The 288,358-nt window shown below is 43.5% G+C and overlaps 2 protein-coding genes across 6 annotated transcripts; one reads left to right on the top strand and one right to left on the bottom strand.

Moving 5' to 3' along the window:
• The first annotated feature begins 91,046 nt into the window (after positions 1-91,046).
• On the top strand, positions 91,047-168,040 carry GOLT1B (golgi transport 1B). 5 transcript variants are annotated; one of them, XM_078769767.1, is made up of 7 exons: positions 91,175-91,367; positions 114,031-114,150; positions 116,934-116,994; positions 131,711-131,802; positions 140,708-140,886; positions 141,318-141,399; positions 166,706-168,040. In XM_078769767.1, exons 3-7 carry the CDS (start codon positions 116,958-116,960, stop codon positions 166,742-166,744), a joined length of 429 nt encoding a protein of 142 aa, XP_078625893.1. In that variant the 5' UTR covers positions 91,175-91,367; positions 114,031-114,150; positions 116,934-116,957; the 3' UTR covers positions 166,745-168,040. The 5 variants fall into 5 exon arrangements, 4 of the variants coding, with proteins under 4 accessions (XP_067953437.1, XP_067953443.1, XP_078625893.1 ...); XM_078769768.1 differs by having other exon boundaries at positions 116,931-116,994; XM_068097342.2 differs by lacking the exon at positions 116,934-116,994 and having other exon boundaries at positions 91,168-91,367.
• Positions 168,041-168,168: 128 nt separating this feature from the next.
• LOC137412097 (glycogen [starch] synthase, muscle-like) lies at positions 168,169-234,927 on the bottom strand. Its single transcript, XM_068097352.2, has 15 exons — positions 234,800-234,927; positions 215,876-216,051; positions 213,671-213,862; positions 210,486-210,677; positions 210,121-210,265; positions 209,246-209,363; positions 204,748-204,868; positions 203,724-203,830; positions 202,573-202,632; positions 202,308-202,386; positions 196,355-196,468; positions 195,672-195,798; positions 194,726-194,821; positions 177,005-177,168; positions 168,169-168,277 (listed from the first exon to the last, which is right to left on the bottom strand). Exons 1-15 carry the CDS (start codon positions 234,924-234,926, stop codon positions 168,185-168,187), a joined length of 1,911 nt encoding a protein of 636 aa, XP_067953453.2. The 5' UTR covers position 234,927; the 3' UTR covers positions 168,169-168,184.
• Between the last annotated feature and the right edge of the window lie 53,431 nt (positions 234,928-288,358).

Here is a 288,358-nt window from a genome sequence, read left to right as displayed (position 1 = left end):
ATCAGCATTATGAACCCCACATTGTGATGTACATATGAGCATTATGAACCCCACATTGTGATGTCCATCAGCATCATGAACCCCACATTGTGATGTGTATCAGCATTATGAACCCCACATTGTAATGTACATATGAGCATTATGAACCCCACATTGTGATGTATATCAGCATTATGAACCCCACCTTGTGATGTATATCAGAATTATGAACCCCACATTATGATGTATATCAGCATTATGAACCCCACATTGTGATGTATATCAGCATTATGAACCCCACATTGTGATGCATATCAGCATTATGAACCCCACATTGTGATGTATATCAGCATTATGAACCCCACATTGTGATGTATATCAGCATTATGAACCCCACATTGTGATGTATATCAGCATTATGAACCCCACATTGTGATGCATATCAGCATCATGAACCCCACATTGTGATGCATATCAGCATTATGAACCCCACATTGTGATGTATATCAGCATTATGAACCCCACATTGTGATGTATATCAGCATTATGAACCCCACATTGTGATGTATATCAGCATTATGAACCCCACATTGTGATGTACATATGAGCATTATGAACCCCAAATTGTGATGTACATCAGCATCATGAACCCCACATTGTGATGTATATCAGCATTATGAACCCCACATGCTGATGTACATATGAGCATTATGAACCCCACATTGTGATGTATATCAGCATTATGAACCCCACATTGTGATGTATATCAGCATTATGAACCCCACATGCTGATGTACATATGAGCATTATGAACCCCACATTGTGATGTATATCAGCATTATGAACCCCACATTGTGATGTATATCAGCATTATGAACCCCACATTGTGATATATATCAGCATTATGAACCCCACATTCTGATGTACAGATGAGCATTATGAACCCCACATTGTGATGTTTATCAGCATTATGAACCCCATCTTGTGATGTATATCAGAATTATGAACCCCACATTATGATGTATATCAGCATTATGAACCCCACATTGTGATGTATATCAGCATTATGAACCCCACATTGTGATGCATATCAGCATTATGAACCCCACATTGTGATGTATATCAGCATTATGAACCCCACATTGTGATGTATATCAGCATTATGAACCCCACATTGTGATGTATATCAGCCTTATGAAACCCCACATTGTGAGGTATATCAGCATTATGAACCCCACATTGTGATGCATATCAGCATCATGAACCCCACATTGTGATGCATATCAGCATTATGAACCCCACATTGTGATGAATAACAGCATTATGAACCCCACATTGTGATGTATATCAGCATTATGAACCCCACATTGTGATGTACATATGAGCATTAGGAACCCCAAATTGTGATGTACATCAGCATCATGAACCCCACCCCACATTGTGATGTCTATCAGCATTATGAACCCCACATTGTGATGTATATCAGCCTTATGAACCCCAAATTGTGATGTACATCAGCATCATGAACCCCACATTGTGATGTCTATCAGCATTATGAACCCCACATTGTGATGTATATCAGCATCATGAACCCCACATTGTGATGTCTATCAGCATCATGAACCCCACATTATGATGTATATCTGCATTATGAACCCTACATTGTGATGTATATCAGCATTATGAACCCCACATTGTGATGTATATCAGCATTATGAACCCCACATTGTGATGTATATCAGCATTATGAACCCCACATTGTGATGTCTATCAGCATCATGAACCCCACATTGTGATGTCTATCAGCATCATGAACCCCACATTGTGATGTATATCAGCATTATGAACCCCACATTGTGATGTATATCAGCCTTATGAAACCCCACATTGTGATGTATATCAGCATTATGAACCCCACATTGTGATGCATATCAGCATCATGAACCCCACATTGTGATGTACATATGAGCATTATGAACCCCAAATTGTGATGTACATCAGCATTATGAACCCCACATTGTGATGTATATTAGCATTATGAACCCCACATTGTGATGTACATCAGCATTATGAATCCCACATTGTGATGTATATCAGCATTATGAACCCCACATGCTGATGTACATATGAGCATTATGAACCCCACATTGTGATGTATATCAGCATTATGAAACCCACTTTGTGATGTATATCAGCATTATGAACCCCACATTGTGATGTACATATGAGCATTATGAACCCCAAATTGTGATGTACATCAGCATTATGAACCCCACATTGTGATGTACATATGAGCATTATGAACCCCACATTGTGATGTACATCAGCATCATGAACCCCAGATTGTGATGTATATCAGCATTATGAACCCCACATTGTGATGTACATCAGCATCATGAACCCCACATTGTGATGCACATATGAGCATTATGAACCCCACATTGTGATGTGTATCAGCATTATGAACCCCACATTGTAATGTACATATGAGCATTATGAACCCCACGTTGTGATGTATATCAGCATTATGAACCCCACATTGTGATGTATATCAGCATTATGAACCCCACTTTGTGATGTATATCAGCATTATGAACCCCACATTGTGATGTATATCAGCATTATGAACCCCACATTGTGATGTATATCAGCATCATGAACCCCACATTGTGATGTCTATCAGCATCATGAACACCACATTGTGATGTCTTTCAGCATTATGAACCCCACATTGTGATGTATATCAGCATTATGAACCCCACATTATGATGTATATCAGCATTATGAACCCCACATTGTGATGTATATCAGCATTATGAACACCACATTATGATGTATATCAGCATTATGAACCCCACATTGTGATGTATATCAGCATTATGAACCCCACATTCTGATGTACATATGAGCATTATGAACCCCACATTGTGATGTATATCAGCATTATGAACCCCACTTTGTGATGTATATCAGCATTATGAACCCCACATTGTGATGTATATCAGCATTATGGACCCCACTTTGTGATGTATATCAGCATTATGAACCCCACATTGTGATGTATATCAGCATTATGAACCACACATTGTGATGTATATCAGCATTATGAACCTCACATTGTGATGTATATCAGCATTATGAACCCCACATTGTGATGTATATCAGCATTATGAACCCCCCATTGTGATGTCTATCAGCATTATGAACCACACATTGTGATGTCTATCAGCATTATGAACCCCACATTGTGATGTCTATCAGCATTATGAACCCCTCATTGTGATGTATATCAGCATTATGAACCCCACATTGTGATGTATATCAGCATTATGGACCCCACATTGTGATGTATATCAGCATCATGAACCCCACATTGTCATGTACAACAGCATTATGAACCCCCACATTGTGATGTATATCAGCATCATGAACCCCACATTGTGATGTCTATCAGCATTATGAACCCCACATTGTGATGTCTATCAGCATCATGAACCCCACATTGTGATGTCTATCAGCATTATGAACCCCACATTGTGATGTATATCAGCATTATGAACCCCACATTGTGATGTACATATGAGCATTATGAACCCCAGATTGTGATGTACATCAGCATCATGAACCCCACATTATGATGTATATCAGCATTACAAACCCCACATTGTGATGTATATCAGCATTATGAACCCCACATTGTGATGTATATCAGCATTATGAACCCCACATTGTGATGTATATCAGCATTATGAACCCCACATTGTGATGTACATATGAGCATTATGAACCCCAGATTGTGATGTACATCAGCATCATGAACCCCACAATGTGATGCACATATGAGCATTATGAACCCCACATTGTGATGTCCATCAGCATTATGAACCCCACATTGTGATGTGTATCAGCATTATGAACCCCACATTGTAATGTACATATGAGCATTATGAACCCCACATTGTGATGTATATTAGCATTATGAACCCCACATTGTGATGTACATCAGCATTATGAACCCCACATTGTGATGTATATCAGCATTATGAACCCCACATTGTGATGTACATATGAGCATTATGAACCCCAGATTGTGATGTACATCAGCATCATGAACCCCACAATGTGATGCACATATGAGCATTATGAACCCCACATTGTGATGTCCATCAGCATTATGAACCCCACATTGTGATGTGTATCAGCATTATGAACCCCACATTGTAATGTACATATGAGCATTATGAACCCCACATTGTGATGTATATCAGCATTATGAACCCCACATTGTAATGTACATATCAGCATTATGAACCCCACATTGTGATGTATATCAGCATTATGAACCCCACATTGTGATGTATATCAGCATTATGAACCCCACATTGTGATGTATATCAGCATTATGAACCCCACATTGTGATGTATATCAGCATTATGAACCCCACATTATGATGTATATCACCATTATGAACCCCACATTGTGATGTATATCAGCATTATGAACCCCACATTCTGATGTACATATGAGCATTATGAACCACACATTGTGATGTATATCAGCATTATGAACCCCACATTGTGATGTATATCAGCATTATGAACCCCACATTGTGATGTATATCAGCATTATGAACCCCACATTGTGATGTATATCAGCATTACGAACCCCACATTGTGATGTATATCAGCATTATGAACCCCACATTGTGATGTATATCAGCATTATGAACCCCAGATTGTGATGTACTTCAGCATCATGAACCCCACAATGTGATGCATATATGAGCATTATGAACCCCACATTGTGATATCCATCAGCATTATGAACCCCACATTGTGATGTGTATCAGCATTATGAACCCCACATTGTAATGTACATATGAGCATTATGAACCCCACATTGTGATGTATATCAGCATTATGAACCCCACATTGTGATGTATATCAGCATTATGAACCCCACATTGTGATGTATATCAGCCTTATGAAACCCCACATTGTGAGGTATATCAGCATTATGAACCCCACATTGTGATGCATATCAGCATCATGAACCCCACATTGTGACGCATATCAGCATTATGAACCCCACATTGTGATGAATATCAGCATTATGAACCCCACATTGTGATGTATATCAGCATTATGAACCCCACATTGTGATGTACATATGAGCATTAGGAACCCCAAATTGTGATGTACATCAGCATCATGAACCCCACATTGTGATGTCTATCAGCATTATGAACCCCACATTGTGATGTATATCAGCCTTATGAACCCCAAATTGTGATGTACATCAGCATCATGAACCCCACATTGTGATGTCTATCAGCATTATGAACCCCACATTGTGATGTCTATCAGCATTATGAACCCCCAAATTGTGATGTACATCAGCATCATGAACCCCACATTGTGATGTCTATCAGCATTATGAACCCCACATTGTGATGTATATCAGCATCATGAACCCCACATTGTGATGTCTATCAGCATCATGAACCCCACATTATGATGTATATCAGCATTATGAACCCCACATTGTGATGTATATCAGCATTATGAACCCCACATTGTGATGTATATCAGCATTATGAACCCCACATTGTGATGTATATCAGCATTATGAACCCCACATTGTGATGTCTATCAGCATCATGAACCCCACATTGTGATGTCTATCAGCATCATGAACCCCACATTGTGATGTATATCAGCATTATGAACCCCACATTGTGATGTATATCAGCCTTATGAAACCCCACATTGTGATGTATATCAGCATTATGAACCCCACATTGTGATGCATATCAGCATCATGAACCCCACATTGTGATGCATATCAGCATTATGAACCCCACATTGTGATGTATATCAGCATTATGAACCCCACATTGTGATGTATATCAGCATTATGAACCCCACATTGTGATGTATATCAGCATTATGAACCCCACATTGTGATGTACATATGAGCATTATGAACCCCAAATTGTGATGTACATCAGCATCATGAACCCCACATTGTGATGTATATCAGCATTATGAACCCCACATGCTGATGTACATATGAGCATTATGAACCCCACATTGTGATGTATATCAGCATTATGAACCCCACATTGTGATGTATATCAGCATTATGAACCCCACATGCTGATGTACATATGAGCATTATGAACCCCACATTGTGATGTATATCAGCATTATGAACCCCACATTGTGATGTATATCAGCATTATGAACCCCACATTGTGATATATATCAGCATTATGAACCCCACATGCTGATGTACATATGAGCATTATGAACCCCACATTGTGATGTATATCAGCATTATGAACCCCACATTGTGATGTATATCAGCATTATGAACCCCACATTGTGATGTATATCAGCATTATGAACCCCACATTGTGATGTACATATGAGCATTATGAACCCCAAATTGTGATGTACATCAGCATCATGAACCCCACATTGTGATGTATATCAGCATTATGAACCCCACATGCTGATGTACATATGAGCATTATGAACCCCACATTGTGATGTATATCAGCATTATGAACCCCACATTGTGATGTATATCAGCATTATGAACCCCACATGCTGATGTACATATGAGCATTATGAACCCCACATTGTGATGTATATCAGCATTATGAACCCCACATTGTGATGTATATCAGCATTATGAACCCCACATTGTGATATATATCAGCATTATGAACCCCACATTCTGATGTACAGATGAGCATTATGAACCCCACATTGTGATGTATATCAGCATTATGAACCCCACCTTGTGATGTATATCAGAATTATGAACCCCACATTATGATGTACATCAGCATTATGAACCCCACATTGTGATGTATATCAGCATTATGAACCCCACATTGTGATGCATATCAGCATTATGAACCCCACATTGTGATGTATATCAGCATTATGAACCCCACATTGTGATGTATATCAGCATTATGAACCCCACATTGATGTATATCAGCATTATGAACCCCACATTGTGATGTACATATGAGCATTATGAACCCCACATTGTGATGTGTATCAGCATTATGAACCCCACATTGTAATGTACATATGAGGATTATGAACCCCACATTGTGATGTATATCAGCATCATGAACCCCACATTGTGATGTCTATCAGCATCATGAACACCACATTGTGATGTCTTTCAGCATTATGAACCCCACATTGTGATGTATATCAGCATTATGAACCCCACATTATGATGTATATCAGCATTATGAACCCCACATTGTGATGTATATCAGCATTACGAACCCCACATTGTGATGTATATCAGCATTATGAACCCCCACATTGTGATGTATATCAGCATTATGAACCTCACATTGTGATGTATATCAGCATTATGAACCCCACATTGTGATGTACATATGAGCATTATGAACCCCACATTGTGATGTCCATCAGCATCATGAACCCCACATTGTGATGTGTATCAGCATTATGAACCCCACATTGTAATGTACATATGAGCATTATGAACCCCACATTGTGATGTATATCAGCATTATGAACCCCACCTTGTGATGTATATCAGAATTATGAACCCCACATTATGATGTATATCAGCATTATGAACCCCACATTGTGATGTATATCAGCATTATGAACCCCACATTGTGATGCATATCAGCATTATGAACCCCACATTGTGATGTATATCAGCATTATGAACCCCACATTGTGATGTATATCAGCATTATGAACCCCACATTGTGATGTATATCAGCATTATGAACCCCACATTGTGATGCATATCAGCATCATGAACCCCACATTGTGATGCATATCAGCATTATGAACCCCACATTGTGATGTATATCAGCATTATGAACCCCACATTGTGATGTATATCAGCATTATGAACCCCACATTGTGATGTATATCAGCATTATGAACCCCACATTGTGATGTACATATGAGCATTATGAACCCCAAATTGTGATGTACATCAGCATCATGAACCCCACATTGTGATGTATATCAGCATTATGAACCCCACATGCTGATGTACATATGAGCATTATGAACCCCACATTGTGATGTATATCAGCATTATGAACCCCACATTGTGATGTATATCAGCATTATGAACCCCACATGCTGATGTACATATGAGCATTATGAACCCCACATTGTGATGTATATCAGCATTGTGAACCCCACATTGTGATGTATATCAGCATTATGAACCCCACATTGTGATATATATCAGCATTATGAACCCCACATTCTGATGTACAGATGAGCATTATGAACCCCACATTGTGATGTATATCAGCATTATGAACCCCACCTTGTGATGTATATCAGAATTATGAACCCCACATTATGATGTATATCAGCATTATGAACCCCACATTGTGATGTATATCAGCATTATGAACCCCACATTGTGATGCATATCAGCATTATGAACCCCACATTGTGATGTATATCAGCATTATGAACCCCACATTGTGATGTATATCAGCATTATGAACCCCACATTGTGATGTATATCAGCCTTATGAAACCCCACATTGTGAGGTATATCAGCATTATGAACCCCACATTGTGATGCATATCAGCATCATGAACCCCACATTGTGACGCATATCAGCATTATGAACCCCACATTGTGATGAATAACAGCATTATGAACCCCACATTGTGATGTATATCAGCATTATGAACCCCACATTGTGATGTACATATGAGCATTAGGAACCCCAAATTGTGATGTACATCAGCATCATGAACCCCACATTGTGATGTCTATCAGCATTATGAACCCCACATTGTGATGTATATCAGCCTTATGAACCCCAAATTGTGATGTACATCAGCATCATGAACCCCACATTGTGATGTCTATCAGCATTATGAACCCCACATTGTGATGTCTATCAGCATTATGAACCCCAAATTGTGATGTACATCAGCATCATGAACCCCACATTGTGATGTCTATCAGCATTATGAACCCCACATTGTGATGTCTATCAGCATTATGAACCCCACATTGTGATGTATATCAGCCTTATGAACCCCAAATTGTGATGTACATCAGCATCATGAACCCCACATTGTGATGTCTATCAGCATTATGAACCCCACATTGTGATGTCTATCAGCATTATGAACCCCAAATTGTGATGTACATCAGCATCATGAACCCCACATTGTGATGTCTATCAGCATTATGAACCCCACATTGTGATGTATATCAGCATTATGAACCCCACATTGTGATGTCCATCAGCATTATGAACCCCACATTGTGATGTGTATCAGCATTATGAACCCCACATTGTAATGTACATATGAGCATTATGAACCCCACATTGTGATGTATATTAGCATTATGAACCCCACATTGTGATGTACATCAGCATTATGAACCCCACATTGTGATGTATATCAGCATTATGAACCCCACATTGTGATGTACATATGAGCATTATGAACCCCAGATTGTGATGTACATCAGCATCATGAACCCCACAATGTGATGCACATATGAGCATTATGAACCCCACATTGTGATGTATATCAGCATTTTGAACCCCACATTGTAATGTACATATCAGCATTATGAACCCCACATTGTGATGTATATCAGCATTATGAACCCCACATTGTGATGTATATCAGCATTATGAACCCCACATTGTGATGTATATCAGCATTATGAACCCCACATTGTGATGTATATCAGCATTATGAACCCCACATTATGATGTATATCACCATTATGAACCCCACATTGTGATGTATATCAGCATTATGAACCCCACATTCTGATGTACATATGAGCATTATGAACCACACATTGTGATGTATATCAGCATTATGAACCCCACTTTGTGATGTATATCAGCATTATGAACCCCACATTGTGATGTATATCAGCATTATGGACCCCACTTTGTGATGTATATCAGCATTATGAACCCCACATTGTGATGTATATCAGCATTATGAACCCCACATTGTGATGTATATCAGCATTATGAACCCCACATTGTGATGTATATCAGCATTACGAACCCCACATTGTGATGTATATCAGCATTATGAACCCCACATTGTGATGTATATCAGCATTATGAACCCCAGATTGTGATGTACTTCAGCATCATGAACCCCACAATGTGATGCATATATGAGCATTATGAACCCCACATTGTGATATCCATCAGCATTATGAACCCCACATTGTGATGTGTATCAGCATTATGAACCCCACATTGTAATGTACATATGAGCATTATGAACCCCACATTGTGATGTATATCAGCATTATGAACCCCACATTGTGATGTATATCAGCATTATGAACCCCACATTGTGATGTATATCAGCCTTATGAAACCCCACATTGTGAGGTATATCAGCATTATGAACCCCACATTGTGATGCATATCAGCATCATGAACCCCACATTGTGACGCATATCAGCATTATGAACCCTACATTGTGATGAATATCAGCATTATGAACCCCACATTGTGATGTATAACAGCATTATGAACCCCACATTGTGATGTACATATGAGCATTAGGAACCCCAAATTGTGATGTACATCAGCATCATGAACCCCACATTGTGATGTCTATCAGCATTATGAACCCCACATTGTGATGTATATCAGCCTTATGAACCCCAAATTGTGATGTACATCAGCATCATGAACCCCACATTGTGATGTCTATCAGCATTATGAACCCCACATTGTGATGTCTATCAGCATTATGAACCCCCAAATTGTGATGTACATCAGCATCATGAACCCCACATTGTGATGTCTATCAGCATTATGAACCCCACATTGTGATGTATATCAGCATCATGAACCCCACATTGTGATGTCTATCAGCATCATGAACCCCACATTATGATGTATATCAGCATTATGAACCCCACATTGTGATGTATATCAGCATTATGAACCCCACATTGTGATGTATATCAGCATTATGAACCCCACATTGTGATGTATATCAGCATTATGAACCCCACATTGTGATGTCTATCAGCATCATGAACCCCACATTGTGATGTCTATCAGCATCATGAACCCCACATTGTGATGTATATCAGCATTATGAACCCCACATTGTGATGTATATCAGCCTTATGAAACCCCACATTGTGATGTATATCAGCATTATGAACCCCACATTGTGATGCATATCAGCATCATGAACCCCACATTGTGATGCATATCAGCATTATGAACCCCACATTGTGATGTATATCAGCATTATGAACCCCACATTGTGATGTATATCAGCATTATGAACCCCACATTGTGATGTATATCAGCATTATGAACCCCACATTGTGATGTACATATGAGCATTATGAACCCCAAATTGTGATGTACATCAGCATCATGAACCCCACATTGTGATGTATATCAGCATTATGAACCCCACATGCTGATGTACATATGAGCATTATGAACCCCACATTGTGATGTATATCAGCATTATGAACCCCACATTGTGATGTATATCAGCATTATGAACCCCACATGCTGATGTACATATGAGCATTATGAACCCCACATTGTGATGTATATCAGCATTATGAACCCCACATTGTGATGTATATCAGCATTATGAACCCCACATTGTGATATATATCAGCATTATGAACCCCACATTCTGATGTACAGATGAGCATTATGAACCCCACATTGTGATGTATATCAGCATTATGAACCCCACCTTGTGATGTATATCAGAATTATGAACCCCACATTATGATGTACATCAGCATTATGAACCCCACATTGTGATGTATATCAGCATTATGAACCCCACATTGTGATGCATATCAGCATTATGAACCCCACATTGTGATGTAAATCAGCATTATGAACCCCACATTGTGATGTATATCAGCATTATGAACCCCACATTGTGATGTATATCAGCCTTATGAAACCCCACATTGTGAGGTATATCAGCATTATGAACCCCACATTGTGATGTATATCAGCATTATGAACCCCACATTGATGTATATCAGCATTATGAACCCCACATTGTGATGTACATATGAGCATTATGAACCCCACATTGTGATGTGTATCAGCATTATGAACCCCACATTGTAATGTACATATGAGGATTATGAACCCCACATTGTGATGTATATCAGCATTATGAACCCCACATTGTGATGTATATCAGCATTATGAACCCCACATTGTGATGTATATCAGCATCATGAACCCCACATTGTGATGTCTATCAGCATCATGAACACCACATTGTGATGTCTTTCAGCATTATGAACCCCACATTGTGATGTATATCAGCATTATGAACCCCACATTATGATGTATATCAGCATTATGAACCCCACATTGTGATGTATATCAGCATTACGAACCCCACATTGTGATGTATATCAGCATTATGAACCCCCACATTGTGATGTATATCAGCATTATGAACCTCACATTGTGATGTATATCAGCATTATGAACCCCACATTGTGATGTACATATGAGCATTATGAACCCCACATTGTGATGTCCATCAGCATCATGAACCCCACATTGTGATGTGTATCAGCATTATGAACCCCACATTGTAATGTACATATGAGCATTATGAACCCCACATTGTGATGTATATCAGCATTATGAACCCCACCTTGTGATGTATATCAGAATTATGAACCCCACATTATGATGTATATCAGCATTATGAACCCCACATTGTGATGTATATCAGCATTATGAACCCCACATTGTGATGCATATCAGCATTATGAACCCCACATTGTGATGTATATCAGCATTATGAACCCCACATTGTGATGTATATCAGCATTATGAACCCCACATTGTGATGTATATCAGCATTATGAACCCCACATTGTGATGCATATCAGCATCATGAACCCCACATTGTGATGCATATCAGCATTATGAACCCCACATTGTGATGTATATCAGCATTATGAACCCCACATTGTGATGTATATCAGCATTATGAACCCCACATTGTGATGTATATCAGCATTATGAACCCCACATTGTGATGTACATATGAGCATTATGAACCCCAAATTGTGATGTACATCAGCATCATGAACCCCACATTGTGATGTATATCAGCATTATGAACCCCACATGCTGATGTACATATGAGCATTATGAACCCCACATTGTGATGTATATCAGCATTATGAACCCCACATTGTGATGTATATCAGCATTATGAACCCCACATGCTGATGTACATATGAGCATTATGAACCCCACATTGTGATGTATATCAGCATTATGAACCCCACATTGTGATGTATATCAGCATTATGAACCCCACATTGTGATATATATCAGCATTATGAACCCCACATTCTGATGTACAGATGAGCATTATGAACCCCACATTGTGATGTTTATCAGCATTATGAACCCCATCTTGTGATGTATATCAGAATTATGAACCCCACATTATGATGTATATCAGCATTATGAACCCCACATTGTGATGTATATCAGCATTATGAACCCCACATTGTGATGCATATCAGCATTATGAACCCCACATTGTGATGTATATCAGCATTATGAACCCCACATTGTGATGTATATCAGCATTATGAACCCCACATTGTGATGTATATCAGCCTTATGAAACCCCACATTGTGAGGTATATCAGCATTATGAACCCCACATTGTGATGCATATCAGCATCATGAACCCCACATTGTGATGCATATCAGCATTATGAACCCCACATTGTGATGAATAACAGCATTATGAACCCCACATTGTGATGTATATCAGCATTATGAACCCCACATTGTGATGTACATATGAGCATTAGGAACCCCAAATTGTGATGTACATCAGCATCATGAACCCCACCCCACATTGTGATGTCTATCAGCATTATGAACCCCACATTGTGATGTATATCAGCCTTATGAACCCCAAATTGTGATGTACATCAGCATCATGAACCCCACATTGTGATGTCTCTCAGCATTATGAACCCCACATTGTGATGTCTATCAGCATTATGAACCCCAAATTGTGATGTACATCAGCATCATGAACCCCACATTGTGATGTCTATCAGCATTATGAACCCCACATTGTGATGTATATCAGCATCATGAACCCCACATTGTGATGTCTATCAGCATCATGAACCCCACATTATGATGTATATCTGCATTATGAACCCTACATTGTGATGTATATCAGCATTATGAACCCCACATTGTGATGTATATCAGCATTATGAACCCCACATTGTGATGTATATCAGCATTATGAACCCCACATTGTGATGTCTATCAGCATCATGAACCCCACATTGTGATGTCTATCAGCATCATGAACCCCACATTGTGATGTATATCAGCATTATGAACCCCACATTGTGATGTATATCAGCCTTATGAAACCCCACATTGTGATGTATATCAGCATTATGAACCCCACATTGTGATGCATATCAGCATCATGAACCCCACATTGTGATGCATATCAGCATTATGAACCCCACATTGTGATGAATATCAGCATTATGAACCCCACATTGTGATGAATATCAGCATTATGAACCCCACATTGTGATGTACATATGAGCATTATGAACCCCCACATTGTGATGTACATCAGCATCATGAACCCCACATTGTGATGTACATATGAGCTTTATGAACCCCCACATTGTGATGTACATCAGCATCATGAACCCCACATTGTGATGCACATATGAGCATTATGAACCCCACATTGTGATGTATATCAGCATTATGAACCCCACATTGTGATGTATATCAGCATTATGAACCCCACATTGTGATGTATATCAGCATTATGAACCCCACATTGTGATGCGTATCAGCATTATGAACCCCACATTGTGATGTATATCAGCATTATGAACCCCACATTGTGATGTATATCAGCATTATGAACCCCACATTGTGATGTACATATGAGCATTATGAACCCCCACATTGTGATGTACATCAGCATCATGAACCCCACATTGTGATGTACATATGAGCATTATGAACCCCCACATTGTGATGTACATCAGCATCATGAACCCCACATTGTGATGCACATATGAGCATTATGAACCCCACATTGTGATGTATATCAGCATTATGAACCCCACATTGTGATGTATATCAGCATTATGAACCCCACATTGTGATGTATATCAGCATTATGAACCCCACATTGTGATGCGTATCAGCATTATGAACCCCACATTGTGATGTATATCAGCATTATGAACCCCACATTGTGATGTATATCAGCATTATGAACCCCACATTGTGATGCATATCAGCATTATGAACCCCACATTGTGATGTATATCAGCATTATGAACCCCACATTGTGATGTATATCAGCATTATGAACCCCACATTGTGATGTATATCAGCATTATGAACCCCACATTGTGATGTACATATGAGCATTATGAACCCCAAATTGTGATGTACATCAGCATCATGAACCCCACATTGTGATGTATATCAGCATTATGAACCCCACATGCTGATGTACATATGAGCATTATGAACCCCACATTGTGATGTATATCAGCATTATGAACCCCACATTGTGATGTATATCAGCATTATGAACCCCACATGCTGATGTACATATGAGCATTATGAACCCCACATTGTGAGGTATATCAGCATTATGAACCCCACATTGTGATGCATATCAGCATCATGAACCCCACATTGTGACGCATATCAGCATTATGAACCCCACATTGTGATGAATATCAGCATTATGAACCCCACATTGTGATGTATATCAGCATTATGAACCCCACATTGTGATGTACATATGAGCATTAGGAACCCCAAATTGTGATGTACATCAGCATCATGAACCCCACATTGTGATGTCTATCAGCATTATGAACCCCACATTGTGATGTATATCAGCCTTATGAACCCCAAATTGTGATGTACATCAGCATCATGAACCCCACATTGTGATGTCTATCAGCATTATGAACCCCACATTGTGATGTCTATCAGCATTATGAACCCCCAAATTGTGATGTACATCAGCATCATGAACCCCACATTGTGATGTCTATCAGCATTATGAACCCCACATTGTGATGTATATCAGCATCATGAACCCCACATTGTGATGTCTATCAGCATCATGAACCCCACATTATGATGTATATCAGCATTATGAACCCCACATTGTGATGTATATCAGCATTATGAACCCCACATTGTGATGTATATCAGCATTATGAACCCCACATTGTGATGTATATCAGCATTATGAACCCCACATTGTGATGTCTATCAGCATCATGAACCCCACATTGTGATGTCTATCAGCATCATGAACCCCACATTGTGATGTATATCAGCATTATGAACCCCACATTGTGATGTATATCAGCCTTATGAAACCCCACATTGTGATGTATATCAGCATTATGAACCCCACATTGTGATGCATATCAGCATCATGAACCCCACATTGTGATGCATATCAGCATTATGAACCCCACATTGTGATGTATATCAGCATTATGAACCCCACATTGTGATGTATATCAGCATTATGAACCCCACATTGTGATGTATATCAGCATTATGAACCCCACATTGTGATGTACATATGAGCATTATGAACCCCAAATTGTGATGTACATCAGCATCATGAACCCCACATTGTGATGTATATCAGCATTATGAACCCCACATGCTGATGTACATATGAGCATTATGAACCCCACATTGTGATGTATATCAGCATTATGAACCCCACATTGTGATGTATATCAGCATTATGAACCCCACATGCTGATGTACATATGAGCATTATGAACCCCACATTGTGATGTATATCAGCATTATGAACCCCACATTGTGATGTATATCAGCATTATGAACCCCACATTGTGATATATATCAGCATTATGAACCCCACATGCTGATGTACATATGAGCATTATGAACCCCACATTGTGATGTATATCAGCATTATGAACCCCACATTGTGATGTATATCAGCATTATGAACCCCACATTGTGATGTATATCAGCATTATGAACCCCACATTGTGATGTACATATGAGCATTATGAACCCCAAATTGTGATGTACATCAGCATCATGAACCCCACATTGTGATGTATATCAGCATTATGAACCCCACATGCTGATGTACATATGAGCATTATGAACCCCACATTGTGATGTATATCAGCATTATGAACCCCACATTGTGATGTATATCAGCATTATGAACCCCACATGCTGATGTACATATGAGCATTATGAACCCCACATTGTGATGTATATCAGCATTATGAACCCCACATTGTGATGTATATCAGCATTATGAACCCCACATTGTGATATATATCAGCATTATGAACCCCACATTCTGATGTACAGATGAGCATTATGAACCCCACATTGTGATGTATATCAGCATTATGAACCCCACCTTGTGATGTATATCAGAATTATGAACCCCACATTATGATGTACATCAGCATTATGAACCCCACATTGTGATGTATATCAGCATTATGAACCCCACATTGTGATGCATATCAGCATTATGAACCCCACATTGTGATGTATATCAGCATTATGAACCCCACATTGTGATGTATATCAGCATTATGAACCCCACATTGATGTATATCAGCATTATGAACCCCACATTGTGATGTACATATGAGCATTATGAACCCCACATTGTGATGTGTATCAGCATTATGAACCCCACATTGTAATGTACATATGAGGATTATGAACCCCACATTGTGATGTATATCAGCATCATGAACCCCACATTGTGATGTCTATCAGCATCATGAACACCACATTGTGATGTCTTTCAGCATTATGAACCCCACATTGTGATGTATATCAGCATTATGAACCCCACATTATGATGTATATCAGCATTATGAACCCCACATTGTGATGTATATCAGCATTACGAACCCCACATTGTGATGTATATCAGCATTATGAACCCCCACATTGTGATGTATATCAGCATTATGAACCTCACATTGTGATGTATATCAGCATTATGAACCCCACATTGTGATGTACATATGAGCATTATGAACCCCACATTGTGATGTCCATCAGCATCATGAACCCCACATTGTGATGTGTATCAGCATTATGAACCCCACATTGTAATGTACATATGAGCATTATGAACCCCACATTGTGATGTATATCAGCATTATGAACCCCACCTTGTGATGTATATCAGAATTATGAACCCCACATTATGATGTATATCAGCATTATGAACCCCACATTGTGATGTATATCAGCATTATGAACCCCACATTGTGATGCATATCAGCATTATGAACCCCACATTGTGATGTATATCAGCATTATGAACCCCACATTGTGATGTATATCAGCATTATGAACCCCACATTGTGATGTATATCAGCATTATGAACCCCACATTGTGATGCATATCAGCATCATGAACCCCACATTGTGATGCATATCAGCATTATGAACCCCACATTGTGATGTATATCAGCATTATGAACCCCACATTGTGATGTATATCAGCATTATGAACCCCACATTGTGATGTATATCAGCATTATGAACCCCACATTGTGATGTACATATGAGCATTATGAACCCCAAATTGTGATGTACATCAGCATCATGAACCCCACATTGTGATGTATATCAGCATTATGAACCCCACATGCTGATGTACATATGAGCATTATGAACCCCACATTGTGATGTATATCAGCATTATGAACCCCACATTGTGATGTATATCAGCATTATGAACCCCACATGCTGATGTACATATGAGCATTATGAACCCCACATTGTGATGTATATCAGCATTGTGAACCCCACATTGTGATGTATATCAGCATTATGAACCCCACATTGTGATATATATCAGCATTATGAACCCCACATTCTGATGTACAGATGAGCATTATGAACCCCACATTGTGATGTATATCAGCATTATGAACCCCACCTTGTGATGTATATCAGAATTATGAACCCCACATTATGATGTATATCAGCATTATGAACCCCACATTGTGATGTATATCAGCATTATGAACCCCACATTGTGATGCATATCAGCATTATGAACCCCACATTGTGATGTATATCAGCATTATGAACCCCACATTGTGATGTATATCAGCATTATGAACCCCACATTGTGATGTATATCAGCCTTATGAAACCCCACATTGTGAGGTATATCAGCATTATGAACCCCACATTGTGATGCATATCAGCATCATGAACCCCACATTGTGACGCATATCAGCATTATGAACCCCACATTGTGATGAATAACAGCATTATGAACCCCACATTGTGATGTATATCAGCATTATGAACCCCACATTGTGATGTACATATGAGCATTAGGAACCCCAAATTGTGATGTACATCAGCATCATGAACCCCACATTGTGATGTCTATCAGCATTATGAACCCCACATTGTGATGTATATCAGCCTTATGAACCCCAAATTGTGATGTACATCAGCATCATGAACCCCACATTGTGATGTCTATCAGCATTATGAACCCCACATTGTGATGTCTATCAGCATTATGAACCCCAAATTGTGATGTACATCAGCATCATGAACCCCACATTGTGATGTCTATCAGCATTATGAACCCCACATTGTGATGTCTATCAGCATTATGAACCCCACATTGTGATGTATATCAGCCTTATGAACCCCAAATTGTGATGTACATCAGCATCATGAACCCCACATTGTGATGTCTATCAGCATTATGAACCCCACATTGTGATGTCTATCAGCATTATGAACCCCAAATTGTGATGTACATCAGCATCATGAACCCCACATTGTGATGTCTATCAGCATTATGAACCCCACATTGTGATGTATATCAGCATTATGAACCCCACATTGTGATGTCCATCAGCATTATGAACCCCACATTGTGATGTGTATCAGCATTATGAACCCCACATTGTAATGTACATATGAGCATTATGAACCCCACATTGTGATGTATATTAGCATTATGAACCCCACATTGTGATGTACATCAGCATTATGAACCCCACATTGTGATGTATATCAGCATTATGAACCCCACATTGTGATGTACATATGAGCATTATGAACCCCAGATTGTGATGTACATCAGCATCATGAACCCCACAATGTGATGCACATATGAGCATTATGAACCACACATTGTGATGTATATCAGCATTATGAACCCCACATTGTAATGTACATATCAGCATTATGAACCCCACATTGTGATGTATATCAGCATTATGAACCCCACATTGTGATGTATATCAGCATTATGAACCCCACATTGTGATGTATATCAGCATTATGAACCCCACATTGTGATGTATATCAGCATTATGAACCCCACATTATGATGTATATCACCATTATGAACCCCACATTGTGATGTATATCAGCATTATGAACCCCACATTCTGATGTACATATGAGCATTATGAACCACACATTGTGATGTATATCAGCATTATGAACCCCACTTTGTGATGTATATCAGCATTATGAACCCCACATTGTGATGTATATCAGCATTATGGACCCCACTTTGTGATGTATATCAGCATTATGAACCCCACATTGTGATGTATATCAGCATTATGAACCCCACATTGTGATGTATATCAGCATTATGAACCCCACATTGTGATGTATATCAGCATTACGAACCCCACATTGTGATGTATATCAGCATTATGAACCCCACATTGTGATGTATATCAGCATTATGAACCCCAGATTGTGATGTACTTCAGCATCATGAACCCCACAATGTGATGCATATATGAGCATTATGAACCCCACATTGTGATATCCATCAGCATTATGAACCCCACATTGTGATGTGTATCAGCATTATGAACCCCACATTGTAATGTACATATGAGCATTATGAACCCCACATTGTGATGTATATCAGCATTATGAACCCCACATTGTGATGTATATCAGCATTATGAACCCCACATTGTGATGTATATCAGCCTTATGAAACCCCACATTGTGAGGTATATCAGCATTATGAACCCCACATTGTGATGCATATCAGCATCATGAACCCCACATTGTGACGCATATCAGCATTATGAACCCTACATTGTGATGAATATCAGCATTATGAACCCCACATTGTGATGTATAACAGCATTATGAACCCCACATTGTGATGTACATATGAGCATTAGGAACCCCAAATTGTGATGTACATCAGCATCATGAACCCCACATTGTGATGTCTATCAGCATTATGAACCCCACATTGTGATGTATATCAGCCTTATGAACCCCAAATTGTGATGTACATCAGCATCATGAACCCCACATTGTGATGTCTATCAGCATTATGAACCCCACATTGTGATGTCTATCAGCATTATGAACCCCCAAATTGTGATGTACATCAGCATCATGAACCCCACATTGTGATGTCTATCAGCATTATGAACCCCACATTGTGATGTATATCAGCATCATGAACCCCACATTGTGATGTCTATCAGCATCATGAACCCCACATTATGATGTATATCAGCATTATGAACCCCACATTGTGATGTATATCAGCATTATGAACCCCACATTGTGATGTATATCAGCATTATGAACCCCACATTGTGATGTATATCAGCATTATGAACCCCACATTGTGATGTCTATCAGCATCATGAACCCCACATTGTGATGTCTATCAGCATCATGAACCCCACATTGTGATGTATATCAGCATTATGAACCCCACATTGTGATGTATATCAGCCTTATGAAACCCCACATTGTGATGTATATCAGCATTATGAACCCCACATTGTGATGCATATCAGCATCATGAACCCCACATTGTGATGCATATCAGCATTATGAACCCCACATTGTGATGTATATCAGCATTATGAACCCCACATTGTGATGTATATCAGCATTATGAACCCCACATTGTGATGTATATCAGCATTATGAACCCCACATTGTGATGTACATATGAGCATTATGAACCCCAAATTGTGATGTACATCAGCATCATGAACCCCACATTGTGATGTATATCAGCATTATGAACCCCACATGCTGATGTACATATGAGCATTATGAACCCCACATTGTGATGTATATCAGCATTATGAACCCCACATTGTGATGTATATCAGCATTATGAACCCCACATGCTGATGTACATATGAGCATTATGAACCCCACATTGTGATGTATATCAGCATTATGAACCCCACATTGTGATGTATATCAGCATTATGAACCCCACATTGTGATATATATCAGCATTATGAACCCCACATTCTGATGTACAGATGAGCATTATGAACCCCACATTGTGATGTATATCAGCATTATGAACCCCACCTTGTGATGTATATCAGAATTATGAACCCCACATTATGATGTACATCAGCATTATGAACCCCACATTGTGATGTATATCAGCATTATGAACCCCACATTGTGATGCATATCAGCATTATGAACCCCACATTGTGATGTAAATCAGCATTATGAACCCCACATTGTGATGTATATCAGCATTATGAACCCCACATTGTGATGTATATCAGCCTTATGAAACCCCACATTGTGAGGTATATCAGCATTATGAACCCCACATTGTGATGTATATCAGCATTATGAACCCCACATTGATGTATATCAGCATTATGAACCCCACATTGTGATGTACATATGAGCATTATGAACCCCACATTGTGATGTGTATCAGCATTATGAACCCCACATTGTAATGTACATATGAGGATTATGAACCCCACATTGTGATGTATATCAGCATTATGAACCCCACATTGTGATGTATATCAGCATTATGAACCCCACATTGTGATGTATATCAGCATCATGAACCCCACATTGTGATGTCTATCAGCATCATGAACACCACATTGTGATGTCTTTCAGCATTATGAACCCCACATTGTGATGTATATCAGCATTATGAACCCCACATTATGATGTATATCAGCATTATGAACCCCACATTGTGATGTATATCAGCATTACGAACCCCACATTGTGATGTATATCAGCATTATGAACCCCCACATTGTGATGTATATCAGCATTATGAACCTCACATTGTGATGTATATCAGCATTATGAACCCCACATTGTGATGTACATATGAGCATTATGAACCCCACATTGTGATGTCCATCAGCATCATGAACCCCACATTGTGATGTGTATCAGCATTATGAACCCCACATTGTAATGTACATATGAGCATTATGAACCCCACATTGTGATGTATATCAGCATTATGAACCCCACCTTGTGATGTATATCAGAATTATGAACCCCACATTATGATGTATATCAGCATTATGAACCCCACATTGTGATGTATATCAGCATTATGAACCCCACATTGTGATGCATATCAGCATTATGAACCCCACATTGTGATGTATATCAGCATTATGAACCCCACATTGTGATGTATATCAGCATTATGAACCCCACATTGTGATGTATATCAGCATTATGAACCCCACATTGTGATGCATATCAGCATCATGAACCCCACATTGTGATGCATATCAGCATTATGAACCCCACATTGTGATGTATATCAGCATTATGAACCCCACATTGTGATGTATATCAGCATTATGAACCCCACATTGTGATGTATATCAGCATTATGAACCCCACATTGTGATGTACATATGAGCATTATGAACCCCAAATTGTGATGTACATCAGCATCATGAACCCCACATTGTGATGTATATCAGCATTATGAACCCCACATGCTGATGTACATATGAGCATTATGAACCCCACATTGTGATGTATATCAGCATTATGAACCCCACATTGTGATGTATATCAGCATTATGAACCCCACATGCTGATGTACATATGAGCATTATGAACCCCACATTGTGATGTATATCAGCATTATGAACCCCACATTGTGATGTATATCAGCATTATGAACCCCACATTGTGATATATATCAGCATTATGAACCCCACATTCTGATGTACAGATGAGCATTATGAACCCCACATTGTGATGTTTATCAGCATTATGAACCCCATCTTGTGATGTATATCAGAATTATGAACCCCACATTATGATGTATATCAGCATTATGAACCCCACATTGTGATGTATATCAGCATTATGAACCCCACATTGTGATGCATATCAGCATTATGAACCCCACATTGTGATGTATATCAGCATTATGAACCCCACATTGTGATGTATATCAGCATTATGAACCCCACATTGTGATGTATATCAGCCTTATGAAACCCCACATTGTGAGGTATATCAGCATTATGAACCCCACATTGTGATGCATATCAGCATCATGAACCCCACATTGTGATGCATATCAGCATTATGAACCCCACATTGTGATGAATAACAGCATTATGAACCCCACATTGTGATGTATATCAGCATTATGAACCCCACATTGTGATGTACATATGAGCATTAGGAACCCCAAATTGTGATGTACATCAGCATCATGAACCCCACCCCACATTGTGATGTCTATCAGCATTATGAACCCCACATTGTGATGTATATCAGCCTTATGAACCCCAAATTGTGATGTACATCAGCATCATGAACCCCACATTGTGATGTCTATCAGCATTATGAACCCCACATTGTGATGTATATCAGCATCATGAACCCCACATTGTGATGTCTATCAGCATCATGAACCCCACATTATGATGTATATCTGCATTATGAACCCTACATTGTGATGTATATCAGCATTATGAACCCCACATTGTGATGTATATCAGCATTATGAACCCCACATTGTGATGTATATCAGCATTATGAACCCCACATTGTGATGTCTATCAGCATCATGAACCCCACATTGTGATGTCTATCAGCATCATGAACCCCACATTGTGATGTATATCAGCATTATGAACCCCACATTGTGATGTATATCAGCCTTATGAAACCCCACATTGTGATGTATATCAGCATTATGAACCCCACATTGTGATGCATATCAGCATCATGAACCCCACATTGTGATGTACATATGAGCATTATGAACCCCAAATTGTGATGTACATCAGCATTATGAACCCCACATTGTGATGTATATCAGCATTATGAACCCCACATTGTGATGTACATCAGCATTATGAATCCCACATTGTGATGTATATCAGCATTATGAACCCCACATGCTGATGTACATATGAGCATTATGAACCCCACATTGTGATGTATATCAGCATTATGAAACCCACTTTGTGATGTATATCAGCATTATGAACCCCACATTGTGATGTACATATGAGCATTATGAACCCCAAATTGTGATGTACATCAGCATTATGAACCCCACATTGTGATGTACATATGAGCATTATGAACCCCACATTGTGATGTACATCAGCATCATGAACCCCAGATTGTGATGTATATCAGCATTATGAACCCCACATTGTGATGTACATCAGCATCATGAACCCCACATTGTGATGCACATATGAGCATTATGAACCCCACATTGTGATGTGTATCAGCATTATGAACCCCACATTGTAATGTACATATGAGCATTATGAACCCCACGTTGTGATGTATATCAGCATTATGAACCCCACATTGTGATGTATATCAGCATTATGAACCCCACTTTGTGATGTATATCAGCATTATGAACCCCACATTGTGATGTATATCAGCATTATGAACCCCACATTGTGATGTATATCAGCATCATGAACCCCACATTGTGATGTCTATCAGCATCATGAACACCACATTGTGATGTCTTTCAGCATTATGAACCCCACATTGTGATGTATATCAGCATTATGAACCCCACATTATGATGTATATCAGCATTATGAACCCCACATTGTGATGTATATCAGCATTATGAACACCACATTATGATGTATATCAGCATTATGAACCCCACATTGTGATGTATATCAGCATTATGAACCCCACATTCTGATGTACATATGAGCATTATGAACCCCACATTGTGATGTATATCAGCATTATGAACCCCACTTTGTGATGTATATCAGCATTATGAACCCCACATTGTGATGTATATCAGCATTATGGACCCCACTTTGTGATGTATATCAGCATTATGAACCCCACATTGTGATGTATATCAGCATTATGAACCACACATTGTGATGTATATCAGCATTATGAACCTCACATTGTGATGTATATCAGCATTATGAACCCCACATTGTGATGTATATCAGCATTATGAACCCCCCATTGTGATGTCTATCAGCATTATGAACCACACATTGTGATGTCTATCAGCATTATGAACCCCACATTGTGATGTCTATCAGCATTATGAACCCCTCATTGTGATGTATATCAGCATTATGAACCCCACATTGTGATGTATATCAGCATTATGGACCCCACATTGTGATGTATATCAGCATCATGAACCCCACATTGTCATGTACAACAGCATTATGAACCCCCACATTGTGATGTATATCAGCATCATGAACCCCACATTGTGATGTCTATCAGCATTATGAACCCCACATTGTGATGTCTATCAGCATCATGAACCCCACATTGTGATGTCTATCAGCATTATGAACCCCACATTGTGATGTATATCAGCATTATGAACCCCACATTGTGATGTACATATGAGCATTATGAACCCCAGATTGTGATGTACATCAGCATCATGAACCCCACATTATGATGTATATCAGCATTACAAACCCCACATTGTGATGTATATCAGCATTATGAACCCCACATTGTGATGTATATCAGCATTATGAACCCCACATTGTGATGTATATCAGCATTATGAACCCCACATTGTGATGTACATATGAGCATTATGAACCCCAGATTGTGATGTACATCAGCATCATGAACCCCACAATGTGATGCACATATGAGCATTATGAACCCCACATTGTGATGTCCATCAGCATTATGAACCCCACATTGTGATGTGTATCAGCATTATGAACCCCACATTGTAATGTACATATGAGCATTATGAACCCCACATTGTGATGTATATTAGCATTATGAACCCCACATTGTGATGTACATCAGCATTATGAACCCCACATTGTGATGTATATCAGCATTATGAACCCCACATTGTGATGTACATATGAGCATTATGAACCCCAGATTGTGATGTACATCAGCATCATGAACCCCACAATGTGATGCACATATGAGCATTATGAACCCCACATTGTGATGTCCATCAGCATTATGAACCCCACATTGTGATGTGTATCAGCATTATGAACCCCACATTGTAATGTACATATGAGCATTATGAACCCCACATTGTGATGTATATCAGCATTATGAACCCCACATTGTAATGTACATATCAGCATTATGAACCCCACATTGTGATGTATATCAGCATTATGAACCCCACATTGTGATGTATATCAGCATTATGAACCCCACATTGTGATGTATATCAGCATTATGAACCCCACATTGTGATGTATATCAGCATTATGAACCCCACATTATGATGTATATCACCATTATGAACCCCACATTGTGATGTATATCAGCATTATGAACCCCACATTCTGATGTACATATGAGCATTATGAACCACACATTGTGATGTATATCAGCATTATGAACCCCACATTGTGATGTATATCAGCATTATGAACCCCACATTGTGATGTATATCAGCATTATGAACCCCACATTGTGATGTATATCAGCATTACGAACCCCACATTGTGATGTATATCAGCATTATGAACCCCACATTGTGATGTATATCAGCATTATGAACCCCAGATTGTGATGTACTTCAGCATCATGAACCCCACAATGTGATGCATATATGAGCATTATGAACCCCACATTGTGATATCCATCAGCATTATGAACCCCACATTGTGATGTGTATCAGCATTATGAACCCCACATTGTAATGTACATATGAGCATTATGAACCCCACATTGTGATGTATATCAGCATTATGAACCCCACATTGTGATGTATATCAGCATTATGAACCCCACATTGTGATGTATATCAGCCTTATGAAACCCCACATTGTGAGGTATATCAGCATTATGAACCCCACATTGTGATGCATATCAGCATCATGAACCCCACATTGTGACGCATATCAGCATTATGAACCCCACATTGTGATGAATATCAGCATTATGAACCCCACATTGTGATGTATATCAGCATTATGAACCCCACATTGTGATGTACATATGAGCATTAGGAACCCCAAATTGTGATGTACATCAGCATCATGAACCCCACATTGTGATGTCTATCAGCATTATGAACCCCACATTGTGATGTATATCAGCCTTATGAACCCCAAATTGTGATGTACATCAGCATCATGAACCCCACATTGTGATGTCTATCAGCATTATGAACCCCACATTGTGATGTCTATCAGCATTATGAACCCCCAAATTGTGATGTACATCAGCATCATGAACCCCACATTGTGATGTCTATCAGCATTATGAACCCCACATTGTGATGTATATCAGCATCATGAACCCCACATTGTGATGTCTATCAGCATCATGAACCCCACATTATGATGTATATCAGCATTATGAACCCCACATTGTGATGTATATCAGCATTATGAACCCCACATTGTGATGTATATCAGCATTATGAACCCCACATTGTGATGTATATCAGCATTATGAACCCCACATTGTGATGTCTATCAGCATCATGAACCCCACATTGTGATGTCTATCAGCATCATGAACCCCACATTGTGATGTATATCAGCATTATGAACCCCACATTGTGATGTATATCAGCCTTATGAAACCCCACATTGTGATGTATATCAGCATTATGAACCCCACATTGTGATGCATATCAGCATCATGAACCCCACATTGTGATGCATATCAGCATTATGAACCCCACATTGTGATGTATATCAGCATTATGAACCCCACATTGTGATGTATATCAGCATTATGAACCCCACATTGTGATGTATATCAGCATTATGAACCCCACATTGTGATGTACATATGAGCATTATGAACCCCAAATTGTGATGTACATCAGCATCATGAACCCCACATTGTGATGTATATCAGCATTATGAACCCCACATGCTGATGTACATATGAGCATTATGAACCCCACATTGTGATGTATATCAGCATTATGAACCCCACATTGTGATGTATATCAGCATTATGAACCCCACATGCTGATGTACATATGAGCATTATGAACCCCACATTGTGATGTATATCAGCATTATGAACCCCACATTGTGATGTATATCAGCATTATGAACCCCACATTGTGATATATATCAGCATTATGAACCCCACATGCTGATGTACATATGAGCATTATGAACCCCACATTGTGATGTATATCAGCATTATGAACCCCACATTGTGATGTATATCAGCATTATGAACCCCACATTGTGATGTATATCAGCATTATGAACCCCACATTGTGATGTACATATGAGCATTATGAACCCCAAATTGTGATGTACATCAGCATCATGAACCCCACATTGTGATGTATATCAGCATTATGAACCCCACATGCTGATGTACATATGAGCATTATGAACCCCACATTGTGATGTATATCAGCATTATGAACCCCACATTGTGATGTATATCAGCATTATGAACCCCACATGCTGATGTACATATGAGCATTATGAACCCCACATTGTGATGTATATCAGCATTATGAACCCCACATTGTGATGTATATCAGCATTATGAACCCCACATTGTGATATATATCAGCATTATGAACCCCACATTCTGATGTACAGATGAGCATTATGAACCCCACATTGTGATGTATATCAGCATTATGAACCCCACCTTGTGATGTATATCAGAATTATGAACCCCACATTATGATGTACATCAGCATTATGAACCCCACATTGTGATGTATATCAGCATTATGAACCCCACATTGTGATGCATATCAGCATTATGAACCCCACATTGTGATGTATATCAGCATTATGAACCCCACATTGTGATGTATATCAGCATTATGAACCCCACATTGATGTATATCAGCATTATGAACCCCACATTGTGATGTACATATGAGCATTATGAACCCCACATTGTGATGTGTATCAGCATTATGAACCCCACATTGTAATGTACATATGAGGATTATGAACCCCACATTGTGATGTATATCAGCATCATGAACCCCACATTGTGATGTCTATCAGCATCATGAACACCACATTGTGATGTCTTTCAGCATTATGAACCCCACATTGTGATGTATATCAGCATTATGAACCCCACATTATGATGTATATCAGCATTATGAACCCCACATTGTGATGTATATCAGCATTACGAACCCCACATTGTGATGTATATCAGCATTATGAACCCCCACATTGTGATGTATATCAGCATTATGAACCTCACATTGTGATGTATATCAGCATTATGAACCCCACATTGTGATGTACATATGAGCATTATGAACCCCACATTGTGATGTCCATCAGCATCATGAACCCCACATTGTGATGTGTATCAGCATTATGAACCCCACATTGTAATGTACATATGAGCATTATGAACCCCACATTGTGATGTATATCAGCATTATGAACCCCACCTTGTGATGTATATCAGAATTATGAACCCCACATTATGATGTATATCAGCATTATGAACCCCACATTGTGATGTATATCAGCATTATGAACCCCACATTGTGATGCATATCAGCATTATGAACCCCACATTGTGATGTATATCAGCATTATGAACCCCACATTGTGATGTATATCAGCATTATGAACCCCACATTGTGATGTATATCAGCATTATGAACCCCACATTGTGATGCATATCAGCATCATGAACCCCACATTGTGATGCATATCAGCATTATGAACCCCACATTGTGATGTATATCAGCATTATGAACCCCACATTGTGATGTATATCAGCATTATGAACCCCACATTGTGATGTATATCAGCATTATGAACCCCACATTGTGATGTACATATGAGCATTATGAACCCCAAATTGTGATGTACATCAGCATCATGAACCCCACATTGTGATGTATATCAGCATTATGAACCCCACATGCTGATGTACATATGAGCATTATGAACCCCACATTGTGATGTATATCAGCATTATGAACCCCACATTGTGATGTATATCAGCATTATGAACCCCACATGCTGATGTACATATGAGCATTATGAACCCCACATTGTGATGTATATCAGCATTGTGAACCCCACATTGTGATGTATATCAGCATTATGAACCCCACATTGTGATATATATCAGCATTATGAACCCCACATTCTGATGTACAGATGAGCATTATGAACCCCACATTGTGATGTATATCAGCATTATGAACCCCACCTTGTGATGTATATCAGAATTATGAACCCCACATTATGATGTATATCAGCATTATGAACCCCACATTGTGATGTATATCAGCATTATGAACCCCACATTGTGATGCATATCAGCATTATGAACCCCACATTGTGATGTATATCAGCATTATGAACCCCACATTGTGATGTATATCAGCATTATGAACCCCACATTGTGATGTATATCAGCCTTATGAAACCCCACATTGTGAGGTATATCAGCATTATGAACCCCACATTGTGATGCATATCAGCATCATGAACCCCACATTGTGACGCATATCAGCATTATGAACCCCACATTGTGATGAATAACAGCATTATGAACCCCACATTGTGATGTATATCAGCATTATGAACCCCACATTGTGATGTACATATGAGCATTAGGAACCCCAAATTGTGATGTACATCAGCATCATGAACCCCACATTGTGATGTCTATCAGCATTATGAACCCCACATTGTGATGTATATCAGCCTTATGAACCCCAAATTGTGATGTACATCAGCATCATGAACCCCACATTGTGATGTCTATCAGCATTATGAACCCCACATTGTGATGTCTATCAGCATTATGAACCCCAAATTGTGATGTACATCAGCATCATGAACCCCACATTGTGATGTCTATCAGCATTATGAACCCCACATTGTGATGTCTATCAGCATTATGAACCCCACATTGTGATGTATATCAGCCTTATGAACCCCAAATTGTGATGTACATCAGCATCATGAACCCCACATTGTGATGTCTATCAGCATTATGAACCCCACATTGTGATGTCTATCAGCATTATGAACCCCAAATTGTGATGTACATCAGCATCATGAACCCCACATTGTGATGTCTATCAGCATTATGAACCCCACATTGTGATGTATATCAGCATTATGAACCCCACATTGTGATGTCCATCAGCATTATGAACCCCACATTGTGATGTGTATCAGCATTATGAACCCCACATTGTAATGTACATATGAGCATTATGAACCCCACATTGTGATGTATATTAGCATTATGAACCCCACATTGTGATGTACATCAGCATTATGAACCCCACATTGTGATGTATATCAGCATTATGAACCCCACATTGTGATGTACATATGAGCATTATGAACCCCAGATTGTGATGTACATCAGCATCATGAACCCCACAATGTGATGCACATATGAGCATTATGAACCCCACATTGTGATGTATATCAGCATTTTGAACCCCACATTGTAATGTACATATCAGCATTATGAACCCCACATTGTGATGTATATCAGCATTATGAACCCCACATTGTGATGTATATCAGCATTATGAACCCCACATTGTGATGTATATCAGCATTATGAACCCCACATTGTGATGTATATCAGCATTATGAACCCCACATTATGATGTATATCACCATTATGAACCCCACATTGTGATGTATATCAGCATTATGAACCCCACATTCTGATGTACATATGAGCATTATGAACCACACATTGTGATGTATATCAGCATTATGAACCCCACTTTGTGATGTATATCAGCATTATGAACCCCACATTGTGATGTATATCAGCATTATGGACCCCACTTTGTGATGTATATCAGCATTATGAACCCCACATTGTGATGTATATCAGCATTATGAACCCCACATTGTGATGTATATCAGCATTATGAACCCCACATTGTGATGTATATCAGCATTACGAACCCCACATTGTGATGTATATCAGCATTATGAACCCCACATTGTGATGTATATCAGCATTATGAACCCCAGATTGTGATGTACTTCAGCATCATGAACCCCACAATGTGATGCATATATGAGCATTATGAACCCCACATTGTGATATCCATCAGCATTATGAACCCCACATTGTGATGTGTATCAGCATTATGAACCCCACATTGTAATGTACATATGAGCATTATGAACCCCACATTGTGATGTATATCAGCATTATGAACCCCACATTGTGATGTATATCAGCATTATGAACCCCACATTGTGATGTATATCAGCCTTATGAAACCCCACATTGTGAGGTATATCAGCATTATGAACCCCACATTGTGATGCATATCAGCATCATGAACCCCACATTGTGACGCATATCAGCATTATGAACCCTACATTGTGATGAATATCAGCATTATGAACCCCACATTGTGATGTATAACAGCATTATGAACCCCACATTGTGATGTACATATGAGCATTAGGAACCCCAAATTGTGATGTACATCAGCATCATGAACCCCACATTGTGATGTCTATCAGCATTATGAACCCCACATTGTGATGTATATCAGCCTTATGAACCCCAAATTGTGATGTACATCAGCATCATGAACCCCACATTGTGATGTCTATCAGCATTATGAACCCCACATTGTGATGTCTATCAGCATTATGAACCCCCAAATTGTGATGTACATCAGCATCATGAACCCCACATTGTGATGTCTATCAGCATTATGAACCCCACATTGTGATGTATATCAGCATCATGAACCCCACATTGTGATGTCTATCAGCATCATGAACCCCACATTATGATGTATATCAGCATTATGAACCCCACATTGTGATGTATATCAGCATTATGAACCCCACATTGTGATGTATATCAGCATTATGAACCCCACATTGTGATGTATATCAGCATTATGAACCCCACATTGTGATGTCTATCAGCATCATGAACCCCACATTGTGATGTCTATCAGCATCATGAACCCCACATTGTGATGTATATCAGCATTATGAACCCCACATTGTGATGTATATCAGCCTTATGAAACCCCACATTGTGATGTATATCAGCATTATGAACCCCACATTGTGATGCATATCAGCATCATGAACCCCACATTGTGATGCATATCAGCATTATGAACCCCACATTGTGATGTATATCAGCATTATGAACCCCACATTGTGATGTATATCAGCATTATGAACCCCACATTGTGATGTATATCAGCATTATGAACCCCACATTGTGATGTACATATGAGCATTATGAACCCCAAATTGTGATGTACATCAGCATCATGAACCCCACATTGTGATGTATATCAGCATTATGAACCCCACATGCTGATGTACATATGAGCATTATGAACCCCACATTGTGATGTATATCAGCATTATGAACCCCACATTGTGATGTATATCAGCATTATGAACCCCACATGCTGATGTACATATGAGCATTATGAACCCCACATTGTGATGTATATCAGCATTATGAACCCCACATTGTGATGTATATCAGCATTATGAACCCCACATTGTGATATATATCAGCATTATGAACCCCACATTCTGATGTACAGATGAGCATTATGAACCCCACATTGTGATGTATATCAGCATTATGAACCCCACCTTGTGATGTATATCAGAATTATGAACCCCACATTATGATGTACATCAGCATTATGAACCCCACATTGTGATGTATATCAGCATTATGAACCCCACATTGTGATGCATATCAGCATTATGAACCCCACATTGTGATGTAAATCAGCATTATGAACCCCACATTGTGATGTATATCAGCATTATGAACCCCACATTGTGATGTATATCAGCCTTATGAAACCCCACATTGTGAGGTATATCAGCATTATGAACCCCACATTGTGATGTATATCAGCATTATGAACCCCACATTGATGTATATCAGCATTATGAACCCCACATTGTGATGTACATATGAGCATTATGAACCCCACATTGTGATGTGTATCAGCATTATGAACCCCACATTGTAATGTACATATGAGGATTATGAACCCCACATTGTGATGTATATCAGCATTATGAACCCCACATTGTGATGTATATCAGCATTATGAACCCCACATTGTGATGTATATCAGCATCATGAACCCCACATTGTGATGTCTATCAGCATCATGAACACCACATTGTGATGTCTTTCAGCATTATGAACCCCACATTGTGATGTATATCAGCATTATGAACCCCACATTATGATGTATATCAGCATTATGAACCCCACATTGTGATGTATATCAGCATTACGAACCCCACATTGTGATGTATATCAGCATTATGAACCCCCACATTGTGATGTATATCAGCATTATGAACCTCACATTGTGATGTATATCAGCATTATGAACCCCACATTGTGATGTACATATGAGCATTATGAACCCCACATTGTGATGTCCATCAGCATCATGAACCCCACATTGTGATGTGTATCAGCATTATGAACCCCACATTGTAATGTACATATGAGCATTATGAACCCCACATTGTGATGTATATCAGCATTATGAACCCCACCTTGTGATGTATATCAGAATTATGAACCCCACATTATGATGTATATCAGCATTATGAACCCCACATTGTGATGTATATCAGCATTATGAACCCCACATTGTGATGCATATCAGCATTATGAACCCCACATTGTGATGTATATCAGCATTATGAACCCCACATTGTGATGTATATCAGCATTATGAACCCCACATTGTGATGTATATCAGCATTATGAACCCCACATTGTGATGCATATCAGCATCATGAACCCCACATTGTGATGCATATCAGCATTATGAACCCCACATTGTGATGTATATCAGCATTATGAACCCCACATTGTGATGTATATCAGCATTATGAACCCCACATTGTGATGTATATCAGCATTATGAACCCCACATTGTGATGTACATATGAGCATTATGAACCCCAAATTGTGATGTACATCAGCATCATGAACCCCACATTGTGATGTATATCAGCATTATGAACCCCACATGCTGATGTACATATGAGCATTATGAACCCCACATTGTGATGTATATCAGCATTATGAACCCCACATTGTGATGTATATCAGCATTATGAACCCCACATGCTGATGTACATATGAGCATTATGAACCCCACATTGTGATGTATATCAGCATTATGAACCCCACATTGTGATGTATATCAGCATTATGAACCCCACATTGTGATATATATCAGCATTATGAACCCCACATTCTGATGTACAGATGAGCATTATGAACCCCACATTGTGATGTTTATCAGCATTATGAACCCCATCTTGTGATGTATATCAGAATTATGAACCCCACATTATGATGTATATCAGCATTATGAACCCCACATTGTGATGTATATCAGCATTATGAACCCCACATTGTGATGCATATCAGCATTATGAACCCCACATTGTGATGTATATCAGCATTATGAACCCCACATTGTGATGTATATCAGCATTATGAACCCCACATTGTGATGTATATCAGCCTTATGAAACCCCACATTGTGAGGTATATCAGCATTATGAACCCCACATTGTGATGCATATCAGCATCATGAACCCCACATTGTGATGCATATCAGCATTATGAACCCCACATTGTGATGAATAACAGCATTATGAACCCCACATTGTGATGTATATCAGCATTATGAACCCCACATTGTGATGTACATATGAGCATTAGGAACCCCAAATTGTGATGTACATCAGCATCATGAACCCCACCCCACATTGTGATGTCTATCAGCATTATGAACCCCACATTGTGATGTATATCAGCCTTATGAACCCCAAATTGTGATGTACATCAGCATCATGAACCCCACATTGTGATGTCTCTCAGCATTATGAACCCCACATTGTGATGTCTATCAGCATTATGAACCCCAAATTGTGATGTACATCAGCATCATGAACCCCACATTGTGATGTCTATCAGCATTATGAACCCCACATTGTGATGTATATCAGCATCATGAACCCCACATTGTGATGTCTATCAGCATCATGAACCCCACATTATGATGTATATCTGCATTATGAACCCTACATTGTGATGTATATCAGCATTATGAACCCCACATTGTGATGTATATCAGCATTATGAACCCCACATTGTGATGTATATCAGCATTATGAACCCCACATTGTGATGTCTATCAGCATCATGAACCCCACATTGTGATGTCTATCAGCATCATGAACCCCACATTGTGATGTATATCAGCATTATGAACCCCACATTGTGATGTATATCAGCCTTATGAAACCCCACATTGTGATGTATATCAGCATTATGAACCCCACATTGTGATGCATATCAGCATCATGAACCCCACATTGTGATGCATATCAGCATTATGAACCCCACATTGTGATGAATATCAGCATTATGAACCCCACATTGTGATGAATATCAGCATTATGAACCCCACATTGTGATGTACATATGAGCATTATGAACCCCCACATTGTGATGTACATCAGCATCATGAACCCCACATTGTGATGTACATATGAGCTTTATGAACCCCCACATTGTGATGTACATCAGCATCATGAACCCCACATTGTGATGCACATATGAGCATTATGAACCCCACATTGTGATGTATATCAGCATTATGAACCCCACATTGTGATGTATATCAGCATTATGAACCCCACATTGTGATGTATATCAGCATTATGAACCCCACATTGTGATGCGTATCAGCATTATGAACCCCACATTGTGATGTATATCAGCATTATGAACCCCACATTGTGATGTATATCAGCATTATGAACCCCACATTGTGATGTACATATGAGCATTATGAACCCCCACATTGTGATGTACATCAGCATCATGAACCCCACATTGTGATGTACATATGAGCATTATGAACCCCCACATTGTGATGTACATCAGCATCATGAACCCCACATTGTGATGCACATATGAGCATTATGAACCCCACATTGTGATGTATATCAGCATTATGAACCCCACATTGTGATGTATATCAGCATTATGAACCCCACATTGTGATGTATATCAGCATTATGAACCCCACATTGTGATGCGTATCAGCATTATGAACCCCACATTGTGATGTATATCAGCATTATGAACCCCACATTGTGATGTATATCAGCATTATGAACCCCACATTGTGATGCATATCAGCATTATGAACCCCACATTGTGATGTATATCAGCATTATGAACCCCACATTGTGATGTATATCAGCATTATGAACCCCACATTGTGATGTATATCAGCATTATGAACCCCACATTGTGATGTACATATGAGCATTATGAACCCCAAATTGTGATGTACATCAGCATCATGAACCCCACATTGTGATGTATATCAGCATTATGAACCCCACATGCTGATGTACATATGAGCATTATGAACCCCACATTGTGATGTATATCAGCATTATGAACCCCACATTGTGATGTATATCAGCATTATGAACCCCACATGCTGATGTACATATGAGCATTATGAACCCCACATTGTGATGTATATCAGCATTATGAACCCCACATTGTGATGTATATCAGCATTATGAATCCCACATTGTGATATATATCAGCATTATGAACCCCACATTCTGATGTACAGATGAGCATTATGAACCCCACATTGTGATGTATATCAGCATTATGAACCCCACCTTGTGATGTATATCAGAATTATGAACCCCACATTATGATGTACATCAGCATTATGAACCCCACATTGTGATGTATATCAGCATTATGAACCCCACATTGTGATGCATATCAGCATTATGAACCCCACATTGTGATGTATATCAGCATTATGAACCCCACATTGTGATGTATATCAGCATTATGAACCCCACATTGTGATGTATATCAGCCTTATGAAACCCCACATTGTGAGGTATATCAGCATTATGAACCCCACATTGTGATGTATATCAGCATTATGAACCCCACATTGATGTATATCAGCATTATGAACCCCACATTGTGATGTACATATGAGCATTATGAACCCCACATTGTGATGTGTATCAGCATTATGAACCCCACATTGTAATGTACATATGAGGATTATGAACCCCACATTGTGATGTATATCAGCATTATGAACCCCACATTGTGATGTATATCAGCATCATGAACCCCACATTGTGATGTCTATCAGCATCATGAACACCACATTGTGATGTCTTTCAGCATTATGAACCCCACATTGTGATGTATATCAGCATTATGAACCCCACATTATGATGTATATCAGCATTATGAACCCCACATTGTGATGTATATCAGCATTACGAACCCCACATTGTGATGTATATCAGCATTATGAACCCCCACATTGTGATGTATATCAGCATTATGAACCTCACATTGTGATGTATATCAGCATTATGAACCCCACATTGTGATGTACATATGAGCATTATGAACCCCACATTGTGATGTCCATCAGCATCATGAACCCCACATTGTGATGTGTATCAGCATTATGAACCCCACATTGTAATGTACATATGAGCATTATGAACCCCACATTGTGATGTATATCAGCATTATGAACCCCACCTTGTGATGTATATCAGAATTATGAACCCCACATTATGATGTATATCAGCATTATGAACCCCACATTGTGATGTATATCAGCATTATGAACCCCACATTGTGATGCATATCAGCATTATGAACCCCACATTGTGATGTATATCAGCATTATGAACCCCACATTGTGATGTATATCAGCATTATGAACCCCACATTGTGATGTATATCAGCATTATGAACCCCACATTGTGATGCATATCAGCATCATGAACCCCACATTGTGATGCATATCAGCATTATGAACCCCACATTGTGATGTATATCAGCATTATGAACCCCACATTGTGATGTATATCAGCATTATGAACCCCACATTGTGATGTATATCAGCATTATGAACCCCACATTGTGATGTACATATGAGCATTATGAACCCCAAATTGTGATGTACATCAGCATCATGAACCCCACATTGTGATGTATATCAGCATTATGAACCCCACATGCTGATGTACATATGAGCATTATGAACCCCACATTGTGATGTATATCAGCATTATGAACCCCACATTGTGATGTATATCAGCATTATGAACCCCACATGCTGATGTACATATGAGCATTATGAACCCCACATTGTGATGTATATCAGCATTATGAACCCCACATTGTGATGTATATCAGCATTATGAACCCCACATTGTGATATATATCAGCATTATGAACCCCACATTCTGATGTACAGATGAGCATTATGAACCCCACATTGTGATGTATATCAGCATTATGAACCCCACCTTGTGATGTATATCAGAATTATGAACCCCACATTATGATGTATATCAGCATTATGAACCCCACATTGTGATGTATATCAGCATTATGAACCCCACATTGTGATGCATATCAGCATTATGAACCCCACATTGTGATGTATATCAGCATTATGAACCCCACATTGTGATGTATATCAGCATTATGAACCCCACATTGTGATGTATATCAGCCTTATGAAACCCCACATTGTGAGGTATATCAGCATTATGAACCCCACATTGTGATGCATATCAGCATCATGAACCCCACATTGTGACGCATATCAGCATTATGAACCCCACATTGTGATGAATAACAGCATTATGAACCCCACATTGTGATGTATATCAGCATTATGAACCCCACATTGTGATGTACATATGAGCATTAGGAACCCCAAATTGTGATGTACATCAGCATCATGAACCCCACATTGTGATGTCTATCAGCATTATGAACCCCACATTGTGATGTATATCAGCCTTATGAACCCCAAATTGTGATGTACATCAGCATCATGAAACCCCACATTGTGAGGTATATCAGCATTATGAACCCCACATTGTGATGCATATCAGCATCATGAACCCCACATTGTGACGCATATCAGCATTATGAACCCTACATTGTGATGAATATCAGCATTATGAACCCCACATTGTGATGTATATCAGCATTATGAACCCCACATTGTGATGTACATATGAGCATTAGGAACCCCAAATTGTGATGTACATCAGCATCATGAACCCCACATTGTGATGTCTATCAGCATTATGAACCCCACATTGTGATGTATATCAGCCTTATGAACCCCAAATTGTGATGTACATCAGCATCATGAACCCCACATTGTGATGTCTATCAGCATTATGAACCCCACATTGTGATGTCTATCAGCATTATGAACCCCCAAATTGTGATGTACATCAGCATCATGAACCCCACATTGTGATGTATATCAGCATTATGAACCCCACATTGTGATGTATATCAGCATCATGAACCCCACATTGTGATGTCTATCAGCATCATGAACCCCACATTATGATGTATATCAGCATTATGAACCCCACATTGTGATGTATATCAGCATTATGAACCCCACATTGTGATGTATATCAGCATTATGAACCCCACATTGTGATGTATATCAGCATTATGAACCCCACATTGTGATGTCTATCAGCATCATGAACCCCACATTGTGATGTCTATCAGCATCATGAACCCCACATTGTGATGTATATCAGCATTATGAACCCCACATTGTGATGTATATCAGCCTTATGAAACCCCACATTGTGATGTATATCAGCATTATGAACCCCACATTGTGATGCATATCAGCATCATGAACCCCACATTGTGATGCATATCAGCATTATGAACCCCACATTGTGATGTATATCAGCATTATGAACCCCACATTGTGATGTATATCAGCATTATGAACCCCACATTGTGATGTATATCAGCATTATGAACCCCACATTGTGATGTACATATGAGCATTATGAACCCCAAATTGTGATGTACATCAGCATCATGAACCCCACATTGTGATGTATATCAGCATTATGAACCCCACATGCTGATGTACATATGAGCATTATGAACCCCACATTGTGATGTATATCAGCATTATGAACCCCACATTGTGATGTATATCAGCATTATGAACCCCACATGCTGATGTACATATGAGCATTATGAACCCCACATTGTGATGTATATCAGCATTATGAACCCCACATTGTGATGTATATCAGCATTATGAACCCCACATTGTGATATATATCAGCATTATGAACCCCACATTCTGATGTACAGATGAGCATTATGAACCCCACATTGTGATGTATATCAGCATTATGAACCCCACCTTGTGATGTATATCAGAATTATGAACCCCACATTATGATGTACATCAGCATTATGAACCCCACATTGTGATGTATATCAGCATTATGAACCCCACATTGTGATGCATATCAGCATTATGAACCCCACATTGTGATGTAAATCAGCATTATGAACCCCACATTGTGATGTATATCAGCATTATGAACCCCACATTGTGATGTATATCAGCCTTATGAAACCCCACATTGTGAGGTATATCAGCATTATGAACCCCACATTGTGATGTATATCAGCATTATGAACCCCACATTGATGTATATCAGCATTATGAACCCCACATTGTGATGTACATATGAGCATTATGAACCCCACATTGTGATGTGTATCAGCATTATGAACCCCACATTGTAATGTACATATGAGGATTATGAACCCCACATTGTGATGTATATCAGCATTATGAACCCCACATTGTGATGTATATCAGCATTATGAACCCCACATTGTGATGTATATCAGCATCATGAACCCCACATTGTGATGTCTATCAGCATCATGAACACCACATTGTGATGTCTTTCAGCATTATGAACCCCACATTGTGATGTATATCAGCATTATGAACCCCACATTATGATGTATATCAGCATTATGAACCCCACATTGTGATGTATATCAGCATTACGAACCCCACATTGTGATGTATATCAGCATTATGAACCCCCACATTGTGATGTATATCAGCATTATGAACCTCACATTGTGATGTATATCAGCATTATGAACCCCACATTGTGATGTACATATGAGCATTATGAACCCCACATTGTGATGTCCATCAGCATCATGAACCCCACATTGTGATGTGTATCAGCATTATGAACCCCACATTGTAATGTACATATGAGCATTATGAACCCCACATTGTGATGTATATCAGCATTATGAACCCCACCTTGTGATGTATATCAGAATTATGAACCCCACATTATGATGTATATCAGCATTATGAACCCCACATTGTGATGTATATCAGCATTATGAACCCCACATTGTGATGCATATCAGCATTATGAACCCCACATTGTGATGTATATCAGCATTATGAAACCCACATTGTGATGCATATCAGCATCATGAACCCCACATTGTGATGCATATCAGCATTATGAACCCCACATTGTGATGTATATCAGCATTATGAACCCCACATTGTGATGTATATCAGCATTATGAACCCCACATTGTGATGTATATCAGCATTATGAACCCCACATTGTGATGTACATATGAGCATTATGAACCCCAAATTGTGATGTACATCAGCATCATGAACCCCACATTGTGATGTATATCAGCATTATGAACCCCACATGCTGATGTACATATGAGCATTATGAACCCCACATTGTGATGTATATCAGCATTATGAACCCCACATTGTGATGTATATCAGCATTATGAACCCCACATGCTGATGTACATATGAGCATTATGAACCCCACATTGTGATGTATATCAGCATTATGAACCCCACATTGTGATGTATATCAGCATTATGAACCCCACATTGTGATATATATCAGCATTATGAACCCCACATTCTGATGTACAGATGAGCATTATGAACCCCACATTGTGATGTTTATCAGCATTATGAACCCCATCTTGTGATGTATATCAGAATTATGAACCCCACATTATGATGTATATCAGCATTATGAACCCCACATTGTGATGTATATCAGCATTATGAACCCCACATTGTGATGCATATCAGCATTATGAACCCCACATTGTGATGTATATCAGCATTATGAACCCCACATTGTGATGTATATCAGCATTATGAACCCCACATTGTGATGTATATCAGCCTTATGAAACCCCACATTGTGAGGTATATCAGCATTATGAACCCCACATTGTGATGCATATCAGCATCATGAACCCCACATTGTGATGCATATCAGCATTATGAACCCCACATTGTGATGAATAACAGCATTATGAACCCCACATTGTGATGTATATCAGCATTATGAACCCCACATTGTGATGTACATATGAGCATTAGGAACCCCAAATTGTGATGTACATCAGCATCATGAACCCCACATTGTGATGTCTATCAGCATTATGAACCCCACATTGTGATGTATATCAGCCTTATGAACCCCAAATTGTGATGTACATCAGCATCATGAACCCCACATTGTGATGTCTCTCAGCATTATGAACCCCACATTGTGATGTCTATCAGCATTATGAACCCCAAATTGTGATGTACATCAGCATCATGAACCCCACATTGTGATGTCTATCAGCATTATGAACCCCACATTGTGATGTATATCAGCATCATGAACCCCACATTGTGATGTCTATCAGCATCATGAACCCCACATTATGATGTATATCTGCATTATGAACCCTACATTGTGATGTATATCAGCATTATGAACCCCACATTGTGATGTATATCAGCATTATGAACCCCATATTGTGATGTATATCAGCATTATGAACCCCACATTGTGATGTCTATCAGCATCATGAACCCCACATTGTGATGTCTATCAGCATCATGAACCCCACATTGTGATGTATATCAGCATTATGAACCCCACATTGTGATGTATATCAACCTTATGAAACCCCACATTGTGATGTATATCAGCATTATGAACCCCACATTGTGATGCATATCAGCATCATGAACCCCACATTGTGATGCATATCAGCATTATGAACCCCACATTGTGATGAATAACAGCATTATGAACCCCACATTGTGATGTATATCAGCATTATGAACCCCACATTGTGATGTACATATGAGCATTAGGAACCCCAAATTGTGATGTACATCAGCATCATGAACCCCACATTGTGATGTCTATCAGCATTATGAACCCCACATTGTGATGTATATCAGCCTTATGAACCCCAAATTGTGATGTACATCAGCATCATGAACCCCACATTGTGATGTCTCTCAGCATTATGAACCCCACATTGTGATGTCTATCAGCATTATGAACCCCAAATTGTGATGTACATCAGCATCATGAACCCCACATTGTGATGTCTATCAGCATTATGAACCCCACATTGTGATGTATATCAGCATTATGAACCCCATATTGTGATGTATATCAGCATTATGAACCCCACATTGTGATGTCTATCAGCATCATGAACCCCACATTGTGATGTCTATCAGCATCATGAACCCCACATTGTGATGTATATCAGCATTATGAACCCCACATTGTGATGTATATCAACCTTATGAAACCCCACATTGTGATGTATATCAGCATTATGAACCCCACATTGTGATGCATATCAGCATCATGAACCCCACATTGTGATGCATATCAGCATTATGAACCCCACATTGTGATGAATATCAGCATTATGAACCCCACATTGTGATGAATATCAGCATTATGAACCCCACATTGTGATGTACATATGAGCATTATGAACCCCCACATTGTGATGTACATCAGCATCATGAACCCCACATTGTGATGTACATATGAGCTTTATGAACCCCCACATTGTGATGTACATCAGCATCATGAACCCCACATTGTGATGCACATATGAGCATTATGAACCCCACATTGTGATGTATATCAGCATTATGAACCCCACATTGTGATGTATATCAGCATTATGAACCCCACATTGTGATGTATATCAGCATTATGAACCCCACATTGTGATGCGTATCAGCATTATGAACCCCACATTGTGATGTATATCAGCATTATGAACCCCACATTGTGATGTATATCAGCATTATGAACCCCACATTGTGATGTACATATGAGCATTATGAACCCCCACATTGTGATGTACATCAGCATCATGAACCCCACATTGTGATGTACATATGAGCATTATGAACCCCCACATTGTGATGTACATCAGCATCATGAACCCCACATTGTGATGCACATATGAGCATTATGAACCCCACATTGTGATGTATATCAGCATTATGAACCCCACATTGTGATGTATATCAGCATTATGAACCCCACATTGTGATGTATATCAGCATTATGAACCCCACATTGTGATGCGTATCAGCATTATGAACCCCACATTGTGATGTATATCAGCATTATGAACCCCACATTGTGATGTATATCAGCATTATGAACCCCACATTGTGATGTATATCAGCATTATGAACCCCACATTGTGATGCATATCAGCATCATGAACCCCACATTGTGATGCATATCAGCATTATGAACCCCACATTGTGATGTATATCAGCATTATGAACCCCACATTGTGATGTATATCAGCATTATGAACCCCACATTGTGATGTATATCAGCATTATGAACCCCACATTGTGATGTACATATGAGCATTATGAACCCCAAATTGTGATGTACATCAGCATCATGAACCCCACATTGTGATGTATATCAGCATTATGAACCCCACATGCTGATGTACATATGAGCATTATGAACCCCCACATTGTGATGTATATCAGCATTATGAACCTCACATTGTGATGTATATCAGCATTATGAACCCCACATTGTGATGTACATATGAGCATTATGAACCCCACATTGTGATGTCCATCAGCATCATGAACCCCACATTGTGATGTGTATCAGCATTATGAACCCCACATTGTAATGTACATATGAGCATTATGAACCCCACATTGTGATGTATATCAGCATTATGAACCCCACCTTGTGATGTATATCAGAATTATGAACCCCACATTATGATGTATATCAGCATTATGAACCCCACATTGTGATGTATATCAGCATTATGAACCCCACATTGTGATGCATATCAGCATTATGAACCCCACATTGTGATGTATATCAGCATTATGAACCCCACATTGTGATGTATATCAGCATTATGAACCCCACATTGTGATGTATATCAGCATTATGAACCCCACATTGTGATGCATATCAGCATCATGAACCCCACATTGTGATGCATATCAGCATTATGAACCCCACATTGTGATGTATATCAGCATTATGAACCCCACATTGTGATGTATATCAGCATTATGAACCCCACATTGTGATGTATATCAGCATTATGAACCCCACATTGTGATGTACATATGAGCATTATGAACCCCAAATTGTGATGTACATCAGCATCATGAACCCCACATTGTGATGTATATCAGCATTATGAACCCCACATGCTGATGTACATATGAGCATTATGAACCCCACATTGTGATGTATATCAGCATTATGAACCCCACATTGTGATGTATATCAGCATTATGAACCCCACATGCTGATGTACATATGAGCATTATGAACCCCACATTGTGATGTATATCAGCATTATGAACCCCACATTGTGATGTATATCAGCATTATGAACCCCACATTGTGATATATATCAGCATTATGAACCCCACATTCTGATGTACAGATGAGCATTATGAACCCCACATTGTGATGTTTATCAGCATTATGAACCCCATCTTGTGATGTATATCAGAATTATGAACCCCACATTATGATGTATATCAGCATTATGAACCCCACATTGTGATGTATATCAGCATTATGAACCCCACATTGTGATGCATATCAGCATTATGAACCCCACATTGTGATGTATATCAGCATTATGAACCCCACATTGTGATGTATATCAGCATTATGAACCCCACATTGTGATGTATATCAGCCTTATGAAACCCCACATTGTGAGGTATATCAGCATTATGAACCCCACATTGTGATGCATATCAGCATCATGAACCCCACATTGTGATGCATATCAGCATTATGAACCCCACATTGTGATGAATAACAGCATTATGAACCCCACATTGTGATGTATATCAGCATTATGAACCCCACATTGTGATGTACATATGAGCATTAGGAACCCCAAATTGTGATGTACATCAGCATCATGAACCCCACATTGTGATGTCTATCAGCATTATGAACCCCACATTGTGATGTATATCAGCCTTATGAACCCCAAATTGTGATGTACATCAGCATCATGAACCCCACATTGTGATGTCTCTCAGCATTATGAACCCCACATTGTGATGTCTATCAGCATTATGAACCCCAAATTGTGATGTACATCAGCATCATGAACCCCACATTGTGATGTCTATCAGCATTATGAACCCCACATTGTGATGTATATCAGCATCATGAACCCCACATTGTGATGTCTATCAGCATCATGAACCCCACATTATGATGTATATCTGCATTATGAACCCTACATTGTGATGTATATCAGCATTATGAACCCCACATTGTGATGTATATCAGCATTATGAACCCCACATTGTGATGTATATCAGCATTATGAACCCCACATTGTGATGTCTATCAGCATCATGAACCCCACATTGTGATGTCTATCAGCATCATGAACCCCACATTGTGATGTATATCAGCATTATGAACCCCACATTGTGATGTATATCAGCCTTATGAAACCCCACATTGTGATGTATATCAGCATTATGAACCCCACATTGTGATGCATATCAGCATCATGAACCCCACATTGTGATGCATATCAGCATTATGAACCCCACATTGTGATGAATATCAGCATTATGAACCCCACATTGTGATGAATATCAGCATTATGAACCCCACATTGTGATGTACATATGAGCATTATGAACCCCCACATTGTGATGTACATCAGCATCATGAACCCCACATTGTGATGTACATATGAGCTTTATGAACCCCCACATTGTGATGTACATCAGCATCATGAACCCCACATTGTGATGCACATATGAGCATTATGAACCCCACATTGTGATGTATATCAGCATTATGAACCCCACATTGTGATGTATATCAGCATTATGAACCCCACATTGTGATGTATATCAGCATTATGAACCCCACATTGTGATGCGTATCAGCATTATGAACCCCACATTGTGATGTATATCAGCATTATGAACCCCACATTGTGATGTACATATGAGCATTATGAACCCCCACATTGTGATGTACATCAGCATCATGAACCCCACATTGTGATGTACATATGAGCATTATGAACCCCCACATTGTGATGTACATCAGCATCATGAACCCCACATTGTGATGCACATATGAGCATTATGAACCCCACATTGTGATGTATATCAGCATTATGAACCCCACATTGTGATGTATATCAGCATTATGAACCCCACATTGTGATGTATATCAGCATTATGAACCCCACATTGTGATGCGTATCAGCATTATGAACCCCACATTGTGATGTATATCAGCATTATGAACCCCACATTGTGATGTATATCAGCATTATGAACCCCACATTGTGATGTATATCAGCATTATGAACCCCACATTGTGATGCATATCAGCATCATGAACCCCACATTGTGATGCATATCAGCATTATGAACCCCACATTGTGATGTATATCAGCATTATGAACCCCAAATTGTGATGTACATCAGCATCATGAACCCCACATTGTGATGTATATCAGCATTATGAACGCCACATGCTGATGTACATATGAGCATTATGAACCCCACATTGTGATGTATATCAGCATTATGAACCCCACATTGTGATATATATCAGCATTATGAACCCCACATTCTGATGTACAGATGAGCATTATGAACCCCACATTGTGATGTTTATCAGCATTATGAACCCCATCTTGTGATGTATATCAGAATTATGAACCCCACATTATGATGTATATCAGCATTATGAACCCCACATTGTGATGTATATCAGCATTATGAACCCCACATTGTGATGTACATATGAGCATTAGGAACCCCAAATTGTGATGTACATCAGCATCATGAACCCCACATTGTGATGTCTATCAGCATTATGAACCCCACATTGTGATGTATATCAGCCTTATGAACCCCAAATTGTGATGTACATCAGCATCATGAACCCCACATTGTGATGTCTCTCAGCATTATGAACCCCACATTGTGATGTCTATCAGCATTATGAACCCCAAATTGTGATGTACATCAGCATCATGAACCCCACATTGTGATGTCTATCAGCATTATGAACCCCACATTGTGATGTATATCAGCATCATGAACCCCACATTGTGATGTCTATCAGCATCATGAACCCCACATTATGATGTATATCTGCATTATGAACCCTACATTGTGATGTATATCAGCATTATGAACCCCACATTGTGATGTATATCAGCATTATGAACCCCACATTGTGATGTATATCAGCATTATGAACCCCACATTGTGATGTCTATCAGCATCATGAACCCCACATTGTGATGTCTATCAGCATCATGAACCCCACATTGTGATGTATATCAGCATTATGAACCCCACATTGTGATGTATATCAGCCTTATGAAACCCCACATTGTGATGTATATCAGCATTATGAACCCCACATTGTGATGCATATCAGCATCATGAACCCCACATTGTGATGCATATCAGCATTATGAACCCCACATTGTGATGAATATCAGCATTATGAACCCCACATTGTGATGAATATCAGCATTATGAACCCCACATTGTGATGTACATATGAGCATTATGAACCCCCACATTGTGATGTACATCAGCATCATGAACCCCACATTGTGATGTACATATGAGCTTTATGAACCCCCACATTGTGATGTACATCAGCATCATGAACCCCACATTGTGATGCACATATGAGCATTATGAACCCCACATTGTGATGTATATCAGCATTATGAACCCCACATTGTGATGTATATCAGCATTATGAACCCCACATTGTGATGTATATCAGCATTATGAACCCCACATTGTGATGCGTATCAGCATTATGAACCCCACATTGTGATGTATATCAGCATTATGAACCCCACATTGTGATGTATATCAGCATTATGAACCCCACATTGTGATGTACATATGAGCATTATGAACCCCCACATTGTGATGTACATCAGCATCATGAACCCCACATTGTGATGTACATATGAGCATTATGAACCCCCACATTGTGATGTACATCAGCATCATGAACCCCACATTGTGATGCACATATGAGCATTATGAACCCCACATTGTGATGTATATCAGCATTATGAACCCCACATTGTGATGTATATCAGCATTATGAACCCCACATTGTGATGTATATCAGCATTATGAACCCCACATTGTGATGCGTATCAGCATTATGAACCCCACATTGTGATGTATATCAGCATTATGAACCCCACATTGTGATGTATATCAGCATTATGAACCCCACATTGTGATGTATATCAGCATTATGAACCCCACATTGTGATGCATATCAGCATCATGAACCCCACATTGTGATGCATATCAGCATTATGAACCCCACATTGTGATGTATATCAGCATTATGAACCCCACATTGTGATGTATATCAGCATTATGAACCCCACATTGTGATGTATATCAGCATTATGAACCCCACATTGTGATGTACATATGAGCATTATGAACCCCAAATTGTGATGTACATCAGCATCATGAACCCCACATTGTGATGTATATCAGCATTATGAACCCCACATGCTGATGTACATATGAGCATTATGAACCCCACATTGTGATGTATATCAGCATTATGAACCCCACATTGTGATGTATATCAGCATTATGAACCCCACATTGTGATGCATATCAGCATCATGAACCCCACATTGTGATGCATATCAGCATTATGAACCCCACATTGTGATGTATATCAGCATTATGAACCCCACATTGTGATGTATATCAGCATTATGAACCCCACATTGTGATGTATATCAGCATTATGAACCCCACATTGTGATGTACATATGAGCATTATGAACCCCAAATTGTGATGTACATCAGCATCATGAACCCCACATTGTGATGTATATCAGCATTATGAACCCCACATGCTGATGTACATATGAGCATTATGAACCCCACATTGTGATGTATATCAGCATTATGAACCCCACATTGTGATGTATATCAGCATTATGAACCCCACATGCTGATGTACATATGAGCATTATGAACCCCACATTGTGATGTATATCAGCATTATGAACCCCACATTGTGATGTATATCAGCATTATGAACCCCACATTGTGATATATATCAGCATTATGAACCCCACATTCTGATGTACAGATGAGCATTATGAACCCCACATTGTGATGTTTATCAGCATTATGAACCCCATCTTGTGATGTATATCAGAATTATGAACCCCACATTATGATGTATATCAGCATTATGAACCCCACATTGTGATGTCTATCAGCATTATGAACCCCACATTGTGATGTCCATCAGCATCATGAACCCCACATTGTGATGTGTATCAGCATTATGAACCCCACATTGTAATGTACATATGAGCATTATGAACCCCACATTGTGATGTATATCAGCATTATGAACCCCACCTTGTGATGTATATCAGAATTATGAACCCCACATTATGATGTATATCAGCATTATGAACCCCACATTGTGATGTATATCAGCATTATGAACCCCACATTGTGATGCATATCAGCATTATGAACCCCACATTGTGATGTATATCAGCATTATGAAACCCACATTGTGATGCATATCAGCATCATGAACCCCACATTGTGATGCATATCAGCATTATGAACCCCACATTGTGATGTATATCAGCATTATGAACCCCACATTGTGATGTATATCAGCATTATGAACCCCACATTGTGATGTATATCAGCATTATGAACCCCACATTGTGATGTACATATGAGCATTATGAACCCCAAATTGTGATGTACATCAGCATCATGAACCCCACATTGTGATGTATATCAGCATTATGAACCCCACATGCTGATGTACATATGAGCATTATGAACCCCACATTGTGATGTATATCAGCATTATGAACCCCACATTGTGATGTATATCAGCATTATGAACCCCACATGCTGATGTACATATGAGCATTATGAACCCCACATTGTGATGTATATCAGCATTATGAACCCCACATTGTGATGTATATCAGCATTATGAACCCCACATTGTGATATATATCAGCATTATGAACCCCACATTCTGATGTACAGATGAGCATTATGAACCCCACATTGTGATGTTTATCAGCATTATGAACCCCATCTTGTGATGTATATCAGAATTATGAACCCCACATTATGATGTATATCAGCATTATGAACCCCACATTGTGATGTATATCAGCATTATGAACCCCACATTGTGATGCATATCAGCATTATGAACCCCACATTGTGATGTATATCAGCATTATGAACCCCACATTGTGATGTATATCAGCATTATGAACCCCACATTGTGATGTATATCAGCCTTATGAAACCCCACATTGTGAGGTATATCAGCATTATGAACCCCACATTGTGATGCATATCAGCATCATGAACCCCACATTGTGATGCATATCAGCATTATGAACCCCACATTGTGATGAATAACAGCATTATGAACCCCACATTGTGATGTATATCAGCATTATGAACCCCACATTGTGATGTACATATGAGCATTAGGAACCCCAAATTGTGATGTACATCAGCATCATGAACCCCACATTGTGATGTCTATCAGCATTATGAACCCCACATTGTGATGTATATCAGCCTTATGAACCCCAAATTGTGATGTACATCAGCATCATGAACCCCACATTGTGATGTCTCTCAGCATTATGAACCCCACATTGTGATGTCTATCAGCATTATGAACCCCAAATTGTGATGTACATCAGCATCATGAACCCCACATTGTGATGTCTATCAGCATTATGAACCCCACATTGTGATGTATATCAGCATCATGAACCCCACATTGTGATGTCTATCAGCATCATGAACCCCACATTATGATGTATATCTGCATTATGAACCCTACATTGTGATGTATATCAGCATTATGAACCCCACATTGTGATGTATATCAGCATTATGAACCCCATATTGTGATGTATATCAGCATTATGAACCCCACATTGTGATGTCTATCAGCATCATGAACCCCACATTGTGATGTCTATCAGCATCATGAACCCCACATTGTGATGTATATCAGCATTATGAACCCCACATTGTGATGTATATCAACCTTATGAAACCCCACATTGTGATGTATATCAGCATTATGAACCCCACATTGTGATGCATATCAGCATCATGAACCCCACATTGTGATGCATATCAGCATTATGAACCCCACATTGTGATGAATAACAGCATTATGAACCCCACATTGTGATGTATATCAGCATTATGAACCCCACATTGTGATGTACATATGAGCATTAGGAACCCCAAATTGTGATGTACATCAGCATCATGAACCCCACATTGTGATGTCTATCAGCATTATGAACCCCACATTGTGATGTATATCAGCCTTATGAACCCCAAATTGTGATGTACATCAGCATCATGAACCCCACATTGTGATGTCTCTCAGCATTATGAACCCCACATTGTGATGTCTATCAGCATTATGAACCCCAAATTGTGATGTACATCAGCATCATGAACCCCACATTGTGATGTCTATCAGCATTATGAACCCCACATTGTGATGTATATCAGCATCATGAACCCCACATTGTGATGTCTATCAGCATCATGAACCCCACATTATGATGTATATCTGCATTATGAACCCTACATTGTGATGTATATCAGCATTATGAACCCCACATTGTGATGTATATCAGCATTATGAACCCCATATTGTGATGTATATCAGCATTATGAACCCCACATTGTGATGTCTATCAGCATCATGAACCCCACATTGTGATGTCTATCAGCATCATGAACCCCACATTGTGATGTATATCAGCATTATGAACCCCACATTGTGATGTATATCAACCTTATGAAACCCCACATTGTGATGTATATCAGCATTATGAACCCCACATTGTGATGCATATCAGCATCATGAACCCCACATTGTGATGCATATCAGCATTATGAACCCCACATTGTGATGAATATCAGCATTATGAACCCCACATTGTGATGAATATCAGCATTATGAACCCCACATTGTGATGTACATATGAGCATTATGAACCCCCACATTGTGATGTACATCAGCATCATGAACCCCACATTGTGATGTACATATGAGCTTTATGAACCCCCACATTGTGATGTACATCAGCATCATGAACCCCACATTGTGATGCACATATGAGCATTATGAACCCCACATTGTGATGTATATCAGCATTATGAACCCCACATTGTGATGTATATCAGCATTATGAACCCCACATTGTGATGTATATCAGCATTATGAACCCCACATTGTGATGCGTATCAGCATTATGAACCCCACATTGTGATGTATATCAGCATTATGAACCCCACATTGTGATGTATATCAGCATTATGAACCCCACATTGTGATGTACATATGAGCATTATGAACCCCCACATTGTGATGTACATCAGCATCATGAACCCCACATTGTGATGCACATATGAGCATTATGAACCCCACATTGTGATGTATATCAGCATTATGAACCCCACATTGTGATGTATATCAGCATTATGAACCCCACATTGTGATGTATATCAGCATTATGAACCCCACATTGTGATGCGTATCAGCATTATGAACCCCACATTGTGATGTATATCAGCATTATGAACCCCACATTGTGATGTATATCAGCATTATGAACCCCACATTGTGATGTATATCAGCATTATGAACCCCACATTGTGATGCATATCAGCATCATGAACCCCACATTGTGATGCATATCAGCATTATGAACCCCACATTGTGATGTATATCAGCATTATGAACCCCACATTGTGATGTATATCAGCATTATGAACCCCACATTGTGATGTATATCAGCATTATGAACCCCACATTGTGATGTACATATGAGCATTATGAACCCCAAATTGTGATGTACATCAGCATCATGAACCCCACATTGTGATGTATATCAGCATTATGAACCCCACATGCTGATGTACATATGAGCATTATGAACCCCCACATTGTGATGTATATCAGCATTATGAACCTCACATTGTGATGTATATCAGCATTATGAACCCCACATTGTGATGTACATATGAGCATTATGAACCCCACATTGTGATGTCCATCAGCATCATGAACCCCACATTGTGATGTGTATCAGCATTATGAACCCCACATTGTAATGTACATATGAGCATTATGAACCCCACATTGTGATGTATATCAGCATTATGAACCCCACCTTGTGATGTATATCAGAATTATGAACCCCACATTATGATGTATATCAGCATTATGAACCCCACATTGTGATGTATATCAGCATTATGAACCCCACATTGTGATGCATATCAGCATTATGAACCCCACATTGTGATGTATATCAGCATTATGAACCCCACATTGTGATGTATATCAGCATTATGAACCCCACATTGTGATGTATATCAGCATTATGAACCCCACATTGTGATGCATATCAGCATCATGAACCCCACATTGTGATGCATATCAGCATTATGAACCCCACATTGTGATGTATATCAGCATTATGAACCCCACATTGTGATGTATATCAGCATTATGAACCCCACATTGTGATGTATATCAGCATTATGAACCCCACATTGTGATGTACATATGAGCATTATGAACCCCAAATTGTGATGTACATCAGCATCATGAACCCCACATTGTGATGTATATCAGCATTATGAACCCCACATGCTGATGTACATATGAGCATTATGAACCCCACATTGTGATGTATATCAGCATTATGAACCCCACATTGTGATGTATATCAGCATTATGAACCCCACATGCTGATGTACATATGAGCATTATGAACCCCACATTGTGATGTATATCAGCATTATGAACCCCACATTGTGATGTATATCAGCATTATGAACCCCACATTGTGATATATATCAGCATTATGAACCCCACATTCTGATGTACAGATGAGCATTATGAACCCCACATTGTGATGTTTATCAGCATTATGAACCCCATCTTGTGATGTATATCAGAATTATGAACCCCACATTATGATGTATATCAGCATTATGAACCCCACATTGTGATGTATATCAGCATTATGAACCCCACATTGTGATGCATATCAGCATTATGAACCCCACATTGTGATGTATATCAGCATTATGAACCCCACATTGTGATGTATATCAGCATTATGAACCCCACATTGTGATGTATATCAGCCTTATGAAACCCCACATTGTGAGGTATATCAGCATTATGAACCCCACATTGTGATGCATATCAGCATCATGAACCCCACATTGTGATGCATATCAGCATTATGAACCCCACATTGTGATGAATAACAGCATTATGAACCCCACATTGTGATGTATATCAGCATTATGAACCCCACATTGTGATGTATATCAGCATTATGAACCCCACATTGTGATGTACATATGAGCATTAGGAACCCCAAATTGTGATGTACATCAGCATCATGAACCCCACATTGTGATGTCTATCAGCATTATGAACCCCACATTGTGATGTATATCAGCCTTATGAACCCCAAATTGTGATGTACATCAGCATCATGAACCCCACATTGTGATGTCTCTCAGCATTATGAACCCCACATTGTGATGTCTATCAGCATTATGAACCCCAAATTGTGATGTACATCAGCATCATGAACCCCACATTGTGATGTCTATCAGCATTATGAACCCCACATTGTGATGTATATCAGCATCATGAACCCCACATTGTGATGTCTATCAGCATCATGAACCCCACATTATGATGTATATCTGCATTATGAACCCTACATTGTGATGTATATCAGCATTATGAACCCCACATTGTGATGTATATCAGCATTATGAACCCCACATTGTGATGTATATCAGCATTATGAACCCCACATTGTGATGTCTATCAGCATCATGAACCCCACATTGTGATGTCTATCAGCATCATGAACCCCACATTGTGATGTATATCAGCATTATGAACCCCACATTGTGATGTATATCAGCCTTATGAAACCCCACATTGTGATGTATATCAGCATTATGAACCCCACATTGTGATGCATATCAGCATCATGAACCCCACATTGTGATGCATATCAGCATTATGAACCCCACATTGTGATGAATATCAGCATTATGAACCCCACATTGTGATGAATATCAGCATTATGAACCCCACATTGTGATGTACATATGAGCATTATGAACCCCCACATTGTGATGTACATCAGCATCATGAACCCCACATTGTGATGTACATATGAGCTTTATGAACCCCCACATTGTGATGTACATCAGCATCATGAACCCCACATTGTGATGCACATATGAGCATTATGAACCCCACATTGTGATGTATAATCAGCATTATGAACCCCACATTGTGATGTATATCAGCATTATGAACCCCACATTGTGATGTATATCAGCATTATGAACCCCACATTGTGATGCGTATCAGCATTATGAACCCCACATTGTGATGTATATCAGCATTATGAACCCCACATTGTGATGTACATATGAGCATTATGAACCCCCACATTGTGATGTACATCAGCATCATGAACCCCACATTGTGATGTACATATGAGCATTATGAACCCCCACATTGTGATGTACATCAGCATCATGAACCCCACATTGTGATGCACATATGAGCATTATGAACCCCACATTGTGATGTATATCAGCATTATGAACCCCACATTGTGATGTATATCAGCATTATGAACCCCACATTGTGATGTATATCAGCATTATGAACCCCACATTGTGATGCGTATCAGCATTATGAACCCCACATTGTGATGTATATCAGCATTATGAACCCCACATTGTGATGTATATCAGCATTATGAACCCCACATTGTGATGTATATCAGCATTATGAACCCCACATTGTGATGCATATCAGCATCATGAACCCCACATTGTGATGCATATCAGCATTATGAACCCCACATTGTGATGTATATCAGCATTATGAACCCCAAATTGTGATGTACATCAGCATCATGAACCCCACATTGTGATGTATATCAGCATTATGAACGCCACATGCTGATGTACATATGAGCATTATGAACCCCACATTGTGATGTATATCAGCATTATGAACCCCACATTGTGATATATATCAGCATTATGAACCCCACATTCTGATGTACAGATGAGCATTATGAACCCCACATTGTGATGTTTATCAGCATTATGAACCCCATCTTGTGATGTATATCAGAATTATGAACCCCACATTATGATGTATATCAGCATTATGAACCCCACATTGTGATGTATATCAGCATTATGAACCCCACATTGTGATGTACATATGAGCATTAGGAACCCCAAATTGTGATGTACATCAGCATCATGAACCCCACATTGTGATGTCTATCAGCATTATGAACCCCACATTGTGATGTATATCAGCCTTATGAACCCCAAATTGTGATGTACATCAGCATCATGAACCCCACATTGTGATGTCTCTCAGCATTATGAACCCCACATTGTGATGTCTATCAGCATTATGAACCCCAAATTGTGATGTACATCAGCATCATGAACCCCACATTGTGATGTCTATCAGCATTATGAACCCCACATTGTGATGTATATCAGCATCATGAACCCCACATTGTGATGTCTATCAGCATCATGAACCCCACATTATGATGTATATCTGCATTATGAACCCTACATTGTGATGTATATCAGCATTATGAACCCCACATTGTGATGTATATCAGCATTATGAACCCCACATTGTGATGTATATCAGCATTATGAACCCCACATTGTGATGTCTATCAGCATCATGAACCCCACATTGTGATGTCTATCAGCATCATGAACCCCACATTGTGATGTATATCAGCATTATGAACCCCACATTGTGATGTATATCAGCCTTATGAAACCCCACATTGTGATGTATATCAGCATTATGAACCCCACATTGTGATGCATATCAGCATCATGAACCCCACATTGTGATGCATATCAGCATTATGAACCCCACATTGTGATGAATATCAGCATTATGAACCCCACATTGTGATGAATATCAGCATTATGAACCCCACATTGTGATGTACATATGAGCATTATGAACCCCCACATTGTGATGTACATCAGCATCATGAACCCCACATTGTGATGTACATATGAGCTTTATGAACCCCCACATTGTGATGTACATCAGCATCATGAACCCCACATTGTGATGCACATGAGCATTATGAACCCCACATTGTGATGTATATCAGCATTATGAACCCCACATTGTGATGTATATCAGCATTATGAACCCCACATTGTGATGTATATCAGCATTATGAACCCCACATTGTGATGCGTATCAGCATTATGAACCCCACATTGTGATGTATATCAGCATTATGAACCCCACATTGTGATGTATATCAGCATTATGAACCCCACATTGTGATGTACATATGAGCATTATGAACCCCCACATTGTGATGTACATCAGCATCATGAACCCCACATTGTGATGTACATATGAGCATTATGAACCCCCACATTGTGATGTACATCAGCATCATGAACCCCACATTGTGATGCACATATGAGCATTATGAACCCCACATTGTGATGTATATCAGCATTATGAACCCCACATTGTGATGTATATCAGCATTATGAACCCCACATTGTGATGTATATCAGCATTATGAACCCCACATTGTGATGCGTATCAGCATTATGAACCCCACATTGTGATGTATATCAGCATTATGAACCCCACATTGTGATGTATATCAGCATTATGAACCCCACATTGTGATGTATATCAGCATTATGAACCCCACATTGTGATGCATATCAGCATCATGAACCCCACATTGTGATGCATATCAGCATTATGAACCCCACATTGTGATGTATATCAGCATTATGAACCCCACATTGTGATGTATATCAGCATTATGAACCCCACATTGTGATGTATATCAGCATTATGAACCCCACATTGTGATGTACATATGAGCATTATGAACCCCAAATTGTGATGTACATCAGCATCATGAACCCCACATTGTGATGTATATCAGCATTATGAACCCCACATGCTGATGTACATATGAGCATTATGAACCCCACATTGTGATGTATATCAGCATTATGAACCCCACATTGTGATGTATATCAGCATTATGAACCCCACATTGTGATGCATATCAGCATCATGAACCCCACATTGTGATGCATATCAGCATTATGAACCCCACATTGTGATGTATATCAGCATTATGAACCCCACATTGTGATGTATATCAGCATTATGAACCCCACATTGTGATGTATATCAGCATTATGAACCCCACATTGTGATGTACATATGAGCATTATGAACCCCAAATTGTGATGTACATCAGCATCATGAACCCCACATTGTGATGTATATCAGCATTATGAACCCCACATGCTGATGTACATATGAGCATTATGAACCCCACATTGTGATGTATATCAGCATTATGAACCCCACATTGTGATGTATATCAGCATTATGAACCCCACATGCTGATGTACATATGAGCATTATGAACCCCACATTGTGATGTATATCAGCATTATGAACCCCACATTGTGATGTATATCAGCATTATGAACCCCACATTGTGATATATATCAGCATTATGAACCCCACATTCTGATGTACAGATGAGCATTATGAACCCCACATTGTGATGTTTATCAGCATTATGAACCCCATCTTGTGATGTATATCAGAATTATGAACCCCACATTATGATGTATATCAGCATTATGAACCCCACATTGTGATGTATATCAGCATTATGAACCCCACATTGTGATGTATATCAGCATTATGAACCCCACATTGTGATGTATATCAGCCTTATGAAACCCCACATTGTGAGGTATATCAGCATTATGAACCCCACATTGTGATGCATATCAGCATCATGAACCCCACATTGTGATGCATATCAGCATTATGAACCCCACATTGTGATGAATAACAGCATTATGAACCCCACATTGTGATGTATATCAGCATTATGAACCCCACATTGTGATGTACATATGAGCATTAGGAACCCCAAATTGTGATGTACATCAGCATCATGAACCCCACATTGTGATGTCTATCAGCATTATGAACCCCACATTGTGATGTATATCAGCCTTATGAACCCCAAATTGTGATGTACATCAGCATCATGAACCCCACATTGTGATGTCTCTCAGCATTATGAACCCCACATTGTGATGTCTATCAGCATTATGAACCCCAAATTGTGATGTACATCAGCATCATGAACCCCACATTGTGATGTCTATCAGCATTATGAACCCCACATTGTGATGTATATCAGCATCATGAACCCCACATTGTGATGTCTATCAGCATCATGAACCCCACATTATGATGTATATCTGCATTATGAACCCTACATTGTGATGTATATCAGCATTATGAACCCCACATTGTGATGTATATCAGCATTATGAACCCCACATTGTGATGTATATCAGCATTATGAACCCCACATTGTGATGTCTATCAGCATCATGAACCCCACATTGTGATGTCTATCAGCATCATGAACCCCACATTGTGATGTATATCAGCATTATGAACCCCACATTGTGATGTATATCAACCTTATGAAACCCCACATTGTGATGTATATCAGCATTATGAACCCCACATTGTGATGCATATCAGCATCATGAACCCCACATTGTGATGCATATCAGCATTATGAACCCCACATTGTGATGAATATCAGCATTATGAACCCCACATTGTGATGAATATCAGCATTATGAACCCCACATTGTGATGTACATATGAGCATTATGAACCCCCACATTGTGATGTACATCAGCATCATGAACCCCACATTGTGATGTACATATGAGCTTTATGAACCCCCACATTGTGATGTACATCAGCATCATGAACCCCACATTGTGATGCACATATGAGCATTATGAACCCCACATTGTGATGTATATCAGCATTATGAACCCCACATTGTGATGTATATCAGCATTATGAACCCCACATTGTGATGTATATCAGCATTATGAACCCCACATTGTGATGCGTATCAGCATTATGAACCCCACATTGTGATGTATATCAGCATTATGAACCCCACATTGTGATGTATATCAGCATTATGAACCCCACATTGTGATGTACATATGAGCATTATGAACCCCCACATTGTGATGTACATCAGCATCATGAACCCCACATTGTGATGTACATATGAGCATTATGAACCCCCACATTGTGATGTACATCAGCATCATGAACCCCACATTGTGATGCACATATGAGCATTATGAACCCCACATTGTGATGTATATCAGCATTATGAACCCCACATTGTGATGTATATCAGCATTATGAACCCCACATTGTGATGTATATCAGCATTATGAACCCCACATTGTGATGCGTATCAGCATTATGAACCCCACATTGTGATGTATATCAGCATTATGAACCCCACATTGTGATGTATATCAGCATTATGAACCCCACATTGTGATGTATATCAGCATTATGAACCCCACATTGTGATGCATATCAGCATCATGAACCCCACATTGTGATGCATATCAGCATTATGAACCCCACATTGTGATGTATATCAGCATTATGAACCCCACATTGTGATGTATATCAGCATTATGAACCCCACATTGTGATGTATATCAGCATTATGAACCCCACATTGTGATGTACATATGAGCATTATGAACCCCAAATTGTGATGTACATCAGCATCATGAACCCCACATTGTGATGTATATCAGCATTATGAACCCCACATGCTGATGTACATATGAGCATTATGAACCCCCACATTGTGATGTATATCAGCATTATGAACCTCACATTGTGATGTATATCAGCATTATGAACCCCACATTGTGATGTACATATGAGCATTATGAACCCCACATTGTGATGTCCATCAGCATCATGAACCCCACATTGTGATGTGTATCAGCATTATGAACCCCACATTGTAATGTACATATGAGCATTATGAACCCCACATTGTGATGTATATCAGCATTATGAACCCCACCTTGTGATGTATATCAGAATTATGAACCCCACATTATGATGTATATCAGCATTATGAACCCCACATTGTGATGTATATCAGCATTATGAACCCCACATTGTGATGCATATCAGCATTATGAACCCCACATTGTGATGTATATCAGCATTATGAACCCCACATTGTGATGTATATCAGCATTATGAACCCCACATTGTGATGTATATCAGCATTATGAACCCCACATTGTGATGCATATCAGCATCATGAACCCCACATTGTGATGCATATCAGCATTATGAACCCCACATTGTGATGTATATCAGCATTATGAACCCCACATTGTGATGTATATCAGCATTATGAACCCCACATTGTGATGTATATCAGCATTATGAACCCCACATTGTGATGTACATATGAGCATTATGAACCCCAAATTGTGATGTACATCAGCATCATGAACCCCACATTGTGATGTATATCAGCATTATGAACCCCACATGCTGATGTACATATGAGCATTATGAACCCCACATTGTGATGTATATCAGCATTATGAACCCCACATTGTGATGTATATCAGCATTATGAACCCCACATGCTGATGTACATATGAGCATTATGAACCCCACATTGTGATGTATATCAGCATTATGAACCCCACATTGTGATGTATATCAGCATTATGAACCCCACATTGTGATATATATCAGCATTATGAACCCCACATTCTGATGTACAGATGAGCATTATGAACCCCACATTGTGATGTATATCAGCATTATGAACCCCACCTTGTGATGTATATCAGAATTATGAACCCCACATTATGATGTATATCAGCATTATGAACCCCACATTGTGATGTATATCAGCATTATGAACCCCACATTGTGATGCATATCAGCATTATGAACCCCACATTGTGATGTATATCAGCATTATGAACCCCACATTGTGATGTATATCAGCATTATGAACCCCACATTGTGATGTATATCAGCCTTATGAAACTCCACATTGTGAGGTATATCAGCATTATGAACCCCACATTGTGATGCATATCAGCATCATGAACCCCACATTGTGACGCATATCAGCATTATGAACCCCACATTGTGATGAATAACAGCATTATGAACCCCACATTGTGATGTATATCAGCATTATGAACCCCACATTGTGATGTACATATGAGCATTAGGAACCCCAAATTGTGATGTACATCAGCATCATGAACCCCACATTGTGATGTCTATCAGCATTATGAACCCCACATTGTGATGTATATCAGCCTTATGAACCCCAAATTGTGATGTACATCAGCATCATGAACCCCACATTGTGATGTCTATCAGCATTATGAACCCCACATTGTGATGTCTATCAGCATTATGAACCCCAAATTGTGATGTACATCAGCATCATGAACCCCACATTGTGATGTCTATCAGCATTATGAACCCCACATTGTGATGTCTATCAGCATTATGAACCCCACATTGTGATGTATATCAGCCTTATGAACCCCAAATTGTGATGTACATCAGCATCATGAACCCCACATTGTGATGTCTATCAGCATTATGAACCCCACATTGTGATGTCTATCAGCATTATGAACCCCAAATTGTGATGTACATCAGCATCATGAACCCCACATTGTGATGTCTATCAGCATTATGAACCCCACATTGTGATGTATATCAGCATTATGAACCCCACATTGTGATGTCCATCAGCATTATGAACCCCACATTGTGATGTGTATCAGCATTATGAACCCCACATTGTAATGTACATATGAGCATTATGAACCCCACATTGTGATGTATATTAGCATTATGAACCCCACATTGTGATGTACATCAGCATTATGAACCCCACATTGTGATGTATATCAGCATTATGAACCCCACATTGTGATGTACATATGAGCATTATGAACCCCAGATTGTGATGTACATCAGCATCATGAACCCCACAATGTGATGCACATATGAGCATTATGAACCCCACATTGTGATGTATATCAGCATTATGAACCCCACATTGTAATGTACATATCAGCATTATGAACCCCACATTGTGATGTATATCAGCATTATGAACCCCACATTGTGATGTATATCAGCATTATGAACCCCACATTGTGATGTATATCAGCATTATGAACCCCACATTGTGATGTATATCAGCATTATGAACCCCACATTATGATGTATATCACCATTATGAACCCCACATTGTGATGTATATCAGCATTATGAACCCCACATTCTGATGTACATATGAGCATTATGAACCACACATTGTGATGTATATCAGCATTATGAACCCCACTTTGTGATGTATATCAGCATTATGAACCCCACATTGTGATGTATATCAGCATTATGGACCCCACTTTGTGATGTATATCAGCATTATGAACCCCACATTGTGATGTATATCAGCATTATGAACCCCACATTGTGATGTATATCAGCATTATGAACCCCACATTGTGATGTATATCAGCATTACGAACCCCACATTGTGATGTATATCAGCATTATGAACCCCACATTGTGATGTATATCAGCATTATGAACCCCAGATTGTGATGTACTTCAGCATCATGAACCCCACAATGTGATGCATATATGAGCATTATGAACCCCACATTGTGATATCCATCAGCATTATGAACCCCACATTGTGATGTGTATCAGCATTATGAACCCCACATTGTAATGTACATATGAGCATTATGAACCCCACATTGTGATGTATATCAGCATTATGAACCCCACATTGTGATGTATATCAGCATTATGAACCCCACATTGTGATGTATATCAGCCTTATGAAACCCCACATTGTGAGGTATATCAGCATTATGAACCCCACATTGTGATGCATATCAGCATCATGAACCCCACATTGTGACGCATATCAGCATTATGAACCCTACATTGTGATGAATATCAGCATTATGAACCCCACATTGTGATGTATAACAGCATTATGAACCCCACATTGTGATGTACATATGAGCATTAGGAACCCCAAATTGTGATGTACATCAGCATCATGAACCCCACATTGTGATGTCTATCAGCATTATGAACCCCACATTGTGATGTATATCAGCCTTATGAACCCCAAATTGTGATGTACATCAGCATCATGAACCCCACATTGTGATGTCTATCAGCATTATGAACCCCACATTGTGATGTCTATCAGCATTATGAACCCCCAAATTGTGATGTACATCAGCATCATGAACCCCACATTGTGATGTCTATCAGCATTATGAACCCCACATTGTGATGTATATCAGCATCATGAACCCCACATTGTGATGTCTATCAGCATCATGAACCCCACATTATGATGTATATCAGCATTATGAACCCCACATTGTGATGTATATCAGCATTATGAACCCCACATTGTGATGTATATCAGCATTATGAACCCCACATTGTGATGTATATCAGCATTATGAACCCCACATTGTGATGTCTATCAGCATCATGAACCCCACATTGTGATGTCTATCAGCATCATGAACCCCACATTGTGATGTATATCAGCATTATGAACCCCACATTGTGATGTATATCAGCCTTATGAAACCCCACATTGTGATGTATATCAGCATTATGAACCCCACATTGTGATGCATATCAGCATCATGAACCCCACATTGTGATGCATATCAGCATTATGAACCCCACATTGTGATGTATATCAGCATTATGAACCCCACATTGTGATGTATATCAGCATTATGAACCCCACATTGTGATGTATATCAGCATTATGAACCCCACATTGTGATGTACATATGAGCATTATGAACCCCAAATTGTGATGTACATCAGCATCATGAACCCCACATTGTGATGTATATCAGCATTATGAACCCCACATGCTGATGTACATATGAGCATTATGAACCCCACATTGTGATGTATATCAGCATTATGAACCCCACATTGTGATGTATATCAGCATTATGAACCCCACATGCTGATGTACATATGAGCATTATGAACCCCACATTGTGATGTATATCAGCATTATGAACCCCACATTGTGATGTATATCAGCATTATGAACCCCACATTGTGATATATATCAGCATTATGAACCCCACATTCTGATGTACAGATGAGCATTATGAACCCCACATTGTGATGTATATCAGCATTATGAACCCCACCTTGTGATGTATATCAGAATTATGAACCCCACATTATGATGTACATCAGCATTATGAACCCCACATTGTGATGTATATCAGCATTATGAACCCCACATTGTGATGCATATCAGCATTATGAACCCCACATTGTGATGTAAATCAGCATTATGAACCCCACATTGTGATGTATATCAGCATTATGAACCCCACATTGTGATGTATATCAGCCTTATGAAACCCCACATTGTGAGGTATATCAGCATTATGAACCCCACATTGTGATGTATATCAGCATTATGAACACCACATTGATGTATATCAGCATTATGAACCCCACATTGTGATGTACATATGAGCATTATGAACCCCACATTGTGATGTGTATCAGCATTATGAACCCCACATTGTAATGTACATATGAGGATTATGAACCCCACATTGTGATGTATATCAGCATTATGAACCCCACATTGTGATGTATATCAGCATTATGAACCCCACATTGTGATGTATATCAGCATCATGAACCCCACATTGTGATGTCTATCAGCATCATGAACACCACATTGTGATGTCTTTCAGCATTATGAACCCCACATTGTGATGTATATCAGCATTATGAACCCCACATTATGATGTATATCAGCATTATGAACCCCACATTGTGATGTATATCAGCATTACGAACCCCACATTGTGATGTATATCAGCATTATGAACCCCCACATTGTGATGTATATCAGCATTATGAACCTCACATTGTGATGTATATCAGCATTATGAACCCCACATTGTGATGTACATATGAGCATTATGAACCCCACATTGTGATGTCCATCAGCATCATGAACCCCACATTGTGATGTGTATCAGCATTATGAACCCCACATTGTAATGTACATATGAGCATTATGAACCCCACATTGTGATGTATATCAGCATTATGAACCCCACCTTGTGATGTATATCAGAATTATGAACCCCACATTATGATGTATACCAGCATTATGAACCCCACATTGTGATGTATATCAGCATTATGAACCCCACATTGTGATGCATATCAGCATTATGAACCCCACATTGTGATGTATATCAGCATTATGAACCCCACATTGTGATGTATATCAGCATTATGAACCCCACATTGTGATGTATATCAGCATTATGAACCCCACATTGTGATGCATATCAGCATCATGAACCCCACATTGTGATGCATATCAGCATTATGAACCCCACATTGTGATGTATATCAGCATTATGAACCCCACATTGTGATGTATATCAGCATTATGAACCCCACATTGTGATGTATATCAGCATTATGAACCCCACATTGTGATGTACATATGAGCATTATGAACCCCAAATTGTGATGTACATCAGCATCATGAACCCCACATTGTGATGTATATCAGCATTATGAACCCCACATGCTGATGTACATATGAGCATTATGAACCCCACATTGTGATGTATATCAGCATTATGAACCCCACATTGTGATGTATATCAGCATTATGAACCCCACATGCTGATGTACATATGAGCATTATGAACCCCACATTGTGATGTATATCAGCATTATGAACCCCACATTGTGATGTATATCAGCATTATGAACCCCACATTGTGATATATATCAGCATTATGAACCCCACATTCTGATGTACAGATGAGCATTATGAACCCCACATTGTGATGTTTATCAGCATTATGAACCCCATCTTGTGATGTATATCAGAATTATGAACCCCACATTATGATGTATATCAGCATTATGAACCCCACATTGTGATGTATATCAGCATTATGAACCCCACATTGTGATGCATATCAGCATTATGAACCCCACATTGTGATGTATATCAGCATTATGAACCCCACATTGTGATGTATATCAGCATTATGAACCCCACATTGTGATGTATATCAGCATTATGAACCCCACATTGTGATGTATATCAGCCTTATGAAACCCCACATTGTGAGGTATATCAGCATTATGAACCCCACATTGTGATGCATATCAGCATCATGAACCCCACATTGTGATGCATATCAGCATTATGAACCCCACATTGTGATGAATAACAGCATTATGAACCCCACATTGTGATGTATATCAGCATTATGAACCCCACATTGTGATGTACATATGAGCATTAGGAACCCCAAATTGTGATGTACATCAGCATCATGAACCCCACATTGTGATGTCTATCAGCATTATGAACCCCACATTGTGATGTATATCAGCCTTATGAACCCCAAATTGTGATGTACATCAGCATCATGAACCCCACATTGTGATGTCTCTCAGCATTATGAACCCCACATTGTGATGTCTATCAGCATTATGAACCCCAAATTGTGATGTACATCAGCATCATGAACCCCACATTGTGATGTCTATCAGCATTATGAACCCCACATTGTGATGTATATCAGCATCATGAACCCCACATTGTGATGTCTATCAGCATCATGAACCCCACATTATGATGTATATCTGCATTATGAACCCTACATTGTGATGTATATCAGCATTATGAACCCCACATTGTGATGTATATCAGCATTATGAACCCCACATTGTGATGTATATCAGCATTATGAACCCCACATTGTGATGTCTATCAGCATCATGAACCCCACATTGTGATGTCTATCAGCATCATGAACCCCACATTGTGATGTATATCAGCATTATGAACCCCACATTGTGATGTATATCAGCCTTATGAAACCCCACATTGTGATGTATATCAGCATTATGAACCCCACATTGTGATGCATATCAGCATCATGAACCCCACATTGTGATGCATATCAGCATTATGAACCCCACATTGTGATGAATATCAGCATTATGAACCCCACATTGTGATGAATATCAGCATTATGAACCCCACATTGTGATGTACATATGAGCATTATGAACCCCCACATTGTGATGTACATCAGCATCATGAACCCCACATTGTGATGTACATATGAGCTTTATGAACCCCCACATTGTGATGTACATCAGCATCATGAACCCCACATTGTGATGCACATATGAGCATTATGAACCCCACATTGTGATGTATATCAGCATTATGAACCCCACATTGTGATGTATATCAGCATTATGAACCCCACATTGTGATGTATATCAGCATTATGAACCCCACATTGTGATGCGTATCAGCATTATGAACCCCACATTGTGATGTATATCAGCATTATGAACCCCACATTGTGATGTATATCAGCATTATGAACCCCACATTGTGATGTACATATGAGCATTATGAACCCCCACATTGTGATGTACATCAGCATCATGAACCCCACATTGTGATGTACATATGAGCATTATGAACCCCCACATTGTGATGTACATCAGCATCATGAACCCCACATTGTGATGCACATATGAGCATTATGAACCCCACATTGTGATGTATATCAGCATTATGAACCCCACATTGTGATGTATATCAGCATTATGAACCCCACATTGTGATGTATATCAGCATTATGAACCCCACATTGTGATGCGTATCAGCATTATGAACCCCACATTGTGATGTATATCAGCATTATGAACCCCACATTGTGATGTATATCAGCATTATGAACCCCACATTGTGATGCATATCAGCATTATGAACCCCACATTGTGATGTATATCAGCATTATGAACCCCACATTGTGATGTATATCAGCATTATGAACCCCACATTGTGATGTATATCAGCATTATGAACCCCACATTGTGATGTACATATGAGCATTATGAACCCCAAATTGTGATGTACATCAGCATCATGAACCCCACATTGTGATGTATATCAGCATTATGAACCCCACATGCTGATGTACATATGAGCATTATGAACCCCACATTGTGATGTATATCAGCATTATGAACCCCACATTGTGATGTATATCAGCATTATGAACCCCACATGCTGATGTACATATGAGCATTATGAACCCCACATTGTGATGTATATCAGCATTATGAACCCCACATTGTGATGTATATCAGCATTATGAATCCCACATTGTGATATATATCAGCATTATGAACCCCACATTCTGATGTACAGATGAGCATTATGAACCCCACATTGTGATGTATATCAGCATTATGAACCCCACCTTGTGATGTATATCAGAATTATGAACCCCACATTATGATGTACATCAGCATTATGAACCCCACATTGTGATGTATATCAGCATTATGAACCCCACATTGTGATGCATATCAGCATTATGAACCCCACATTGTGATGTATATCAGCATTATGAACCCCACATTGTGATGTATATCAGCATTATGAACCCCACATTGTGATGTATATCAGCCTTATGAAACCCCACATTGTGAGGTATATCAGCATTATGAACCCCACATTGTGATGTATATCAGCATTATGAACCCCACATTGATGTATATCAGCATTATGAACCCCACATTGTGATGTACATATGAGCATTATGAACCCCACATTGTGATGTGTATCAGCATTATGAACCCCACATTGTAATGTACATATGAGGATTATGAACCCCACATTGTGATGTATATCAGCATTATGAACCCCACATTGTGATGTATATCAGCATCATGAACCCCACATTGTGATGTCTATCAGCATCATGAACACCACATTGTGATGTCTTTCAGCATTATGAACCCCACATTGTGATGTATATCAGCATTATGAACCCCACATTATGATGTATATCAGCATTATGAACCCCACATTGTGATGTATATCAGCATTACGAACCCCACATTGTGATGTATATCAGCATTATGAACCCCCACATTGTGATGTATATCAGCATTATGAACCTCACATTGTGATGTATATCAGCATTATGAACCCCACATTGTGATGTACATATGAGCATTATGAACCCCACATTGTGATGTCCATCAGCATCATGAACCCCACATTGTGATGTGTATCAGCATTATGAACCCCGCATTGTAATGTACATATGAGCATTATGAACCCCACATTGTGATGTATATCAGCATTATGAACCCCACCTTGTGATGTATATCAGAATTATGAACCCCACATTATGATGTATATCAGCATTATGAACCCCACATTGTGATGTATATCAGCATTATGAACCCCACATTGTGATGCATATCAGCATTATGAACCCCACATTGTGATGTATATCAGCATTATGAACCCCACATTGTGATGTATATCAGCATTATGAACCCCACATTGTGATGTATATCAGCATTATGAACCCCACATTGTGATGCATATCAGCATCATGAACCCCACATTGTGATGCATATCAGCATTATGAACCCCACATTGTGATGTATATCAGCATTATGAACCCCACATTGTGATGTATATCAGCATTATGAACCCCACATTGTGATGTATATCAGCATTATGAACCCCACATTGTGATGTACATATGAGCATTATGAACCCCAAATTGTGATGTATATCAGCATTATGAACCCCACATTCTGATGTACAGATGAGCATTATGAACCCCACATTGTGATGTATATCAGCATTATGAACCCCACCTTGTGATGTATATCAGAATTATGAACCCCACATTATGATGTATATCAGCATTATGAACCCCACATTGTGATGTATATCAGCATTATGAACCCCACATTGTGATGCATATCAGCATTATGAACCCCACATTGTGATGTATATCAGCATTATGAACCCCACATTGTGATGTATATCAGCATTATGAACCCCACATTGTGATGTATATCAGCCTTATGAAACCCCACATTGTGAGGTATATCAGCATTATGAACCCCACATTGTGATGCATATCAGCATCATGAACCCCACATTGTGACGCATATCAGCATTATGAACCCCACATTGTGATGAATAACAGCATTATGAACCCCACATTGTGATGTATATCAGCATTATGAACCCCACATTGTGATGTACATATGAGCATTAGGAACCCCAAATTGTGATGTACATCAGCATCATGAACCCCACATTGTGATGTCTATCAGCATTATGAACCCCACATTGTGATGTATATCAGCCTTATGAACCCCAAATTGTGATGTACATCAGCATCATGAACCCCACATTGTGATGTCTATCAGCATTATGAACCCCACATTGTGATGTCTATCAGCATTATGAACCCCAAATTGTGATGTACATCAGCATCATGAACCCCACATTGTGATGTCTATCAGCATTATGAACCCCACATTGTGATGTCTATCAGCATTATGAACCCCACATTGTGATGTATATCAGCCTTATGAACCCCAAATTGTGATGTACATCAGCATCATGAACCCCACATTGTGATGTCTATCAGCATTATGAACCCGACATTGTGATGTCTATCAGCATTATGAACCCCAAATTGTGATGTACATCAGCATCATGAACCCCACATTGTGATGTCTATCAGCATTATGAACCCCACATTGTGATGTATATCAGCATTATGAACCCCACATTGTGATGTCCATCAGCATTATGAACCCCACATTGTGATGTGTATCAGCATTATGAACCCCACATTGTAATGTACATATGAGCATTATGAACCCCACATTGTGATGTATATTAGCATTATGAACCCCACATTGTGATGTACATCAGCATTATGAACCCCACATTGTGATGTATATCAGCATTATGAACCCCACATTGTGATGTATATCAGCATTATGAACCCCACATTGTGATGTATATCAGCCTTATGAACCCCAAATTGTGATGTACATCAGCATCATGAACCCCACATTGTGATGTCTATCAGCATTATGAACCCCACATTGTGATGTCTATCAGCATTATGAACCCCAAATTGTGATGTACATCAGCATCATGAACCCCACATTGTGATGTCTATCAGCATTATGAACCCCACATTGTGATGTCTATCAGCATTATGAACCCCACATTGTGATGTATATCAGCCTTATGAACCCCAAATTGTGATGTACATCAGCATCATGAACCCCACATTGTGATGTCTATCAGCATTATGAACCCGACATTGTGATGTCTATCAGCATTATGAACCCCAAATTGTGATGTACATCAGCATCATGAACCCCACATTGTGATGTCTATCAGCATTATGAACCCCACATTGTGATGTATATCAGCATTATGAACCCCACATTGTGATGTCCATCAGCATTATGAACCCCACATTGTGATGTGTATCAGCATTATGAACCCCACATTGTAATGTACATATGAGCATTATGAACCCCACATTGTGATGTATATTAGCATTATGAACCCCACATTGTGATGTACATCAGCATTATGAACCCCACATTGTGATGTATATCAGCATTATGAACCCCACATTGTGATGTACATATGAGCATTATGAACCCCAGATTGTGATGTACATCAGCATCATGAACCCCACAATGTGATGCACATATGAGCATTATGAACCCCACATTGTGATGTCCATCAGCATTATGAACCCCACATTGTGATGTGTATCAGCATTATGAACCCCACATTGTAATGTACATATGAGCATTATGAACCCCACATTGTGATGTATATCAGCATTATGAACCCCACATTGTAATGTACATATCAGCATTATGAACCCCACATTGTGATGTATATCAGCATTATGAACCCCACATTGTGATGTATATCAGCATTATGAACCCCACATTGTGATGTATATCAGCATTATGAACCCCACATTGTGATGTATATCAGCATTATGAACCCCACATTATGATGTATATCACCATTATGAACCCCACATTGTGATGTATATCAGCATTATGAACCCCACATTCTGATGTACATATGAGCATTATGAACCACACATTGTGATGTATATCAGCATTATGAACCCCACTTTGTGATGTATATCAGCATTATGAACCCCACATTGTGATGTATATCAGCATTATGGACCCCACTTTGTGATGTATATCAGCATTATGAACCCCACATTGTGATGTATATCAGCATTATGAACCCCACATTGTGATGTATATCAGCATTATGAACCCCACATTGTGATGTATATCAGCATTACGAACCCCACATTGTGATGTATATCAGCATTATGAACCCCACATTGTGATGTATATCAGCATTATGAACCCCAGATTGTGATGTACTTCAGCATCATGAACCCCACAATGTGATGCATATATGAGCATTATGAACCCCACATTGTGATATCCATCAGCATTATGAACCCCACATTGTGATGTGTATCAGCATTATGAACCCCACATTGTAATGTACATATGAGCATTATGAACCCCACATTGTGATGTATATCAGCATTATGAACCCCACATTGTGATGTATATCAGCATTATGAACCCCACATTGTGATGTATATCAGCCTTATGAAACCCCACATTGTGAGGTATATCAGCATTATGAACCCCACATTGTGATGCATATCAGCATCATGAACCCCACATTGTGACGCATATCAGCATTATGAACCCTACATTGTGATGAATATCAGCATTATGAACCCCACATTGTGATGTATATCAGCATTATGAACCCCACATTGTGATGTACATATGAGCATTAGGAACCCCAAATTGTGATGTACATCAGCATCATGAACCCCACATTGTGATGTCTATCAGCATTATGAACCGCACATTGTGATGTATATCAGCCTTATGAACCCCAAATTGTGATGTACATCAGCATCATGAACCCCACATTGTGATGTCTATCAGCATTATGAACCCCACATTGTGATGTCTATCAGCATTATGAACCCCCAAATTGTGATGTACATCAGCATCATGAACCCCACATTGTGATGTCTATCAGCATTATGAACCCCACATTGTGATGTATATCAGCATCATGAACCCCACATTGTGATGTCTATCAGCATTATGAACCCCACATTGTGATGTATATCAGCATTATGAACCCCACATTGTGATGTATATCAGCATTATGAACCCCACATTGTGATATATATCAGCATTATGAACCCCACATTCTGATGTACAGATGAGCATTATGAACCCCACATTGTGATGTTTATCAGCATTATGAACCCCATCTTGTGATGTATATCAGAATTATGAACCCCACATTATGATGTATATCAGCATTATGAACCCCACATTGTGATGTATATCAGCATTATGAACCCCACATTGTGATGCATATCAGCATTATGAACCCCACATTGTGATGTATATCAGCATTATGAACCCCACATTGTGATGTATATCAGCATTATGAACCCCACATTGTGATGTATATCAGCCTTATGAAACCCCACATTGTGAGGTATATCAGCATTATGAACCCCACATTGTGATGCATATCAGCATCATGAACCCCACATTGTGATGCATATCAGCATTATGAACCCCACATTGTGATGAATAACAGCATTATGAACCCCACATTGTGATGTATATCAGCATTATGAACCCCACATTGTGATGTACATATGAGCATTAGGAACCCCAAATTGTGATGTACATCAGCATCATGAACCCCACATTGTGATGTCTATCAGCATTATGAACCCCACATTGTGATGTATATCAGCCTTATGAACCCCAAATTGTGATGTACATCAGCATCATGAACCCCACATTGTGATGTCTCTCAGCATTATGAACCCCACATTGTGATGTCTATCAGCATTATGAACCCCAAATTGTGATGTACATCAGCATCATGAACCCCACATTGTGATGTCTATCAGCATTATGAACCCCACATTGTGATGTATATCAGCATCATGAACCCCACATTGTGATGTCTATCAGCATCATGAACCCCACATTATGATGTATATCTGCATTATGAACCCTACATTGTGATGTATATCAGCATTATGAACCCCACATTGTGATGTATATCAGCATTATGAACCCCACATTGTGATGTATATCAGCATTATGAACCCCACATTGTGATGTCTATCAGCATCATGAACCCCACATTGTGATGTCTATCAGCATCATGAACCCCACATTGTGATGTATATCAGCATTATGAACCCCACATTGTGATGTATATCAGCCTTATGAAACCCCACATTGTGATGTATATCAGCATTATGAACCCCACATTGTGATGCATATCAGCATCATGAACCCCACATTGTGATGCATATCAGCATTATGAACCCCACATTGTGATGAATATCAGCATTATGAACCCCACATTGTGATGAATATCAGCATTATGAACCCCACATTGTGATGTACATATGAGCATTATGAACCCCCACATTGTGATGTACATCAGCATCATGAACCCCACATTGTGATGTACATATGAGCTTTATGAACCCCCACATTGTGATGTACATCAGCATCATGAACCCCACATTGTGATGCACATATGAGCATTATGAACCCCACATTGTGATGTATATCAGCATTATGAACCCCACATTGTGATGTATATCAGCATTATGAACCCCACATTGTGATGTATATCAGCATTATGAACCCCACATTGTGATGCGTATCAGCATTATGAACCCCACATTGTGATGTATATCAGCATTATGAACCCCACATTGTGATGTACATATGAGCATTATGAACCCCCACATTGTGATGTACATCAGCATCATGAACCCCACATTGTGATGTACATATGAGCATTATGAACCCCCACATTGTGATGTACATCAGCATCATGAACCCCACATTGTGATGCACATATGAGCATTATGAACCCCACATTGTGATGTATATCAGCATTATGAACCCCACATTGTGATGTATATCAGCATTATGAACCCCACATTGTGATGTATATCAGCATTATGAACCCCACATTGTGATGCGTATCAGCATTATGAACCCCACATTGTGATGTATATCAGCATTATGAACCCCACATTGTGATGTATATCAGCATTATGAACCCCACATTGTGATGTATATCAGCATTATGAACCCCACATTGTGATGCATATCAGCATCATGAACCCCACATTGTGATGCATATCAGCATTATGAACCCCACATTGTGATGTATATCAGCATTATGAACCCCAAATTGTGATGTACATCAGCATCATGAACCCCACATTGTGATGTATATCAGCATTATGAACCCCACATGCTGATGTACATATGAGCATTATGAACCCCACATTGTGATGTATATCAGCATTATGAACCCCACATTGTGATATATATCAGCATTATGAACCCCACATTCTGATGTACAGATGAGCATTATGAACCCCACATTGTGATGTTTATCAGCATTATGAACCCCATCTTGTGATGTATATCAGAATTATGAACCCCACATTATGATGTATATCAGCATTATGAACCCCACATTGTGATGTATATCAGCATTATGAACCCCACATTGTGATGTACATATGAGCATTAGGAACCCCAAATTGTGATGTACATCAGCATCATGAACCCCACATTGTGATGTCTATCAGCATTATGAACCCCACATTGTGATGTATATCAGCCTTATGAACCCCAAATTGTGATGTACATCAGCATCATGAACCCCACATTGTGATGTCTCTCAGCATTATGAACCCCACATTGTGATGTCTATCAGCATTATGAACCCCAAATTGTGATGTACATCAGCATCATGAACCCCACATTGTGATGTCTATCAGCATTATGAACCCCACATTGTGATGTATATCAGCATCATGAACCCCACATTGTGATGTCTATCAGCATCATGAACCCCACATTATGATGTATATCTGCATTATGAACCCTACATTGTGATGTATATCAGCATTATGAACCCCACATTGTGATGTATATCAGCATTATGAACCCCACATTGTGATGTATATCAGCATTATGAACCCCACATTGTGATGTCTATCAGCATCATGAACCCCACATTGTGATGTCTATCAGCATCATGAACCCCACATTGTGATGTATATCAGCATTATGAACCCCACATTGTGATGTATATCAGCCTTATGAAACCCCACATTGTGATGTATATCAGCATTATGAACCCCACATTGTGATGCATATCAGCATCATGAACCCCACATTGTGATGCATATCAGCATTATGAACCCCACATTGTGATGAATATCAGCATTATGAACCCCACATTGTGATGAATATCAGCATTATGAACCCCACATTGTGATGTACATATGAGCATTATGAACCCCCACATTGTGATGTACATCAGCATCATGAACCCCACATTGTGATGTACATATGAGCTTTATGAACCCCCACATTGTGATGTACATCAGCATCATGAACCCCACATTGTGATGCACATATGAGCATTATGAACCCCACATTGTGATGTATATCAGCATTATGAACCCCACATTGTGATGTATATCAGCATTATGAACCCCACATTGTGATGTATATCAGCATTATGAACCCCACATTGTGATGCGTATCAGCATTATGAACCCCACATTGTGATGTATATCAGCATTATGAACCCCACATTGTGATGTATATCAGCATTATGAACCCCACATTGTGATGTACATATGAGCATTATGAACCCCCACATTGTGATGTACATCAGCATCATGAACCCCACATTGTGATGTACATATGAGCATTATGAACCCCCACATTGTGATGTACATCAGCATCATGAACCCCACATTGTGATGCACATATGAGCATTATGAACCCCACATTGTGATGTATATCAGCATTATGAACCCCACATTGTGATGTATATCAGCATTATGAACCCCACATTGTGATGTATATCAGCATTATGAACCCCACATTGTGATGCGTATCAGCATTATGAACCCCACATTGTGATGTATATCAGCATTATGAACCCCACATTGTGATGTATATCAGCATTATGAACCCCACATTGTGATGTATATCAGCATTATGAACCCCACATTGTGATGCATATCAGCATCATGAACCCCACATTGTGATGCATATCAGCATTATGAACCCCACATTGTGATGTATATCAGCATTATGAACCCCACATTGTGATGTATATCAGCATTATGAACCCCACATTGTGATGTATATCAGCATTATGAACCCCACATTGTGATGTACATATGAGCATTATGAACCCCAAATTGTGATGTACATCAGCATCATGAACCCCACATTGTGATGTATATCAGCATTATGAACCCCACATGCTGATGTACATATGAGCATTATGAACCCCACCTTTTTTTTTCTTTTCTTTTTTTTTTTTTTTTTTTTTTTTTTTTTTTTTTTGTTTTGTTTTGTTTTGTTTTGTATACAAGATCGAGGCTCGTGAAAGAGCGAACATTAATCACACAGAAAGACAAACCGACAAATAAAACATATAACATCGGGAGCGGTAGACAAGATGGGGAGAGAGGGGGAAGGACACAAACACAACATTTGAGAGCAGGGACCGAGAGACATGGAGACATCGAGAGATCTGAGAGAGGGCGAGGGCTTTGGGGGGGGGGGGGGCATGGGAAGGGGGCGGTGGGAGAGGTATAAAACATATGGACACTGCCAGGACTTCCAGGAAAGAAGTTGGAATTTCAAACAAGGTGGATCTGGGGTGAATTAGCGGGGGTAGAAAAGATCAAGGTTTTGGATGGGGGAAGATAAGAGATGGTGGTGAACAGCTGTTTTAAAGACCTGGAGGGAGGAGTGGGATTGAAGGGAGTGAGGGAGTTTGTTCCAGAGGCGGGAGAAAAGAGGAATGAAAGAGTGAAGGTGAGCAGAGAGCCGAGATTTCGGCAGTTTAACCATCAGAGGGTTGCTGGCAGATCTTGTGCGACCTGTAGGAATATTTGGGGGACAGAGCACAGAGAGAGCTGGGGGTGCAAGGCCGGAGAGGAGTCGGTAGAAGACAGAAAGACCACCTACCTGCCTGCGGTGAGTGAGTGAAAGGCCCTCAGAGATAGCTTCATCGCGGGAGATTCCAATAATTCTGAAAGCTTTGGTTTCAACAGCGTGAAGCCGAGCTAGGTGTGAGGCAGGAGCACCGGCCCATAGGGGAGAACAGTATTCCATTGAGCTGCGGATGAAAGCCTTGTATGTGGTGAGGAGCTCAGGTGTGCCGAGGAAGGACTTCGCACGACGGAGGATGCCCAGTCGGCGACTGGCTTTGGAGGCCAGCTTGGAAATGTGGTTTTCCCAAGAAAGATCATGGCAGATAGTGAGACCCAAAATCTTGAGCGACAGAACTTCTTGGAGAGGATTGTTGAGAAAGTAGATGGGAGGGTTGTCCAGTCGATCTTTTCGGAGAGACATAGTAAGAGTGTGAGATTTGTCAGGATTGAAAGACATGTTCCACTTGTTTGACCAGTCTGTGATTTTGTCCAGGTCTTCAGAGAGTGAGGAGGCAGCAGACTGCCGATCTGAGGGAAGAGGAATGGAGCGGCAGAGAGTGGAGTCATCAGCAAAGAGATAGAGAGGATTTTCGAGAGAGTCAGAGAGATCATTGATGAAGACCAGAAAAAGCACGGGGCCCAGAACACTGCCTTGGGGAACTCCAGCCTGAACAGGAAGAGGAGATGAGAGAAACCCATTCAGGGCCACACGTTGACGACGACTAGAGAGGAAGTCCGCCAGCCATGCGTGGAGATTTCCATGGATACCAAAGGAGGAGAGTTTGGTGAGCAGAGCGGGGTGCCAGACCGTGTCGAAGGCACGTGATATGTCGAGGGAGACAGCTCTAATTTCCTGTTTGGCATTGAGGACCTCCATCCATTGTTGAGACAGCAGAAGCAGCATGTCCAGAGTAGAGTGACCTGGTCTGAAACCAAATTGATGATCAGAGATCAAGCCATTGGAGAAGAGGAAAGATTTCATATCCGAAGCAATGATGGATTCCATGACTTTGCTGATAATTGGGAGAAGGCTGATTGGTCTGTAGTTGCTAGGATCTGTTTTTGCACCTTTTTTGTGCAAAGCGGTGATGTTGGCTGATTTCCAAGCAGATGGCAGTTGACCTTGAGCAAAAGAGAGGGTGAAGAGAACAGAGAGAGGGTGAGATAGAACAGCAGAGCAGGATTTTAGGACCCGTGGGCTGATGCCGTCGGGTCCAGTTGCAGAATCAGAGTCGAGGGTTGACAGAAACTTTTCCACCTTGTCAGGAGGAAAGGACACGGAGTCCAGGAGCAGCAGGGTATGACTGGGTATGGTGGGTACAGAGAGGGATGGGTTTGGGACACAAGATTTAGAGGCAAACACAGAGTTGAGGCATTCAGCTTTTTCACGTGCGGAGTCAGCTGTGTAGCCGTTTGAGGTAAGGGAGGGGATGGAGGGGGAACAAACACCAGAAACGGATTTGACCAGATGTATATTTGACCATTGTGATGTATATCAGCATTATGAACCCCACATTGTGATGTATATCAGCATTATGAACCCCACATGCTGATGTACATATGAGCATTATGAACCCCACATTGTGATGTATATCAGCATTATGAACCCCACATTGTGATGTATATCAGCATTATGAACCCCACATTGTGATATATATCAGCATTATGAACCCCACATTCTGATGTACAGATGAGCATTATGAACCCCACATTGTGATGTATATCAGCATTATGAAGCCCACCTTGTGATGTATATCAGAATTATGAACCCCACATTATGATGTATATCAGCATTATGAACCCCACATTGTGATGTATATCAGCATTATGAACCCCACATTGTGATGCATATCAGCATTATGACCCCCACATTGTGATGTATATCAGCATTATGAACCCCACATTGTGATGTATATCAGCATTATGAACCCCACATTGTGATGTATATCAGCCTTATGAAACCCCACATTGTGAGGTATATCAGCATTATGAACCCCACATTGTGATGTATATCAGCATTATGAACCCCACATTGATGTATATCAGCATTATGAACCCCACATTGTGATGTACATATGAGCATTATGAACCCCACATTGTGATGTGTATCAGCATTATGAACCCCACATTGTAATGTACATATGAGGATTATGAACCCCACATTGTGATGTATATCAGCATTATGAACCCCACATTGCGATGTATATCAGCATTATGAACCCCACATTATGATGTATGTCAGCATTATGAACCCCACATTGTGATGTATATCAGCATTATAAATAATAATAATAATAATACATTTATTTTATATAGCGCTTTTCAAGAAGGCCAAAGACGCTTTGACAGAGTACAAAAAACAAGTGCAAAAAGACAAAAATCAATCGGTAAATAATCAAAGCAAAAGGAAGGAGAAGCGATAGTTAGGGGTTAAATGCTGTGGGTTAAATGTTAAATGCAGTGTTGAACAGGTGGGTCTTGAGTGATGTTTTGAATGTGGTGAGTGAGGAGGAGTCTCTGATGGTGTGAGGTAGTGAGTTCCAGAGGGTGTGAGCAGCGATGGAGAAGGCCCTGTCCCCCCAGGATCTGAATTTGGTCCGCATGAGGGGGGGGGGGGGTCAGGAGGTTGGTACCAGCAGAGCGGAGGTTGCGGGTGGGAGTGTGTCTCGAGAGGAGGTCAGCCAGGTAGGATGGGGCCAGGTTATGGAGGGCTTTGTAGGTCAAGAGGGGGATTTTGTACTGGATTCTCTGGGGGATGGGGAGCCAGTGAAGCTTGTAAAGGACGGGGGTGATGTGGTCACGGGTCCGGGAATGGGTGAGTAGACGGGCAGCGGAGTTCTGAATGTATTGGAGTTTATTGGTGATTATTGAGGGTGAGCCATAGAGGAGGCTGTTGCAGTAGTCCAGACGGGAGGTGATGAAGGCGTGGATGAGGGTTTCTGCAGCCGTGGAGGAGAGGGATGGACCGAGACGGGCGATGTTTTTCAGGTGAAAGAAGGCTGTCTTTGTGATCTGTTTAGTGTATTTGTCGAAGGAGAGGGTTTGGTCAAAGATGATGCCAAGATTCCGGATGTGAGGGGAGGTGGATACTGGGAAACCGTCGATGTTGACGGCAAAGTTATGGGTGGATTTGGTGAGCGTTTTTGGGCCAATGATGATTATTTCAGATTTATCATAGTTAAGTTTGAGGAAGTTGATTTGAAGCCAGGCTTTTATTTCAGTGATGCAGTTTGTCAGGATAGAGTGGGTGGCGGTGGAAATGGACTTGGTGGAGATGAAAAGCTGGATGTCATCGGCGAAGCAGTGGAATTGGAGACCATGACGGCGGATTAAGTGACCAAGGGGGGACAGGCACAGGATTAAGAGGAGGGGGCCAAGAACTGAACCTTGGGGGACACCTTGGGGGAGGGGAGCAGTGGGGGATTTGCAGTTATTGATGGAGATGAACTGGCGTCTGTCAGAGAGGTATGATTTGATCCAAGAGAGGGCAGTGCCGGTAATGTTAAAGGTGGTTGCAAGTCGGGTGAGGAGGATGGTGTGATTGATGGTGTGAAAGGCGGCGCTGAGGTCGAGGAGGATGAGAATGTTGAGGTTGCCAGCGTCAGAGGAGAGGAGAAGGTCGTTGGTGATTTTGAGGAGAGCAGTTTCAGTTCTGTGGTTGGAGCGGAATCCCAATTGGAATGTTTCATACAGGTTATTGGCAGAGAGGTGATGTTTGAGTTGAGTGGCTACAGCACGTTCCAAAACCTTTGACAGAAAGGGTAGGTTGGAGATGGGTCTGAAGTTATGTAAGGTGTCAGGGTTGAGTCCAGGTTTTTTCAGAATGGGGGTAACAGCAGCAATTTTGAGGGATGGTGGGACGATGCCTGTAGACAGGGAGGAGTTTATTGTTGCAGTGATAAGTGGAGAGAGAGCAGGAAGGGAGACCTTGACAAAGCTGGAGGGGATGGGGTCAAGAGTGCAGGTGGCAGTTTTCATTCCTATGAGGAGTTCAGAGAGGTCAGTAGGGGAGACTGGGGAGAATTGAGACAGGGGTTGGCAGGATAAGGGGGGGGCAGGTGGTTTGAGGGGGAGCGGGTGCGGTGGTGGTTCAGCTGTTGTAGATGTTGTCAATTTTGCTTTGGAAGAATGAAAGGAAGGAGATGCAGTTGTCTACTGTGAATGACTGGGTGGTGGTGTTCAGGGGGCTAAGTTTATTGTAGAGAAGAGTGCTTTTGGGTTTCCGGAGCCAGAGTGGATAATTTGAGAGTAGTAGGCGGAGCGGGCGCGGGAGAGGGCATCTTTGTAGTGTTGTCGGTGGTCCTTGTGGGCTGTGGAGTGAATTGTGAGACCTGTTTTATTGCGGAGTCTTTCAAGTTGGCGAGCACGAGTTTTCATCAGGCGGAGTTCAGGGGTAAACCAGGGAGCAGAATGGGTGAAAGAAACTGTTTTGGTTTTTATAGGCGCAAGCTGGTCAAGGCAGGAGGAGAGAGTGTGGTTGTAGTAGTCAGTGAGGTCAGAAGGGGTGTGGAGGTCAACGAAGGGAGAAGTGGACATTTTTTCAGAGAGGGTGGATGAGAATGAGGTAGGTGAAAGAGCCAGGTAGTTTATGAACGGTAGATTATGAACCCCACATTGTAATGTACATATGAGCATTATGAACCCCACATTGTGATGTATATCAGCATTATGAACCCCACATGGGTAAAGGTTGGGAGCAGTGCTTGATGACTTGGGGTTTGGGAGGGGATGTTGATGACATGGGGTTTGGGTTGATGATAAGGGGTTGATGATTTGGGGTTTGAGAAGTGCAGTTGATGACTTTGGGTTTGGGAGGGGGTTGATGACTTTGGGTTTGGGAGGGGGTTGATGACTTTGGGTTTGGAAGGGGCGGTTGATGACTTGGGGCTTGGGAGGGGGTTGACTTTGGGTTTGGGAGGGGCGGTTGATGACTTGGGGCTTGGGAGGGGGTTGATGACTTTGGGATTGGGAGGGGGTTGATGACGTTAGGTTTGGGAGGGGCGGTTGATGACTTGGGGCTTGGGAGGGGGTTGATGACTTTGGGTTTGGGAGGGGCGGTTGATGCCTTGGGGCTTGCGAGGGGGTTGATGACTTTGGGTTTGGGAGGGGTGGTTGACGACTTGGGTCTTGGGAGGGGTTTGATGACTTTGGGTTTGGGAGAGGCGGTAGATGACTTGGGGATTGGGAGGGGGTTGATGACTTGGGGGTTGGGAGGGGAGGTTGATGACATGGGGTTTGGGTTGATGACAAGGGGTTTGGGTTGATGACAAGGGATTGATGATTTGGGGTTTGGGAAGAGCAGTTGATGACTTTGGGTTTGGGAGGGGGTTGATGACTTTGGGTTTGGGAGGGTTTTGATGACTTTGGGTTTGGGAGGAGCGGGTGATGACTTTGGGTTTGGGAGAGGCGGTTGATGACTTGGGGCTTGGGAGGGGGTTGATGACTTTGGGTTTGGGAGGGGCAGTTGATGACTTGGGGCTTGGGAGGGGGTTGATTACTTTGGGTTTGGGAGGGGCGGTTGATGACTTGGGGCTTGGGAGAGGGTTGATGACTTTGGGTTTGGGAGGGGTAGTTGATGACTTGGGGCTTGGGTTGATGACAAGGGGTTGATGATTTGGGGTTTGGGAAGAGCTGTTGATGACTTGGGGTTTGGGAGGAGGTTGATGACTTTGGGTTTAGGAGGGGCGGTTGATGACTTTGGGTTTGGGAGGGGTGGTTGATGACTTGGGGCTTGGGAGGGGGTTGACTTTGGGTTTGGGAGGGGTGGTTGATGACTTGGGGCTTGGGAGGGGGTTGATGACTTTGGGATTGGGAGGGGGTTGATGACTTTAGGTTTGGGAGGGGTGGTTGATGACTTGGGGCTTGGGAGGGGGTTGATGACTTTGGGTTTGGGAAGGTCGGTTGATGACTTGGGGCTTGGGAGGTCGTTGATGACTTTGCGTTTGGGAGGGGCGGTTGATGACATGGGGTTTGGGTTGATGACAAGGGGTTGATGATTTGGGGTTTGGGAAGAGCAGCTGATGACTTTAGGTTTGGGAGGGGGTTGATGACTTTGGGTTTGGGAGGGGGTTGATGACTTTGGGTTTGGGAGGGGGTTGATGACTTTGGGTTTGGGAGGGGGTTGATGACTTTGGGTTTGGGAGGGGGTTGATGACTTTGGGTTTGGGAGGGGGTTGATGACTTTGGGTTTGGGAGGGGCGGTTGATGACTTGGGGCTTGGGAGGGGGTTGACGACTTTGGGTTTGGGAGGGGCGGTTGATGACTTGGGGTGGGGTTTGGGAGGAGGTTCATGACTTGGGGTATGGGAGGAGCGGTTGATGACTTGGGGATTGGGAGGGGGTTGATGATTTGGGGTTTGGAAAGAGCAGTTGATGACTTGGGGTTTGGGAGTGGGGTTGAGGACTTTGGGTTTGGGAGGGTGGAGGGGCGGGGGGGGGGGGGTTGAGGACTTGGGGTTTGGGAGTGGGGTTGGTAACTTGGAGTTTGCGAGAGGGCTTGATGATTTCGGGGTTGGGAGGGGGGTTGAGGACTTGGGGTTTGGGAGAGTGGGGGGGGGGGGGGTCAGGACTTGGGGTTTTGGAGGTGGGGTTGATGACTTGAAGGTGGGGAGGGGGTTGAGGACTTTGGGCTTGGAAGGGGGGGGGGGTTGATGACTTGGAGGAGGAGGGGGAGGGAGGTTTAAGACTTGGGGGTTGGGAAGAGCAGTTGATAAATTTGGGTTTGGGAGGAGCAGTTGATGACTTGGGGTTTGGGAGGGGGTTAATGACTTGGGGTTTGGGATTGGGGTTGATGACTTGGGGTTTGGGAGGGGGTTAATGACTTGGGGTTTGGGAGGGGGTTGATGACTTGGGGTTTGGGAGGGACGGTTGGTGACGGGGTTTGGGAGGGGGTTAATGACTTGGGGTTTGGGAGGGGGTTGATGACTTGGGGTTTGGGAGGGACGGTTGGTGACGGGGTTTGGGAGGGGGTTGATGACTTTGGGATTGGTAGGAGGGTTTTTTATTTAGGGTTTGGGAGGTGCAGTTGATGACTTGGGGTTTGGAAGGCGCAGTTGATAACTTGGGGTTTGGGAGGGGGGTTGATGAATTGGGTGGTGGAGGGGGGTTGAGGACTTGAGGCTTGGAAGGGAAGTTGAGGACATGAGGCTTGGGAGGGGGTTTTGTGGACTTGAGAGTTGAGATGGGGGTTGTGGACTTGGGGGTTGGGTGGGGGGGGGTTGAGAACTTTGGGGGTTTGGAGGGGGAGGAGGGTGTGAGGGCTTGCGGTTTGGTAGGGGGGATTGATGTCTTGGGGTTTCGGATGGGAGGTTGATGATTTGGGATTCGGGAGGGGAGAAGAGGAAGGGGGCGTTGAAGACTTTTTAGTCACATTTTACATTGCACGGATGCTCCGTGGTACCTGCAAGTTATCAAATAAAAGACCAAATGCAGAATTGGAGTCATCAGGAAGAACCTGGATAAGATGCGGGTTTAACTTGCTACTCATCTACTCTCTAACCCATACAGGCGCAGACAAGTGAGCCTTACAGAAACAATTTGCAAGAGTCCACTCTCTGTAAACGTGAACGCACGCTAGAACAATAAAACATACATCTCCGCAATGTAGGGAAAGGGTTAACAAACACGTGCCTGTTTGTATCCACGCTCCCTCATCCTCTAACATGAACCATGTCGTGCCATGGAAACATGAAATCGTCAACGCTTTAAAAAAATGAATGAATTAGGAATGAATCCACTCTGAGAACGATTACGTGGCACAACCCATTCAAAGAATGAAATTTGGTTTGCCTGTCACACAACGCGATATACCTATGCGCCGCTCAATAGGTTACTCTTTAAATTCTTGTTATTTTATCTGTAATTAAACTACATCAGCGTGATATTAATAATATTCTGAATGATCAAAGAGAAAAGTGGTAGTTATTCTTTTATAACTGAAGTAAAACATAAATCGTTTAAATCATCGTGTTTGACAAATTAAAATGGATTTCTTTTAATAATCATAAGTTTTTGTGTAATTATTTTACTTATTTTTGGTCGCATGTTTTATCTTGAAAATTTACGATCCTCTACCATTTCTGGTTTACGTATCGTTCCTGGGCGGTGTATGAGCACTGTCAAAGAAAATATTTTCCGACACGTTTCAGGTCCGAGGGAAATCTTTCTAATAAAGGCATGAGTTGTATTTTTTGTACCTGTACCATGAGTTGTACCTGTATTTTTTTATTCATCTGTATATGTGAAGGAACCAATTGGCCGTGCGGCAGTAATGTAGGTCGAGAAGTAGTTTTGGGACGCGTGATTGGACGGTGTCTTCGAGGAAGAGAATTGAGTGGAGTGCAAACGTGGACGGAATGTGTGGAAGAGCGGACGTGGCTAACAGCAGATGAGCGGCCCGGATCGGATTTGGCATCATGTTGTCCGTCACAGACACTCAGAGTGAGTGGGATACGATCCTTCGCGCCTGTATACCCGTGTCGTGTGGGCATTGCTATCACAGTTTGGAATTGTCGCGCTATTTTCACTTTTTCAAATCGTTTGGACAATAACGGCTTTTCGAGCCTCAACTCTGACGGACAGTGCAGTGGATCATGGCAATGCACGTCACGCACTGTAACCTCGAGCCTGAACCCGTACTGTACTTACCGTACGTGCTCATTGATTGAATGAGTCGTAGACGGTGCGAGTTAAATGTCCAAACATATGTTAAGTTTTCTGGAATTAAACTTTCTCCCCTTAGTCGTAAATGTACATTTATAGATGTACTCGTATTCTGATTTTACATAATTTATAGGCATACGCACATTGTAATAGTAATACTAATAGTACGTACTTTATAGACATACCCACAGTGTAATGGTACATCCTTTTTTTTTTTTCTTTTTTTTTTTTTGTTGTATACAAGATCGAGGCTCGTGAAAGAGCGAACATTTATCACACAGAAAGACAAACCGACACATAACCGACAAACCGACACATAAAACAAATAACATCGGGAGCGGTAGACAAGATGGGGAGAGAGGGGGAAGGACACAAACACAACATTTGAGAGCAGGAACCGAGAGACATGGAGACATCGAGAGATCTATGGGAGGGAGAGGGCTTTAGGGGGGAGGCATGGGAAAGGGGGTGGGAGAGGTATAAAACATATGGACACTGCCAGGACTACCAGGAAAGAAGTTGGAATTCCAAACAAGGTGGATCTGGGGTGAATTAGTGGGGGTAGAAAAGATCGAGGTTTTGGATGGGGGAAGATAAGAGATGGTGGTGAACAGCTGTTTTAAAGACCTGGAGGGAGGAGTGGGATTGAAGGGAGTGTGGGAGTTTGTTCCAGAGGTGGGAGAAAAGAGGAATGAAGGAGTGAAGGTGAGCAGAAAGCCGAGATTTCGGCAGTTTAACCATCAGAGGCTTGCTGGCAGATCTTGTGCGACCTGTAGGAATATTTGGGGGACAGAGTACAGAGAGAGCTGGGGGAGCAAGGCTGGAGAGGAGTCGGTAGAAGACAGAAAGACCACCTACCTGCCTGTGGTGAGTGAGTGAAAGGCCCTCGGAGATAGCTTCATCGCGGGAGATTCCAATGATTCTGAAAGCTTTGGTTTCAACAGCGTGAAGCCGAGCTAGGTGTGAGGCAGGAGCACCAGCCCATAGGGGAGAAGGGGGGGTCTATGAAGGATGTACTATTACACTGGGGTTTGGGAGGGGGTTGATGACTTGGGGTTTGGGAGGGACGGTCTTTAATATAGACATACCCACATTGTAATGGTACATCCTTTGTAGACATACGCACATTGTAATAGTACATCTTTATAGACATACTCATTGTAATAGTACGTACTTTATAGACATAAGCACATTGTAATAGTACATCTTTATAGACATACCCACATTGTAATATTATATCCTTCATGGACATATACACATTCTTAATAGTTCATCCTTCATGGACATAAGCACATTGTAATAGTACATCTTTATAGACATACTCGCATTGTAATAGTACGTACTTTATAGACATACGCACATTCTTAAAGGTGGATCCTTCATAGACATACGCACATTGTAATAGTACATACTTTATAGACATATGCACATTGTAATAGTACATCCTTCATAAACATACGCACATTCTTAAAAGTGGATCCTTCATAGACATATACACATTCTTAAAAGTGGATCCTTCATAGACATACGCACATTGTAATAGTACATACTTTATAGACATATGCACATTGTAATAGTACATCCTTCATAAACATACGCACATTCTTAATAGTTCATCCTTCATGGACATATGCACATTCTTAATAGTACATCCTTCATAGACATACGCACATTGTCATAGTACATCCTTCATAGACATAATTATGCACATTGTAATGGTACATCCTTCATAGACATACGCACATTGTAATGGTACATCCTTCATAGACATGCGCACATTGTAATGGTACATCCTTCATAGACATATGCACATTGTAATGGTACATCCTTCATAGACATATGCACATTGTAATAGTACATCCTTCATAGACATATGCACATTGTAATGGTACATCCTTCATAGACATACGCACATTGTAATAGTACATCCTTCATAGACATATGCACATTGTAATAGTACATCCTTCATAGACATATGCACATTGTAATGGTACATCCTTCATAGACATATGCACATTGTAATGGTACATCCTTCATAGACATATGCACATTGTAATGGTACATCCTTCATCGACATATGCACATTGTAATGGTACATCCTTCATCGACATATGCACATTGTAATGGTACATCCTTCATAGACATATGCACATTGTAATAGTACATCCTTCATAGACATATGCACATTGTAATTGTACATCCTTCATCGACATATGCACATTGTAATGGTACATCCTTCATAGACATATGCACATTGTAATAGTACATCCTTCATAGACATATACACATTCTTAAAAGTGGATCCTTCATAGACATACGCACATTGTAATAGTACATACTTTAAAGACATATGCACATTGTAATAGTACATCCTTCATAGACATATGCACATTGTAATGGTACATCCTTCATAGACATACGCGCATTGTAATAGTACATCCTTCATAGACATATGCACATTGTAATGGTACATCCTTCATAGACATATGCACATTGTAATAGTACATCCTTCATAGACATACGCACATTGTAATAGTACATACTTTATAGACATACGCACATTGTAATGGTACATCCTTCATAGACATATGCACATTGTAATAGTACATCCTTCATAGACATATGCACATTGTAATGGTACATCCTTCATCGACATATGCACATTGTAATGGTACATCCTTCATAGACATATGCACATTGTAATAGTACATCCTTCATAGACATATGCACATTGTAATTGTACATCCTTCATCGACATATGCACATTGTAATGGTACATCCTTCATAGACATATGCACATTGTAATAGTACATCCTTCATAGACATATGCACATTGTAATTGTACATCCTTCATGGACATAAGCACATTGTAATAGTACATCCTTCATAGACATATACACATTCTTAAAAGTGGATCCTTCATAGACATACGCACATTGTAATAGTACATACTTTATAGACATATGCACATTGTAATAGTACATCCTTCATAGACATACGCACATTGTAATAGTACATCCTTCATAGACATATGCACATTGTAATGGTACATCCTTCATAGACATACGCACATTGTAATGGTACATCCTTCATAGACATACGCACATTGTAATAGTACATCCTTCATAGACATACGCACATTGTAATGGTACATCCTTCATAGACATACGCACATTGTAATGGTACATCCTTCATAGACATACGCACATTGTAATGGTACATCCTTCATAGACATATGCACATTGTAATAGTACATCCTTCATAGACATATGCACATTGTAATGGTACATCCTTCATAGACATACGCACATTGTAATAGTACATCCTTCATAGACATATGCACATTGTAATTGTACATCCTTCATGGACATAAGCACATTGTAATAGTACATCCTTCATAGACATATACACATTCTTAAAAGTGGATCCTTCATAGACATACGCACATTGTAATAGTACATACTTTATAGACATATGCACATTGTAATAGTACATCCTTCATAGACATACGCACATTGTAATAGTACATCCTTCATAGACATATGCACATTGTAATGGTACATCCTTCATAGACATACGCACATTGTAATGGTACATCCTTCATAGACATACGCACATTGTAATAGTACATCCTTCATAGACATACGCACATTGTAATGGTACATCCTTCATAGACATACGCACATTGTAATGGTACATCCTTCATAGACATACGCACATTGTAATGGTACATCCTTCATAGACATATGCACATTGTAATAGTACATCCTTCATAGACATATGCACATTGTAATGGTACATCCTTCATAGACATATGCACATTGTAATGGTACATCCTTCATAGACATACGCACATTGTAATGGTACATCCTTCATAGACATACGCACATTGTAATGGTACATCCTTCATAGACATACGCACATTGTAATGGTACATCCTTCATAGACATATGCACATTGTAATAGTACGTACTTTATACACATACTCACATTCTTGTACAGGTGATAACTGTGTTATCTGTGCAGGCGATAACTCACCTACTCTTCACAAAAGACACCATTGGATCCTTAATGTCGACCAATTAATGCCAGCAGATGGGACACTCGCTTAATCTCCTTCAGAGGACTGTGTGTTGTAATGTCCTCCATGCGAGGCAATAGTCTAAAAGTTTATAAGCCACCTGGGAATGAAACCCTGTGAAACCCTGTCGAGCTCAAAGCCTGCACCGACTTGCCAGATTCTTATAAGCAGCATGTACAGTGAGACAATAAATTGATAAGCTGTAGTTTTTCCTTTTTTTTCTTTTGTTCAATTAAAACCTTTTTAGGTCATCTCGATTCTCTAAGAGATGACATTATAAAATGGGTCTGTTGTCCACATGTCTGTCTGTCTGTTAACCTTTTCCTATTTTTGCGACTCCTCCCTTATCACCTGGCTGTTCTGAAACTTGGCACATGAATACAAGACAGTAACCCGCACAATCACTCGGGTTTAGATTTTGTGATTTTGGATCATAGTCCGGCAGCTAAGCTAAATATAGCATAACAATTGTGCATTTTGTGAGGAAAGCACCAAATTTGGCACACTAGTAGACTATCATATTATGAAAAGATCTGGATATTGGGCCATCTCAGATTCAGAGATTTGATTTTTGCAAGATTTGCAGATTTTGCAGATTTGCAAGCTGAGATTGCAACGTCAGGGACGGCCGACTCCTTCCTGCGAGCTGCCCACGTCACCCGCACAACAAGAGCTCATCAAATCACTGCAGCGGCACTGCACATCCTGCAACACCGTGCATATGAACGCCACTGTATGACATATGCTGATGATGCAGAAGACCTGCCTGAGTTCGAAGACCAGTGTCACCAGAGAGGAGAAGACATTCCCAACTTTCAGTATTGGGCAACTGTGCTGGAACTAGAGATGTTGGTACTGGTCTCCGTGCGTTCTCTGCGGCAGGCTTCATTCACGATGTACCTTGATGCCCTGACGGAACTGGTCCCATGGTTCCATGCCTTAGACCACACACACGATGCCAGGTGGGTCCCTGTTCACCTGAGGGACATGGTTGCACTCCCAATGAAGCATCCAGATGTCACCAGAGAATTCAGGGCTGGCAACTTCACTGTACAGAAGACGAAGAAGGTGTTCTCTTTGATCCCAATCGAATCGAAATCTTGCAAAAATCAAATCTCTGAATCTGAGATGGCCCAATATCCAGATCTTTTCATAATATGATAGTCTATTAGTGTGCCAAATTTGGTGCTTTCCTCACAAAATGCACAATTGTTATGCTAAGTTGCCCCACTATCATGGGGGTTTCCAGGAGAGGGGAGGGGGTTACTCCTCTAACTTTGGATCCCTACTCGTCCCTTATTTACAAATTGCGCTGAAACCTATTGCAGCCCTACCACTTGATGGACCCGCACAATCACTCCGGCTTCGAGTTTTCGATTTCAGATCATGGGGGCTCCCAGTTGGGGGGTTGGAGGATTCCCTGCCTCGTCCCCAAACTTCGGATCCATACTGATCCCTTATTTAGCAACCGATTGCCCTGAACCCTGATACAGCCCTTGTACGCGATCGTCCATAAGATACACTCAAGCATTTGGGAAATTGGGTAAATTTGCATGAGATAAATGTAAGCAGCATTCTCGGATGAAGATGATCTACATAATAAAACCGAAAAACAATGTTTGTCATCCACTGCGATGTGTGTTGTACACTGACATCCAGTGGTGGAGGGGGAGGGTATTATAAGTCAACTGTGGAGATGACTTGAAATTTTGTACTTAACACGTGACATGGTGCATTTGCTTTACTGACCCCTGCCAGAGGGATGGGGTATTACTCTCCCACAGGGAAGTACCATCCTGAGATTCCCTGCCTCGTTCATTTCCTGAGATTCCCTGCCTCGTTCATTTCCTGAGATTCCCTGCCTCGTTCATTTCCTGAGATTCCCTGCTTCGTTCATTTCCTGAGATTCCCTGCCTCGTTCATTTCCTGAGATTCCCTGCCTCGTTCATTTCCTGAGATTCCCTGCCGCGTTCATTTCCTGAGATTCCCTGCCTCGTTCATTTCCTGAGATTCCCTGCCTCGTTCGTTTCCTGAGATTCCCTGCCTCGTTCGTTTCCTGAGATTCCCTGCCTCGTTCTTTTCCTGAGATTCCCTGCCTCGTTCGTTTCCTGAGATTCCCTGCCTCGTTCGTTTCCTGAGATTCCCTGCCTCGTTCGTTTCCTGAGATTCCCTGCCTCGTTCGTTTCCTGAGATTCCCTGCCGCGTTCGTTTCCTGAGATTCCCTGCCTCGTTCGTTTCCTGAGATTCCCTGCCTCGTTCGTTTCCTGAGATTCCCTCGTTTCCTGAGATTCCCTGCCTCGTTCGTTTCCTGAGATTCCCTGCCTCGTTCGTTTCCTGAGATTCCCTGCCTCGTTCGTTTCCTGAGATTCCCTGCCTCGTTCTTTTCCTGAGATTCCCTGCCTCGTTCGTTTCCTGAGATTCCCTGCCTCGTTCCTTTCCTGAGATTCCCTGCCTCGTTCATTTCCTGAGATTCCCTGCCTCGTTCATTTCCTGAGATTCCCTGCCTCGTTCATTTCCTGAGATTCCCTGCCTCGTTCATTTCCTGAGATTCCCTGCCTCGTTCATTTCCTGAGATTCCCTGCCTCGTTCATTTCCTGAGATTCCCTGCCGTGTTCATTTCCTGAGATTCGCTGCCTCGTTCATTTCCTGAGATTCCCTGCCTCGTTCATTTCCTGAGATTCCCTGCCTCGTTCATTTCCTGAGATTCCCTGCCTCGTTCATTTCCTGAGATTCCCTGCCTCGTTCATTTCCTGAGATTCCCTGCCTCGTTCATTTCCTGAGATTCCCTGCCTCGTTCATTTCCTGAGATTCCCTGCCTCGTTCATTTCCTGAGATTTCCTGCCTCGTTCATTTCCTGAGATTCCCTACCTCATTACCCTCACCAGAGGAGAGGGTATTACATTTGAGTCCGTTTGTCTGTCTGTCTGTTTGTCTGCTCATTTGTCTGTCTGTTTGTCTCTGTCTGTCTGTTTGTCCGCACAGAATAAATATGATTTTCTCTGCAACCGTTGGTCCAATTGCCAGGAAAGTTTCATCATAGGTGCACCTTCTCCTGCAGAATTTCTAATGATAATTATGACGTCATAGGTCACATGGTACGGGCGCCATCTTGGAAAACCCGAGAATTTTGCACCTCCATATTTCCGAAAGCGCTGCATATAAAAAATTGAGACATGACTCATTGTAAAGAACTCTCCATGGGGAATAACATATGTTAATGATGATGTCATAAGCCTGGTGTTGGGCTAGCGGCTAGGGTGCCACCTTAGGATCCAAGGATCCTGGGTTCGAATCCCGGTCAATCGCTGAATTAACGCCAGGGGGGTTGACTCAGCCTGTCATCCTTCCGAGGTCGGCTAATTGAGTACCAGTTCACTGGTAATTCCCTGTGTGTCGTAAAAAGGCGACAAACAGGGTTGGCGGCAGGAAGGGCATCCTGCTTCAAAAAGGGGACCAAAAAACAACAACAACCACGGTCCCCGAAAAAGGCCAACTCCCGCTTTGCGGGGAAAAATGGCCTCTAAACGGTGTTTTTTTAAAATGATGATGTCATAGGTGCCTCAATTATGACATCATAATTCGACAAGTACAAAACTTCATCCGATCAAGATGAAATTTCTTGAGCATCATCTCGGGATAAATTGGTGCAGAGAAAAAAAAACTGACGTCATCCGTCACGTGGTTCAGCCGCCATAATTGTTTCAACACAGCCTTAAACACCACTGAAACACGTCCTGGCGAGGGTCTGCAATCTCGGATTGCTCTCTCTTGTTTGTTTACTGGGATTCCCTGCTTCATTCATTTCCGATGTGCTCTATTTTCTTAGTTTTGGTTAAAACCTGTGCAGCACTGTTCTGAATATATTACAGCTCTTAAAGGGATTTGGTAGGTAAACTAACAGAGTGAGTTACAGTAATCGAGCCTGGAAGAGATAAAAACATGCATGAGCTTCTCTGCATCAGGCATCTTTAAGGAAGATCTCGATCTGGCAAAGTTTCTGAGATGGAAAAAATTATTGATGTGTTTGAAAAGACAGAGATGGATCGAATGTAACACCTAGATTAGTGACCAAGGTGGAAAGTGGAATACAAACAACAGGCATTTTAAGGCCATTTTCCCTGCTCGAGCGGGGGTTAGCCTTGCGGTCCCCATGACAATCTTCTCCATTTTGCCCTATTTTCTGCATCTCCCCTTGTTAACCCCCTTGCCCGCATTTCTTCTTCCAGCACCTTTAGCCAAGTCTTTCTCGGTCTTCCCCGTCCTTGACTTCCTTCTACATTCATTTCTATCATGCTTCTCAACCAGTCACTTTCATCCTTCCTCAACACATGACCAAACCATCTCAAACTGTTTCTCTTCACAGCATCCATCACAGGCTCTATTTCCATCATCTTTAGCAATTCATCATTTGTCTTCCTCTCTCTCAACGATACTCCACACATCCAGCGAACCATTCGCATTTCCAACCTTTCCAGCATTCGTTGCTGCTCTATATTCATTACCCATGTCTCGCTCCCATAAATCATAACACTTCTCACACATGCAGCATACACCTTTCCCTTCAGCTTCAACGACACTCCCCTCCTCGTTAGCACGCCACTCAGTTCTTCCATGCACATCACACTCTAGTGTTAGGGAACTTTTAACTGAACCCTAAAATAAATTTCTCAAGACGAGACTCAGACTCAAAGAACTCAGACTCGTCTATTCAAGTCAAGATTTATTCCGAATTTAGAGCTTGTTACACAAAATATAACCAAGATATGACGCGTCGCTTGGTTGAAGACTTCTTCCTTCTCTTCTCTCCTCTCTCATCCTGCTTTTTTGCCTTCCCTTCTTTACAGCCTTGGAGCATTGTTCTTAAGTAGACCTCTGTTACTCTGATGTAGTGGGATTGGAATGTAGAGGTCAACACAGAACTTGGTCGACTCCGTCTTCTTGGCACCAAAAGCCCGTCTGGTTTCTATTCTACAGTCACTAAAAGCTTCACATAAGATACTATCGCAGGCAAAGGAGAAGAAACCATGGTCTTATCCCCTATATGTCAACCTACTCTGACCTGCACAATCTCACGACTTGATTAATGCATTCACCCTGGGCTTGAGTCAACACTCTGCGCTTGGGTTCTCCACTTAAGGGCACAAACTATTTACAGATGGTGCCTTATCGTCCTAGTCCCATCTCCATTGCTTTGCTCAGACTGCGAGCTTAAAAGCACCCTCTGGTTTGTAAATACTAATTTAACAATGGGCCAAAATTTGCCTTTCCATATCCTTACATGCTTTAAGAACAAAGTTCACATTGACGTACAATTTAACTACTTGCATAACTCACCGACCCTAATGATTATAGAAATCTTCCATACTAGCAACCGTTGCCGGGTCTGATCCACCTTCTTCATTCAGCATGTCTCCTAGGTAGCAAAATGTTTTCACACCTTCCAGCTTCACGCCGTCTCCAAGATCCAACTCGACATTTCCTCCATCTGCAGCTCCCTCTGTGCACACCTTACACTTGAATGTAGCTGCCACATTGGTTAATGACCTTCTCAGACCACTACATTTTTGATGAACCCACTCAGCGCACATTGTACATTGAATGGAGTTCACTCCGACACCCTTCCTGCACAGAGCACACGGCCACTTCCCAGTTCTTTCCACCTCACCACATTCTTTACCACTTGCCATCACCTTCGTTTTTCCGATATTCACCTTCAGACCTTTTGTCTCCATACATTACTTCCACTTGTTCATCTTCTCCTTCAGTCCATCCATACTTTCCGCAATCAACACCAGATCATCTGCATACAACAACTCCCACGGTAAACCCTCCTTTACATTCCGAGCCAGCACCTCGATCACAGCTAAAAATAGTAGTGGACTTAGTGTCGGGGTCCCCCCCCCCCCCTGGAACTCAAGAAGAGGCACCTTTGAAGCGGCAAGTGAGGTTTAATAATCCACAATATTGCGGAGCACGCCTTGAAATCGCAGGGCCCTGTCACACAAGACCGTGCAAGTCCAAGCCGCACTAAAAACTCAGCAAAAGTCAATTTGTTATATAGATGAAATAACAGAAAAAACGCTGCGCTGAAGTATGACCTCAGACAAGAGAGATTAAGTTTAAAGGCACAGATGTGTGAAAGTAAGATAGTTCTCAGGCTATTTGTCCCAACAAGCTGGGCTTTTACAAGGCCCAGGGATGCGTTCCCATAAACAAGTTCAATGATGTGAACATTTGGCAGTGAAACATAAGAAGCCAGGCACACAAAGATCAAAGGATACATATTACATCATACTCTGCTCGAGGTTAACTTGAAGGCAAACAAGAATTAAATGACAACTATTCCCATAACTTTTCTCCCTTTAGAAGATGCTGAAAAAACGTCTCCCAGGCTGGATCTGACCGAGCCGTGGGGCAACAACATGTTTTGCAGTTCAATCTAGCTTTTTTGAAGCAAGCAAAAGAAAGACAATTATATATATATTTCTCAGGTGCCCTGTGTCACGTGGTGTGCCCCCCATGCCCTGCCCGACACTTAGTACCGACCCCTGATGCACTCCCACCTTCACCTCAAACTCACGACTGTTCCTGTCCTTCGCCCTTAACGCTGTGCGCGCTCTCTCGTACATCGCCATCACGACTCTGATCAACCATTCCTCCACTCCTGACTTCCTCAATGCCCATGTCACTACTTCGCATGGAACCCTATTGAATGCTTTCTCCAGATCAACAAACCCAAGAAACAACTTCTTCCTCTTCTCCATGTACTTCTCCTGCAACTGCCTTACAATAAAAAGCGTGTCTGTCGTTCCCCTTCCTGGCATAAATCCAAACTGTATTTCATCAATCTTCACTTTCTTCCTTATCCTCCTCTCCAACACCCTTTCCAATACCTTCATTCCATGCTCCAATAACTTTATCGCTCGATATGAGCCACAGTCCAGAAGGTCACCTTTCCCCTTGTATAGAGGGACGAGAGTACTCAGTTCCCAATCCACTGGAATGCGGCCTTCTTTCACCACCAGATTACAGATCTCTGTCATTCTCTTCACACCCCAACTTCCTGCTGCCATCAACATATCTCCCACAACTCCCGTTGGCCCTCCCGCTTTTCTACTCTTCATTGCTTTTATCGCTTCCTCAACTTCCTTCTCAGTTATCTTCTCTGCCAGTCCTAAAACTGGGTTACTCTCTATGTTGCCATCCCATTCATTCTCTGCATTCAACATCATTTCCATATATCTCTTCCATCTTCCTTTAATTCCATCTGGGTCCGCAACGATTTGTCCCACTTCATCCTTCAAGCAACTCACCCCCATCACATCACACCTCTCTTTCGCTATCTGCTTTGCAATCCTGAATATCGCTCTCTGACCCTCTTCCGAATCCAAGCGTTCTCCGAACATTTTCCTAAGTGCCTCCTGCGCCTTTGCTACCTCTTTCTTTGCAGCCTTATAACTTTCATGCTCTGCTTTTTCTGCTCCCGTGGCCTTCCCCTTCTGCCACTCCTTGAACTTCTTCCTCTTCTCGTCAATCCTCTTTCCAACTTCATCATCCCACCACCATGTTTCCGAGTGCCTCGGTGGTCCTTTTGTCCATCCACATACCTCACCAACGGCTCCCAACAGACGTTCTTTCATTGACTTCCAACCACTTTCCAGCTCAACCACATCATCCTCCACCATACTCAGCCTCTCTTTTAATGCCTCCCTCACCGTCACCTCTTTCAACCTCCACACCTTCATTCTCAGTTGGTACTTCGCCCGCCGAGCTCTCCTCGCACCTTTCACCCTTATGTCGCAGACAACCAAGTGGTGCTGTGAAACATCCTCCTCCCCCGGGATCACCTTTGTGTCACGGAGGTGCCCCTTATTTCGCCTACGCACCATCAGGTAGTCAATGGTTGTCGTCGACTCACCTGATGTGTATGTAACAAGCTTATTATCCTCTTTCTTGAACTGAGTATTACAAATCAACAAACCAGCTGCATCAGCAAACTCCAAAATCCTTTCACCTTCTCCATTCCTCACACCATATCCGTAACCCCCATGAATCCCCTCAAAACCGTCTGTACTCCTTCCCACATGTCCATTTAGGTCTCTTCCTACCACAACAACTTCCTCATCATTCACGTTTTCCATCAGCTTCTCCATTGCACACCAGAACTTGTCCTTCTCTTCATCGCTCCGACTGACCTGCGGAGCGTACCCCGAGATGACGTTCACCAAGAGCTTTCCAATAATCATTTTCACCATCATCAACCTTTCACTCACCTTAGTCACACTCACCACACTGTCTACAAACTCCTCAGAAAACAGGACACCAATGCCATGCAAGCCTTCTGCGCACCCTTGCCACACAAACTTGTATTTCTGTCCCTGCCTACCCTTCACCATTCTCACACCACTTCCCTTCCATCTCGTCTCCTGCACACAACATATGTCCACTCTTCTTCTGACCAATACTTCCACCACTTCTCCTGATCTCCCTGTCATTGTCCCTGCATTCCATGTCCCAAACCTCAGAAACCGATCTCCACGTGGGGCATCAGACGTTTCATCGTCATAAATGGAGTGATTTCCACCCTTGCTTCGATCCGGTTCCCCACCTTGATTTTTGACGAGAGGGAGTGAGGTCCCCCATGGGGTACTTCGGGCTGTACCCTGCCCATATGTAGTTGTAATTGTCATGGTTCCCTTTTTGAGGCAATGGTTTATGGCCGGATGCCCTTCCTGACGCCAACCCTTTTAGTCGCCACTTAGGACACGCAGGGATACGGTGTACCTATTCTCAACCGGGGTACACACCGGGTTAAGTGGAAAGTGGAATACAGGAAAGTGGAATAACTATCCCATTAATTATAATACGGTTGGTGCCAAAGTTTTTAGTCTGATGAGGAGTACCAATAAGTATAGCCTCAGTCGTGCTGCCATCGAGTTGCAGAAAGTTAGCATCCATCCATGGCCTTACCTTGTCCAAACAGTTGTTCACCCGGGAAATTGCAAGATGGGTATCGGGTAAGGGTTTGCAAGTGGACCTGAGTGTCGTCGGCATAACAATGGAAACTGATATCATAACAATGTTATCCAACATGACCGCTGATGGGGAATCAATGCTGTTGTCCACCACATGATCGCTGATGGTGAATTTATGCTATTATCCACCACTGCTAATGGCGATTCTATGAGGTTACCCACCACATGACCGCTGATGGTGAATCGGCAGTCACAATTTAGGAAAGGTGGTGTAATCCATTTCAAAAAGTTTAGTGTTTGAACATGTTCCAGTACAATACTGATATTGGCCGAACCACTCGATGCATCTTACTATAATTCACCAACTGTCCATCTGTCTGTCCGTCCGTCCGTTCCCAGGTACCGCAAAAACGGCTGAACCGATCGCAAAGATATTTTGGGTGGGTAATCCTGGGACCCCTGGATTAAAATAGGCTATATTGTTTTTAACTCAACTGGACTACTGTCCAGTTGAGTTCATCACATACTGAACCGTCCGGCGTCTGTTGTCGTCATCGTCTATTCCAACCCGATCCGTCACAAAATGGCCGCCATATTGTTTTCAGCTCGGAAACGACGTTAAGACTTTAACGTCCACAAATATTTATGGATTTTGATCAAACTTGGTGTGTGAGACTCTTACCACACAAGGTAGGTTGCTATCTTAAGTCAAATCTAGTACAGACAACTGACCTACTTTAAAGTTGTCCATTCAGTTCAGTTGAGTTCTGCTTCCCTGGAAGCTCTAATTCCAATTTCAGCTTTGGTCTCCAACATTTCCAGGTTTCGACTCCCGCATAGCATTATTTTCCCGGGTACTGCACAAACGGCTGCACCGATCGCAACCTGACGAATGAAAACACACAGTTAAAAATCATGACCTCAGACAAAGACCTTTTAAAAGGACATGGGTTGAATCCCTGCTTGAGAGAATGCCAACCCCCTCCCTGCCATCATGGTAGTCTCTCCAACTCACAATCCCACCAGATATGCGGAAAGGACGACCCAAAACCAATTATCTTATTTTTGATTCGTATATAAACATCATTGAAAGTAAATAATGACCTCGGCCAAATTTCAAACGACGTGGGTTTAATCTCTACATGAGAGAATTCCACATAGCTATTTGGGCGGTGTATAAGCTAACAGATCGCTGTCTCCATCGATCTTGCCAAGGCCGTAACACCTATCGGCTCAAAACCCTTTTAACTGTTGACTTGGTAGTTTTTACAATGAAGGAAACCCATATCGGGAGTACATACTACATAACGATTGTGAATGTGACAGCTCTGAGGCGTCTTTCGCTTCGCATTGCAGTGACATGTGACATTCCACTCGAGCACCAACATGGTGGCTGTAAGATTAAAATCTGGCTTCAAGCCCCCTCACCACCCAAAGCCTTCAACCAGACATATTAACACGCTCCTCCCCCTTCATTCCTGTTCTTCAAAGCAAAGCGGTAAAAATTGTTGTCGCGCCATTATATACTGTATTGCTCGCAACGGTACCCGCCCTAAGGGCGGGGCTTCAATTGGGAGGCGCAAATGATTATTTAAACGATTTATATAAACATCCATTAAATCATATCATATGCAAATCATCACAATCTAAACTGTATTTTTAGAATTTCAATAAAAGCCACATCACTGTTCATATCGGTAAATATTATTCCATCGTGTTTCAAAATCGTGATATCAACTGTACGCTTCTCTTTAGGAACAAAAATGGAATGAATTTGTACCTCTTCTTCAGCTTAGAACTTCAGGATAGATGACATTGCTGATAAAAGCTCCTTTTCTCTCTTTGAAGTTATTGGCAAACATTTTTATATTGTTGCTGCTGCCAACATGCTGCATGGCATTATTAATTACATTCATTCATTCATGCATTGAAGCCCTGCCCATAGGGCGGGTACCGTTGCTAGTATTCATAAACTACACAAACAAGATTCCTGATGGCATCAGCTTTCCAAGACACGTGATTCAAAGAAGCACACCCATTTCCCATCTTACTCATTGGGTAAACCTTTTCCATTACTTCCTGCAAATTTCACTATAAACAATACAACAACAACAACAACAACAACAACATGCATTTTAAGGCCATTTTCCCTGCTAGAGCGGGGGTTAGCCTTGCGGTCCCCATGACAATCTTCTCCATTTTGCCCTATTTTCTGCATCTCCCCTTGTTTAACCCCCTTGCCCGCATTTCTTCTTCCACCATCTTTAGCCAAGTCTTTCTCGGTCTTCCCCGTCCTCTACTTCCTTCTACATTCATTTCCATCACTCTTCTCAACCAGTCACTTTCATCCTTCCTCAACACATGACCAAACCATCTCAACCTGTTCCTCTTCACAGCATCAATCACAGGCTCTATTCCCATCATCTTTCGCAATTCATCCTTTTCCAATTCATTCATCACTCTAAACAATGTCAATAAATAATTGCAAAGTATACTTTATCTTTCCATTCACTGTAATAACCTGAAAATTGCCATTTCTGGTGAATCATATATTCATATTGTTGCCTTACTAGTCTGGGATCCGAGACCTCAAAATTTGATTTTGAAGTGACACCCCTGCTATAAAATGTTTGACCCCTAGATCATGTCTGTGGGGGTGTTAGCCACCAGAAAAGTGACTTTAGCAAGGTAGTTTGGATTGCGCGAATTCTGTAGGGACATTTTTTAACTTGGGGCGTCAACTGTAAAAAAGCAAGAAATTTAGGGGTAGGGGAAATTCAATTGACCATATATATCCCATAATACAGGGGTGAGTGCAACAAATTACCACTCATTCTTTTTGTTATAAAGTTGGCTTTTATATGAAACGTGATTCAACGTGATTGGACCGTCCATGAGGTCAGCAGAGATCAAAAGGTCACGGAAAGTGGGTTAAGCTAAAAGTTTAGCTCCTTTAGTAAATAAAATCACATTTTTCCTACTTCAAGCTCAATATAGCCAAACTTTTACACCCAAAATATGTTGTTTGTACCCCTCAAATGTTTTTGGGAAAGAAATGCCCCGACTGAACTTAACTTACTGGCATGTGTGTCACTTTAGATTTGCATAACTTTAAAAAAATCACCAAAATCGGGCATTCACACTATCTATTTGCATGGTACTCTTCAACATGTTTTAAAACGACAAGTCATACCACATACTGTCTGGAAAAGTGTCATTACCTCTATTTACTCATCATCATCACCGTCATCAGTCAGAAGCCGTCCACATTTTTCTCTGTCGCCATTGCAGGCACATGCAATGATGCATGGTACTCCAGCTTTCGCACAAGGGCAATTCCTCAGGCAGTTCGGTTTCTTCTTACATTTGCAGTACTTCAACTTCGCAGCAGAAGGATTTGATGGCTTGCTCTTCATGACAGGAATTAACCTGTCACCATCCACACTCCTGCCATACTCTTCAGGTGGAAGAAGCACTGGATTGCTGAATGACGCTTGCTTGTATAAGCTGATCTGACAAAGGCTCCTGAGAACGTGGAAGTGAAAAGCATCTTCTGTTGGAGGAAGGGAGCGCAGATCTAGTTTGCTAGATGCAAACAAGTGGGCGCGGAGCTTATCCAGGGATGAATACCCTGGCTTGCCATAGAGATCACAAAAGAAGCTTCGTGCTTCAGTTATCACCTGATCATGTGCAGAAGGTCCGGATTCATGTCGGATGAAATTGGACAACGCTGGCTGTTTGTGAACATGCTGGAGTGCGACTTTCACTGCTCTCTTCTTACCCCGTTTGAAAGGATAGCTCACCGAATCACAACCTGACAGAATGTAGGAGATGAGCATTGTGTCTGTGAGTGCCAATACGTCCTTTCCAACTGCTTTGGCCAACTCATTCACCAAGTCATGGATGGGGAGGAACAGATCATCCTTTTCCACCCATAACTCAACAACGTTTGTCAACCGAGGGAAATGATACATTGACAAGACGATGATATCTGTATCTGTAGCCTGAATGACAACTACGCTGTTGTCACAGCTAGCAATGTGAGCAAAGATTCTGGTGTCCGCCTCCTCGTGGTTAGGGCAGTACAGCTCATCAACATTGGTATGTTCCGTCTGCGTCACACGAGTTGCCTGGGCGTTGACCCCAAGGCCCAGGCAGAAGCCATCAGGCCAGGATGACTCCTGGGACCAACGTGAAGCAAGATACGACAGCAGATTGGTCTTGTTACAAGGGTTTGACAGGAATGTGTTCCAATCAGGGATTTTCATGATGTCCGCTGGAACAAACTCTGGCAAGTTGGTATTTGACTCCCGTCTCTGGCGTTCATCCCCTTTTAGACTCTTTAACCCAAAATCATATTGATCGCCCACGAAATGCACTTCAGTGCAATGTCTGGGTTTCATGTTCAAGAGTTTGTTCCTGTACCTTTCCTGAAGTTGGTCAAATGTACTCGAACCAAGTGTGTTGAACCGCTGGATGAATGCCATTGCATCGACTACATAAACTGCATCAGATGCAGAAGGAGGCAACTCTTTTAACGGTTCCCATGACTCGGCAACCTCTGCCTGTAGAGTGGATAGATAGTTGAATTTGCAACCTTTCCGCATGGAAAATCCATTCTTCTCTGGCTCAAACAACGAGGGAGGGTACTCAAGCCATTCGTAACTAAATGCCTCAGTCCGTGCCTCATCACTCAGGTCCTGTGCAAAACAAAGTGCCCTTGTCACTGCACTCTCCTCTCTGATGACTTCTTTCACAGTGTCCATCTTTTTCTTACTTTTCTTCAGATGCGTGGTGAATGTTTCTATCTTCGGTTGGACAATCTTGTCTGCATTCGTCGTCGTGGCAGCATCCATTGCGTCCAAGCCTAGACGTTTGGCATCTACCAGGGTAGTTGCTGCAAGAATCTGACCTGTGGATATGTTCATTAGTTTATCTGTCGCAAGTGAAGGATTGAATGGGTTTTGCATCTTCTCTTCCACGGTCTGTTTGATCTGCAACACGGCTTCCATGTCGTCTTTCCTCAGCTTCTCGTGGTGGTCAGATTGCGGCGAGGCCATGTGTGCCATCTGTTTTACACTTTCAGAGACAGAGGTCATGAACGGTAGAGCCTTGATGTACTTTTCTCGTGCTGATTCAGACTGTGTTATACCCTTAAAGAGGCTTGTTTTGCCTTCCCTATTGTAGGTCTGTTCAAGGGCAAGGTCTGTCCACACACCATTAAAGTCTCCTGCAGTCTGGTGAACTGTGAATTTGCCAGCTGCAAACTCCTCGTGCACTTCTGGTGCTGTTTCTGGAAGCTTTTGCATCTCACTGAGATAGATCGGAAGGCAGGACATGTACTTACTATGGCCGGAAGCAATGGTATAGGGTAGCATATTCTGTACCTCTTGTAAGTGCTGTTGCCACAGCCCAGCTCTCTCAGCATGGATGTAACGCCTTAGGATAAGCACCATGTCTATGTACATGCTCCAAAGATGGGCCGTCACTCCTAATCCCTTCTCAAAATCTCCCCAGAGCGACTCCAGTGACTCTAGGCATTTCATGACTTCCTTCATGAGTGCAGCAAATTCGTCCTTCTCTTTCCTGTCAAAGGCATTTCTAAGACTTTCAAGCAGAGACTAAAGCAAAGAAAGTGTCTCCTCATTCTTCTCGAACAACAGCCATTTCTCAAATGCCTCCCACTTCAGCATGAACAATGCCTCACTCAACCATGAATGATTAACGGACCATCTTATAATAATCTTTTCCTGCCATGACTTTATTGGCTGTACCTCGACCACAGATATCACTAGAAACCAGAATGTCCTCTATGCCACTCTCAATTATGAAAAATCCAATAGATCCCAAGAAGTTCTGGGCGATATGGAATCCTCCAAGTCGAACAATAACATCTTTGTACTTTTCCGATTCCTTCCTAAACAACCCCTTTACTATGTCATATATCACCTGGTCACAAGTCACCACCGTCTTAGCCTGACCCATCTTAAGACTCAAGGAGACAAAGTAGTCCAATGAGGTCTGGACTACATCTGCGTTGGTTGGGTTTTGTGGAAGCAATGGTCCATAACCAATCTTTGTTTTCTCTGTATGTTGCCCAGAACTGTATTCAAAGAAGCTGCTCCATGTCAGGCTACCAGTGTCCTTGTCGTTTTCACCCGTCATCAACTGTGTTGGATACATCCTCAGTAGGAACCAAACGATGTTCTTGTCAGCTAGAAAGCAGGCTTCCCCCTTGTCATCATGAGGAAGTTCAATATCGCGTAATGACCTAGCCTGTCTTCTGTCCTTCAGTGTCAGTTTACTACTTACTGGAACGAATTTGTCTGGTTCACTGATAGTCAGTTTCCTCGTTTTCTTAAGGGGCACTGCCCCCATTACCTCCCCACTTCCTTCTCCCTCAAATGTGTACTACAACAACAACAACAACAACAACATGCATTTTAAGGCCATTTTCCCTGCTAGAGCGGGGGTTAGCCTTATTAGGTAGCATCATTGGCTGAGGCGTAGCATCATTGGCTGAGGGGTAGCATCATTGGCTGAGGGGTAGCATCATTGGCTGAGGGGTAGCATCATTGGCTGAGGGGTAGCATCATTGGCTGAGGGGTAGCATCATTGGCTGAGGTGTAGCATCATGTGTACTGATATGTGTACATGTGTACATGTGTACCTCAAATGTGTACTGATAAATTATATTTGTTGTAGCATCAAAACTACCACCATCTTGTGTCTCTGAATGGAAGTTTAAGGCTGAAGATCTATGGTAATCATAAAGATCAGCAAGAGTGAAGCAAGTTGCTGAAACAAATGTAGCATAATAATCCCTAGCACCAAACAAAAGATGAAAAGCATCAACCACCACAGTAAACCATCACTATTACGATCAATATAGGCCAGAAACAGTAGAGGGATGCAAAGAACATATTGTGACATATACATATGTGAATTATTTGATAAAGTAGCTAAATTTTCAGCTTAACCCACTTTCCGTGACCTTTTGACCTCTGCTGACCTCATGGATGGTCCAATCACGTTGAATCATGTTTCATATAAAAGCCAAATTTATAACAAAAAGAATGAGTGGTAATTTGTTGCACTCACCCCTGTATTATGGGATATATGGTCAATTGAATTTCCCCTACCCCTAAATTTCTTGCTTTTTTACAGTTGACGCCCCAAGTTAAAAAACGTCCTTACAGAATTCGCGCAATCCAAACTATCTTGCTAAAGTCACTTTTCTGGTGGCTAACACCCCCACAGACATTATCTAGGGGTCAAACATTTTATAGCAGGGGTGTCACTTCAAAATAACTTTTTTACACATTTCCAGGCCTCGGATCCCAGACTATTACCGAAACAGAACATTCTGTGCGCCTTGTAATTCGTTTTGATGTGGCAGGTTTCACATGTAAATAATTTTGAGTTGCCCTCTTTAATCATACGATGACCACTCCTTTTTGATTCTTCAGATCCATAGGGCTGCCGAAGCAGTTTCTTGGCTATTGGGCACAATCCTGGATGTGTCACCACTCCGACACAGGATACTCGAATGGCTCATTCATTCCAGTAAGCTGGTACACATTTTGCCGACCTTGGAAGGATGACAGGTTGAGTCAACCCACTTGGTGTTACTTCAACGGAATAACAGGGGCTTGAACTCAGGACCCTGAGATCTCAAGCCAGCTGTCTTATTTAAGCCAACACCAGGCTTACTTGACTCTTACGGCTCTGTTGTTAAGGGAAGCTTATTTTTTTTCATTTGTTTGCATATTTTATCTCATGAAGTCGATTGGAATATACAAATCTTGAGCAACAGACAATCCATGCAACAATGTGTGAAAAGCTTACCTTCCCCAGCTCATCCACGATGCAGGAGTTGTTCCTAGTTACACTTCCATAATCCACTTTCCAGTTTACAACCACGTACACTATTTTGTTCTACTTTTTGTTCCTCTTTTGAGGAGTTTGCTGTCTTTTGAGGGGCTGTTCAATCCCATTCTTCCATCCAGGGCTTCCAGTAGGTGGTGCATTACCAACCATCTCATGTCATCCCCCTTCCACACAGGCAATCTTCTCTATTCCCTTTAACCCCACCCACCTCTGACTTTCTGGAAATCCCCTTTTTTATTTGTTGACTGACCACTCTCTGCCGTGATATCCTTCAGACAGGCAGGCTGCGCCTCATCCCTCTCTTCAGACCTTGACAAAAATCACAAACTGTTCAAAAACTTGGAATATTTTTTAAAATCCTGACAAATCTCACACACTATCTCTTTCCAAAAGGACCGTATGGCAAACCTTCTAATCTACTTTCTTAACAATCCTCTTGAGGAAGTTCAGTCACTCAAACTCCTGGGTCTCACTATCAGCCATGATCTTTCTTGGGTAAACCACATTTCAAAGTTGCTTTCCAAAGCCAGCCACCAACTGGGCATCCTCTGACGTATGAAGTTTTTCCTTGGCACACCTGAACTCCAGTCCACCTACAAGGCTTGCATCGATAGCTTGATGGAGTAGTACTCGACCGCTCTGGACTGGCTCCCTGGTCTCACACCTTGCTCAGCTTGACGCCATGGAAACCAAGTCTTTGAAGATTATTGGAACCTCCCAGGCTGAGACTGAGTCGATTGGCCTATCAATTCGCCATCACAGACAGGTCGGTGGTCTATGTCTTCTACCGCCTCCTCTCTGGACTTGCACCCTGTCCAGTGTGCGAGCTCCTCCACTGATCTCAACTATGTATACAAAACAAAAATCCAATCCTATTCTCACAGATTGCTGTGTTTTTCTTCTTCCTCTTCTCCCTCCTCTCTCTCTCTCTCTCTCTCTCTCTCTCTCTCTCTCTCTCTCTCTCTCTCTCTCTCTCTCTCTCTCTGGCACCCCCTTGTGAACGTTCGTTTTCGGGTGTGGCAAAATGGCGGCTGTGTTCGTTTACTGGGGTGAGCAGCTCTGCCGTGTACCCTTTCCCACTCGGTTTTGTTGTAGTTTGTGCTTCTCCTCCCTCCCACCCATTTCCCCATCCCTCTCCTCCCTCCCCCCCCCCCCCCCCACCCCCCTCTTCCCCTGTTTCGAGAGAGAGAGAGATGGGGCTTTGTGTGATGATGTCCTGTCGGCTCTGGATATAGACGAAGGTGAGGGGTATTTGCTCTCAGCACTTTCCTCTCACTGTGTTTGTATCCGGTGCTGTGTTGCTCCTATTATTTAACGTTCGTTAAATAATAACCTTACCTTATTTCTTATTTTTGGGCAATATTAGCCGTAACCTTATAAATCATTTCTCCTTTGTTAATAAAACATAAAAACCTTCCGATTCATGAAAGAAAAAAATCTAACGCTGCCAAAAGTATGGCCCCCGCTGCTAGTGCCGCGCTCTTTCGTTTTACAGCCTTTGAAACCTCAGCGCGGAAAAATGGATTTTTCTGCGTTCCTCCTTGAAGTGGAGTCAATGCGGAAGACATTGTACTTGCAGCTGGCCATCCTCGTCGTCGGCGTCGGGATCGACAAGGTAATCGCTGCATCACAAATTAATAAGCGAATTGTTATTTTTGTTTCGGATGAAACCGATGTTCCTCGAATTGTAGAACAGGGATTAACAGTTCAGCCTGATTTATTTATTATGGCATCACCACTCGACAGCCCCACGATCAAAGTAATCATTTCAAATTGTCCTCCGTTGGCCCCTGATGAGTTCTTAATTAAAGAACTTTCTCGTTATGGTTTGTTAGTTTCACGCATTTCTAAGATCCCGTTTGGATCACGCAATAATGAGTTAAAGCACGTCTTGTCCTTTCGATGTCAAACCTTTATTCTCCTGAAAGACTCCCGAAAGGATTTGAACCTTGTGATTAAACTCAAACACAAACAATTTGAATATACAATCTACGCCTCTACCAATGTTTTAAAATGCCTTGGTTGTGGATTGCTTGGGCATGTCAAGCACGACTGTCCCTGGAAGAAAGAGAATGTTCCTGAATTAGAACATCCTCCACCCCCTGAAAATGATAACAACACCCCTCCTCACCGACCACCCCCGCCCTCCTCTTGCGAACCATCCCTCTCCCCCCACTGTCCACAACCTTCTGCCATACCCTCCTCCACCTCCTTGGAAACGAATAATGTTCCTTCTGCTCCTGCAACTGATTGTAACCCTCCCCTCTTGACAATAGACCTTACTCCCCCACCAATAGTAGAAAACCACAGCTCACCCTCATTAGAATCTGATATCATTCCTCCTACGATGACAGATCATAACTTTCCCGTTATAGCTGAAACGGCTAATGAAAACTCGTCCCTCACGAGCACTGCCCTACCCCCACCCCTTTCTCAAGATCCAGATGCATTCAAAATGGTTCGATCAAAAACGAAAAGGCACCTAAAAATATTAGATGAAAATGACCAACCAACTAAGAAACCCTTAGCTGGAAACTCTCAAACTGTCCCTCCAAATCCTCATTTCAATCCCTCTCCTCCTAGCCCTAAAATTTCTGCCACACTCAAAACCGATTTTCAGTCTTGGAGGACATCACTTTGGATGACCCCTGTCTCCAATCGCTGACCCTGGAATTAACAGCATGGCCGTACACAGCAGTCAACCATTGCCTCCGCCCCTGAAGCTACTCCTCTGACCCCATCCCCTCCCTTCATGGGCAAAACCCTGCCTGGCAAAATGGAGGGATGTGATGAGGCTGACGATGAGTTAAATGATGACACAACGTCGGTGCCATCCGACATAGATAACTCTATTAGTGAGTGTGGGAGCGTAATGGAAGATACTTCCCAAGTCTCCCCTGCTGATATCAAACTCTTTCTGAAAGATACATTTCATAAAATAAATGTTGGCATTCAAACCTTCTTTCCAGAATTGCCACAATTCATACAAACTGCTAAGATTATTATCTAACGCCCAGATGATTCCAACTTTAGCCCATCCCAACCCCACCGGTTAAAGAAATGTGTACAAAAAGCTAAGGGTGAATTGCTGGCAATTCAATGTTGGTCTTCTGGAAGACAAATGTTTTATTGATGCTTTTAAAATCTTCTGGGATACTTTACTCCTGCGGAAAGCTTCCTTCCCTCTCCTCGGACAGTGGTGGGACAACGCAAAAGTCCAGAAACAAATGTTTATTGCCAGCAGTATGGGTCCTTTCATACCAAGAACGATGTTGCTCTTCAATCCCTATTTACCAAGGAGATTCTAACTTTACAGTCCAACCTCTCAGCATCTAATGCTAAACGGACTAACCTTTTGTTAGCTAAGAAAAACGCCCTCCTTGCTGAACTGTGTGTAAAGCGAGCTAGAGGAGCTTTGGTCCGGCTCCGAATGGAAAATTTGTGTCTTCTAGATACCTCTTCCAAGTTCTTCTTTGGATTAGAAACCGGAACCAAATGAAGCCAGCAACTAACTTCGCTTCGGACAAAAGAAGGGAGAATGACATACGATCAAAAATGTATCAGAGCTTCCGCCAAGGAATACTTGTCTGACTTGTACCGTGCCAAGAACATTGATCACGGAATGATTGACTCTCTGGTTGCCTCTTTGCCCACCTTGTCCGAAACGGCACGCCTACAGTTGGATGTGGAAGTTACTTTGGAAGAACCTTTTCCGCGTTACAAGCTTTGCCCACTGGCAAGGCGTCGGGCTTAGATGGAATCCCAATGGAATTCTACCGGGCCTTTTGGAACCTTTTGGGGTCTGAATTACTTGGTCTTTTAAACGGCAGCTTGTGATTTGCCTCGCTACCCTTCAGTTGTCGCAGGGCTGTACCTGCCCTCATTCCCATGAAAGGAGACCTTCAGAACTTGAAAAAGTAGCGTCTAATCTCATTACTTTGTACGGACTATAAAATCTTTTCCAAAGCGCTTGCAAACCGTCTCAAGCTGGTGATTGAGGAGATTGTACATCCCGACCAATCCTACTGCATCCCCAAAAGGACGATACATGATAGTATTTTTATCGTTCACGACATTGTCGATACTTGTACCATTGAACAAAGGAATGTTGGTTTGGCTTTCCCAGACTAGGAAAAAGCTTTTGATGCAATTGATAATGTTTATCTCTTTTCTGTTTTACGTGGCTTTGGTCTCAGGGCATATTTTATCTCCTACATTAAATTACTGTATAATAATACTTTTAGTTTGTTAAAAGTTAATAATATTTTCTGCCAGCCTTTGTTTGTGGAGGAATTTGTCAAGGGCACCCCTTGTCTGGTCTGTTGTACTCCCTTTCAGTTGAGCCTTTGCTTATTCGATTGCGTGTGCGTCTTCTTGGTTTCGCCCCCATTCCAGCAGTAAACCCGGTCAAGACCATCGCCTATGCAGATGACCTGTGCTCAATTGTTCGCTCTGATGAGTATGTTTATTCCTTGGTTCATTGTGTCCAGGAGTTTAGCTCAGCAAGCTCTGCAAAAATCAACTGGCTCAAGAGCAATGCTCTCTACTTGGGCCCGCAAAGTGATGCCCCCCTCCTCCAACACTGCCCGGCCAGCTTGTGTGGGCAAGAGACGGGATACATTATATTGGGGTCTCTTGGCACTCCAGATTTCGTTTCAAAGAACTGGAAAACACTCATAACTAAAACTGAGCAGCGGCTTCTAAAATGGAAGGGTTTACTGAATCGGTTCTCTTATCAGGGTCGCACCCTGATAATAAACAATCTTGTGGCATCAATGCTGTGGCACAAGTTTAAGGCACTACAGGCCCCAGCTTTTATTCTTAAAACACTGTCAAGTGTTTTTATTGACTTCTTTGGGGTTGGGGGGGGGGGGGGGGACACTGGCTCTGGTCGGGCGTGCTAAGCCTGCCCGTCACCGAAGGTGGACAGGGGTTGGTCGATGTCACCAGTAAAGTGATTGCTTTTCGCCTCCTTTCACTATGCCGGCTTTTGTACACATATGTCCCGTGGAAAGCTTTTGCTCACTGCCTACTCAGGAAAGCCGGGAAACTTGGTTTTGACCAGCAGCTCTTTCTCATCGACATCAAGAGCGTTGATTTAACTTTGGTCCCCCTGTACTACAGGAGTATGCTGGAAGCATGGTAGGCTATTCAGTTTCAGCATGATACCTGTGATTATTCCCTCTCAATGTTTTTAAATGAGCCAGTCTTTTTAAAAGGGTCTGTAGTGACTGATCTTTTATGCAAAAATTCATTGATATTGTTGTGTTTGTAGGGAGGAGTGATAATTTAGAACCAGTTGATTTGCATAAATTAGCATGCTCCGGATGTCGCGATGAAGAAGAAGAACCACCATGTAATAAGTACTTGTTTAGCTGTATCTTCTGTATCCTTACTAATACATAACGTGTATCTTCGTCCCCATCACGTGGGGTGGGGTCATGTTAATTCGTTTAGGGATTATGTTCATAAATCTCCTGTGTGTCATGGTCTCTGCAATCTATACCTTTGTTCATTATGACAACGCACGAGACACTTGCCGTAATCGCCTATTAAACTACCCCTAATTAATATAACCATCGGAAACCATGCAGGAAGCACAAGTGCTGATGATCCCGACGTGGTGTCGCACAGGACGGGCAGGCTAGAGCCGTGCCCAGAGGGGCAGTGATTGGTTCGGGGTTTGATTGACAGGAAGGACGGGTAAGATGGAACTCGCTGATAGGGTCGGGACGGAGACGTGTTGAGATGACGTCAGAACCCGAGCAACAAAAGACTGTTCCCGACATTTTGTTCTCTTGCGCGTGGGGAGTTCAGTACGCTCTGACTGATATTGGTCGCTCTTGCGCATTCTCACCCTGAACCTCGTACGAACGGTGGCATTTTGCTCTCGGGCTCAAGGAAGCGATCCTGAACAGCCGTGTTTGGAAATCCTGCTAGTGGTCGTGAGGAGGCAGAGCCGCGGCCCTGGAACTGTGGTTTGCCTTGCGGACGGGTGGATGAGCATGGTGTGGAAGAGCGGGCTGCACGCCTGCTGTTCGCTTCGCGCGGAAGGCCTACTTTGCACCAACGTGCACGGCCTCGTGAAACGAGGTCGGACTGAGGCCTACTCGTGCCAACGAATGAGCGCACTTTCCCGCCAAGAACGGAGCCGCGTCCAGACTGCGTGTTCGGGGGCCTGGACTAGTCCTGATGAGACGCACAGGTCGAGTCGAGCTCGGTGCAATTGAACAACCAAACACGTTTATTTTCAGTTATCTTTCCCTTTATCTGTGAACTGGATCTGTGTGCGGGGACGTCCCATTTAGGATTTTATTTACCCTGCATTATTTTGTATTACCGGCATTTTTTTTTAATAAAGCCGGCATTTATTCTTGCACATTTTAAACCTGTGATGGTGGAGATTATTTATCCAGGTGTGAAGACGAGGTGGAAGCCGTTCAGTAAGGCTCCGGTTTTTCCCCCCTCCCTCTTGTTCCCCCATGCGTATTAACTCTGCTGTATTTTTGATTGAACGCCTTCGAATGTTAAAGCTTGTTTGGTCATCCGTGCTACCCTGAGGTGTTCACACAGGGTAGTCACGTGACAATATTGATTGCACCAAGGTCAAAAACTTTCAAGGCCCTTTTCTCCATAAATGGAAGTCAGCAGCTGACGTTGCTGTGGCTACTGGTGTTCGATCTATCAGTCATTGGGAGAACCTTCTCTCTGATTTTACGCTTTTTTTAACAAACCGGCCAAAATGGGACCCTCTGGTGGAAGCTAACTCTCCTTTGTCCCAATGCCCCTTTCCAAAACTTTTTATTTCTTTCCAATGTCTTGTTCCTTTTAATACGATGAATAAATCTTCTGTATATTCCTTGTGTTAGAATTCTTGTTTTCAGTAAACTGGCAGAACCACAAACACATTGGAGACCGCTGCTCCAAATGAGCGCTTCCGTAACAATCAAATGGCTCACCATGTACAGGGCACCCATTGCCAAACGCACTGGGGACCTGCAATGGCGACTGGCACATTATATTTTATCTTCAAACGTTTAATCTCACCGCATATGCCCTGACAACTCGGAAATGTGTCCCTTCTGTGATGTCCCTGAAACTGTTTTTCATGCTTTTATTGAATGAGGTTGGAATGTATGAGGTTGGCCCCTCTTTTTACAGTTTTATTACGTGTGATTGAAGGGCTAGTTTTGGTTTTTACACATTGTGTTTTTTATATTGGGTTTTAACATTTCTTACCGGTGTAAAGAGGAATGTATTGTGGTGTGATTCCCCTCAGCGAAGACCGGAAAAATCACGAATAGTCAAAGCCAGCTTTAACTCCAAAGGCGTTCAGTTCAAATAGCGGACTTTACTATATACAGTCACGTGAAAAAGTAAGTACACCCCATGTAAAGTTTTGACTTTTTCAACATACAGCTATTTGATCTTCATTTCAACAATATTGACAGATAAAGGTGATATAATATAACAAATATCATGAAACATTTACATTTTGTAGTCCATTGTATAATTTAAATAAACATGAATGCAAATTTCGCATGTGGAAAAAGTAAGTACACCCCTACATTTATCACTACTTCAAATACCTAAAATTCGAATCGGGTGCACCAGCTCAGGTGCAAATGATTAGAACATCGTTAGAGAGGATCTTGGAGGAACCTGTCTTATTTAAACCTCAGACATTTCGTTTGGTTTGCTCTTTGTTGTTGAAGTGTGTGGCGCGTCACCATGCTTAGATCAAAAGTGCTCCATGAGGCCTTCAGAAAGAAGGTTATAGATGCCTACGAGTCTGGGAAGGGATTTAAAAAGATCTCCAAACAATTTGAAATCAAACATTCGACTGTTCGGAAGATTATCTACAAGTGGAGAAGATTCCAAACAACTGCCAACATGTTCAGGCCAGGCCGCCCCAGCAAGTTCAGCCCGAGAGCAGACCGCAAGATGCTGAAAGAAGTCTCGAAGAACCCCAGAATGTCATCACAGGACCTACAGGTAGCTCTTGCCACTGTTGATGTCAAAGTGCATGAGTCTACCATTAGAAAGAGGCTGCACAAATTTGATCTACATGGGAGGTGTGCCAGGAGGAAACCTTTGCTGTCCAGAAAGAACATCAGGGCAAGACTAAAGTTTGCCAATGAACACCCAGGCAAAGACCAGCACTTCTGGAACAATGTGCTCTGGACAGATGAGTCAAAGGTAGAGCTATTTGGCCACAGTACCAGAAGACATGTTTGGCGAAAACCAAAGACAGCATTTGACCACAAGAACCTGATACCAACTGTAAAGCATGGTGGTGGAAATATTATGGTTTGGGGCAGCTTTGCTGCATCAGGGCCTGGGCAGCTCACCATCATAGAATCCACTATGAATTCTTCATTGTACCAGAGGGTGCTTGAGGATAATGTGAGGCCATCTGTCGGAAAGTTGAAGCTCAACCGAAGGTGGACCTTGCAACATGACAATGACCCTAAACATACCAGAAAATCCACCAAAGAATGGCTGAAAAGAAAGAAATGGAGGGTTCTGGAATGGCCAAGTCAAAGCCCGGATCTAAATCCCATCAAGATGTTGTGGGGGGATTTGAAACGAGCTGTGCATGCAATTGTGCATGCTGTGCAACAATTTTTTGTTGAATAAGTTATTGCAAAGTCAATTTATCATTGTTTTTTGTTCAATTAGATCACCTTTATCTATAGGTACTGCTTAAAACTTAAAATGAAGATCAAATATTTATATGTCCACATATGTTAAAAAGATTTTTAAAAACATTTCATGGAGTGTACTTACTTTTTCCACATGCGAAATTTGCATTTATGTTTATTTAAATTATACAATGGACTACAAAATGTAAATGTTTCATGATATTTGTTATATTATATCACCTTTATCTATCAATATTGTTGAAATGAAGATCAAATAGCTGTATGTTGAAATATGTTGAAAAAGTCAAAACTTTACATGGGGTGTACTTACTTTTTCACGTGACTGTATATGCGCGGGGGAGGGAAGAGAAGAAGAAGAATAAGCTTTTACCTGAGCGATCCGCCGAGCAGTCTTCAAACCTGCAAAAACAACTCAAACGAAAAACGGATTTAGAATGTACAAAAATAAACAGGTTTATTTAACGGAATGCCGGTAACAAGAAACGCGACGGTAAATAAATATCCTAAATGGAGTGCTCCCTCACCAGACTTGGAACACGTGGATGAAGTGAAAGTGAAAATGTGAAATTGTATGTGAAAATAAATGAAGTGAAAATGTGAAAATGGATGAAGTGAAATGGATGAAGATGAAGGTGGATGAAGTGATGTGATGGATGAAGTGAAGATGAAGTGAAATGAAATTCATCTTCATGTTTGAATTTGAAATTTGAAAACGATGAAATTCAAATTCAAAAACTTCATCCAAAAAATGGATGAAGTGAAAATAAATGCAAAGGAATGGGTGTACGTGTGTACTTGGCTCAATCGTCTGTCCTGGCACCTCATCAAGACCCGCCTCAGGCCCCCCGTTCCTGCTCGGGAATCCGGACGCGGTCCCTGCCTTGGCGGGAAGTAGGCCTCAGTCCACCTCATTTGTGTGCTGCCAGGCCTCACCAGGCGTCTCACTGTCCCCTGGCTCGTCAAGCTCCAGCGGCAAGCCGCCCTTGTACGCTTGTCGCTTGCATGGAGAACCCAGCTCTTCGTATGCGCTCTTCCTCCTCATGTCCAAAACGAACAGGGGAACGAGGAGACAATGCCGGCACACAACCGTTAGCACCGAGATCCAGAACGTCAAGCAGGCACAAGAGCAAGAAGGTCCAGCGCAAGACAGTAAATGTCGGTCTCTCTCCACATTTTATCGATCCCTCGTGATGTCATCTGCCTCTCCACCAATTCCTGCCGGCCAACATCACAGGCTTAGCTCTCCACCAATGGCCGCGTTGCTTCTCCCTCATGCCATCGGTCCGTGGTCAATCAGCGCGTCGCTTCTTCCTTTTGGTCACTCCCGCCCAATGGGGTCCTTCTGGGCGTGGCTCTCGGACTGCCTGTTTCGATGTTGCCATACAAGCTGATGATGTAGCTGGCCGCGGTTCCATCGGCAGTGCTCTGCACTGGCTTCCGATGGGTTTTCTTGTACGGGGGGTGGGGGGGGGGGGGGTGGATTTAATTGGTGTACTAATGGGCCTCACTCGTGTCTATGGTGCAGTGCCAAATGAGCCAAAGGATAGATCGCAAGGTCTCACGGACAGGGGAATTAACATAATCCCTACACTGGTTAACACGCCCCGTTCCTCGTAACAGGAACAAATATACAAGCTTACTCCGAACACATGGTCTACATAGGTCCCTGACTTATGTACATCGAAGTGGTTCTTTCGACCCACGATCTTCGGAGCACCTACCTATGCAGATCGACCTGATTATATATCACTCTACCCCACCGACATAACAGTATTTTAGCCAACTATCTGTTTACAGAGGCAAAACTTGCTATTTATTTATCAAGGAAGCACAAAATGCAAACTATTCGTGCACTAATTTTAGCTGATAATGGTGTTTCAATAATTTTTAAAGGTCTAGTTACGTATCGTTTACATCTGGAGTTTGAATCCATTGGTTGTACACTTTTCTCACAGCGATGGTGCGTGAAGGAATCCCTTTGCGGTTTGGTTGATTGTGTCCTCCAAGTTAATTTGTAAATTTCAGCCCTTGCTCTGATGTAACCCCTTTGCTTATTCATATGAAATGTGTCAAATGACTTTTTATCATGTACACTGATTTCCTGGTAATAAAGAGGAACAAAATGTCAAATGTTCTCTATATATATATATATATATATATATATGTATATATATATATATGTATATATATATATATATATATATATATATATATATATATATATATATATATATATACACATTAGGGTGGGCTTCAAAAAATCAAAATGCAGATTTTTTCGGGACATGGTCTATTTTTGTTCCTTTTGGTGTCAAAGGAAACCACACCAAATTTGAATGGAATCCAATAATATTTAGGGGTGCCACATCAGTGATGAATTTTCCCCCATGCAAAAATAGGAATTCCCATTTTTTGGGCTGTATATACACAAAATAAATACATAATTATATATATACATTAAATATAATATTAAAAATAAATATATAGTAAATATACATTAAATAATAATATATATTATATTATACATTATATATACAATTATACGATAGACAATTATACAAATATAGACAAATATAATACATTAAATAATATATTAAAAATAAATATAATATATTAAAATTTAAATATAATAAATAAATATATAGTTATACAATATATATACATTATAATTAAATATACATTAAATTTATACATAAAATATACATTAAATAATAAATATACATAAATACACATTATACATTATATCCGGTATACATTATATCCGGTATATCATTATATCCAAGAAGGAAACTTCCGGTCCCTCGAGTGACGGGGCTTGCTTTGATCTCTCCACGGCATCAAAGTTTGAGTGTTTTCCCGTTTGTTTCTTTGTCAAATTTCCGCTGCGTATTTTGTTGTGTATGTGTTATTGTGTGTTTCTATTTGGTTTTGGTTTTGTAGTTGTTGCAAATTTGTGTGTAATCAGTCGTTTCTTTGTCCGCGCCTCGTGCGGCCTGGTGTCTCGTGCGGCCTCCTCGTCTCGACTTGTGCCCCGCCCCCTATATTCTCGTTTGTTCTTTCACCTCTGCTCTTGCTTTCTCAAATCCACGTTCTCACTTAGACTTTTCCCGGATTGTTTTCATGGTTTTGTTTAAATATTTATTTAAATATGTTTAAACCGCAGCGGTGATCTCCCCCCCCCCCCCCCCCCCCCCCCCCCAGGATTTCCATGTTTTAAACGTTTCCCAGTGTGTACCCTGGATAAGAATAGGTACGCCGTATCCCTGCGTGTCGTAGGAGGCGACTAAGAGGGTTGGCGTCAGGAAGGGCATCCGGCCATAAAAAACATTGCCTCAAAAAGAGAACCATGACAATTACAACTACATGTGGGCAGGGTACAGCCCGAAGTGGAGATCGGTTTCTGAGGTTTGGGACATGGAATGTAGGGACAATGACAGGGAGATCAGGAGAAGTGGTGGAAGTATTGGTCAGAAGAAGAGTGGACATATGTTGTGTGCAAGAGACGAGATGGAAGGGAAGTGGTGTGAGAATGGTGAAGGGTAGGCAGGGACAGAAATACAAGTTTGTGTGGCAAGGGTGCCTGGAGGGCGTGAATGGTGTTGGTGTCCTGTTTTCTGAGGAGTTTGTAGACAGTGTGGTGAGTGTGACTAGAGTGAGTGATAGGTTGATGATGGTGAAAATGATGATTGGAAAGCTCTTGGTGAACGTCATCTCGGGATATGCTCCGCAGGTTGGTCGGAGCGATGAAGAGAAGGACAAGTTCTGGTGTGCGATAGAGAAGCTGATGGAAAACGTGAACGATGAGGAAGTTGTTGTGGTAGGAGGAGACCTAAATGGACATGTGGGAAGGAGTATGGATGGTTTTGACGGAGTTCATGGGGGTTACGGATATGGTGTGAGAAATGGAGAAGGTGAAAGGATTTTGGAGTTTGCTGATGGAGCTGATTTGTTGATTTGTAATACTCAGTTCCAGAAAGAGGATAATAAGCTTGTTACATACATGTCAGGTGGGTCGACGACAACCGTTGACTACCTGATGGTGCGTAGGCGAGATAGGGGGCACCTCCGAGACACAAAGGTGATCCCGGGGGAGGAGGCTGTTTCACAGCACCACTTGGTTGTCTGCGACGTCAGGGTGAAAGGTGCGAGGAGAGCTCGGCGGGTGAAGTACCAACCGAGAATGAAGGTGTGGAGGTTGAAAGAGGTGACAGTAAGGGAGGCATTAAAAGAGAGGCTGAGTAGGGTCGAGGATGATGTGGTTGAGCTTGAAAGTGGTTGGATGTCAATGAAAGCTAGTCTGTTGGGAGCCGTTGGTGAGGTATGTGGATGGACAAAAGGACCACCGAGGCACTCGGAAACATGGTGGTGGGATGATGAAGTTGGAAAGAGGATTGACGAGAAGAGGAAGAAGTTCAAGGAGTGGCAGAAGGCGAAGGGTACGGGAGCAGAAACAGCAGAGCATGAAAGTTATAAGGCAGCCAGGAAGGCTGCAAAGAAAGAGGTAGCAAAGGCGCAGGAGGCATGTAGGAAAATGTTCGGAGAACGCTTGGATTCGGAAGAGGGTCAGAAAGCAGTATTCAGGATTGCAAAGCAGATAGCGAAAGAGAGGTGTGATGTGATGGGGGTGAGCTGCTTGAAGGATGAAGTGGGACAAATCGTTGTCGACCCAGATGGAATTAAAGGAAGATGGAAAAGATATATGGAAATGCTGTTGAATACAGAGAATGAATGGGATGGCAACATAGAGAGTAACCCAGTTTTAGGACCGGCAGAGAAGATAACTGAGAAGGAAGTTGAGGAAGCGATAAAAGCAATGAAGGGTAGAAAAGCGGGAGGGCCGACGGGAGTTGTGGGAGATATGTTGAAGGCAGCAGGAAGTTGGGGTGTGAAGAGAATGACAGAGATCTGTAATCTGGTGGTGAAAGAAGGCCGCATTCCAGTGGATTGGGAACTGAGTACCCTCGTCCCTCTATACAAGGGGAAAGGTGACCCTCTGGAGTGTGGCTCGTACCGAGCGATAAAGTTATTGGAGCATGGAATGAAGGTATTGGAAAGGGTGTTGGAGAGGAGGATAAGGAAGAAAGTGAAGATCGACGAAATGCAGTTTGGATTTATGCCAGGAAGAGGAACGACAGATGCACTTTTCATTGTGAGGCAGTTGCAGGAGAAGTACATGGAGAAGAGGAAGAAGTTGTTTCTTGGGTTTGTTGATCTGGAGAAAGCATTCGATCGGGTTCCACGCAAAGTATTGACATGGGCATTGAGGAAGTTAGGAGTGGAGGAATGGTTGATCAGAGTTGTGATGGCAATGTACAAAAGAGCGCGCACAGCTGTAAGGACAAAGGACGGGAACAGTGGTGAGTTTGAGGTGAAGGTGGGAGTGCATCAGGGGTCGGTACTAAGTCCACTACTATTTGTAGCTGTGATGGAGGTGCTGGCTCAGACCGTAAAGGAGGGTTTACCGTGGGAGTTGTTGTATGCAGATGATCTGGTGTTGATTGCGGAAAGTATGGATGGACTGAAGGAAAAGATGAACAAGTGGAAGGAATGTATGGAGACAAAAGGTCTGAAGGTGAATATCGGAAATGAACGTAGAGCAGCAACGAAGGTTGGAAAGGGTGGAAATGCGAATGGTTCGACGGATGTGCGGAGTATCGTTGAGAGAGAGGAAGACAAATGATGAATTGCGAAAGATGATGGGAATAGAGCCTGTGATTGATGCTGTGAAGAGGAACAGGTTGAGATGGTTTGGTCATGTGTTGAGGAAGGATGAAAGTGACTGGTTGAGAAGAGTGATGGAAATGAATGTAGAAGGAAGTAGAAGACGGGGAAGACCGAGAAAGACTTGGCTAAATATGGTGGAAGAAGAAATGCGGGCAAGGGGGTTAACAAGGAGAGATGCAGAAAATAGGGCAAAATGGAGAAGATTGTCATGGGGACCGCAAGGCTAACCCCCGCTCTAGCAGGGAAAATGGCCTTTAAAATGCATGTTGTGTTGTTGTATACATTATATATATAGTTATATACAATATATTATACATACAGTTTTGAGACTTCCTATGATCACTATCTGGGCAATTTTCATGCATGTTTTGTACAGGTTCCTGGGGTCAGGGGTACGCTTTTTTAGTGTGTAATATGTAGGCCTAACTTATTGACTCTTTTGTCAATGTGGCTCTTTTGTAGAGAGTGACCCTGTGGAGTAAGAATTAACAGGATTTTACCCACATTCTTGCGTATTTTGCAGATATGGCATGTGCTAGTACCAGTGTTTCATTGAAAACTCGGGCTCAGGATAATGTGTATCTCATTGGGTCCACTTCTGGAGATGCCATCAAAGGTGCCAAGCTCCCGACTGTGCATCAATCTCTTGTCCTGTTTTTCCATCACCTGAAGAAGGAGAATCGCACTGCCCGGGAGAGTGCAACCCTCACCATTGAAGAGGTTGTGAAGTTCTGGGAAAAAGCTCACCTACCTACAACGACGAAGCAGCACTGCATCCATCGTTTGGAGAGGCTATATGAAGAATGGAGGAGCCTCCAAAAAGGTGCAAAGCGGGGTGGTGCGACCCAAGAGAAAAAGGAAGCATCCTTCAAGGCCTCCTTGGAGAAGACGTTTGATCTTAGGCATGCAGATTCGGAGGCCATAATCACCAACCCCGAGGGCAGGAAGTTTCTTCACGATCAATTCTCAGAGAGGAAGGCTTCAATGGGATCTGTAGACACTGTGTTGGAAGCAAAAACGAAGCGAAAGAAAGAAAGGGAAGAAAAGGAGAAGACTAAGGCAGAGAAGGAAAATAAGAGACAGGAAATGGTCATGAAGGGTGCTACTGCTATGGAAGTCACAGACTCAGACTCTGACTCTGAGACCACGGCACAGGCTGGTTCTTCATCATCTGATGGTGGGATATCTCGTCCCAAGAAAAGAAGGCCTTTCAACATTGTCACTCCTGAAGTCGCAGCTTCTTAGGATCGTACGAAAACAAGTGACCGAATGGCTGTCCACAACTTGGCATCCATTTGTAGAGCAGTAGGATGGGATCCTGCAGAGCTGGCACTGAACCGATGGACAGTGCGGCGGAATCGCATGATGCATCGATCCAAAACCATGGACGAAATAAAAGAAGCATTTCATCATAATGTGCAGGGTCCTTTAGTGGTCCATTGGGATGGAAAGCTTCTTCCCGATGTCACTGGAGATTTTGTGCATGTGAAGGTGGATCGTCTTCCAATCCTTGTGTCCAACCAGTACCATGGAATGGAGCAGCTGTTGAATGTTCCCAAGTTACCTGACGGGGGAGGAGAAGCTATGGCAACCGCTGTAGTGGACACACTGAAGAGCTGGAACCTTGTGGGCAAGGTGAAGGCTTTGTCTTTTGACACAACGGCCAGCAATTCAGGTGTTCGTGGAGGGGCTGCTGTCCTCATTGAAAAGAAGCTACAGACTGAACTAATTCATTTGGCTTGCCGCCATCATGCGCACGAAATCATTCTGGGAGATGTTTTCACCACTCTTTTCGGTCCTTCATCAGGCCCTGACATCCAGCTTTTTAAGCGGTTTCAGGCGGAGTGGCCGTCCATTGCCCATCACCAACCAAAAAATGGATTCACAGATCCTGATACGGCAGCTGAGTTTGCACAGAACAATGACATGATGGATGAAGCTCTGGAATTTGCTCTTGTGTGTTTGAAAGATCAGCAGCCACGAGATGATTATCGTGAACTCCTAGAACTGACTGTCATCTACATGGGAGGAATCCCACCTCGTGGAATCCGGATCATGGCTCCAGGAGCAATGCACAGAGCCAGATGGATGGCAAAAGCACTATATTCACTACAGGTGTTCATGTTTCGGTCAGAGTTCCACTTGACACTTCGAGAGGCGAGAGAACTCCGAGCCTTCAACATTTTTGTCTGCCTTGTGTATGTACAGGCTTGGTTTCGGGCTCCACAAGCTATTGAGGCTCCCCTGAATGACATTAACCTCTTCAAGAAGTTGGAAAAGTTTGAACAAATCAATCAGAAGATGGCTCAGGCAGCCTTGAAGGCACTTGGCCGCCACACGTGGTACATGAGCCCAGTACTAGTGGCATTTGCATTCTTTGACACCAGAATTGACAAAGAAAGCAAGATCAATATGATTGAAGCATTGAAAAATGACGGTGAAAACCCCTCTCCAAAGAGACCAGCTATCAAACGAGGAACCGCCCTGTCAATCGCTGGCCTCATAACAAAACACACCAAGCATTTCTTCAGCATCCTAGGGACCCCAACTGATTGGATGGATAAGGATCCTGGTTCATGGGAGCAAGAAACCAGCTTTCAGGAAGCAAAGAAAGCCGCCAGTGGCTTAGTCGTGGTGAACGACAGGGCAGAAAGGGGTGTCGCATTGATACAAGACTACAATAAGCTCCTTACAAAGGATGAAGAGCAAAAGCAAGCTCTGCTCCAAGTTGTTGCTGCTCACAGGAAGATGTACCCCGATGCCAAGAAGGCAACAGTGGTGAAACAGGCCCAGAAATAGGAGTTACATTTCTCATTATATTTGGGTTTGTTTATATTATGTGATATGGTGTCTCTTCATTTTATGAACTGAACATTTGGATTGTTATCATTGAATTTGAGTTTTCATAGCAATATAGTGCTATTTGTGCAGCTATTGTAACTTGTGTTTGCTAGAATACAAAGAAAGTGAGTGGAGAGTGGATTTTCATAAAACAAACTTCTGGTTTTGCTTTCGATCCATATATAGAAAAGTTTTGTGGACACCTTTAGTTTGAAGGCTGATGTGGCACCCCTAAATAAAATCAGATTGCTTTCATATTTGGTGTCTTTTCATTTTGAAACAAAAGGAACAACATAAAGCCATGTCCCAGTAAATATTTAAAAAAAATTATTTTGAGCACCACCCTAATATATATATATATATATATATATATATATATATATATATATATATATATATATATATATATATATATATATATTGTTACGGACCACGGATAAGATGTTGTGTTCGCCGAGCGGATGGCACCGCGGCCGAACAGTTGCCCCGACTAACCCGATTACCAAACGTTGGCCGGATCGCGCCACAGATATTCAATATGGAAAAGACAAAAGCGACACGGATGTGAAGAAGAAGAAGAAGAAAACAAAAAGGTTGGAAATACTACTAAATTTATTCTTACTATTTACACGCTCAAAGTAACCAAGGAAGAAGGAAAGATAAGAAAATAATTTACAGAAGAATTCACAGACACAGTGCAACGCTAGCTTACCTACAGTCTTAATTAACCCAGGGACAAGACACACAGAACAAACTCACGTACACAAAAGGATGGAAAGGCAGGAGGTGGATGGCTGGAGGGAGAGGAAGGTCCAACGGATACTGCAGCACGATCGGCGCGTTTAGCAGCCGCCGTTCCTTCGCGGCCCTGCTCAAAACTTCCGTCCAGGCCCCAAGCTGCTGTTGTTGCTGCTGTTGCTGCGGCTGTGTGGACGTCGCGTGCTCTTTTCAGGACTCATCTCTCTCGTCTTGTCAAAGCTCATCTTCTTCTGTAAAAGCTCATCTGGTCCAACCACTTCTGTAAAAGCTCATCTGGTCCAACCACTTCTGTAAAAGCTCATCTGGTCCAACCACTCAACTCAACAACTCCACCTCCACAACTCAACACCTCCACCTCCACAACTCAACACCATCTCTCGCTTGGTCCAACCACTCAACTCAACCACGTCCTTGCTTCTTGCGCGCGCGCTTTTATAGCGCCTCAGGTGATCAAGCCGCCGGCCTTCAGGACACGCCCATCGGTCAGCTCGCCTCGGCCCTGATTGGTCGGCACGGCCCTCTGGCTCCGCCCTTGATGACGATGGGCGGGCACGCCCTTCTTCCCCGAGCTGAGCACATGCTTAATGGCGGCTTTGGGGCGAAATCAGCAACCCACCGCTGTAACAAACCTGGCAAACTGCCCAGTGCGGTTGGCAATGGAGACTTGGAGGGGATGTAGCTGTAAATGGAGATTTTGGGAATGGGAATGAAAGGGGATCTATCTTGTTTCACTTGGTGCGATGGAGTGTCATCTTAATGGAAGACACGGCCTTACCCTAATACACATAATAAAGATATAACTATCAACAAAGGGGGAAATCTATGATTGGCTGACGTGATTGTTTATGACCTAATTATGGGACGCCCTTTGACCTTTATACATAACTGGAGTAAGGAGGGTCCAGAATAAAGCAATAATAATTTTAAAAAACACAATAAAAAAAACACAATCCTCATATCCACAACTATATATATATATATATATATATATATATATATATATATATATATATATATATATATATATATATCTCTCATTCATTCATTCATTCCCTTGCTTGTCTAAATTTGTCCCCACTGTCAGTTCATTGCCCTTTTATCCTCCCTCATCTCACTCTTCCATGAGCCTTAATCTCGTATGAAATTATTATTTCATGAAACGTGTTTGTGCTGCGTGTTTTTCAGAAATTGGGATGGGACTCACAGGATTTGGCGTATTCTTCCTTTTGTTCGGAATGATGCTTTTCTTTGACAAAGCTCTCTTGGCCATCGGAAATGTGAGTGCAAATTTGTATACAGTACTTTTTTTGTTCCATCAGCCTTACTAATACGTTTAAAGTAGCAGCAATCATCTTTCCCAGTTCCCAAGCTATCCTTGTTTGACATTAAAATTGTTTGTTGGACATCACCTTTATTTTTCTCCAGTGGTTATGTCTTTTGCAAAAAACGTTTACATATTGAAAGGAGTGTGATTCACCAATTGTATATTATATAGTAGGGTGTTGTTTTTTGGTTTTTATTTATTTATAGAAATCGCCCCAAACAAGGCATAAAGCCACTCTCGGTAAGGGGCTAAAACTTAATTAAGACAAGACACTTCATCAAATTAATGATCAAGTCGATACAGTACAACACAGCACTTAATTTGATTCCTTGCTCCCAGTTTCTAATCTATCACATTGGTTGTCCAAGGAAAGCTGCTAAACAGCCTTCACATTGGGATGTATTTCAGCTTTCTTCAATTTATATATGAACATAGGGCCTGCTGCTGTCCTGGTCACACTTTTGTTTTGGGTTTCCTGACTGTTTGCATATTCCACAGGACACAATGCATTTTTTTTTTTTTTTTTTTTTTTTAAAGGTCAATATCTAGAAGTTTTCGGATAATTTTACTTCCAACTCCGTAATTTTGCACCTATGAATATCATTTTTTCTTTTTTTGTGCTTGGAACATGAGGTTCTCCCAAATGGTTCATACTGGTTTTAAGTACTGTATCGCTTCTGCCACAGCCTCACCGAAGCAAATATTTATTAACAAGCCAAAATAGCCATCAAGGATGGGTGAAGGTATGGAATGGCAATTGATAGGATGAGGGCCAAATAACAATAATTATGTGACAGTTTGGGTTGAAGCACTCCCGACCGCAATGCTGTGATGTCATCTGGTATGACAAACGCTTTTGACAGGACCGAGCCGAATAACCAAATTTTTGGACTTGTAAAATATCACAACCGTAGGGGACATGTGTTGCAAAGCAATTCTCCCTCGTGTTTTGTTCTACTCTATGTATTGTTACGTGCTTGTAATGTAGCCACATATACACTCCATAATTCTCGTTTCCTGCCTTCTCGTATACAGTTACAGCTATGCTTGATATGCCTTGCCATCGAATAAAATAATAAGAGACTCGTTATGTCGAATATTAGGTAATACTAATAATATATGGCACAAGTCTGTTCATCTTAAATGGGCTGTACTGTAGGTTGTAGTTTTTTTTGCAGTGCATGTTATGAACTTTCAATACATTTCTTGGACCTCAATCTCACAGAATCGTTGAATTATAACTTATTGATGCATTCCTGCCAACCATTCATCAAATTGGGATTAAATGACACAGACTGGTCAAAATCACAGACTGGTCAAACAAGTAGAACATGTCTTTCAATCCTGACAAATCTCACACTCTTACTATGTCTCTCCGAAAAGACCGACTGGAAAACCCTCCCATCTACTTTCTGAATAATCCTCTCCAAGAAGTTCTGTCTCTCAAGCTTTTGGGTCTCACTATCTGCCATGATCGTTCTTGGGAAAACCACATTTCCAAGCTGGCCTCCAAAGCCAGTCGCCGACTGGGCATCCTCTGTCATGCGAAGTCCTTCCTTGGCACACCTGAGCTCCTCACCAAATACAAGGCTTTCATCCGCAGCTCAATGGAATACTGTTCCCCCCTCTGGGCCGGTGCTCCTGCCTCACACCTAGCTCGGCTTCACGCTGTTGAAACCAAAGCTTTCAGAATCATTGGACTCTCCCGCGATGAAGCTAACTCCGAGGGCCTTTCACTCTCTCACCGCAGGCAGGTTGGTGGTCTTTCTGTCTTCTACCGACTCCTCTCTGGCCTTGTTCCCCCAGCTCTCTCTGTGCTCTGTCCCCAAAATATTCCTACAGGTCGCACAAGATCTGCCTGCAACCCTCTTATGGTTAAACTGCCAAAATCTAGCCTCTCTGCTCACCTTCACTCTTTCATTACTCTTTTCTCCCGCCTCTGGAACAAACTCCCCCACTCCCTTCAATCCCACTTTTCCCTCCAGGTCTTTAAAACAGCTGGTCACCACCATCTCTTATCTTCCCCCATCCAAAACCTTGATCTTTTCTACCCCTGCTAATTCACCCCAGATAAACATTTTTGAAATTCCAACTTCTTTCCTGGAACTCCTTGCAGTGTCCATATGTTTTATACCTCTCCCACCTCCCCCCAAGCCCTCTCCCTCCCACAGTTCTCTCGATGTCCCTGCTCTCAAATGTTGTGTTTGTGTCCTTCCCCCTCTCTCCCCATCTTGTCTACCGCTCCCCTTATGTTGTGTTTTATGTGTCGGTTTGACTTTTTGTGTGATTAATGTTAGCTCTTTCACAAGCCTCGATCTTGTATACAAAAAAAAAAAATTAGACCATTGATTGTCATGAACTTGTTTTCAGTTCACTGTATGACACGGGCACCCCTAATATCACCTTTGGGGTTATAGACATAGTTGCCAGGCTTGCCAAGTGTGAGTGGGCAGGAAGTTGTAATGTGTTCAGGATGCCAGCCTTAACTCACCACCTCTTCACAATACACTATAGAATCTTTAACATCCACGAACCAATGCTGGCAGATGGGTCCTACCGTTTATTGTCCATGCAATGGTTGACGTGCACATTGATGCATCACTTATGCGAACCACGGGTCAGCTCATAGCTAGGCCATTATTCAAACCCAGGCTAGGCAGCTGAATGGCAAATTAACATAGCTGTAACCTATCCCACCAGCCCCGATGTTCAATTTCACACAATTGAAGCTATATAAATTAACAGGATTGAATGAATATGAATGAATGATCGTTTTTTAAGGCCATTTTTCCCCGCTAGAGCGGGGGTTAGCCTTGCGGGCCCCATGACAATCATGGTTCCCTGTTTGAGGCAATGTTTTTATGGCCGGATGCCCTTCCTGACGCCAAAAGGATTACAAATAATAAATTGGCATATGTGAGAAAATTACACGCCCAAACCAGGAATCGAACCCAGGTTCTCTGGTGAGCAATACCAGTGCTCTGCCATCTGAGCTATATGGGCGACCCTGACTGAGCATGCTACTTTCCCACACATAGAATTGCCACTCTCTTTCTGTCACTGCTTCCAGGACACTCGCTGCCAACCATAGGAGCACCAACGATGCTATTATAATCCTGTTCATTTATATAATTGTGTTTCTACGCCCCCAGTGGTGTTTGTAATATCAGACATGGATTTGTTCACCTATTGGAGGAAGACCCTCTCGTGATCAGGCAATTATATACCCTCTCGTGATCAAGAGAGTGGCAATTATATGTGTGGGAAAATTGCATGCTTGGTCAGGGTTGCCCAGATAGCTCAGATGGCAGAGCACTGGTATGGTTCACCAGACCTGGAGGGCCTGGGTTTGATTCCTGGTCTTGGCATGTAATTTTTCCACATATATCAATTAACAATAAAAGTTCAAAGACTAGATTTTTGGTATTGATGTAAAAAAAAAAAAAAAAAATTTGTCAGGGTGACATACTAGGTTACCTTGTTAATAATAATAATAATAATAATAATAATAATAATAATACATTTATTTTATATAGCGCTTTTCAAGAAGCCCAAAGACGCTTTGACAGAGTACAAAAAACAAGTGCAAAAAGACAAAAATCAACAGGTAAATAATCAAAGCAAGAGGAAGGAGAAGGAGAAGAGATAGTCAGGGGTTAAATGCTGTGGGTTAAATGTTGAATGCAGTGTTGAACAGGTGGGTCTTGAGTGATGTTTTGAATGTGGTGAGTGAGTAGGAGTCTCTGATGGTGTGAGGTAGTGAGTTCCAGAGGGTGGGAGCAGCGATGGAGAAGGCCCTGTCCCCCCAGGATTTGAATTTGGTCCGCATGGGGGGGGGGGGGGGGTCAGGAGGTTGGTACCAGCAGAGCAGAGGTTGCGGGTGGGAGTGTGTCTGGAGTGTGTCTGGAGAGGAGGTCAGTCAGGTAGGATGGGGCCAGGTTATGGAGGGCTTTGTAGGTCGAGGAGGATTTTGTACTGGATTCTCTGGGGGATGGGGAGCCAGTGGAGCTTGTAAAGGACGGGGGTGATGTGGTCACGGGTCCGGGAATGGGTGAGTAGACGGGCAGCGGAGTTCTGAATGTATTGGAGTTTATTGATGATTATTGAGGGTGAACCAAAGAGGAGGCTGTTGCAGTAGTCCAGACGGGAGGTGATGAAGGCGTGGATGAGGGTTTCTGCAGCCGTGGAGGAGAGGGATGGACGGAGACAGGCGATGTTTTTCAGGTGAAAGAAGGCTGTCTTTGTGATCTGTTTAGTGTATTTGTCGAAGGAGAGGGTTTGGTTAAAGATGATGCCAAGATTCCGGATGTGAGGGGAGGTGGATACTGGGAAACCGTCGATCTTGAGGGCAAAGTTATGGGTGGATTTGGTGAGCGTTTTTGGGCCAATGATTATTATTTCAGATTTATCATAGTTAAGTTTGAAGAAGTTGATTTGAAGCCAGGATTTTATTTCAGTGATGCAGTTTGTCAGGATAGAGTGGGTGGAGATGGACTTGGTGGAGATGAAAAGCTGGATGTCATCGGCGAAGCAGTGGAATTGTAGACCATGACGGCGGATTAAGTGACCAAGGGTGGACAGGTACAGGATGAAGAGGAGGGGGCCAAGAACTGAACCTTGGGGGAGGGGAGCAGTGGGGGATTTGCAGTTATTGATGGAGATGAACTGGCGTCTGTCGGAGAGGTATGATTTGATCCAAGAGAGGGCAGTGCCGGTAATGTTAAAGGTGGTTTCAAGTCGGGTGAGGAGGATGGTGTGATTGATGGTGTCAAAGGCGGCGATGAGGTCAAGTAGGATGAGAATGTTGAGGTTGCCAGCGTCAGAGGAGAGGAGAAGGTCGTTTGTGATTTTGAGGAGAGCAGTTTCAGTACTGTGGTTGGAGCGGAATCTGGATTGGAATGTGTCATACAGGTTATTGGCAGAGAGGTGATGTTTAAGTTGAGTGGCTACAGCGCGTTCCAAAACTTTTGACAGAAAGGGTAGGTTGGAGATGGGTCTGAAGTTGTTTAGGGTGTCAGGGTTGAGTCCAGGTTTTTTCAGAATGGGGGTAACAGCAGCAATTTTGAGGGATGGTGGGACGATGCCTGTAGACAGGGAGGAGTCTATTGTTGCAGTGATAAGTGGAGAGAGAGCAGGAAGGGAGGCCTTGACAAAGCTGGAGGGGATGGGGTCAAGAGTGCAGGTGGCAGTTTTCATTCCTATGAGGAGTTCAGAGAGGTCAGTAGGGGAGACTGGGGAGAACTGAGACAGGGGTTGGCAGGATAAGGGGGGGGCAGGTGGTTTGAGGGGGAGCAGGTGCGGTGGTGGTTAAGCTGCTGTAGATGTTGTCAATTTTGCTTTGGAAGAATGAAAGGAAGGAGATGCAGTTGTCTACTGTGAATGACTGGGTGGTGGTGTCCAGGGGGCTGAGGAGTTTGTTTATTGTAGAGAAGAGTGCTTTTGGGTTTCCAGAGCCAGAGTGGATAATTTGAGAGTAGTAGGCGGAGCGGGCGTGGGAGAGGGCATCTTTGTAGTGTTGTAGGTGGTCCTTGTAGGCTTGGGAGTGAATTGTGAGACCTGTTTTATTGCGGAGTCTTTCAAGTTGGCGAGCACGAGTTTTCATCAGGCGGAGTTCAGGGGTAAACCAGGGAGCAGAATGAGTGAAAGAAACTGTTTTGGTTTTTATAGGTGCAAGCTGGTCAAGGCAGGAGGAGAGAGTGTGGTTGTAGTAGTCGGTGAGATCAGAAGGGGTGTGAAGGTCAACGAAGGGAGAAGTGGACATTTTTTCAGAGAGGGTGGATGAGAATGAGGTAGGTGAAAGAGCGTTTAGCTTACGGAAGTTGATAGTGCGATAATGCCTTGGTGCTGGGGTGGGGATGTTGATGGTCATAGTGATGGGCTAAGTGGTCAGAGAGGGTTAGGTCAGAGCCAGAGAGATGGTGCAAAATTAAACATCTCTATCCATTTCCTTCACTTAATAAATCGATCCAAAATGAAGCCCCAAATAATTTTGTTTAAGTCTTCATTACAGCATGCCTGTCATGCATCACTCTGATTCTGATGTATTATACTCTGTTGAGTGTTGGTGCTGCCAATGCAGTTTCCTATTGAGGATTATACTGGGTAGTTTGCCATTGCCTTCCCACTAGTCGTTGAGGCAGGAATTTGTAATTTGGCCAGGGGACCAGCAATAGCTCACCTACCCTTCGCAAAGACGATGGGATATTTAATGTCCACCTAGCAATTAACGTTGATCGTTACCGTGTAGACGGGACGTTCAAGTTTAGCATCTCTCTGCGGGACAGCACACACATTGATGAATCGCCTTGCCTGTGAAATACTGGGATGACAGTTTATTGCTCGGCCGAGTTCTGAACCCAAGCTAGAAGCTTTGAGGCAAGTTTGCATACCTCCTGGCTAGTGCTGTTAGCTAGATTCAAAATCCCGTCTCGGAACCGTCTCGATCAATTTTCAATTTTCATAACGGGATCTCGGATCGGCTCGGTTCCCGGCAAAGTAAAAAAAACAAAAAAACATTAATAAGTAAATAATAAGGCTTCAAAAATAATGGAATTTCATTACAATATATAAACAACAATGAAAAAAATTCATTTCTGATGTTGAGTACTTTAATTCCGAATTAGCTTCCATTTACTGGGATGAAATAAAATACACCGCCTACATGCAGATGATCGGCCACCGACGGGACCGGGTTATCTCATTACAGTTTATATTGTCGTGTAATTTCTTGCTCGGAATGTCAGAGGGAGAAAATGTTTCTGCCCAGGCATATTCGAGTCCCGGTTGGAGTTTCATTATCATTTTGTGAGTTGTGATCGCCAAGGGGCTCGCTCCCCCCCCCCCCCCCCCCCCCCGTTCCCCTCCCCTCCCCCGCCGGGTACTTCTGCTAGTAAATTATAAAGCAGGCGGTGTAGTGATCACCCCCCCCCCCCCCCCCTCTCCTCCTTATTTTGACTCTGACTAAAATAAACGTAATCAACTTATCAGGCCTAAAGTGGAGATAAGATAACCAAAATACTTTCACATTCAAACCGTCACACCAAACCCCGAGGGATTCTTACAATTTATAGTTATAGCGTTGCAATTAAACATAAACGTTCATCAAAAACTCATTTCATAAAACTACATAATGTATTGTACTTGTATTAATACATTGTGTGTAGAATAATCCGTTATAAACGTGTTTTTAATCTAAATAAACATCGTCCCTCCATTCACGGGGCCTCGAGCGAGTCCCTCGATATTAATGTGCAAAAGACCATAGCAACCACATTCCGTAACTCGTCTCCAAGGACGGACACGTGACCGCAGCGTAAGGCGGGGCGAGGCGGAGTGATACAGCGGAAGGATTCAACGGTTTAAATAAAGTCGTGATGAGGCGGATTTTCATTGGGACCTTCATCCTGATTTCGTTACCTCCGCCACCAAAGGTAGATGGAGGTTATGTTTTCACTCCTGTCTGTTTGTCCGTTTGTTTGTGAACACAATATCTCAAAAAGTTGTGGACGGATTCGGACGAAATTTTGTGGAGATGCAGCGTGTGTGACAAGGACGACATGATTAGATGTTGGTGAAGATCCGGATTCGGATTCGTTTGCAGTGCATTGTTTGTTGACAAGGGGAAAATCCTGGAACAGTGAGTTTACTTTATCATCGTTTGTGTCAGTTCAGCTGCACTTGCGAAAAATGAGGCTTGTGCAGAAGCAGAGTAATCAAAGCAAGGCTCAATAAATGCCTCTATTATGGAAAATATCTGCAAGAAGTTGGAATTTTAACCGGGATTTTTTTACCGAGAAATTGCGTCAGTCAATTTATCTCGGGACCGTCTCGAAAGCCGAAACCGCCGGGATTTCGTCCCGGTCTCGGCTCGGTTGACAGCCCTACTCCTGGCCATCCTGCCAGCCCAATACACCATGAGCCTTTCACAAATGCAACAAGTGGAAGCAGTACAGGAATTGACACTCACCCAAGCCTCTTATTGAAGGGGATGGAATGTGTGGATTGCATATAAAATGGACACCAAAATGAAGAAGAAGAAAAAGTACATTAGTAGACAATGAGAAACTAGAATGGCACTCTTCGACGTCACGACATCGACCGTTGAGCCTCTGCCCACATTATTATATAATTTGCAGCGAGCTACCTATGCTACACGGTGGAAGGCCAAAAGCAAAAAGACAATTCGGAAACTGCGAATGTTAAACCATGAACCAATAAATTCCACATTCCTGTGCCACCTTCAATCGAGCATCAGGTGCATGGACAGCCGGTTCGTGAATGCCTTGAGCAAAAAGCGGCGAATGGAAAACCTTGAACCAATAAATTCCACATTCCTGTGCCACATTCATTCAAACTTCAGGCATTGACAGCCGGTTCGTGAAGGACTTGGGCAAAAACCTTGCTGCAGCTGAATGTTTCTCCATGCTGTCAATGGCAAAACTACGAATGTCCAATCCGTGAATGTCATGTCATGTCACGTCTAATCAATGTCATGTCCAATCCGTGTCTCTGCCTTCTCCTCTCCTCCCCTGTCATTTCCTCATGACGCTTTAAACTCTATTCTTTATATATTCATTCCAATCACAAATTAATATTATGGCATTAATAAATAGAGGCAGAGATGGACACCCCTTTCTCTCAAGTACTTTTACAAGTACCCTATGTTCCACTTATTTTGGAAGCTTTGTGAGCTATTTTAGGTAACAATCCTTATCTCGCGCACAATATACTTTTGGGTGCCTGCAACACTTTTGTTCCTCGGGGTTTCTGCACATTTGTGCCAAGCATTTTGGGGCGGATTGCATCATATCGAAAATCCCGTATTGTGCTTGCACTCATTGACTTTTTTCAATTTCCAGATTCTGTTCTTGGCAGGTCTCGCCTTCGTAATAGGCCTCGAGAGGACGTTCCGCTTCTTCTTTCAAAAGCACAAGCTCCGAGCAGCACTTTTCTTCTTCGGGGGGATTATCGTTGTGCTAATCGGCTGGCCGTTTTTTGGCATGGTCTTTGAAATATATGGATTTTTCCTCCTCTTCAGGTAAATGCTTCATTCACATCTGATGCTTCTCCTGACCAATGGTTGAATATATTTGTGACTATTGGTTATTACATTTGACTAGAAAAAGTAGGTAAGTTTTCTAGTTTGAGAGAGGCAGCTTGAACATTTTCTAGCTTGAGAGTTTTCTGGGGTTTTTTGAACAGGGCAGAATTTTTGATTTTTGTGAGATATTGCAGACAGGTCGGGTTCATGATGCAAGTACAAAGTTTTCAATCAGTTCTAACATCAATGGCTAGTTTTGAGTATCAGATGTCCTCAAAATGGTCTTAACATAAGATTCTGGTGAATTTATCATTCTAATGAAATTTTTTTGGAAAAATGTTAGTTTTGAGAGCTTCCTTTATTGGTGGTAACATACAAAAGTAGCAACACTTTGCTAGACTAACATTTTATGCTTGTGATTTTTCTAGGGGCTTTTTCCCTGTGGTTATCGGATTCGTCAGGAGAGTTCCCGTGCTTGGAATGCTGCTGAACCTACCTGGGATCAGCATGGTGTGAAATCCTTTCATTCATTTTGAATACCAATTTAAGGCTAATGGAGGAGCTGAATGTGTATCACATGCAGATGAAAGATGCCTTGAGCAAAAACAATCTATTTTTACATTAATAACAAGGACATCGGAATATACACAGTCAACCATTGCCATTCGCTCGAGTTAGTGCCTTCATAAAGTATTCACACCCCTTGATTTTTTTTTTTCTTCAAATTTTGTTGTTTTTCAGCCTGAATTTAAAATGGATTAAATTACGATTTTTTTTTTGTCACTGATCTACACAAAATGCCCCAAAATGTTAAAATGGAATTTTATTTTTAGAAATTTTCACAAAATAACTAAAAATGAAATACAGAAATGTCTAATTCACATGAGTATTCAACCCCGAGTCAATACTTTGTAGTAGCATAAATGGCAGTGATTGCAACTTCAAATCTTCTTGGGTATGTCTGTATCAGCTTTGCACATTAGGATTTGGGGAGTTTCTCCCATTCTTCCTTGCAGATTTGCTCAAGCCATGTCGAGTTGGATGGAGAGCGTCGGTGAACAACAATCAAGTGTTCCCACAGATTATCAATGAGATTCAAGTCTGGGCTTTGGCTGGGCCAATCAAGGACTTACACATTATTTTTCTGAAGCCATTCCATTGTTGCTTTGGCTGTATACTTGAGGTCATTGTCCTTTTGGAACGTAAACCTTTGCCGCAGTCTAAGGTCTTTTGCACTCTGAAACAGGTTCTCCTCGAGGATTTGCCTGTATTTGGCTCCATTCATGAGTTCCCTCTATCCTTACAAGTCTGCCACTGAAAATCATCCCCATAGCACGATGCTGCAACCACCATGCATCACAGTGGGGATGGTGTTAGATGGGTGATGAGCTGTGTTCTGTTTCCGCCAGACAGAGCGCTTTGCATTTTTTTTTTTTTTTTTTTTATTTTTTTTTTTTTGTATACAAGGTCGAGGCTCGTGAAAGAGCGAACATTAATCACACAGAAAGACAAACCGACACAAAAAACATATAACATAGGGAGCGGTAGACAAGATGGGGAGAGCGGGGGAAGGACACAAACACAACATTTGAGAGCAGGGACCGAGAGACATGGAGACATCGAGAGATCTGAGAGAGGGCGAGGGCTTTGGGGGGGGGGGGGGGCGTGGGAAGGGGGCGGTGGGAGAGGTATAAAACATATGGACACTGCCAGGACTTCCAGGAAAGAAGTTGGAATTTCAAACAAGGTGGATCTGGGGTGAATTAGCAGGGGTAGAAAAGATCAAGGTTTTGGATGGGGGAAGATAAGAGATGGTGGTGAACAGCTGTTTTAAAGACCTGGAGGGAGGAGTGGGATTGAAGGGAGTGAGGGAGTTTGTTCCAGAGGCGGGAGAAAAGAGGAATGAAAGAGTGAAGGTGAGCAGAGAGCCGAGATTTCGGCAGTTTAACCATCAGAGGGTTGCTGGCAGATCTTGTGCGACCTGTAGGAATATTTGGGGGACAGAGCACAGAGAGAGCTGGGGGTGCAAGGCCGGAGAGGAGTCGGTAGAAGACAGAAAGACCACCTACCTGCCTGCGGTGAGTGAGTGAAAGGCCCTCAGAGATAGCTTCATCGCGGGAGATTCCAATAATTCTGAAAGCTTTGGTTTCAACAGCGTGAAGCCGAGCTAGGTGTGAGGCAGGAGCACCGGCCCATAGGGGAGAACAGTATTCCATTGAGCTGCGGATGAAAGCCTTGTATGTGGTGAGGAGCTCAGGTGTGCCGAGGAAGGACTTCGCACGACGGAGGATGCCCAGTCGGCGACTGGCTTTGGAGGCCAGCTTGGAAATGTGGTTTTCCCAAGAAAGATCATGGCAGATAGTGAGACCCAAAATCTTGAGCGACAGAACTTCTTGGAGAGGATTGTTGAGAAAGTAGATGGGAGGGTTGTCCAGTCGATCTTTTCGGAGAGACATAGTAAGAGTGTGAGATTTGTCAGGATTGAAAGACATGTTCCACTTGTTTGACCAGTCTGTGATTTTGTCCAGGTCTTCAGAGAGTGAGGAGGCAGCAGACTGCCGATCTGAGGGAAGAGGAATGGAGCGGCAGAGAGTGGAGTCATCAGCAAAGAGATAGAGAGGATTTTCGAGAGAGTCAGAGAGATCATTGATGAAGACCAGAAAAAGCACGGGGCCCAGAACACTGCCTTGGGGAACTCCAGCCTGAACAGGAAGAGGAGATGAGAGAAACCCATTCAGGGCCACACGTTGACGACGACTAGAGAGGAAGTCCGCCAGCCATGCGTGGAGATTTCCATGGATACCAAAGGAGGAGAGTTTGGTGAGCAGAGCGGGGTGCCAGACCGTGTCGAAGGCACGTGATATGTCGAGGGAGACAGCTCTAATTTCCTGTTTGGCATTGAGGACCTCCATCCATTGTTGAGACAGCAGAAGCAGCATGTCCAGAGTAGAGTGACCTGGTCTGAAACCAAATTGATGATCAGAGATCAAGCCATTGGAGAAGAGGAAAGATTTCATATCCGAAGCAATGATGGATTCCATGACTTTGCTGATAATTGGGAGAAGGCTGATTGGTCTGTAGTTGCTAGGATCTGTTTTTGCACCTTTTTTGTGCAAAGCGGTGATGTTGGCTGATTTCCAAGCAGATGGCAGTTGACCTTGAGCAAAAGAGAGGGTGAAGAGAACAGAGAGAGGGTGAGATAGAGCAGCAGAGCAGGATTTTAGGACCCGTGGGCTGATGCCGTCGGGTCCAGTTGCAGAATCAGAGTCGAGGGTTGACAGAAACTTTTCCACCTTGTCAGGAGGAAAGGACACGGAGTCCAGGAGCAGCAGGGTACGACTGGGTATGGTGGGTACAGAGAGGGATGGGTTTGGGACACAAGATTTAGAGGCAAACACAGAGTTGAGGCATTCAGCTTTTTCACGTGCGGAGTCAGCTGTGTAACCGTTTGAGGTAAGGGAGGGGATGGAGGGGGAACAAACACCAGAAACGGATTTGACCAGACGCCACCAGGATTTGGAAGAGGGAGACAGATAAGAGAGTTCGGTCTTGAGAACGGAGAGATATTGTTTCCTGGCTCTCCTGAGGGTGGACACACACTTGTTTCGGGCTTTGTGAAAGGAAATGAGATTTCCTTCCGTTGGATTTGCTTTCCAGGAGACGAAGGCAAGTTGTTTCTGGGCAACAGCCTCACCACAAGATTCTGTGTACCATGGACGGGAGGAAGGGTATGACAACTGAAGACGAGATGGGATAAATCTGTGCATGAGAGAGAGCAGTTTACTTTGGAAGAATTCCCAGGATGAGTTGATGTCAGAGGTGGTAGAGATGGGAGACCAGTCCAGATGATTGATGGCTGCTTGAAGACCGTGCCAGTTGGCCTGAGTGAAATGCCAGACTCGTCGACGCTGAGCAGGCTCCCTGAGGATGGTCAGAGAGATGTCCACTTTAACAAGGACATGATCAGATGATCCGATCGGAGCAGAAGAAGAGCAGCAGACATTTTCAGGGAAGTTAGTCATAACCAAGTCCAGAAGAGAAGATGTTCCGTTGACTGAGATCCGGGTCGGGAAATTGACAGATTGTGTCAGTCCCAGTGAGTCGCAGAAGTCCTTTGCTGAGGAGCCATGGCTGGTGAGAGAGGTACCCACACCCAGCCAACTGGCATGATGACAGTTGAAATCACCACATATGAGGAAGAGAGAGTTGGGATGAGTAGATAGAAGTTGGTCCATATCATCAGACAGCGAGATGTAGATGGAGTCATCACTGTTTGGTGGACGGTACAACACACATATGAACAAGAGGTGGGAGCGAAGGGGAAGCCGTAGCCAGAGGTATTCCTGGGGGTGAGGTGGAGAGAGTGCAGTGCAGGGCGAGTGAGGAAGAGAGTTTTTGATAAAGATAGCAACCCCGCCTCCAGGACGAGGCTCAGGTCTATCATACCGGAGGAGGGAGTAGCCCGGGAGAGATACTATGGAATCAGAGACATCATAAAGGAGGAAAGTTTCTGTTAAGCAGATCACGTCTGGTTTGACAGAAGCAACCTGTATGGAGAGATCAGTTAAGTTTGAACGAAGGCCCCGGATGTTTGAGGTCCATACCGTTAATGAAGAGGAAGGGGGAGCATCAGATACAGAACAGGGGGGAGGAGGGGTCGGGTAAGATGTGGAAGAGGTGGAAGAGGTAGGGAGAGCTGTTGAAGGTGTGTCAGAGATTTCAGAATAGCTCGGAGAAAGGGAAGGATGGGGCGGACAAAAGGTTTGATGGTGATTGGGTGAGCCACAATGAGGTGTTATTTGAGGAGGGGGAAGAGCGAGGCAGAAGGTTGGGGGAGATGGAGGTGAGAGTTTGAAGGGGGAAGAAGCGGGGAGGACGCTTTGAGGAGGGGGAGTGAGAGGGGGGAAATTGAGAAGCAATGAGGGTGGGGAGATTTGAAGGGGAGGGGTGAGGGGGAAGTTTGGGAGGGAAGGGGCAAGGGGAGGGATTTGAAAGGGATGGGATATGGGGGAGATTTGGAGGGGAGGGGTGAGGCAGGAGTCTAGGAGGGGAGGGGCGAGGGGGCGTCTTGGCGGGGAGGGGTGAGGGGGTCGTTTAGGAGGGAGGGGGCAAGGGGGGAGATTTGAAAGGGATGGGTGATGGGGAAGATTTGGAGGGGAGGGGTGATGGGGAAGATTTGGAGGGGAGGGGTTATGGGGAAGATTTGGAGGGGAGGGGTGAGATTGGATTTTTGAAAGTGTACGATTTATGGGAAACGAACATTTATTGCAAAATGAGTTGCTTGTGACCTTCGAGTTAAAAATACGTTTAAGGACGCTGGATGGAGGATGGAGTGCAGGAGAGTTTAGGGAATGTAGAAAAAAGGCACTATAGGAGATGGATATTTTTTTTGGGATGAATTGATTTGGTGAGCAAGTCGAAAGCAGCCTTTTAAAGAAGAAGAAGAAAAAGGTGTTATAAAATATGACGGAATACATAACTTGAGGGGAAAGTGTAAACATTGAAGGTTAATGAGTGAAAACTATCTGGGGAAATGGGGGAGAAACACGTGGTCAAAGAACGAACGAACGAATAAGAATGAATAAACGAATGATAACAGAGAAGGGAATTTTTTTTTTTTTTTTTTTTTGTTGAGTTGAGATTTACACAAGGAAGTAGGCTATGGGTGAAAAGCCTGGGAATACATAGAACGAAAGTTATTGGATCACAAAAGACGGACCGCTGAGAGAAAAACAAAGCCTCAAGGTTGTACAGTGCACACTGTACAAGGCCTCAAGACACGACACGGCAAACAGACGATCAATCAAGTCAATCAAGTCAATCAAGCATTCAGACTAGAGTTGAAATTTTGTCTCATCAGACAACAGAACATTTTGCCTCATGGCCTCGTTGTCTTCCACATGCCTTTTTGCAAACTCCAGGCATGCTGTCATGTGCCTTTTTTCAGGAGTGGCTTCCGTCTGGCCACTCTCCCATGCATCCTATATTTGTGAAGTGCTGCAGAGACTGTTGTCCTTCAGGCAGGTTCTCCCATCTCAGCCAAGGAACTCTGTAGTTTTGTCAGAGTGGTCATTGAGTTATTGGTCACCTCCCTGACCAAGGTCCTTCTTGCTCTGTTGCTCAATTTTGTCGGACGGCCACCTCCAGCAAGAGTTTGGGTAGTTCCATATTCTTTCCATTTCCTAATAATGGAGCTCACTGTGCTCTTGGGAACTTTCAACATTCTAGAAATTGTTTTATAGCCTTCCCCAGATCTATGCCTCCTCACAATTCTCTCTCGGAGTTCTACGGACAGTTCCTTGGACTTCATGGTAGAGTGTCTGCTCTGACATGCAGTCAACTGTGGGACCTTGTATAGAAAGGTGTTTCTTTCGAAATCATGTTATAATCATTTGAACCACAGGTGCTCAACTTAAATTGTAGAGACATCTCCTGGATGATCAAAGGAAATTGGATGTACTTGAGCTCAATTTGGAGTGTCACAGCAAAGGGGTTGAATACTTATTGACTCGGGACATTTCAGCTTTTAATTTTTTTTTTTTTTTTTGTAAAACAAATCTAAGAAAAAAAAATTCCACTGAAATTATTGCTTATGTGTAGATCAGTGACAAAAAAAATCTCAATTTCATCCATTTTAAATTCAGGCTTTAACACAACAAAATGTGAAAAGAGTTGAGGGGTGTGAATACTTTCTGAAGGCACTCCAATATCTTGGAAACCTCGCGAATAGCAAGACATTAATTCAATGGGAAATTTGAGGTGAGGGACAGTGGGTTGCAGAATGACCCACTACCTTTTCATTGAAAGATCACTTTTGACGACAAATATTTAACCCTGAAAAAAGGTCTGGTTAATTAACCCAACATATCAAGCTACAGTAATTAAATGTACAGTTATGGCCACAAATAGTGGTACCCTTGCACTTTTTTCAAATAATGCACCATTTCTTCCAGAAAATTATTGAAATGAAAAAACATTTTGGTATCCAGATATGTATTTCTTTGGTTTGCAGTGGAACAAAACAAAAAAAAGTTGAAAAAATTACTAAATCTTAGCTTATTCCACACAGAAATCCTAAAATGGCTTGGACAATATTATTGGCACCTTTTCGAAGTTGTTGGAAATAATTAGATTTCAAGCAGGTGATTCTCCTTTACTTTGGAATTGAACTCACCTGTGGTGAGTTGCAGATGCCCGCAATACAAAAATCATTCATTCAACCAGTTTCAATGGAGAAAAGGAGTCATTCTGCTGTTTTGTGTCACTGTGTGTACCGCAATGAGCAGGGAGAAAAGAAATAAAACAAGAGAATTGTCTGAGGTCAGACACAAGATAGTAGCCAAGCATGGACAATCTCAAGGCTACTAGTCCATCTCCAGAGACCTTGATGTTCCTGTGTCCACCGTACGCAATGCTATCAGGACGTTTAAGGCCCATGGCACTGTAGCCAACTTCCCTGGACGTGGCCACAAGAGAAAACTTGATCGAAGATCGCAGCGAAGGATTGTTCGAATGGTGGAGAAAGCACCTTGATCACCTACCAAACAGATTCAAGCTGACCTTCAGACACAAGGTACGACAGTTTCAACTCACACCATCCGTCGCCAACTCGATGAAAGGGGGTTCCATGTTAAGAGACCCAGGAGGACCCCACTGCTGAAAAAGTCTGACGAGTTTGCCAAAACACACCTGAACAAGCCGAAATCCTTCTGGGAGAATGTTCTGTGGACAGATAAGTCCAAATTAGAGCTTTTTTGTTAAAGCACATCATCTCGATGTTTACAGAAAACATAATGAAGCCTTCTAAGAAAAGAACACCTTCCCGACAATCAAACATGGAGGAGGTTCAGTGATGCTTTGGGGTTGCTGTGCTGCCTCTGGCACTGGGTGCCTTAAATGTGTGCATCATCATCCACCTTTGGAGGCCATTTTTTCCCCGCAGAGCAGGGGTTGGCCTTTTTCAGGCACCGTGGTCCCCTTTTGGAAGCAATGTTTTATGGCCGGATGCCCTTCATGCCGCCAACCCTGTTAGTCGGCTCTTGCGACACACAGGGAATTACCAGTGAACTGGCACTCAATTTGCCAACCTCGGAAGAATGACAGGCTGAGTCAAACCCCCTAGCGTTAATTCAGCGATTGACCTGGATTCGACCCAGGATCCTAGGATTCCAAGCCAGCACCCTAACCGCTAAGCCAACACCAGGCTCAAATGGCATCATAAAATCAGGAGATTACCAAGGCATTTTGGAGCGTAATGTTCAACACGGCGTCAGAAAGCTGGGTCTCCGTCGAAGGTCATGGGTCTTGCAGCAAGACAATGACCCCAAACACACTTCAAAAAGCACCCAGGAATGGTTCAAGCCAAAACACTGGACTGTTCTGAAGTTGCCAGCAATGAGTCCAGATCTAAATCCCTTTGAATACCTGTGTGGGGATCTGAAAACAGCAGTTGGGAGAAGGCACCCTTCAAATCTGGGAGAACTGGAGCAGTTTGCACAAGAAGAGTGGGCCAAACCTCCAGTGGAGAGTTGAAGGAAGCTCCTCATTCATGGCTTCAGGAAGGGCTTGACTGCAGTTATTTTGTCCAAAGGCCGTGCTACCAAATATTAAGTCCAGGGTGTCCTAATTTTGTGAATGACATTTATTTTTATTTTCTGATTTAAAAGGATATATTAAATTCTGAATCTAAAACAAAGGTTCTCTAATATTAACAGTGAAGTAAAGAATTTTTGAGACCAAATACTTTTGTCAATTTCAACTTATTTTTAGAGAACATTGTGAGTTATTTGAAAAAAGTGCAAGGGTGCCAATATTTTGGGCCACGACTGTATATTGCACAAATTGTACTTGATATGCATGATGATGATCCTTTGCTGCTATGATCTTGAGAAATTCGGCTGGAAATTACCTTGCAGCCTCATGATCAACAGAGGCTGCTTCCCCCACTAACTCAATGTTATGCAGGCTGAATGTTTTTTGGTTTTCAAAACAGCCCGTGCACCACTGCTAATTTGTCAGATTCCAATCTTTTCAGTTAATGACATCATGGCTGCTGTTTTGTTGGTGTCTTCATAAGCAATACAACTTGACTTGCATTTCGGGGCCATCATTCTTCTTCTTCTTTTTCTTACAGTATTTAAATCATAAAAGGTAGACTGCACAGTTATTTTAATTATAGTTGCTTAAAGCACAAAAATGGTTACAATGTCACTTATTTAAATAAAATGTTCCAAAAATTTGAATTTAGCTGATCCAAAAAGAAGCACACCCGATTCACATAACAATCAATTTCTTTAGAAACTGCCTCGAAGGCAAAGGAAAATGCCACAGGTTGTACTGTACCCTACTTCCTGGCAACATATGTTTTGACGTCATACGTTGCAGGTGTGTATCAGTCAGTTCCATTAATTTTTTTCACATTTCAAAGGTGGACCGACAGTATTCTGGGGCCCCGAGCAAAAGGGGTAACTTTCACATGCAGTATTTAACAGCCCCATCATTGCACGTTAACCTATAGGTATGTTATAAGTGTATATACTGCATTTCCACTTCCTGGTCCGCTGAATTTGTACGTGGTGCTGTCCTCCATCCTTAATCCGTCAATCATGGGCACAGCACTGATCCGACACAGTATCCTCTTCATGTGTGCACAATGCACTGACGTCATTATTTACCACTTTCTAATCGGAATTGGCCGATTATTATTATTATGAATTATTATTTTTAATCGGTAACGGGTTATAGTCAAATTTTCTAATCAGCCCAGCACTAATATATATAAACCTGGCTTCTGAGGATCGTGAATAGGACAGAGTGAATCAAAATACAAGCAAAAGCATATCACACCTTCACCATGGGTATAACTGGATGGTGCAAAGGGTAGCACACATACTTTAAAGTTTAAACGCTCTCATCTGGGTTTTCTTCTCAGCCCGGATATAAAACTTGGATTGATGCTTCGCAAGTAGGATGTTCTAACAATAATGCGTACTGTCCTCGAATGTACAATAACTTGGAGACCCATCACATGCTGCGGCTTCTTTTGATGAATAGTAGGCAAGTTATCACTGGCACCCTTACCTAATTTTAGAAATCGCTGCCCCTTACCTATATGATTTATTGCATCAGCTGCACAGCCATTCTCTCAAGTAATGATGCAAACACGCAACCAACCAACCACATGCTGCATATGAGGGAAGATGAAATTCCATCATTTTTCAATTTGCTTTTGACCGGAAAGAAACAAATGTGCTTATCTCATGTGTGAAGTTAGGGTTTTCGTCACAAAAATCAGTCGAATGCGAAAAAGTTGCAATCTGTGCAGTTTTGTTTTACTTTCCACCCCCATCGAGATAATCGAATGTCATCGTTTTTTACAGCACATGGTGATGCATTGTGTGAAAGAAAATTGTTTGAAAGATGGCTTTTTGGAGATATACCTATGGTTTGAAAATTTTGCCACGACTAGAAAGGGTACAAAGAACAAGGAAGTTACATAAATCACCTCATGCATGAAATAAACCTCTCTCACAAACCTGCCTGTAGTGAGGATGAAGCAGGTAGCCTTGTGATATGGGCCAAACACAGCTTTGGATTCCATGGCCACAAATTGAAAGTAGGGTGGTGTGGGGGTTAAGTAAAGGGCGGAAGCAGCAGCAGCAGCGATACACAGCGGAGCTATATTGCATGACACTTCAGATGAAGGCCTTCTATTGCTGAAGCTAAACACAGCAAAGGAAAGATTTCCTCGACCGGTTCGCCACCTAGCCTATAACCTTCCCGGGGCCCGTCCCGACACTTTTTGTTTTAGAGGTTTCCTCCTATCTTTCACCGTTCAGGAGATTAGCGCGTACAAACAAACAAACAAAAACTTTCTTTACATATATATATATATATATATATATATATATACAGTGGGGAGAACAAGTATTTGATACACTGCCGATTTTGCAGGTTTTCCCACTTACAAAGCACGTAAAGGTCTGTAATTTTTATCATAGGTACACTTCAACTGTGGAAGACGGAATCTAAAACAAAAATCCTGAAAATCACATTGTATGATTTTTAAGTAATTAATTTGCATTTTATTGCATGAAATAAGTATTTGATCACCTACCAACCAGTAAGAATTCCGGCTCTCACAGACCTGTTAGTTTTTTCTTTAAGAAGCCCTCCCATTCTCCACTCATTACCTGTATTAACTGCACCTGTTTGAACTCGTTATCTGCATAAAAGACGTCTCCAGACCGTCTCCGACCACAAAGACCGCAAAGACCGACCGCAAAGCCGTCTCCAGACCTGTCCACACTCAATCAATCAGACTCCAACCTCTCCACAATGGGCAAGACCAGAGAGCTGTCTAAGGACATCAGGGACAAATTTGTAGACTTGCACAAGGCTGGGATGGGCTACAGGACAATAGGCAAGCAGCTTGGTGAGAAGGCAACAACTGTTGGCGCAATTATTAGAAAATGGAAGAAGTTCAAGATGACAGTCAATCTCCCTCGGTCTGGGGCTCCATGCAAGATCTCACCTCGTGGAGCCTCAATGATCATGAGAAAGGTGAGGGATCAGCCCAGAACTACACGGCAGGACCTGGTCAATGACCTGAAGAGAGCTGGGACCACAGTATCAAAGAAAACCATAAGTAACACACTACGCCGTCATGGATTAAAATCCTGCAGCGCACGCAAGGTCCCTCTGCTCAAGCCAGCGCATGTCCAGGCCCGTCTGAAGTTTGCCAATGACCATCTGGATGATCCAGAGGAGGAATGGGAGAAGGTCATGTGGTCTGATGAGACCAAAATAGAGCTTTTTGGTTTAAACTCCACTCGCCGTGTTTGGAGGAAGAAGAAGGATGAGTACAACCCCAAGAACACCATCCCAACCGTGAAGCATGGAGGTGGAAACATCATTCTTTGGGGATGCTTTTCTGCAAAGGGGACAGGACGACTGCACCGTATTGAGGGGAGGATGGATGGGGCCATGTATCGCGAGATCTTGGCCAACAATCTCCTTCCCTCAATAAGAGCATTGAAGATGGGGCGTGGCTGGGTCTTCCAGCATGACAACGACCCGAAACACACAGCCAGGGCAACTAAGGAGTGGCTCCGTACGAAGCATCTCAAGGTCCTGGAGTGGCCTAGCCAGTCTCCAGACCTGAACCCAATAGAAAATCTTTGGAGGGAGCTGAAAGTCTGTGTTGCGCAGCGACAGCCCCGAAACCTGAAGGATCTGGTGAAGATCTGTATGGAGGAGTGGGCCAAAATCCTTGCTGCAGTGTGTGCAAACCTGGTTAAGAACTACAGGAAACGTCTGATCTCTGTAATTGCAAACAAAGGTTTCTGTACCAAATATTAAGTTCTGTTTTTCTGATGTATCAAATACTTATTTCATGCAATAAAATGCAAATTAATTACTTAAAAATCATACAATGTGATTTTCAGGATTTTTGTTTTAGATTCCGTCTTCCACAGTTGAAGTGTACCTATGATAAAAATTACAGACCTTGATGTGCTTTGTAAGTGGGAAAACCTGCAAAATCGGCAGTGTATCAAATACTTGTTCTCCCCACTGTATATATATATATCTATCCATCAATATATATTGTTGCGGATCTCAGCGCCGGCCTTTCCCCTTTACCAAGGGGGGATTAGTCCCCTTGTCGTTTATTAGCCGACAGGACCCGGGACCTATGACGTATGACGTCGCTCCTGGACAGCGCGAAGTAGGGTCATAGGACTAATCACTAATACCTAAGTACTCGCGCCGCCCAGAAACGAGGAAATAAGCCCCGCCCGAATCACGGGTGTTGGTGGAAACGCCGAGCGGTAGCGAACCCGTGACCCGAGCCGTTAGCAATGACTAAACCCGATCCAAGCGGTTCGTAATCGTGCCACGCTTACCCAATGATGGAAATGACGGAAACGGTCGAATTTGGGAAGAAAAGGAATCACAGAATTTATTTACACTTTGTACAATAAGAAGAAGAAGAATACACAGTGCAGCCTTAAACAGTCTTAACTTATCCCAAGACAAACGGGCCCGTCACACTCAGATACACTCACACGGGGTTGCAGACGAACAGGTCGATGGTCCAGGGATGGCATCCAGGCAGCTCGCTCCCCGGTCCCCAACTCGCACCGCAAAGCAGATGAACCAGACGGCAGGAGCTCTCCACGTGTCGTTTGGCGCACGGGATTATTACAGGGCAAACGGTAGGCTGGCTTTGGCGGTTACACTTGCGGTTCAGCCACGTACGTAATAAGCGAATAGTTCGTAATAGTTCTATAAACGCGAGCAATGCACTTCTCAATCAAGGCTCGAAACTGTCGTGTGCATGCCAGCCCTCTTAATGCAGTTCTCACACGAGTGCTCCGGATCAGTTCTCTCAATGGCAGTCCTCTCACAAAGCGCAATTCACCCAACGAGTCCTCCGAGTCCTTTGTAAGTGCCTCTCCCTTCTCATAGCTCAACTCATCTCTGTACCAGTCCTCATAACCCAACTGAGGTGTGGGGGCCTCGCGCAAAGGGTTTTATTGCCATGCCCTTGGAACCCTCTGGAACTCACCAGACGTTTGCTGCCATGCCCTATCACCCCATGCCCACCGAGCCCTGGTTGGCTGTTGCTCTTACCGTCACCGCCTCTGACGTGCTGCTTGTCGTGGCCACACCCCGACCTCGCGCTCCTCCCTCTTTCCAGGCCTACCTCGTGGTTACCCGACTAGTTTGAGCCAGCAAAGGGCAGCTAATGCTGCTGGGAGCCAAAGCACCACACACGGAGGGATCAGCCAAAATGGGGCGTGGGATCGAGTTTGCCCATTGATGAAAATGAAGGGTGGCTGCAAAATGAAAAGGACCTAAGCTCATTTCTTTACACAACGCAGATATCACTAGGGAAATGGCCTACTCTTACACATACTATGACATACAGTCACGTGAAAAAGTAAGTACACCCCATGTAAAGTTTTGACTTTTTCAACATATTTCAACATACAGCTATTTGATCTTCATTTCAACAATATTGATAGATAAAGGTGATATAATATAACAAATATCATGAAACATTTACATTTTGTAGTCCATTGAATAATTTAAATAAACATAAATGCAAATTTTGCATGTGGAAAAAGTAAGTTCACCCCTACATTTCTCACTACTTCAAATACCTAAAATTAGAATCAGGTGCACCAGCTCAGGTGCAAATGATTAGAACATCGTCAGAGAGGATCTTGGAGGAACCTGTCTTATTTAAACCTCAGACATTTAGTTTGGTTTGCTCTTTGTTGTTAAGGTGTGCGGCATCACCATGCCTAGCTCAAAAGAGCTCTCTGAGGCCTTCAGAAAGAAGGTTATAGGTGCCTACGAGTCTGGGAAGGGATTTAAAAAGATCTCCAAACAATTTGAAATCAATCATTCGACTGTCTGGAAGATCATCAACAAGTGGAGAAGATTCCAAACAACTGCCAACTTGTTCAGGCCAGGCCGCTCCAGCAAGTTCAGCCCGAGAGCAGACCGCAAGATGCTGAAAGAAGTCTAAGAGCCCCAGAATGTCATCACGGGACCAACAGGTAGCTCTTGCCACTGTTGATGTCAAAGTGCACGAGTGTACCATTAGAAAGAGGCTGCACAAATTTGATCTACATGAGAGGTGTGCCAGGAGGAAACCTTTGCTGTCCAGAAAGAACATCAGGGCAAGGCTAAAGTTTGCCATTGAACACCAAGGCAAGGACCAGCACTTCTGGAACAATGTGCTCTGGACAGATGAGTCAAAGGTAGAGCTATTTAGCCACAGTACCAGAAGCCATGTTTGGCGAAAACCAGACAGCATTTGACCACAAGAACCCGATACCAACTGTAAAGCATGGTGGTGGAAATATGGTTTGGGGCAGCTTTGCTGCATCAGGACCTGGGAAGCTCACCATCATAGAATCCACTATGAATTCTTCATTGTACCAGAGGGTGCTTGAGGATAATGTGAGGCCATCTGTCAGAGAGTTGAAGCTCAACCGATGGTGGACCTTGCAACATGACAATGACCCTAAACATACCAGTACATCCACCAAGGAATGGCTGAAAATAAAGAAATGGAGGGTTCTGGAATGGCCAAGTCAAAGCCCGGATCTAAATCCCATCGAGATGTTGTGGGGGGATTTGAAACGAGCTGTGCATGCAAGAAACCCCTCAAACATCGCACAGCTGAAAGAATTCTGCATGGAGGAGTGGGCAAAAATTTCTCCCAGTCGATGTCAGAGACTGGTAGAGAGTTATAAGAAACGTCTACTTGAGGTTGTTTCTGCCAAAGGGGGCAATACCACCTATTGGAGCCAGGGGTGTACTTACTTTTTCCACATGCGAACTTTGCATTTATGTTTATTTAAATTATACAATGGACTACAAAATGTAAATGTTTCATGATATTTGTTATATTATATCACCTTTATCTATCAATATTGTTGAAATGAAGATCAAATAGCTGTATGTTGAAATATGTTGAAAAAGTCAAAACTTTACATGGGGTGTACTTACTTTTTCACATGACTAACTAATTCTAATGGGCCTACGTGTTGCTTGTGGACTAACTATGGGGGGTGAACCTTTAACCTTTAATGATGTTATATGTACAATCTCAAAACCTCAACACTGCCCCCCTCCTTCGCCAGGCTCGTCCCCGAGCCGAACCCACACATGTGAGAACGACCAGTTTTGAGCAAGGGTCAGGACTACTTTTTAACTTACGTGTGACACTTAGATGTGGTTCCCCTCTACATTTAACCTAACACCGTGTGTGTAACAGTTTTACAACACTAAATATGTCCCACCTACTGCGTTGTGTACTAACTAACTGACTCACCCACGGCTAACCGAATTACGGAAAGAATTCTCAAACTATACACAAAGCCGGTGGGGAGCATGCTATTTACAAGACTAACTAATTATTTACAGTTCTGCAACCCAAGACCTGTTCTTTTTGTTGGGAAATTTTTTTTTTGAAATAGAGAGAAACACAATTGCACTGCACCAATACACCATATAGAAAATGCACAAAATTGCACAGTCATCAAAAATGCACATTTCACAATAAATGTTTGCTGCTTGGCAGCTGCTGGGCTGCTGCTTGGCTGCGTCTTGCGCCTTCCTGCTTCGTCTTCGGTGTGCCATAATAAAACTTGAGATCTTCCTTCCTGACACAACGGAATAAATAAAAAGTGCACAAACCGTGTCCGTTTTTTTATTATTTCAGCAGGGCCAATCTCATGGTCCATCTGCGTGACTTTTACACCACTTAGAATCAGTGGTCCGCAGGGCAAGATAACGCCTGTAGCAATTGTCTGCCCCGGCAAAAGGTGCCAGGCCACAGAACGTGTGGTCCATTAGGTGTACTGGTGCAGCCAGATGTAGCAGAGTGCAGCTACACAGGGGGAGCAAAGTGCAGCCGCACAGCTCAGGGTTCCTGCACACTCCCCTCAACAAAAATATGGGTTCTTGGGTGGGGAGGAAAGACAAAGCAGAGAGTCAGCGGAGGAAAAGGCGCGAAGGTACACACAATACAAGGCAATGCAACATGAGGAGCACGGAAGAGCGAGCGGAGAAAGCTCGTCCCTAACCGTTCGTAACCCCCCATGTCAGCCTACACTACCCTTGCCCCTCCCTGTATCTACAATTTACAAATTCGTCTCTACGTCTTGTCTCTTCTATCCCCCCCCCTCTACTCCAAATTCGTCAGCCAATCCCTCCCAAGAAGGAAGAGATGGAATAAACACAATGTCACGTCATGATGTGTCTTTACCATCCAAATGTTTGCAAAATCTGGTGTGGAGTTCTGTCACCTTGGTGAGTGGATGTGGATGTTGCGAAGAGATTTCTCATCCTAATTATACTCCAACAAAATTAACTCTTAAACTACCCGGGGTCATGCCCTGCCAATTGGCATCTTAAAACTATGTGGTTCTAAAAACCAATTCCCATTGACCCACCCTGTGGTGCCTTCCAAATTTGGGGTCTCACTCCCCCAATTTTTCTCTACTGTGCCTTCGCACAATTTCGGGGCTGGGTCGTGTGGCTCTCCCAGCAGGTCTACCTACCTGCGCACCTCCACCACTGAAGTCACCACCCGAGCTTACCATGCTCTTTACAACTACCGTAAATCGGGGAAGGGACTCCTGGCTCTCTCACCCCTCTGATGCCCTCTCTGGCATTGGGCTACCTGGGTCCCTTCCTAGGATCCTCGGGCCCCACTGAACATTACTCTGAACTCGAACTGGCTCCCAGAGCCTACCTGCGGCCTCACCTGGCCGACAGACTACCAGTGGCGGAGTGCCCCAATAACTATACTCACCAATTAAGCCCACACGCCCAGCCATTTCCACACTCATGCACCCCTCAAAGCAATACCTTGTTACTACTCGCACCACAGGTGTCAATATCCAACAATTTACCTACCCCTCTACCTAACTTTAAACTACCCTCCCCAGGTATTCGTGAAGGGGTCCATCTTCCCCCATCCACTCCTTCGCACCATGCACTCCACACCACTCATTCCACACCACTTACTCCACACCATTTATTCCATACACCTGTTCTCCACTTGCACACCATGCAAGTCCATTCACTCAACACCATTCCATTTGTCCTCAATACACCACTCATACACTTTCTCTGGTCATCCCCGACCAATTCCTCATTTGCTCACGCTCACCACAAAGATTATCATTCAATTCCTCATTTGCTCAAGCGCATCACAAAGATTCTCACTCTCAAGCTCATACACACAGCATCATCTAACTATCTACTTCCCTCTAATACTCGTGCTTTCCCGTCTTCCCTTACACTAAGCACACCCACGTCATTAACATCCAGCTAATCTGACTACGTCCCCTCTACTTGTACAAATGTCTCTACTTAAATCTTGTGTCTCCTATTGTCATCTTTAAAGCCCTAACAATATCCGAGCCCGCCCTCGGCTAGTTTTCACTGCCACCCCATAATCTATAGCTCATGTGCCCCAAAAGAATGGTAAAGCTACCATTCGCCAACACTATCTCTATTAGTCCACTCCACTTGAGCCTCTCAGTGCGGAAATACATTTTCACAGCTCGGCTTCGAAAAGCCGAGCAATGCATGCGGGTGGTCAGTCTCCTGTTGATTGGGTCCGTCCGGCATTTTCGATTCTGGGGAGGAGGCATACTTGGGCCGAGGTTCCAGGCGCCATCTCTGCGCGGAGCCTTTCGGTCTCTGGCACGATGGCCCAACCTCACCCGGTCGGAGCACCGCGCCCACCAGGGGGCGAAGTTCCGACCTCACCTTCCTCCCCTTGAAACGTGCCGTTTGCCGCTTTCGCCACGGCACGGCACCGACCATACAGGGCGGGGCCCGCCCCGAATCGTGCACGCCGCTGCGGCAACGCTCCCTGCCGGCCCCCGCAGCACACAAAGCGCACCACGCCCCGAGAGCTCGCGTCGGCTATACGTCAGCCTAAACGCTAACCCCCCGGTCTGGGTCGATGCTCGAGCCGCATTCTCACACCACGCGCGACCCTTTCCATACTCGCACATCGAGGCGCTCCAGCGCCTCTCATACATCCATGCATTCTACTTCTGCACTCTCTCTCCGTGCACTCTGTTCTTACACACTCAGGTGCACACCACTCAGGCCCACTCACGCCGCTCGCACACTCCCTTATTACACATCCTCGCACACACCCTGGCACACTCATACCACTCGCATACTCCATTACACACTTCTCTTCCAGGCACTCCTCTCGTGCACTCTCCCTCGTTACATCCTCTAACACCCACGGGTGTGCACTCCTGCACACACCCAATCAGCGCACACTTACCCATGGGTGTGCACTCTCTTGTGGCACACCCAATCATGTGCTCTGGTGTGCACTCCCGCACACTCTCTCCGGCCATCGCACACTCTGTCACACTCCGTTTCACACTCTTCTTCAACACACTTCCCACATACACTCCGTTGTGCATTCTTCTTCGCACTCTAACACACTCGCGCTTCGGTGCCGTTCGCACACGCGCGCCATTCACCTTCACACAGCGCACCACGGACCTTCCACGAGCGCCCGGGTGACGACGCGATCCCAAGCACGCGAAAAATCTTTTCGCGCCAAACACTTTCGCGCCATACACACCCCTACTCACCTTCGGGATTCTCTTCTCCAACCGCACCTGCAAACTTTCATTGGGGTTAGGCAGCCCGACATCACGATGTGAATCCAGACTGAGTACATTCCATCTCGATCTCCTGTGATACATGTACTAACCCTGCCGTCTCAACCCCAATTTCAATTATAATTTCTTTTTCTTTATTAAGCTCGATGACCGCTGGCGCACATAAAATAAAATTTTCCAAGTCGGCGGCCGTCGGCTTTTCCATACCCCGTGTCGCAATTTATACCCCGGTCCACTTAACTGTGCTCTGCTCTACCTGGCTCTCCACGCGTTCCTCACGTCGCGCTATCCCGTCGCGTACCAATGCGACTTTCCCGCTCGACCTGCGCCTTATGTCTTTTCCCATCTCTTTTATTAACTCCACTCGGGTTTCCATTTTGCTTTCCAGCCCGTTTTTTACCTCTTCTAATTGACCCGCCATCTGTTTTATTTCCCGGGTGGATTTGTCCCCCAATTCTTTCAATTGGCCCCCCATTTCGCTTCCCAATTCATTTTTCACCTTCTCCAATTCCCGGGTGGATTTGTCACTATTACGCCTTGCTTCATCCTTCTGCATTTCTATAGATGCTTGTAGTTGTTCTACGAGTACATACAGGTCCCAACCCGCTGGCACCGCGGGCTCGGCTCTCGCCGCCATGTGCGAGGCGCCGCCATTTTCTTCCCCTACGGCCGGCCCCTCCTTAATGTTCTCCTTTTCTTCCCATTCTTCCCGGGGGTCCTGGGTTATCGATTCTAACCCCTCATCTATCTCCTCTCCTACCCCCACCGGCATCTGACCGTCTTGGTTATCCATGGCACGATTTTTAATTTGGATGTTATATTAAATTTCGGCCGCTCGTAATTTTGAGTGCGTTAGGCGCACTTCGGGTCAAATCCCACTCCCCACACCAAATGTTGCACCCAATATGCACAATATATGCCAATCTGTTTCTCTCCTCTCAAAATTCTCTCCCACAGAAGAACAGGTCCTAGGTTGTAGAACTGTAAATAAGTAGGTAGTCTTGTAAATAACATGCTCCCCACCGGATCTATGTATAGTTTGAGAATTCTTTCCGCAATTCGGTTAGTTGTGGGTGTGAATCTGTTAGTTAGTACACAACGCAGTAGGTGGGACATATTTAGTGTTGTAAAACTGTCACACACAGGGTGTTAGATTAAATGTAGAGGGGAACCACACCTAAGTGTCACACGGAAGTTAAAAAGTAGTCCTGACCCTTGCTCAAAACCGGTCGTGCTCACTTGTGTGGGTTCGGCTCGGGGACGAGCCTGGCGAAGAAGGGTTGCAGTGTTGAGGTTTTGAGATTGTAAATATGACATCATTAAAGGTTAAAGGTTTACCCCCCATAGTTAGTCCACAAGCAACACACAGGCCCATTAGAATTAGTTATGTCATAGTATGTGTAAGAGTAGGCCATTTCCCTAGTGACATCTGCGTTGTGTAAAGAATTAAGCTTAGGTCCTTTTCATTTTGTGGCCACCCTCTAATTCCAATGGGCAAACTCGATCCCGCGCCTCATTTTGGCTGATCCCCCCGTGTGTGGTGCTTTGGCTGCTAACAGCAATTGCTGCCCTTTGCTCGCTCAAACAAGTCGGGTAACCACGAGGTAGGCCTGAAAAGAGGGAGGTGCGCGAGGGTTGAGGTGTGGCCGCGTCAAGCAGCGCGTCAGGAGGCAGGGACGGTAAGAGCAACAGCCAACCAGAGCTCGGTGGGCATGGCATGATAGGGCGTGGCAAGAAACGTCTGGTGAGTTCCAGAGGGTTCCAAGGGCGTGGCAATAAAACCCTTGGCGCGAGGCCCCCAGTTGAGATGAGAAGGGAGAGGCAGGCGCTCAAGTTGGGTTATGAGTTCTGGTACGAGATGAGTTGAGCTATGAGAAGGGAGAGGCGCTTACAAAAGACTCAGAGGACTCGTTGGGTGAATTGCGCTTTGTGAGAGGACTGGCTGGAAGAGGACTGCCATTGAGAGAACTGATCCGGAGCACTCGTGTGAGAACTGCATTAAGAGGGCTGGCGTGCACACGACAGTTTCGAGCATTGATTGAGAAGCGCATTGCTCGCGTTTATTGAACTATTACGAACTATTCGCTTATTACGTACGCGGCTGAGCCGCAAGTGTAACCGCCAAAGCCAGCCTACCGTCCGCCCTATCATAATCCCGTGCGCGCCAAACGTCACGCGGAGAGCTCCTGGCCGCTGCCGTCTGGTTCATCTACTTCGCGGTGCGAGTTGGGGACCGGAGAGCGAGCTGCCTGGACGCATCCCTGGACCATCAACCTGTTCGTCTGCAACCCCGTGAGTCTGTCTGAGTGTGACGGGCCCGTTTGTCTTGGGATAAGTTAAGACTGTTTAAGGCTGCACTGTGTATTCTTCTTCTTCTTATTGTACAAAGTGTAAATAAATTATGTTAATCCTTTTCTTCCCAAATTCGACCGTTTCCGTCATTTCCATCATTGGGTAAGCGTGGCACGATTATGAACCGCTTGGATCGGGTTTAGCCATTGCTAACGGCTCGGGTCACGGGTTCGCTACCGCTCGGCGTTTCCACCAACACCCGTGATTCGGGCGGGGCTTATTTCCTCGTTTCCGGTCGGCGTTAGTACTTAGGTAATAGCGAATTCTTAGTCTTAAAACCCTATTTAATGCTGCCCGGGTAGGACGTCATAGGCCCCGGGTCCCGTCGGCTAGTAAAAGACAAGGGGACTAATCCCCCCTTGGTAAGGGGAAAGGCCGGCGCTGAGATCCGCAACAATATATATGTATATATATATATACATATATATATATATATATACATACATATATATATACACACATACATACACACACATACATACACACACTCAAAGGTAATCTAAAAGTTAAAAAATAAATACAGACAAAAATAACTAACTCCCCCCCCCCCCCCCCCAACCACCCAACGCCCTCCACACCACCTCCTACCTTCTTTCACCATGCCCCACCACCTCTCAGCTTCATAGCCCCACCCTCATCCCTTTTGCTCCCACCCCCTGCCTTGCAGTCTCTCTCCCCACCCCTCTCAACATCACCCTTGCCCCACCATAATCCCTTCCACCACACCCCCTCTCCATGTTTCTGGACCCTGCCAACAGCATCTCTCACCTATCCCTAACTGTGTGGATGTCCAACATCCGAGGCCTCTGCTCCAAACAGATCTCAATCCAGGCTGCCTCTCATAAACCGGACATTAGTTTAACAAAATCCCTCCTCCCACAGGACGTTTCTGACTTTTCCTGTCTGTTTTCTCCTCCATTTTGAGAGACCTGAACACTGTCTCAGTGGCAGATTATTAATTTTTTATTTTGTATACATACTCCAGCCTGGTGGAAGAGCAAAAATACAGAACAGATCAGGATGCAACGTAACAAAAGCAACAGCAGAAGGAGAGGTGGAACAGTTTGCAGTTTATTTCAAGAACTCCATTTCTAACTCTCCGTATACTTATGTTATGCCCCCAAAACCCCAAGAGTACCTTTAACTGTGAATAACCTCTGCTCCCATCTCTTTGAATGTGTTGTACTGTACTGTCCTCCTACCTGACAACTCCATTAAGAATGTATATATATATATATGAAATATATATTAACCACCCATCCCCACTTTCTTCATCTGGTGATTTAAACGGTTAACATGCCAATTGACTAGGTAATAGCCATGGCACTTCAGCAAAGGACTTCTGTGACTTCAAGGGCCTGACATAATCTGACTTTAACTGGGCATTCTTTGGGACATTCTTCCACAGAAACATGCTGTCCCTTATACACAGATTCATCCCATCTTGTCGACTTATCATACGCACCCTCTCACCTATGGTGCACCGAATCCTGTGGTGAGGAAAATGCCTTGAAACAACTTGCCTGCTCTTCCTGAAAGCAAGTCAGACCTAAGGTAAACTCGGATTGTTCCCCAGAGCCCACAAGTGTATCCACTCTCAAGAGAGCCTCAAAAAATGTGGCCAACAAGGCTGAGCTTTCAAACCAACCTCCTCTAAGACTTGGTGTTACCTTTTCAAGTCTGTCTCTGGAGTATCCTCCCCCTTCGGCCCTTCCCTCATTTCAAATGGCACCACAGCCGACTGTGCCCGTGAAAAGGTCGAACGCCTCAATAAGGCTGAACTAGATTTATTAGTTTACTACCACTCATCAGCAAGGTCATGGAATTCATTGTTGCAGTTATATAATCCTTCCTTTCCTCCAACTGACTGATCTCAGAACGTAATTTCGGATTCAAACCCAGTCACTACCCTACACATGCTACTTCTGCTCTCACAACAATGGATGGACAGGACACCCTCAATCTCTGACATGATCACGACCGTCTCTCTAAACATCTCGAGCATTTGATAGTCTGGCCTTCCACCTTGATCTCCAAACTCTGCCTATGGCATCAATGGCCACTTCCTTTAATGGCTTACTGACTTCCTTTTCCTCTTGTAGCCAATGCGTGGCTCTCGATGGAATCCTTATCTCTCCCTGTCAAGGCTGGAGTGACCAAAGGCAGTCCTGGACCAAGTCCTATTCCAAATCTTCATTAAAGATCTCTGACTCTGGAAAATCCTCTATCTATTTGCTGATGTCTCCATTCTCCACTGAAGCATCTGTCGTCTTTAAGATCAGCAGGTTGGAGCCTCATCCCTCTCTGCTGACTGATGGAATCACAAGCTTGTCAAACACTTGGAGTATGTCTGAGATCTCACACTCGCTCTCTTTCAAAAATGACTGTCTGGCAAACCCTCCAATGTACTTCCTTAACAATCCTCTTGAGGAAGTTCATTCAATCAAAGTTTTGGGCCTTTCCATCAGTAATGATCTTTCTTGGGTGAAAAACACACATCTAAGTTGGCCTCCAAAGCCAGCCGTCAACTGGGTATCCCCTGTTGTGCAAAGTATTTGCCTGGCACACATTCACTTTTATCTCCTCAAAGCCTTAATTTGCAGCTTGGAGTACTGCTCTCTTTTGGGCTGTTGCCCCTAACTCACTCAGCTTGTTGCCATGGAAATCAGACTTTAGAATCATTGGTGTCTGCCATTATGAAGCTCTCTATCCCCCTTTCACAACCATGATCATTTCTATTCTCATTAACCCAACCCTTCCAGCCCATCTGTTTCCCAGTCTCTTGGTGAGCAGATTCCCCTTCCCTCCTCCCCATAATTTGAGATCCTCCTCCCTCATACCATAGGTGTCTCTTGCAGAATTTTTACAAATAATCATGGTCATTAGTCCCATGGTACAGGCGCCATCTTGGAAAAACTGAAAAACTTTGCACATTTATATCTCAAACTACCTACTCCATAAAAAAATTTGAAAGGTGACTCATTGTGGAGTACTCCCCATGGGGAATAACATATGTGACTGATGTCATAGTTGCCTTCATTACGACGTCTTAAATCAACACGTAGAATGCTTTATCCGATCAGTACAAAATCACGCGTGAGCTATGGGGATAATCGGTCGAGAAAAAAAAAATGGCGTCATTCACATGGTTCGGCAGCCATATGTTTTTACAGCCTAGCCCATCGGGCAATGCAGTCAGGAATAACGTTTATTTGGCTATCTGTCCAGTGTATGTATCACAAACGTCCACCATTCAGTGCTGAGGATATGGTCACATGACAGGGGGACAGCAGATCCTCCACTGAGCAGGTACAGCCTGGCTACGTTGAATTCTCTTGTTTTTTTTTATTTCTGCCTTCCACCCTGGTGTTGGCTTAGCGGTTAGGGTGCCGGCTTGGGATCCTAGGGTCCTGGGTTCGAATCCTGGTCGATCGCTGAATTAACGCCAGGGGGGTTGACTCAGCCTGTCATCCTTCCGAGGTCGGCAAATTGAGTACCGGCTTGCTGGGATGAATGAACACGGTGTGTACCCCGATTTAGAATAGATACACCGTATCCCTGCGCATCATAAGAGGCGACTAAGGGTTGGCGTCAGGAAGGGCATCCGGCCATAAAAACATTGCCTCAAACAGGGAACCATGATTGTCATGGGGCCCACAAGGCTAACCCCCGCTCTAGCGGGGAAAATGGTTCTTAAAACGATCATTCATTCATTCACTCCTGTGATTGAGGGCTTGCACATCCATTCTGTTCACCACTCCCCCCACCGGATCACCCAATCACCCTCCCTTTGCCCAGATTCTTTCCCATGTGCATTATTCTTGCAAGTCCTTTATTTGGTCCTTTCTATTTACTCTTCGTTCTGTTACATCCTGGTCCGTCATGTATGCTATCTCCATGAACTGCATTGATGCCATCCATGAACTATTGCAAGTGTGCTTGGTGCATTAATGGTATCATGTTGGCCATCATGCTTGAAATTGTTACCCAGCTTAAATTGCATTTTAAGCTGGCTCTTATCTTATGGCATTTGCATGGACATTACATATCCTATGGATTGTCAAAGTACTGGTGTTCGACATGTAAACTTGCTTTGAAACCCAAGCTTGTATATTAGATTGTGAACCGATACAGCATCACCAAAGATGAAGTCCTTCCTCATGTACAGCCTTAGCAAATGCATATAAAAAGTCATGTTTACCAGCTTATTGGAAAATCCAATTTTTCAAATTTGATGTTTGCAGCTGCTACTCATGCGTGAAATGCCTTTTCCACAGTTGGTGAACAGAGTCGGCGAGAGTGATACGATGGTTTGAACACAGCCACATACTGTATGGTGAACCTCATTCTATGGACTCGGTTCTAACCGTGGAAGGAGATTATTATTATTTTTTGGTGGCAGTTTGGAAAATACATACAAAACATTCCTCGTGCTGCCATGTAAACAATTGTCTTTGTTTGTCTTTATCTGAATCCTAAGAAATGTTTTGACTTGACTTGGTACCCATGCCATCTCATCTCCAACAAACCTTAAAGGTAGATTTTAAATTGTTCATATAGAGATGCAATTGTTATTACATGTCTATATTATGAACTAAAGGATTTAAAATATTTTTCTCAGGTTAAAATTGCTGCCAAATTTGAGGATGGAAGAGGTGGTGAGTGTCGGGAAAGGTGGTCAGCAAGAAGTATTTTTTTTTTCATTGCTGTAAAAAAAGTGTTAACCACAAGTAAATATCCTTTACGTTTGACACCCAGCTTTTGTTTTAAAGCAAGGGAAACCATCAATGACAATATACAATTTTGAGTTCAGCTTGCAGGCAACTGCAGCGATTAAAAATTCGACGTGTCCTTTTGTCAGGCAGTTTTGTAATTTATTTTATATCAAATTTGCATTATATTTTTCATTTGAAATGCAATAAACATTGGCTATGAGATGCAGCTCAAGTCTATCAAATATCCTGATGCAACAATTCACATGATGTTCATCGTTACAACTTTTGTGGAAAATCCAGCAAATTGCTGTAATGTGGGCAAAATCATTTGGGGTGCACAAATTAATAAGTTAGCAAATCCAGAATAAAGTCAAAACGTGGTCATGTATAATGCACAGGCTGGATTTTTTTTTTTTTTTTAAATATCACACATGGTCACAAATTGATGCCAGAGTGCAAAGACTGGTTGCTTCGCAGTTTCATTAATCACGATTTAGGTTTCTTCAAAATCCTCCGACTCCATCTTTTTCCATCGCCTTAAACCATCCAGCCCCTCGTGTTTTTCTTGTGCCTTCAAGAAGTTGAAAAGAGCAGTGAAGCTGCAAAACTTGTTTGGATCATCATTCTTGTCCTCTTCACTTGCAATATTCAGGAAGTACTGCTCTTCTAAATCTTCTTGCTCCTCTTCACTGCCAGATGCACTTTCTCGACGTGAAGTGGATGGTGATGGCGGCATGGAGGCAGGCCTCCCAAACTGAAACCCATCATCCTATAGAAATACGAGGTTAAAAATAAAAATGCCTACTGCAGCTGTAAGTTAAACCCACCTTGAATACACTCCCATTTTTTTGTAAATGTGCCTGAGCATACAAGATATTAAAGCGAATATGAAATTGATTGAAGTACAAATGCTTTACTTTTAGAGCAAGAATAGCATATTAAAAAGATAGTTTTTGCTCCCATGACTTGGTGAATATGCCACAGCAAATGAAACGAATAATTAAAAGGGCTCTTAATCACCATACACAGCAATGTTGCTATTCACATCAATCTCACCACTTGTTCCAACTCTTCATAGGTGAACTTCTCCGGGAACTTGCTGGCAAGAGCCATGTGCCATGCTTGAGTGTAAAACTGCAAAATCCAAGGTTAAAAGGCAAAAATACATGTATTATCATGGAATAGAAGGGCAACTGATTGATTTACATGAAATGTCTAATGGCAAAGTCATCATTGATGTCTTCCTAGATGGTTGAGACAACAAATTTGATGGGCACACCAAAACTGAAAATTTCAAACAGAAGAGGCTTACTCCTAAAGCATGGCACACCAGATTTTAATGCTCAGCTCAGTGAACACCAGACTTCTCAATATACTAGGGGAGTTCAATATGTTAAAACGAGATCCAATAGGTGCACGAAACATCAACTTTTTCTTTTTCAATAGAAGTGCAATTAGCATGCTGTGCATGGTCTGACAATAAAGTTCCAGGATTAAAGCAATATAAAATTTTATTGTAAACGTACCAATTATGGTTAGTGGGTCACCTTCAAGGTAATCTCCCTGGGAGTCTGTATACGCTTGCAAACATCACTGCCATGCTTCAAAGTACCCTTGTAAGTCATTGTCTAAAGATATTTATCTCATTTGGTCAAAGCTCTCTGGATCTCTTCTATTGATGAAAAACAAGTTCTTTTCATTGGAGTTTTCAGTCTTGGAAACAATGAAAATCACATGTGGCCAAGTTGGGAAAGTAGGGAGGATACTCCAGCATAATGATTTGTCTGCCAAGAATTCCCTCAGAGGGATATATGCGTGGGACCATTGTCATGATGGGGAGTCCACTTCTTCAGTGTGAGCTCTGGTCTGACACACAAAGCACATTTTCTCAAACTTTGCAAACCTTCACTCTAAAATGCTTGGTTCACTGTTCTGGAGGAAACACTGTGGACAATCCTTTTGATGTGAAAAAAAACAAATCAGCATCATTTTGACTGAACTTTGTGTGTGGTTTTTTTTTTTTTGGTCTTGGGGATGAGGGTTTTCCATTGCAGACTGTAGCGTTTCATTTTGGGGTCGTACTGGTAGACCCAGGTCTGATCTCCGGTGACAATTTTGTTCAATAGATCACGATCTTTTGACCGCATTACAACAGGTCAAAACAAACGTGGAACCTCCCTTATTTGTTTGTTGCTCAGGGCCTTTGGGACCATTTTGGCACACACCTCTCTCATGTTGAGTTTTCAGCTAAAATCAACCTATTCCCCTCTTTTCAAGTTAAACTGGTCTGATATCAATCTGACTATCAAATTGGACCAACATCCTCACCCTTTTGGCATTTTCATCCATTTTGGAAATTGGCGGGCTTCCCGACCACACATCATTCACGTCTGTTCTCCCTTCCGCAAACCTCTTGGCCCACAAACACGTGATCTTGCCATTGCGTCTTTCCCCCACACCAGCTTCAACTTGCCAAAAAGTGCCACTTTTGTTTCGTTTTACCAAAAACCTTAATGACGCTTGTGTTCCACATATTTGTTGTTCATCTTCAAAACACAATTGCTACTTATTTTAACAAAACAGATTATGATGCACAAAAGCCAAGCCAGTGCTGCCATCGACAGAGAAAACACATCAGTCCTGGAAATTTGTCAGACCTAGTATATACAGTACTTGCAAATTGAAAAATAAAACGCTGGCTTTCTTGTGCTACTGAGTATCTCATAACGTTTTGAACACAAGTACCTCACGTCTCATCAAGAGACAATGTAGACACTTGTCGTCCTTTCCTCAAAATAGACATGCTTTGGGTGATCTTATTCCAGAGCTGCAAAAATGGGGCACACTGGGCTTGCGGAACACACAAACTAGCACAAACAAACACACCTCGCTGCAAGACCCAAACTCAATTTTGTGGGGAGAAAATATTGGATCTGAAGAGTAATTTTCATTGTACGGTTCAAAAGTTATGAATGGAATATTCACAGGTGTATTTGACTAATTATTCAGTTAGATTCCACTGATGCATCTGCTGCATGTTGCCATATTATTATACCTTTTATATTTTAGTCTTGTTCCTTCTTTTTTTTTCTTTTTTTTATAAACAGCTTTTCTTGCTGCAGCAAATCCTTCAAGTCGTGATTTCAAAAGTGACCTTCGTGGTGTTACTGGATGGCCAATGACACCCGAATCTTCTGCCAGTTCTGTTGTAAATTCAACACTTTTCTTCTGTCCATTCTTCAAGGATATTATCTTCAAGTTGCTCATCCTTGACAGTTTGTGTCTTCCAGTCCTAGGTTTATCAATTACAGGTGACGTTTCTCTAACAATGATTGAAAATGCTACTTATTTCAGCAGATGAATCAGAGAAAAAAAGAAAATGAAAAAAAAACAAAACATACAAACTATTTCAATCTGTTTTTCCTTTATGCAGAAACAATTCTATGGTGGCCTACCTAAATTTTAGTTATCAATTTGTTTCAAGCCAGCAGTTAATCATGATATATCTATTCAGCAGTATGAAAAGTGGGCTTTTAGCTTCATGGATGAATCGAGAACACCAGACAATGAGTCATCAATTCAATTTGATGGATTAGCTACAACACTTCATATTAGCTGCTTATGCATAGTTTACTTTGACTTGTTGCAATCACAGGTTTTAGAGGCTCATCAATGCGAATTAAAAATTGCTAAATAGACGGTCAATTTTCTGAAAATGTGCTTATTTAAAGTGCTGAAGACAAATCGTGTTAATTTAGGGCACACAATGTTTTTAGGGGTATTGAGGGGTGCTGAACTCAAATCTGCTGTATGCCCAGCTCAAAAATGTCCGATAATGCCTCAAAATTGAGAAATCCAAGATGGCTGCCACCACCAGGCTGAAATGTATTTATGTACATATCTTTTTGACTAAACAAGGTATAAACTTGAATGAAATGTGCTTTTGTAGGTTTTCATATATGGGGAATCCAATGCCATATTCAGTTTTGAAATAAAATGTGAATAAACAGCTTGAAACTCATATTTATTTCTAAAATAGTCATTTGTAACGTTGAATAATTCGTCGACCAGATAAGATCCACAAGCAGGTTGACCCTCGGTGTCCATGAGGCTCTTTGGCAACTACTCCTCCCACGGCTCTATACGTACCTGGATGGGGTTGATGTTGCACTGAGAGCCGAACTCTCAGATGTCTGCACATCCATAGACGCTAATCACATTGCACAGATGGTCGACAAACTGACTACCGACAGATTTCAGCAGCCCATGAAAGAGTTCGCTGGAGCTCTTGTAGTTGATGATCCGAATGCTGAATTCTGGTGGGACTATATGACTATGGTCAGCATCCTACTCTGCTTCACAAGAGTGCAACGTGATGGATCATGGGATCTCCACCTATATGCGTTCAAATGTATGCTGCCATTCCTCTTCAGGTACGATCGTATTAACTACGCCAGATAGGGTACTGTATACCTGGCTGAGATGTCGGTTCTCCCACCAGAAGTCCTCCTCGAGTTCCAGGAAGGCAACTTCGTAGTAAGATGCAATGATCGACACCACTCAAGTATCGGCGGATCAAAGTACGGAATGGCTAAACGCTACAGGAAAGAAGAGTGGAGGCTTAGTAGGTACCACCAGAATAGCATCCGCACTCAGTAGATGGACATTGTCATGTAATCTGAGAACGGTCATAGCTTCTCAGACAACAGCAATGCTGAGACTGACAACGGACGATGAAGACAATGAGTCCACACACAATGAGTGCACGAAAAGTAGGATGGAGAAAGACGATTCTGATGAAGGCAAATTAGTTGTATCGTTGAAACAGCATGGCGTGTTTCAAGATGGCAGTGACACATTGAAGAACATAATCAGCAATGATGTGGTTACGCCTGTGATTCAAGAATTTCTGCTTGGTGCAGAACACCTTGGACAGGTGCAAATGAAAGTCTTCATGGACAAACGTCTGTGTGAGCCTCCAGATAGTGACCAGCACCTGGATCTGAAATCACCCATTCAAAATAATAAGGCCAAGACATTTGCCTCTTTGTACAAAGTCGTGCAACTTTCCAAGGGCAAGCGAAACACAAAGTGGACAAGAACATTCTACAAAGGCTCATAACAGCTTATAGAGCAGGGCGCGAGGTAAACCGAGAAAACATCCGCCAGCATGAACTCATGACCATCCCACTATCTTTGGCCACAACTAGTGGTTGTCTGCATTCCACTAACAAGTCTGTGTTAGCAAACATACTGACGCAACAAGTCCAAACCCCTGCAAATCTTACACTCGATGAACTCAGCTGCCTGCTCATTGATGGCCAAGCACTCGTGATGGAACTTGGAAAGCCGACTGACATTAGAACGTTTGGTGACTATGCCGACACCTTTGCTAACACTGTGTTCAAGATGGGAGCAAAATATCAGAGGATCGACGTAGTCTTCGACAGGTATCAAGACGAATCAATCAAAGCAGGCACAAGGATCAAACGCAAGCAGCGCCACCGACCAGTACATCGTAGAATAGAAAACGAGTCATCAGTTCCTCTCCCATCAAACTAGTCTAGCTTTATGGCACTTGAGGAAAATAAAGCAGATCTCACTCTACTACTTTCAAACCATCTGATTGAACACAGCCCGACAGATGAACCAGGGGTTGTAGTAGCAGGGGGGTTCACCGAAGCGACCACTGTCAAGTCATCTGATCCAGATCTCGCAGTCTCCTCTCCGAGGGCTGACCACCAAGAAGCTGATACCCAGCTGATTTTGCACTGCATCCATGCTCCGATGGAAACGATAGTTGTGTCAGTGCGTGATAGACGTGCTTCTTCTACTTCTAGCACACTATGACAGAATGGGCTGTACACGTCTACATGAAAGCCGGGACGTCGAAGGCCCCAAAGTATTTCCCAGTACATGAAATTTGCATGTTGCTATCTGCTGATCAGGTGGACACACTACTTGCCTTCCATGCCGTCACCGGCTGTGATAGTGTGTCTCAGTACAGTGGCCACGGTAAGGAAACAGCCGGGCAGGTGTTCCAGCAACATCACACTGATCTGATTGGCCTTGGCAAGGGCCCTCTCACCGAAAACATAGCTACATCAACAGAGAAATTCATCTGCAAGATATATGGCGTGCCCGAGGTGTTACGTGCTCCTCCCCGACCCCCTGGTCACGGGGTACCTCCGAGCCCCGAGAGGAGTCACGGCAGAAAAATGTTATTCTGGGTGTCAAAGATCAATGGAGAAGCCACCCCAATTGTTACTCACAAACCAATATTGTATTAAAAATCACACCAGAATAACAGTACAACAATAATAGCAGTCAAAAGTACAATCAATACATCTTATGATGGTACCATCAGCTAGTATAAGGTAACTCACTGTGCTCCAAGTGAGTGAAAAAAGAACATTCCCCAATGTCTCTATTTTCCCGTCTTCAAGCTCAAAGCTGATCCCCTCCAGCGATCGTCAGAGCGCTGTCGAATCGAAACCAGAATCCCATTCAGCTGACGGGCCCTGTCACGCCGCCAAAACTGCACAAAGGCGTACGCGGCTAAAGCAGCGCAAAGCGTCACGCAGCCCAAAGCTGCGTCAAAAGCGCACTCAAGGTGACTGGGAAATCCAAAGGCGCCCTCCAGGTATGAACTTTCACGGCTCACAGTCGGCGAGCCGCAAATTAATCCTCAATAGCCACGGTGCACACACACGCACACACACACACACACACACACACACACACACACACAATCAGATATGTCTGAAAGCGGTGGAAACGGCTGACGAAGCAACGAAACCTTGCTCGACGCGTGAAGCACGCGAGTCAAAATGGCCGACAGCCCGTACTCGGGTCGAAATGACACGACGATGATTCCTCGGAATCCAACGCCAAACCTGACACGCAGGTGGATCTGTCACAGCGATAACAACTCTGTCGCAGGAATTCCTTTCCCAGGAACCCCGAAAGTTCACTAGCGACTTTCGTTCGACAACGTTCGCCCCGGACCTTGAAGCTACTCACTTCTTGTCCGACTTCACTCGCTCCGCCCCCTTTCTCTCTCCTCCTCTTCTTCTTCGTCTTCCCGTTCCCGATCCGGTTTCCTGTTTCTTTTAACATTAACTTTTAACTTTTGAAAATAGAAATATCTATTCCCTTTAAATGACAACAATAATAATACATGGAATCAGAAATATTTACAGTGGATGCAAACCACCACGACGGAAGTGACGAATCCGTAACAGAGGTCGATACATGCAACAAAGCATGAGTCAAGTTGTTTTGTATCGGTCGTGCACAAGAGACTCTGCCACCAACCTCAGATGCAGCAAAGTTTCACATCATGCGTTCACACTACCAAGCAAGTGTCTGGAACCAAGCACATTCGCCATATCCTGATCTTCCTCCAGTGACCGAAACGGGATGGATGCACCTGGATGGTCAGTTAATGCCACGGCTACTCTCTCTGCCACCTATGCCGAAAGCTTGCAGGGAGATCACCTCATGTGGTTGTACGAAAGGGTGCCTCAGCCAACGCTGCAGCTGCAGGAAAATTCGCATGGAATGCATCGAGGCGTGCAACTGCAAGAAACTTGGCGACAACTGCCGGAACACTCATGACGACCGGGAATAAGTTCATGTGTGCACATCTACCTGTACACACAATGAAGGGCTGTATATAACGCTTTGACAGCAGATATGATCAACTCATGCAATTCATGCACAATTAAGTAAAAATTCTTGCCATTGCTGTCATGTTACAAATAAATAAATTGCTTGTCAAATGTTGGTTTACATCGAAGCGTGTCTGTTATTTGAGGTACCTTACTTTGCTTCGCCAAAATGGGAATTGCATCCCTAATATGTTTCCTGCCAACATTTAAATCATATGTAGTGTGCCTCTGTGCTTAAATGGGCGGTCTGTGTTCCTGGTGGGGATGGGGCTTGTGGATCTTATCTGGTCGAAGAATAATTATTCAACGTTAAAAACGACTATTTTAGAAATAAATATGAGTTTCAAGCAGTTTATTCACATTTTATTTCAAAACTGAATATGGCATTGGATTCCCCATTGTGAAAACCTACAAAAGCACATTTCATTCAAGTTTCTACCTTGTTTAGTCAAAAAGATATGTACATAAATACATTTCAGCCCGGCAGTGGCCGCCATCTTGGATTTCTCAATTTTGAGGCATTATCGGCCATTTTTGAGCTGGGCATGCAGCAGATTTGAGTTCAGCACCCCTCAATACCCCTAAAAACATTGTGTGCCCTAAATTAACACGATTTGCCTTCGGGGTTAAGATTTTTTGAAAATTGACCCAGTCTAAAATGACAAACTTGGTTTCTTCTCACCCAAACCAAACTGTATTCATAACGGTCAATGTTGTTGTAATCTATATATATATAAAACACAGTTTGTGTGTGTGTGTGTGTAATGTTACCGATAGACTCCTAAACGGAGAGGCTCATGTACTTGATATTTGGCACAAACATGGCCATTGAGCCTGGGAATAACATGGCCGACCTAAAAATTTATTTCATAATATTTTTTTTACCATATTTTTACCTCAGCGCATTTCAGCGAGGAATATTATGACTGGAATGGCAGATCAGCGCGCTGATTCGCTCAGAGCGATCACGTGATGTTCCTTGCCGCCATTAACTCAGTTACGCGTTCGCACGTATTTCAGAGCGAAAAGCGAATGCGTTTTTTCACATTTCAGCGAGGAACATTGCCATTCACACCACATAGGTTTTTTTTTTTCTTTCATCTTTAGAGCCATATTTTTTGCCATAACGAGGCGCATTATGGCTCTCTCGAGCTCGAGTTAGCCAATCACCTGGGAGCATGAGGCCACGTTGGCGACGCAGAGTTGCAATCGATCGCTCAGAGCGATCACGTGATGTTCCTGCCGTGCGATTGCGTTTTTTCACATTTGAGCGAGGAACATTGCCATTCTTAGCTTAGCTCTTTCAAGAGCCTCGATTCAGTATACAAAAAAAAAAAAAAAATTCACACCACATAGGTTTTTTTTTTTTCTTTCATCTTTAGATCCATATTTTTTTTCAGCGAGGAATATTATACACGGAATCTGAATCGGTGGCAGAGCAGCGCGCTGATTCGACGATTCGCGTTGCTCACCCTCGCCCTCCTCCCCTCCTCCCCCCCTCCCTTCCTCCCCCCTCCCCCCATCCCTCCCTTCCTCCCTCCCCCCCTCCCTCCCTCCCTCCCTCCCCCCCCTCCCCTCCCTCCTCACGTTTATACACGGAATGCCGGGTACTTCCCCCCCCTCTTCTCCTCTCCTCCCCCCCCTCCACCCTCTCCTCCTCTCCTCCCCTCCCCTCCTCCACCGTCTCCTCCCCTCCCCCCCCCTCTCCTCCCCCCCCTCCCCGTTCCCCTCCCCTCCTCCCCGTTCCCCTCCCCTCCTCCCCGTTCCCCTCCCCTCCCCCGCCCGGCAATGCCGGGTACTTCTGCTAGTAGAATATACAAATGGAGGTTTTAAGTAAATTGTTGATGCTCATAACATATTGTAGCTCCTGAATGTGTCGAAGACTTTTGCACAGAGGTGCTTGGGCATGCACCTAAGTTGCATGTCACAACAAAGCTTATTGAGATCTTACACCATGCACTCCTTAATGAATCTTTAACAAGCATCATTAGAAAGAGCAGAGACGAAGTCACATGTGGCAACATGGGTGACAGAAATTACAATCGATAAACAAAGCAAGGGGATAGCAGGCTCAGCTTTCATTTTCATGTTAACTCTTTTATGTTTAATTTCTATCTTTATTTGAACTGTGCAAACTAATTCGAATTGACAAATGCTCCCTCCCCAAAGGAGTTACTCCCAAACTTACCCGGGCTAAGAAATGCCAGTCAAGTAGGCAGGACAGGCGTTCTGTGCGGTTTCTTTGGATGATGCGTTGGCGGCGTGACTGCAGTACAAAGCTCAGCATGCAGTAGACAAGTTGTTCGCACGATTCGGCGGGTGAGCAAGACTGGCGGTCCACAATGTAAATTCCTGCAATGAGTGTGCAAGACAAGAGCAATGGCCTTTAAAAAAATATATACACCCACTCTGCTTCACATTGTTATCTGTCCTACCTAACTTGGGGCTAACATTAACAGGATGTAGGATCGGGTTGAGAGCTTGCAATATTCACATATATGGTTACATGAATCTTATTGTCTATTGCAGGCCAGTGTCACTCCACAGGGCCTTTCAATCCCTCACCTAAGCAACTCTGGTTGAAATGTTAGGCTATGAACTTTGCCCCTTTATTTATTTAAAAATATATATTTGTATGCAGAGTCAAAGCTCATGGAAAAGCTAGTACACTGAACAGCCCAGGACATAACAGGACAAAAGGAACAGTGGAGGGTAGGGGGAGGGGTACCAACAGTGGTGTTGAAGGACAACATCGAGGGAGACTTGGACAAAATGGATGGGGAAGGAATAGGAGGAAGGGAAGGATTGCAGTTCATGAGTTTCCACAGTGAAAGTATATCATTAAATTTAGAACAATGTCACCTACAGATTGCAGTTGACCTGATGCATGTATGTTCAACTAGGTCTGACACAGAATAAACTAGAATTACACTAGTTAGAGAACATTCCTCCGCCAGGCTGAATAGTTTAGGTTTTGTATACGACCGATAGGCTGGATGTGTACCCGGACCGTAACAAATATCGAATTGGCTGGTTATTGTTATCTACCGAATCTTGTCATAATTCATCCGCTACTTTTTTGAGATATCCCACTGTATATATTGTTGCGGATATGGGATTTGCATCCATCCATATCCGCTTGTAAATATTCCCCTATTTCCTCAATACTTCCCAACTATCCCCAATCCCCCATTCCCTAGTCCCATTTTCTGTAAACAACACTCTGTAGACCCGACCTCCCCCTATTTCCCCCATTAAATGTCGTGCCCAGGTTCACCGCATCTCATGTAAGACAACTATAGGACATCTTGCTAGTTATTCTTAGTCTATGTCAGTTAAGGACTCGTTTCCATTAATTCTGACCCTTCGTTGCACCAGAATGTGATTGTATGGCACCGTTAGGAAGTTTAGGACCTCCCAATACCTCCCCGCAGCTCTTCCTCACGGTTCAGAAACAACAACAACAGCAACGGCGGCGGCGTGCACAGGAAGTGCGCGTCCTCACTCCGGCTTGGTTGGTAGGGGGTGTTGGGAGGGCACGAGGCCTTCCCCACGAGCCGCCATCAAACATGTGCTCGACGGGGTTACCAAATAGGGGCTCCCTGTCAGCTCATCAAGGGCGGAGCCCGGTAACCCCCGCACCCAATGGAAGCGGCGGACCGGTCCCATCTGGGGCGGAGCCAAACCAGCCGAGGGCGTGTCACTCCCCGTTGAGCATGCGCAGCCGAGGGAGTGGTGACGTCAGATGCGCGCTGAGCTTGAAGCAAGAGAGACGTCCCTTCCGAGCGCAGTGAGACCTCCCTGCATCTCTTGGACCGTGCTTGATCCTGTCCCCGAGCCAAGGTGCACCTTGTGCTATCGACTGCCTGTCCCTTCCTGCCATCAATCCCTGTGTAAGTCAGCCTTGTTCCGTTTGTCTGTGGTCTGTCTGGGATAAGATAAGACTGTAACTAAGTGCCTATCTCTTCTGTGCCTTTACCTCACTACCTTGTAATCTACCCCTTTTCTCCCCCACTGTAATTATATCCTCCTCCGGAGGTCTTGAGAACTGTACCCCTTGCGTCGTTTCATCTATCCCAGTCGTCGTGTCCTTTCCATCATTGATTTAGCATAGCGCGATTTGGTCAACGTTTGGGTGGAATCGGGGTCTAGTCGGGGAATAACTGTTAGGTCGCGGTAATACACCACCGCTCGGTCGAAATAACATCTAACCGCGATCCGTAACAATTGGTGTCAGGAGTGGGATTCGAGGCCCGAACCAAATTTTTAAAAAACATCTAGAAAAAAAATTTGGTCAAAATTATAAAGTCACCGAAATTTGATTTTGTTTTACAAAAAAAAAAAACCCGAATTTTGAAAGTCGCGCTATGGCAGATCAAGACGGCTGGGTTCCGGTAGAGGAGAGTGAGGCAGGGTCGATCCAGGACCAAATTGAGGGACATGAGGAGAGCGAAGCAGTGAGGGCGGCAGGTTCGCAAGATGGCGCTCTCGCGCACGAGGTTGCGGGCGCGCAAAATGGCGCCTCGCACATGGCTACGGCGGCCGCACCCGCTGCACAAGTGGGAGGGATGGCCCAAATGCAGGCCCTCATGGAGCAATTTATGGTACAAATGCAGGCGTCCCTCAACCTGCAGAAGGACGAGATGAGGGCTAATAGTCAGCAATTGGGGAACCAGATGGATGCTCAGAGTGAGCAATTAAGAGACGGGTTAAACAATATGGGAAATAAATTTGAGGGATTAGACAATGGGATAGAAGGGATGAAACATGGGTTAACGGGGGTGGAAAATAGAATGGCTGCCCAGGAGAATCAGATAGAGGGAGTGAAAAATGGGTTAGAGGGGTTAGAAAACAGTATGGAAGGCAAATTGAGGGACATGAGGGACCAAGCGGAAAGGGAAGTTAAAAAAATGGGGCAGCAGATAGAGGGGGTCAGAATGGGGGTAGAAACTAAATTGGATGCTCACAGGGAGGAAATGGAGCAGATGAGGGTGGCATCTGGGTAGGAGATGCAAGTGATGGGAGAGGAGATCAGAAGAGGTGTGAGTGAGGAGGTCGGAGGGAGTGCGCGAGGAGGTGAGGCACTGTAAGGAGCGCATGGAGAAGGAGGTGAGAAAGGGGACTGTAAAATTGCAAGGTGGTATAGAGGAGTTGACCTGGGAGTAGAACAACTGACAGTGGGACAAAAGGAGTTGGGGGACCAGGTAAAGAAGAACACAGCGGTAATAGAGGGTTTAAAATCGACACAGAAGGAGATGAAAAAGGACGTAGGGTGTAATTAAAAAAGAGTGTCAGACGGTACATGAGGACCTGACGAGGAAAATGGACAAGGTGGTAGAGGTGATGGGAGTTAAAGAGCGGGAGGTGCGGGAGCACATAGAAAAAAATAAGGTGGAGTTAGAGGAAGAACTTAAGGGGGCGCACGAGGAGATGAAGGAGGTGAAGCAGAAATTAGAAGAAGTGGAAGAAGGGGTGAGCGAAATTAAGAAGCGGCGGACCGGTCCCATCTGGGGCGGAGCCAACCAGCCGAGGGCGTGTCACTCCCCGTTGAGCATGCACAGCCGAGGGAGTGGTGACGTCAGATGCGCGCTGAGCTTGGAGAAAGAAAGACGCCACCTCCGAGCGCTGTGAGGCCTCCCTGCATCTCTTGGACCGTGCTTGATCCTGTCCCCGAGCCAAGGTGCACCTTGAGTTGTGCTATCGAACTACCTGTCCTTCCCTGCCATCAATCCCTGTGTAAGTCAGCCTTGTTCCGTTTGTCTGTGGTCTGTCTGGGATAAGATAAGACTGTAACTAAGTGCCTATCTCTTCTGTGCCTTTACCTCACTACCTTGTAATCTACCCCTTTTCTCCCCCACTGTAATTATATCCTCCTCCGGAGGTCTTGAGAACTGTACCCCCTTGCGTCGTTTCATCTATCCCAGTCGTTGTGTCCTTTCCATCATTGATTTAGCATAGCGCGATTTGGTCAACGTTTGGGTGGAATCGGGGGTCTAGTCGGGGAATAATTGTTACGGATCGCGGGTTAGATGTTATTTCGACCGAGCGGTGGTGTATTACCGCGAACTAACAGTTATTCCCCGACTAGACCCCGATTCCACCCAAACGTTGACCAAATCGCGCTATGCTAAATCAATGATGGAAAGGACACAACGACTAGGATAGATGAAACGACGCAAGGGGTACAGTTCTCAAGACCTCCGGAGGAGGATATAATTACAGTGGGGGAGAAAAGGGGTAGATTACAAGGTAGTGAGGTAAAGGCACAGAAGAGATAGGCACTTAGTTACAGTCTTATCTTAGCCCAGACAGACCACAGACAAACGGAACAAGGCCTGACTTACACAGGATTGATGGCAGGAAGGGACAGGCAGTCGATAGCACAAGGTGCACCTTGGCTCGGGGACAGGATCAAGCACGGTCCAAGAGATGCAGGGAGGTCTCACTGCGCTCGGAAGGGACGTCTCTCTTGCTTCAAGCTCAGCGCGCATCTGACGTCACCACTCCCTCGGCTGCGCATGCTCAACGGGGAGTGACACGCCCTCGGCTGGTTGGCTCCGCCCCCAGATGGGACCGGTCCGCCGCTTCCATTGGGTGCGGGGGTTACCGGGCTCCGCCCTTGACGAGGAGCTGACAGGGAGCCCCCTATTTGGTAACCCCCGTCAAGCACATGTTTGATGGCGGCTCGTGGGGAAGGCCTCGTGCCCTCCCAACACCCCCTACCAACCAAGCCGGAGTGAGGACGCGCACCTCCCTGTGCACGCCGCCGCCGTTGCTGTTGTTGTTGTTTCTGAACCGTGAGGAAGAGCTGCGGGGAGTATTGGGAGGTCCTAAACTTCCTAACGGTGCCATACAATCACATTCTGGTGCAACGAAGGGTCAGAATTAATGGAAACGAGTCCTTAACTGACATAGACTAAGAATAACTAGCAAGATGTCCTATAGTTGTCTTACATGAGATGCGGTGAACCTGGGCACGACATTTAATGGGGGGAAATAGGGGGAGGTCGGGTCTACAGAGTGTTGTTTACAGAAAATGGGGACTAGGGAATGGGGGATTGGGGATAGTTGGGAAGTATTGAGGAAATAGGGGGAATATTTACAAGCGGATATGGATGGATGCAAATCCCATATCCGCAACAATATTTTTGACCCCATCTCTCAATGATTAACAATCACTGAAGAAATTCTAGTCTCTCGATCTTCACCAAAATCGAATCATTTCCGTCCAAGTCACACACCCAACTTGTCCACCAAATTTCATCTGAATCTGTCCACAACTGATATATCCTGCTCAGAAACAGACGAGGGTGAAAACATAACTTCCATCCACTTTCTCACAAGTTTTATTTCAGGAATAAAATGTCATCTAGGCCCCCCCCCCCCCCCCCCCCCCCATGGGCATGTCAGAAAGCTTTAGTAGTGTCGCGTCACCCGCGATTAAGATCACCAGGGACGGATTTTTTTTTTTTTTTTTTTTTTTGTATACTGAATCGAGGCTCGTGAAAGAGCTAACATTTACTTCACAAACAAATCGACCAGACAAACAAAATACACAAAAAGAGGGAGCGGAAGACAAGATGGGGAGAAAAGGGGAAGCACACAAACACAACATCCAAGAGCAGGGAGATGTGTGGAAGGGAGAGGGCCTGGGGGGAGGAGGCATGGGAAGGGGGGGGGGGGGGGAGGGAGAAGTATAAAGCACAAGGACACCAAGGACAGAAGTTGGTATTTCAAAAAGTGGAATTGGGGTGAAATTAGCAGGGGTAGAAAAGATCAAGGTTTTGGATGGGGGAAGATAAGAGATGGTGGTGAACAGCTGTTTTAAAGACTTGGAGGGTGGAGTGGGATTGAAGAGAGTGAGGGAGTTTGTTCCAGAGGCGAGAGAAAAGAGGAATGAAGGAGTGAAGGTGAGCAGAGAGTCTTGATTTTGGCAGTTTAACCAAAAGAGGGTTGCAGGCAGATCTTGTGCGACCTGTAGGAATATTTGCGGGACAGAGCCCAGAGAGAGCTGGGGGGGGGGGGGGCAAGGCAAGAGAGGAGTCGGTAGAAGACGGAAAGACCACCAACCTGCCTGCGGTGAGTGAGTGAGAGGCCCTTGGAGTTAGCTTCATCGTGGGAGATTCCAATGATTCTGAATGCTTTGGTTTCAACAGCGCGAAGGCGAGCTAGGTGTGAGGCAGGAGCACCAGCCCAGAGGGGAGAGCAGTATTCCATTGAGCTGCGGATGAAAGCCTTGTATGTGGTGAGGAGCTCAGGTGTGCCAAGGAAGGACTTCGCACGACGGAGGATGCCCAGTCGGCGAATGGCTTTGGAGGCCAGATTTGAAATGTGGTTTTCCCAGGAAAGATCATGGCAGATAGTGAGACCCAAAAGCTTGAGTGACAGAACTTCTTGGAGAGGATTATTCAGAAAGTGGATGGGAGGGTTGTCCAGTCGGTCTTTTCGGAGAGACATCGTAAGAGTGTGAGATTTGTCAGGATTGAAAGACATGTTCCACTTGTTTGCCCAGTCTGTGATTTTGTCAAGGTCTGCAGAGAGTGAGGAGGCTGCAGACTGCCGATCTGAGGGATGAAGAATGGAGCGACAGAGAGTAGAGTCGTCAGCAAAGAGATAGAGAGGATTTTCAAGAGAGTCAGAGAGATCATTGATGAAGACCAGAAAAAGCACAGGGGCTTCAGCCGAACAGCCGAAGCCGAACCGAACAAGCTTCAACTCCGAAGTGAGACCTCCCGATAATGGCGGTTATTTTTGGCGTGTGAGGGAAGAAAGAGATGCGAGATGTTTCACTGTACGGAAAACAGGTTTTTCCGAAACCACAACAAATAAACAACAGTAAAGTGTACACAAATGATCCAATAAAAATAAACGCGGACGAAATAAATGTTGAAGTAAAACTAAATCCTATTTTGAGACACTTCCACAAAGTCAGAAAACATGACAGGGGAAAAAGTAATAAAAATACAATGTTCCCTCTCCAGCACTTAGCCGACTCCCAAAGAGTCTTTTTGGTGAGGTCGGCAGTGGCTCGGAGCCGCCCACACAGGAAACTCGGCGAACATGGCCATGTCGAACGCCACCCGTTGAAGGCAGGTGGGCACCCAGGGCACCCAGGGAAGAGGCAGGTCATGAAGACGGTCCTCTCGTTTTCTCCTCCGCTTTGTCCTTGGAATGACCAGCATGGCCTTCATATCCCTGGCAGAGCACCACCGCCAAAACCTCCTCACACTGTCACCCGCTCTCTCTCTCTCTCCCTCAGCATACAAAATGGCCAGCGTCTTCTTCGAGCAAGAAGCAAGCGTGCTCTTCTTCTCTCCGCGAGAGCCAATCACATCCCTCAGGTGGTAGCCAGCCGGCCTTCCCAACCACTCACCGATTCCCTGTCCCTTCTGGGCAGGGCCTCTGCCTCATTAGGTACATGGGGCGGGGCTTAGTCCGACCAGCTCGTTCTTGGCTTTTAAATATAAAATAATAACCACCTTTAGAGGTCATTTTTCCCCGCAAAGCGGGGGTTGGCCTTTTTCGGGGACCGTGGTTGTTGTTGTTTTTTGGTCCCCTTTTTGAAGCAATGTTTTACGGCCGGATGCCCTTCCTGACGCCAACCCTTTTTGCCGCCTTTAACGACAAACAGGGAATTACCAGTGAGCTGGTACTCAATTTTGTCGGCGGTAATTGTAATTTAAAGGTTGTGCAAAAAACGTGAGAAAATTAGAGGGAAGGCACGCACTGGGGAACATTATCCTTAAACGCTACAGATAATTAGCACTGCACCATGCACAGTTAAACAACCTGAAGCTACATTCTCTCTATTTAATACATCGAAATGCTCCTACACGTCACGCAGTCCATGCTACTTCCAGTTCTACCTCTCCTACGGTATTCTTTTATCCACTCCCCATAAACGTAACAGTATGGAAGACAACCAAGCTCTTGTTAAATTCATTTGATGCAGAACAAAATGCAGTTGAAATCCAATCGTAAATATGATGTGTGTGTGCGTATATATTGTTGCGGATATGAGGATGGCATTTTTTTTATTGTATTGTATTGGAAATTGTTGTGTAACATTGTTGGATATGGCCCCTCCTGCCTCCAGAGTTGTGTAAAGATAAAAAGGGCGTCTCGGTAGTTAATTCCATAAACACCACATTGCAGGACCCGATAAAACCCTTGTTCAGTAGCTTATATCTTATTATGTATTTTAGAGTAAGGCCTTGTCTTCCATTAGAATGACACTCCATTGCACCAAGTGAAAGAGATAGATTCCCTTCATTCCCATTCCCAAAAACCTCCATTTCCCCCTTTCGTCATTGCCAAGCCTCGATTGGCAATTACATCACCTCCAAAGCCGGCATTGGCCACGAGGCAGGGTTGGGGAAGAAAGGCGGGTCCCCACCTCGTCAGAGAGGGGAGGAGTGAGAAGCCCCACTCAACCAACCACAAACAAGGGGTTGGACTTCGAGAGGGTGTGGCAAGAAAGATCAAGGAGGTTCGCAAAGGTTGAGGGGCGGGGCATATATAACCCGCTGCGGGACGTTCCCCAAGCAGATGAGTTCTGAGTCTGAAAAGAGACGACCTTCAGAGAGACAAGTGCGCAAGGAGAGAAAGACGCGTCAGACGATTTGGGAGAAAGAAGGGGAGGACCCAAAAGAGCCCGAGACGTGGAGCGACAACCAGCCCCGGCCGCGTGCAGTGAGATACGCATGCCGCCGTCGCCCTGCTCGCTCCCAGCCTGATGAGGCCCGGCTTGCTGTGCGCCCTGCCAAGCCTTCCAGCTTGTGGTCCGAGCTGAACATTCCTCCTTCCAGCCAATCCACTCTGCAATTCCCTGCGTGAGTCTGTCTTCGTTTGTTCTGTCCTGGGTATTAATTAAGCCTGTTAGGTAAGTTAGTCATTTGCACTGTGTCACCTGCGTCTCATGTCCCCTGTAAATAATCGTGACTGCTCTTTTTGCTTATGTGTGTAAATAATAATAAACCCCGTTACTCTTCTGTACGTCTTCTTCTTCCTCTTTGCATTCGGTCGCTTTAGAGTTTTCCCACATTGAGTAGCTGTGGCGCGATACGGCCAACGTCTGGGCGAATCGGGTGAGTCGGAAAAAAAAACTGTTCGGCCGCGGTTACCTCCGCTCGGTAAAAGTAACATCTAATCCGCGGACCGTAACAAATTGGTGTCGGGGAGTGAGATACGGACTCGAAGCGTGCTTAACGCGCTCAAAATTACGAGCTGCTGGAAATTTGTGTTGTAAAGCAAAACCCGAATTTTGAAATCGCGCCATGGCTGGTCAAGGCGACGGGATGCCTGTGGGTGAGCTAGAGGAGGGGTTAGGAGTAACCCAGGATCAGAGGGACGAAGTAGAGGAGAACATTGGCAATGTGGTTGAGGGGGTATCAGGTGCACAAAATGGCGCGCTCGCGCACGTGGTTGAAGAGTCCCAAAATAGCGGCGCCGCGGAGGGCGAGCCCGCGGTGGCGGCTGGGGACGCTGGGCAAACCGGGTTTGACCTCGGATTATTCTTGACCCAACTGAATGCAAAAATGGATAGGATGGGGGGCCAAATGGGAGAGATGGGGGGGCAAATGGGGGCAATGAGGGATGAAGCGAGGGCTCAGAGTGAGCAATTGGGGGTAATGAGGGACGAAGCGAGGGGTACCAGTGAGAGATTAGACAAAAAATTTGAGGGGTTAGACAACGGGATAAAAGAGGTAAAGAATGGGTTAACGGGGGTGGAAAATAGAATGGCTGCCCAGGAGAATCAGATAGAAGGGGTGAAACATGGGTTAATAGGGGTGGAAAATAGAATGGCTGCCCAGGAGAATCAGATAGAAGGGGTGAAACATGGGTTAATAGGGGTGGAAAATAGAATGGCTGCCCAGGAGAATCAGATAAAGGGGGTGAAAACTGGGTTAATGGGGCTAGAAAATAGGATGGAAGACAAATTGCGGGCAATAGGGGAGCAATCCGCCCGGGAAATCGAACAGATGGGGAACCAGATAGAGGAGGTGAAAATCGGGTTAGAAAGTAAATTGGATGCTCAGAGGGATGAATTGGGACAGATGAGGGTGGCATCTACAAAAGAGATGGAGGAGATGAAAGAGGAGATACGACGAGGTGTAAGTGAGGAGGTCTCGGGGGTACGCGAGGAGGTAAAGCGAGGTGAAAAGCGTATGGAGAAAGAAGTGAGGAATAATACGGCAAGGTTACAGGGGGGAATAGAGGGTCTGACGAGGGGAGTAGAACAGCTGACAGTGCGACAAAAGGAACTAGTGGACCAAGTGGAAAAGAACACTGCAATAATCGGGGGGTTAAAAGCGACACAAAGACATTAAGAACGAATTAATAGCGACACAGAAGGAATGTCAGATGGTACATGAGGGGTTGACGAAGAAGTCGGAAGAGGTGACAGAGGTAATGGAGACGAAGGACCGGCAGGTGAGGACGCACATAGAAACGGTCAAAATAGCCTTAAAGGACGAACTTGAGGAGACGCACCGGGAAATAAAAGAGGTGAAGCAAAAATTAGAGGAAGTGGAAGAAGAGGTGAGTGAAATTAAGAAGAGACGGACAGAAACTAAGAGAAATACAGGAGGAGGTAATGGAATTGGTACAAGGTCGGTGCTCAACTCATAATGGTGTGCTCACTAACCAAATAAAGAGTTTGCAGGTGGCGAAGGAGGTGCGGAGACGAGGTGCCAAGGTGAGTGGCGATATACGAGGAAAGGTATATGATGTGAGGGGAGCTTCAGTCGGCTTGGGGGTTGATTTGGATCCGGGTGTTCGTGAGAGGCCGTTGGTGAAGTGTGCGACAGGTCTGGTGTGCGAAAGAGGAGGGGTGCGAGAATGTCCGACGCTGGGGTGTGTGAGGAAAAAGTGCGCGCCGAGGAGTGAGGGTGCTGTCGAGAGTGAGTCGGTCGTAGCGCGTGTGCGAGGGAGCACATGGAAGCGCGTAGTGAGGAGTGTTACAGAGGATGTAACGAGAGAATGTACGCCGGTGGTGAGTGTTACGGAGGAAGTAACGGGAGAGTGTGCGCAGGAGAGTGCGCGAGAAAGGTGTGTAACGGACGGGTGCATGGGGAAAGAGTGCGCTGTCAAGAGTGAGGGAGAATGCACGCCTGTGGTGAGTGTTACAGATGGTGTAACGGGAGAGTGTGCGCGAGAAAGGTGTGTAACGGACGAGTGCATGAGGAAAGAGTGCGCTGTCGAGAGTAAAGGTGAGTGCGCTGTCCAGAGTGGAGGGGAGAGTAGTGAGAGTGACACGGAGCGTGAGTTGGTTGTGACAGGTGAGAGAGGATGTACACCTGGAATGGTAGAGCGTGTGTGGGAATGCACACTTAAGTTGGTAGTGAGGCACGTGGTTGGGTGTGCGAGTGAGAGCACACCTGTGATTGTCACAGAGGAGGTGACCGAGGAGGGGGCGCGAAGGTGTGTTGGTGAGGTGTGCGAACGACGAATGTGTGCCAAGGTGTTCGGTGGTCAGGTGTGTGACCAAGTCTGTGAGCGGAATGAGTGTACCTGGGTGTGTTAGAGAAGGTGCAATGACGAGGAGCATGGCAACAGCTGGATGGTTGAGCAAGGAACGGGCTGCGGGGTGTAAGCATGCAGGTGAGGCATCGACGGTAACTGGGTTAGAGGTTAGAACGACTTATAGCCGAATCGGGCCCTCGGTGCGCGTCGGGCAGCTTCGCGTGCCGCGAGGACCAGCGGGGATCCGAACCACGGCGGGTTTGAAAGGACCGCCGTACGTGATCCACGCTGGGCCGCGTTTAGAACGGCCGCGTCCGTGCTCCGCTAGGCGGAGCGGGCAGCCCGATAGGAAGGGTCGTCATGGCGACCCCTTTTTGTTGAGACGTTCCGGCAGGTCGAGATCGGGCCATGGGATGGCTCCGTGCCGAGGTGGTGCGTGGGATCTCGGCCCGGGTAAGCCCCCGTCCCTGCACCGAATGCGGGACGTATCCAGCCGCTGGCACCAAACAACCCGCATTCATTGCTCGGCTTTACGAAGCCGGGCTGTAGAAGTGAATTGGCGCACCGAGAGGCATTAGTAAGTAGACTGTAATGATGAGGATAGTGGTCTGGACCCGAAATTAGAAAAACAAAATTTGATTGGCAAAGGATTGGCAGAGTGATGATTGGTAGAGTGATTGGCAAATTTTTGATTTGTTGAATTTGGACGAGCAAAATTTATAGTGGAACGTGCCCCATGTGATGGGATGGCCAATCCACCATCCCTCACAGCGGGGGGCAAAGGAGCACTAGTTTTATGGGGTTGATGGCAGTGAAAACTAGCCCGGGAGGGTTAGGATATATCGTGTGTAGGGCCCTAGAGATTGACATTGGGTAACGTTAAGGTTAGGTAGTGACTGATACCTGTAGTGGGGACGCAGATAGTTTAGAGTGGATGATAATGACGTGGGAGCGCAATAGTTTAAAGGGGCGACTGGGAAGCGCAAGTTTCAGAGGGGAGTAGTTAGATGAGATGATGCCGTGTGAGTGTTGGAGGTGTATGAAAGTGTATGGTGAACAGGTGTGATTGAACAGGTGTGCAACTGAACAGGTGGATGGAGCAGTGTATGAGTGAGAGTGATAGTGATAGTGATGTGAGTTGTATTGACCAAATGGTCCAGGAAGGAAGGAGGGTGCAGGTGGCACCAGGTAGGAGTGCACAGGTGTGCAACAACAGGTGTATGGAGAATGGTTGTGTGGAATACATGGAGTGTGGAATATATGGAGTATTGGAATGGATGGTCGTGGAGTGAGTATGGTGGAAACTATGGAGTGGAGTGGATGGTGCAAAGGTGTGAATGGGGGAAGGATGGACCCCCATCACGAATACCCGGGGCGGGTAGTGTAAGTGTTAGGTAGAGGGTATAGGTAAATTGTGGTTGGATATTGGCATCTGTGGTGCGGGTGGAAGAATGGTGATTGGATGGGTGCATTAGTGTTGTGGAAATGGCTGGGCGTGTAGCCTGTTAGTGTGTGTAGTTGGTTTGGGCACTCCACCACTGTGAGGATGTCGGCCAGGTGAGGCCGCAGGTGGGCTCTGGGAGCCGGTAGTTGTGAATGGGGCCCGAGGATCCGGAGGACGGACCCGGGTAGCCCAGTGCCAGAGGGCACCGAGTGGGGTGACAGAGCCAGGAGGGGCCTTCCCCAGTTAGTTAGGTTAGGGTGAGGAGCTAGGTAAGCTCGGGTGGCAACTGCAGTGGTGGAGGTGTGCAGGTGGGTAGACCTGCTGGGAGAGCTACACGTCTCAGCCCAGAAATTGTGCAAGAGCACCGGGAGATGAATCGGGGGAGTGAGACCCCAAATTGAGCAGCACCACAGTTTGGTCAATGGGAATTGGTTTTTAGAACCCAAAGTGTAAGTGGCCAATGGATTGGCAGGGAAAGACCCCGGGTAGTGTAACGTGTGTTAATGTCATTTAGAGGATAGTTAGGATTGAAGGCTCCTCGCACCATCTACATCCACTCACCTGAGGTGACAGGTACTCCACACCATGCCATGTTTTGATTATTTTTTATGTGCAAATGTTTTGGATTGTGAGACGCATCATGACGTGGGTGTGACATTGTGGTTGATGTTCCATCTCTTCCTCCTTATGAGGATTGATGACGAATTGGGTGATGGCAAATTTTGGATAGAGGGATTGTGGAGACGAATTTGGTATTGAAGAAATATGGGGAAGACGTGACAGTAGCGACGAATTTGTAAATGTGTAGATTTTGTACATATGGGGTAAGGGCAAGGGTAGTGTAGGTGACAGGGGGGTGACGTACGGTAGGGACGAGCTTTCTCACTTCGCCCTCCGTACGCATTTCACCTTGCATTGCCTTATTGATGTGTACCCTTGTGACCTTACCCCTCGCTCATCTGTCTTCCCACTTTTGTCTCCCACATGACCTGTGCGCCATTGGGCGCTGAGGGGAGCGTGCGTGAGTCCGCCATTGTGCGCCCGGAACTCCCAGAACCAGCTGTCTGCATCGATGCACCACATTATGGACCACATGTCTGTGGCCGAGCACCACTGATGGACCCCATGGGTTGGGGCATGGCCCCTCTGTTGGAACCGGCCATGAGGGCCCGAAATCTTGCTGGCGGACCTTGGCCACAGGGCACCGATGCCCCACAGGTGAACCACACTAGTCAGCCCTGTGGGCCATAAATAAAATAAATGGACACATTTGGGCAAGTTTTATTGCAAATAGGCCGCCAGCAAAGAAAATGACAACAACTGGAAGAAATAATAATAGCCAGCAGAGGGAGCCGAAGAGCAAGAGATCACCTGCAGGGTTAGGGGTTGTTGTTTTTATTTTCATTGAACAATGGTGATTGCACCAATTGGTGCTTGGGGGTGTATTGGTGCGTTTTTGGGTGCTTTCATGGTGCGTCGATGCAGAGCAGACTGTGTCTCCCCCCCCCCCCCCCCAGAAAGAACAATTACAGGTCCTGGGTTACGTTTTGTAAATAAAAGTAGCGTCAATTGTAAATAATGCTCCCCACCGTCAGTGTGTAGTTTGAAGACCATTCCGCAATTCGGTTAACTGTGGGCGTGAGTCTGTTAGGCAGGGTGCAATGGAGCAGCGGGACACATTTATTTATGTTTTAAAACTGTCACACTCAGGGTCAGGTTAAAAGTAGAGGGAACTACACCTACGTGTCACACTAAATTAAAGTTATAGGCCCGGGACGTGCCTAAGAGGAGGAGGGTGCAGTGTTGCGGATATGAGGATGGCATTTTTTTTTTTGTATTGTATTGGAAATTGTTGTGTAACATTGTTGGATATGGCCTCTCCTGCCTCCAGAGTTATGTAAAGATAAAAAGGGCGTCTCGGTAGTTAATTCCATAAACACCACATTGCAGGACCCGATAAAACCCTTGTTCAGTAGCTTATATCTTATTATGTGTTTTAGAGTAAGGCCTTGTCTTCCATTAGAATGACACTCCATTGCACCAAGTGAAAGAGATAGATTCCCTTCATTCCCATTCCCAAAAACCTCCATTTCCCCCTTTCGTCATTGCCAAGCTTCGATTGGCAATTACATCCCTTCCAAAGCCGCCATTGGCCACGAGGCAGGGTTGGGGAAGAAAGGCAGGTCCCCACCTCGTCAGAGAGGGGAGGAGTGAGTAAGCCCCACTCAACCAACCACAAACAAGGGGTTGGACTTCGAGAGGGTGTGGCAAGAAAGATCAAGGAGGTTCGCAAAGGTTGAGGGGCGGGCATATATAACCCGCTGCGGGACGTTCCCCAAGCAGATGAGTTCTGAGTCTGAAAAGAGACGGCCTTCAGAGAGACAAGTGCGCAAGGAGAGAAAGACGCGTCAGACGATTTGGGAGAAAGAAGGGGAGGACCCAAAAGAGCCTGAGACGTGGAGAGACAACCAGCCCCGGCCGCATGCAGCGAGATACACGTGCCGCCGTCGCCCTGCTCACTCCCAGCCTGACGAGGCCCGGCTTGCTGTGCGCCCTGCCAAGCCTTCCAGCTTGTGGTCTGAGCTGAACATTCCTCCTTCCAGCCAATCCACTCTGCAATTCCCCGCGTGAGTCTGTGTCTTCGTTTGTTCTGTCCTGGGTATTAATTAAGCCTGTTAGGTAAGCTAGTCATTTGCACTGTGTCACCTGCGTCTCATGTCCCCTGTAAATAATCGTGACTGCTCTATTTGCTTATGTGCGTGTAAACAATAAACCCCGTTACTCTTCTGTACGTCTTCTTCTTCCTCTTTGCATTCGGTCGCTTTAGAGTTTTCCCACATTGAGTAGCTGTGGCGCGATACGGCCAACTTCTGGGTGAATCGGGGGAAAAAAAAGTGTTCGGCCGCGGTTACCTCCGCTCTGTAAAAGTAACATCTAATCCACGGACCGTAACAATATATATATATATATATATATATATATATATATATATATATATATATATATATATATATATATATATATATATGTGTGTTCAAAAAGTATCGTTCGATACCGAGTGTGTTCGATAGTATCGATAGTATCGTTCGATACCGAGTGTTCAAAAAGTATCCGACCTTTATTTTTCGTGCGTAAAAAAAAGAAGCTAGGGAGGTGTTGATTGGTGCACGTATGTAGGCGATCCTAATGCACACGCGTGAATTTTTTCACACCTGCAGAAGCTGTCATTCGACGGCAGACCGCCGATGAGTGAGGACATGTAAGTGAGCGCCGTCGGATTTTCGTTTTTGACAAAATGACGGAAAAACTTGAACTCCTCTCTGGCCTTGCCCCCCCAGCTCTCTCTGGGCTCTGTCCCGCAAATATTCCTACAGGTCGCACAAGATCTGCCTGCAACCCTCTTATGGTCAAACTGCCAAAATCAAGACTCTCTGCTCACCTTCACTCCTTCATTCCTCTTTTCTCCCACCTCTGGAACAAACTCCCTCACTCTCTTCAATCCCACTCCACCCTCCAGGTCTTTAAAACAGCTGTTCACCACCATCTCCTATCTTCCCCCATCCAAAACCTTGATCTTTTCTACCCCTGCTAATTTCACCACAATTCCACTTTTTTGAAATACCAACTTCTCTTCTGGAAGTCCTTGGTGTCCTTGTGTTTTATACTTCTCCCTCCCCCCCCCCCCCCCCCCTTCCCACGCCTCCTCCCCCCAAGCCCTCTCCCTTCCACACATCTCCCTGCTCTCAAATGTTGTGTTTGTGTGCTTCCCCTTCTCCACCCATCTTGTTTTCCGCTCCCTCTTTTTATATATTTTGTTTGTCTGGTTGATTTGTTTGTGAAGTAAATGTTAGCTCTTTCACGAGCCTCGATTCAGTATACAAAAAAAACCAAAAAAAAAAAACCGCTACTGCATCACATTTCGTGTTTCATCAAACTTGCATCAAAACTGCAACTTGGTTTCTGGGTCGTACCCATAAACCCAGGACTCATCGCCAGTGATCACTGTGTTGAGGAAGCTGGGATCGCTGTTCACAGTCTCCAGCATGTCCTGTGCTTTCTCCAAACGGAGTTGCTTCAGCTCAATCGTTAGCAGCTTTGGTACGAACTTCGCTGAGATTCTCCTGAAGCCCAAATCCTCTTCATAATGGAATGAACGGTGTTGAATCTTGCGGATCGTTTCCACTTGGGAATCGCCAAGCTTCACACAAAATTTGATGCAGTAGCGTTGTTCAAGTTTTTCCATCATTTTGTCAAAAACGAAAATCCGACGGCGCTCACTTACATTTCCTCACTCATCGGCGGTCTGCCGTCGAATGACAGCTTCTGCAGGTGTGAAAAAATTCACGCGTGTGCATTAGGATCGCCTACATACGTGCACCAATCAACACCTCCCTAGCTTCTTTTTTTTTTTTTTACGCACGAAAAATAAAGGTCTGATACTTTTTGAACACAGTATATATATATATATATATATACATACACATAGTGTGTGTGTTTGTCCTCATTTGCCAGCCACACCTTTTGACTCACGGGCCTCAAAATTGCCATGAATATCGTTCACTCCCCCAAGGTGGTTTTGCATGATGAACCTCCTCCCAACCCAGCCTGCCCCTCCCCCACCCCACCACTGTGTGCTGTGTGCTTGTTTCTATCTACCGGGTACACACTTTCACCCATGGGGCTCACTCACACTTGGCATGGTGTCCATTCCCCTAGCATTGCTCCTGCCCCGACCCCCACCACCCCCCTACTGTGTGTATTTCATCTGACTTACCGAGCACATCCTTTGATACATGGTGCTCAAACAATTATATATATATATATAAATTATATTATATTATATTATATTATAACCGAGCTGCCAAAACGGTGTCCCAAAAGCTAGTGCTTCTTCAATAGGGTATGTTCATGTGCTCATCTGAAGACCACAAGTTTCAATTCAAACAATTTTAACTTAACCAACGATATACACCGGGCTAAGAGCCCATGTATTAGGCTTACCATATGATGCAGGGTCCGAAATATGATCAGACATGAAAGTGCCAAAACCAGAAAGATTTGTGGTGATGCTGGGAATACCGAGTACAGTGCACTCCGCTGTGAGGCAAAAAGGCAGATAAGCAGAAGTAAGAACATCAATTTGAACGAAAGTAACTTGGAATGCATTGGTTATAAAGGAGGATTAGCATATTTTCCACTTTCAAATTGGCTTGACAAAATAAATGTTGGAAAGGGCAATGGAGAAGATGGAGAATGAGAGTTGGAGAGCAGGATAGTGGGTGAAGGTTAAGGGTTCAGAGCTAGGTGGGGGTGGGTAAGAGGTAGATAGCAGGGTCAGAGGGAGACAGCAGGGTCGATGGTGGGGTAGAGATGGAGTGAGGGAGAGCGTCTTTCCATCTGGTCGGGGGGGGGGGGGAAAGAGAGTGAGAGCAGGGTCGGGGGTAAGGAGAGCACCAGGGTCGAGGGAGAGGGTAGGGGTGGGGTGAGGGATAGAGCAGGGTTGGGTGGTCAGGGGGAGGGAGAGCAGGGTCAGCTGGAGGAGTGCTGAAAAATAATGGTAAATGTCGTAAAAATGCTAAGGTGGTCTTGTTTTTTTGGGTGAAATGGCATTTTGACATCTGTGACAAGGTTATTTGTAAACAAAAACTAATCGCACCCATGTCCGTAGGAAGCGGTTCAGTTTGGCATTTCTAATATGAAATAGGCAAACACTAGAAACAAACGAAAAACACGAGCATTACCCTTAAAAATCCCATGGAATCACCCTTCAGAATCCCCTATATTTACCCTTTACAACCTTTTAGAATTAAACTCGATGGGGTAGAAGGTTCTTCATTTTTGGTGGATGGACATAGCCAAATATTGAAACGCCTTCACCGCTTAAAGGTAAAATTAATGGTAATGGGTGAAGTAACAATCTTTGTCTCATCACAAGTGTACGATCCACCTGGTGTGTATCCCCAGGGTTCGTAACTCGATGGGAATACACCAAGGTGACAACCCCGAACAAAATCCTCATAATCCATTGGGAGAAGCGGGCTGGTGGACGATAGGAACTCTGGGTGGAAGATTATCTGAAATGACAAAAAACAACAACATTGTTTATCTGAGAACACCATTTCATTGCACATAAATTCACAGTGATCAGTTTCTTCATGGGGATCAAAAGAATGTTTGGAACTACCCACCCAAAAGTATGTCAAGACTTGACTAAAGAAATTGCTTTGCCTATTTGGCTTTCCCATCCGAGCTTTCCCATCTCAAATCCCTTGCATTTTTTTTTTTTGATCGTCAATTGTCCAAGAATTAATTCATGCAAATGAAGACAGATTCCTCCCGACATAAAGCTCCATGAGCCAACATCCTGATCCCTTCCCCAACAAAAGAAACACAGCTGATGCACCGATCAGCAGGAATGTGTTTTGAGCAAATGAAACGCCATTATCTCGGAATTGTACTCAGCATTTGCTTCTGTACGCAACTTAATAATCGCAAGACTCAGTGCTCTTAGAATCAATTGAAAATTCCTCACAAATGCAGGTGGCCAAAAAGTCAAAAACTTTCCCAACACTCAAAAGTGATGATAAATGTTTAGACCCACTTCTTTTCTTTTTTTCGGGGTATTCTTACCTTCACACGATCTTGTGGAAAATTGAATAGACGAATTCTGCGAATGGTGTTGAGTATGGGATCTGTTTCATCCTCGAGCATATTGTGTGTACACACTGGAGGAAGAGTCTGTCTCTGGCATGCAACAACAAAAACAAACTAGAACTGTGAGCATTGATAGGCTTCCAAGCAAAATGGACGCAATATCACATAACTGATGTCAGGGTTTGCAAAAAAAAAATCTCATATGTAGTCAATTATATACGTATGAAGTTCTGGATTGATCGATTCAGCGGTTCTGGAGATATAGATTTTCAAATATTTTTTGCCTTAAATCCAAGATGGCCATTATACTATGTGACTGATGACATCGTTTACAAATATTCCTCCCTCCCCTAACCCCATCAGTAGTTCATCATATGTATGACATTTCACATTGATCCGTTAAGCGGTTCTCCGGAAAAGATAAAAAAAATTTTAAACTTTAATTCAAGATAATGGCCAATTAACTTGACTGACATCATTGTTTGCAAAAAAAATTTTAAAAACTCCCCACCATCGGTATGTAAACATGTTTCAAGTTTTGTCAATCAATCAATCAGATAAGCAGTTTCGGAGAAGTGGATTTTTAAAGTTTTCTTTTCAAATCCAATGTGGCCGCCAAACCACGTGACCGATTGATTTTTTGTTTTGTTTTTGCAAACTTTTATTCCCATGGCGGTGATCATATTTGGAAAATTTTGCATTGCTCTGTTCAGCGGTTCTGGAGAAGAGGATGTTTAAAGTTTGTCACGTCATAGGCAATGGCAGCCAATGCAAATCAAAATTGCCAAAACAAAATTTGAAATGTACTAGTTACATTGATATCTACAATCGCTTACTTAAACTTTCGTAGAACTAGCTATAATGGTTCTCGGAATTGTCTCCACACTTGTTAGAATAATAATAATAATCTCAACAAGAACATTAGGCTTCCAGTGGGAACCTCACTGGAAGCCGATCAGTGCCAGGGCTCTATTTCCTTGCATGTCACCATCTCCAGAATATCACAGAGTCAAGCCTTTCTTTCTCTTTGACTCAACTGCTCCCATTTCCAAAATAAACAAGAGCAATCAGAGTGCAGACCCTCACCAGGACATGTTTAGTGTTTTTTTTAAGGCTTTTGTGTAAAAACAAATATGGCAGCTGAACCACGTGACCAATGACCTCACTTTTTTCCTCCAATTTATCCATAGATGACGTTCAAGAAATTTCATCTTGATCGGATGAAGTTTTGTACTTGTCAAATTATGACGTCATAATCGAGGAACCTATGACATCATCATTAACATATGTTACTCCCCATGGAGAGTTCGTTACAATGAGCAATCTTTTTCTATGCAGTGCTTTCGAAGATAGAGGTGCAATGTTTTTTTCGGTTTTTCCAAGATGGCGCCCGACCACGTGACCTATGACGTCATAATTATCATAAAAACATTCCACTGGAGGAGGCACACCTATGGTGAAAATTTCCTGTCAATTGGACCAACGGTTGCAGAGACAATCATATTTATTCTGTGTGGACAAACAAAGACAGACAAACAAACAAAGACAATTTTGAAGGTAATCTGAGTTCCTTCCACCAAGCTCGGAACAAGTATGTGTCTACGCTCAGGAGAGCCCGGAAGCACGATCTCTCAACTCTAAAGACAACTCTCAAACCTGTCTCCTTCCTCCAAATACTGGTGGCGCCTGGTTAAATCTGTTTCTTGTGTTTGTTCCCCATCCATCCCCTCCCTTATCTCAAATGGCTACACAGCCGACACCACACGTGACAAAGCTGAATGACTCAACTCTGTTTGCCTCAAAATCTTGTCCCAAACCCATCTCTCTCTGTACCCACCTTTCCCAGTCGAACCCAGCTGCTCCTGGAATCAGTGTCCTCTCCTGACAAGGTGAAGTTTGTCAAACCTCGACTCCGATTCTGCAACTGGACCGGACGGCATCAGCCCACCAGTCCTAAAATCCTGCTCTGCTGCTCTTTCACGACTCCGATTCTGCAACTGGACCGGACGGCATCAGCCCACCAGTCCTAAAATCCTGCTCTGCTGCTCTTTCACACCCTCTCTGTTCTCTTCATCCTCTTTTGTTCAAGGTCATCTGCCATCAGTTTGGAAATCAGCCAACATTACCGCTGCACACAAAAAATGTGCAAAAACAGATTCTTGCAACTACAGACCAATCAGCCTGCTCCCAATTATCAGCAAAGTCATGGAATCCACCATTGCTTCGGATATCAAATCCTTCCTCTTCTCCAATGGCTTGATCTCTGATCATCAATTTGGTTTCAGACCAGGTCACTCGTCACTCTACTCTGGACATGCTGCTTTTGCCGTCTCAGCAATGGATGGAGGTCCTCAATGCCAAACAGGACATCAGAGCCGTCTCCCTTGACATACCACGTGGCTTCGATACGGTCTGGCACCCATCTCTGTTCACCAAACTCTCCTCCTATGGTATCCATGGAAATCTCCACGCATGGCTGGCGGACTTCCTCTCTAGTCGTAGTCAACGTGTGGCCGTGAATGGATTTCTCTCATCTCCCCTTCCTGTTCAGGCTGGAGTTCCCCAAGGCAGTGTTCTGGGCCCTGTGCTTTTTCTGGTCTTAATCAATGATCTCTCCCACGCTCTCTGGAAAATCCTCTCCATCTCTTTGCTGATGACTCCACTCTCTGCCGATCCATTCCTCATCCCTCAGATCAGCAGTCTGAAGCCTCCTCTCTCTCTCTCTGAAGACCTGGACAAAATCACAGACTGGTCAAACAAGTGGAACATGTCTTTCAATCCTGACAAATCTCACACTCAGTCTTGACTATTACGTGGTCCTCCCGGTGACTACCTGGTCTCGGTGACCCCCGGACCGTGAGAGGAACTCCACCAGAAAGATCTATTATTTATGCTCTTTCGTAACGCATAAATCTGAATTCCAACCAATAAGAAACCCCACACCAAGGATCCGGAATAATCAATGATATATTCCCCGAGCAATCAACAACCATCCACAATCAGCAATCAATAGTACAAAGATGTAAACTCATCTATAATAACTCTAAGATGGCCATCTTATACATTCCTCATGTGAGCCCCACTCCCGACTCCTTCCATGGTCAATGTCTCTCTCAATGTCTCCGTACTCCGGTAGTTCGATCTCCGCATGTGGGCGGTTGAACGGACCCTTCCTGACGTGCTTTCACCGGGCACGTCCCGTACCGGGAACAACGGCTGCAGCACGCACCTCCTGGCCAAGCAAAGCGGGTACAGCAAAGCAACACGCGGCTTGCCCAGCGCGCGCGGCCCAAGGTGCGACCCGTACGCGGCCTTGTAGACGGTGAGGCGAACTGTGCCAGCTGCTTGGTTCCGTGCACGAACCCACGGCGACTTGACGTGTCAAAGGGTAGTTACACGTCCCGGTAACTCCTCTCGCCAGACGGGCTTTTAAACGCCGATTCTGTTACGTTGCTCAATCGATACCGCTCGCATCCGAGCTCGGCGAGGAAGAAGAAGAATCGTCGCTTCTCCAGGACCTCGTGTCTTTTCTTCTTCCGTTTCCGGTCTCTTTTTCCCAGAAGGGCTCCTGACCCTTTAATCACAACAACCTTTAATCGAGTCCACATTGATAAGCAAAGACCTGAATAGTAATTCACATACATTCACATAAATATGTAACAACAGTGAAGATAGTGTTTCCTGGCTCTCCTGAGGGTAGACACACTTGCTCCGAGCTTGGTGGAAGGAACTGAGATTGCCTTCAGTTGGATTAGTCTTCCAGGAGGCAAAGGCAAGTTGTTTCAGGGCAACTGCCTCACCACAAGATTCAGTGTACCATGGACGGGAGGAAGGGTATGACAGACTATGTCTCTCCAAAAAGACCGACTGGAAAACCCTCCCATCTACTTTCTCAACAATCCTCTCCAAGAAATTCTGTCACTCAAGCTTTTGCATCTCACTGTCTGCCATGATCTTTCCTGGGAAAACCACATTTCCAAGCCGGCTTCCAAAGCCAATCGCTGACTGGGCATCCTCCGTCGTGAGAAGTCCTTCCTTGTGTTACGTTCTCCTCCCCGATCCCCTGGTCACGGTGTACCTCCGAGCCCCGAGAGGAGTCACGGCAGAAAAATGTGTTATTCTGTATGTCAAAGATCAATGGAGAAGCCACCCCAATTGTTACTCACAAACAAATATTGTATTAAGATCACACAAGAATAACAGTACAACAATAATAGTATTCAATAGTACAATCAATATGTCCTATTATGGTACCATCAGATTTGTAATATAGAACTCACTGTGCTCCAAGTGAGAAACAAGAACATTCCCAATGTCTCTTATTCCCGGCTTCAAACCCAAAGTTGATTCGCTCCAGCGATCGCCAGAACAATGTCCAATCGAGACCAGAATCCCGTGCGGATGGCAAGTACAGTCACACAGCCCAAAGCTGCACAAAGGTGCCCTCAAGGCAACTGGGAAATCACACCCTCGGGTATGGACTTTCACGGCTCACAGTCGGCGAACCGCAAATTAATCTTCAAGCCTCGGTGCACACACACACGCCAGATACGTCTGAAAGCGGTGAAAACGGCTGACGAAGCAAAGACCTTGCTCGACGCACGAATCAAAATGGCCAGCGACCCGTTCTTGAGACGTAACCGGCGATAATTCTCCTCGGAATCCACCGCCAAAAACCTGACACGCAGGTTGATCGGTCACAGCGATGACAACTCTGTCGCAGGAATCCCTTTCCCGGAAACCCGAAAGTTCGCTCGTGACTCTTGCTCGCCAACGTTCGCTCCAGACCACCAGTAGCTCGGCTCCTTGTCCGACTCACTCGCCCCGCCATTTTTTCTTCTTCTTCCTCTTCGTCGTCCGGTTCCCGATCCGGTTTCCTGTTTCTTTTAACATTAGCTTTTTTACTTTTGAAAACAGTTCATGGACAATAAACCTTTTGAAAACAATAATAGTACATGGAATCAGAAATATTTACAGTGGATGCAAACCACCACAACGGAAGTGACGAATCCGTAACACTTGGCACAACTGAGCTCCTCACCACACACAAAGCTTTCATCCGCAGCTCAATGGAATACTGCTCTCCCCTCTGGGCTGGTGCTGCTGCCTCACACCGAGCTCGGCTTCACGCTGTTGAAACCAAAGCTTTCAGAATCATTGGAATCTCCCGTGATGAAGCTGATTCTGAAGGCCTTTCACTCACTCACCGCAGGCAGGTTGGTGGTATTTCTGTCTTCTACAGACTCCCATCGGCCTAGCTCCCCCAGCTCTATCTGTGCTCTGTCCCCCAAATATTCCTACAGCTCGCACAAGATCTGCCGGCAATCCTCTTCTGGTGAAATTGCCAAAATCAAGACTCTCTGCTCACCTTCACTCTTTCATTCCTCTTTTCTCCCGCCTCTGGAACAAACTCCCTCACTCTCTTCAATCCCACTCCTCCCTCCAGGTCTTTGAATCAGCTATTCAACACCATCTCTTATCTTCCCTCATACAAAACCTTGATCTTTTTCTACCCCGGTTAATTCACCCCCAGATCCACTTTTTTTGAAATACCAACTTCTTTCCTGGAAGTCCTAGCAGTGTCCATGTGTTCTATACCTCTCCCCCCCCCCCCCCCCCCCTTGCCATGCCTCCTCCCCCCAAGCCCTCTACCTCCCACAGATCTCCTGATGTCCCTGTTCTCTGCTGTTGTACTTGTGCTTCCCTCTCTCTCCCCATCTCGTCTCCCACTTCCTTTATTGTATGTTTTGTGCGTCCGTTTTTTTTTTGTGATTGGTAGCTCTTACACGAGTCTCAATCTTGTACACAAAAAAAAACAAAAAAAAAAACGGACTAGAATGCAATACCCTCTCCTCTGGAGAGGGTAAAAATAAAAAGAAATCACAGGTTGGTCACCTCAAAACATCCACAAACACAACGATATCCCTACCCGAGCAGCATAAATAGCCCTTTTGAGTAGCGTTGTATCTTCTCTGTCAGTCATCTTATTCATGTCTGGAATTTCACACCTAGAAAAACAATGACATCAACCAAGTTGCCAATGACCAACAGAGTGGTAGTAAACAAGGTGAAAGGACAGGGTGGAGGCTGGTGGGGAAAGGACCGAAGGGCCGAGGCTGGCAAGTCAGCAAGTGGCGGCCAAGGGGAGGAAGCCGGCCAAAGGGTCATAGGAAGAGTGGGAATGCACAACTTACATCAAAAGCGAGTTGTAAAGCCTTTTGCCAAATTTCTCCTTTATTGCGCTTGCAGTGTCCCTGTGCGAAAATCAGAAAAGTATATTGCCGTTTTTCTATTGACCACCATTTCCAATGACAGAATACCACTGAAAAGCTTAGATCAAATGCACAATATCCAATTAAGAAATGTTCAGGTGCACAATTAAAACAAACATTTTGCAATTCACTAAAAGCTCAGAAAAAAATATTTGGCCTAATAATTTTTCTAAACAACTACAACAAAAAAACAAGACAAGAAGACGTCATGCAAAGCACGATGCATGCAAAATGCACCCCTCCCCCCCCCTTAAAAAGCTTGCCATGGACATCAAATTGTAAATTTCATCAAGATTAAAATTAACTAATGATCTTTGATTAAGATGTCATCAGTTACTAATGTGGAAAGTGGAAAGGTCAATAATGTGGAAAGGTCAGATTAAAATTGATGATTTTTCAGATAAAAATTGATATTAGAAGTTTTGATATCGAGTTGACCTTTCACCTTAAAAATAGTTTGTTTCCCAATTCAGTGAGGCACTGTGCAATATTGCTGTTTAATTTTCAAGTCGGATGAAAATTGATTTTTTGGATGAAAATTGATGATTTTGGAAGTTTTACCTCGAGTTGACCTCAAAAATAGTTGCTTTCCCAATTTAGTAACAATATGCAAATGCCGTTCAATTCAAGTCAATCAGATGAAAAATGGCGATTTTAGAAATTTGACCTCCAGATGACCTTTGACATCAAAATCAATAGGCTTCTCAATTGTGACGACCTCTACAACTTGAAGTTTCATGACGATCGGTTTAGAATTGTGACCTGTCGGCGAGTGCCAAAAAACAAAGACAGAATAACAAATGCAACCGACCAAAATACTTGAAAAATCTTCGATTTTGCAAGTTAAAAACAACATCCACAGCCAATTAAATACCGCCACTTGACAAGTTTTCTTTTCTTTCGAATGAGATATTAATTGGAAATAAGTGTCTCGTACAGCTTGTCAGTTCAATTCAAAACACTCAAGCCTCGTCTGCGATCGCAATCAAATAGCACTATGGCACACCGAGAACCTTTGCTTTGACTCGGATGCAAGACGTAATATTAAACACTGCATTCACTACATCACCAACCAGAGCTGCTTTCGAACGGCCTGGCCACGTAGAGTTTCCACATTGAAGTTGTTGGTCCTTGCTGGCATTATTATGAAAGCCACCACTGTCACTTTGCTCTTCAAGACCTTGGTGCACAGACCCAAACTCAAAAGATTCAAGTGTACAACACAAAGTTTAATTCCATTGAACTGGGGCAGGTTCAATAGACTTTGAGATCAGTTGATAAAGCCAGTTGTTGAGGCAACCCTAATACTATAGAGGCAAAGAAATAAATGACACTTTTTTTTTGTGGACCATATAATAAATTTTTATATCATATAATAAACATACGTATAACATATAATAAAGGGAGCAGGAGACGAGAGAGAGAGTGAGAGAGTGAGAGAAGCACAACAGTGGAGAACAGGGACATCAGGAGATCTGTGGAAGGAAGAGGGCTGGGTGGGGTACACAGGATAAACAAGATTGACATGAGAAGGGATTTCAGGAAGGAAAACAGGGAATTTGAAGGGGGTGGATTAACGGGGGTAGAAAAGATCAAGGTTTTGGATGGGGAAAGATAAGATGGTGATAAACAGCTGTTTTAAAGATCTGGAGGGAGGAGTGGGATTTTGTTCCAGAGGCGGGAGAAAAGAGGAATGAAAGGGGTGAGCAGAGAGTCTTGATTTTGGCAGTTTCACCGGAAGAGGGTTGCTGGCAGATCTTGTGTGACCTGTAGGAATATTTGGGGGATAGAGCACAGACAGAGCTGGGGAACCCAGGCCGAAGAGGAGTTGGTAGAAGACAAAGACTGCCAACCTGCCTGAAGTGAGAGTGTGAAAGGCCCTCAGAATCACCTACAGCGTGAAGCCGAGCTAGGTGTGAGACAGGAGCACAAGCCCAGAGGGGAGAGCAGTATTCCATCAAGATGCAAATGAAAGCTTTGTATGTGGTGAGGAACTCAGTAGTGCCAAGGAAGGACTTCACACGACGGAGGATGCCCAGTCAGCGACTGGCTTTGGAAGGCAGCTTGGACACTTACTGCTCTCTAAACACCACTGACCTGCAACCGATGGTTGAGTTTCGCAAGGGCTTCCAGGAACACGTCTGCTCCCTTGTTGGTAAACTCATAACGTCCAGCCGTGAACAGGAGAAGTGTTTTTTCCAGATCAAAATCGATGTGCCTGCACACAAGCAAATGGGAAGGTTTTGAATTAAACTGAAAAATACAATGTTACCACTTTGCTTTGGAAAAACTTGTTAAATGGATTCTACCGATGATCTGCTTCTTCAACTCACTCTCCACACCACTGTTATGTTCAAAATCCCTCAGTCTGGTCTTAAGATCTACATACACCACTCGTGCTGGAGTTCAAGCTGCTTGCTTTAAAACTGTTATTTGAGCATACTGCTCCACATATACATATAGGAGGTGGATTTTTGCATTCAGGTTTGCATGCTGCATACGTTACAGGTAATCTACCGATCCCATGAATTAAACTACCCATCCAATTGTAGAACAGATCGGGAAACCTGATGAGAAACAATGAAAGGATGTCGACCACAAGTCACATCTACTCATACAAACAAACATGTTTGGCTTTCTGGGTAAGTTTGTTTGAATCTGCACAGCCAAATATGTTACACCTATACAAGGAACATTCTCGATCTGTGTTTTTCAATTGACTGTGTTAATGCTGCAGGCAGAACTTTAATTTTGATGAGGGACTCAGCGAAGCTGCGTACAACTGCCCTCATAGCACATCCGGTACGAACTGTTACTTCCCTTAACTAGGGGAGCTGAGACCATCACTTTCTACCTGTCTGCTAGCCCAATCATGTAATCAGCGGTTGTGATGAGGGGCTGTCATCACGACAGCAATAACGACAAGCAGGGGCAACCTGGTGCTATCCAACTGGGTGAGATTTTCTCGATGGGGGATTCGGGACACGTTGGACATTGAAAAGCTATGGAATTATTGGCCCTATGGGTTGCAAGCTTTTGACTGCAGGCAGCAAAACTGCTCGACTTCACATCCCAATATACACTTTATAGCAACCTTTGTTTGGCCTCAAAACGGATGTCAAGGTGAACGAGCGGTAGCTTAAAGCCTTGCCCAGCTGCTGAAGTGCCTATACCCCCCAAAAAACAACCTCTAGTTGGTACGGTTTGGACATGAAAGAATAATGGCCAAACATTTCAACAAAACCAAAACAAACAAACCAACACACAGCATTTATTTGTTCGAAAAACAATAGGATTCGAGTCCAATTTAGTTCAGTAAACTGGGTCTATTTAAGAAAGTAAGTGGGAAGGCCAAAAATGGAATGCGAGAAGGATATAACCATGAATATTAAACAGTAAGAGGAGGAGGAGGAGGAAGAGGGGGGGGGGGGGAGGAGGAATCAGGAATAGCACGGTGAGATGGTAGGCTTATTAGCCCCCGTTGGACTTGATCCAAACCGGTGCTTATGGATTGGGTCTTGCAAACAACCATATCAACTCATGCGTCCGCAACCATATCAACTCATGCGTCCGCAGCCATATCAACTCATGCGTCCGCAACCATATCAACTCATGCGTCCGCAGCCATATCAACTCATGCGTCCGCAACCATATCAACTCATGCGTCCGCAACCATATCAACTCATGCGTCTGCAACCATATCAACTCATGCGTCCGCAGCCATATCAACTCATGCGTCCGCAACCATATCAACTCATGCGTCTGCAACCATATCAACTCATGCGTCCGCAACCATATCTCGAAGATGTATTGACCGATTTAGTTCATACTTGATACAAAGACAACACATGATGTTATACATATACACATAATTTCGTTTCGTGACGTGATCAAAGTTGCCCAACTGGTGGCCATTTTAGTTGTAAAACTAGAACGGCACTCAGTGGAGAGCATACCTCCGCCTTGTGAACAGTTTACGTTTTGTATCCTAGAGTAGACCAGAAAATCACAATACAGAATCACATTTAATCAAAATCATCCGTCCACAACTTTTTGAGATATCCTGCTATGTATCGTTATGGACCCAATCTCCCATTGGTGAAGAATCACTTTTAAAAAATTATACTAGCCGGATTCTTCTTGGTCACACACAACTTCCAAACAAGTTTCATCTAAATCCATCCACAACTTTTTGAGATATCCTGCTATGTGTTGGTTTTCGCCCTATCATTTAAAAATTAAATAATTCTCATATCCGAATCCATATTCTGATCTTCACCAAAATCGAATTCTTCCTCGTCACACACAATCTGTTCGCCAAGTTTCGTCCAAATCCGTCCACAACTTTTTGAGATATCTTGGTATGTATCGTTTTGGTCCCATCTCCCAATGGTGAAGATTCACTAAAAAAATTCTCCGAGCCGGATCCGAATCCAGATCTTCACCAAAATATAATAATTTCGTCCTTGTCACATACGCTACATCTCTGCCAAATGTCGTCCGAATCCGTCCATAACTTTTTGAGATATCTTGTTCACAAACAGACAGACAGCGGTGAAAACATAACGTCCATCCACCTTTGGTGGCAGAGGTAAAAACCCATTGAACACCTCCTCAACCATTTCTTAACACACAGATAACGAATGATGCGATACATACGAACATCATTTTCTTTCGAGATCAGATGCAAGATGGCTGACTGGCGGCCATTTTGTTAATTAAACGTGTCCCCAACCATAACTTGAACATGGATGAACTGATTTTGTTCAACCTTGGCACAAGCACAACACGAGAGAGTATACATTTCATGATGATTTTGTTTTGTAATCTGAGCAAAGATGGCCGACTGATGGCCTTTAACTCCGTACAGCAAAATTACTAAAACCACGGGGCCTTTGACATTTTATGTCTTTTTCTTGTTAAATATTCATTTTGCTTCAACTACTACACAAGAACAATCAAGGGATTTACGTATAGCCAAGATTATCTACAAAGGAGGTGGGTAAGGACTTTTCGAGCAGATCTAAAGATAAGTGAGGAATTGAAGCAGCTAAGAGAAGATAATTCTCCAAAACTAGATATGTTTCTAAGAGTATTGAAGGACATTCATTACTCATTATATTTATATATATATAAATATATATATATATAAATCGGCATTTGGCAGAACCCCAACCCCCACTCCTTCCAAAGTGTTTGTGCAAATAGCGAGTCATCATTATGTAAAATATACTCCATTCCAGCCAATCAGAGCTGTGATGACTATGAGCCAACCAATAGGTGTTCAGATTACCATTTACATCATGACCGATGGAATCAGTGTCGATCTCACATAGACTTGCTTATATATATGCACTCTTTCACTTCCTTGTTTCTCTTGCTGTGATTTACCTTAAGTATATCACAAAAGGCTTTGATTAATCTTGGTATGTTGTGCCTGTTTTTGTGTACAGTATTTTATGGTTCTGTAGTACCAAACATCTGTTCACATACAGACATGAAAGCCAAGAAAGCTTGTATATTTATATATACTAGGGCATTGCCCGTACTATATCTATATCTAAAATTATATCCCCCCCCCCCCTCTATTTACATGCAATGGTTTGGTCCAAAGCGAACGGCTTGCGAGTACGGTGACAATCCCCCCCCCTCTATTTACATGCAATGGTTTGGTCCAAAGCGAACGGCTTCCGGAGTTTGGTAAAGAAATCGCCATCGCGTGCACAAACGCGCAGGAAAGCGAATGAATCGCAAATTCGGTTTTATTAGTTTTAAAACATAGTTTAACGCCAACATAGTTTGCAAACGTGAAATAAATGAATACGCTCTCAAATGTGCCATCCGAGGCAGAGTGTGTCCTCCACGTTCGGCACACGCGATAGCTCGCTGCTCTCTGATTGGTTGAATCGTTTTTTGGACATAGCTCGGTAAGTAATTGTCCGATTAATATGAAACCTTGAAAAGGCACATCCTCGGGTCCCCAGCAATATACCTGGCAAGTTAAAAGTATATCGGACCCGTGGTTGTCGAGAAACAGCAGTCACAGACAAACAGACGTACAAACGTACAGACGTACAAACAGAGATTACTGGAATTATAGATAGATATATACTAGCCGAATGCACCCGGCGTTGCCCGGGTTCTTTTTGAATGACTTTACTACTATAATTAAGCTTTTACTCGTGGCCGTAGAAGATCGACTACTATAATTCAGCTCAGCTTTTAATTGTGAAATGGGCCCAGCCCGGCCTAGGCGGCCTCGCCACCTAGGCTATAACCTTCCCGGGGCCCGTCCCGACATTTTTTGTTTCAGAGGTTACCTCCTATCTTTCACCGTTCAGGAGATTAACGCGTGCAGACAAACAAAAACACTTTTATATATATATTATATATATATATATATAGAAGATAGATAGATATATCCCCGATGACCTCCATTTCACTCCCCCCCCCCCCCCCCCGTCTTCCTCCTCCTCATCTCCTCCTCATCCTCCTCCTTAAGGACATTAAAATACACATCATAATTACACAACAAACACAAAAAACCTATCATTCACTGCAATCACAAAAATGGCAGTTGTCTTTCTTGCCTCACCCATAGAAATGGCCACGGATGAACTCGTGAATACGAGCTTTGTTGTACGCATGCAGATTCTGAAACTCATGCATCATCGAAAACTTTTTAAGATTGAGTCCATTGGGTGTGATGACATCTGCAAAGATAACCAGAAATATCCCATAGTACACTTTTTAATTAATTTCCAGTGAGTCTATTAACAAATTCATGATCAAAAGAGCATTCACCAAAGGGAAAATCTGCACCATCCTCCCAAAAGTCAAGCGAAACCATTTTGACAGTGCACAAGAAGTCTCGGTGTGTGGTGGTAGAGGACTATACTCTTGACAGAGTTTTGGGGAATTCACGACAAATTGCGAACTTTTCCGTGAGCAAAACACAATCCTGGACAGGTCACCTCTCCATTGCAGCGTGCAGAAATTTCTACCGAGCAGCTACACGATTCAAATGTATTCCTGTGAGTGTGTGGGCAAGAATGCTTTCCACACCCTACCTCCCTGGTTGCGGGGCCATTTAATATCTTTAGGTTTCCCTGTGCCCAAATTGCAGCCTGGATGCTTAATCAATATTGGTGATAGATTGGATGTGGGATTTTCCACCATTCCTTGCATAGCATTTCCTATAGTTCTTTCGGATTCAGATTTCAAATTATTGTCAAGTCCCTAATTGTCATTCCTACATCCCACAGTAGGTCATCAGGGTTAAGGTCAGAACTCTGAGCTTGTCACATAAGTGTAAAGAGGTTTTAAAAAACCAGTTCTTAATGATGTAAACAGTGTGTGAAGGGCATAGTTGGGCCCTCACCTTTTCTTTTCCTCGAAATGGTGTTCATATTATTCTCTTGTATTATTCACACGTATACCGTACAGCATTGTTACAGCATGCACACCCACCGACTCTGCGTTTGAGCAAATGCTTTGCTTCAAATGCAGTGATGCGTGAGACAGTTGTGAAGCTGTGTGCACAGTAAGCCGCAGCTCGCTCCAGACAGTAGCGCTGGTATATCTTCCGCTCCCCGGCTTCCCTGTCAAGATCAAACTGCAAAGAGCAGACATCTGAATCCTCAAGGCCGAGCATCAACACAAGCTTCAAACAAACTTATTAATCCTTCCAGTAATTGAAACTTATTTGCAGCCACATTTTGGCCATTAGAAAAGCCCAATAGTGGATAAGGGAAATGTAGTGCAACAAAAATTATATGATTGAGGAAGCTACTTGGAAATGTTGCAGCGGAATGTGTACAAGATCAATTTCTCACGTTGTCGATTCTGTTGTAGAAGTCTGTTTTGCCAGCACAAAGATAACGGCCAAGTTGTGTGGCATGCGTTGTGAACACTGTGGCGACGGGGAGATGCCTCTTCCGACACAGTAGCAGGCCCACACCCGACAGCCACTCGTGGAAATGGCCTATGATGTAGGGTCGTTGCTCTGAGCTGTGCTGTACCCAAAACTGCAGGATATAAAGTAGGATGCTTTAAAAAAAAAATTTTTTTAATGTCCTCACTTTTTCCCAATCAGTATAATTATTGCATAATGGGATGATAAAAACAAAGAAACTATTGTCCAAAATATCAGAGAAAAGAAAGAAAAGATTAGATGATAAAACTACCATAAATCACTTTTCCCTGTTCAAATAATGCAGTATCTTACCTTTCCATTATATGTTGTTCCTATCCATCAAACTGTGCTACCTGACTAAGTTAACCACTGATGCTCTTCTACAACACCTTTTCAAAAAAAAATTAGAAAGCATTTGAAAATGCAAATGCCCATCTGAATCAATTTGTATTCAGCAGTCTTCTTCCGTATGCGCAAAATAACGGAAAGTTTAAAAAACACAAAATGAAAATTGATGATTTTATCAATGTCGGATGATGACGGTGGATCGCTTTTATGATTAGCCTTGACCTTTAAATCTAAAAAAATAAAAACAATTTTACTCCTACCTTTTGTTTAGTGAACTAATTAATTGACCTGATAAGTAAATTCTTCGTATTTCAGATGAATCGGGTGAAAATTGGCGATTTTACACAACTTTGACCTTTTCATCCCCCCCCCCCCCCCCCCCCCAAAAAAAAAAACGGCTTGTAGCTTTTGGTTGGTGAACTAATTCAGTGACCCAATATGCTAATTCTTTAATTTCAGGTCAATTGGATGAAAATTAATGATTTTATGTGATGCTGACCTTTGACCAGATTATTAATTTGCCTTCACCATATTCTCATAACAAAGATTGTTGAAAATTTGACAAAACTCAAATGGTAAATTTAAATTTCAGGTCAATCGGATGAAAATTAATTATTTTAGGTGAGACTGACCTTTGACCTTTTGACCAGATTATTAATTTGCCTTCACCATATTCTCATAATAAAGCTTTGTTTGAAAATTTGATGACAAAACTGAAATGGTAAATTGAAATTTCAGGTCAATTAGATGAAAATTAATGATTTTATGTGATACTGACCTTTGACCTTTTGACAAAGTTATTAATTTGCCTTCTCCGTATTATCGTAATAAAGGTTTGGTGAAAATTTGATAATAGCTCAAATGCTAAAAAGAAGTTGTGACAAACACACACACAGACACGTTTTGGTGAAAATTTGATAACAATAGCTCAAATGTTAAAGTTACGGCCCGGACGGATGGACGGAGGCACACGAAACAAAACCCCCGGCTCCTGCAGTGCAGGGGACCGGCTAATTAAAAAAGAAAAGAAAAAAAAAGCCGCATTGGACACATCTCATTAAAAGTAGTGTCTATTTTGTTTACTTCAATATCTCTAATTACAAACAATCTCTTACAATTTACACTTTTCCCTCTTCCACAGCTTCCTTATCATCCTCATTCATATGAACAAACTAGCTTTTCAGATTCAGAAGCTTTTTTCTTCGAGGTTGATGTATGCAATGGAACTTGATGACGTCATGGGACTAACTTTTTTTTTTTATGAAGAAGGCTCCAGGCACAGACTATGTCGTCCTCATCGAGGCCAGGCCAAATAAAAGGGCTGCATTGATAGAAAAGTAAAGGAGGAGAGAATAGTCACAACTTGGCACAACTTGTCTGCTTTTCCACATATCTGTCCTTTTTAGTTTCCTCAATTTCTACAAAAGATGTTATCAACATCCGCACCATTCAAAGATGTTCCAAGACACATTATTTAAATTCCAGACAGGTTGGCTTCATTGAAATTGAGCAAAATCACTGTCACTGCTAGGGGCGTCGAGAGGGGGGTGGGGCGGAATAAGGGGAGGGGTCGCTGCCTCAGGGCTCGGGGTCTGTTGATGGGCCTGAGCCTCTCCTGTAAAAAAAAATTTTTTAACAGTACAAGGAAACCCATCAGCTCATCTTCTGTTACATTTAAACCCAGAAGCTAATTTTGCTTTCCTTGCCAGAAACAAAACAACATTTACCGCTGTTAATGGTTCAGCTTCAAACTGTACATTAAATGGTTATTATAACCAGAAATGTTCGTTACAAAGAAATCGGTTTGTTTCCTCTTTGTCCAAAAAATTTTTATGAACCATCTCACGTATTTTTTGGCCAATCTTATGGAGAAATAGTGTTCAACAGTCGAGGGTGCGAATTGACTCGATCGGTCCAAACGTCCCACTATCTCCTTTATTTTCAATCTTACGGTTAAATAAAAGTGACCATTTGTTTTTGAAAAGTTTTTTTGTTTTCCATTAAAGAGAGTTACTTAAAAAGTTATAAAAGAGAGAAAGGGTGGGGTGGGGGTGCCCGAGGTCGTTTACCCCAGTCCGTGCTGGCTCGACACACCTGGTCCCAGCAACAAACCACAAACCTTTCCTCTTGTGCAACGCACTAATGTATGCGTCGATTGTTTTTCTCAATAGAGATGTTAAAGGCCCATGTACCTTAAAATAAGACCAGTGCATCACACTGACATTTCTGATTGAGTACCCAATGAAAGCATCATATTCAAGTCCATGTTCATAAACAAATCTCCAACATAGCAATGAGTGAAAGTTTCTCAAAAATAACAAATGATGGCTCAATGATCATGATTGGCATGAAGAACATAGCTGTAACATGCAGTACACACTGAAGGTGCCTGTGTGCGTCTCTCACTGTGTCTGTCACAGTCTGTCAGAGAAGGAGAGGGAGAGGAAGAGAGGCAGAGGGAGAGGAAGAGAGGGAGAGAGGCAGAGAGGCAGAGAGGGAGAGAGGGAGGTCAACATTAAGTGAAGATGAACTGAGAAGATGACACAAAATTGCTTTGCTGAGCCATACCTATTCAAACCTGTTGTATTGTTTGGAGCTATTGGCAAGGAATATATATATACATATATATATATATATATATATATATATATAACCTATAGCTCTCGCGATTGTTGCCATATCCAGCCCAGGCCTGTTACTCTCATCACAGAAAGGTCGGTGGCCTGTCCATGTACATGTGTAGACAGACAGACATACCTCTCCAAGGAACCATGCTGTGAGGAATCCAAAAAGTAGTGCATTATTAGCTTCACAATCATCATTGGGCAATCCGATCTGACATGCATCCCACAACTCCTTCTTCCACTTGTTTTCATTCCAAGCCACCACTCTCAAATCAAAGAGAATCACTGGAGGGCTCCCTTCCACCAACCATCGACCATAGTACACCTGGGAAGTGCGAACACACTCAAATTAGCCAAATGTCAACGCTATTCCAGCATTCGATGTGGATAGCAGCGCTTTCTGTGAGCAAATTATTGACATTTCACCAAATAAATTCACTAAATGAAGAAATCTATAAATACAAATATTTGCTCTTCTTGTAAAGTAGTAAGTATATTTGAATGATGAGGCAAAGAAATACAAAAAAAAAGACAATAAAAAGTCAAGACCACAAAAATCTGTGTTAAAAAAAATTCTGTATGGATTCTTGATGCCATAGAAATCAAGGTCACCTGATGGGTTCTTGATGCCATAGAAATCAAGGTCACCTGATGGGTTCTTGATGCCATAGAAATCAAGGTCACCTGATGGGTTCTTGATGCCATAGAAATCAAGGTCACCTGATGGGTTCTTGATGCCATAGAAATCAAGGTCGCCTGATGGGTTCTTGATGCCATAGAAATCAAGGTCGCCTGATGGGTTCTTGATGCCATAGAAATCAAGGTCGCCTGATGGGTTCTTGATGCCATAGAAATCAAGGTCGCCTGATGGGTTCTTGATGCCATAGAAATCAAGGTCGCCTGATGGGTTCTTGATGCCATAGAAATCAAGGTCACCTGATGGGTTCTTGATGCCATAGAAATCAAGGTCACCTGATGGGTTCTTGATGCCATAGAAATCAAGGTCACCTGATGGGTTCTTGATGCCATAGAAATCAAGGTCGCCTGATGGGTTCTTGATGCCATAGAAATCAAGGTCACCTGATGGGTTCTTGATGCCATAGAAATCAAGGTCACCTGATGGGTTCTTGATGCCATAGAAATCAAGGTCACCTGATGGGTTCTTGATGCCATAGAAATCAAGGTCGCCTGATGGGTTCTTGATGCCATAGAAATCAAGGTTGCCTGATGGGTTCTTGATGCCATAGAAATCAAGGTCGCCTGATGGGTTCTTGATGCCATAGAAATCAAGGTCACCTGATGGGTTCTTGATGCCATAGAAATCAAGGTCACCTGATGGGTTCTTGATGCCATAGAAATCAAGGTCACCTGATGGGTTCTTGATGCCATAGAAATCAAGGTCACCTGATGGGTTCTTGATGCTGCACAAAGCAAGGCCCTCAAAATCATTCGGATCTCCCACACCAAAGCCGTGTCTAAGCCTGATACCTTTTGCATCGCAGACAGGTTGGAGGCCTCTCTGTATTCTACCACCTCTTTTTTGGATTTGTATTCTCTGCCCTCTCATTGTTCTGCCTCTCCCAGGTTTCTGCACGGTGCACACAGTCTGGCCTGCCAGCAACCCTCTTCTTATTAAACACTCAAAGTCCTGGCTCACCACTCACTTGTTCCTCTTTATTTTTTCACCTGTGGAACCAACTTCCATAGTCTGTTCAGTCACAATCTTCCCTCCAGGATTTAAACACAGCTATTCACGCCTACCTCAGATCATCCCCCATCCATGCTCATGACCTCTTCTACCCCAAAATCTCACACACTTTTTTCAGGTTATTGTGATTTCCCCCCTCTCCCTCACCTCTCCCTCACCTCTTTTGTTAGTTGTCAGTTGGTTTGTTCCTTTTCTGTTTCATCCCTGCTTTCCCCTTCCTCCTCTTGCTGTGCAGCTTTGCAGTTTGTTCCTTCACCCTCTCCCCTTGACCTCACTCACTTATATTCGGCTGGTGGAGTTTCCCCCTTTACAATGTTCCTTTCCGTTGTGCTATAGCTCTTCCATGAGCCTCAGCCATGTACATAACAAACAAAAAAAAACCCCCCAAAAAAGAGATGAGTTGCAAACAGGCAACAGCATACAACACGAGTCCAAATTATATGCTGGGACTGGTTGATCAAGCCACAACTGCTCCATGCGGAGCAACACAGTATCATCCAGAAACAGACGTTATTACATGGGGGGGGGGGATGGAGGAGTGAATATAATACGATCACGAGGATCAGACAGGAATTAATACAGGTACATACAAAAAGAAAACATTCACATAGATCAAAATAATAAACCAACCTTGCAGCCTCTGGAGTTCATTGAATCGATGGTTTGCTTCATTGCTCGATTTGAAGGCTCCACCAATTCCACCTCGGTGTTGTTCTCAAAGTAAGGTCCCAGAAGGAAGAAATTTTCACCCCATTTTTCCACACTCATTTTTGCTTTGCTCTGAATAACAGTGTAAATTCCGCCAACTGAAAGACCACAAGTAGAAAGAAAGAATAAAATGAATCAGTCTGATCTGGTGAATGATAAAATGAAAAAAATGGAGGATGTGGAGGGTTTCTTCACTCATATTGGGTCACAGATCCGACGTATGAAGTTTCAGATTTTCGGATAAGGACTTCAATTCAACCAATTATGGCTGGAATACCACTTCACTGATGACATCATTATCACCTTATATATGCCATGGGGAGTTGATGACATCTGCCATGTTTCAAATTTTTTGTCGTGGTTTTGGAAAAAATGGCCAACTTTTCCCCTTTAATCCAATATGGCTGCCATACCATGTGACCTATGACAGTTAGCAATAAAATATTCTCCATGGGGAGTCCCTCGTGTTTAAAGTTTCTCATCGATCGGACAGGCGGTTGCAGAGGAAAGACATTTATAAAGCGAAAATATATAGATGCGGACACACAGACAAGGGCATTGCAATAGTCTCGCATTCCCTTTGGGGCGAGACCAATCATATGAACCAGCCACAACACCTGACAGGAAGTGGCTTCCCTTCAGAGCAAGATTTATGATCGATTTTTATGATTGCTCTTAGAATTTTTGATGCCAGCAGTTACTATCTGATGGAGAACATAGTTCTCAAAGACAGCAATGATAAAGAAAAATTAACCAAGACAAACAAAACATCAAAGACGTCTGAATATTTTGTTTATGATGGCAGTCGAGTCAGAACTGGTGCAACAAATCAACTTTACTGACATGTTACATTATTTTTCCTCCAACAATGCTCAGAAGAAAGCTTTCATTTAAACATTGACATACACTCATGATATTATATGCATGCTTGGATGTCATTCACTTCTGGATACATAATATGATAGTATTTTGACAACGGATGTTTAAGGGGTACATGAATGAAGGACGACAGTTGCTCTATATGAAATGTAGCTTTATACCCACCCACATTTCTAAAGATGTAAGAATGACATGTTGGTTCATTGGTGAATGAGTGTTAGGGATTTACCCCCCAGCACACCCCCCCACCCCCCCTCGGGATGATAACGTGACCAAATTCAGTTACAGGAGCATTTATTAAAGGTACATGTACATGGGAAAGCTGCCGTACAAGCCAGGAACGGACTAGCTTCTCAATCAAAACACATCAGGCCAGGGTTTTTATACTGCACAGGAAATAATTAAAGGAAACTTCAAAGACGAGACGAAAGGCACAACAACTGGGGCTGTTTAGCAAGGGAAAAGCTATTTTCTCATCCACGCAGCTTTTGCCCAAGGTCGGAGCCTGAAAACTTCAACAACAGGCTATGTTACTGGAGGTGAGGGGTCATTTCTGCCCAGCTTTGTTCAGTTCGCAGAATGCTCAAGGGCTGTCCTGGTAACAGAGCCAAATGTGTGAAATCCCTCACACTGGGATTGAGCAGATCATCGACATGAGCAGATGACTAGATACGAGTAAGAAAATCAAAATTTCAATAGGATCGATTCATCAATGCACTTTGATACATTCATGTCGTTAATCGGGTCTTGTGGGACCCCATTGTTATTTGTACCCAGGACACCAAAAATTCTTAAACTGCCTCTGGACGGATCAAAACAGAACACCTGTTTTTAAGATTAAAGCCCAAGGAAACATGGACCACTTTAAAGCATACATCGGTGGCCCACAAAGGGGGAAAAGGCACCTTCAACAGGGCTTTGTAGAGCCAATATCAATGCCTGGACACCGGCCAGAAGCGTGGAAGTGCGACCGGCTAGAGCAGTGGTTCTCAACATTATTTACCATAATGGGCCACACTTTTAGCTCTCCATGTGTAATGTAGGCTGCACCAACACAACTTACTTCCTGTGTACCCATTTTAAAATGTTGACTAATGCAACAAAAAAAAAAAAAAAATCAATATTCTGTAATACCTTAGAAAATTTGCAATATGTAGGAGCTTTAAGTTGTGATGCACTTGCATCCAAGACAACTGACTTTTTGCAGCACACTCATTGGTTACTACACTATTTCTGTTGAAAATAGTTGATATTACTCATTGGAGCATGCCCACAGGCTGTTGAGTCACTGGGCTCAAGAAAGAGCTGGACAAGACATGCAGATTGGTTGGTTGACACATAATTTGGACAAAAGAGAAGAAGGCACACCAAGCTAGGGAGATGAGGTCACCTACTCCAGCAGGAAAGTAGGAATGAAAAAAATCAGGACAATCAAAATCTTAGGAAGATAACCTCAACATTTACCTTATCTATTATAAAAGGAGCCGTGTCTGTCTGTTTGTCTATTTGTTGTGTTATAACTTGAGAAAGGATCAAGGGATTGACCGGTAAATCCTTCCGAGGTCGGCAAATTGAGTACCAGCTTGCTGGGATGAATGATCCCGGTGTGTACCCCGGTTTAGAATAGGTACACCGTATCCCTGCGCATCATAAGAGGCGACAAAGGGTTGGCATTAGGAAGGGCATCCGGCCATAAAAACATTGCCTCAAACAGGGAACCATGATTGTCATGGGGCCCGCAAGGCTAACCCCGCTCTAGCGGGGAAAATGGCCTTAAAACGATCATTCATTCATTCAATCCCCATCGTTTAGCCATCACAGCAAATATTGGTATTTCCGTCAGCGAAGCGACGGGTCTTATATTCTCGTATATTTACAATTAAGAATCGGAACCTCGATAAACGATCAAAAACAGTCTGCCATTACTGGTTGCCCTGAAAGGTAAATAACTGTCAGCAAGTTTGAGCAAGGGATGCACCAATTGGTTTTAATATAAATGTCAGAGAAGGACTTCAATTGGCTCGCTCTGAAAGGAAAGGTCACTTAAATATATGAAGATTCATGTCATTGCAAAACACAAAGACCAAAGCTCGAGAAGAAAGAAACCTTGAAATTGAAAAAAAATAAAATCCTCATTATCTTGGGCAGTACATTATGCATTTTGTGAACAAGCAGGAAGATGAAAGGCCAAATGGACTACATTGTGCATACCAGGCATTGGAAGGAAATGGCGAATCAGAGTTAGGATAATAGGTTAAAATGCTTTCATCTTAGGCTTGCCTAATAGGCAACACTTGCTATAGGCCTTGCAAAGTCAAACTCAGATGGATTGACCTTTTAAAATTACGATCATCCAAGCCTCAGGAAACAAGAGACTAAATAGAGGTGACTGCACATGCACATGCACATGCACATGCACACTTTTCAGAACAAGATACTCAAGTCCAAGTAACCTCAACGTTATTATCTTTCACATTTAAACACAACTGTATAAACATAAATACATTTGTGATCAACTATATATACGTATATATATATATAGAAACATCGAAAAAAAAAAAAAAAAACCCCACAAACAGATTGCCACAACTTTTGTTGCTCTCCATCTTGGAATTGGCACTCACTAATCTATAAACTACTATCAACCCCAGCCCAAACCCCAATGACCCACAAACAAACTTTTCAACCCAGACAGGCAATATGATTTTGCATACCACATGAAACTAGTTTGTCAACCTTTGGCATGTCAAACCTAACAAAAACAAATGCCGCAAACTTATCTTCTTAAGAATTATAAAATCAAGCCTTTGTTAATCTCCAATTGGGAAAAAATAATAATAAGCACAATTTAAAAAGTGGTCTCAATTTGGCAATTATTACATCCATCTGAATGATTTTAATTGGGCAGGACAAGCGCATAACTGAAAGCACTCTTAGTTACATTATCCTATTAGTTTGGATAATCAGACACTCAAGAGGTTCACTCAAAGGATCAGCAAATTGGAGTTTCCCTTAAAAATCAGCAAATTGGAGCTAAGCATTTGCTTTGCAAGGGGATCCCACCTTTGTGCAGACTTTGATTGAAGGGCAGAATAGAACAGCGCTTGGTAGAACACAAGCCTCTTCCAGGCTGAACAGTATGTTTTGTATCTCTCTGATAGACCGGATCTGGATTCAGACCATCACCACCATTTAATAATTTCGTCCTCGTCACATATCCAACGTCTCCATCAAATTTGGTCTGAATCTGAACACAACTTTTTGAGATATCCTGTTCACAGATGAAGACAGATGGGTGGAAACACAACTTCCATCCACCTTTGGTGGCAAAGGTAAAAATGCAAGTGTTAGGGATTTGGATAGTGCAAAGATGCAATGACAACAGTTCCAAAAATAATTTTCTTCAATTGCACAGGCTCTCCTCATGTTGTGACCTTTGAACCCAAACTTTAATCAGTTATCTTCACGTTACGGTCCATAGTTCTGCCACGTTTGTTCAAAATCCCTTAAGCAGTTCACAAGTTATCACGGTAAGCAGTGAACCCAAAAACAATGCCTTCAGCAGCGGAGGCACAATTCTTTTTTGAAAAGGCTACGACGTCAATATTTTAGCTTACCACGAGAAATTCACTTTCAGGATACGTGAATGGAATGAATGATTGTATCTCTTGTCTGATTAAACTTTAAAGCATTGTGTAGAAGAGCATCCACATGAAAAGGACATCAAAAATGTATTACCTACAGTACCTTCAGAAAGTATTCACACACCTTGATGTTTTTTTCACATTTTGTTGTGTTGCAACTTAAATTTAAAATGGATTAAATTCAGCTTTTTGTCACTGATCTACACATCATATAATGTCATACCCCATCATGTCAAAGTGTAATTTTTTTATTAGAATATTTTACAAAATAATTTAAAATTAAAAACAGAAGTATCTAATTTGCACAAGTATTCAGCCCCCTGAATCAATACTTCGTAGAAGCGCCTTTGGCATCGATTACAGCTTCAATTATTCTTAAACTTTGCACTTCTACATCAGATTTGTACATCTGGATTTGGGAAGTTTACCCCATTCTTCCTTAGATTTGCTTAAGCTCTGTCAAGTTGGATGGGAAGCATCGGTGGACAGCAATCTTGAAGTCTTTCCACAGATTCTCACTGAGATTCAAGTCTGGGCTTGGGCTGAGCCATTAAAGGACTTTCACATTATTGTTCTGAAGCCATTCGTGTTGCTTTGGTTGCATACTTGGGGTCATTGTCCTGTTGAAACAAATCTTCGCTGCAGACCGTCTGAAGCAGGTTCTCCTCAAGGATTTGCCTGGATTTGGCTCCATTCATTGTTCCCTCTATCTTTACAAGTCTCCCAGTCTTTGCCACTGAAAAGCATCCCCATAGTATGATGCTGCAACCACCATGCTTCACGGTAGAGATGGTGTTACATGGGTGATAAGCTGTGCTTTGTTACCACCAGACATAGCGCTTTGCATTCAGGCCAAAAAGTTCAATTTTCATCTCATCAGACCACAGAATGTTTTGGCTCATGTTCTGCATCTTTTACGTGCCTTTTTGTAAACTCCAGGCGTGCTGTCATGTACCATTTTCTCAGGAGTGGCTTCCGTCTGGCCACTCTCCCATAAAGCCAAGATTTGCTAAGTGCTGCAGAGACTGTTGTCCTTCCTGCACGTTCTCCCATCTCAGCAAAGGAACTCTGTGGTTCTGTCAACGGTCATTGGGTTATTGGTCACCTCCCTGACCAAGGTCCTTCTTGCCTGTTTGTTTATGTTTACTTGGTCAGAACCAGCTCTAGGAAGAGTCCGGGTAGTTCTGTATTCTTTCCATTTCCTAATGATGGAGCTCACTGTGCTATTGGGAACTTTCAACACTCCAGAAATCGTTTTATACCCTTTCCAAGATCTATGCCTCCTCACAATTCTGCCTCGAGAGTTTTACGGACAGTTCCTTGGACTTGACAGTAGAGTTTCTGCTTTTCTGCTCTGACATGCACTGGAGAACCTTCTTTATAAATCATGTCCAGTCAATTGAATTGAAAATCATGTCCAATCAATCAATTGAAAATTATGTCTAATTTGGGGTATTATGGCCAGAACAGTGCCAAAAAAAACAAACTCAATTGAATCTATTTTAAATTCAGGCTTTACCACAACAAAATCTGCTCTGACATGCACTGGAGGACCTTCTTTATAAATCATGTCCAATCAATTGAATTGGTCACAGGTGGACTCCAATCACATTGTAGAGACATCTCAAGGATGATCAAAAGAAATTAGATGTACCCGAGCTAAATTTGGAGTGTCATGGCAAAGGGGTTGAATACTTATTGACTTCAGACATGTGACCTTTTCATTTTGAATTATTTTGTAAAAATCTAAGGAAAAAAAAAAAGTTCCATTTTGACATTTTGGGGTATTATGTCCAGAACAGTGACAAAAAAAAAATCTCAATTGCATTAACTTTAAATTTAGGCTTTACCACAACAAAATATGAAAAAGTCAAGGGGTGTGAATACTTTCTGAAGGCACTGTATAATGGACATACTTAGCACACCACATTTCCCAATCATCAGTTTCAGTTTGATCATGGCTATAAGAACTTGCATAATTGGGAAAACAATTTACAGTATTACATTTAGATCCCAGAATCATAGGAGCATTGGGTTAACGTTTTAAACAAAACACCAAAAACATCTAAACATAAGAATTACTCCACTCATCAGGTATAATGACATGAATTTCAATTAACGACGAACCAACCGACTCACACAAGCACAGAAACCTATGAATGTAGTGGCAGAAACCTAGGCTAGACAGCTCGGAGGTTAAAGTGCTCGCTTTGCACCATACTCACACACAGGATGTACACACACACTTTTATAACATCGAGATGAGTCAACAAAGGAACTAGAACAGCACTCGGTGGAGCACATACCTCGGGCCAGGCTGAACAGTTTATGTTTTGTATCCCACTGATAGTCCAGATCTGGATTCGGACCTGAACCAAAAACCGAATCGATGGTTCTCATCACCGAAACAACTCATCCACCAAGTTCAGTCATAACTCGTCCATTACTTTTTTTAATATCATGTTATATATCACTTTTCACCCGATCTCTCAATGGTGAAGAATCACTTGTAAATTGAATAATTGTCATATCCGAATCATATTCAGATCTTCATCAAAATCTAATCATTTCGTCCTTGTGACATACCATACCTCTCTGCCAAATTTCGTCCGAATCCATCCCCAACTTTTTTAGATATCCTGTTCACAGACAGACAGACAAACAGACAGGGGTGAAACCATAACCTCCATCCACCTTCTGTGGCGGAGGTAATAATGTGTGAGAGAGAGAGGGGCAGAGAGGCCCGTCTTCAATACACCTTTGGCTAATCATACCACCAAGCACAAGCAGGAAATTGAATCCAGCGTACACACAATTATCTTATTTTCAAAAGCTATTGTGGCATCAATACAGCAATACTACTCAATACAGCACTCAAGAGTGACATCATTCCCAGGGATCAATAACTCAATATTTTATGTGGTTTTCAAATAAATTTTCAATGTAGGAAAAGAAAGAGCAGCGGATGTATAAATAAGGTGCATCGCAGAATTACATGCCCTGGGACCCGAGTGGCTGCAGGACACACCTTTGTTCATGACAATACCCATTCGTCTTCGAGCTGAGGCTGTGGTGCTGTCATGTAAATTAATGTGAGAGCTTTCCCAAAGAGCCATTTTGTATTGTGGGTAAAAATACGATTATCACTTTTAATCATTCAGCTGAGGCAATGTAGACAATGCATTTTTATATTGTCCTCATTCCAAGTTGCCCTGGAGACATTACCAGTTATCTATTTTTTTAAAATGGTAAGTGACTAACTGTAGCCCACAGCAGATCTTCAACATGTGATCACAACCCCCATTTGAAGACAATCAATGAACAAGCTGGACTCTTAATCAACAATCCATTTGAAACTAGAACGCCACTCAGTAGAGCGCATACTCCCGCCATGGGTCAAGTTGGAATAAATAGTACGATTTCACAAAAGTTTGAGGGAGTAGTTCAGTGACAACACAAGACAGACACTGCACAGATATATATTTAGAATATATAGAAGACTAGCAGAAGTACCCGGCATTGCCGGGAGGGGGAGGGGAGGGGGAGAGGGGTAGGGTGGAGGGGGAAGGGAGGGGGAAAGGTAGGGGGAAAGGGAGGGGGAAAGGGAGGGGGAAAGGTAGGGGGAGGGGAGAGGGAAGGGGAAGGGGTAGGGGGGAAAGGAAGGGGTAGGGGGGAAAGGGAGGGGGAGGGGAGGAGAGGGGATGGGAGGGGAGGGGAAAGGGGAGGGGGAGGGCAGAAGGGGAGAGGGTAGGGTGGAGGGGGAGGGGGAGGGGAAGGGGGAGGGGGAGGGGGAGGTAGAGTCCCTTTATAGAGAGAGTAGCGACAACTAACGATTTGATGCCATTTTGAGTCCATTCAGTGCGGAGCCGCCGTATGGCGCTAGTGCATTGAACCGTGTATTCCATTATGTTCTCTATGTATGAGAGATGGGAATGGTCTTTTCCATGTTGATAATGAACAAATTATGTGAAGATGACAAAATAGAAGATTTATGACAACTAAGAGCCATATGATAAAGAAGAAAATCACAGAGCTGGTTGTGATTTAACAGTCTCAGACATTTAGAACCATGACAAAGAAGGAATGAACTAGACAGGAACACGTGCTGCTTATTTCAGCCTCATTTTAATTTCAGGGAGGCGAGAGCGAGACTCGAACACCTCCTGCTTACACATGTACAATACAATGTTAAGAGTTATCTTTGTATTTCTGCAGTTGTTTGACGTTGTTTATCGTGTGTGGGTATATATTTGTGTTTGTTTAATTTTCATATTTAAATTATTAATCTAAACTTTGCTGCATGTTGCCGATCATATATTAATCGCACCAAAAATAGATTAGCCCCCCTACCCCCGGCACGCACGCGCACACACACACACACACACACACACACACACACACACACACACACACACACACACACACACACACACACACACACACACACACACACACACACACACACACGCATGTGCTAATGCACACACATACAAATTATAAATTGAAAGTCACACACACAAACACAAGTTAATGTCCTCACACATTCAAATCAACAGAGACAAATACATACATTCAATGCATGCCCCCCCCCCCCCCCCCTTTCTCAGTTGTGGCATACAACTGTATCACTGGCATGAATTGGTTTCTAGCAAATTCTTTCTGAAGCATCATTGAAAATTTTGAATGACAATAATCCTATCTTCCATGTGAAAGTACAAAAAATAAAACTTATTTTATTATTTGTTTTACGAAGGTCTCAGAGACCATTGTGAAAGGCTTTGAACTCATTTACGATTAATACTCAAACCGAGAACAAATATACGCATATGGGACCATTACCACCATCACACTGACCTGGCAGAGAACTGACGAAGACGTTACTTTCCATCCAACACGACTGACTCTGTTCTCCCAGATTTTCCGTCTCTTAGCATCTGATGGAAATCTACACATCTCGAATCCCTTCTCCGCTCTATTTGTGCACCCACAGGCGCTACAACCTGTCATTTTGTCGTAAAATCGATGTAAAACACGAATGAGAACGCTGCGTACAGCGGGAACGTTAAAACGCTGACCGATATGCGTCCGATCCTGATCCTGTCCGCGATGGACTCAAAATGGCTCCACGCAATCACGTGACTAGATTTTTCCGGACCCTCTATGTCACAACTCTGTATATAAAGGGACTCTAGGGAGGGGGAGGAGGGAAGGGGAGGGGAGGGATATAGATGGTTACTGGCAATTGATCACATCCACAAATGATGTAATCCACACAATTTATGTACTTTACATAACGTTAATAGGAATACATGGCCGTGTAGATGGGAAATAGTTTGTTTGAAATAAATCACAAATATCAGATGAAAGTTTTTAAAATTTAGAACTATTCTCACTCAGAGTTAAACATCACCGCAATATTACGCGGTTGCTTCAACGTTTTCTGTGAATTATATGTCATCATTGTGAGACATCATATACCTGGCCTTGCACCTTGAATGTAGGCATGAATCCTTGCTCAGTGACGACGCGATCTGCTCCAAACGAAGTCATTTGGAACGAAGAGTTGTAATTACGGATTTCCTTCAGGAAGTGTCTGGATTGAGTCATAGTTGATTGAAGTAGTTCTTTCAAAAGGTTCCAGTGGAGATTGGAGAGAAGGCAAAAGGACATTGCCTCCCCTGCAACACATTCCTGGTGTTTCTCCCTTCCATTTCAAGGCATGGCAAAACTGACAGGTGAACGACATGGAGCCGATATCAACGTTTGAGGAGTAGTCAGTGTTCGGATTGTAACTGAATGCAGCCTTCTCCCATGCAATGGCCGGCTGCCGTCTGCCTGATGGTTGCCAGTTGAGTCGTTTTTGGCGCTGTTCTTTTGTCTCCTGCTGTCTGGCCCTCACCACACGTTATTGATTAGCATTCAGACGTGCCTCTGTCTCATCTTCTGTCTCTCGCTGTCTGGCCCTCGCCAGACGTTGTTGATTGGCGTTTAGACGTACCTCTGTCTCATCTTCTGTCTGAATCTAGAGACACGTTCTTGATTGGCTTGTCGATGGTGAAAAGTATCTTCATCGGTTTCATGGAGTCTCCGATCAGTGATTTTCCTTGCTCGGGAGGTTGAACGCGACAAATTTCTTTTCTTCGGTGCCATTGCCTTTATGTCAGTCTTCCAGTCACTCACTCGTAGACAAATTCAATTTTTTTCACTTTTACGTTTACACGAGGTAACAAACGACGCAAACGCAAGATTGCAACTCTGCGTTGTGTCATGGGCGTGGCCAAATGCTCCCAGGTGATTGGGTAACTCGAGCGAGCCATAATGCGCTACATTATGGCAAAAAATATGGATCTAAGGATGAAAGAAAAAAAACCTATGTGGTGTGAATGGCAATGTTCCTCGCTGAAATGTGAAAAAACGCAATCGCTTTTCGCTCTGAATTACGTGCGAACGCGCAACTGTGTTTATGGCGGCAAGGATGGAACATCACGTGATCGCTCTGAGCGAATCAGCACGCTGCTCTGCCACCGGCTCAGATTCCATGTATAATATTCATCGCTGAAAAAAAATATGGATCTAAAGATGAAAGAAAAAAAAACCTATGTGGCGTGAATGGCAATGTTCCTCGCTGAAATGTGAAAAAACGCAATCGCTTTTCGCTCTGAATTACGTGCGAACGCGTAACTGTGAGTTTATGGCGGCAAGGATGGAACATCACTTGATCGCTCTGAGCGAATGGGCGCGCTGCTCTGCCACCGGCTCAGATTCCGTGTATAATATTCCTCGCTGAAATGCGCTGAGGTAAATATGAATAAAAAATATGGATCTCGGTAAAATCTTTAGGTAGGCCATGTTCTTCCCAGGCTCAATGGCCATGTCTATGCCAAATATCAAGCACGTGAGCCTCCCCATTTAGGAGTCTATCGGTAACATTACACACACACACAAACTGTGTTTTATATATACTAGGGCATGCCCGTACGTGGGTGCAATGCCCGTACGTGGGTACGTGGGTGCGAGTACGGTGACAATCCCCCCCCCCACCCTCTATTTACATGAAATGGTTTGGTCCATGAAATGTTTTGGTCCATTCGCAACGCCAATCCGAACGGCGAACGGCTTGCGAGTACAGTGACAATCCCCCCCCTCTATTTACATGAAATGGTTTGGTCCATTCGCAACGACCACAGAACCCCCCCCCCCCCCCTCTATTTACATGAAATGGTTTGGTCCATTCGCAACGCCAAAGCGAACGGCGAACGGCTAAATCGCCATAGCTCGGTAACTACTTGTCCGATTAATTTCAAACCTTGAAAAGGCACATCCTCGGGTCCCCAGCAATATACCTGGCAAGTTTCAAGTATATCGGACCGGTAGTTGTCGAGAAACAGCGGTCACAGACAAACATACACACATACACACATACACACATACACACAGAGATTAATGGAATTTTAGATAGATATATAGATAATGTTAAAAAAAACAAGGCAATTTCACTTACATTTTCGGATTCAGCGTTCAATTCTATATAAGTGAGTGTATTTTGAGGCATGTGTGACTTCAAATAAAATTGTAAGCCAGGCAAAACGGTCGTTTCATTCCTTAGGGATACAACATGTAAAACTGGCCCAAACGTGAAAACAAAACTCGCTCATTTTAAGTCGTACAAGCTAATGTGACCACTCATTCTTCTGGGAAGAATCCCGTGCACATGCTTGTCACACTTATAAGTCACCTAAGTCTTTATAAGTTCATCAAATACTGACACCGCGATTGACATTCGCCGAGGTAACTTGATATCTCTGCTGAGGTTAAAATAAAAACAAACAAAAAAAGTTTTAAAACATTATACGTATCAACCGATACATTTTATTAAACGGGGAAACCGAATACACACTTTGGTGGTTTTAAAATGACAGAATATGTCTTTATTAGAAAAACAAAAAATGAACATTGAAGACGACGCTGATAAACAATACACCGCTCTAACGCATAACCACGAGTTTAAACTACATTTACAACAAATATGAAAACTATTTTCATATCACAATGTTAAATATAGAATATATAGAAGATATAGAAGATAATGTTAAAAAAACATGAGCCATATCTTCCAATGGTAAAAAATTCCCCAAAAAAATTCCTGGATCCGGAATAATATCCTGAGCTTCACCAAAACCTAATCAATTCTTCCTTATCCCAAGGGCAATCATCCCACCAACTTTCATCCAAATCCGTTCAGAACTTTTCCAGATATCTTGTTCACAAACACACACACACGAACACACACACACGAACACACACACACACGAACACACACACACGAACACACACACACACGAACACACACACACACGAACACACATACACACGAACACACACACACGAACACACACACGAACACACACACGAACACACACACACACGAACACACACACACACGAACACACACACACACCTCCCACCAAGTACGTGGTCACATAACTACAACGGCATTTGGTGGAGAGCTCACCTCTGCAAGGCTGAACAGTTTGCATTTTGTATCCCAATCATAGGCTGGATCTGGGTCTGGACGTGAACCAAAATCGAATTGTTCTTGTCACTTACCAAACTCATCCAGCTAGTTTTGTCATAATTGGTCGACAACATTTTGAGCTATCATGCTATATGTCCTTTTTGGCCCTATCACTCAATGGTGAAGAATAAATGGCTGAATAAAAAAAATAGATATTGGATCCGGATCTGGATCTTCACAAAAATCTAATACATCCTGGTCACACACCCAACCTGTCCACCAAGTTTGTCTGAATCCGTTCACAACTTTGAGATCTTGGGTTATACATAGTTTATGGCCTCGTCTCCATGGTGAAGGATAAAGTTTAAAAAAAATTATAGGATCCAGATCTTCGCCAAAATCTAATCAATTCGTCCTTCAAATACACCCAACATGTCCTCCAAATATCTAACGAAACCGTCCACACCTCACTGAGATATCCTGCTCAGAGACAGACAGGGGTGAAAACAATATCCCTCACCTACGATGGTAATCAGCCATAACCACATAATCATTCTACTGAGCAAGTGATTGCATCCACAGAACGATAAAAAAAAGGCTTGCATTTCATATCATAGATTTTAGCATTTTAAAGAGCATATCAAAAACACAGGTTTGGGCTGGTAGGATAGCGCAGAGGTAAGCACACTCACCTCCAATGTGTAGTCTGGGTTTGAACACTGACCCAGATATAAACTGCCATCCTGGTGTTTCATCAATGTTGGTGTCGTCTGCCAGATAGACGTTAAACTGGCGTCCCGTCTACCAGCCTTGTTTGGTGGCCTTTAAAGATCCCATGGTGTTCTGCGTGAAGGGCAGGCGAGCTATCGCCAGCACTCTTAAATTAAAAGTTCCTGACTGACTGATGGGAAGGCAATGGCAAACCACCCAGCACAGCCCTTGCCACGTTTCTGCTTTGACAGCACCAAATGAATGCCAAATATCAGTACTTAATTGATCTCAACTACGAATACTGAGGATGATGATTGATGACACCCCCAACAATTAAAAAAGTAGAAGTGCCAGCTCACAAACGACACCATTATGTACGGTGAGGCCACAGCAAGAAATACCAAACTTGGCACAATCGATCAGCAAATACCTAATCTGGTGCAATAAACATATACCTAACTTGGCACAATCAACAAATACCTAATTTGGCACAATCAAACAAATACCTAATTTGGCACAAACAAATACCTAATTTGGCACAATCAAACAAATACCTAATTTGGCACAATCAAACAAATACCTAATTTGGCACAATCAAACAAATACCTAATTTGGCACAATCAAACAAATACCTAATTTGGCACAATCAAACAAATACCTAATTTGGCACAATCAAACAAATACCTAATTTGGCACAATCAAACAAATACCTAATTTGGCACAATCAAACAAATACCTAATTTGGCACAATCAAACAAATACCTAATTTGGCACAATCAAACACCTAATTTGGCACAATCAAATATCTAATTTGGCACAATCAAATACCTAATTTGGCACAATCAAATACCTAATTTGGCACAATCAAATACCTAATTTAGCACAATCAAATACCTAATTTGGCACAACCAAACAACAAATACCAAATTTGGCACAACCAAACAACAAATACCTAATTTGGCACAACCAAACAACAAATACCTAATTTGGCACAACCAAACAACAAATACCTAATTTGGCACAACCAAACAACAAATACCTAATTTGGCACAACCAAACAAATACCTAATTTGGCACAATCAAACAACAAATACCGAATTTGGCACAATCGAACAACAAATACCGAATTTGGCACAACCAAACAACAAATACCGAATTTGGCACAATCGAACAACAAATACCGAATTTGGCACAACCAAACAACAAATACCGAATTTGGCACAACCAAACAACAAATACCGAATTTGGCACAATCAAACAACAAATACCGAATTTGGCACAATCAAACAACAAATACCGAATTTGGCACAATCAAACAATAAATACCGAATTTGGAACAATCAAACAAATACCGAATTTGGCACAATCAAACAACAAATACCGAATTTGGCACAATCAAACAACAAATACCGAATTTGGCACAATCAAACAAATACCGAATTTAGCACAAACAAATAGCGAATTTGGCACAATCAAACAACAAATACCGAATTTGGCACAAATCAAACAAATACCGAATTTGGCACAATCAAACAACAAATACCGAATTTGGCACAATCAAACAACAAATACCGAATTTGGCACAATCAAACAAATACCGAATTTGGCACAATCAAACAAATACCGAATTTGGCACAATCAAACAACAAATACCGAATTTGGCACAATCAAACAATACCGAATTTAGCACAATCAAACAATACCGAATTTGGCACAATCAAACAAATACCGAATTTGGCACACAAATAAATACCGAATTTGGCACAAAGAACTACGTAATTTGGCACAATCGAAGAACGACCTAATGGAGCACAATCAAAGCACTACCTAATTTGGCACAAAGCACTACCTAATTTGGCACAATCGACCAACAAATACCTAGTTTTGAAGAATCAAACAACTACCTCATTTGGCACAAATACCTAAATGGCACAAACACATACCTAATTTAGCACAATTAAAAACTTATTTTTTCTCATCGATATTTGCCCTAAATAAGGCCGAGACAAAATGTGAAGGGCGACAAAGAAAAAGGAGAAAATCTAGCAAAACCTTCTACTCCTGAACCAATGAAACATCGTCACATGACCACTGTGCAGGAGGGAAACCCGAACTAGAATAACCGTAACTAGGCCAGGCGGAAAAATAAATTTTCTTTCCCTCATTAAATTAACAAAACGATAAATTAACCAAATCTTTCAGTTCAAAATCTTGGCTCATGGAAGAAATTGACAGGGTGAAAAAAAAAAAAGGCAACAAACTCTCATTAAGTGCAGGTGGGCACAATATGCAAGGGAATGGACAAATAGGAAAAGAGGATGGACAGAGAAATGGGGGTAATAGGTTTGAGACAGATGGAGGGGGGGGGGGGAGGAGAGAGATGGAGACGGGGGGGAGCGGAGAGAGATGGAGGCGGGGGGGGAGCGGAGGGAGATGGAGGGGGGGGGGGAGCGGAGGGAGATGGAGGGGGGGGGAGCGGAGGGAGATGGAGGGGAGGGGGGAGCGGAGAGAGATGGAGGGGGGGGGGAGCGGAGAGAGATGGAGGGGGGGGGGAGCGGAGAGAGATGGAGGGGGGGGGGAGCGGAGAGAGATGGAGGGGGGGGGAGCGGAGAGAGATGGAGGTGGGAGCGAGAGAGAGAGATGGAGGTGGGAGCGAGAGAGAGAGATGGAGGTGGGAGCGAGAGAGAGAGATGGAGGTGGGAGCGAGAGAGAGAGAGATGGAGGTGGGAGCGAGAGAGAGAGATGGAGGTGGGAGCGAGAGAGAGAGATGGAGGTGGGAGCGAGAGAGAGAGATGGAGGTGGGAGCGAGAGAGAGAGATGGAGGTGGGAGCGAGAGAGAGAGATGGAGGTGGGAGCGAGAGAGAGAGATGGAGGTGGGAGCGAGAGAGAGAGATGGAGGTGGGAGCGAGAGAGAGAGATGGAGGTGGGAGCGAGAGAGAGAGATGGAGGTGGGAACGAGAGAGATAGATGGAGGTGGGAGCGAGAGAGATAGATGGAGGTGGGAGCGACAGAGATAGATGGAGGTGGGAGCGAGAGAGATAGATGGAGGTGGGAGCGAGAGAGATAGATGGAGGTGGGAGCGACAGAGATAGATGGAGGTGGGAGCGAGAGAGATAGATGGAGGTGGGAGCGAGAGAGATAGATGGAGGGGGGAGCGAGAGAGATAGATGGAGGTGGGAGCGAGAGAGATAGATGGAGGTGGGAGCGAGAGAGATAGATGGAGGTGGGAGCGAGAGAGATAGATGGAGGTGGGAGCGAGAGAGATAGATGGAGGTGGGAGCGAGAGAGATGGAGGTGGGAGCGAGAGAGATAGATGGAGGTGGGAGCGAGAGAGATGGAGGTGGGAGCGAGAGAGATAGATGGAGGTGGGAGCGAGAGAGAGAGAGATAGATGGAGGTGGGAGCGAGAGATAGATTGAGGGGTTGAGATAGATGGAGGGGTTGAGATAGATGGAGGGGTTGAGATAGATGGAGGGGTTGAGATAGATGGAGGGGTTGAGATAGATGGAGGGGTTGAGATAGATGGAGGGGTTGAGATAGATGGAGGGGTTGAGATAGATGGAGGGGTTGAGATAGATGGAGAGGTTGAGATAGATGGAGGGGTTGAGATAGATAGAGGGGTTGAGATAGATAGAGGGGTTGAGATCGATAGAGGGGGTGAGATAGATGGAGGGGGAGGGGCGAGAGAGATGGAGGTGGGGGCGAGAGAGATGGAGGTGGGGGCGAGAGAGATGGAGGTGGGAGCGAGAGAGATGGAGGTGGGAGCGAGAGAGATGGAGGAGGGGGCGAGAGAGATGGAGGGGGTGAGATAGATGGAGGGGTTGAGATAGATGGAGGGGTTGAGATAGATGGAGGGGTTGAGATAGATGGAGGGGTTGAGATAGATGGAGGGGTTGAGATAGATGGAGGGGTTGAGATAGATGGAGGGGTTGAGATAGATGGAGGGGTTGAGATAGATGGAGGGGTTGAGATAGATGGAGGGGTTGAGATAGATGGAGGGGTTGAGATAGATGGAGGGGTTGAGATAGATGGAGGGGTTGAGATAGATGGAGGGGTTGAGATAGATGGAGGGGTTGAGATAGATGGAGGGGTTGAGATAGATGGAGGGGTTGAGATAGATGGAGGGGTTGAGATAGATGGAGGGGTTGAGATAGATGGAGGGGTTGAGATAGATGGAGGGGTTGAGATAGATGGAGGGGTTGAGGTTAATGGAGGGGTTGAGATAGATTGAGGGGTTGAGATAGATGGAGGGGTTGAGATAGATGGAGGGGTTGAGATAGATGGAGGGGTTGAGATGGATGGAGGGGTTGAGATGGATGGAGGGGTTGAGATGGATGGAGGGGTTGAGATGGATGGAGGGGTTGAGATGGATGGAGGGGTTGAGATGGATGGAGGGGTTGAGATGGATGGAGGGGTTGAGATGGATGGAGGGGTTGAGATAGATGGAGGGGTTGAGATAGATGGAGGGGTTGAGATAGATGGAGGGGTTGAGATAGATGGAGGGGTTGAGATAGATGGAGGGGTTGAGATAGATGGAGCGGGTGAGATAGATGGAGCGGGTGAGATAGATGGAGCGGGTGAGATAGATGGAGCGGGTGAGATAGATGGAGCGGGTGAGATAGATGGAGCGGGTGAGATAGATGGAGGGGTTGAGATAGATGGAGGGGTTACATCTCAGTCACCCGTTAAGCAAGAGCAATGGGTTGAGTGGGTAGTTAGCCTAAAAACTAACATTTGGTGGGGGAAAAAAAACAACAAAAAACATTTGACAAAAACGATTTAAATGGAGGCCATTTGAAAATCCATCAAAATTGTTTACCAGCCAAAACTAAGTTATTCAACATATTTTAATACGTCGCCAGTACAAACGGTTCACAGCACGTGTCAGCTGTATATCATAATGGGACCATCGTGTAATCTAGAACAAGGAAGTTCCAATAATCTATAAAGTTTAACAAGTAACACAATTTATAGGGAAGGTGCAGGTCGGAGAGGAAATAATCACGAGTGAGAAATCAATTTCCGCACCAATTGACAATTGTCGATAAATAATTAATTATTCGAAGGACGATCTCCTCGCATGAAGCTCCATAGGTACCTTTATTGGCAACTTCCCAGGAAACCTCAAAAAGAACAACTCCATCAGGTGGGAAAGCATCCTCTTCGGCCCAACTCGACGAAATCCCACCCAGGGACGCTACGGAGAGGGATCGAAACAGCGTCATGCCGACTACACCTGGGCGCGCCCCACCCGATGTATATTGCGAACGAACAACACCCACCTGTTCAAGCACCTACTCAACGATTCGCCCCGCCTACTCAAGCCTGCCCTGCTGGACGATTCGCCCCATTTACTTAATTCTGCCCTGCTGGATGATTAGCCCCGCCTACTCAAGCCTGCACTGCTGGACGATTTGCGATTTGCCCCATTTACTCAAGCCTGCACTGCTGGACGATTTGCCCCATTTACACAATTCTGCCCTGCTGGATGATTAGCCCCGCCTACTCAAGCCTGCACTGCTGGACGATTTGCCCCACTTAGTCAAGCCTGCCCTGCTGGACGATTCGCCCCATTTACTCAAGCCCGCACTGCTGGACGATTTGCGATTTGCCCCATTTACTCAAGCCTGCCCTGCTGGACGATTTGCCCCATTTACTCAATTCTGCCCTGCTGGACGATTTGCCCCATTTACTCAAGCCTGCACTGCTGGACGATTTGCCCCATTTACTCAAGCCTGCACTGCTGGACGATTTGCCCCACTTAGTCAAGCCTGCCCTGCTGGACGATTCGCCCCATTTACTCAAGCCCGCACTGCTGGACGATTTGCGATTTGCCCCATTTACTCAAGCCTGCCCTGCTGGACGATTTGCCCCATTTACTCAATTCTGCCCTGCTGGACGATTTGCCCCATTTACTCAAGCCTGCACTGCTGGACGATTTGCCCCATTTACTCAAGCCTGCACTGCTGGACGATTTGCCCCATTTACTCAAGCCTGCACTGCTGGACGATTTGCCCCATTTACTCAAGCCTGCACTGCTGGACGATTTGCCCCATTTACTCAAGCCTGCCCTGCTGGACGATTTGCCCCATTTACTCAATTCTGCCCTGCTGGACGATTTGCCCCATTTACTCAAGCCTGCACTGCTGGACGATTTGCCCCATTTACTCAAGCCTGCACTGCTGGACGATTTGCCCCACTTAGTCAAGCCTGCCCTGCTGGACGATTCGCCCCATTTACTCAAGCCCGCACTGCTGGACGATTTGCGATTTGCCCCATTTACTCAAGCCTGCCCTGCTGGACGATTTGCCCCATTTACTCAATTCTGCCCTGCTGGACGATTTGCCCCATTTACTCAAGCCTGCACTGCTGGACGATTTGCCCCATTTACTCAAGCCTGCACTGCTGGACGATTTGCCCCATTTACTCAAGCCTGCACTGCTGGACGATTTGCCCCATTTACTCAAGCCTGCACTGCTGGACGATTCGCCCCATTTACTCAAATCTGCCCTGCTGGACGATTTGCCCCACTTACTCAAGCCTGCACTGCTGGACGATTTGCCCCATTTACTCAAGCCTGCCCTGCTGGACGATTTGCCCCATTTACTCAATTCTGCCCTGCTGGACGATTTGCCCCATTTACTCAAGCCTGCACTGCTGGACGATTTGCCCCATTTACTCAAGCCTGCACTGCTGGACGATTTGCCCAACTTACTCAAGCCTGCACTGCTGGACGATTTGCCCCATTTACTCAAGCCTGCACTGCTGGACGATTTGCCCCATTTACTCAAGCCTGCACTGCTGGACGATTTGCCCCATTTACTCAAGCCTGCACTGCTGGACGATTCGCCCCATTTACTCAAATCTGCCCTGCTGGACGATTTGCCCCATTTACTCAAGCCTGCACTGCTGGACGATTTGCCCCATTTACTCAAGCCTGCACTGCTGGACGATTTGCCCCATTTACTCAAGCCTGCACTGCTGGACGATTCGCCCCATTTACTCAAATCTGCCCTGCTGGACGATTTGCCCCATTTACTCAAGCCTGCACTGCTGGACGATTTGCCCCATTTACTCAAGCCTGCACTGCTGGACGATTTGCCCCACTTACTCAAGCCTGCACTGCTGGACGATTTGCCCCATTTACTCAATTCTGCCCTGCTGGATGATTAGCCCCGCCTACTCAAGCCCGCACTGCTGGACGATTCGCCCCATTTACTCAAGTCTGCACTGCTGGACGATTTGCCCCATTTACTCAAGTCTGCACTGCTGGACGATTTGCCCCATTTACTCAAGCCTGCACTGCTGGACGATTTGCCCCATTTACTCAATTCTGCCCTGCTGGACGATTTGCCCCATTTACTCAAGCCTGCACTGCTGGACGATTTGCCCCACCTACTCAAGCCTGCACTGCTGGACGATTTGCCCCATTTACTAAATTCTGCCCTGCTGGACGATTTGCCCCACTTACTCAAGCCTGCACTGCTGGACGATTTGCCCCATTTACTCAAGCCTGCACTGCTGGATGATTTGCCCCATTTACTCAATTCTGCCCTGCTGGATGATTAGCCCCGCCTACTCAAGCCCGCACTGCTGGACGATTTGCCTCATTTACTCAAGCCTGCACTGCTGGACGATTTGCCCCATTTACTCAAGCCTGCACTGCTGGACGATTTGCCCCATTTACTCAAGCCTGCACTGCTGGACGATTTGCCCAACTTACTCAAGCCTGCACTGCTGGACGATTTGCCCCATTTACTCAAGCCTGCACTGCTGGACGATTTGCCCCATTTACTCAAGCCTGCACTGCTGGACGATTCGCCCCATTTACTCAAATCTGCCCTGCTGGACGATTTGCCCCATTTACTCAAGCCTGCACTGCTGGACGATTTGCCCCATTTACTCAAGCCTGCACTGCTGGATGATTTGCCCCATTTACTCAAGCCTGCACTGCTGGACGATTCGCCCCATTTACTCAAATCTGCCCTGCTGGACGATTTGCCCCATTTACTCAAGCCTGCACTGCTGGACGATTTGCCCCATTTACTCAAGCCTGCACTGCTGGACGATTTGCCCCACTTACTCAAGCCTGCACTGCTGGACGATTTGCCCCATTTACTCAATTCTGCCCTGCTGGATGATTAGCCCCGCCTACTCAAGCCCGCACTGCTGGACGATTCGCCCCATTTACTCAAGTCTGCACTGCTGGACGATTTGCCCCATTTACTCAAGTCTGCACTGCTGGACGATTTGCCCCATTTACTCAAGCCTGCACTGCTGGACGATTTGCCCCATTTACTCAATTCTGCCCTGCTGGACGATTTGCCCCATTTACTCAAGCCTGCACTGCTGGACGATTTGCCCCACCTACTCAAGCCTGCACTGCTGGACGATTTGCCCCATTTACTCAAGCCTGCACTGCTGGACGATTTGCCCCACCTACTCAAGCCTGCACTGCTGGACGATTTGCCCCATTTACTAAATTCTGCCCTGCTGGACGATTTGCCCCACTTACTCAAGCCTGCACTGCTGGACGATTTGCCCCATTTACTCAAGCCTGCACTGCTGGATGATTTGCCCCATTTACTCAATTCTGCCCTGCTGGATGATTAGCCCCGCCTACTCAAGCCCGCACTGCTGGACGATTTGCCTCATTTACTCAAGCCTGCACTGCTGGACGATTTGCCCCATTTACTCAAGCCTGCACTGCTGGACGATTTGCCCCACTTACACAAGCCTGCACTGCTGGACGATTTGCCCCACTTACTCAAGCCTGCACTGCTGGACGATTTGCCCCATTTACTCAAGCCTGCACTGCTGGACGATTTGCCCCATTTACTCAAGCCTGCACTGCTGGACGATTTGCCCCACTTACTCAAGCCTGCACTGCTGGACGATTTGCCCCATTTACTCAAGCCTGCACTGCTGGACGATTTGCCCCGCCTACACAAGCCCGCACTGCTGGACGATTTGCCCCATTTACTCAAGCCTGCACTGCTGGACGATTTGCCCCATTTACTCAAGCCTGCACTGCTGGACGATTTGCCCCACTTACTCAAGCCTGCACTGCTGGACGATTTGCTCCACTTACTCAAGCCTGCACTGCTGGACGATTTGCCCCATTTACTCAAGCCTGCACTGCTGGACGATTTGCCCCATTTACTCAAGCCTGCACTGCTGGACGATTTGCCCCACTTACTCAAGCCTGCACTGCTGGACGATTTGCCCCATTTACTCAAGCCTGCACTGCTGGACGATTTGCCCCATTTACTCAAGCCTGCACTGCTGGACGATTTGCCCCATTTACTCAAGCCTGCACTGCTGGACGATTTGCCCCATTTACTCAATTCTGCCCTGCTGGACGATTTGCCCCATTTACTCAAGCCTGCACTGCTGGACGATTTGCCCCACTTACTCAAGCCTGCACTGCTGGACGATTTGCCCCATTTACTCAAGCCTGCACTGCTGGACGATTTGCCCCATTTACTCAAGCCTGCACTGCTGGACGATTTGCCCCATTTACTCAAGCCTGCACTGCTGGACGATTCGCCCCATTTACTCAAGCCTGCACTGCTGGACGATTTGCCCCATTTACTCAAGCCTGCACTGCTGGACGATTTGCCCCACTTACTCAAGCCTGCACTGCTGGACGATTTGCCCCATTTACTCAATTCTGCCCTGCTGGATGATTAGCCCCGCCTACTCAAGCCCGCACTGCTGGACGATTTGCCCCATTTACTCAAGCCTGCACTGCTGGACGATTTGCCCCATTTACTCAAGCCTGCACTGCTGGACGATTTGCCCCACTTACTCAAGCCTGCACTGCTGGACGATTCGCCCCATTTACTCAAGCCTGCACTGCTGGACGATTTGCCCCATTTACTCAAGCCTGCACTGCTGGACGATTTGCCCCATTTACTCAAGCCTGCACTGCTGGACGATTTGCCCCATTTACTCAAGCCTGCACTGCTGGACGATTTGCCCCATTTACTCAAGCCTGCACTGCTGGACGATTTGCCCCATTTACTCAAGCCTGCACTGCTGGACGATTTGCCCCATTTACTCAAGCCTGCACTGCTGGACGATTTGCCCCATTTACTCAAGCCTGCACTGCTGGACGATTTGCCCCACTTACTCAAATCTGCCCTGCTGGACGATTCGCCCCATTTACTTAATTCTGCCCTGCTGGACGATTTGCCCCACTTACTCAAGCCTGCACTGCTGGACGATTTGCCCCACTTACTCAAGCCTGCACTGCTGGACGATTTGCCCCACTTACTCAAGCCTGCACTGCTGGACGATTTGCCCCACTTACTCAAGCCTGCCCTGCTGGACGATTTGCCCCACTTACTCAAGCCTGCACTGCTGGACGATTTGCCCCATTTACTCAAGCCTGCACTGCTGGACGATTCGCCCCATTTACTCAAGCCTGCACTGCTGGACGATTTGCCCCACTTACTCAAGCCTGCACTGCTGGACGATTTGCCCCACTTACTCAAGCCTGCACTGCTGGACGATTTGCCCCACTTACTCAAGCCTGCCCTGCTGGACGATTTGCCCCATTTACTCAAGCCTGCACTGCTGGACGATTTGCCCCATTTACTCAAGCCTGCACTGCTGGACGATTTGCCCCATTTACTCAAGCCTGCACTGCTGGACGATTCGCCCCATTTACTCAAGCCTGCACTGCTGGACGATTTGCCCCATTTACTCAAGCCTGCACTGCTGGACGATTTGCTCCACTTACTCAAGCCTGCACTGCTGGACGATTTGCCCCACTTACTCAAGCCTGCACTGCTGGACGATTCGCCCCATTTACTCAATTCTGCCCTGCTGGACGATTTGCCCCACTTACTCAAGCCTGCACTGCTGGACGATTTGCCCCACTTACTCAAGCCTGCCCTGCTGGACGATTCGCCCCATTTACTCAAGCCTGCACTGCTGGACGATTTGCCCCACTTACTCAAGCCTGCACTGCTGGACGATTTGCCCCATTTACTCAAGCCTGCACTGCTGGACGATTTGCCCCACTTACTCAAGCCTGCACTGCTGGACGATTCGCCCCATTTACTCAAGCCTGCACTGCTGGACGATTCGCCCCACTTACTCAAGCCTGCACTGCTGGACGATTCGCCCCATTTACTCAAGCCTGCACTGCTGGACGATTTGCCCCACTTACTCAAGTCTGCACTGCTGGACGATTTGCCCCATTTACTCAAGCCTGCACTGCTGGACGATTTGCCCCACTTACTCAAGCCTGCACTGCTGGACGATTTGCCCCATTTACTCAATTCTGCCCTGCTGGACGATTTGCCCCATTTACTCAAGCCTGCACTGCTGGACGATTTGCCCCACTTACTCAAGCCTGCACTGCTGGACGATTTGCCCCATTTACTCAAGCCTGCACTGCTGGACGATTTGCCCCATTTACTCAAGCCTGCACTGCTGGACGATTTGCCCCATTTACTCAAGCCTGCACTGCTGGACGATTCGCCCCATTTACTCAAGCCTGCACTGCTGGACGATTTGCCCCATTTACTCAAGCCTGCACTGCTGGACGATTTGCCCCACTTACTCAAGCCTGCACTGCTGGACGATTTGCCCCATTTACTCAATTCTGCCCTGCTGGATGATTAGCCCCGCCTACTCAAGCCCGCACTGCTGGACGATTTGCCCCATTTACTCAAGCCTGCACTGCTGGACGATTTGCCCCATTTACTCAAGCCTGCACTGCTGGACGATTTGCCCCACTTACTCAAGCCTGCACTGCTGGACGATTCGCCCCATTTACTCAAGCCTGCACTGCTGGACGATTTGCTCCACTTACTCAAGCCTGCACTGCTGGACGATTTGCCCCACTTACTCAAGCCTGCACTGCTGGACGATTCGCCCCATTTACTCAATTCTGCCCTGCTGGACGATTTGCCCCACTTACTCAAGCCTGCACTGCTGGACGATTTGCCCCACTTACTCAAGCCTGCCCTGCTGGACGATTCGCCCCATTTACTCAAGCCTGCACTGCTGGACGATTCGCCCCATTTACTCAAGCCTGCACTGCTGGACGATTCGCCCCATTTACTCAAGCCTGCACTGCTGGACGATTTGCCCCACTTACTCAAGCCTGCACTGCTGGACGATTCGCCCCATTTACTCAATTCTGCCCTGCTGGACGATTTGCCCCACTTACTCAAGCCTGCACTGCTGGACGATTCGCCCCATTTACTCAAGCCTGCACTGCTGGACGATTCGCCCCATTTACTCAAGCCTGCACTGCTGGACGATTTGCTCCACTTACTCAAGCCTGCACTGCTGGACGATTTGCCCCACTTACTCAAGCCTGCACTGCTGGACGATTCGCCCCATTTACTCAATTCTGCCCTGCTGGACGATTTGCCCCACTTACTCAAGCCTGCACTGCTGGACGATTTGCCCCACTTACTCAAGCCTGCCCTGCTGGACGATTCGCCCCATTTACTCAAGCCTGCACTGCTGGACGATTCGCCCCATTTACTCAAGCCTGCACTGCTGGACGATTTGCCCCACTTACTCAAGCCTGCACTGCTGGACGATTTGCCCCACTTACTCAAGCCTGCACTGCTGGACGATTCGCCCCATTTACTCAAGCCTGCACTGCTGGACGATTCGCCCCATTTACTCAAGCCTGCACTGCTGGACGATTTGCCCAACTTACTCAAGCCTGCACTGCTGGACGATTCGCCCTATTTACTCAAGCCTGCCCTGCTGGACGATTTGCCCCACTTACTCAAGCCTGCACTGCTGGACGATTCGCCCCATTTACTCAAGCCTGCACTGCTGGACGATTTGCCCAACTTACTCAAGCCTGCACTGCTGGACGATTTGCCCCATTTACTCAAGCCTGCCCTGCTGGACGATTTGCCCCACTTACTCAAGCCTGCACTGCTGGACGATTCGCCCCATTTACTCAAGCCTGCACTGCTGGACGATTTGCCCAACTTACTCAAGCCTGCACTGCTGGACGATTTGCCCCATTTACTCAAGCCTGCCCTGCTGGACGATTTGCCCCACTTACTCAAGCCTGCACTGCTGGACGATTCGCCCCATTTACTCAAGCCTGCACTGCTGGACGATTCGCCCCATTTACTCAAGCCTGCACTGCTGGACGATTCGCCCCATTTACTCAAGCCTGCACTGCTGGACGATTCGCCCCACTTACTCAAGCCTGCACTGCTGGACGATTTGCCCCACTTACTCAAGCCTGCACTGCTGGACGATTCGCCCCATTTACTCAAGCCTGCACTGCTGGACGATTCGCCCCACTTACTCAAGCCTGCACTGCTGGACGATTTGCCCCACTTACTCAAGCCTGCACTGCTGGACGATTCGCCCCATTTACTCAATTCTGCCCTGCTGGACGATTTGCCCCACTTACTCAAGCCTGCACTGCTAGGTACGGGCGCCATAAAATAAAAAAAATCGCACCACTATATCTCTGAAACCGCTCCATGGAAAAAAGACTGAAACATGGCTCATTGTCAAGTACTCCCCAATGGTGAATAAATATGTTGATGATGATGTCCTTGATTCCTTCATTATGATGTTATAATTCGACAAGTATAACGCTTCATCCTATCAGTATGAATTTCATTTCTCTGCAACTGTTGGTCTGATGGACACAAAATTTTCACGATAGGAGCATCTCCTCCTGCCGAATATTTTAATGATAATTATGACGTCATAGGTCACGTGGTCCAGGCACCCTCTTGGAAAAAAACAAAAACGTACGTCTATCTCTTAAACCGTTCCATGGAAAAAATTGAAAAGTGGCTCATTGTAAAGAACTCTGCATGGGGAATAAGTATTGTTAATGATGACGTTATTGGTGCCTTAATTATGACGTCATAATTCGACCGGGAAAATGCTTCGTTAGAAATTTCATGTTTTTTTTTTTAAAAAATTGAAATTTCATGAGCGTGATCGGCACAATTATAGTAGAGAATATAAATGTATGATGTCATCGCTCACGTGGTTTGGCAGCCATATTGGATCAAATAAAAAACTTCAAAAACAGAAGAGTTGGCTCACACCAAGTTGACTGCGTCGGGTAAGTATTCTATGAGTACCATGTAGTTGCTTAATTATTGCTCAATAATGAAGGTACGCTTGTGGGGCTGGTTGCTTAGTAACGATGACAAACTTTGATTGTTAAGGTGTATCATATGGCATGCCGGTTGGCTGTGGGACCAAATTACCTTCTTTTATTTATTTTCTTACAATTTCATTTTTATTCTTCCTTTTAAAAGTATTGTTAATGATGAATCAACTGAATAATGAATCAATGATGAATCAATGATCAATCGATGATTAATCAATGATCAATCAACTCATCCTGGGAATTCTTTCAAAGTAAATTGCTCTCTCTCATGCACAGATTTATCACATCTCGTCTTCAGTTGTCATACCCTTCCTCCCGTCCATAGTACACGGAATCTTGTGGTGAGGCTGTTGCCCAGAAACAACTTGCTTTTGTCTCCTGGAAAGCAAATCCAACGGAAGGAAATCTCATTTCTTTTCACAAAGCCCGAAACAAGTGTGTGTCCACCCTCAGAAGAGCCAGAAAACAATATCTCACCATTCTCAAGACCGAACTCTCTTATCTGTTTCCCTCTTCCAAATCCTGGTGGCATTTCATCAAATCTGTTTCTGGTGTTTGTTTCCCCTCCATCCGCTCCCTCACCTCAAACGGCTACACGGCTGACTCCGCACGTGGAAAAGCTGAATGTCTCAACTCTGTTTGCCTCTAAGTCTTGTGTCCCAAACCCATCCCTCTCTGTACCCACCGTACCCAGTCGCTCCTGGACTCTGTGTCCTTTCCTCATGACAAGGTGGAAAAGTTTCTGTCAACCCTCGACTCTGATTCTGCAACTGGTCCTGACGGCATCAGCCCACGGGTCCTAAAAGCATGTTCTTCCGCTCTTTCACTCCCTCTTTCTGTTCTCTTCACCCTCTCTTTTGCTCAAGGTCATCTGCCATCTGCTTGGAAATCAGCCAACATCACCGCTTTGCACAAAAAAGGTGCATAAACAGATCCTAGCAACTACAGACCAATCAGCCTTCTCCCAATTATCAGCAAAGTCATGGAATCCATCATTGCTTCAGATATGAAATCTTTCCTCTTCTCCAATGGCTTGATCTCTGACCATCAATTTGGTTTCAGACCTGGTCACTCTACTCTGGACATGCTGCTTCTGCTTTCTCAACAATGGATGGAGGTCCTCAATGCCAAACAGGAATTAGAGCTGTCTCCCTTGACATTTCACGTGCCTTCGATACGGTCTGGCACCCCGCTCTGCTCACCAAACTCTCCTCTTTTGGTATCCATGGAAATCTCCACGCATGGCTGGCGGACTTCCTCTCTAGTCGTAGTCAAGGTGTGGCCCTGAATGGGTTACTCTCATCTCCTCTTCCTGTTCAGGCTGGAGTTCCCCAAGGCAGTGTTCTGGGCCCTGTGCTTTTTCTGGTCTTCATCAATGATCTCTCTGACTCTCTTGAAAATCCTCTCTATCTCTTTTCTGACGACTCTACTCTCTGTCGCTCCATTCCTCATCCCTCAGATCGGCAGTCTGCAGCCTCCTCACTCTCTGCAGACCTGGACAAAATCACAGACTGGGCAAACAAATGGAACATGTCTTTCAATCCTGACAAATCTCACACTCTTACTATGTCTCTCCGAAAAGACCGACTGGACAACCCTCCCATCCACTTTCTGAATAATACTCTCCAAGAAGTTCTGTCACTCAATCTTTTGGGTCTCACTATCTGCCATGATCTTTCCTGGGAAAACCACATTTCAAATCTGGCCTCCAAAGCCAGTCGCCGACTGGGCATTCTCTGTCGTGCGAAGTCCTTCCTTGGTACACCTGAGCTCCTCACCACATACAAGGCTTTCATCCGCAGCTCCATGGAATACTGCTCTCCCCTCTGGTCTGGTTCTCCTGCCTCACACCTAGCTCGTCTTCACGCTGTTGCAACCAAAGCATTCAGAATCATTGGAATCTCCCGCGATGAAGCTAACTCCAAAGGCCTTTCACTCACTCACCGCAGGCAGGTTGGTGGTCTTTCCGTCTTCTACCGACTCCTCTCTGGCCTTGCCCCCCCCCCAGCTCTCTCTGGGCTCTGTCCCCCAAATATTCCTACAGGTCGCACAAGATCTGCCTGCAACCCTCTTATGGTTAAACTGCCAAAATCAAGACTTTCTGCTCACCTTCACTCCTTCATTCCTCTTTTCTCCCGCCTCTGGAACAAACTCCCTCACTCTCTTCAATCCCACTCCACCCTCCAAGTCTTTAAAACAGCTGTTCGCCACCATCTCTTATCTTCCCCCATCCAAAACCTTGATCTTTTCTACCCCCGCTAATTTCGGTCCCCTTGTGTTTTATACCTCTCCCTCCCCCCACCCCCCTTCCCACGCCTCCTCCTCCCAAGCCCTCTCCCTCCCACACGGACTGCCACACGGATCTCCCTGCTCTCAAATGTTGTGTTTGTGTGCTTCCCCTTCTCTCCCCATCTTGTCTTCCACTCCCTCTTTTTATATATTTTGTTTGTCTGGTTGATTTGTTTGTGAAATAAATGTTAGCTCTTTCACGAGCCTCGATTCAGTATACAAAAAAAAAAGAAAAAAAAAAGACCTTCCTTTGACATTATGGGGTATTATTGGTAGATCAGTGACAAAAAAAAATTCTTGATTTCATCCATTTTTAATTCAGGCTGCAACAACGAAATTTGAAAAAAGTTAAATGCTCTCAAATGCTCTCAAATGCTCTCAAATGTTGTGTTTGTGTGCTTCCCCTTCTCTCCCCATCTTGTCTTCCACTCCCTCTTTTTATATATTTTGTTTGTCTGGTTGATTTGTTTGTGAAATAAATGTTAGCTCTTTCACGAGCCTCGATTCAGTATACAAAAAAAAAAGAAAAAAAAAAGACCTTCCTTTGACATTATGGGGTATTATTGGTAGATCAGTGACAAAAAAAAATTCTTGATTTCATCCATTTTTAATTCAGGCTGCAACAACGAAATTTGAAAAAAGTTAAGGGGTGTGAATACTTTCTGAAGGCACTTTAAACCAAGCCGCCATCTGCGCTGGTGCTCAAATTATTTGAACCGTCAAGACCAATCAAGACCAAGACTGTTGTGCAGGCTGACACATCATCAATCGACCTGGGAGACTGACATGCATCTCGTACACTGTCTGCTGCTGAAGAGAATTATGCCGAGATTGAGAAAGATATTTTAGGGGTGATATTTACCTTGGAGCTCTTTCACTACTGTGTCTACGGATACAAGACTGATGGGAAGACCGAGCAACAACCTCTCGTGACAATTGTCAATAAACCGTTGCACAGAGGAGCACCTCGGCTTCAGTTGATGCTGTTTCGACTTATGCGTTACAACGTGTTCCTGGATTTATTTTTTTTACCTCCGCCACCAATGGTGGATGGAGGTTATGTTTTCACCCCTGTCTGTCTGTCTGTCTGTTTGTTTGTTTGTTTATCTGTTTTTTGATGACTTGATCAGGAAGTTCTCCAAATCTTTGGTTTTGCAGAGGGACACCCCATTCTCACAGGAACGTTTACAAGTATTTTGGCCTTCTTTAAAAGTTTTCTGAGTTGTTTCATTGTAAGATCCTTATCTGGAAGGCATCAAATATGTCCAGGCTGCCCCGGTTTACTTCGTTGCTCTGGGTTTGAGCACAAGCGCAGATGAGATGGCTTGTTTTACAGTGCCTTCACAATGTATTCACACCCCTTAACTCTTTGACATTGTGTTGTTACAGCCTGAATTTAAAATGAGGTGGGTGGGTGGTGGGGTGGGGTGGAGGAAATGGGTGGTGGGGTGGGATGGGGTGGAGGAAGTGGGTGGTGGGGTGGGGTGGAGGAAGTGGGTGGTGGGGTAGGGTGGGGTGGCGACGGGGGAGGCAGAGCAAAGATGGGACAGAGTAAGGAAGGGGAGGTTGAGGCTTTATGGCGAAGGGGGTTGAGGAATTTATGTGGAGAGGGGGGGGGGGAGGGGCAGTTTTGGGAGTTGTTCGAGAGTGGGAGTGAGGAGGCGATTGAAACCTTGGGTTTGGAAGGGGGAGGTTGAGGATTTGAAGTCACATTTTACATTATGTGGATGTTATGGGGGTCCATGTTAGTAGCTTACAGTGCCTTCAGAAAGTATTCACAACCCTTGACTTTTTTCACATTTTGTTGTTACAGCCTGAATTAAAAATGGCATAAATTTAGAATTTTTTGTCACTGATCTACACATAATAAGCAATAATGTCAGTGGAAATTTTTAAAAGAATTTTTTTACAACATAATTAAAAATGAAATAGAGAAATATATAATTTACATAAGTATTCAACCCCCGAGTCAATATTTCATAGAAGCTCCTTCGGCAGCTATTACAGCCTCGAGTCTTCATGGGTATGTTGGTATTAGGTTTGAACATCTGTATTTGGGGAGTTTCTCCCATTCTTTCTTGCAGATTTGCTCAAGCTCTGTCAAGTTGGATGGGGAGCGTTGGTGACCAGAAATCTTCAAGTTTTTCCACAGATTCTCAATGGGATTCAAGTCAGGGATTTGGCTGGGCAACTGAAATACTTTAACGTTCTTGTTCTGAAGCCATTTAAGTGTTGCTTTGGCTGTATATTTGAGGTCATTCTGCTGTTACAACATAATTTTTTGTCGCAGTCTTTCGGTCTTTCGCACTCTGAAGCAGGTTCTCCTCAAGGATTTGCTCGTATTTGGCTCCATTCGTTGTTTCCTCTATCCTTACAAGTCTCGCAGGCCCTGCCGCTGAAAAGCATCTCCATAGCATGATGACGCCACCACCATGCTTCACCATAGGGATGGTGTTAGATGGGTGATGAGCTGTGCTCGGTCTCCGCCAGATGTAGTGCTTTGCATTCAGGCCAAAGAGTTCAATTTTCATCTCATCAGACCACAGAATATTTTGCCTCGTGCTTTCAGAATCTTTCACGTGCCTTTTTGCAAACCCAGGTGTGCTGTGATGTGCCTTTTTCTCAAGAGTGGCTTCCGTCTGGCCACTTTCTCATAAATACTCGATTTGGGAAGGGCTGCAGAGACTGTTGTCCTTCCGACAGGTGGTTCTCCCATCTCAGCCAAGGAACTCTGTAGTTCTGTAAAGGTGGTCATTGTGTTGTTGGTCACCTTCTTGACCAAGTTCCTTCTTGCCCGGCTGCTTAGTTTGGTCTTACAGACAGCTCTAGGAAGAGTCTGGGTGGAGGTTCCATATTCTTTCCATTGCCTAATAATGGAGCTCACTGTACTATTGGGAGCTTCCAACACTCCAGCAATTGTTTTGTATCCTTCCGCAGATCTATGCCACCTCACAATTCTTTCTCGGAGTTCTACGGACAGTTCCTTGAACTTCCTGGTAGAGCTTCTACTCTGACATGAACTGTCAACTGTGGGACATTCTTTATAAATCATGTCCAATAAAATGAATTGGTCACAGATGGACTCCAAATCAAGTTGTGGAGACATCTCAAGGATGATCAAAAGAAATTAGATGTACCTGAGCTCAATTTGGAGTATCATAGCAAAGGGGTTGAAAACATTGATTTAAGACATGTCACCTTTTAATTTTTTTTATATTTTGTAAAAAATTCCACTTTAATATTTTGGGGTATTTTGTGTCGATCAGTGACCAAAAAATCTCAATTTATTATATTTTAAATTCAGGTTGAAACACAAAATAATGTGAAAAGGTCAGTGTGAATACTTTCTGAATGCACTGTTTTTTAAGCTAACACTTCCAATCCTGTTGGCATTTTGAATGATTTTTTTGTGGGGTCCTAAAGCACTTCGCAACACCCACTAATAAATGGGTTCAGGGGTCATTTAATATTACCTTTCACATGGCTACAAAGGCACTATAGAACGATTTGAAGAAAAAAAAATCCAACTTTTCTTTCAAAGTTTTCAAAAAAATATTTTTGCCTAAAGCACTCCATGGCACTTACTGAAATTTCTCAAATTTTGACAAATATCCATGTCGCCATCTTTGAGAAAAATGGTGGCACAAACATCTCTCTTATAGTATAAATGTGACAACAGATGTTTGTGGAACAACAGATTTCGGTGCATGTCTCTGGAATTTGGCATTTCCTTAACTGACATATCCCATTACCAAACAATTGCCCCACCCCTTCCACCCACCCCCCCCCCCGACTGATTTTTTTCCCCCAACCCCCAGACTTTTCATTACCCGAATCTGTGCCTCATGTCATAATTCCCTTTCTCTGTCATCCTTCCACATTGTTATACTGTTTTCCAGACGGTTCAGTGTGCCGCCTCTTCGTCAAAAGCCAACAACTGATGCTAGCAGACGGGACACCCAGCTTAACGTCCCTTCCAATGGACGGCACAATCATTGATGCAACACCTCGCTTTGGAAGCAGCAGTGTAAGAATTTCTTTCTGGGCATAGTTCAATCTTTCCACTTCTTGGCTTCACTGTCAAACATGTCCTCTCCTGGGCCAAACACAGAGCAAAGCTGCCCTCCATATCTAGTCACAGATGAGGCATCCTTCATCATTGCAAGTCATTCCTTGAAAAATCAGAACTACTCTTCACCTATAAGGCCTTTGTCTGGAGCTCCATGGAGTACTGCTCTCCCCTATGGGATGGCACCCCAGCATCAGATCTGATCTCCTCGATCCTATGCAATCTAAAGCTCTAAACATTATCGGAATCTCCACAATAAAGTCAATCTTCACCAAAATCTAATTCATTGACACTTGCCACATCCTCAACCTGTCCACTAAGTTTTGTCCGAATCCATCCACAACTTTTTGAAATATCCTGCTCACAGACAAACAGGGGTGAAAACATAACCTTCGTCCACCAGAGGCAAAATATTGCGAGCGTACTCGTCTGAGCATCGCTTGATACAGCATTGGTGTATCTTGTATATTGTATCAAGTGTGGATAGTTATAATACAGAACTCGAAAACATCTGGAAATACAAAGCCCGTCCGCGCGTTCGTTTGGGTGTAGGCGTCTTCTTCTTCTTCAGTTTGTTCAAATTAACGAAAACGGTTTTTAAAAAATACAAAATGAAAATTGACGATTTTATGCAACCCTGACCTCTGACCTTTTGATCTTTTAATCTTACAAAAAAAACAATAGTCTCCTACCTTTTGATTGGTGAACCAATTAAATTACCCAGTATGCAAATTCTTTAAATTTCAGGTCAATCGGATGAAAATTGACTTTTATGTGACGCTGACCTTTGATCTTTTGACTTTTTGATAAAATTATTAATTTGACTTCTCTGTATTATCGTAATAAAGCTTTATTGAAAAACTGATGACAAAACTGAAATGGTAAAAAAAGTTATGGCCCGGACAGACACACACAGACACACATATACACACATGTAGGTACACACATATATACACACACACACACACACACACACACACACACACACACACACACACACACACACACACACACACACACACACACACACACACACTTGATTACAAAACCCAGGGGACGGGCTAATAACTATCTATATTTACACATAAAAGGCATGACATTTTGTTCTCAAACATGACATTCTCAAACATTTTGCAAAAAATTTCCAAAAAAAACAAACAATTTGCGGCCTCATTGTAATTGCATGATGATGACGTCATCAATATGAGGTTCAATAAACAAGACTTCTCTCCTGTTCAATTCACCGAGGGATTCGTGAAAGAAAATTGCAAACGAAGTTCTCTCCAAAAGGTTCTTCTTTATTCCCATGGAGACCTGACCGTATCAAAGTTGCATGAGACTGCCTACGTTCTTACATTTTGTATAAAACATCGAGCTCGCTGGTTTGTTTGTCCCCTTGGCTTTGATCAATGTTTCATGAATGGGATTCCGTTGATATTTAAGCACTCTGGGTTTTGTCAGACCCGCATCTCGTTGGAGAAACTGGAGGATGTGCTGATTCCCGAAACCGCTAAGTTTACAGGTAAGTCAACCTCCCTGTGTTCCTCCATTAAATGTATTTTAGCCTGGTATTGGCTTAACGGTTGAGGTGGCTGGCTTGAGATCTTAGGGTCTTGAGTTTGATGGACTGTCAAGATGGCATAGAGGTATGCTCACTCACCTCTAGGCTGTCTAGCCTAGGTTTGAATCCTGACCCAGCTATAAACTGTTACATAGGTAAGGTGATTCATCAATGTGTGCGCCACCCATTCATCCCCTCCTAGACCCTCAACCCCCACCCCAAACCGTCACCCCATGCTCCCAGACCCCCACATCCCATTTGCTCCCACACCCAATCCACCCCTCCCAGACCTTCCAACCCCTCCCTGGCCATTCGTCCCCAAACAGATCCCCTCCCCCCTCCAGACCTCCACACCCCATTTTCCCCCCACATCTCTATCCACCCCCTCCCAGACCTTCCCACCTCTCCCCGACTATTCATCCCCTCCCAGATCCTCAAACCCCCTCCCCAGACAATCACCCTGTGCTCCCAGACTCCCACACCCCATAAGCCATCTCCACACCTCCCAGCCTCCCACCTCTCTCTGCTGCCTACCTCCCTTACATCGCGGGGGAGAGGGGGAGAGGATCACATCCTGGGAAGAGGGGGAGAGGATCACACCCTGTGGAGAGGGGGAGAGGATCACACCCTGTGGAGAGGGGGAGAGGATCACACCCTGTGGAGAGGGGGAGAGGACCACACACAGGGGAGAGAGGGAGAGGATCACACACTGGGGAGAGGATCACACACTGGGGAGAGGAGGAGAGGATCAGACACTGGGGAGAGGAGGAGAGGATCACACACTGGGGAGAGCAGGAGAGGATCACACACTGGGGAGAGGATCACACACTGGGGAGAGGATCACACACTAGGGAGAGGGGGAGAGGATCACACACTGGGGAGAGGGGGAAAGGATCACAAACTGGGGAGAGGGGGAGAGGATCACACACTGGGGAGAGGGGGAGAGGATCACACACTGGGGAGAGGGGGAGAGGATCACACACTGGGGAGAGGGGGAGAGGAACACACACTGGGGAGAGGGGGAGAGGGATCACACACTGGGGAGAGAGGGAGAGGATCACACACAGGAGAGGGGGAGAGGATCACACACTGGGGAGAGAGGGAGAGGATCACACACTGGGGAGAGGGGGAGAGGATCACACACAGGGGAGAGGGGAGAGGATCACACACTGGGGAGAGGGGGAGAGGATCACACACTGGGGAGAGGGGGAAAGGATCACAAACTGGGGAGAGGGGGAGAGGATCACACACTGGGGAGAGGGGGAGAGGATCACACACTGGGGAGATGGGGAGAGGAACACACACTGGGGAGAGGGGGAGAGGGATCACACACTGGGGAGAGAGGGAGAGGATCACACACTGGGGAGAGAGGGAGAGGATCACACACTGGGGAGAGGGGGAGAGGATCACACACAGGGGAGAGGGGGAGAGGATCACACACTGGGGAGAGGGGGAGAGGATCACACACTGGGGAGAGATGGAGAGGATCACAAACTGGGGAGAGGGGAAGAGGATCACAAACTGGGGAGAGGGGAAGAGGATCACAAACTGGGGAGAGGGGAAGAGGATCACACACAGGGGAGAGAGGGAGAGGATCACACACAGGGGAGAGAGGGAGACGATCACACACAGGGGAGAGAGGGAGAGGATCACACACAGGGGAGAGAGGGAGAGGATCACACACAGGGGAGAGAGGGAGAGGATCACACACAGGGGAGAGAGGGAGAGGATCATACACAGGGGAGGGAGGGAGAGGATCACACACAGGGGAGAGAGGGAGAGGATCACACACTGGGGAGAGGGGGAGAGGATCACACACTGGGGAGAGAGGGAGAGGATCACAAACTGGGGAGAGGGGGAGAGGATCACAAACTGGGGAGAGAGGGAGAGGATCACACACAGGGGAGAGAGGGAGAGGATCACACACTGGGGAGAGGAGGAGAGGATCACAAACTGGGGAGAGGGGAAGAGGTTCACGACGCTCATTGGTGGTCTTGTTCTGGTCCCTCATTATTTTATTAATTTTGGAATTGACAGTTACAAACACGACGGGTAAGTTGCCATGAGTAAGTGGCGACACGTAAACGAAGCTGCGCCCCTCTCCCCACGTGCAGAGTACCTAATAATTGCAACTTTTTATTGTGAATACATCTAAAGAATGAAACATTTTATTGTGACTACATCTAAGGAATGAAACATTTTATTGTTACTACATCTAAAGAATGAAACATTTTATTGTGACTACATCTAAGGAATGAAACATTTTATTGTTACTACATCTAAAGAATGAAACATTTTATTGTGACTACATCTTAGGAATGAAACATTTTATTGTTACTACGTCTAAAGAATGAAACATTTTATTGTGACTACATCTAAAGAATGAAACATTTTATTGTTACTACATCTAAAGAATGAAACATTTTATTGTAACTACGTCTAAAGAATGAACCATTTTATTGTTACAACATCTAAAGAATGAAACATTTTATTGTGACTACCGGTACGTCTGAAGAATGAAACCTTTTATTGTCACTATGTCTAAAGAATGAAACATTTTATTGTTACTACATCTAGAGAATGAAACATTTTATTGTTACTACATCTAGAGAATGAAACATTTTATTGTTACTACATCTAGAGAATGAAACATTTTATTGTGAGTACCGGTACGTCTGAAGAATGAAACATTTTATTGTGACTATGTCGAAAGAATGAAACATTTTATTGTTACTACTGTACGTCTAAAGAACGAAACATTTTATTGTGACTATGTCTGAAGAATGAAACGTTTTATTGTGACTACGTCTGAAGAATGAAACATTTTATTGTTACTACGTCTGAAGAATGAAACATTTTATTGTTACTACGTCTAAAGAATGAAACATTTTATTGTGACGACGTCTGAAGAATGAAACATTTTATTGTGACGACGTCTGAAGAATGAAACATTTTATTGTGACTACATCTAAAGAATGAAACATTTTATTGTCACTATGTCTAAAGAATGAAACATTTTATTGTGACTACGTCTGAAGAATGAAACATTTTATTGTGACTACGTCTAACGAATGAAACATTTTATTGTGACTATGTCTAAAGAATGAAACATTTTATTGTGACTACGTCTGAAGAATGAAACATTTTATTGTGACGACTATATAAAGAATACAGCTTAAATGGAAAAGTCCCTGAACTAATTGTTGTTGTATTGTTGTTGGCACAGTTGTTCTGACGACCCTTACAAATGGCATTTTGCAGTTTCTGCAAGCTCTATTTGATTGCATCCCTGTCCTTCCTCGACACATCTTCTTTCGTGTTGCCGGACTTTATACATCATCAGGGCAGGTAAGACGCATCTACCCATGGATAAAAGTATGAAAATCACTGCTCCTTGACAACCATGGTGCATTGCCAAAGATAATTTTGTCAGCAAGGAAACATTTTCTTGAAACAAGAAAGAGCAATCGGAGGTTGCAGACCCTCGCCAGGACTTGTTTGTGTGGTGTATTTTGTGTGGTGTTTGTTAGCTGCTATGTTTGTGTGGTATATCGATAACGTAGATTTATGTTCACACAGCATACAAACAGACCTTTTCGGTTTTATTATGTTGATTCACATTCCAATCATGTGTATTTTATAGACATACTCACATTCCAATTGTACTTATTCTATAAACGTATGCACATTCCAACTAGATGGTATTCTTAGAATACTTACCCTGCGCAGTCAACTTGGTGGAAGCCAACTCTTCTGTTTTTGAACGTTTTATTTTTCTTTGATCCAATATGGCTGCCAGACCACGTGAGTGATTGCAACATAAATTTATATTCTCTAAAATAATTGTTACACAGATCACACTCAATAAATTTCAAAGTGATCAGACTAAGCGTTGTCCCTGTCAAATTATGACGTCATAATTACGACACCAATGACGTCATCGTTCGTTACAATGAGCCCCCATGTGGAGTTCGTTACAATGAGCCATGTTTCAATTTTGTTCCATGGAGCGGTTTTGAAGATGTAGAGGTGTAACGTTTTTCAGTTTTTCCAAGATGGCGCCTGTACCACGTGACCTATTACATCATAATTATCATTAAAATATTCTACAGAAGGCACTTCTATGGTGACAATTTTGTGTCCATCAGACCAACAGTTGCAGAGAAAAAAAATCATACTGATAGGATGAAGCGTTATACTTGTCGAATTATAACGTCATATCAAAGGCACCGATGACATCATCACTAACACGCCTTGTTCCCATGGCGAGTAGTTGACAATAAGCCAGGTTACAATTTTTTCCATTGAGCGGTTTCAGAGGAAAAGAGTTATGAAGTTTTTCCAAGATGGCGCCTGTACCACGTGACCTATGACATCATAATTATCATTAAAATATTCCACAAGAGGAGGTGCACCTATGGTGAGAATTTTGGGTCAATCGGATAAAGAATTGCAGAGAAAAAACAATTCATACTGATGGAATCAAGCGTTGTACTTGTCGAATTATGACGTCATAAATAAGGTAGCCATGACATCATAATTAACATATCTTATTCCCTATGTGGAGTTCTTTACAATGAGCCATGTTTCAATTTTTTCCATGGAGCAGTTTCAGAGATATGGAGGTGCAACATTTATATATTTTTCCAAGATGGCGCCTGTACCACGTGACCTATGACGTCATAATTATCATTACAATATTCTACACGAGGAGGCCCTCCTATGGTACAAATTTCGTATCCATCGGACTAACAGTTGCAGAGGGGAAAAAAAAAAATTCATACTGATCAGATCAAGCGTTGTACTTGTCGAATTATGACGTCAAAATGAAGGCACCGATGACATCATCATCATCATGTCTCATTCCCCATGGTGAGTACTTGAAAATGAGCCTATTTCAACTTTTTCCATTGAGCGGTTTGGGAGATATAGAGGTGTAACCTTTTTTCCATGATGGCGTTCTTACCACGTGACCTATGACGTCATATTTATGAATAAAAACATTTACATGCGGAGGTGCTCCTATGGTAAAATTTCGTGTCAATCGGACCAAAGGTTGCCGAGAAAATGTTTTTTTTTAAATGCAGGCACGTATGTATGCACGCCACACGTACGCACGTATGGACGTAACCGAATGCCTTACCCTGATTTCGCTTCGCGAGCCCCCCATGGGGAGTACTTGACAATTCATTGGTTGCGCTCCCACCTCTCCCTGATACATACCCTACACATAACAAACATGTTCCTAATAGGATACACTTTATTGGCATACTTGCATTCTTAATTGATTTTTGATGTACCATACACTTTATAGAGCGTTGAATGCCACCAAAGCAGTTTCTCAACTAGGTCTATACTAGGTGGTTTGCCATTGCCTTTCCAGCGTTGTTTGTTATGCTCTATGCTTTTAAATGCTGAACGTCAAGAAAACCTTAGATTTTCGTTCCAACCTTCCAACCAGAAAAACCTTCCAACCACGTGACCTATGACGTCAAAATTTTACACCACCTATGATTGGGTCGAGGATCATGTGTGAAGTTTCTTGTTGATCGATAAGGTTCGTTTTTCTATCCAAGAAGGTTGCCAAACCATGTGACATATGACATCACCATTTTCACACTATATGGTGTGAGATGATCTTTGTAAAATATGCATCGATAGGGTAAGCGCTTTCAGAGACAATTTTTTGAATATCTTCCTTAAATCCAATATGGCTGCCAAACCATGTGACCGATGGTGTCATCAATTTAATTCTCACATACAGTGTTTGTGTCGATCATGTTCAAGAAATTTCACACTGATCAGATCAAGCATTATACTTGTCTAATTATGACGTCATAATGAAGGCAGCGATGACATCATCAATGCATGTTTTTCCCCATGGGAGGTACTTGACAAAGAGGCATGTTTCAATTTATTCCATGGAGCAGTTTTGGACATATAGACGTGCAAAGTTTTTTTAGATTTTTTTCCAAGATGGCACCCTACCACGTTACCCATGACGTCATAATTATCATTAAATAATTATATAGGAAGAGGCGCTCCTATGGTGAAAATGAGCATAGGATCAGACCAACGGTTGCAGAGAAAAGCATACTCACATTCTCTGAGGACAAACAGACAAACAAATGAAAAATCACTCATAGAGTGACACTTGGTAAAACAGAACAAAGTGGAATGGCACTCAATAGAGCATCCTTTTAACCTCAACAAATAGTTGTTGGTTGAATTCAGTTAACTGATGTGTATATCCCATTCAAATTTCAAGTGAATCGTGTGAAAATTGAGGATTTTAGAAATTTGAAATTGTTGACTTTTGGCCTATGTTGCTCTTTTGGCCTATGGTGATCTCAAAAATAGTTGCTGGTTGAATTCAGTTTGCTGATATGTAAATCCCATTCAAATTTCAAGTGAATCGGATAAAAATTGAGGATTTCAGAAATTTGAAATTGTTGTTGACTTTTGGCCTATGTTGCTCTTTTGACCAACACTGATCTCAAAAATAGTTGGTGGTTGAATTCAGTAAGCCAATATGTAAATCCCATTCAAATTTCAAGTCAATCGGATGAAAATTGAGGATTTTAGAAATAATAAAAAGTGGTTGACCTTTGGCCTATGTTGACCTTTTGGCCGAAGCTAATCTCAAAAATAGTTGGTGGTTGAATTCAGTTTCCTGATATGTAAATCCTATTCAAATTTCAAGTCAATCGGCTGAAAATTGAGGATTTTAGAAATTTGAAATGGTTGTTGACCTTTGGCCTATGTTGACCTTTTGACCCATGCTGATCTCAAAAATAGTTGGGGGTTGAATTCAATTCGCTGACATGTATATCCTATTCAAATTTCAAGTCAATCGGATGAAAATTGAGGATTTTAGAAATTTGAAATTGTTGACTTTTGGCCTATGTTGCTCTTTTGGCCTACACTGACCTCAAAAATAGTTGGTGGTTGAATTCAGTAAGCAGATATGTAAATCCTATTCAAATTTCAAGTCAATCGGATGAAAATTGAGGATTTTAGAAATTTGAAATTGTTGTTGACCTTTTGCCTATGTTGACCTTTTGACCTTTTTACCACAAAAGCAATAGGCTTCTTGCTTTTGACCAACCCTACTATTTGGTGAAGTTTTGTGAAGATCGGTTGAAAATTGTGACCTGTAGGCCGGTGACAAACAAACAGACAGACAGACACAGACAGACAGACAGAGAGAACCACAAACGCAACCGACCAATATACTTGAAAAATCTTCGATTTTGCAAGTAACAAGACCAACCAATATATTTGAAAAATCTTCGATTTTCGCAAATAATAAACAGATAAAGAGATAGACAGGGGCGAAAACATAACCTCGATCCACTTTTGGTGGCGGAGGTAAAGAGTAAAACCAGTAAGCAGTTCAGATAACGTTTAAAATCGATGGTTTCCCACTCAAAACAGTAAGAAATGGCAGCTCGGTCTCGGTAGGCCATCTGACACGATGTTTAATTTGGTGTTCTTTTGAGGGGCAAAATGGTGGTCAACTAGCTTGGTATTTATCCAGCTAACATTGACCCAGCAAGAATTATTGCAACCTACAATCATGGCCAAAAATATTGTCACCCTTGCACTTTTTAAAATAACTCACAATTTTCCCTAAAAAGAAGTTGAAATTGACCAAAGTATTTGGTCTCCACAATTCTTTATTTCACTGTTAATATTACAGAACCTTTGTTTTTGATTCAGAACTTAATATATCCTTTTAAATCAGAAAATAAAAAGAAATGGCATTGACAAAATTATTGACACCCCAGACTTAATATTTGGTAGCACAGCCTTTGGACAAAATAATTGCAGTCAAGAGCTTCCTATAGCCATGAATGAGCTTCCGACACCTCTCCACTGGAAGTTCGGTCCCCTCTTCTTGTGCAAACTGCTCCAGTTCTCCCAGATTTGAAGGCTGCCTTCTCCCAACTGGTTTTCCGATGCACACATTGAAGGCACCCAGTGTCAGAGGCAGCACAGCAACTCCAAAACATCACTGAACCTCCTCCATATTTGACTGTAGGGAAGGTGGTCTTTTCTTTGAAGGCTTCATTTTGTTTTCTGTAAACATAGAGATGATGTGCTTTACCAAAAAGCTCTAATTTGGTCTCATCTGTCCACAGGACATTCTCCCAGAAGGATTTTGGCTTGTTCAGGTGTGTTTTGGCAAACTCCAGTTGGGCTTTCTTATGTCTCTCTCTCAGCAGCGGGGTCCTCCTGGGTCTTCTACCATTGAACCCCCTTTCATTGAGTTGGCGACGGATGGTCCAAGTTGAAACTGTCATACCTTGTGTCTGAAGGTCAGCTTGAATCTGTTTAGCAGTTGATCGAGATGCTTTCTCCACCATTCGAACAATTCTTTGCTGCAATCTTCGATGAAGTTTTCTTTTGGAGCCACGTCTAGTGAGGTTGGCTACAGTGCGATGGGCATTAAACTTCCTGATAACATTGCGTACGGTGGACACAGGAACATCAAGGTCTCTGGAGATGGACTTGTAGCCTTGAGATTGTCCATGCTTGGCTACAATATTGTATCTGACCTCCTCAGACAATTCTCTGTTTTTCTTTCTTTTCTCCATGCTCATTGAGGGACACACAGTGACACAAAACAGCAGAATGACTCCTTTTCTCTTTTCAAACTGGTTGAATGAGTGATTTATATATTGCAGACACCTGCTACTCACCGCAGGTGAGTTCAATTCCAAAGTAAAAGAGAATCACCTGCTTGACATTTAATTATTTCTAACAACTTTTAAAAGGTGCCAATAATATTGTCCGGGCCATTTTAGGATTTATGTGTGGAATAAGCTAAGATTTCGTAATTTTCTCAGCTTTTTTTGTTTTGTTCCACTGCAAACCAAATAAATACACATGTGGATACCAAAATATTTTTTAATTTCAACAATTTTTTGGAAGAAATGGTGCATTCTTTGAAAAAAGTACAAGGGTGCCAATATTTTTGGCCACGACTGTATATATTTTTCACATCATTGGTGGTCTTACATGAGACTTTCATACTTCCCGGTGCAGCTCAAACTCGCATGAGGATCACATGGATCTACTCAGGCTCTACATGAGGCCTGCAGGTCGTCAGAGGGAGAGCGGAAATATGAGGCCCGATTCTGCTGCTTCAGCAATTCTGCAAAGATTTGGGCAGGATTTGGAAAACGGATTTCTTTGGAACGTGAAGCTTCTACAACCCAAGGCATCACTCCAGAAACGTCTGCAGCCACGGGTCCAGGACGTGCCTCGGGTTTGGAACCCCATTTGGGCTCAAGTCCGTCCTAGTCGACGACTTGCAGTCATGGGGTTAATGACTATGGCCGATGATGTGTTTTTACGAGAAAAAAGCAAATATTTAGCCAATATGTCTCGCCAATCGTGGCTGAATGCCATGATTGAGCATCTATCTGTTTAGTTGTCTGTCTCTCTCCTATCCTTTATGACAATTATCAAGTAACTTTGCTTAAATTTTTGAAGTTGCCTCAAAAACGTCGTCAAATGTTGACTTTTTTTGTTTTGTTTTTACCTCCGCCACCAAAGGTGGATGGAGGTTATGTTTTCACCTGGCTGTTTGTTTGTCTGTTTGTTTATCTGTTTGTGAACAAGATATCTCAAAAGGTTGTGGACGGATTCAAACTAAATTTTATGGAGAGGTAGTGTATGTGACAAGGACGAAATGATTAGATTTCGATGAAGATCCGGATTCGGCTATTGGATTTTTTTTTTTTTAAAGTGATTCTTCACCATTGGGAGATCGGGCCAAAAACGATACATAGCAGGATATCTCAAAAAGCTGTGGACGGATTTGGACAAATCTTGGTGGACAGGTTGTGTGTCTGACAAGGACGAATCGATTCGATTTTGGTGAAGATCTGAATGTGGATTCGGATACGAGAGTTATTTAATTTTAAGTGATTCTTCACTATTGGGAGATGGAGACAAAAACGATATACAGCACGATATCTCAAAAAGTTGTGGACGGATTTGGAGAAAACTTGGTGGACCGGTTGTGTGTGTGACAAGGACGAATCGATTCGGTTTTGGTTAAGATTTGAATATGGATTCGGATACGATAATTATTTAATTTTTAAGTGATTCTTCGGGTGAAAAGCGATATACAACATGGTATTTAAAAAAGTTTTGGACGAATTATGACTAAACTTGGTGGATGAGTTGATTACGTGACAAGAACAAGCCGATTAGATTTTGGTTCAGGTCTGAATCCAGATTCGGCCTATCAGTGGATACAAAACAAACTGTTCAGCCTGGCGGAGGTGTATGCGCGCTACCAAGTGTTGTTATCGTTTTTTGTTTTTTCTGTTACTAAATTTTTTTTAATTAAAATACAATTAATTTAAATTGTTTTTTTTTTAAATGTTTCGTTCCATCATTGCTAAGATCGATGTTATATTGAGTATTCACATGTATTCCTTTAATAACAACTCGAAGAATAAAATGTGGCATTCAAGGCAGAATGTAATGTACTGTACTGTATAATTGGATGATTCAAAAGATATTTTCCTTCACCGGTATTTTGTTACTTTACATGCTTTTAACTTAAATGCTTAATTGCAATGCTGTATATTCCAACTTTAGACAAACACTAAATGCAGTCTTTGACCTCTTTTCCTCTTCCAAACATTGACATTCTGCTGAAGTTGTTTCCCATCGTATCGTTCTCTTCCACAACCACTCTTCCACCACATTGGCTTAATGGTGGGCAATTAATTTTTTTCTGGTGCTCAGTAAACTTCTGGAATTAATTATTTTCTTTATTTTATTTAAAATCCTTATTTTATTTTAAATTTAATTATATACTTGAACACTGTGGAACACGAATCGCCCCCAGCTTCGCAGTGTTTGATCATGTTAAATAAGATGGTGTATAAGACCATCAATGGTGATAAACTTCCGGAATTTTTTTATACGATTTTAAAAAATCATTATTTATTTCAGTCGAATTATATACATGAACACTGCATGGGGTAACGTGTCCTATGAACTGTCTTTCTTCCTGTACCATTCTTATTTTGCTGTTGCTTTTTTTCTAACAAAGTCATTACTTGTCACATTACTTCCAAAAAGAGTTTCAAAGCATCAGCTAAAGACGAAAAGCCTCAGTCACTTCTTTTTTTTTTGTATACAAGATCGAGGCTCGTGTAAGAGCTGACATTGATCACAAAAAGACAAACTGACACATAAAACATATGATGAAGGCAGCGGGAGACAAGATGGAGAGCAGGGACATCTGAAGATCTGTGGGGGCGAGAGGGCTTGGGGAGAGGAGGCCTTAGGAAGGGTGGGGGCGGTGGGGTGTTAGAGGTAAAAAAAAAAACACATGGATCCGTGCACGGACTTTGGGATTGTTACATTCCACTCACGTTTGGCATATCATGAGTTTATTGCTTTGAGAGCATTGGAGAATGATGGTACCATCATATGTATAGTTCATTTGATGCAAGTGATATTTTCATTGTACTTTGTTTATTAGTGTTATTATTGTGTTTGTGAGAGTTCTTAATACAATTACTTGTTTTGTTCTACAATTGCATTGGTGTGGTTTTATATTATTATGGTTTATTAGAACACGCAAAATAAATCTTTCTGCCGCGTTCCCTCATCGAGACTCGGAAGGGCACCGTAACCGGGGTTTGGGAAGGTAATTTTGGGGGCTCGTCAATCAATTTTTGGGGGCTAAAAGAAATTGGGGGCTCGTCATCTGGGATTGAATTCCCTAACATTCCCAAATTTGACAATTTTTGTGTGAAGGTTAACAGGTGCTAACTAATACACACAATGGTGTTTGATGTGGAAAATTTTGTGACGTGCCCTAACAAGGCACTGTTCCAGGCGTTAAAAAGATCGGAACTTAGGACGTTGGTCAAATACTGTAACTTGGAGGTCTGAGTTAATATGAAGAAGGCAGAGATTCAGACGTTGGTGGGAGAGAGAAAATGGGAAGAGGTAGCATTGGATTGGGTACCAGAGGAAAAAGGAAATATGGAGCTCTGGAAAATGGAGATGCAACTGCAATGCCAGGAATTATTAAAAGAGTTGGAATTGAGAGCAGAAAAGGAACGAGAACTCGAGGAGAGAAGAGCATAGGAAAGGAAAGCTGAAAGGGCCTCGAAGGAACGGGCCATGGTGTATCAGAGGGAAATTAAACTCAAGGAGCTTGAATTACTGGATGGATGGAGAGAAATCTTATCCATGCCAGCTAGTTCGACAACCAGTCAGAACTCTTGGGATATTGGTAGGCATGTAAGACTGGTTCCACCCTTCAATGAAAAGGAGGTAGCCAAGTTCTTTTTACACTTTAAGGTGGCTCAGATGTTAAAATGGCCTGTGGGGTCCTGGACTATGTTAGTACAAAGTGTTCTGGTGGGTAAAGCTCAAGATATCTATTCGGCTTTACCGATTGACCAATGTGCAGGTTATGAGATAGTTAAGAAAGCCATTCTCAAAGTCTATGAATTGGCCCCGAAGCTTACCGACAAAAATTTAGGAATGCCAGGAAGAGGGAGAGTGAGACCCATGTAGTTTGCCAGAGTGAAGGAAACTATGTTTGATAGGTGGTGTGACTCGAAAGAGATTGGGGAAGACTTTAACCGTTTATGACAATTGATTTTGGTGTAAGAATTTAAACAGTGTGTCCACGCAGACATTAAAGTTCATTTGGATGAAAGAAAAGTACCTGAGTTGTTTGAGGCAGCAACAGTGGCAGATGACTATGCCTTGATACACAGGATGGGGTTCCCCAAACCTAACTTCCCACCTAGAGTTAGAAAGGGGAGTTATATGAAATCAGGTTTGGAGAGCAAATTTTCATGGAGGCGGCCCAGAGAGGAGTATCGGGAAAAATCTGGTACCTCAAATTTTAGTGATCAAAAGACTGACTGTCCAAGGCAGACCTAATTTCCAGGGGGCCCGAGGCAGACCACGGGATTTTCCTTTTGATCTACTTGCGCTTTTTGCAAGAAACCTGGGCATTTGATGTCCCAATGTTATGCCCTGAAAAGGAGAAATCAGGATCGGAGTCAGGCTTGTGCAACTCCGAAAGCGTTGGCCAGTGCAAGAAGTCGTCCTTGGAGGACAGTGACTTGTAAAGGTCCCCGTGCCAAACTTACTGCATCAGAGAATGACATCATCAAACCAAGCAGCAGTGAATGGAGCTCACCATGTGTGTTGGTTCCAAAACCCGATGGCAGTTTTCGCTGTTGTACGGATTTAAAACGGGTTAATGCAGTGACAGACAGATTTGTATCCCATCCCAAGGATTGATGACTGTATTGATAGAATAGGCCCAGCTAAATTTGTAAGCAAATTTGGCTTGCTGAAGGGGTATTGGCAGATTCCTCTTACCAATCTGGCAAAATAAATTTTGGCCTTAGTCACACCAAATGGGTTGTATCAGTACAAGGTTCTTCCCCTTGGGTTGAATAACGGTCCTGCTACGTTTCAACGACCAATTAATAAGCTTATTGCAGACCTTGGGGGGGGGGGGGGGGGGTGGAGGCTTATTTGGATGATGTCATCATCCACACCATGACAATGGAAGAGTATCTTAAACAAATTCATGCATTCTTCAAGAAACTGACCGAGGCAGGGTTGACCATCAACTTATCTAAGAGTGAGTTTGTAAAAGCACAGGTGGTGTTCCTCGGCCATGTAGTAGGTCAGGGTCAGGTGCAACTGGTGACAGCCAAGATAGAAGCCATTGATCGCTTCCAAGTTCCAAAAGGGAAGAAGGAGCTTATGAGATTATTGAGTATGGCTGGAATTTTTCTGATGTGGTAGCCCTTTTAAAGAATTTGCTGAGGAAAGAGACCAAGTTTGTTTGGGATGACAAATGCCATGCTGCCTTTGCCCAAGTCAAAGCGATATTGATAAGCTCTCCTGTCCTTGCAGCGCTGGATTTTCAAAAACCTTTCAAGTTGGCCATCGATGTAAGTGATGTGGGGGTTGGGGCAGTTCTACTGCAGGAAGGTGATGATGGCATTGATCACCCGGTGTGTTACTATTCAAGGAAGTTTGACAGACATCAGAAAAATTATGCCACTGTGGAAAAAGAGAACCTTGCTTTCCAACTAGCTCAACAGCATCATGAGGTGTATCTGGGAACTACTACCTTTCCTGTAAAGGTCTTCACTGATCACAACCCCTTAACCTTCATTCAAAAAATGAAAAATAAAAATCAGAGGTTGATGAGATGGAGTTTGTCTTTGCAAGAGTTAAACTTGGAAATTAGGCATGCAAAGGGCAGAGACAATGTAGTCGCCGATGCTTTATCCAGAGTGAATTAACCTGGAGGATTCCTGTGCGTTGTTTGGAATTTTTGTTTCTTACGGGACTTGATCAGCCATAGTTTTGATTTGTAGTTGTTGGGTGTGAGTATTACTTTTGGGTGTTAAAGATACTTTTGTATGGAAAGAAAGTTTTCACCGTGTTGAAACTTTCTCCCTTGAAGGCGGGGAGTGTTACAGATCCGTTACTTCTGCCTTTGTTGTCATTATATACTTTGAGGATTTTTAGTTTCAGGTAATATTGTTGTTAAAATTTTTGTGTGAAATGGAGATGACTTCAGTAAAAGGTAAAAATAAATGTTTGTGAAGGAAAAAGGAAAACACAGCAAATAAACCGGAAGAGGAGTGAAGAGGAGGGTGGAGAGGGAGGAGACGGCCATGAGAGATACAGCTGTGAGTCCCATAGAGGCTGCGAGCGAACTTTTTTGAGATTGGTCACGAATGAGTTGAGGCTTCCCGTGAAAGGGATTGCCCTGCCCGCAAGATCGTCCTATATTTCGATTGCAATTAAACCTGAGTATCAGGTTTTATTATCCAAGCGTGAGTTATTGTTGGCGGGAAAGCAAGAGCCTCCATTACAGGCGGATTTGCCATTTTTTCCTCAAAGAGGCCGTCTGCTTGGTGCATTGTGTTTGGTCGTTGGGATTTCCATATCGACATCATCGTGTGGATCGCCATTGGTTTCCATATTGGCTTAATTCCCACATGGACCTCTCACCTCATAACTCCTCGTGTGCCGCCGCGCCGATAACTGCATGTTCTTGTCGTTCTGCACGACTTCAACCTTCACCCAGCGTGGGGATCTATGCATGGATTTTGGGATTGTTACATTCCACTCACGTTTGGTGTATCGTGAGTTTATTGCTTTGAGAGCATTGGGGAATGATGTTACCATCATATGTATTGTTAATTTGATGCAAGTGATATGTTCATGTTACTTTCTTTCAGTGTTATTATTGTGTATGTGAGAGTTCTCAATACAATTACTTGTTTTGTTCTTCAATTGCATTGTTGTGGTTTTAACATGGTTTATTCGAACACTCAAAATAACAAATCTTTTTGCCGCGTTCCCTCTCGAGACTCTGAAGGGCACCGTAACCGGGATTTGGGAAGGTAATACATAACACACAAGGACAAAATTATTGTCTAATGTTGAATTAACAATAAAAAGAGGTGTGGCCCATGCGTTTACATGTAAATAAAGCACCACAACGAACAAATAATGTTTTGCATTCAAAAGATTGACATAAGGAAAAGTTGTTCATCCAGCTGGTGTCGCCTTGTCGCACGTATATGGATTGTTGATGGATCCGAAGCAGAACCACATGCCTCACCGCCTCCAAGTCTACAAAAGGGACGCCACCGTACGAATAACAAGTAAATAGAAGAAGATTGATATCTCACAATTACTTTCAGGAATTGAAAAAATGTATATACTCATTCTAATGAAATGATTGGCTGGTTAGTGTAAAGATAAGATTTTTATCTCAGTAAAATATATAAACTAGTGTAGAGATAATAAATGAGTGTAGAGAAAACACTCATGTTCACGTCGAGGTTGCTTGATGAGTGAATGTAAATCTGTATTTTAAATCTTAGACATCCTGTGTACCCAATAAATTGAAGCTACATCCGTAACTTATTTAATTTCTCCCGATTATTTATATATGTATATGTATATATATATATATATATATATATATATATATATATATATATATATATATATATATATATAAAAATATATATATATATATATATACATATATATATATATGTACATATATATATATATATATATATATATATATATATATATATATATATATATATATATATATATATATATATATATCTATCTATAATTCCAGTAATCTCTGTGTGTATGTTTGTTTGTACGTTTGTATGTTTGTATGTTTGTATGTCTGTGACCGCTGTTTCTCGACAACTACCGGTCCGATATACTTGAAACTTGCCAGGTATATTGCTGGGGACCCGAGGATGTGCCTTTTCAAGGTTTTAAATTAATCGCAGAAGTAGTTACCGAGCTATGTCCAAAAAACGATTCAACCAATCAGAGAGCAGCGAGCTATCACGTGTGCCGAACGTGGCGAACACACTCTGCCTCGGATGGCACATTTGAGAGCGTATTCATTTATTTCCCGTCGGCAAACTATGTTGCCGTTAAACTATGTTTTAAAACTAATTAAAACTCATTTGCGATTCATCGTAACTGCGATTTGCGACCTTCCGGACAGTGAGGACTGCACTTCCGGCATCCAATCACAGAACGCGTTATTGCGTAGGCGTGGCCGATGTGAGAGCGAGCTGATGCTGAGCCCAGCGCGTGCGCCATTACGGTACGTAATTCGATTTCTTCCGGAGAAAATAATAATTTCTCGATTTCTTATGCGCATTATTTCTCCCAATTCAGTCAGAGCGAAGGGCGGAAGCGAAGAGCGTTGTTTTTTTTGTTTACGGGCGTACGGGCGGGGTAGAGCGTACGGGTAGCGTTTTTTTTTTTTTTTGGCACATTTGAGAGCGTATTCATTTATTTCACGTTGGCAAACTATGTTGCCGCTATGTTGGCGTTAAACTATGTTTTAAAACTAATTAAAACTAATTTGCGATTCTTTCGCTTTCCTGCGCATTTGTGCACGCTATGGCGATTTCTTTACCAAACTCCGCTAGCCGTTAGCTTTGGACCAAACCATTTCATGTAAATAGAGGGGGGGGATTGTCACCGTACTCGCAAGCCGTTAGCTTTGGACCAAACCATTGCATGTAAATAGAGGGGGGGGGGATATACTTTTAGATATATATATAGTACGGGCATGCCCTAGTATATATACATACATACATATATACAGGGTGAGTCAAAAGTAGCGCCCGAGTTCTGTTTTTTCGGCTGTCAGATTCTTTCTGGGATGTCATGTTGTTAATAATTGTCTGCAGACAATTATTGGCCCAGGGTACAAGATCAGGACTGTTATTTCCAGCAAGATGGAGCTCCACCTCATTATGGACAGTGGTTTGATGTTCGTCAGTGGCTTGATGAAAACTTTCCCGGAAAGTGGATCAGCCGCCGCGGTCCGATCGAGTGGCCGGCCCGCTCCCCAGACCTTACACCTCCAGATTTCTTTCTTTGGGGGCTCATGAAAGACCTTGTTTATCGTGAAAAGCCTCGTACCATTCAGGAATTGAAGGCTCAAATCACTGCAAAGTTTGAGGAAATTGATATCGAACTCTGCAAGCGTGTGTGCCACTCTGTGCCTGCTCGGCTGCAATTGTGCATCGATCACGAGGGAGGGAGCGCTCCATTTCGGATATTTATTTCCCGTCGCGTTTCTTGTTACCGGCATTCCGTTAAATAAACCTGTTTATTTTTGTACATTCTAAATCCGTTTTTCGTTTGAGTTGTTTTTGCAGGTTTGAAGACTGCTCGGCGGATCGCTCAGGTAAAAGCTTATTCTTCTTCTTCTCTTTCCTCCCCCGCGCATATACAGTCACGTGAAAAAGTAAGTACACCCCATGTAAAGTTTTGACTTTTTCAACATATTTCAACATACAGCTATTTGATCTTCATTTCAACAATATTGATAGATAAAGGTGATATAATATAACAAATATCATGAAACATTTACATTTTGTAGTCCATTGTATAATTTAAATAAACATAAATGCAAATTTCGCATAAATGCAAATTACATATATATATATATATATACATATATATATATATATATATATATATATATATATATATATATATATATATACACATACATACATACATACATACATACATATATATATATATACATACATACATACATACATACATACATACATACATACATACATACATACATACATATATATATATATATATATATATATATATATATATATATATATATATATATATATATATATATACAGACTTGGCATTTAATATGGAATTTTTTTTTTTTCTTGACGGGTTTACTTACTGAACTCAGTATATCAATCTGGTGAGTTTCTTTTACCCTTCGGTGATGTCTTTGTTGACATGTCACTGATTGTCTTTCGCAGCAAGAAGTCAATAACAGGATTATATCACAGGTGGCGTGACAAAATGTAAGGACAGGTACATTTGACGATTGGCTTCACAATCGGGTATATAAGGGTTGTTGCGTTCTGTATTCGAGGAAAACAACTGCTGCACGTCTACAAAAGTTATTGCCGCTTCCTCTGGAGATGGTCCGTCAACTTGACAATGCTGTTTGTCATGGAGTGGTGGCTTTACGAAATTCTGGCATGAAACAGCGTGCTATTGCTCGGCAGTATGGCATCACTCAAGGTCAGGTGTCAAAGATCTTGAAACGAAATGCTCAGAGGGGTGTCCCTACTCCAATACCGAGGCCAGGATGTCCAAGCAGAAACACAAGGAGAGATGATCGCCAGCTGCACAGGTTAGTCTGCAATGGCCGGAACCAAGTCAGCTAATCGGCTTAGGGCTGAGTGGCAGCAACTGACAAATGTGCCTGTATCCAGAAGGCTAGTCAACCAACGACTGGTTCAAGCAGGCTATTGTGCCAGGCGTCCCCTGAGAAAGCCACGCCTGACCAGACAACACAGCCAGCGCCGATTGCAGTGGGCCAGAGAGCACCATCAATGGCAGCCAGGACACTGGAATCACGTGACCTTCAGTGACGAGTCGAGATTTCTGGTCTATCGTCAAGATGGCCGCGTCCGAGTGTGCAGACAAGTGCATGAAGCCCACAACGAAGATTGTATAGTGCCAAGAGTCCAAGCTGGAGGTGGTGGGGTGACCGTTTGTGCTGCTTTTAATGCAGGGGGCAAAACTGACCTGGTTGTTCTGAATGGAAACCTGAACCAGTTCAAGTACAGGGTCATTCTGGAAGAAACATTGCTTCCATTTGCTCGTGCAGCCTTTCGAGGAAACTTTGTCTTCCAAGATGACAATGCACGGCCTCATCGTGCTCGCAATATCCAACACTTTCTTGCTGACCGTGGTGTCGAGCATATGGAGTGGCCTGCCATATCCCCGGATATGAATCCGATAGAGAACTTGTGGGCAGAATTAACACGTCAAATCGACAACTTGGACCAGCAGCCTGCCTCTGTGCGTGAATTGCAGCAGGCTATTGTCACTGCATGGCAAGAGATTCCTGTCCAAACCTTGGCAAATCTCGTGAACAGCATGCCTCGACGTGTACGTGCTCTCCTGAATGCTCGTGGGGGTTACACGAAGTACTGAACTGTAATTTTACTGTAATCCTAATTTAGGACGTAATCCCAGTCCTAATTTAGCTTTTGTTTTTGTTGAATTTTTTTTTGGCTAATGTGCAAAATAAAGAGATACTTCTGGAAAACGTACAGAAGTTTAACACAGTACTGTCCGTGAATTGAGTTCGATATCAGTTTCCATCACTTTCAAGGATCAATTTATTTGCTTCGAAATGTCAAATGTGGTTTTTGTTTCTTTTAAAGGTCACATTAACAAAATCTCGAATAATTTCAACATAATTCCAATGAACTTTTGGTTCTAAGTCATCTTGAAAAGTAAGTTCACTCCCACAAAAAAAAAATCCATATTAAATGCCAAGTCTGTATAAAGGGTGAGCCAGAAATATGGTCATATTACTATAATTCACCAAATGTCCGTCTGTCTGTTCCCAGGTACAGCAAAAACGGCTGAACCAATCGCAACAAAATTTTGGGTGGGTAATCCTGGGACCCCGTGGTGTAAAATAGGCTTCATTGTTTTTCCAATTTTTCCAATTTTCTAGTTTTTCCAAACACAATGGAATAATATTTACCGACATGAACAGTGATGTGGCGTTTATTGAAATTCCACAAATACTGCTTAGATTTTGATGATTTGTGTGTGATATGATTTAACGGATGTTTATATGAATCGTTTAAAATTAAAAAAGCATTCAATCTCTGATATTTTGCCTTTTCATTTGGGCTTCCCAATTGAAGCCCCACCCGTAGGGCGGGTACCGTTGCTAGTTTTTTTAATTCGCGTGAAGGAAATAAAAAATTGTATTTAAAAATAAATTAATTCATGATATTGAAGTACATAACATGTATTTTTATTTTTTTTATTTTTTACTGAGTTAGCTTTATTTTTTGCAGGCAGAACACTTGAGTGACCATGTGGAACTGGTCGGGTGAAGAACGCGCTTTCGCTATCAAAGCTTTTCACAAGAATAATGATAGTGCAACTGCTGCACAACGTCAATTCAAACTCCATTTCAATGTGCAACATCATGGAAATGTGCCGTCTGTTTGTGCTATCAAGTTATGGGTTCAGAAGTTTGAGAGGACCGGTTCAACTTTAAAAGAGAAACCACCGGGAGCACCCAAATCAGTAAGAACGGCACAAAACATTGAGCGGGTGAAGGAGTCAGTTTTGAGAAGTCCGCATCGCTCCAGCCGAAAGCATGCATCAGCCTTAAGAATTTCTCACACGTCACTAAGCCACATATTGCCCAAGGATTTAAACTTTTATCCCTATAAAATTCAAATTGTCCAGGAATTAAGCCAAGATGATGAGATTGCCCACAATAATTTTTGTGAGGGAATCCTTGGCCATTAATAATTGGTGTCCAAGATTGGAGGAATATGTCAGATGAAATGGTGCGCATCACCGAGATGTTTTTTTCCACAAATAAATGGCATGTTATGTACTTCACTTTCTTGTAAGAATTCGTTTTGAAATACAAGTTTTTATTACCTTTACACGAGTGTTAAAAATGACTATTTCTGGCTCACCCTATATATATATATATATATATATATATATATATATATATATATACATACATATACATATATATTGTTACGGACCGCGGATAAGATGTTGATTTGCCGAGCAGATGGCGCCGCGGCCCTAACAGTTTTTTTTTTTTTTTTTTTTTTTTTTTTTTTTTTTGTATACAAGATCGAGGCTCGTGAAAGAGCGAACATTAATCACACAGAAAGACAAACAGACACATAAAACAAATAACATCTGGAGCGGTAGACAAGATGGGGAGAGAGGGGGAAGGACACAAACCCAACATTTGAGAGCAGGGACCGAGAGACATGGAGACATCGAGAGATCTGTGGGAGGGAGAGGGCTTTGGGGGGAGGCATGTGAAGGCGGGGGGGGGGGGTGGGAGAGGTATAAACATATGGACACTGCCAGGATTTCCAGTAAAGAAGTTGGAATTTCAAACAAGGTGGATCTGGGGTGAATTAGTGGGGGTAGAAAAGATCAAGGTTATGGATGGGGGAAGATAAGAGATGGTGGTGAACAGCTGTTTTAAAGACCTGGAGGGAGGAGAGGGATTCAAGGGAGTGTGGGAGTTTGTTCCACAGGCGGGAGAAAAGAGGAATGAAAGAGTGAAGGTGAGCAGAGAGCCGAGATTTCGGCAGTTTAACCATCAGAGGGTTGCTGGCAGATCTTGTGCGACCTGTAGGAATATTTGGGGGACAGAGCACAGAGAGAGCTGGGGGAGCAAGGCCGGAGAGGAGTCGGTAGAAGACAGAAAGACCACCTACCTGCCTGCGGTGAGTGAGTGAAAGGCCCTCAGAGATAGCTTCATCGCGGGAGATTCCAATGATTTTGAAAGCTTTGGATTCAACAGCGTGAAGCCGAGCCAGGTGTGAGGCAGGAGCACCAGCCCATAGGGGAGAACAGTATTCCATTGAGCTGCGGATGAAAGCCTTGTATGTGGTGAGGAGCTCAGGTGTGCCGAGGAAGGACTTCGCACGACGGAGGATGCCCAGTCGGCGACTGGCTTTGGAGGCCAGCTTGGAAATGTGGTTTTCCCAAGAAAGATCATGGCAGATAGTGAGACCCAAAAGCTTGAGCGACAGAACTTCTTGGAGAGGATTGTTGAGAAAGTAGATGGGAGGGTTGTCCAGTCGATCTTTTCAGAGAGACATAGTAAGAGAGTGAGATTTGTCAGGATTGAAAGACATGTTCCACTTGTTTGACCAGTCTGTGATTTTGTCCAGGTCTTCAGAGAGTGAGGAGGCTGCAGAATGCCGATCTGAGGGAAGAGGAATGGAGCGGCAGAGAGTGGAGTCATCAGCAAAGAGATAGAGAGGATTTTCCAGAGAGTCGGAGAGATCATTGATAAAGACCAGAAAAAGCACAGGGCCCAGCACACTTCCTTGGGGAACTCCAGCCTGAACAGGAAGGGGAGATGAGAGAAATCCATTCAGGGCCACACGTTGACTACGACCAGAGAGGAAGTCCGCAAGCCATGCATGGAGATTTCCATGGATACCATAGGAGGAGAGTTTGGTGAGCAGAGCTGGGTGCCAGACCGTATCAAAGGCCCGTGATATGTCAAGGGAGACAGCTCTGATTTCCTGTTTGGCATTGAGGACCTCCATCCATTGTTGAGACAGCAGAAGCAGCATGTCCAGAGTAGAGTGACCTGGTCTGAAACCAAATTACCCTGACTAACCCGATTCCCGAACGTTGGCCGAATCGCGCCACAGATATTCAATGGGGAAAAGACTAAAGCGAAGGATGTGAAGAAGAAGAAGGAGACAAAAAGGAATACGAATATAATTTATTTGCTATTTACAGGCCAAAAAAACCAAGGAGAAGGAAGGATAATAAAACAATTTACAGAAGATATTAGAGACACAGTGCAATGCTAGCTTACCTACAGTCTTAATTAAACCCAGGACAGAACAAACAAAAGACAGACTCACGCGGGGAATGATGATAGGAATGGCAGGAGGTGGATGGCTGGATGGGGAGGAAGGTTCAGCTGGACCCGCAGCACGGTCGGGTCGGGGATTAGCAGCCGCCGCCCTCTCTCGATCGGCGCGTTTAGCAGCCGCCATTCCTCTCTCGATTGGCGCGTTTAGCAGCCGCCGTTCCTTCGCGGCCCTGCTCAAAACTGCCGTCAAGGCCCCGAAGCTGCTGGGGCTGAAGAGTGAAGCTGCTGTGGCTGAAGCTGCGGTGGCTGAAACTGCTGTGGCTGAAGCTGCGGTGGCTGAAGCTGCTCTTTCAGGGATCCCTTACTCAACTCTTCTCAACTCAACTCAACTCTCCCTCTCTTGCTTAGTCCAACCACACACTCGGCTCTTGCGCGCGTGCTTTTATAGCGCCTCAGGCGATCAAGCCGCTAGTGTCCAGGACACGCCCATCGGTCAGCTCGCCTCGGCCCTGATTGGTCGGCATGGCCCTCTGGCTCCGCCCTTGATGACGATGGGCGGGCACGCCCTTCTTCCCCGAGCTGAGCACATGCTTAATGACGGCAATTGTAGTTGGCAGGAGAAGTTTTGGGAGTGGGAATGGGGAATGAAAGGGGATCTATCTCTTTGAATTCGGTGCAATGGAGTATTAAGTTAATGGAAGACAAGGCCTTACCCTAATACACATAATAAGGATATAACTGTCAACAAGGGGGGAAATCTATGATTGGCTAACGTGTGGTGTTTATGAACTAAATACGGGACGCACTTTGACCTTTATACATAACTGGAGCAAGGAGGGCGATATTTTACAACAATTTACTATACAATAAAAAAACACAATAAAAAAAAACACAATCCTCATATCCACAACACTGCACCCTCCTCCTCTTAGGCACGTCCCGGGCCTCTTACCTTAACTTTTAGTGTGGCACGTAGGTGTAGTTCCCTCTACATTTAACCTGACCCTGAGTGCGACAGTTTTAAAACATAAATAAATATGTCCCGCTGCTCCATTGCACCCTGCCTAACAGATTCATGCCCACAGCTAACCGAATTGCGGAATGGTCTTCAAACTACACATTGACGGTGGGGAGCATTATTTACAATGATGTTACTTTATTTACAAAACGCAACCCAGGACCTGTGATTGTTCTTTCTGGGGGGGGGGGGGGGGGGGGGGGGAGACAGTCTGCTCTGCATTGACGCACCATGAAAGCACCCAAAATGCACCAATACACCCTCAAGCACCAATCGGTGCACAGTCATCACTGTTCATGAAAATAAAAACAACAAACCCTTGGTGGTATCTTGCTCTTCGGCTCCCTCTGCTGGCTAATGCTCTCTTCCTGATGTTGTCATCTTCTTTGCTGGTGGCCTATTTGGATTAAAAAATGCACCCAACGTGTCCATTTTTATTTATTTATGGCCCACAGGGCCGACTACGTGTGGTTCACCTGTGGGGCATCGGTGCCCTGTGACCAAGGTCCGCCAGCAAGATCTCGGGCCTTCATGGCCGGTTCCAGCAGAGGGGCCATGCCCCAACCCATGGGGTCCATAAGTGGTGCTCAGCCACAGACATGTGGTCCATAATGTGGTGCATCGATGCAGACAGCTGGTTCTGGGAGTTCCGGGCGCACAATGGCGGACTCCCGCACGCTCCCCTCGGCGCCCAGCGGCGCACAGGTCCTCATGTGGGAGACAAAGGGGGGAAAGACAGATGAGCGAGGGGTAAGGTCACAAGGGTACACATCAAACAAGGCAATGCAAGGCGAAGTGCGTACGGAGAGCGAAGTGAGAAAGCTCGTCCCTACCGTACGTCACCCCCCCCCCCCCCCCCCGTCACCTACTCTACCCTTGCCCTTACCCCATATTTACAAAATCTACACATTACACATTCGTCACTACTGTCACGTCTTCCCCATATTTCCCCTGTACCAAATTCGTCTCCACAATCCCTCTATCCAAAATTTGCCATCACCCAATTCATCATCAATCCTCATAAGGAGGAAGAGATGGAACATCAAGCACAATGTCACACCCACGTCATGATGCGTCTCACATTCCAAACATTTGCATAAAAATAATAAAAACAACCTGGCATGGTGTGGAGGTACGTCATCCCAGGTGAGTGGATGTAGATGGTGCGAGGAGATTCCTAATCCTAACTATCCTCTAAATGACATTAACACACTTTACACTACCCGGGGTCTTTCCCTGCCAATCCATTGGCCAACTTACACTATGGGTTCTAAAAACCAATTCCCATTGACCAAACTGTGGTGCTTCCTTAATTTGGGGTCTCACTCCCCCGATGCAACTCCCTGTGCCCTTGCACAATTTCAGGACTGGGGCGTGTAGCTCTCCCAGCAGGCCTACCCACCTGCACACCTCCACCACTGTAGTTGCCACCCGAGCTTACCTAGCTCCTCACCCTAACCTATCTAATTGGGGAAGGCCCCTCCTGGCTCTGTCACCCCTCGGTGCCCTCTGGCACTGGGCTACCCGGGTCCGTCCTCTGGATCCTCGGGCCCCATCCATAACAACTCTACCGGTTCCCAGAGCCCACCTGCGGCCTCACCTGGCCGACATCCTAACAGTGGCAGAGTGTCAACCAACTACACACACTAACAGGCTACACGCCCAGCCATTTCCACAACACTAATGCACCCATCCAAATACCATTCTTCCACCATGCACCACAGATGCCAATATCCAACCACAATTTACCTGTACCCTCTACCTAACACTTAAACTACCCTCCCCGGGTATTCGTGATGGGGGTCCACTCTTCCCCCATTCACACCTCCGCACCATCCACTCCACTCCACAGTTTCCATCATACTCACTCCACGACCATCCATTCCAATACTCCATATACTCCAGACCATTTATTCCATACAACCATTCTCCATACACCTGCAGTTGCACACTTGTGCAATCACACCTGGTGCCACCTGCACCCTCCTCCTCTTCCTGGACCATTTGGTCAGCACAACTCACATCACTATCACTCCCTCATACACTGCTCAATACACTTTCGATCCTCACACACACGGCATCATCTCATCTACCTGGTGCCCTGCTAAAACTTGCGCTTCCCCGTCGCCCCTTACATTATTGCGCTCCCTTGTCATTATAATCCACACTAATCTACCTGCGTCCCCACTACCGGTATCATTGTCACTACCTAAACTTAACGTTACCTAAGGTTATCTTTTCTAGATCCCTATCATTATCCTAACCCTCCCAGGCTTGTTTTCACTGCCAACCCCATAAGTCTATTGCTCCTTTGCCCCCCGCTGTGAGAGATGGCAGAGTTGCCATCCCACCACATCGGGCATCTTCCACTACCAATTTTGCACACCAAATTGCAACTAATAAAAAATTTGCCAATCACTACCAATGATCACTCTGCCAATCCTTTGCCAATCATCAAATTTTTGCTTTTTAATTTCGGGTCCAAAACACTATCCTCATCATCACAGTCTACTCACTAGTGCCTCTCGGTGCGCCAATTTATTTCTAAAGCTCGGCTTCGTAAAGCTGAGCAATGAATGCGGGTTGCTTGGTGCCGGCGGCTGGATGCGTCCGGCACTCGGTGCAAGGACGGGGGCTTACCCGGGCCGAGATCCCACGCACCATCTCGGCACGGAGCCGTCCAATGGCCCGATTTCGACCTGCCGGAACGCCTCAACCACAAAGGGTTGTCGTGACGACCCTTCCTACAGGGCCGCCCGCTCCGCTTAGTGGAGCACGGACGCGGCCGTTCAAAGCGCGGCCCAGCGTGGATCGCGTACGGCGGTTCTTTCGAAACTGTCGTGGTTCGGATCCCCGCTGGTTCTCGCGGCACGCGAAGCTGCCCGACGCGCACCGAGGGCCCGATTCGGCTATAAGTCGTTCTAACCTTTAACCCGGTTACCGTCGATGCCTTACCTGGATGCTTATACGCATACGCTACCCCTTTCTTGCTCATACATGCAGCCGTTTCCATGCTCCTCGTCGTACCTTTTCTTACACACCTCGGTACACTCATTCCGCTCACCGACTTGGTCACACACCTGACCACCGAACACCTTGGCACACATTCGTCGCTCGCACACCTCACCAACACACCTCTTCGCGCCCCCTCCTCGGTCACTTCCTCTGTGACAATCACAGGTGTGCTCTCACCCGCACACCCAACCACGTGCCTCACGACCAATTCCAGTGTGCATTCCCACACACGCTCTACCATTCCAGGTGTGCATCCTTCCATTCCAGGTGTACATCCTCGCTCACCTGTCATAACCAACTCACGCTCCGTGTCACTCTCACTACTCTCACCACCACTCTTGACAACGCGCTCACCCTTACTCTCGACAGCGCACTCTTTCCTCATGCACCCGTCAGTTACACACCTTTCTCGCGCATCCTCTTGCGCACACTTTTTCGTTACTTCCTCCGTAACACTCACCACAGGCGTACACTCTCTTGTTACTTCCTCTGTAACACTCACCACAGGTGTACACTCTCTCATTACTTCCTCCGTAACACTCACCACACCGCGCTTCCATGTACTCCCTCGCACACGCGCTACGACTGACTCACTCTTGACGGCACACTCACTCCTCGGCGTGCACTTTTTCCTCACACACCCCATGGTCGGACATTCTCGCACACCTCTTTTTTCGCACACCAGACCTGTCACACACTTCACCAACGGCCTTTCACGAACACCCGGATCCAAACCAATCCCCAAGCCGACTGAAGCTTCCCTTACATCATGTACATTGCCACTCACCTCCGTACCTCGTCTCCGCACCTCCTTTGCCACCTGCAAACTTTTTATTTGGTTAGTGAGCATCACATTATGAGTTGAGCACCGACCTTGCACATATTCCATCACCTCCTCCTGGATTTCTCTTTTAGTTTCTGTCCGTTTCTTCTTAATTTCACTCACCTCTTCTTCCACTTCCTCTAATTTTTGTTTAACCTCTTTTATTTCTCGGTGCGTCTCCTCAAGTTCGTCCTCTAAGGCTACCGTGACCGTCTCTATGTGCATCCTCACCTGCCGGTCCTTTGTCTCCATTATCTCTGTCACCTCGTCCACCCTCATTGTCAGTTCCTCCCGTACCATCTGACATTGCCTCTGCGTCGCTATTAATTCGTTTTTTATTTCTTTTTGTGTCGCCTTTAACCCTCCTAGTACCGCAGTGTTCTTTTGAACCTGCTCCACTAGTTCTTTTTGTCCCTCCGTCAGCTGTTCCACCTCCTCTGTCAGATCTTCTATTCCCCCTTGTAACTTTGCCGTATTATTTCTCACCTCTTTCTCCATACGCTTCTCACCTCGCTTTACCTCCTCGCGTAGCCCCGAAACCTCCTCACTTACACCTCGTCGCATCTCCTCCATCTCTTTTGTAGATGCCACCCTCATCTGTCCCAATTCATCCCTCTGAGCATCCAATTTGGTTTCTACCCCGATTTTTACCTCCTCTATCTGCTCTCCCATTTGTTTAATTTCTCGGGCGGATTGCTCCCCTATCTCCCGCAATTTGTCCTCCATCCTATTTTCTAACCCCATTAACCCATTTTTTACCCCCTCTAACTGATTCTCCTGGGCAGCCATTCTATTTTCCACCCCCGTTAACCCATTCTTTACCTCTTTTATCCCGTTGTCTAACCCCTCAAAATTATTGTCTAACTTCTCACCGGTACCCCTCGCTTCGTCCCTCATTACCCCCATTTGGCCCTCCAATCGCTCACCCTGAGCATCCATCCGGTTCCCCATTACCCCCATTTGGTTTCCCATTACCCCCATTTGGCCCTCCAATCGCTCATCCTGAGCCCTCATTTGCTCACTCTGCAGGTTGAGGGACGCCTGCATTTGTACCATACTGTCGTTTTTTTTCTGCATTTCCACCATGAATTGGGCCATGAAGGCTTGCATTTGGGCCGCGCTCATTGGTTCCGCGACCGTGGCCCCCTCAACCACGTGCGCGAGAGCGCCATTTTGTGCGTCTGAAACCTCCGCAACCACATTGCTATTTTTCTCCTCCTCCCTTTCCTCCACATACATTTCCCCGAGGTCCTGGGTCGATTCTACCCCGTCTATCTCTCCCACCGGCATCCCGTCGCCTTGACCAGCCATGGCGCGATTTCAAAATTCAGGTTTTGTAAAACAAAACAAATTTCGGCCGCTCCAAATTTTGACCAAATTTTTTTTTTTTTTAGATGTTTTAAAAATTTGGTTCGGGCCCCGAATCTCACTCCCAGACACCAATTGTTACTCTAATAGTACAATTGGTGTTCCAAAATTTGGGCCTAACAAATTTAGTCCCAGGTCCGAATCCAACTCCTGACAACCAATTGTTACTGATCGCGGATTAAGATGTTATTTACCGAGCGGTGGTATTGCCGCGACCGTTACAGGATCCCTGACTCACCCGATTCACCCAGAACTTTGGCCGTATCGCACCGCAGCTGCCCAATCTGGGAAAAAGACGAAAACGACGAAATGCAAGAGGAAAAGGAATAAAACGAGAAGACGGACAGAAGAGTAATTGGATTTATTATTTACACACGCAAAAAGGAGCAATCAAGGTTTATTTACAACACATAAGACGCAGGTGACACAGTGCAAATACTAGCTTATAGTTATACAGACTTAACTTATTCCCAGGACAGAACAAACAAAGACACTGACTCACGCGGGGAATTGCAGAGTGGATTGCTGGCAGGAGGTGTGTGGCTGGAGGGGGGAAACGGCACGGAGCTGGCTGGAGCTTGATCCCGCACGGGACGTCGGGCTGGACCTCGACGGCCGCTGATGCCACCGGGCCTGTCGTGTGCGCGGGATCACGGGTCGGAGCTGCTTGGTGGAGCCGATGCGCTGGTGGGGGGGTCTGGCGTGACGGGTTCTCTCCTCCTTACGCGCTGTTGCTCTGATGACCCAGCTCTTTTTCGTCCCTCCTTGTCTCAACTCAAAGTGCATCTCCGCCGGGAACACCCCCGCCGTGGGTTATATAGGCCCCGCCCCTCAACCTTTGCGAACCTCCCCCAAACGTTCTCTCCCCGCCCTCTCAAGCCAAACCCCTTGTTCATGGTTGGTCGAGTGGGGCTGGATCACTCCTCCCCTCTCTGACGAGGTGGGGACCCGCCTTTCTCCCCCAACCCTGCCTCGTGGTCAATGGCGGATGAAGGGAAAACCGCCCAACATGCAGTTGGCAATGCGAATTGCAATTGACGGAAAGGGGGGGGGAATGGAAGTGTTGGGAGTGGGAATGAAGGGAATCTATCTCTTTCACTGGTGCAATGGAGTATTTCAATTAATGGGAGACACAGCCTTACTCTAAAAACACATAATAAGAGATAACTATCAAACAGAGGTATTCTATTATTTGGCTGACGTGTATGCTTGTGGACTAATTATGGGATGCCCTTTCACCTTTACACAGCTCCGGAGGTAGGGGGGCGCAGAATAAACAATAATAATAATAGTACAGCACACAATCAAAAAATATACAGTCCTCATCTCCGCAACAATATATATATATATATATATATGTATATATATTGTTACGGACACGGTTTTTGGATGTTATTTTACCGAGCGGTGGTGTATTTAACCGCGTCCGAACAGTTACTCCCCGATTAGAACCCGATTCCAACCGAACGTTGACTAATCGCGCTACAGATATTCAATTGGGAAACCTCTAAAGCGACCGAAAGAGAAGAAGAGAGAAGAAAGACAGAGTTTGGAGGAAGAACAGATTTATTATACACACACAAGCAATATTTTAGAGCGACCAATATTATTTACAGCAATAGATGGAAAAGAGCAGTCACACAGTGCATTGTTAACTTATTCTATTTCATTTACTTAATCCCCAAGACAAACGAGTAGGACAGGACGTTCACACTCACACGGTGGATTTTGCAGGCAGGTAATGGCTCGAGGTTGATTGCTTGAGAGGAAGGCAAGGTCGGAGGCAGCAGCTTTCAACCCCTCGCGGTTTTGGCGGGAAAACCTCCGTCGCGTATCCGCGGCCGTCACGCGCTGGCTCGGCACACCTGCTCCTCTTCCTGGGGTGGAGCCGTCTCCCTCCGTTCAGCGCGTCTCTCCAACGACAGGGGATATTGCAGGCAGGTAGGTAGGGCTTGCGGTGGATTGCGCTCCTCTTCCAGGTCATCCCCCAGCGTATCTCTCAAGGCCTCTCTTTCAAGCAGTTCCTTACATTCGCTTTTATCACCTCCGGCGGAATTAAGCCGCCGGCTCCGAGGGCACGCCTACCGGGTCACTCACCGCGGTGTTGATTGGCTGTTAGGGCCGGTTCACTCCTGCCCTCTTCTGACGAGGTGGAGCCACGCCTTTCTTCTCCAACCTTACCTCGTGGCCAATGGTGGTTGAAGAGAAAAACCGACCAAAATGCGGAAGGCAAATGGAAGGGAGGTTTTGGGGAAATTGGAAGGGCCTACGCTTATTTTGTTTGATACAATGCAAAGTCAATCTAGTGGAAAACACATACTTAGCCTACATGGAATAAGGAAATACACTATTTAAAAGATATATCGTGACCTGCGTGTATGTTCTATGAAATTAATTAGGAGGACGGCTGCGACCATTATTTACATTACCAGGATGTTACCATACCAAAACCATACTCTTCACATCCGTTACCCTTCCTCCAAAATTGTTACACTCCTCAAAACCCGTTACACTTCTCAAAACCCGTTACACTTCTCAAAATCGTTACACTGCACCCTCCTTTCTTCAGGCACGTCCTCGGGCCTACTAGACTTAACTGAGTGTGACATGTAGGTGTAATTCCCTCTACAATTAACCTGACCCTGAGTGTGACAATTTTAAAACACAAATAAGTATGTCCCCCTATTGCATTGCATCCTGTCTAACAGACTCAAGCCCACAGCTAACCGAATTACGGAATTATTCTGAAACTATACATTTACGGTGGGGAGCATTATTTACAATGACGTGATTTCTTATTTACAACGCAACCCAGGACCTGTGTGTTTTTTTCTTTTCTTTTTAGGGAACAAGAGAAAGAAATTCCTGTTGGGAGGGAGGAGACAGCACGCATTGCATCGATGCACCAGTACCAATACCACCAAAGCACCCAAAAGCACCCAAAAGCACCCAAAAGCACCACTCGGTGCGCAGTCACCATGGTTCATAATAAACACAACAAAACAACTGGTGGTGGTCTTCTCCTTGTCTGCTGGGGCGATGTTCTTCCTGACGTCTTCTGGCTTCATGCGGCCTATTTGGACATAATAAAAAGCACAACTTGTGTTCGTTTTTTATTATTATTTAGGGCCTCAGGGGCCAACTAAGGGTGGTCCACCTGTTTGGCATAGGTGCCACCTTACCGAGGTCCGCAAGCAAGATTCCCTGGCCACTATGGCCGGTCTCCAACAGAGGTGCTCTGCCCCAGAACCTGGGGTCCATCAAGTGGTACTTGGCCGCAGAACAGCAGTCCATAAAGTGGTACATCAACGCAATGCGTGCTGGTTCTGGGAATCTCGGGCGCACAATGGCCACCTCACGCACGCTCCCCTCGGCACCCAATGGCGCACAGGTCATGTGGGAGACAAAAGAAAGACAATTGAGCGAGGGGTAAGGTCACAAGGGTACACGTCAAACAAGGCAATGCAAGGTGAAATGCGTACGGAGGGCGAAGTGAGAAAGCTCGTCCCTACCGTACGTCACCCCCCTGTCACCTACACTACCCTTGCTCTTACCCCATATTTACAAAATCTACCCATTTACAAATTCGTCACTACTGTCACGTCTTCCCCATATTTCCCTTATACCAAATTCGTCACCACAATCCCTCTACTTCAAAATTTGCCATCATCAATTCATCATCAATCCTCAAAAGGAGGGAGAGATGGAATTACGCACAATGTCACACCCACGTCATGATGCGTCTCACAATCCAAACATTTGCATCATAAAAAATAATCAAACATGGCATGGTGTGGAGTACCTGTCACCTCAGGTGAGTGGATGCAGATGGTGTGAGGAGATCCTTCATCCTAACTATCCTCTAAATGATTTTAACACACTTTACACTACCCGGGGTCTTTCCCTGCCAATCCATTGGCAATCTTACTCTATGTGGTTTTAAAAACCAATTCCCATTGACCAAACTGTGGTGCTTCTCAATTTGGGGTCTCACTCCCCCGATTCATCTACCGGTGCTCTAGCACAATTTCTGGGCTGCGACGTGTACCTCTCCCAACAGGTCTACCCACCTGCACACCTCCACCACTGTAGTTGCCACCCGAGCTTACCTAGCTCCTCACCCTAACCTAACTACCTGGGGAAGACCCCTCTTGGATCTGTCACCCCACTGGTGCCCTCTGGCACTGGGCTACCCGGGTCCGTCCTCCGGATCCTCGGGCCCCATCCACAACAACTACTACCGGCTCCCAGAGCCCACCTGCGGCCTCACCTGGCCGACATCCTCACAGTGGTGGAGTGCCCAAACCAACTACACACACTAACAGGCTACACGCCCAGCCATTTCCACAACACTAATGCACCCATCCAAAGACCATTCTTCCACTCGCACCACAGATGCCAATATCCAACCACAATTTACCTATACCCTCTACCTAACACTTACACTACCCGCCCCGGGTATCCGTGATGGGGGTCCACTCTTCCCCCATTCACACCTTCGCACCATCCACTCCACTCCACAATTTCCACCATACTCACTCCACGACCATCCATTCCAATACTCCATACCATTTATTCCATACACCTGTCTTTCATTCACCTGTCGTTGCACACCTGTGCAATCATACCTGGTGCCACCTGCACCCTCCTTTCTTCCTGGACCATTTGGTCAACACAACACGCAATCACCACTACTCCCTCATACACTGCTCCACACACCTGTTCAGTTGCACACCTGTGCAATCACACCTGTTCCATTCTCACCCGTTCAATCCTCACACACACGGCATCATCTCAGCTAACTACTCCCCTCTGAAACTTGCGCTTCCCAGTCGTCCCTTTAAACTATTGCGCTCCCACGTCATTATCAACCACACTAACCTACCTGCGTCCCCACTACAGGTATCAGTCACTAACTAACCTTATCGTTACCTAAGGTCATCTTCGCTAGATCCCTATCATTATCCAAGCCCTCCCTGGCTCGGTTGTCATAGCCACCCCATAAACTATTGCGCATTTGCCCCCACCTGTGAGGGATGGTGGATTTGCCATCCCACCACATCGGGGGTCTCTCACTACCAATTTCGCTCGTCCAAATCCAACAATTCAAAAATTTTCCATTTACTGCCAATTCTATTCACTTTTCTAAATTTCGTTTCAAATCACTACCATCATCATCCGTCTACTTATTACATCCTCTCGGTGCGCCAATTCACATCACCCGTCTACTTATTACATCCTCTCGGTGCGCCAATTCACATCTACAGCCCGGCTTCGTACAGCCGAGCAATGAACGCGGGTCGTTTTGTGCCAGCGGCTGGATACGTCCCGCATTCGGGGCAGGGACGGAGGCTTACCCGGGCCGAGATCCCATGCACCACTTCGGCGTGGAGCCATCCAATGTCCCGATCTCGACCTGCCGGCACGTCTCAATAGAAAGTGGTCGCCATGACGACCCTTCCTATCGAGCTGCCCGCTCCGCCTTGTGGAGCCCGGACGCGGCCGCTCCACGCGAGGCCCAGCGTGGATCGCGCACGGCGGTCCTTTCGAACCCGCCGTGGCTCGGATCTCCGCTGGTTCTCGCGGCACGCGAAGCCCGGCACGCACCGAGGGCCCGATCCGGCTAAAAGTCGACCTAACCTTTAACCCGGTTACCGTCGACGCTTCACCTGCAGGCTTACATGCATACGCTACCTCTTTCTTGCTCATACATGCAGCCGTTCCCATTCTCCTCGTACCTTTTCTTTCACACCTCGGTACACTCACTCCGCTCACCGACTTGGTCACACGCCTGACCACCGAACACTTTGGCACACATTCGTTGCTCGCACACCTCACCAATACACCGCTTCGCGCCCCCTCCTCGGTCACCTCCTCTGTGACAATCACAGGTGTGCTCTCATTCGCACACCCAACCACGTGCCTCACTACCAACTCCAGCGTGCATTCCCACTCACGCTCTACCATTCCAGGTGTGCATCCTTCTATTCCAGGTGTACATCCTCTCTCACCTGTCACAACTAACTCACTCTCCTTGTCACTCTCACTACTCTCACCTCCACTCTCGGTCGCGCACTCACCCTTACTCTTGACAGCATGCGCTTTCCCCATGCACCCGTCCGTCACACACCTTTCTCGCGCATCCTCCCGCGCACACTTCTTCGTTACTTCCTCCGTAACACTCACCACACCGCGCTTCCCTGTGCTCCCTCGCACACGCGCTTCGACCAACTCACTCTTGACGGCACACTCACTCCTCGGCGTGCACTTTTTCCTCACACACCCCATGGTCGGACATTCTCGCACACCTCTTTTTTCGCACACCTGACCTGTCGCACACCTCACCAACGGCCTTTCACGAACACCCGGATCCAAACCAATCCCCAAGCCGACTGAAGCTTTCCTCACATCATGTACATTGCCACTCACCTTGGCACCTCGTCCCCGCACCTCCTTTGCCACCTGCAAACTCTTTATTTGGTTAGTGAGCATCACATCATGATTTGAACACAGACCTTGTACATATTCCATGACTTCCTCCTTTATCTCCCTCTTAGTTTCTGTCCGTCCCTCCTTAATTTCACTCACCTCTTCTCCCACTTCCTCTAATTTTTGTTTAACCTCTTTTATTTCTCGGTGCGTCCCCTCAAGTTCGTCCTCTAAGGCTACCGTGACCGTCTCTATGTGCATCCTCACCTGCCGGTCCTTTGTCTCCATTATCTCTGTCACCTCGTCCACCCTCATTGTCAGTTCCTCCCGTACCATCTGACATTGCCTCTGCGTCGCTATTAATTCGTTTTTAATTTCTTTTTGTGTCGCCTTTAACCCTCCTAGTACCGCAGTGTTCTTTTGAACCTGCTCCACTAACTTAGTTTGTCCCTCTGTCAGCTGTTCCACCTCCTCCGTCAGATCTTCTATTCCCCCCTGTAACTTTACCGTATTATTTCTCACCTCTTTCTCGATACGCTTTTCGCCTCGCTTTACCTCCTCGCGTAGCCCCGAGACCTCCTCACTCATCCCTCTTCGTATTTCCTCCATCTGGTTCCCCATCTGTTCGATTTCCCGGGCGGATTGTTCCCCCATTTCCCGCAATTTGTCCTCCATCCTATTTTCTAACCCCATTAACCCATTTTTCACCCCCTCTAACTGATTCTCTTGAGCGGCCATTCTGTTTTCTACCCCCATTAACCCATTTTTCACCCCTTCTATCCCATTGTCTAATCCCTCAAATTTCTTGTCTAACTCCTTAAAATTATTGTCTAATCCCTCACCGGTACCCCTCGCTTCGTCCCTCATTACCCCCATTTGGTTTCCCATTACCCCCATTTGGTTTCCCATCCTGTTTTCCATCCCTTTGAAATTATCGTCTGTTTTT

The sequence above is a fragment of the Myxine glutinosa genome, chromosome 1 (genome assembly GCF_964187855.1).
Source record: "Myxine glutinosa chromosome 1, kmMyxGlut1.1, whole genome shotgun sequence".
In the NCBI taxonomy this organism is placed as follows: Eukaryota; Metazoa; Chordata; class Myxini; order Myxiniformes; family Myxinidae; genus Myxine; species Myxine glutinosa.
Note: the sequence above shows the minus strand (reverse complement) of the source record. Positions and strands in the feature narration are given on the sequence as shown.

Excerpts from the sequence above, each read along its gene's own strand:
- LOC137412097 (XM_068097352.2), bottom strand. The coding sequence starts at position 234,926 with ATGACGCTGTTTCGATCCCTCTCCGTAGCGTCCCTGGGTGGGATTTCG. Across the intron at positions 204,869-209,245 it reads ATCCGTGGCCATTTCTATGG|GCACATCGATTTTGATCTGG; the intron begins GTGAGGCAAGAA and ends GCTTGTGTGCAG. Across the intron at positions 196,469-202,307 it reads GGGCTATTTATGCTGCTCGG|AGACAGACTCTTCCTCCAGT; the intron begins GTAGGGATATCG and ends GTTGCATGCCAG.
- GOLT1B (XM_078769767.1), top strand. The coding sequence starts at position 116,958 with ATGCAGATGACCTGTGCTCAATTGTTCGCTCTGATGA. Across the intron at positions 116,995-131,710 it reads TCAATTGTTCGCTCTGATGA|AAATTGGGATGGGACTCACA; the intron begins GTATGTTTATTC and ends CGTGTTTTTCAG. Across the intron at positions 141,400-166,705 it reads ACCTACCTGGGATCAGCATG|TTGGTGAACAGAGTCGGCGA; the intron begins GTGTGAAATCCT and ends CCTTTTCCACAG.